This window comes from Lepidochelys kempii, chromosome 27 (assembly GCF_965140285.1).
Source record: "Lepidochelys kempii isolate rLepKem1 chromosome 27, rLepKem1.hap1, whole genome shotgun sequence".
In the NCBI taxonomy this organism is placed as follows: Eukaryota; Metazoa; Chordata; order Testudines; family Cheloniidae; genus Lepidochelys; species Lepidochelys kempii.
Window position 1 is genome coordinate 8,296,149 of NC_136406.1, and position 253,781 is coordinate 8,549,929.

Here is a 253,781-nt window from a genome sequence, read left to right on the forward strand (position 1 = left end):
ATTAATGTTGAATAGAGGGGAACGATCACATCCCTCAATCTGCTGGCAATGCCCCTACTTATACATCCCAAAATGCTATTGGCCTTCTTGGCAACAAGGGCACACTGCTGACTCATATCCAGCTTCTCGTCCACTGTCACCCCTAGGTCCTTTTCCACAGAACTGCTGCCGAGCCATTCGGTCCCTAGTCTGTAGCTGTGCATTGGGTTCTTCCGTCCTAAGTGCAGGACCCTGCACTTATCCTTATTGAACCTCATCAGATTTCTTTTGGCCCAATCCTCCAATTTGTCTAGGTCCCTCTGTATCCTATCCCTGCCTTCCAGCATATCTACCATTCCTCCCAGTTTAGTATCATCCGCAAATTTGCTGAGAGTGCAATCCACACCATCCTCCAGATCATTTATGAAGATATTGAACAAAACCGGCCCCAGGACCGACCCCTGGGGCACTCCACTTGACACCGGCTGCCAACTAGACATGGAGCCATTGATCACTACCCGTTGAGCCCAACAATCTAGCCAGTTTTCTATCCACCTTATAGTCCATTCATCCAGCCCATACTTCTTCAACTTGTTGGCAAGAATACTGTGGGAGACTGTGTCAAAAGCTTTGCTAAAGTCAAGGAACAACATGTCCACTGCTTTCCCCTCATCCACAGAGCCAGTTATCTCGTCATAGAAGGCAATTAGATTAGTCAGGCATGACTTGCCCTTGGTGAATCCATGCTGACTGTTCCTGATCACTTTCCTCTCCCCTAAGTGCTTCAGAATTGATTCCTTGAGGACCTGCTCCATGATTTTTCCAGGGACTGAGGTGAGGCTGACTGATGCACAAGATGATTTTGTTTCGACCAAATCAAAACAACTGGGGCCATTTTTAATTATTTTCTTTTTAAATTAATTTAAAGGAAATTTGGAACTGAAAAATTGGGGTTTGGTTTGTTTGTTTTTGTCAGAGCCCTGATGCACTCTGCTTCCTGCAGCCGCTTGCCTCTTTATTAGTGGCTGGGGAAGCCCCAGTCAGAGATCAGGCTCTGTCTGAACCCAGGCCGGATGAACGAAAAGCCCCAGGGTGCAAAGAGAAGGGAAGCACAAGGTGGGAGGGGATTCACCTGCTCCTTCCATGCCAGGCTGCAGCTGGCTTCTGGCCCCTCTAACAAGTGCGACTCCAGGTTCAAATGCTCTAAACTTTGGGGCAGATCCACACCGCGATGGTCAGCCCCTGCTCTGGCCTTCAGGAACTGGTATCTCGACTGAACGTTATAGGCCAGAACTATGGGGACATCTAGTGGCCACTTAGGGCCATGCTGGGCAGGTTTTAAGACTGCAGTTTGGAAAGCCTGCTGCTCGATTGGGGAGATCTGCAACCCTCCCTCTCCTTTCCTGCACGAGTAATGCCGGCGTTAACAATGTTGACGTTTAAAAGCTAAGATTCTGGAGGATAAACAGCAGCAGCTGCCGAGAGGGGCCCCCAGGCTGCACCGCCGGGTGCCAGACCAAGCCAAGCTCTGGCAATGAGGGTCTGGCTGAACCCAAATTGACCCTGGGTTTCTCTGCAACAAGCAGCCTGTGATGGAGAGGATGTGGAGCGCAGAGAAGAGTGAAACAGGGGTAGATGTTGAGACAACGTTATGTATTGAGTTTCCCTTCTTGCACTATCCCAGGATTCTGCCTTCTCAGGCCTGGGCAGAAAACCACAGAGTTAAACCGCAGGGCAATTGTCTGAACACCCCGAGCGTAGGCCTTAACAGTCCCCAGTCGGCTTCAGAAAGAGTCCTGCACAGGGACTTAGGACACAAACACACAATATACACAGAGTATGTCGTGAATCGCATTTGGAATCCTTCCAGAGCCCTGTTAAACAACAGCTACCGGGCAGGGAATCTACTGGTCTTTACACAGCCTGCCTCGCTGTGTTACTCTGACCAATCTCTGTGCAAAGTTTCAGCATAACATTTCCCCAGCTCTGCTTTAGCAAACCAATTCCCCTGGGCTCTTCTGTTGGAGGTGAGTTCCCAGTCTCCATGTGGGGCCATGCCAGGAGGCGGGTGTCACTGGGACCTTTCAGAGCCGGGAAGAGGGGCAGCCTCTCTCTGGTTTTTCCAAACACTGCAGAGGCTTGTCAGTAAATCAGCCAGCCAGGGGACCCCCAAAGTGAGCAGCATCCCAGCCAGGGGATTAACAGCTTACTGGTCTCCTCAGTTGCTGGTGAAACAAACCTGTAGTCTGTGTCAAAGCAGTACAGGGACTAGGACTCACACTATGCAGTATGTCAATCAGCCATTGGGTCCACAGGTGCTCTCTTTAACAGTTACAGTTATAACTTCTCCACCCAAGGATCTGCTGGGCCACTCCCTGATAGCAAATGTGTGGAACATGCAAGACTGCTTACCCTCAATGAACACTGCACAGCTTCGGAAACATAGTCCATGTAGCAGAATGGTCATGATAGGGTTACCCTCCCCCTTCCCCTTAGCTCCTGTTTGCTCAGTGGGAGTTTCCCATTCAGACATACACACTCGGTTGGGCTGCGGTTAAAGAAAGCAGCCAGTGCCCAGCCTGCAGTCCTGTGAGTGGATTTCTCTTTGGTGAGCTGCCTGGTCCCTTTACAAAACTGGCACTAAGGAAAAACCTGAGAATTGCAACAGCTGGAGGCGGTTCACGCAGAGAATGAGGAGCGGCAGCAATCTAGCTAGAGATTGGGCCGCTATTGTTTTGCAAATGAGACTTTAGATAAGGAAAATTGTGCTCTGATTGTCCTTAGGGGCCATGGCAGTAAAACCTGAGGCATGTGTCACCCCCTCACAAACCAGAAGATAACAGGTTAGAAGTGGTGCAAAGCGTCTTGCATGCCACAGCCAAGCATTCCTTGTGTGTGGCCTGTCTCAGATCAGGGTGGAGCTGTGAAATGCCCTCCAGGGTGTGCTGCCAGGGAGATTAGCTGGGGCTCTGCACAATGAGAGAAGTCAGGCCCCAGTGTTGGCGAAAGGAAATTGAACCCAGCTCCAGGCAATGTAGAATTAGCAACATGGAAGCAGCAGTGAGACCCTGCCACAATTTGCAGGGATAATAACACTGACTTGAGCAACCAGCTGCAGGGGACTGGTGGTGCTCCCCAGGGGTGTTTCCGCTGTGGAGGACTTTCTTCTGCAGCCGTTTGTACGTTCCCAGTGGCCCAGTGTCATAAACGCCCCCAAGACTTAGCCAGAAAAGGCAGCAGTGACTATGAAACAGCATCTCACGGCCAGGAGGGGAGAGCCCAAAGGAGCAGAGGCCAGGGAAGAAAGCAGAGAGCATTTTGGCTGGCGCGGGGGCGGCCCTGCATACCGTCTGCAGGGGAAGAGAGTGGGACCTTGTGAAATGCCACCAGCAGAGTTCAATAATCTGCCAGTGCCCATAGAAGTAGCTACAGAGCCTTCAGCCGCTGTGATCAGTGGGCATGTGGCTTGCTGGCGTCACAGCTGTTGTTTTGACTGGCGGGGGACGGGTAATCAGGATTCTGGGCCAGCTGGGAGTCCTGTGTGTTCACAGAAGGGGGCCGAGGGAATAGCCAGGAGGCTAGAGTGGGACAGGGACACCCACCCATCCACAGATGATGAGCCCTTGTCCTTGTCCCACAAAGGAGAGCTGTCCCTTTCAACGCTTTCTGGGCACCACCCAGGTCCTTTTGTTGGCGTGTTACCGGGGGCCTCCCGCCTCGCTCCTCGTGCGGGGATGGATCTGCCACATACCTCATTGCCTGCTGGGGGAGACTGAGTGGGGAGCTGCTGAGCCAGGAAGCATTCGCCATGATCGCCCTGGCAGCTCCAGGCCGGATCCAAGCCCCACTCCGGCTGCTTTGGGGCACCCTGGCCATGCAAAGCTGGCCAGCTTCCAGACGTCTCAACAGGAATGACACACAAGGCTCTGCTCTAGCACCCAGCCCGGCCCTTGGCGTATGGGGTGTTTTGGGGTGAGCATGGGGACGAGGGGGAGTGGCCACAACTTCCAACAGATCTTGTCTGTTGGAAAGGCCCCTGGGGGCCATGGTGTAGCTAGGACAGCCCTGAAGCTGCACTCCATTGCTCCCAGGCTCCGGCCAGCGAGAAGAAGGCAGAGCCCTAGAGCCCTGCTGGATACAACCTGGCCCTGGCCCCTCCAGCTTCTCTCTGTCACCTGGCACACTGTGACATCAGGCCGGAACAGTGACATCAGGGAGCCAGGAGCGAGCTCGGGGCTGCACGTTCATCTCCTTCACACTCACGAGGGGCATGGACTGGGAATGTTACAAGGCTCCTCTGTACCCTGCCCTGGTCCAGAGCCCCCAGGGTCCCTGCACGGAGCGAAAGCTGATGTCCTTTTCATGATCTTGTGGCAGGTGAGTAGGCCTTGGGGCATCCGCCCAGCCCTGGCGCATGGTGCCAGCCGTGCCCCCTCACCCCGCCTGGCCAGTGCCACCCTCCAATATTCTGCTTTCAGCCACCCAGCCTAAGGCAGGCTGTTGCTCAGGAGTGTGAGTGCCAGGCAAAGAAGCTCCTGGAAGGTAAGTTGGGTTCTCGCTCGTAAACCCAGGGTGAGTTTAGCGCTAAAGGTTTAACGTGGACCTGTGGATTTGGGTAGCAGGGCCTTGTCCATTCTCCCACGGAGAGCTGAGGATCTCAGTTCAATCAGGAATGAGGGACCTGGTGTGCTGTGCGTGATGACTCCGCATTGGAACAGTTTGGGAGCAGCGGGTCAGGAGTGAGGGGCACCGGCAGAGCTGGGTGGGGGGAGCCCAGGGCTGGGGTAACGGGGAGCTGTGGGTCAGGATTGAGGGGCACCGGCAGAGTTGCGTGTGAGGAGCCCAGGACTGGAATAGCAGGGGGCTGCGGGTCGGGATTGAGGGGCACCGGCAGAGCTGGGTGTGGGGAGCCCAGGGCTGGAATAGCACGGGGCTGTGGGTCAAGATTGAGGGGCACCGGCAGAGCTGGGTGTGGGGAGCCCAGGGCTGGGATAGCAGGGGGCTCCATCCCTCTAGCACATATGAGCCCCCTGATTGGCCACCTGCCCCACCTGCCTGCTTCCTTGGGTTGAACAGCCTGCTGCCAGCAAAGCTCTTACCCCATCTCCCTCCCCTCAGCAGCCGGAAGCCGCTTTCACAGGAGCAGAAGGGAGGAGCTAAGGAGCCCAGCAGCTCAGGGCATCCTGGCCCCCTCCCTCCTGTGAGCAATGGGGTCAGGACGGTAGCTCTGCTCCTTGCCCTCCCTGCAACACCCAGCCTGGGAACTGGGGGTAAGAGCCCCTGGAGTTGCCTCCCCCAGCCCAGAAGGGACATCCCGGTACAGCCCCCTGGAGCTGGGAGAGGGGTGTGAAGAGCCCCAGGGGATGCAGTGGGGAGACTGTGGGGCTGAACTTCTGGGCGCTGGGGGGTTCTTTGGAAAACGTTGCCCGTTATCCTTACAATTGGTTCAGGCTCATTATGAAGAACTCTGACCGCTGTGTGCTTACCCCTGTCCCAGCTCTGTACATGCCGGGGTAAGTGCTACGGAACATAGACTTACAGCGAACTAACAGCTGGGTCAGGACAGCTTGTCACACCCCCGGGGGTGTTTATTACCACACACAGTCATTCCTGAAGCTGCAGGACCCTTTTCAGAACGCCCCTCCTAAAGCCACACAGGAATTAAACCAAACAAAAGTTTCCTCAACTTTAAAGATCGCTTTATAGGCTTGGTTGAAGCCCCAAGAAGCTACCACAATGCAAACTAATTGCAGTAACCCCTAGCTCCGATCTAGCACCTTTCATTTGCCAATCTCAACGTGCTTTACACAGGACGGGGGCAGTATCATTGTCCCCATTTTACAGATGGGGAAACTGAGGCACAAAGTGGGGATGTGAATTGCCCAACATCACCCAGAAGCTATTGGCAAAGCTGGGCATGGAAACCAGGTCTCCTGAGTGCCAGTCCAGAGCTTTATCCCCTAGGCCACATAATCTATGCAGGCGGCACCTTGCTGATTTAAGGGTCCACCCGTGCAGAGCATTATGGTACGAGCTGTGACTTTTCCAGCTGGCCACTAGATGGAGCCATTACACCTCAAGCACCCAGCCAGCAGGAGCCTTTACTTAGCAGCAGTTCAGGGACCGAATTCTGGCAGGTGGATGGCGTTTCACAAAGAGGTTGGCTGTCAGTGGCCTGACTTCTGCTTTGTCGCACTAGGTGGTGGAGGAACAGCCTCCTCCCTGCGCCAGGACCGCACCGAAGCTCCAAGCACCCGTTAGCCTGACTCGCAGAACAAAGAGCCCCCGAGACATTGCAACCCAGAGGCAAATGGGCTCCCAATCCCTTTTTCTTTAGAAACCGAAGCCGATTAGACTGAGAGAAGGGTTTTAACAAAAGAAAAGGTCAAAATTGGAACAAAACATTTCAAACGTATCAAAACCAAATGCTTTGATCGGCCCACCACAAAACAACAACTTGGTTTTCTGCTTCGCAATCAGACTTGGACATTTTGTCCTGATTTGAGATGGGGGGGGGGAAAGTGTGTCCCACTCTCGCAAATACAGACGGGACGGGAAATCCGGTCCCCCCCATGCACTGGGGTGTGCGTGTGCGTGTGTGCGTGCGCAGGATGGGCACACGCATGTATGTGTGTGCACAAGCCACCACTGGCCCCTACAGGATGGAGTCGGAACAGCTCAGCTGTGAGCAATGGACCGCACCCTGCCGTCAGCTAATGGAGATTTGTAGGTGTCCGTCCATGAATACAGAGGCTCCTGTATCAGCCTGTCTCCCTCGGGTGGCTCCTAATCAGCTCCGGGGCAGGCTGACCTCCCCTGGGTGTGTGGGTGAGGAGGCTGCCTGGGGAATCCCCCATCGAGGCACTTCGCCCTGGGCCTCACTGAGGCTGCCGTGTGTCGGGCTGCCGTGGGAGTGCTGCTGGCCATGGTTAGGGGATGTTTGGTTCTTGCCCCTTTGCTCAGATTTAAAGGGGCCGAGGAGGAGATGGAGCTCTGGGAGCCGCCAGACCAGCAGACCCTGCCGCAGCCACCCCGCTCCTCCGTCGTGCAGGCTTGGCAGCAGAACTCCGGCCATGGAGCAGCCAAGGGGAAGGCCGAGCCGCCGTTCTCCCCAGCTGCCAAGGCATGGCAGCAGCCCAGAGGCTCTCGCCCGAAAGCAAAGTAAGCGGGAGCAGCGCGGTGCGCCTTGTGGCCTCAGTCCATCCCTTCCAGGGCCTGGAGTCGTGCCTGGCGCTGGGTCCTTTCTCTTGCACCCAGCCTCAGTGATGTGTGGCTATCAGCAGCCGAGCCCCCAGCACGGGGACCTTAATGTTAAACTCCAGGCCTGGGAGGGGAATGGCCAGACCCCTCCTTCCATTGAAGCCAGGGGGGCTTTCCCGTCCTTGAGGCCTGGAGGCCCCAAGCAGAGGTAACTGGGCTTCCCACCCACCTTCGGGTCTCCCGTGTGCGAGCAGGCTGACACTGGTTCTGTGGGGCTGTGATGGCCATTCATAGAATCATAGAATATCAGGGTTGGAAGGGACCCCAGAAGGTCATCTAGTCCAACCCCCTGCTCGAAGCAGGACCAATTCCCAGTTAAATCATCCCAGCCAGGGCTTTGTCAAGCCTGACCTTAAAAACCTCTAAGGAAGGAGATTCTACCACCTCCCTAGGTAACGCATTCCAGTGTTTCACCACCCTCTTAGTGAAAAAGTTTTTCCTAATATCCAATCTAAACCTCCCCCGCTGCAACTTGAGACCATTACTCCTCGTTCTGTCATCTGCTACCATTGAGAACAGTCTAGAGCCATCCTCTTTGGAACCCCCTTTCAGGTAGTTGAAAGCAGCTATCAAATCTCCCCTCATTCTTCTCTTCTGCAGGCTAAACAATCCCAGCTCCCTCAGCCTCTCCTCATAAGTCATGTGTTCTAGACCCCTAATCATTTTTGTTGCCCTTCACTGGACTCTCTCCAATTTATCCACATCCTTCTTGTAGTGTGGGGCCCAAAACTGGACACAGTACTCCAGATGAGGCCTCACCAATGTCGAATAGAGGGGAACGATCACGTCCCTCGATCTGCTCGCTATGCCCCTACTTATACATCCCAAAATGCCATTGGCCTTCTTGGCAACAAGGGCACACTGCTGACTCATACCCAGCTTCTCGTCCACTGTCACCCCTAGGTCCTTTTCCGCAGAACTGCTGCCTAGCCATTCGGTCCCTAGTCTGTAGCGGTGCATTGGATTCTTCCATCCTAAGTGCAGGACCCTGCACTTATCCTTATTGAACCTCATCAGATTTCTTTTGGCCCAATCCTCCAATTCTCCGTTCTCTCTGGAGATGTGCAGCGAGCCGGGACTGCGTCCGCACAGCTATCCCAGCCACCCGTGGAGGGAACCAGGGCACCCCGAAGCCGAATGCATGGGTCCCTCCTGCTGCAGCCACAGGCCCGACGCCGTGGAGCATACACAGCAAGCCGGAGTCCCACATTGTCCGGCTGCAACTCTCAATCAGTCTGGCCTCCCGAGTCGGCCATCACTTAGCTCAGGGTGATCCTGTTGGCTTTTCCCGAGTGTGAGTTAGAGGGCTTGGGTTTCTGCCTGCATGATAGTCCACAGCTTCCCCTGTGAAGATGCAGCTGGAGGAACGCGCGTTCTCCTGGCCTGGTCAGGGAATGGCTCGCTGAGCCCAGGCCGCAATGTTCAGGTCCAGAGCGGGATCCCTCATGAAGTTTCCCCACAGCTCAGGCTCTTTGGAGTTGGGTTGTGGTTCGGCCCATGGTACAGACAGTCTCAAGCCAGGATCTGGTAGCTTGGCTGGGACCCAAACTTGCCCAAGATTTGACAAGGCCAGATCCAGCGTCCCTGCATGGGCTCCTCTTGGGTAAAACGCAGCTGGCCTGAAAGACAAGGAGACACAAAGAGGCAGAAAATAATGCCCTGGCCCTAATCCCTGGGGTTTCTCGGTAATTCAGGCGAGATTCTGTACCAGCGACGCTGACGAGGCACGTGAGACGCAGGGAGTGTGTACCAAAGGCAGAAAAAGCAACTGAGGTGAGAACCAGCACGGCTGGTCCGTGTGCACACACGCACAAAAACACACACCTGCATGTACACAGATGGAGACGCAGGGGCACACGCGCGTTCACGCAGTGATGCACGCATGCTCACACAGACACGCCCCCCAGCTCACATCGGCGTGCACGCACAAACTGCCGTGAGCACATTTGACACCTCTGCTCCCATGTGGCCCCATGCACAGACAGATAGGCATTCGTGCTCCCAGGCGTGCTTACACGGTGAACGTGGCCCCCAAAAGGCTAGAAATGATTTTCCCTCACGGTGCTCAGGGGTCCCACCCTGCTCATGTTGCTCCCCCCTTTGTATTCCCTTCCCTGCTAGACTCTCCCCACCTCCCCTGTCACCACAGTCCTAGGCTACATGCTGGTTTTGTACCGGGATCGCTATGGCAGGTCGGGTGGGGTTGTTGTTTTGGTTTTTTTACTGATATCCTTATACCAGCACAAGCCCTCGTGTGGATGCAGTTATACTGGTGAATGTTGTACTGTGCAAGCTGCTGGCCGGTCCCTATGGCCCATGATGGGCTCCCTGCCACACCCAGAGTCTATTTCCAGTTTTATTCTCCTAACGCTTGGTTCTCAGGGGCTTTTCCCCTTTGCCCCTCTCAGTTCATTCTACCCTCCTCCTGAACCTCCTCCAGGCCATTGGCCTGGACGTTACCCTTCTCCGGGGCCTGCCAGAGGAGCCAGCCGTCTCTCTGCAGCTGCTCCTGCTAACGGAGCGCTCTCACATTTGGGAGGGCAGTCCAGGACCCTTTCCCAGCTGGGCCTAATCATGGAACCGGGCCAGCCAACCCCCCAGCCGATGGGGTCAGCTGGGAGGGTAGCCGGTCCACCAAACGCAAGGCTGGACTTGACTCCCCTTAAAGGGCCATGCTGGTCTAGCTTATTCCCCCATTAGCTATGCTGGTCTAGGGCACTTTTCCCCTGTATGCTGGCGTCATAGGTCCAGCCACTCCCCAGGGAAGCTGCTCCACACCAGGGGCCTCTGCATGAGCCGCTGACTGGTGCAGAACCTCTGTTGTTGGCCATAGATCACCCCCTCCTTTGAGGCGATGCTGAAGCAGAGAGCAGCGAGCAGGAGGAAGAAGAAAAGTGCGGACAAGGGGTACGGCCGGACTAGGCCACAGAGGAGCACGGGCCCCTCGCCCAGCTATCCCAAGCAGCACTTCTCCCAGGCATCCAGGTACCGAACGGCAGGCGTCCGGCGTCCCTCCGGGAGCAGGAGACACTCCCTCCCCCTCTGTGCCTGGCACGAAGCGTCTCTGGCCGGCCCGCAGCCTGTTCCTCAGCGTTCAATGGCTGGGTGGGCTGAGCCGGAGCGTCCCATGCGAGATCAGGGGGGTGGCTCGGGGAAATGAGAGGCGGCTTTTTGCCCAGGGCCAGTGGTTCAAAGGCAGTCTAGCAACCAGCCAGCTCAGCTGCCGTGGTACTGGGGGACAGAGACAGGGAGACCCCACGGCCGTTTGCTGGCCTCTCTGCGCAGCTGGTGAGTCTCCATCCAGACAGATATCCACATATCTCCCTGCTCCTGGCCCTGTTCGGGGCCGTCTGGGGGGCGCCATGGAGCGGGAATTCCTGGCGGTCTCCTTCCCGCCAGACCCCTTTGGCAGCAGTCGCCACCGGCAGAGCACGGAGCAGGGCGGCTCAGCGTGATGCTGCTGCCCATGCTGGGCTTGTCCCCACCAGGCTGTGAGCCTTTCACAGTGACAAGGGGGTCTGAGATCTGCATCCCCGGAACCATTTGCGGTCAGTGACCTGGCCAACACCGAGACTCCGTGTGCGTCTGCTTCTTTGACAGGAGGAGTAAAGTCTTAAATAACCTCTACATGAATCTGTATGAGGAGGTGGGGGAAGACGAGCCCTGGGCAGTGCAGAGAGTTGAAGGTAACCCAGACTTGTGGGTCACACGTGTACTCCCTCATACCCCAGAAATTGAATCAGTTCAGAGAGGCCGATTGCAGCTGGCTGGGAAATGATTTCTTTGGTCCCTTCCACCAAAAAAAATGCTCGACAGAAATGAACAGGGTTTTTCATGTGCGGTGAAATTTTTCAGGTTTTTGTTGAAAAACTAAATTTTTGTGGGGGGTGGAGAGGGCAGGAGGGTGGGGGGGTTTCACCATTTTAAATCGTAACAGATCTGTGTCCCCTGTTCACAGGCTGTCCGTGCACTCAGACGTGCTCAGGAAGATGATCTGAATCATGTCCGAGTTTCTGAGGGGCGGGGTAATTGGGAACAGTAAATGCTTTAAGAAAAATCCACGATTTTTGGAAGGGATGGTTCACTCTAGCTCCGGAGGCCGGGTGGCCTAGGAGATGGAGGCCTGGGTTCCATTCCCTGGTCTGCTGGGTGACTTGAGCAAGTCACTTCCCTGCTCGGTGCCTCAGTTTTCCCATCTATCAAATGTAAGGCTTTGTAAAGCTCTGGAGCTGGTCAGAGGAAAAGCCAGCAGGCCCTAGGCAAGCGGCAGGTATTAACTGTTGGGGGGTCGGGAGGAGACTTTACCTGGGGACAGGTATCCACAGCTTCCTGTTGCAGGGGGTCTTATACCTTCCTCAGAAGTAGCTGGCACTAGCCATTGTGGGGGGCAGGATTCGGGGTTAGCTGGGCCTTGGGTCTGACCCAATCTGGCCATTCCTGTGTTCCTAAAAGGGCTGAATTGAAGTAAATTATGGACAACAAAGAGATGGCATTTTCCTGTTCCCTCTGTTTTCTTGGGTTCGTTCAGGCTGTTCACAGGGCCGCAGGCTTGTCTTCACTGAGAATTAGTTTGGGTCCACACATACAGACCCTTAGCTGGAGTGCGGACTGCTGGGGCTGGCCCATCGTGGGGACAGGCTACAGCTGGATTTAGCACAACTTGTCAGCAGCTACCATAACCGCTCTGTGCAGCATGAATGTTATTTGTCAGTGTGGCCACTGTCACTCAAGCCAGAGGAGTGAACTCGAGTGGAGGGAACTCACGGTGACTCTGCAGTGAACTCTGCATCAGGATGGGGCCCCAGGGTATTTGCTTGTCTCTGCAGCAGTCTGAATCATCGCTCAGAAGTAAAGATTTCCCTCTCGCTCCTCCCCATTGGCTTTTCCAAGCAGCCCCTTGGTTCTGGTATGAACAGCCTATTCGCATGCTGCTGGGGAATCTTTTGGCATTGCAGGCTGGTTTGAATCTCGGGTCTGAGTCCACAGAAATTAGTAACATGAGTCTGTGTTTACCCTGGCTGATGAGATCAGGAGTTGATTCTGCATTGCATCTGGTGGGACCCGTGCTAACACCGTGTGCTCTTTGTCCCCATCTAGTGGCTAGAGGCTTATGAGGCTGCTACTTTCAGTGGCTAACGATAGTCAGTGAGTTAGCTCAGTGAGTCAGTAGAGGCTCCGACTTTTGTATCCAAGGGCCCAGGCAGCTCCCTGAAGGATCGTGCTTCGTGCCATCATTCACACCCTGTACATAGCGTGTGAGAAATGTGACCAGTCAGATCTGGTGGCCTCGTGCACCTGCTGGGCGTAAACGGGAGGCCAGAGGGAATCAGTTCCCAGAATCTGGTCTGGAATTTCGAAGTGTGGTGTTAATGATCTCTGCTGATAGCCTGGGTTGTAGCCTCCTTGGTAAGGCACATCGGTTCCTAGAGCGAGCCTTGTGCAGATCCATGGCCTGCCCTTCTCATTGCCAGGCTCCTGGGAGCAGACTCTGAGTCCCTGTGGCTAGCTCCAGAGCCTGCATTCTGGCCAAGAGCAGGAAGATGCCCTCTGCCTTGGGCGTGTGCCCCCAGCCTTGGGCGCATGCCCTGACACGCTATCCCCCGGCTTGCCTGCTCTAGGATTGCCGAAGGCCCGCTTTGTCTTCAACACCATCCGAAACGGGAGAATTCACGTCAACGACCTGCTCCTGACCCTTCACATGCTGGGGATCCTCGTGACCAGCACTGAGATGCGGAATGTGCTGAAGACCATTGACATCGACGGTGAGTGGTCCCGCTTGGTGTCTTGCTGGCTTTTCCCAGCCCCTCCCCCTCTGACCCGCTCTTCTCTGTTGCAGCAAATGGGAACCTAAGCTTCACCGATTTCCTGGAAGCTTTGGATGAGACCTCGCCCTTTGCCCAGACTGAGGGTGAGTGAGGGGAAAGGAGGAGGAGACAGTGAGGCCAGAGATAGAGAGAAAGCAGTGGGACAGAGCATTGCATTGCTTCTCTGTAATTATCCATCCATCCATCCATCCACCACAATAACCTAGCTGAATGTCATTGATTTTTTTCCCCAATATACCTAGTTATATTTCCTAGGGTAATCTGAACACCACACAAGGCCCGGACCTCATTAGGGTGAAAATACAGTTGATACCAGCTGGATTCTACCCTGGTCTCTGTGCCAGTGTCCTGGGTGATGTTTCTCCAGATACAAAGAGCAAAGAGACTTGCAAACCAACAGAACCAAATGAGGAAGAACTCGAGTTCACCTTGAAGGTCCCATGAAAGAACACACTGTGATTATATGTGTGTGCTCATGCACGCATGAGTGTGTACATGGCCCTTCCAACAGTCTGCACTGAAATTTAAATGCACAGTATGTGAAAATAAACTACTCTGGTACGTAACTCGACCAGAGCTGGGCAGATACCGGATTTTTTATTTTGCAGGAAAATGCACAGTTTTGAAATGTTGTTTCCATTCTGAAACAGAACAAACATATAAAATGATGGGGTCTAAATTAGCTGTTACCACTCAAGAAAGAGATCTTGGAGTCATCTTGGACAGTTCTCTGAAAACATGTTTTCTCTGAAAACATCCACTCAATGGATGGAAAAAATTTTGAAGGAGAAAGTAGTTAAGGACATTGAGGTCAGTGGTAAATGGGACAAAATGCAACGTGGTTTTACAAAAGGTAGATCGTGCCAAACCAACCTGATCTCCTTCTTTGAGAAAGTAACAGATTTTTTAGACAAAGGAAACGCAGTGGATCTAATTTACCTAGATTTCAGTAAGGCGTTTGATACCGTGCCACATGGGGAATTATTAGTTAAATTGGAAAAGATGGGGATCAATATGAAAATTGAAAGGTGGATAAGGAATTGGTTAAAGGGCAGACTACAATGGGTCCTACTGAAAGGTGAACTGTCAGGCTGGAGGGAGGTTACCAGTGGAGTTCCTCAGGGATCGTTTTTGGGACCAATCTTATTTAATCTTTTTATTACTGACCTCGGCACAAAAAGTGGGAGTGTGCTAATAAAGTCTACGGATGATACAAAGCTGGGAGGTATTGCCAATTTAGAGAGAGACCGGGAAATCATACAGGAAGATCTGGATGACCTTGTAAACTGGAGTAATAGTAATAAGATGAAATTTAACAGTGAGAAGTGTAAGGTCATGCATTTATGGATTAATAACAAGAATTTTAGTTATAAGCTGGGGACGCATCAATTAGAAGTAACGGAGGAGAAGAAGGACCTTGGAGTATTGGTTGATCACAGGATGACTATGAGCCGCCAATGTGATATGGCTGTGAAAAAAGTTAATGCAGTCTTGGGGTGCATCAGGCGAGGTATTTCCAGTAGAGATAAGGAGGTTTTAGTACTGTTTTACAAGGCACTGGTGAGACCTCACCTGGAATACTGTGTGCAGTTCTGGTCTCCCATGTTTAAGAAGGATGAATTCAAACTGGAACAGGTACAGAAAAGGGCTACTAGGATGATCCGAGGAATGGAAAATCTGTTTTATGAAAGGAGATTCAAGGAGCTTGGCTTGTTTAGCCTAACCAAAAGAAGGCTGAGGGGAGATATGATTGCTCTCTATAAATATATCAAAGGGATAAATACCGGAGAGGCAGAGGAATTATTTAAACTCAGTACCAATGTGGACACAAGAACAAATGGATATAAACTGGCCATTGGGAAGTTTAGACTTGAAATTAGACGAAGGTTTCTAACCATCAGAGGAGTGAAGTTTTGGAATAGCCTTCCAAGGGAAGCAGTGGGGGCAAAAGACCTATCTGGCTTTAAGATTAAATTCGATAAGTTTATGGAGGAGATGGTATGATGGGATAACATGATTTTGGCAATTAATTGATCTTTAAATATTCATGGTAAATAGGCCCAATGGCCTGTGATGGGATGTTGGATGGGGTGGGATCTGAGTTACTACAGAGAATTCTTTCCTGGGTATCTGGCTGGTGAATCTTGCCCATATGCTCTGGGTTCAGCTGATCGCTATATTTGGGGTCAGGAAGGAATTTTCCTCCAGGGCAGATTGAAAGAGGCCCTGGAAGTTTTTTGCCTTCCTCTGTAGCATGGGGCATGGGTCACTTGCTGAAGGATTCTCCGCTCCTTGAAGTCTTTAAACCCTGATTTGAGGACTTTAATAGCTCAGACATAGGTGAGAGGTTTATCGCAGGAATGGGTGGGTGAGATTCTGTGGCCTGCATTGTGCAGGAAGTCAGACTAGATAATCATAATGGTCTCTTCTGACCTTAATATCTATGAATCTATGAGCAGCAGCAGTCAAAAAAGCGAACAGAATGCTGGGAATCATTAAGAAAGGGATAGATAATAGGATAGAAAATATCATGTTGCCTCTATACACATCCATGGTACACCCACATCTTGAATATTGTGTGCCGATGTGGTTGCCCCATCTCAAAAAAGATATATTGGAATTGGAAAAGGATCAGAAAAGGGCAACAAAATGATGAGGGGTATGGAACGGCTTCTGTATGAGGAGAGATTAATAAGACTGGGACTTTTCAGCTTGGAAAAGAGACGGCTAAGGGGAGATATGCTTGAGGTCTATAAAATCATGACTTGTGTAGAGAAAGTAGATAAGGAAGTGTTGTTTACTCCTCATAACACAAGAACTAGGGGTCACCACATGAAATTAATAGGCAGCAGGCTGAAAACAAATAAAAGGAAGTATTTTTTCACAGAACGCACAGTCAACCTGTGGAACTCCTAGCCAGAGGATGTTGTGAAGGCCAAGACTATAACAGGGTTCAAAAAAGAATGAGATAAATTCATGGAGGATAGGTCCATCAATGGCTATTAGCCAGGATGGGCAGGAATGGTGTCCCTAGCCTCTGTTTGCCAGAAGCTGGGAATGAGCGACAGGGGATGGATCACTTGATGATTTCCTGGTCTGTGCATTCCCTCTGGGGCACCTGGCACTGGCCACTATTGGAAGACAGGAGACTGGGGTAGATGGACCTTTGGTCTGACCCAGTAGGGCCATTCTTATGTTCTTAACAAGAACAAACATTCTCAACATTTCCTGTGCAATGAAATTCTGGAAAAGAAAAATCCATTTCAGGCCAATCGAAAAGTTTTGTTTTGCTAAAATAGAAATGTTTTGTACTGATTCTGATTTTGATTTAATTGGACATATTACATATCATTTAAAAAGGGAAACAAAAAGTCTTTTCGGAGCAGGAAATCAAACCGCTTCCTCCCTGAAGGAAGCAGAGTGTTCAGATTTTCTTTCTAAATCAAATCATGTCAAAATTGACACACATCCCCAAACCATTTGGCTTTCGACGGCTCGGCATTTTCCTTCAGAGAATTTCTGACCCGCTCTAAACTAGACGCAGCTCAGCAAGCTCCTCGGGAAGAGGAGCAGCTGGCGGTTGTGTCCTGCTGCTGCACCATCTTCCTGGACCTGTCTGGGGCTCAGTAAGCTGCTGTTGTTCCCTGCATTGCCTGCAGCCTTCCAGAACACCTACCAAGCCTTCAGGAAGATGAGGAAGGGCCTGATCGCCGTCGACGACCTGCAGCCTGCTCTGAGCAGCATGGGCATTGGGTTAAGCTTTGAGACGCTGCAGGAGGCAGTGAAACACGTTTACGTGAACAGTGAGTCTCTCACCTGCTGGTGCGTGGACACGGTCCCTGTGTGGAAGAACGTGTGATCCCTTCAAAGTAAAATGCCAGCGCCTAAGGCCAAATCCTGCCTTGGGCTGGAAGAGCCTTTTGCCTCCTGACCCCATGCAGGTAGCAAAGCAAGATCTTCCCTTAGTGCTCTCAACAGGTCCTGCTGTCATGATCCCTGGTGCTACCTTCTGGAGGGGTGAGTGAGACATGCACACTGCAGCTGGAATCATGCATTGTTCCTGTTCCAGGGAGCAGTCACGCACTGCGTGGGCAGGGTGGCTTTCATAGCCCCATTGCAGAGGTAGAGAATCCCAAAGCACATGGAGTTGCTAGGAGGCTGCTGGAAGGAGACAGCATTACAGGGCTAAATCCTGACCTGGTTTACACCAGTGCAAATTGGGAATGACTCCACTGAAAAACATGGCGCTGCCCTGGTCTGAAACCAGCGTAAGCGAGAAAAGAAGCAGATACGTAAAGTCCTCTGTGTGTAGGAGGCTCTGGGATGGGAGGGAGATGCCCCTTCCCCTTCCCAGCGTCTGATGGGACTGGAAGTAACCTCCAAAGGACAGAATCTTGGCCCTCCCTGCTCCCAGCAGATGTGGCTGGGGAGGAGCCAGAGTCCAGTGCTTAAATGATCTGATAAAATTGAGCGTGGGGGGAGTGGGGACCTGTTGTAATCCGGGAGCAGCAGGTGTGGTAAAACAGTGCCTGACGGGCATCCCTCAGCCACCCAGCTCGGGTTTTCATTTTTGTGAGTATATATTTTTGGCAGGGTCTGTGACCCCTTGCGCCTTCTCCACACACCACTTGGAGCACGGGCAAAGCTCCCCACCCAGGTATGGCTCCTGGACCTCATCTGCAATCTTTTTTAGGAGCCGCTGGCCGGTAGGCATCTGGTAAACATGCCATGCCCGGTTAGGGTGACCAGATGTCCTGATTTTATAGGGACAGCCCCGATATTTGGGGCTTTGTCTTATACAGGTGCCTATTACCCCCCACCCCTGTCCTGATTTTTCACACTTGCTGTCTGGTCACCCTACGTCCGGTCTAGCCATTTGCCTTACACTCCTGCCCTAGGTTTCTCTGGCTGAAATACTCTGTTGCTTGTGCCCCCGTATACCACCCAGCCCATACTTTCGGAGCTAGCTACCCCTCTGCCGTGTAGTGTCACCTCCCAGGAGGGAGGTGGATGGGGCCCTCATGCAGCCTCCAAACCTGACTGGCTCTTTTCCTTGCAGAGGACAGGCAGCTGAACATCTTGGATTTCCTCATGGCCATGAGCGACCTTGAGCATCACTACGAGGATGTGGGTGAGTGAGAGGCCAAGGCTGGCCCAACCCTGGAGCGCTGCATAGTGTGGCTGCCATCTGGAGGCTTGAACCTAGGACCTCCTGAGCTGCTACAAGCTGAGCTGTCAAGCTCAGAACTGTCGTCGACTCTCGGCATCCGTGGATCTGGCGCAGAGAGGGACTGGGGCGTCGCACGGCGCCGAAGTCCCTGCGAGGCCAACTGGTCCTGGCTGCGGGTGTCAAACCTAGGTCCAGATTCACCCAATCCAGGCACCAATTTTATGCCACAGCACCGGGCTCGATGCACCTTTCCACGAGGTTTCAGTGCAGACCCAAGTGAGGCTCATTGGCTGTCACTCAGCTTCACGGTGGCACTTAGGCATCAAACTCAGAGCAAACCAGGGCAGGCGTGACCCTCAGCAGCTCAGGCTCAAAGCAGTTGCCTGCCTGTGCCCCTGTAGAGTGACCGTGACCCCCTTTCAAAGCTCATGCTGCCTGGATTTCACACCAGCCTGTTGATTTAGTTTCCTCACCAGTCCTACTCCATACCCTGGCTCAGGTCTCAAACTCCCTCCCTGCCAGTCCCCAACCAAGGCCTCCCCTCCCGCACAAAGACCCAATGGGAGAACACCATCTGCCAATCAGCAAGCTGTCCAGAGTGTTCTCCGGTGTTTAGACTCCCGTCCCCCAGCCTCCTGGAGCTGTGTCTGTGCTGTGGGTGAGGCCCGCCTGTTGTCATGGGGTCCCTTGAAATAGCTAGGCCTTAAGCAATGTCCTCCCTTTGCCAGTGATGCAGATGGACTCAGGTGAGTGCCCCTGCCCTGTATCTCCACAGAATCCCCGGGCCTTTATGACACTTTGAAGCCCAGGAAGTCTTGGCGTGAATCTGACTTTGATGCAAAGCCCAGGGTTAGGAGGCGGACGCGGTTGTCCTTTGACGTCAAGTACCTGCAGAAAGGTGATGTGTCTCAGCCGGATTCCTCCTTAGCTCGTCAGCAGAAACCACCCAGGGCTGGTAAGCAGCCTTCATCCCCGCGACCAAGGTTCCTTTCCTTCCAAGAAAAGCTCCCAACTAGATTTGATGTGGAAGACAGGCTGGAGGAATCGCCTAAAACCACCAAGAGGCGTTTGACCCAACAGAAGCCTGCTTGGAGCACTAGTATTGATGAAGACCTAGAGGAATCTCTGGAAGAAGCGGAGAGCCCTTTCTGCCAGGAGCGGATCCAGAAGTCACTGCGATTCACTGGAGCCAGGGGTGAGCCTTTCAGCAAGTGTGCCCTGGTAGAGCACAGGTGGGCAGTCCGGCATGCACAAGCGTGTCCACGTGCATGGCTGGCGTCCGCTTGTGCGTCCGAGTGCAAAACGAAGTCGGCTCATTCGGAAACAAAATATTGTGTGTGAGCCCTAAAGTAGCCAGCTGGTTGGCTTGGAAGGAGAATTGCCTAGTGGTTAGGGCATAGAGCGGGAGTCAGGGCTTCTGAGAACCATTCCCAGCGCTGCTACTGCCTTGTTTCATGAACTTGGGTGAGCCACCTCCCAGGATCTCAAACCCCTCTGGCCCCAATCCGGCTGAATGCTTAAGCATGTGCATAACTTTAAGCATGCGAGCTGTGCCGGTGAAGTCAGGGGGTCTATTCATGTTTGGCGGGGGGGGGCAGCACAGAATCCTAGACGTGGCCCAGGGCGCTTGCGAGCCAGGAACCATCCCAACTGCCCTGGTAAAGGTCGTGCACTTTTTGCTTGGCTAGGCACAATGTTTATTTACAAATAGTACCCAGCTGGGCAAAAATTATAGGCAGACAGGGAAGAGGCCCGTAAGGATGTTCCCTGTGGCCCGTGCTTGGAACAGAGCATCCCATTCAGTTCACCTCTGGCATTAGTGCTGGAAACGCCTGCTGGATTGGCTCGTCCGTCTCCCTGCCAGGACCCAACAGTTCCCTGCAATACGTGTCCTAGGGACTGCATCCAGCCCCCATCTTGGATAGGGACCCCGTTGTGCTAGGGGCTGTACAAACATAGCCCAAAGAGATGGCCCCTGCCCCACAGAGCTTCCAATCCAACTCCACCTTCGAGTCCATTTGCCTCTCACTCCAATCCCCTGCGCTGGTACGTGACCGTGCATCTGGAACAGACGCCTTCTCCTGGCTTTTTGCCAGCGGGATGGGCTTTTGGGACAGGGCACAGAATGCATTCTGCTCAGCATGCCTTTGTTACTCCTAGTTGTACACACAGTCACTTCATCCGCATTTCAGCTGGGAGGGAGCTGTCGCAGGTCTCCCCAGAACTGACCTGTTCTTTACTCTGCAGGGCCAGCGGGGATGGAAGAGCCAGGGATGGCTTCTGCTAGTGGCGAGTGTGTCAGCGATTATGAAGGTAACTGAAGGAGCAAAGGCTGAGAGAATTCACATGGATCTGATTTAAATCTACAGGTGGGGGGGGAGCATTTCTTTAAAGGGGCCTCAACTCAGCCTCCAATTTATGTGAGCAGTTTTATACCCACCAGGAAGTTAATTTCAAACACACTGTCTAGTTGATGGCAATGTCTAACAGCTAGATGGCCGTGTTGCCTGAGATAGAGCGCTGGACTGGGCCGTGGGTGACCTGGTTTCTGTTCCCAGTTCTGCCACTGGCCTGCTGGGTGACCTGGGGCAAGTCACTTCCCCGCTCCGTGCCTCTGTTTTCCCATCTGTACAACGAGGATCATGATCGTGACCTCCTTTGTCAAGTGCATTGGGATCTACTGCTGAGCTCCATACGTGGGTGTCGTTATGACCCAATGTGCAGACCCAGTAAAGCAGCTAGATGGTTCCAATCTGCCACCGGCCTAGATGGAGGTAGGAGATCCGAACCTGAGCACCTGTGACATGACAGAGGATCTGGCCTAATCTCTCTATGCATACCTCCATACACCCATCTAGCTATCTTCAGTATTTAGGTGACTGGAGTACCTGAGCACATCCCATCTTTAATTTACGTGCAATACGTCTGTGATGGAGGGCAGGCCAGGGGTGAAAGTAAGAGGACTTACCGGTCCGCCGGAGTCCTGAGCAGGGGGCGTGGCCTCAACTGGAAGAGGCGTGGCCTCAACTGGAAGAGGCAGGGCCTTAAATCCCCGGGCCCTTTAAATCAAGATTTAAAGGGCCAGGGCTCCAGCTGCGGTAGTGGCGGCTGGGAGCCCGGGGCCCTTTAAATCACCCCTGAGCTACCAGCTGCAGAGGCGGCTGGGAACCCCGCGGTTCGGGGGCGATTTAAAGGGCCCAGGACTCCAGCTGCTGCTACCGCAGCAGAGCCTGGGCCCTTTAAATCACTGAGGAGCCCTGGGGGCTCCCGGCTGCCATTGCTACCCCGGGGCTTTGGGCTCTGACAGAGCTTTAAAGGGCCTGGGGCTCCGCTGTGGTAGTGGCTGCCGGAGCCCCGAGCCCTTTAAATCCCTGGCTGAGCCCTGCTGCCCGAGCCCTGGGGTAGCGGCGGCCGGGCTCCGTCAGGGATTTAAAGGGCCCTGGGGCTCCAGCCACCGCTACCCGCCCCGACCCTTTAAATCCCCTCTGGAGCCCAGCCGCCGCTACCCCAGGGCTTCAGCAGCAGGGCTCCGGTGGGGATTTAAAGTCCCGGGGCAGTAGCGGCGGCTGGAGTTCCGGGGCCCTTTAAATCCCCGCCAGAGCCCCGCCGCCGCTACCCCAGGGCTTCGCAGCAGGGCTCAGGTGGAGATTTAAAGGGCCAGGGCGGTAGCAGCGGCTGGAGCTCCGGGGCCCTTTAAATCCCTGCCGCAGCCCCGCCTCCGCTACCCCAGGGCTTTAAATTGCCATCTGGGAAAGCCAGTCCCAGTATGGCGCACCGGCTCTTACCGGTACGCTGTACTGGGGTGTACCGGCTCACTTTCACCTCTGGGGCAGGCCCATTACCCCATTGTACAGATCTCAAGGGGTCTCAGGCGAAGAGAAGCTCGGGGACTAGTCCGCGGTCATGCGGGAGTCTGAGGCAGAGCATGGAACTGACTGAGCTGAGGTCTCCTGACTCCCAGGCAGTGTCACATTGCACCATCCCACCTCTCATCTCAGTGGGCATCGGCTTTGTGATTTTTTTTTTGCTAGAGGTTTGACAAATCCAAGATGGCCTCACAATCCTAGCTACACTGCAATGCAAGCCCAAGGTTTGAACACAGGCTCAAGCCTGACTCCCTTCCATCTACACGCAAATTGCATTAACCGAAGGATCGGGAGTGGAGCCTCCAAGCCTGAGTCAAGCCCTCTTGCTTTGCAATGTAGATGCAGCCTCCTAGAATCATAGAATATCAGGGTTGGAAGGGACCTCAGGACATAGGCGCCGACTTCTGCTGGCGCCGGTGGGTGCTCGACCCCCCTTTGTCCCCGATGCCGTCCCGCCCTCTTCCACCCCTGTCCTGCCCCCATTCCAACCCCTTCCCCAAAGTCCCCCCCCAACTCCACTCCCTCCCTGCCCCTGTTCGACTCTTTCCCCAAATTCCCGCCCTGGCCCTGCCTCTTCCCATGAGCATGTCACATTCCCACTCCTCCGCCTTCCCTCCCGGAGCTTGTTACGCCGCGAAACAGCTGTTTTGCAGCGGCAAGCGCTGGGAGGTAGGCAGAGGAGCAGGGACGTGGCGTGCTCCGGGGAGGAGGCAGAGGTGAGGTGAGGTGGTGGGGCGGGGAGCTTGGCTGCCAGTGGATGCAGAGCACTCACTAATTAATTTTTCCCTGTGGGTGCTCCAGCACCCCATGGAGTTGGCACCTATGCCTCAGGAGGTCATCTAGTCCAACCCCCTGCTCAAAGCAGGACCAATCCCCAACTAAATCATCCCAGCCATGGCTTTGTCAAGCCTGACCTTAAAAAGCCTCACTGAACTCGTGCTCTGGGAGGCCACCAAAAAGTATCCTGCAATCCCAGGAGCCAAAGAACCATCTGAACAGTCAAGTTTGGTGGACAGTCAAGTTTTCCTACATTGCACCATGAACAAAGGGCTATAGCGTTTTGGGAGGGCGCTAGAAAGTCTGGGATATGGGTGGACTTGGGTTCGCATAATGCAGTGTGGTCATTGGAGCACCAGTTGGACCCAGGGTTCAGTAATTCCTAACCTGGGTTTACAAACCAGTGTAGACCCTCAAACCCTGGGGCAACAAACCGAGGGCCTGCTCACTCAAGTTGTACTGACTCTGGGCTTCCACTGCAGTGTAGCAAAACCCACAGATTTAAAGGCCGGGAGGAACCATGCTGATCCGCTAGCCTGGCCCCCTGCAAAACACAGGCCAGAAAATCCACAGCCATGTCTCTGCCATGAGTAGGGGGCTCGCGCCCTGTCGGGGCAATGGTGAGCGCACACAGAGTGTTCCAAGGGAGAGTGGTCGCTATGGTGAGAACAGAATGCTGGGCTGTCACATGGAATGCGGCTCCCCCGCGGCCGGCATCAGCAGCAGTCTCAGGGCCCCGGGTGCTCCCCTCTGATGGCAGCGAGCCGGCCAGCAGCTCAGGATGGAAAAGGCGCAGGAGAAGCGTGGCAGGGCACGAAAGCAGCTCAGCATGGCAGCCTCAAAGAGGAAACGGTCATGAGTGTGATAGCGAGCCCGACTGGCAGGACTCCTAAACTTCAGGGTGAGCAGGACCTGCCCAGCCTGGCTCACATGGGACTCTTGGTTTAAAAGCTTGTGAGGGAACCCAGGGGAGGAGAGTCAAAGGTGTCTCTTGGGTACGATTCTGGCTCTCTTACCATAGTATCTGCTGCTCTTTTAACAGATTTCTCCTCACTGCCACCCTGTGTGATTAGCCCCATTGGAGCTGGGGCACACAGAGACTAGGGGACGTGTCCGAGGTCACTCAGCAAGCCTGTGACAGAGCCAGCAATTGTACTGGGGTCTGCTAAGTTCCAGGCAAGCTGCCTAGCCACGGGTCATCCTTCCTCACTCACTTCTTGTGCCAGGACTTGAACCTGAGTTCCGCTGAGTGTACAAAGCGAGTGAGACTCTTGGGGCCAAAGCGTTAGCAGATGCAAATGCCATAGACAAAGGACCAAAGTCTGCTCTCATTTACAGTGGTGTAAATCTAGGGTAACTCCATTCACTGCAGTAAATGATGGCAGGATTTGGCCCCAGGAGTGCTGGGGTTGGTGCTGGGATAAACGTGGGGAAAATGCAGTGTGGGGCTGCACTAGCTTATGCCCTCCTGTTAATTGCTTTTCATGCTTCCCCAATGCTGAGCCTGATTCCCCTACCCCTGCCCTGCACCTGGTGTCATAGCTCACTTCTCTGCACAGGGGGTGCCACATGATACCAGTGCAAAACAGTTGTGTTTCATGCTCATTCTAAATCGGTGTGAATGGCATCCCAAGATGCAAGGAATCAGACACACTTAGTCTGAGATGAATTGGGCACGAGCATTTTGATAGACACCTTTTGCCTTTGCTGCATTTGAAAGGACACATAGTGAACCCTGGTGCCCTGGCATAGCGGTATGGTGCCTCCTGAAAGTCGTCCTGCTGTTTCAGTTAAATACAGCATTGCTTTTCACTTCCTGTCCAGAACCATTGCATAGTGTATCTGTACACTGTCATGCAGCTGTTGCAGTCCACTCCAGAGATGCTCCATTTCAGTGGTGGATGATGTGTTTTATTTATTCTCACACACACACACACAAATCCTCTAAGATAAAAGACTCTATAAATATAAGTTTATTATTACTCAATAATGAAATTGGTAACTTCACTGGACCCAACTAATGCCGACTGGGAAATGTCTGGGTTTTGTTCTCATGGAAAATTTCAGCTGCCCAGCAAAAAGTAAAATGCTGAACTATTTCACCCCAAACGTTTTGACTCTAAAACCCAGCCATGATGCCTCATGGGAGCTGTAGTTCCGGAGCTTCATTCTCCTCTTATAGTCCAGGCTCCTTGATCAGACTACCTCTCCTGTGTTGCACCATAGTCTCCCCTCATGCTGAGGGGAGGCGGTGCATCATGGGAGCTCCTGGCTTTTGGTGTATCATGGGAGATGTAGTCTAGCCCATAGACAAGAATATGGGCATCAGACAACTGAACTACAACTCCCAAGAGGCACTGAGGTGGGCTAGCTGAGTAGACGTTCGCAAAAGAAAAGGAGTACTTGGGGCACCTTTTCTTTTGTGAAAACAGACTAACACGGCTGCTACTCTGAAACCTGAGTAGACATTACTTGGTTTGGGGATATTCGGCTTTTTGATGAAAACAGTCATTTTTCAGAAAAAATTCAATGTAATCAACAATCCGATTTTTCTGTCACAAAACAGTTTAGATATGTAACCCTTCTGCCCGTCAGAGTTGGCAGCAACAAGGGCCAGGTTCAATATCTAGGGGATCCATTCCAGTAACACAATGCAAACCGGCTCGAGCCCCCACCCAGTGACCTGGGACAAATATATACCACCCCCACTGGGCGCCTCCAAGAGGCAATACTTCCCCTCTCGCAAGCACAGAGTCTGAGTGTAGCAAAAAGCCTTTTAATAACAGAGAGAAACAATGTGCCATTATGTTGGGGAAACACCACCAACAGGGTTCATAACACAACCCATGAGCAAAAACCCACCCCAAGCAAATTGGGGCATGTCCTTTCCCTTTGGTTCTTGAGTCCAGCAACCCCAAATCACCCAAAGTCCCAAAAGTCCGATGACCCAAAAGTCTCTGTTCCTGGTCAGGGCAGCCCCAGAGTTCAAAAGTTTATCTGCAGAGCTTTACCTCCCAACCTGGGTGGAGATGGGGGCGGGGGTAAAAGGCACCTGACATGGTCTGAAGCTGACTGCCCCACAGCTCCCTAGGCCTTCGCTCCGCTCCACCAGCCGCCCCACGAACTGCTTCGCTCAGCTCCGCTCCGCGGCCCACAAGCAGCTCCCGCCGTCCCACAAACTGCTCCACCAGCCTGTCCACAAGGCGCTCCAGCCGTCCCGCAAACTGCTCCACAATATATCGTCAGGCTCCCCCACTACTTAACACAACACTCTGATTTCAGCTCTTAGTCAGTTCAGCTCTTTGGTGATTTCAGTTTGTAGTAGGGGAGCCTCAGTGCTGGTGCACCCTTAGCCCAAAGGGAGCTCAGCAGCCTGTAACTAGACTCCTAACGGAATCAAAATTAGCTCTGATAGTCCACAGTGGAGAGAGGAGGAAGTGCAATTAGCATGTAAGGCCCTCACCAAGGGGCCCATGCCACCAAGTATTAATACTTGTCCCCAACCTCTCTCAATTCACAGAGTTTTGGAACCCATGACCCTTGCCTAGCGAGTGCTACTTAGTTGATGGTGAGTCCCTCCATCATAACAAAAGGCCAAGCACAGTTCCCATAATCAGGGTAATAACTGTAAGCAGTGTCAGGATGAGCTCCACCCTGACATCTGGTGGTGAGGTGTGGCAAGTTGTGGAAAAGAACTTCAGGGGCCGATCTCATTTGCATAGGCACACCCACCCCACCTAGAATGAGGCCATAGCTGCCCAAATGATCACTTTGGCTGCTGTGGGATCCCCAGTGTCTCTGTTATTAGGGCAGGAAGAATAAATTGTTATTACCCTGATTATGGGAACTGTGCTTGGAACAGTACTTGGCCTTTTGTTATGATGGAGGGATTCACCAGCAACTAAGTAGCACTCGCTAGGCAAGGGACATGGGTTCCAAAACTCTGTGAATTGAGAGAGGCTGGGGACAAGTATTAATACTCGGTGGTATGGGCCCCTTGGTGAGGGCCTTACATGCTAATTGCACTTCCTCCTCTCTCCACTGTGGAATATCAGAGCTAATGTTGATTCCATTAGGAGTCTAGTTACAGGCTGCTGAGCTCCCTTTGGGCTAATGGTGCACCAGCGCTGGGGCTCCCCTACTATAAGCTGAATTCACCAAAGAGCTGAACTGGCGAAGAGCTGAAATCACTGAGTGTTGTGTTAAGTAGCGGGGGAGCCTGAAGATCTATTGTGGAGCAGTTTGCCGGATGGCTGGAGTGCCTTGTGGACAGGCTGGTGGAGCAGTTTGTGGGACGGCGGGAGCTGCTTGTGAGCAGCAGAGCCGAGCCGAGCGAAGCAGTTCGTGGGGCAGCTGGTGGAGTGGAGCGAAGGCCTATGGAGCTGTGGGGTGGTCAGCTTCAGATCACGTAAGGTGCCCCTTACCTCTCTTCCCCACCCCCATCTCCACCCAGGTTGGGAGGTAAAGCTCTGCAGATAAACTTTTGAACTCTGGGGCTCCCCTGACCAGGGAAAGAGACTTTTGGGTCATTGGACTTTTGGGACTTTGGGTGATTTGGGGTTTCTGGACTCAAGAACCAAAGGGAAAGGGCATGCCCCAATTTGCTTGGGGTGGGTTTTTGCTCATGGGTTGTGTTACAAATCCTGTGGGTGGTGTTTCCCCAACATAATGGCACATTGTTTCTCTCTGTTATTAAAAGGCTTTTGCTACACTCAGACTCTGTGCTTGCGAGAGGGGAAGTATTGCCTCTTGGAGACGCCCAGCGGGGGTGGTATATATTGTCCCAGGTCACTGGGTGGGGGCTCAAGCCGGTTTGCATTGTGTTACTGGAATGGATCCCCTAGATATTGAACCTGGCCCTTGTTGCTGCCAACTCTGACGGGCAGAAGGGTTACATAACAATTTATTCTTCCTGCCCCAATAACAGAGACACTGGGGATCCCACAGCAGCCAAAGTGACCATTTGGGCAGCTATGGCCTCATTCTAGGCGGGGTGGGTGTGCCTATGCAAATGAGATCGGCCCCTGAAGTTCTTTTCCACAACTTGCCACACCTCACCACCAGATGTCGGGGTGGAGCTCATCCTGACACTGCTTACAGATGGAAAAATTTTGAGCCGCCAAGGAAGCAGCTAGTATCATGGGCACAGACATAAATAAATAACAACAGCGATTGAATAACCTGCTGTGTGTTCTCTGCCTTGCAGCCTTACAGGACGCCTTTGAGATCGTCAGCAAGATCAAAGCGGATAACATTGAGGTTGGTGAACTGCGCTGTACGCTGCAAACCATGGGCATCCCTTTCAGTGACGAAGAGTTCCAGGAAGCTCTGCAGAAAGTGGAACTGGAAAGTGAGCTGTCCGTCTGTCTTTCTGTTTTAGTAGAGCATGTGCGAGGGGAGGCGTGCACACAGGTCAGAATAGAGCCAGCTGGTGCGTGCAACCGTTCCAACCACCATGAGACCCCTTTGACATAAAGTGCCAGGGCTGGATTCTAATCTCAGTTACACCAGGGTGCAGGCTAGCCGCAGGGGTTTTCAGGACAAATATTTTGGTGGCTTCAGAGGGTTGGTGGCCGCTCTCACGCTTTTTCCTAAAATACTTAATTAGCTTTAGGAAAAACAAATCAATATTCACATATACATGTCCAAATCATTGTAATTTTTTTATCACTAGCTAGTAAGTCTGTTGTGAAAAGTGATATTAACAAACACACAAGTATTGCTTTTCACAGCAGACTTACTCAGCCCTGTCAAGCCTCGGGACAAATTAAGCCCTGGATTTTGGGGGGGAAGGGGTCGGGGGAAGCAGCAGGGGCCAGGAGCAATGGGGGGTAGGGGGGGGCTGGAGCCCGAAGCCCTGTGGCCAGAGCCTGCTGCCTCACCACTCCAAGGCTGAAGTCGGAAGCCTGAGCCCAACCGCTCCTGGGAAGGTGGGGAACTCACCAGCAGTCTGGTTCTCCAGCATTGTGCCCCAGGTTTCTCCAAAGGCGAGGGAGCAGGGCCCAACCCCTGCTGGTGCCCCAGCAATCAACACCAAGACAGAGCATCCAGGAGCAACAGGGAGGGAGAGGGGCCACTTGCCACTCCCCCTCCACCACCACCCCTCCCCGTAACAGCTAAGGAGGCTGTTACCACAAGAAAAGCCTTTGGTTCTGGAGCTTGAGTTACTCCAAATCTGCACCAGGGTTGCTGAGAGCAGGACTGGCCCCCTGGACTGCAAAGCAGAGGATCCAGAGTGCCCATTCACTGCAAGCTGTCATTGCTCTCTTTGACCAGACTAACACATTGTCTCTATGTAACACATGTTTCACATGTGGACAGAATGCCTTAGCAGACAGAAATGCAAAAGTCCTATGTAGTGGAATTAAGCTCTGGCAATCGTGACCTGGGTTGACTCCGCTGGTGTAAATTGGAATAGCTCCACTGAAGTCAATGCAGTGACACCTCTTTACACCAGCTCAGCATCTGGCCCGTTGCTGGGTTTGCCCTTTGCTTGTGTTGATCAGGAGCTGCCGTATGTTACGGTGAGGCCTTGTCCACGTGTGAAAAGTTGCACTTTATTATCAAAATTGGTTTTAAATCAGTCTAGTAAAACCTTGCAAACCTATAATGTTGACTCACTTAATCCAGTTTAACGCTTGTTTAAATTGGTTCAGCTTAATTCAGTAATTTACTGATGCAAGATAGGTTTAAACTGGGTTAAGTGCATTCAAGATGTGTTTTTAAAATCAATGCAGCTAGCCCACTGCAGGTTTTCTGAGATAGACCAGCCCTAAATTCTCCTCTCACAGCACTTTGATCCCAGTGTAACTCTGTCGACTTCAGTGGAGTGACTCCGGATTCACGCCAATTTGCGAACACATCCAGGTCCAGAGATCTGGCTTCTAGGCACATGGCTGAGCTGAATCATAGAATCATAGAATATCAGGGTTGGAAGGGACCCCTGAAGGTCATCTAGTCCAACCCCCTGCTCGAAGCAGGACCAATTCCCAGTTAAATCATCCCAGCCAGGGCTTTATCAAGCCTGACCTTAAAAACCTCTAAGGAAGGAGATTCTACCACCTCCCTAGGTAACGCATTCCAGTGTTTCACCACCCTCTTAGTGAAAAAGTTTTTCCTAATATCCAATCTAAACCTCCCCCACTGCAACTTGAGACCATTACTCCTCGTTCTGTCATCTGCTACCATTGAGAACAGTCTAGAGCCATCCTCTTTGGAACCCCCTTTCAGGTAGTTGAAAGCAGCTATCAAATCCCCCCTCATTCTTCTCTTCTGCAGGCTAAACAATCCCAGCTCCCTCAGCCTCTCCTCATAAGTCATGTGTTCTAGACCCCTAATAATTTCTGTTGCCCTTCGCTGGACTCTCTCCAATTTATCCACATCCTTCTTGTAGTGTGGGGCCCAAAACTGGACACAGTACTCCAGATGAGGCCTCACCAATGTCGAATAGAGGGGAACGATCACGTCCCTCGATCTGCTCGCTATGCCCCTACTTATACATCCCAAAATGCCATTGGCCTTCTTGGCAACAAGGGCACACTGCTGACTCACAACAAACAACCCAGTTTATAGAGCTGGGTCACCATTCAGTATGGTGATCCAAACAGGTATATCCTGTCCATGGTTAGAGCACGTGCCTGCTGTTGATCATACAATAAGACTGCTGGAGAAAATGGTCAGACAATCAATAAAAGGCCAGATCCTCTGCTGGCATAAATCAGTATAGCTCCACTGAAGTCTATGCAGTGACACTGATTTACAGCTTCTGAGAATCTGGCCCAAAATGTCTATTTTAGATGCTAGCCTGATTCCAGTGTGTTCCACAATCAACTCCTCTGTTTGTCTCTCTCCTCCTGTCTCTGTGTCTTCCCCATCACCTTGCATTTTGAACCGTTCTGTACACGGCAGAAGATGGGATGGTGAACTTCAATCGCTTTATGATGGCTTTGGCCAACACCCGGCGCTTCTCTGAATTTTCAGGTGAGTGGGGACCTGATAGGGCGGGATGATGGAGAGTCAAACTGTGCTGTGCTCCATAGCCCTGCCCTGCCCTGCCCCTTGTACACTCACTCGTACTGGTGCAAAGTGGGTCCATCAGCTCAGAATGGGTGTGTTTCACATTCACTTTGCACTGGTGTAAATGACGACACACTGTGCAGGGGGTCGGCGATCACTCAATACTTAAAGTGCTTACAAGAGCTCTGCCTTATTCGGAGTCTGGTTCCAATCGGCTGTGCATAACAAGATCTTCACAGGGCCCTGCCCAGACTCTGGCTGGGAAGCTCAGCCCTTAATGGCACAGCCCTTGACACCATGCAGGGTAATGGAGAATCTGGTTCCATGTGATTTTCATTCTCTCCGTATAGAGTGGAGGGTCCCCACACACAAGTGCTGGCAGGGAATGGGTTAAGTCCCCCTGCCTGGATAGCGAAGGGACTCTGCTAACAGGGGGGGGCGGGGGGGGGGGAATGATTCACTGGCAGCAGGCGGCTGATTGCCTGACGGCAGGGTGCACAAGCTGGAGCAGGGAGGAGATGGCGGGAACCCAGAGGAAGAGGAGCTGCTTAGGGATAGCTCCAGCAAACGACTGTTCTCTCTTTGCTTCTCCTGTCAATGGGCCCTAAGAAACGGGGCATTTTGCAATCACTCCTGTCGGTGCATAAACCGCACCACTGGGGTGCTTGAATTCAGGTGAGGGGTGCAGATGCTGGAGTATTATTTATTATCCGCCTTGTAGTCATGGACTGGGACCCCATCGCGCCAGGTGCCGTACAGACACGGAACAAAGAAACAGTCCCTACCCTAAGTCCCAGTGTAGACAGCGTTAGGTCAGATTCTGCCCTCGAGCTAGCTACTGCCTCCCGGGGAGGTGTCTACACTGAAGCGCTGCAGCCGCGTCACTGTAGCGTTTTAAGCGTAGATACGCCTGCAGTTAGAATGTATACACTACCCTAGTGCTTCCCTTGCATTGCACACCCAGAAGGACGTAGTCCCAATTTAGGCACCCAAACAAGTGGCCAGATTTTGCAGAGTTCAGTACATCAGGTACCCTAGAAAACTGGGCCTCATTTAAATGCTTAAATGGGAGCTGAGACCTCTGGAAAACCAGGCCCCTCCTGAACATCTGGGCCGCTTGTTCCCTCTGCATGTCCGCAGTGCTGAAAGACGCCATTGCCGCCCTCAGCAAGATTGAAGGTGACAAGGTGGCTGTGAGTGAGGTACTGTCCTATGTGAAGAACATGGGGATCCATTTATCCGACAGAGAATTCCAGCAAGCGTTGAAGCTGGTTTCTGTGGATGGTGAGTGCTTGGGGTCAGACAAGAAATTGACTTAGGACCACAGTCCCAAGTCAGTGTTGGCAACTCTAGCAATATTCAGTGGCTTTCTTAAAGCCCCAGCTCCTTGAGTCATGTGATTATGTGAGAAGCCTGGCTTTGGTTCTTTAAAAAAGTAAGTTGCTAGCCCTCGCGGTTGCAGGGAAAAGCTTGAAAATGTGGCCTGAGTGCAACCTAGAGGTTTAGAACCCAGAAAGGAAATTAAAACCACCTACCGTTTCACCGGCTGTTCTGTGGAAAGCCAGCGTAGGAAGCCGAGGACAGGAGTGATGTGTTGGTCGGTGGTAGCCTATGTTGCCGCGGAGACATGCTTCAGTGTTCTGTACTGGCGGGAGTGTACTAAGCACTGAAACTCCTCATGCCGCTCTTCAGACCACTTCTGGGATGCTCTGCCTGCTGGCTCCTGAGTGAGGCATCCTGGCCCAGGAGACGGCACTAGGCTAGGATGTGGTACAGGCTGGTTCTGTTCCCAGCTCTGCCACTCTCCTGCGACGTGGCCTTCCATGAGACACTCCTTTGCCTCTGTTTCTCCTCCCACCCTTCGCTAGACTGTAGGGGACTCTCTCTCTCTCACTGTGTGTTGGTCCAGGGGTGCCAGAACGGGGGGGTCAGGCCCCCCCCCTTGCTTTTTACTGACTGTAAGGACAAGCGATGGGGGGAAGAGGAGAAAGCAGGGGGCAGGGTCTTGTGGAGAAAGGCAGTGTGAGAGCAGGGCCTCGGTGGGAATGGGCAGTGTGGGGGTTCAGGGATGGGGCAGGCGGGGCCATGTTTCGGGCACCTGTGGGCCTCCCACTTTTAGAGCGCTTCCGCTACTCCTGTGTCGGTCCAACGCCTTGGAGGCGCTGTTGATTTGTAATCTGAGCTCTTCTCTCTACTGCAGCTAACGGGAAGGTGTATATTAAAGATTTTATTGAAGTCCTGACCAAAAGCCCGCGGTTCTCCGAGCTGTTAGGTGAGTGGGAGCTCGGGCAGATGGGAAGGAACGCATGACATGGGCGTGGGCTCTTTCTGAGTGGGCTCGGATGCTCGTTTGATTCAGCAAATCTATTTCCAGCATTTGGTGACATTTGAAACCAGCTCCATTAGGTGCTTTTAATACAAGGGGCCTGAATTTCCCCTGCTGTACGCTCCAGGCAGTGAGGTGGGAAACAGGGCTGAATTTGGCCGTAAAAACCAGGTAGATTTTCAAGCTGTTGCATGCAATCTGGATGTACAGTCCTGATTCCAGATCCTCAGCTGGGGTAAATCAGCCATAGCTCCACTGAGGTCAGTGGGCCAGATTCCCAGCTGGTGGAAATTGATGTCGCTCCAGTCAGGTCAATAGAGCTACACCGATTTATGCATGATTGACATCTGACCCCTGGGGTCTTAAAATGACTCCTTTCTTGCAGGTTAAGGGGTTAGCAAAAACTCAGTGTTAGCCAGCAAAACTCTTCCTGCGGATCAGCAATCTCCCAGCAGGACAAGAGGGATTTTAAGGCTCTGGGACTGCACAAGAAATGGGAATTGGGCAAGCAGAGGCACATAATTGACTAGACTGTGCTCTCAGTCACACTGCTGCAAACCAGGCCTGACATTCACAGAATTATCCCTGATTTACGCCAGTGTGAAATCCCAATCAGGCCCTTGATTTCGAAGAGCATGATGTGGTGGAAACTTTTATTGCTCTTCAATTAAAAATCCAAGCAGGGAAGGTAAAAAGGTGGATTTGCTTGTCAGAGGAACCTGTTATGCGTTTACTTGTCACCGAAGACGAGCCGAGAGCTTTGATCCGAATATAAAAACAGTCTCTGAACATTCCTAGCTACCTGCTCCCAGGGTGAGGGAGGTACTGCAGTGTGCATGTGTCGTGTACACGTCATCACTCGCCTTCTGCCAAATGGGATGTCGGAGCTGCTCAAGTGTGTGTGTGTGTGAGTTTGATTATGTCACCCTCTAGCGGCTGCAGCCTACAGAGGCGGCTGGGTCTAAGATCAGTTGCAGCACGAGAGATTCTTCTTCGCTGGAGTGTTCGAGGCTTGTGCTGTTGGAGCAGGCGGCTCTCAGTTCTCCGTCCAGTCCCACTCAGGAATTCGATGTCCTTTTCTTGACTAGCAAAGGCGGTCATGTTGGCTAACTCAAATTGGAGAAAGAAAAGGAGGACTTGTGGCACCTTAGAGACTAACCAATTTATTAGAGCATAAGCTTTCGTGAGCTACAGCTCACTTCCTCAGATGCATATCGTGGAAACTGCAGCAGACTTTATATATACACAGAGAATATGAACCAATACCTCCTCCCACCCCACTGTCCTGCTGGTAATAGCTTATCTAAAGTGATCATCAGGTGGGCCATTTCCAGCACAAATCCAGGTTTTCTCACCCTCCACCCCCCCACACAAATTCACTCTCCTGCTGGTGATAGCCCATCCAAAGTGCAGGAAATAGCCCAACTTGATTGTCATGCACATTGTGTAAAGAGTTGTCACTTTGGATGGGCTATCACCAGCAGGAGAGTGAATTTGTGTGGGGGGGTGGAGGGTGAGAAAACCTGGATTTGTGCTGGAAATGGCCCACCTGATGATCACTTTAGATAAGCTATTACCAGCAGGACAGTGGGGTGGGAGGAGGTATTGGTTCATATTCTCTCTGTATATATAAAGTCTGCTGCAGTTTCCACGATATGCATCTGATGAAGTGAGCTGTAGCTCACGAAAGCTTATGCTCTAATAAATTGGTTAGTCTCTAAGGTGCCACAAGTACTCCTTTTCTTTTTGCGAATACAGACTAACACGGCTGTTACTCTGAAACCTGTCAAATTGGAGAGAGTCCAGCAGAGGGCAACGAAAATTATCAGGGGGCTGGGGCACATGACTTACGAGGAGAGGCTGAGGGAACTGGGCTTATTTAGTCTGCAGAAGAGAAGAGTGAGGGGGGATTTGATAGCAGCCTTCAACTACCTGAAGGGGGTTCCAAAGAGGATGGAGCTCGGCTGTTCTCAGTGGTGGCAGATGACAGAACAAGGAGTAATGGTCTCAAGTTGCAGTGGGGGAGGTCTAGGTTGGACATTAGGAAAAACTATTTCACTAGGAGGGTGGTGAAGCACTGGAATGGGTTACCTAGGGAGGTGGTGGAATCTCCTTCCTTAGAGGTTTTTAAGGCCTGGCTTGACAAAGCCCTGGCTGGGCTGATTTAGTGGGTGTTGGTCCTGCTTTGAGTAGGGGGTTGGACTAGACAACCTCCTGAGGTCCCTTCCAACCCTAATCTTCTATGATTCTATATTATCTACCTTGACTTCAACCTCATTTCCCCTAGCAAACGTGTTCAAAAGTGTTAACCTCTGTCTACCCTAGAGGCAAAATCACAGTCGCTTACATGATGCCAACCACAACTTCTTTCCCTCATTCAAGACAAGGCCAGTGCAATGCAGCTGATGACAGTAAAGCCTGTATCGAGGGGTCAGATAAGAGCAGAGAACAAACTGGTCAATTTCCCATAAGCTAGTCAGCTTAGTGTGCAGAGTTCCCTGGTCTGGACCCGACACTGGGTGTTCCACTAGGGTATTGACCCTGGATTGGCTGCCATGTTCTAGCTCCCATTCCTACGGGCGCTGGTTTCCTACAAGCGGCCCGGCTGCTGTGTGCTCTCTCCATGTCTGCAGTGATGCGGGACACCATTAAAGCCATGAGCCGGATTCGGGGGGATCTGATTGATGTGCAGGACCTGGAGAGAACCCTGGCCAACATGGGCATCCATTTAAGCAAGACAGAGTTCCGGGAGATGCTGGAGTCTGTGACTGTTGACAGTGAGCATTGCTGGGGCTGCCCTCTTTGCCTGGGGGAACCAGGCGCTCCTGCTCCTCGGCCTCGCGTCCCCAGGCAGCACGGAGCCATGGAGCATCTTGACCCCCCCGCTGCACGTGCTGACACACTCGCCACCAGCACTCTGGAGGCAGAGGGGTCCCGAAGTCACAGCCCTGGGTGTTTATCAGTTTAAGGGACTAATTACCCATCTGGGACCTCGTAAGCACCAATCAGAAGCCCCAATGTGCCCTACGTATGGCCGTTTTTGGAAGTCAGTCCCCGTGTGTCCAGGGCCACATCTGCCCCACGGCTGAACCTCCTTTGCCTTGCAGAAGATGGGAGAGTGAAGTTGGAACAGTTCATGGCATTGATGTCCAAGATGCGGCGCTTCTCTGACCTAGAAAGTGAGTGAGGGCCTGGATGGGAGAGAACATCGAGCTGGGGAATAGGGGGTCCCACAGTGCCTGGCAATAGGGTGTGCATGGGCTGACAGCCAGGACATCTGGGTTCTAGTCCCAACTCTGCCACTGACCTGCTGTGTGCCTCGGTTTCCCCTCTGTCTGTCTTGTCAGGTCTTCAGGGCAAAGAGTGTCTGTTCAATGCCCAGCGTGATGGGGTCCCAATCTCAGGTGGGGCCTCTAGGCCACTGAAATGCCAATAACTGAGCCTGTGCTTCACAGAAAGGTCCTTCCCTGGCTCCGCCCATGCCTGCACAGCTGAAATGCTGGCAGAGTTTTGTAGCTGGAACCTACTTCTTCTCACGGCTTTCTGGGGCTGGCAGCACATGAGTTCTGCAGGCCTGGTCTCTATCTGCCCCAGGAGCCCTGTTCTTGGGGAGCGAAGCTGGGTTCCTACCAGCTGGAGCAGCCAGCATGTTCACCCTGTGGGGACTGCCTTCTGTGGCTAGCTTCGCCTGCTCCATTTCTTCACTTTCAGGTAACAGAGCTGCTGGCCTCAGACGGACAGTGGGTCAGTGGTTAAGGTCGTAGACTGTGACTTGGAATTGAACCTGGCTCTTCCCTCCTCTGCCCCAAACTTCCTGTGTGCCCATGGTCATGTCACTTCACCTCTCTGTGCCATAGGGGAGCTGGAAGGGTAAATACATTAAAGATTGCCAGGTGATCAGGCACTAGGTTGATGGACTAATCCATTTTGCCAACACACATGGCTCCAGGCTATATAACACGGCTCTACCCGCCCCTGCTGGCCGGACCTTACCTTTATTTTCTATAGAGGGATGAGCCTGTTCTGCTTCCCCTGGGTACCGCTGTAGCCATCCTGTTCTAATCTGAGGAAAGAAGGGAGCCCTCTCTTCTCATCTGGCATCAGGGCTGCAGGCAGGGCTTCCTAAGTGAGCGCTCTGGGCTGGAGTCACTGCCCTCCTTACACCAGTGCAGAGCTTCCTCGGCACGGGGGTAATTGGCTGCGTGCAGCATCAGGCAATGGAGAAGCACCCCCGGCGCTAGGCCCCAATCCCAACGCCACCTCTCTCTGTCCGCAGCCCTGAACAACGCCATCAAAGCCTTCGGTCAGATCGAGGGGGACCAGGTGAAGATCTCGGAGCTGGAGTCATTTCTGAGCCACATGGGGGTCCACCTAACCAAAGAGGAGATAGAGGAAGTGGCCAAGTCCCTTTCTGTTTCCAGTGAGTATTTCAATGACCTCAGTCAGAGGGTTCCGTGAGTCCCAGCATGTGCTTCGGTTTCCCTGCATTTGGCTGTCTGAACACACGGGGGCTTTTTCTTTGCGGGGCGTCCTATGTGTTGGAAAGGACAAACTGACTCCTTAAAGACAGATGTCTGAACAGGCAGCATTTAACTCTTGCTGTGCCTTTAGCTATGACCTTGTGTTTCCCCGGTTAAATTTCCTTGCCGGCTGGAGTAGGAAATGGTCTGAGTTCTTGAAGCCTACCTCTGCTGCTTGTGGGATTCCTTCTCCTCCAGACGAATGGAAATTGATGTGAAGAACAGAGGAGGCCACAGAAGAAAATTCTGAGGCTTAAATCAACCTGGCTTGTGCCCCACCCCCTTGGGTAACCCAGGCCTGCTTGGTTTTGGGAGCAAGCTACCCCACTTTACATGACATGAGATGCAGCCTGCTAAGATCAAACCCATATTCATACACCAGATTGGATGATGTCACTCATCACTCTGGGCCTGATTCTGGTCCAACACTGGTGTAAACCCTAGATTAACCCCATTGGCTTCAGCAGATTTACTCTGGCTTGACTCCTGTCAGAGGTCAGAATCAGGCCCTTTGTCTTCCCTCTGTTGCCACTCCTCTCTCTGAACATCTGAACTGTGTTTTCCCCTGCAGAAGATGGGACCGTGGATATTAAAGAACTGATGTCAGCCTTGACGGGTACTAGGCGGTTCTCCAACTTCGTAGGTAAGAACTTCCCAGTGCAGAGTGGTGTGTGGAAGGCCATCCAGGGGATTGGGTTCTCTGTTTTCATATGGGTTTATATGCTGCAGTTCACCTGTTGCTATGGGATGTTGTGGTATCCCGGGCCTCACCCTGTCTGACCCTTACATCAGTGTAAGTTAGGAATAGCTGCATTAAAGCCAAAGCAAACCTGGTGGGAGATCAGAATCTGGCCCCGTTTGTCGTCTTTGTATGCCAGCTGCAGCCTAGCGTGCAGTTTAATCTCTGTGTTATTAGAAGCATTGAACACGTAGGGCCTGATTCTCCACTAGCCAGCCGCTTGGGTGGCCACTGACGCCAGTGCAAAATGGAGGGGTCAAAGGCCACACTCGCTTTGCACTAGTGTACATGACGGGACAAGGAAGGAGCAGGCCCGAAGTGGGTCCCAGGACTGCGGCACAGACTAAGGCCCTTTGCACCCCTCTGGCAAGTTAGCAATGGGACCTTAAAGTGAGGGTATCTGACCCCCCACTCCAAGGCCTCTTGCACTGCCAGCTAGGTGCCAAGCGGCCTGAGTGTTAACGGGAATGAGGCGTGCGAGGAAGTGCGGGGCCTGTTGGATCTGTGCTGATTTGGAGGCAGGGGCTCTTCTCTTCTCCCCAGCCCCCGCCGTCCATGTCTCTGTGCAGTGCCTTGTGTCAGAAAGGCACTCGCTGAGTGTGCTATCCCACTGGCACGTCCCTAGGCAAGTCGGCATCTTTGGTGCTGGAGCCCAACAAGCCAAGGCGGGCACCTCGTGACTGGTGACATCTCTGAGTGCCGAGTCACAGCCAGGAAGGCGTCTCCAGCCGTCACAGCTGAGCTGCCTTGGATCAAACAGAGCTTTGTGCATGTGGGGCAGGGACTTACGCCCACAGAGCTTTGGGCATATGGGGCATACGGGTGCGGAGTGTCACACACAGCCACTACAGCTGGAAATCGGCATAGCTACGCTGACTTCCATGGCCCTCTGGGGGTTTTCGCCAGCTGGGATCTGGCTCGGGTCTATGCACCAGCTGAGCTCCATTGAGCAGGACGGGGCATGCAGGGGACTCCTGTCCTGCAGCCCCGAAAGCACTGGCCAGTAAGGGCTGAGGAATTTTGCACATGCTCAGCACCCACAGCCAAAGGCAGATCTTCAGTGGAGCTCAGCACATCCAGGGCATGTTGTGGACTGAGCTCCTGTGAAAATCTCCCCAGCTTATGGGTTTTGAGCCCTTGGGAACCTAGTCCAATGAGGGGCATCCCCCAGGGGCATGATGAGGCTCACACTTGGCCTGAGTCCGATCTCCTCTATCCCAGTGTGTCTGGAGGTAGAATCTGGCCTCACGTCCTGTGACATGCCCGTCCTCCACCCCTTCCCCACGCTCATGTGTGAGCTCTGGAGCAGGTGTGCAGGGCGCTAGAGACTGACTCCATCTCGGGCAGAGTGCATGACCATATCCATGTCCACGGGGCATCTCCTCCCACCGCGACCTGCCCTCTGCAGGGTGCCATGCTGGGCCAAGGCCCCTGAAGTGTTACCCTCCCACCTCTGACTTCTGGGGACAGGTCTGCTCCTGCAGGGGCAGGGAGTGCTTCCCGGTCAGTGGCGGATTACTTACTGGGCCAAGGGACGGCCAGGGAGCATGGTAAGCCCTCCATGCCCCAGCCCCGCTCCATGGCAGGAGCACCAGACAGGCAGGGGAAGCCCCCTGTGCTTCAACCCCGCTGCTCAGCAGGCACGCCAGGGGGAGGGGACTGCAGGCGGAAAGGGTAGGGAGGGGTCCCCACTTGCTCTGGCCCAGGGCTCCACAACCCCCTAATCCACCTCTGTTCCCAGTGATCCGCTGGGACCCTCTGGGGGGTGGAAAGTGGCTGCAGTCTCAGAATGGCTGTGAGAATGTGCTGATTCAGCATTCTCCAGGAAGGCTTCTTCAGAGCCCCATCCCCAGCTGCTGGCTGCCCTTCCGGGGCGAAAGCAGCAAGGTGGGGACAAGTGGCCAGTACCAGCCTCCGGGCAGATCTCGCTCCGGGACATAGGAGTGCAGCCTGGGAGGTGTGACTGGCACCAGCTAGGGGGCCTAGATCTGAAGTCCCTGGTTTTGGAACATGAGCATTCACGTGCCTCCCGTTCTGTGACCCTCTGCAGCGGTGCAGGAGGCCATCAGGGCCGTCAAGCATGTCAAAGAGGACGAGGTTGAGGTGAGCCACCTGGCAACCAGCCTGAGCACCTTCGGATTGCGCCTAGCCAATGAAGTGATCGGGCAAGTGCTGAAGTCGGCTCACGTGAACGGTAAGCAGAGCGGGGTGCGGCATGTGCTTTACTAATGCTTTGCCAGTGTGCACAGACCACCTCTCGAGGTTTGCAACCCTCTGAGATGCAACCCTCTGAGATGCAAATCTCAAGTGTTACCATCCCAGCATTACAGCTGAGGGGGTTGCCAAGGGGACAGTGGCAGAGTTCGGCCTGGAACCCAGGAGTCCTGACTCCCAGTCCTGTTCTTTCGCACTGAACAACCCTCCCGCTGCACAATGCTTCCAGGAGTTCAGTTGAAGACACACCAATAAAACCTCTCTGAATCCTTGCTGTTTGCAGTCCAAATGGAATGTTCCTTTTGCTAAATTTGCCAACTCACCTTCCAGGACAAATCCGCTGCTGCATGAAGGCAGCCAGCCAGTTTGGTAGAGTCATAGACTGATATCGGGTAAACAGAATCAGGAATATCTGACGTCTTCACACCAGATTTCACTTCTCAGTGACAGCTTTTTGTGATTTCAAAATGTGAGGAGTAATGGGGGAATGAATTTGGGGAAGGGGGGATTGTTCCAGTTTTTGGATATAAACCAGGAAAGGAATCCGATTAAGAGCACTGTACATGTCCGGATGTTTCCTGGCTACTTGTGACACAGTTATTGGGAATGTTCTGAGGACAGAACTGCAGATTAGGACTCCTGGGTTCTGTTTCTAGTTTCCCACTGACTTCTTGTGTGATCCCAGGCTACGCACTTAGCCCCAGATCCTCAAAGGTATTTAGGCACCTAGCTCCCAGTTGAAATTAATGGGAATTAAGCACCTAAATACCTTAGAATCTAGGCCTTTATCTCTCTATGCCTCATCTTCTCTATCCTTAAAATGGATGTGATGACATTGGCTGACCCCACAGAGAGTCAGTATATAAAGTGTTACACGCCAAGTGTCCGAAGAGCTGTGTGTTACTGTTACAGGTTCCCCTAGAATGTGTGGGGGGAGCGTCAGATGGGTTAGGATTTTGTTACTTCCTCTGGTGGTGTGAGTTGGAGCGGAAAGTGTTACCAGATGAGAGAGCACAAGAGACAAAAATGGGGTTTGCCTGCTGAAGAGCAGCATGAAGCAGATAAAACGGGGTGCCTGGGGGAAGGCTTTGACTTCATGGGATAACTTGAATGGCAGGACATTGTAAGAGACCACCCAGGCTTGTTCTCTGGCTGATCTCCTGGGCCCAATCTCCCAGCTTTATATCCAGATCTGCATTCGAACTTTCCCAGATTCCAGCGGTGTTGAGATCAGGGGCCATGGTGCTCTGTGCAAGGCCAGGCAGGACAATGCCTTCTCCCCAGACACCCACCTTAAGTGCTAGTTTGCTGCGCTGCCAGGGTTCAGCCAAGGTTCTTCAGCTGGCAGCCACTTCTGTGAGGTTCTAAATTAAGTTCCGAGGGAGGCACGATAAGACTCAGAATGATGTGAGTTCAAAGCAGAGGTGATTCCAGCTTCCCCGTGCTGTGCACTCTTGAGATACCATAATTCCGAATGGTCCCTAGTTCCTCTTGCCAGGCGGGATGAGAAGACGTGTGCCAGCATTCTGGGCATTCCTGGGTCGCATCTGATGTTTGTTGGGAGCCTGTTCCCTTCCCAGCTGTCCTGCCTTTCTCCTTGCAGAGGCCGGGAGGGTCAAATTCACCGATTTTATGAGAGCTCTGTCCAGGAGTCAGCATTTCATCACATCACCAGGTAAGAGCCAGTCTCCTAATGAAGGATGGACGATGGGCAGGGAGGCTAAACGGGCCATGGGTGTCCTTGGAACAGCCCCGTTCTTTCCGTGTGCAAATATACCCCACAATTCTTCACTTTGCTGCCCCATGAGTGTGAGGACTCCCAAGACATCCAGCATGCCAGGCAGAGAAAGACAGGAGCCTGAAGCTCATCCCACAATGCCCTGCAGCTTTGGGTCCTGTCTGTGGTGAGTCTTGCGTTGCTTACGTCAACTAGGTTATTTGGGCTCAGCAATCCTGCTATCTCAGCTGTCCCGCCTGCTTTTCGTCTTCAGTGCTGGTAACGAACGTATCCAGAGCCTTTTCTCTGTAGTTACGTTGCTGTGCATTGGCATTCAGAGACAGGCCAGAAGGGATCAGCTAATCGGACCTCCTGCCCAATGCTGACCATAGAATTTCAGGATGGCACCTGTGGCCCATCCTCCTCCTCTCCCTGTAGCTAACCCAGTAGCCCTTGTTTGCAAGAGGTAAGTCCTGGCCGCTTGCTGACTGCATCTGGCCTGTTGTCTGTGCGCCCACAGCCCTGCAGGAGGCCTTTAGCATCATCAGCAAGCTGGAGGACGAGAAGATTGGCATTCAGGACCTGAAGTCCGTGCTGAGCAACTTGGACATCAGTTTGTCCAGCGAAGAGCTCTCCGATGCACTCCAGTTATGTCCTGTTGATGGTGAGCATTTACCTCAGGGGGACGCCGTTTCTACTCACTGACGTGCATCCATGGTCTGTGTAACGGAAGATCCTTGACAGTCTATAATCCCGCCGCTGTGGCCAATCACCTCCCACCATGCCGTGTGCTTCCTGATGTTATCATTCCTCTTTCCCCAGTGTTATGTCCTGGCTGGCGGGTAGGGGTCACGGTCACCTTCTTCCGGGGAGGAGCAGCGCTGCTCTGTAATGCTTCATAGACTCTGTACTGCTAAGGAGACTCTCCCGTAGTTCCAGTGGCTAGGCTTTGGGCTTATGGCAACAGGGAGCATCTGATTTCGGTCGTTGCTATGACGTTCCGAGCTGCTGTGGCTGCAGGCGTGTTGCAGCAGGCAGAGATGGTAACGTTAGAGCGTTAGCTCGTCACTAATCACAGTCTCCATGCGTGTTCTTTATCCCACAGACAGCGGGAAGGTGGATCTGAAAGATTTCATCAGGGGAGTGACCTACACCAGGCGCTTTGCAGAATCTGTGGGTGAGTGAGCGCTGTGCTGGGCAGAGAAAGGAGCTTTGGTAGGAGGACAGGTTTGCTGATGCGCTCTGGCAATGCAAAGCAGCCATGCAGTTGCTCCAGCCAAGGTCCCGGCTGCTTTGCATGGGAGCAGTCACCCAGAACAGCTGAAGCACACTGGGGAATTTAGCCCCTAGACTGCAGCTGACGTGTCGTCTAATTGTCACTCTTTCTGGTGAGTTCATGCAGGCAGGTCCTGCTGCGGTCTTCAGGAATGTTTGTAATTCGGGCTGAGCTTGGCAGGGTTTCCAGAACCAGACTGAACAGCTGCCTTCTGATCCTGTGGCAAAGCCTTTGCTCCCCTGGAGGCCTGAATCTGCATCTTTCCCTTTGAGGCTCCTAAATCTTTCTACTGCGCAAAGCATTTTCCAGGTGCAACACTGCAAAGATGGAGCCAGCCCCAATCCCACCCTCTCTTACCCTTTGACTGTTGAGCAGCCATTGATCTAAGGCCCTGATCCAGCACTCATTGAAGTCAGTGGGAATCTTTCCATTGACTTTTTAATGCAGCTGGCTCAAGCTGTGGTGAGGGGAAAGCGCACGGGGGTCATGCGCTCTAGCTGGGCCCACAGCAGCCCTGGGAGGCCTGGGGCTGGCATTGATTTCCGTGGGGTGATAACGTTTGAACTACAGGTTTCTGGAAGATTTTTAAGCCTTCGGAGCAAACGTACTCTGTTACGTGCTGTTGAAGTATCAAGAAGAGGCGTCATGAACCAGCCAATTACAAAACTCCCAGCAACTTCAGGGAGGCAGAGGCTATGGGGGAAATTCTGTCCTGTGCAGAGGGCCCAACATGAGGTCCGTGCATCACTTAAGTCCCACTGAAGTCCTCCAAAGGGAATGGCAATGGTGCAGAGGCCTGTGCATAGGGTGAATTTCACCCTGTAATAGCAAGATCCCCTCTTGGCCCCCATTTAGCAGCACACTTGGGCATGTGTTTGGCTTTCAGCATGGGACTCGAGTGCATGCTTAAGCACTTTGCTTGAGCACTGCCACAGTGTCCCCGGGTTGATGACGTCAAGGACTGGTTCGATCATGGAGTCTGAGTCGTATCCCCGCCACCGCCCCACCCCGAAATAGTCCTCCCAGTGTGGGCGCAGAGACTTTCTCAGGACAGTGTATAGGAAGCTTCCTCTGCCATTGCTTTGGCCGTACCAGCCTCCAAGACTGTCTGGCCACCCACTTCTCTTTGCTGTCCCTGATGCCGTAGCAGTTATGTTTCATGGGTGCCCCGCCATGCGTTGGCTGTGTCCCCGCAGGGCTGCAGCTCACCTGCCTGGCCATCAGCAAGCTCAAGGATGACCAGATTGACCTCCACGACCTTGAGTCCACCCTGAGCAGCATGGGGCTCCATCTAGCAAAGGAGACACTGAAGGAGGTGATGAAGACAGCCAGTGCTGACGGTGAGCATTTCAACCCTCCGCGTGGGCTTCAGTGGGGCATGTCTTGCTTAAAGGTATGTGGACTTATGTCCTATCCCCTAGGGCTGGTGTGCACATGAACAGGCTCAGGCGGGGCATACCTCTGCAATGGATGTATGGTACCAGGGTGAATTTCAGCTATACCTATGTCCCTGTACATGTTTGGTCCCGTCTAGCAGGAGAAGGCCTCTTGTGAGGTCTGCCCATTTGAACCCATTGGTTTGTGATGGTCTAGCTGTGTTCCTCAAACGTTCATAGATGCTAAGGCCAGAAGGGACTGCCTTGATCACCTGGTCTGACCTTCTGCGTTACGCAGGCTGGAGAAGAATTTCACCCACTGCTTCTTGAATGAGCCCTTATCCTTCCAGAAAGAAGAGTGTCTTTGATCTCAGGAACTCAGTGTTAATCAGTGGGAGCCACCCTGCAAGCCAGCTTGAACTTAAGGCTAGAGGACTGTGTAGTTTAGGGGAATATTTTCAAAGGGATCTGGAGCAGTGAGGGGTGCAATTTCTATTGGAAAGAGAATGGGAGCCAGACACCTAACTCCCGTTTGTACGTTGGAGAATCTCCCCCACGCTCTTTAACGTCCCTCCTTGTTCTCCCTTTTCCCCTCTCTCCATTGCTCCAGTTTCTGTGGGCAGTTCTTTGGGACAGGGACCTTGCCTTCCTACCCATCTGTAGGGCAGCTAGCGTGACTGCTACTGCTGTGTAAATAGGGATGCACAATTAATAATAGTGCTCTATGTGCCTGGGACACGCATTCCCGATGGCAGCCTTTGATTGCCTTACCTTGATACAGATTGTCATAAATATAAAGGGAAGGGTAAACACCTTTAAAATCCCTCCTGGCCAAAGGAAAAGCCCTTTCACCTGTAAAGGGTTAAGAAGCTAGGATAACCTCGCTGGCACCTGACCAAAATGACCAATGAGGAGACAAGATACTTTCAAAGCTGGAGTGGGGGAGAAACAAAGGGTCTGGGTCTGTCTGGGTCATGCTTTTGTCGGGGACAGAACAGGAATGGAGTCTTAGAACTTAGTAAGTAATCTAGCTCGATATGTGTTAGATTCTGATTTCTTTAAATGGCTGAGAAAATAAGCTGTGCTGAACGGAATGGATATTCCTGTTTTTGTGTCTTTTGGTAGCTTAAGGTTTTGCCTAGAGGGATTCTCTATGTTTTGAATCTAATTACCCTGTAAGGTATTTACCATCCTGATTTTACAGAGGTGATTCTTTTTACTTTTTCTTCTATTAAAATTCTTCTTGTAAGAAACTGAATGCTTTTTTTCATTGTTCTGAAGATCCAAGGGTTTGGGTCTGTGGTCACCTATGCAAATTGGTGAGGATTTTTATCAAACCTTCCCCAGGAAGGGGGGTGCAAGGTTTTGGTGAGGATTTTGGGGGGAAAGATGTTTCCAAATGACTCTTTCCCAATAATAAACCCGGTTAGACGTTTGGTGGTGGCAGCGAAAGTCCAAGGGCAAAAGGTAAAATAGTTTGTACCTTGGGGAAGTTTTAACCTAACCTGGTAAAAGTAAGCTTAGGAGGTTTTCATGCAGGTTCCCATATCTGTACCCTAGCGTTCACAATGGGGAAGGAACCTTGACACAGATACATTCTTCTTTCATTCAGAGCGTCCCTTGGAAGGGCAGGGAAATTCTAAAACAGCATTTGTAATAGCAGTTCACATGCTGTAATATTGATACCATGGTGCTGTGGTTCTCAGCCTTTTCCATCACAACACCCCTCTCACGCAGCTGTGATTTTCCAATCTGAGCAGAGCTGGGTGACTGCAAACCCTTGACTCCTCTCTATCACCGGGGGGTCCAGGCTGAGAACCCCAAGATACTGCACAAAGGTTTTGTCTGTCTTTCTGTCTGCTAGTTTCTGTCCATCATTCTTTCCGCATCTGAACTTTGCTTTACCTTGCAGACAACGGGAAGGTGGATTTCAGAGAATTCATAACAGTTTTAACCCAGCTACCTCATTTTCCTGAAGCTACTGGTGAGTGCAGCTTGCAAGGAAATAAGAAGCGGGGGGATCAGATGTGGAATTTCATTTCAATCATTTGGGGCCAAATTCTGCCCTGTGACACCAGTCTAGATCTGGAGTTATTCCACCAACAGCAGTGCGGTTATACAGTGCAACAGTTGATTGCCCAGAACTATCCCATCTACCCTGTCAGCAGGTGTTGATCCTGCTGGGAAAGGGTTAAGCAGAACTTACTCTGAGGCAGGTAGCGCCCGGATATAAGGGAGGTGGGAGTGGCTCTCTGCGGAAGGAAAGGATCAAGGGTATGGGCTGAGCAGTCCTCTGGGAGGAACCCTAGAAGCATCCAAACATGATGAGAAGGCTTGAGCAGAACTTTATGGGTCTGACCCAAAGCCATGAAGTCCTTCCCTTGGCTTCAATGGGCTTCACATCAGGCCCTTTGTTGTTTTATGGTTGGTTTCTTTGGGTGAGGTTCTCAAAAGGGGCCAGTGCCCAGCAGGAGACACCATAAAGGTTCCTGATGTTCAGAAAGTGCCCCGCACCCACCCTCTGAAAATCACTCCCCTTCTGTGGGTGTCTCAAAATGGGAGCCCCAAAAATCACTGGTTTCTTTTGAAAACCTCACCCGAAAACCAGACCTCAGGACGGGGAGGTGAGTTCGGATTCAGTGCAGTATATGGGCTGTAATTCTGGGGGAGGGCACCTGTGCATGTGGGGGAATGGGGAGGGGCGGGATTGTTTGGCTCCTGTCTTCCCCAATCCTCTCAAGAGTTAAGCAAGACAAATTTTGCACTGAAGCTCTTGTGTGGACAGAACTCTTTGTGTTCCCCATGCATGTTGCAGTACTGAAGGACACCTTCGATGCAATGAGCAACATCAAGGACAATAACATCTGTGTGGACGTGCTGGACTCCACCCTGGCGAGCATGGGAATCATTTTAACAGAGGAGGAACTACGTGAATTACTGGCGTTGGTTACGATTGCTGGTGAGCATGCCAGCTTGCTTTCCACTGGTGAACTGTGTGCTTAGGCAGGCCAGAAGTGAGCACGTAGGGCCTTTCCAGATGTCTGTGTGTACGAGAGCACGTGCCAGCCTGTAAAAGAGAAACCTGATCTGTCATAAGCCTTCTGTTGTGCAGTTAGAATTCCTGATTCGCTAGTATATGAGATTGTAATAATAATACCCAGCTCTTCTATAGCTCTTTTCCTCCATAGATTTTAGAGTGCTTTACAAGGGAAGTCAGTAGCATTATCCCCATGTTACAGATGGGGAAACTGTGGCACAAAGTGATAAAGTGACTTACCTAAGGTCAGTAGCAGAGGTGGGACTAGCACTCAGCTCTCCTGAGGCCCAAGCTTGTGCTTTGTCTCTTCTCTCTGAAGGTCGGGCAATACACATCTCCTGCTTACGGAGGTCTTCACCATAGCTGTGACTGTAAATTCATACAGATAAAACCAGCCAGAATTCTGGGCCTGATTCCCTCTCGCCTTGTGCCAACATTTATACCGGTACGAAAGGCGGCCGTTCCGATCTGATAACATTATACACCCCCAGCGCTGGCTGTCTGCGTCACCTCATTCACCCCCTGTGCTCACTGTGTTCAGCAAAGCAGGTGACCACGCAAGGTGCTGGGCGATGGAGTATTGGGCCCAGAGTGAGCTTCAGTGGACTGACTCATCGCGCCGGAGTCTCATTGATACGAAGGTCCCTTTAGATCTCCCTGGCAGGAGTGAAGGGTATTTTACTAAAAAGAAAAGGAGTACGTGTGGCACCTTAGAGACTAACCAATTTATCTGAGCATAAGCTTTCGTGAGCTACATCGTTGCATACGATGAAGTGAGCTGTAGCTCACGAAAGCTTATGCTCAAATAAATTGGTTAGTCTCTAAGGTGCCACACGTACTCCTTTTCTTTTTGCGAATACAGACTAACACGGCTGTTACTCTGAAACCGGGTATTTTACTGGCACTTTCAGCTCCCTTTGCGCTGCCAGAGTGGGGTAAAGGGACCTTCATGTCGCTGAGAAGTGAGCTCTAAGAGAGAAGTGTCCCACTGAATCTGGACCTTTTGCAGGGCCCCTCCCCCTGAAACTAGTTGTGATGATGATAGCGCTGTGCGACCCACACGTCTCTGCATCCCCCCCCATAATGTCTCCACTACTCTGTGCCTTGCAGAAGACAGGACGGTGAACTTTAAAGATGTCATGATGTGCATGACCGGGACCAGGCGGTTCACTGAGTTTGAAGGTGAGCGGGAGCTTTACAGTAGCTGAAAATGGATGGAAGGTCAACACTGAGCTGTGAACGCTCCCTGGAGAAGCACCGGAAAACTCCAGCTTGGGGAGAGCACTGGTGTTTTTCACACACTCGACTAGTCCGAGCAAGATTAGATTTCTTCCTTGTGGGCCGGTTGTCGGCCATGTGCTGGCCTCAGTCCAGGCTGGGATTTCCAAAGCCGCTTAGAGGACTTTGGTGCCCAATTCCCATTAGAAACCCATAGAAATGGGGAGTCCAAATCCCACTCCAACTCCTCCGCCGTCAGGATGGTGGGGTGCATGCGAGAATACCACGACAGCCCGGGGGCGCCAGAAAAACCATGTGCTGCTACAAAGCCCCTAGGTGAGGCTGCAACGGACACAGTGGCCCTGGCGTGAGGCGGCTCCCGCATGTACTCAGCTCGGTGGCAGAGACGCACCGGGCATGGTTTGCAGCCATCAGGGCCCTCAGTGACAAGACAGGGTTCGATGACTCTGTGGCTGGCTGTGGAGCCTCGTTTTAAAAAAAAAAAAATAAGGGAAGAACAGAAAAAAAAAAAGACAAAAGTAAAGAAATGAGAAGGGAGGGGGAGAAGAGGCAAAAGGAGAGCAACGTCTCCATTTCCAGCTGCTAGGAATTCATCTCTTCCTGTGAGTCTGAGGTGCCTCTTCTCTGACACAATATTCGCTCTTTAGCTGCCTGGCAGCTGTGCCAAGCCGCTGTCCCTGGAGGCAGTCTGCTCTTCCAGCTAAGCTATCTGAGCCCTTTGGCTGCAAGCACAGGTATAGAGAACCAAGCTCTCTGTGTGCTGGGGAGTTCCCAGGAGGATGGGCTATAGCCCAGCCCACAGCTCTGGGAAGTCATCTTTAAGGAGGTATTTGGAATCGTAGTGGTTCTGTTGCCTGGCCCAAATCACTCTCTGTTGATGTAACAGCAGAGGAATTGCTGGACTGGATTCGACCAAGGGTCCGTCTAACCCAGTATCCTGTCTCTTTCAGGAACTAGTATCTGATGCTTCAGGGAAAGATTGGGACGGGGGGAACAACCCATCATGAGTTTACATAAGCTATTACCAGCAGGAGAGTGGGGTGGGGGGAGAGAAAACTTTTTGTAGTGATAAACACCCATTTTTTCATGATTTGTGTGTATAAAAACAAACATCTTCTGTATTTTCCACAGTATGCATCCGATGAAGTGAACTGTAGCTCACGAAAGTTTATGCTCAAATAAATTGGTTAGTCTCTAAGGTGCCACAAGCACTCCTTTTCTTTTTGAAAATAATCCAGGAAGTTCCTTCCTAGCCCACTCACCCAGTGGCTGCCTTCTGCCCTGCAGCAGGAGGGGATTTAGTGCTGAGAATCTGTTATCCAGTTTAATGGAGGAATCGATGTTCTCATCCATACACCTCTCATCAAGGAAGGTTCTCATGTGGCTCGTTAGTTTTCTCAAATGCTCGTCTGTGCAGGGACTGATTCCTGAATATCTATTCTGGATTAAGTCCATATTCTGGAATAAGAGCGTCCACACATGGAGTTAATCAGGAATAGTTAATCCGCTTTAAAATCACACCCTATTTTATTCCAGATTAAGTTTCAGATGTAGACACACCCTTACCGTTGCCTCTGCATTTAGAAACCAGGGCTCCCCTTCCATAATTGATTACTTCGTTTCTACAGCAACCTTAGATCCACAGTTAACAGTCCATTATTTGATTCTGGGGCTCCCCTTAAAGTGATACCCCTCTAATTTGGTGATGGGAGCGTGGATAGGAGACTTCCAGACTGAAGGGGCTCAATTCTCCATTGCCCTGTACTTTATGGAGTCGTTTGCACCTTGTGCCAAGCTGCCCTTCGGATCAAGTGACGTTCCACACCTGCTGTACCCCAGCGACTGCACCTGGCTACTTTAACAGAGAGCCAGGCTCAGAGATGCCTCTCTGCTCTCCCTGTCCCTGCAGCTTTGCAGGATGCTTTCAACGCGCTCAGCAAAATCAGCGGAGACAAGATCGAGGTGAGCAACTTGCCGTCGGCTCTGAAGGCCATGGGGATCCATTTAACCCCCAAGGAGTTGCAAGAAGCTCTAACGTCCTGCCCTGCTGACGGTGAGTGTCTGAAGGGTTCGTCTCTTGGGGTTTGGCAGGGCAAGTATTCTTGTTCTGCCCAGCCTGGGTGTATGTGGTTACTGGCTGTGTGAGAGTCTGAGGTGAAAGATGTGGGATCCTCTCTTCTTCTGGAATTGCCAGGGGGAGGGCTAGGGTTCCTGGGACCGTCTGAGGAGAAGGAAAACCAGTGGGAGGGTTAGGCAGCTGGGTGGTGCATCATCTCTGGTTTGCTGGAGACAGGCTGGTATCAATGCAGGACTGTGGGAGGCTTGGGGAAGGGAGTTAGGACCATGCTTGGAGGAAGGGGTCATGGGAAAATTTGCAGTTGAGACGCTCTGGGCCCAATTCCCGCCCCTGTAACACCAGGCCATTTCTGCAGTAACTCCCCCGAAGTCACTGCAGTTACTCCACGTTTCCACTGGCGTAACTCATCTCCAAACTTGCCCTTCCGCCTGGCAGTCTCTTTGCCCGGTGTTGTCTGTTTGCCGTGCCTTTCCTTTCTGAGCCATTCTCTGCCTTGCAGAATCGGGGAGGGTGAATGTGAAGGAATTCATGAAGGTTTTGACCAACATCCCATGCTTCTCTGAATATGTAGGTGAGTAGCAGAGAAATCGGAGAAACAGCTTGGTCTGGGGTGTTGATAGATTGTATAGTCAGTTGCTTGACCCCACTTTGGTTTGTTATGATGGAACATATTCGAGAGACCAAATTAATAACAAGTGTCAGTCAGGTTTATTAATGGTGTACAGGAAAAAGGTTCTGTGGAATACTAGTCTCTGAGGAGCCATCCCATGCAGCGATGTTACATTCACCTTACACAGAAGCTGTGTCCCCAGCTGACTCATTTCAGCTGGTATTAGTTATCTGATGATTTTACAAGTTACACATCTCCTTACACATCACTAAAATCCAACCCACCAGTTTGTCCCAGTTCCCTGATTTGTTGTTTTGTGTTAGAGAGCTTATTCCTTCACCCACTTACTTCCCTGGTCCTTCTCACATGAACAGAGAGCAACAATACCCAAAGTCCAAAGGTGCAAACAATTCAATGTTTATTGGGGTGAACTTCCAGCAAGCATGATTCCAGTTTCCTTCCTTAGTGTCCTCCTTCCCAGCTCTGACACCACAGAGCCTTACACCTGTGTCCCTGTTCCCATTCCTACCCTTAGCCAAACATGATTCCAACTTCCTTACTCCCATTTCCATTTCCCCCTTTAGCAAAACATGATTCCAATTTTCTTACCCCCATTCCCTGTTCCCATCTCCCCCTTTAGCAAAACATGATTCCAATTTTCTTACCCCCATTCCCTGTTCCCATCTCACACACCCACATGCCCACCCCACCCCCACCCACACCCAGTCACTTCCTCATTGACTACAGATTATATAGTAAAACTTGAGTTCTGCTTTGCTATACCTTAACCAATCATTTTCCTGAAATTTAACTAACCAATCCTAACATATTGTAACATGATTATGTAACCAATTATATCCCACCACCTTAATTAGTTTACACCCAGCAAAATTAATTATACAGCAGACAGGAACAATCACAGAACCAGACAGAGATTATACAGACAAACAATAGCAAAGTGGGAACTACAATGCCAAGACAACACAGAAGTGAGGATTTCACATCCCAGCTATTGATAAGTGAGTTCTTGCCAGACAGGATGCTATCAAACTAAGTTTTCTTTTACATTTTCTAGGCACTTCCCTTTCTCTGGAGGTGATAGGAATACAATCCTGTCCTGATAGTGCCTAACAGCCCAATAGCACCTTATTTCAATGTGACTAGTTTGGAATGTGAGGATGTGACCGTTCGCTTCCCAGCTTATGGCTGCCTCTGCTGCTTAGCCAAAGGCCTTAGCCTAAGCACAGGGCCACAAACTGTCACAGTAAGAGAAGGCCCTTACACTGGCAGACAGTGGTTTTGATTCTTTCTTTTATACCTCTGGAACTAGCCAAGTGATAAGAATACACCTAAATTCTTAAAGTACAGGCCTTTGCAGACAGGCCTGAATATCTATATCCTAACATTTTGTTCCTGCCTTCTCTTTGTTCTGAATACCGGCATTCCAGGTACTGCTCCCTGAAAATCCTTCCCTAGCTTGGACTAAGACGTAGAATGAATATATCTGTATTTTGACATGTTTCCTATATGCTTATTATGCCTAATGCCTTATGCAAATGCAAGGAGTTATGGGATAGTTAGCATAAGTGAACAGGATTATGGTATAGGCCAATTTAGGCTTTATCATTAATGCAATATTTGTGCTTAAGGTTATTGGTGCTTGATTCATATTTATATATGGTGCAGATAATACATATTATTAATATGAGATATATTTATGTGCTAGCCAGCATATGTTATTCGGGGGATAGGGCACTGGAGTGGGACTCCGGAGACTGGGGTTCTATTCCCAGCTCTGCCACTGGCCTGCTGGGGGACCTTAGTCAAGTCACTGCCCTGCTCTGTGCCTCAGTTTCCCCTTTGTCCTGTCTTTTAGAGTGTAAGCTGCTCAGGGGAGGGACTCGCTTACTACTCAGGGCCGTGAGGCTCTGAATCTCTAGGCAAAACCGAAATATGAATTTCTATGGAGCTGTAGCTCATCTAGTCAAGATTGAAGGCTCTGTTTTATACATATGGCCCTATAAGTCTGTTGTTGTTTCCTCCACTATTAACAGACCCCTTTTGACAGCACTGCTGAGGCTGCAGCCATTGCTTTAATCAGCCACCCCCTCTCTGTAACTTGCTTTTTACCATGGCTGTGTGTCTTCAGCACTGCAGGATGCCTTGGAGACCATCAGCAAGATCAAAGAGGATAAGGTCCCTGTTTCTCAGCTGGAGCAAACCCTGAACAGCATGGGCATTCATCTGACCAAAGAGTCACTTCAGGAAGGGCTAAAGACCGCTACTGTTGATGGTGAGCATCTCCCATATCGGCCCTTCTGCTGGAGGGAAACGTGGGCTTGGAGGTTCCACGTTCGTATGCTGCTCAGCGCCCGTGTTCTCTGCTGTGCATTAGATCCTACCAGAAGCCGAGCACGCTGGCCCTGATCCAGCAAAGCACTTATGCACGTGCTTGATGTTCAGCACATGAGCATGAGTCCCACCAATATCATCCAGTCAGGAAACAGAAATATACCACGTGACCTAGGGATCCAGTCACGCCTGCGTGACAGTCAGATACCAGATATTCCCAACTAACTTACAAAGATCAAGAATTGCTTGTAGAAAATAATCAGCAAATAATCTATGACTTATTTGCCCAGCAATAGTAGGGAGTAGTGTCTGCCTGGGGCTTTCTCAAATGCTTCCTATGCATCTCCCAGACAAAAATTATAAATAAATAAATGAGGAGGAAAGCATGGGGGGAATTCTATAATTAATGTGTGGGGAAAAGAGGCAATACGGTCCAATGGGCAGCACACTAGACTTGGAGTCAGGAGAGGTGGGATTGAACCTATTTGAGCGATTGGCCTGCTGGGTGACCAAGGGCAAGTCCAGACCCGTATCAGCTATATGCCTCAGTTTCCCATCTGTAAATTGGAGGTAATTGTATGTACCTCCTTTGTAAAGTTCTTGGAGATCTCCTCATGAAAAGTACTATCTAAGGAGCTATTATTAAACTGTCTCTCTCATATGCCAATTTCCACAAATGCTGTGTTTCTGTAAGTCTCTATGAGACGCACTATATAAGAGCTAGGTATTCTAACAACAACAATAATATCCATCCATTGATGTTTAATTTGTATTTTACAGGGGATGAAAAGGTGAATTTCAAAGACTTTCTCACCTCCTTGGGTGATACCCAGAACTTCTCTGAGCTGGAAGGTAAGTGCGGGGTTTAGAAGAAAGGAAATAAAAGAGGCAAATTGTATAAATAGAAAATGATCCAGTCCATTAGCTCTGTCCAAGAACAACTTCCACAATCACCCATCTGCTACCAGCAGTGTACACCGGCAAAACTGTCTCCACGGTCAGCTGCAGGAGCAAAATGGGAGCCTGTTCTTAAAAATCAGGCCCGTTTGGTGAAATTCACCCTGAGCCAAGGCCAGCGCTCCACTAAAATCCCACTTAAGTTCTTGAAATGGCACTTAAGTGGTGCATGGATCCCATATATGGGGATGAATTTCACCTACAATGAATCACTCAGCAAATAGCACAAGGTCTCTAATGTCAGTAGCATTGAAATTCTCACCCAGCTTTTACAAGTCCTTCAGATCTGTCACTCCCAATGCTGTGGCTCCCAGAGTCTGCTCTTTATTGCTATGGAAAATGAATCACCAGCACGTGCTTTATCTGTGTGTGCTAATGCATGAGCATACCTTTGTGTCTGCAAAAAGCCAAGTTTGCATGTCCCATGGGAGCACGTGAATAATTTGTGGGTAACACTGGATTGCCTTTGGCAATTTTTGCCTAAGAATCCAGGCAGATTTAAGAGATCTCTAGAGAAAAAGATTTGTAAATTTGTCTTCTTAGAGGTCAGTAATCTGGTCAGCCTGTCTTTAGTGCTATTTAACTGGTGACTCGTGGCTCGTCTAACACCCTGCCCCTTCCCTGTGTGTTTTCAGCATTGCAGAATGCCACCAAAGTTGTCAGTGGGATGCAAGGAGGTAAGATTCACGTGGATGACCTGAAATCCACCCTGGAAAATCTGGACATCTCGCTAAAGGAGGAGGAGCTCCAGGAGACACTGAAGGCCGTTGCTGTTGATGGTGAGCATTGTAATCCTCACTCTGCAGACACCAGGTGCAGCCGGTGTTGGTGTTCACATGCATTGCTGCAGATGTGGTGCTCGGTACTCATTATACAACAAGGAGGGCGCGTGGGCTAAAGGATGGAGCACTTCTGTGTGAATCAGGACTCCTGGGTTCTGTTGCTGCCTCGGACACTAGCTCCCTTGATGAGCTGGGGCTTATCACTTTGCCTCTGTCTCTCTGTAAAACTGGGAGAATATTTACTTGCCACCCCGTGGAGTCCTGGAACATCCTCAATTAATGTTTCTAAAGGGCTTTTGAGACCATCTGTGGGGAGGTCCTTCATCAGCACAAATAAATACCTGTCTCAGCAACTCCACAGCCCTCGGCACTGTAGTATCTGAGTGCCTCACAATCAGCCATGGCCTTTTGTCCTCACGGCACCCCTGTGAACAAGGCAGGGACCATTCCCCTTTTACTGAAGGGGAAATGAGACCCAGGGCATAGGCTCTGAGTTTTTTTCTTTTCCCCAGAGGTGCTCCAGCCCCACTCTGCCCCGAGACCCTGCCCTCACGCCACCTCTTCCCGCCCCCAAGCCCCTCCCACAGTGGCCAATCAACTGATTGGGGGTGCCGCCAAACAGCTGCGGTTGGTGGCTGCTAAGCACCCACTTTTTTTTCCCTATAGCCCAGGGTAGACTAAGCGACATGCCCAAGGAGACACCAGGAATCTGTGGCTGAGCTGGAAGTTAACTCCAGTTCTCTTCAGTCCTGGGGCTTGTCTACATGGCGCTGCAGTCCAGTTTACGGGGGGGGGGGGGGAGTGTGAACTGTAGAGCACTCTAACTTGTTGCGCTGTCCCTGCCCCATAAAAACCCCACTGGCACGAACTGAAAGGTACCTAGTTCACGTTGATGTAGTCCTGTTGGAGAGCAACACATTCCACACCCCCGCAGCCTGGACTGCGCCGTGTAGACAAGCCCCAAGTCCTAGGCACTAGACCACGGGTGGGCAAACTTTTTGGCCCGAGGGCCACACTGGGCTTGCGAAACTGTATGGAGGGCCAGGTAGGGAAGGCTGTGCCTCCCCAAACAGCCTGGCCTCCACCCCCTATCCGCCCCCTCCCACTTTCTGCCCCCCTCAGAACCCCCGACCCATCCAACCTGCCCTGCTCCTTGTCCCATGACTGCCCCCTCCCGGGAACCCCCCCACACTCCCTGTCCCCTGACTGCCCCAACCCCTATCCACCCCCTCGCCCCCTGACAGGCTCCCTGGGACTCCCATGCCTATCCAACCCCCACATTGCCTGTCCCCTGACTGACTCCACCCCATCCAACTACCCCCTGCTCCCTGTCCCATGACTGGCCCCTGGGACCCCCTTCCCTTTATCTAACCCCCCCGCCCCCTTATCATGTCCCCTCATCCCTCTCCGCCCATCTCAGCTGTTCTGTCCCTTGCAGAGTGCGGGACAGTGAACCTGAAGGAGTTCCTGACGGCTCTCACCAGCATCCCGCACTTCTTGGACTCCGCGGGTGAGCAAATCACAGTTACAGGAGCGAGGGCCCCTTAGAAAATCCTGATCGCACTCGCCAGCCTTGGACTGTCCCCGGATCTGAGCTCACCACAGAGCACCCGCACAAAGCAATCTCCTGCGTTGCCCAAGCAAGGCCCTGAGCATCCCTCTTAACATGCAGTCCTCCTGCAGGGAAAAGCCGGAACGAAGAAGGAGGTGCTGGCAAACTGGAAGGGAAGCCAAGCTCTAGGGCGGAAGTTTTAAACACCTCTCCATTAGCACAGCTCTATGTTGTATTTGCGAGAGGCAGCAAAGGGCAAATTTGCTCATTCCATTGGCCTACGTGGAATGTTCCCCACCCCATCATACCCCAGTGTCACTGAGAGCAGAACTTGCCCCATGACAGGAAAGATTTTCAGATGAGCTCGGCCCCTCGGGTGCACGTTGGTTGCTGAGCCCTTTGGAACAGCTGGTCCCAACTGAGGCCACTGAGCACTTGGAAATCTGACCCTCCGTGTAAACTGCTTGTGGTGCTGACAGTCCTTGCCAGCCCACAGGCAAATCCTTTGCAGGGGCCGTTTCTCCTCTCACATCTTGTGAAGATTATTTTCCATAAGAGACAAAGATTCTGTGGCCCATTTCTAGGTCGATTTTTCCCTCCACGGGATGCAAACACAGGGCCTGATCCTGGTCTTCCTGAGGGTGGTGTAAATCAGGAGTGACTCCCATCAGAATCGGTGGTGTTCCACCCCGAAAGTACATGTGTAAGCAGCAGCACAATCCCTGGCATGTGTCTGGTAGAGGGGCTTCATGGGACCTTTTTAACTCATTCTTCAGCGAGTAAATTCCCGAGCACATCGAGTCTCCTTGTTCTGCCCTTCCACACACCGGGGCTGTCCCTTACACCTGAGAGAAGTGAGCATATAGCATTTTATACCCACTTTGCATCAGTAGAAAAGGTGGACCCTCTGCTAGTGTAAATCAGCATTGGCTTGAGTGGAGCTGCTCTGATTTACACCTGCATAGATATTTAGGGCTAGATCCTATGCAAGGTATGCCAGGCTGTGGAGAATTGAGCCCCCCATAGCTGTCCGATCTTGACCGGCAGTGCTGCAGGACGCCATCAAGGCCTTCAGCAGGATCAAAGAAGACAAAGTTGATCTGCAGGACATGGGTTCCATTCTGGCCAGCTTGGGGATCAGCGTGTCCAGTGAGGAGCTGCAGGAGGCTTTGCAGAAGATTTCCCCGGACGGTGAGCATTACCGCCAGCTGCCTGTTTTCCCTGGGTGCCACCTTCCCTGATGAGTCACCTGGGGAGCTGACACACAGAGGGAGCTTGGAAAACGGTGTGAGTTACACCAGCTTGGCCATTGCTTGATTCATTTAGACTCCCCTACGAATTTGGCCCTGTGTCTGTGTTGCCATGTTAAGGGCCGTGTCCATGTTAGAATACGTGGAGTCTGTGTGGTGGCAGATCTGTGGTGGAGAGTCTTAAAAGAACAGTATCCCAACCCTGTCCAGGAGCCTTTGTCCCTTGCTTGTGGGTTGGGTCAAACATCGCTTGTTGGCTAATGCTAATCTCCACGGGCTAAAAACTTAATAAGGTTTGGGTGGGGGAGGAAAGAATTTCGGTGGAGTTGCAGAGAGCAGAATTTGGCCTGATATGTTTAAGACACAATGGCATCCTGCCAGTATTACATGTGCACTAAATGCACCTGCAAAATCTAGCACCGTTGTTGCCGGCTGATACAGAAATTGTACGTGTCTGCTTGTGTGTGTCAGCGTCACAATAACCTCGTGTTTTACACAATCCCATGTATTTATTTTTAGGCACATTTTCATCCCTTATTTATAGAAACTTTCTTAAAGTCACAACAGTCTTGCATCTAGGGAGATTTACTGCCATATCTGCTGTCCTGACTATCCATCATACTGGGTGTTAACTTTAAGGCGTTTTCTAAGTTAAACAAGAGGGTCTGTCTTCACGCTGGGTGTTTTGCCCAATGTCCATTCTGTCTGCTGTGTCCTCTACCTTGCAGAAGATGGGAAGGTGAACTTCAAAGAAGTTCTGACGAATTTGATAGACACCCAGCACTTCTCAGAAACTTCAGGTGAGTGAGAACAGGTATCCTTCAAAAGTAGATCTCCCTAGGCACATTTGTGGAAATCAAAAGGGCAGGTTCTGGTCTCATGACTTGGGTTTAAATCCAGACTAACTCTATAGACTTCAACGCACACAGTCTAGATTTATATCAATATAAATGAAAGGAGAATCTGGTGCCAAATATACTTATTATTTAGCTCCAGTGATCCAAGCAGATGTTCATTTCGGCTTCCTTTATATCTCATGGGAAGTTGATACTTTTCACCTTGTTCTCTAGCTTCATCTCCTGTTTAGAATGTTAGCAATACAGGTTACAGGTTAGCAATACAGGGTAGAGTTGATCTCAGCAGAAGTCCATGGACCAAATTCTCTGTACGGTTTGTAGCTACCAAATGCTGAAGCCTAAATTTTATGAACAGGAGTACTTGTGGCACCTTAGAGACTAACACATTTATTTGCACATAAGTTTTCGTGGGCTACAGCCCACTTCATCAGATGCATACAGTGGAAAATACAGTAGGACAATTTTATATACACAGAGAACATGAAACAATGGGTGTTACCATACACACTGTAACGAGAGTGATCAGGAAAGGTGAGCTATTATCAGCAGGAGAGGGAAAAAAAACAAACAAACCCAAAAAAAACCCCTTTTGTAGTGATAATCAAGGAGGGCCATTTCCAGCAGTTGACAAGAACATGTGAGGAACAGTGGGGGGGGGGAAATAAACATGGGGAAATAGTTTTACTTTGTGTAATGACACATCTACTCCAGGTCTTTATTCAAACCTAAGTTAATGGTGTCCAGTTTGCAAATTAATTCCAATTCAGCAGTCTCTTGTTGGAGTCCGTTTTTGAAGTTTTTTTTGTTGTAATATTGCGACTTTTAGGTCTGTAATCAAGTGACCAGAGAGGTTGAAGTGTTCTCCAACTGGTTTTTGAGTGTTATAATTCTTGATGTCTGATTTGTGTCCATTTATTCTTTTGTGTAGAGACTGTTCGGTTTGGCCAATATACAGGGCAGAGGGGCATTGCTGGCACATGATGGCATATATCACATTGGTAGACGTGCAGATGAACGAGCCTCTGATAGTGTGGCTGATGTGATTAGGCCCTATGATGGTGTCCCCTGAATAGATATGTGGACACAGTTGGCAACGGGCTTTGTTGCAAGGATAGGTTCCTGGGTTAGTGTTTTTGTTGTGTGGTTGCTGGTGAGTATTTGCTTCAGGTTGGGGGGCTGTCCGTAAGCAAGGACTGGCCTGCCTCCCAAGATCTGTGAGAGTGATGGGTCACATAAACACCACCCTATCCCAGAAACCTACTGACTGCCGTACTTACCTACATGCCTCCAGCTTTCATCCAGACCACACCACACAATCCATTGTCTACAGCCAAGCTCTACGATACAACGGCATTTGCTCCAACCCCTCAGACAGAGACAAACACCTACAAGATCTCTATCAAGCATTCTTACAACTACAATACCCACCTGCTGAAGTGAAGAAACAGATTGACAGAGCCAGAAGAGTTCCCAGAAGTCACCTACTACAGGACAGGTCCAACAAAGAAAGTAACAGAACACCACTAGCTATCACCTTCAGCCCCCAACTAAAACCTCTCCAGCGCATCATCAAGGATCTACAACCTATCCTGAAGGATGACCCATCACTCTCACAGATCTTGGGAGACAGGCCAGTCCTTGCTTACAGACAGCCCTGGTGACTTGAAGACATCTAATTTGTTTAAGTAATTTTTAACTCGTTCTTTCCCTATCTTAGCCTCTGATCCTCCCTCATTTTCACTGGCACATTAGGACACCACCCTGCGCTGATGCAGAGAGATGACCCAGTTAATGCTTTGCTTTATATTCTCTGCACATTTGCAGCCATGCAGGAGGCCTTGGATGTCATCAGCAAGGTTGAGGGTGACAAAATTGCTGTTTCTCACCTGGAGTCGGCTCTGGCTAACATAGGGATCACTTTATCCAAGGGAGATCTGGAGGAAGCACTGAAGCACGCTACAGTGGATGGTAAGCAACCTTAGCAGGGCGGGTGCATCACCACATTTGTTTATAGGTGGCTAATCATGTGTATGGCACAATACGTGGGGTTGGTGAATACTCAAGCATCAATGCTGGCAAATGCAGGTGATCCTTTTAATGCAACATTTTCCACAGCAGCAAGGGAGATCCTTGCTCTGTCCAGTGGTCTGGTGCCGTTTCTCTTTGGCTGGGGAATTTAACTGTTCAGGTCTAGGTATCGCCCAGCATCTGCAAACACATGGGGCATGTTCTGATGGGACCCTTTGTAGCTGTGGGGAGAGCAGAGGAACAAAGAGTCTCCCCTGTGTGTATGGCTCAGCTCTCTAATGCAGTCACTGTGTTCTGGGGTGCAAGGCACCCTGAGGAGGAAGGGCCATGGCCCTGGCCAAGCAGGGTGTTCATCACATGTGCAAATACAGCTCTGCTTGCTTACGTGTGGCCGGGTCGGCCCCTCCATGTGGACTTGGAGCATTGGCCTGGGGCCAAGTGTCTCCTCTCGGCCATGCTGACTTTGTGCTGTTGACACAGTGGTCAGTGGAGAAGGCAGGAAGCAGCTGGAGTGACGTGCCAGAGAATCCCCTCATGCAGGGTGACCCTGTGATGGCACGCAGCTGGCAGAGGCAGCGTCGCCCCCTCCTGCACACGCGCCGTCGCTGCTTCCTGCCCCAGACTCACCCTCACTGCAGCAATAGATGTGGCCGGGGAGCAGAGGTGAAAGTAAGCCAGTACGCCCCGGTACGGCCTACCGGTTAGAGCAATTTAAAGCCCTGGGGTAGTGGCGGCGGGGCTCTGGCGAGGATTTAAAGGGCCCGGAGTTCCAGGCCCTGCTACCGCCCCGGCCCTTTAAATCCCCGACGGAGCCCGACCGCCGCTACCTCAGGGCTCGGGCAGCAGGGCTCAGCCGGGGATTTAAAGGGCTTGGGGCTCCGGCAGCCGCTACCACAGCGGAGCCCCAGGCCCTTTAAAGTTCTGCCAGCGCCCAGAGCCCCGGGGTAGCAATGGCAGCCGGGAGTCCCCAGGGCTCCTCAGTGATTTAAAGCGTCCAGGGCTCCGCTGCGGTAGTGGCAGCTGGAGCCCTGGGCCCTTTAAATCACCCCCAAGCCCCGGGGTTCCCAGCCGCCTCTGCAGCTGGTAACTCGGGGGTGATTTAAAGGGCCCCGGGCTCCCAGCTGCCACTACCGCAGCTGGAGTCCTGGCCCTTTAAATCTTGATTTAAAGGGCCCGGGGATTTAAGGTCCTGCCTCTTCTGGTTGAGGCCAAACCCCCTAATCAGGACTCTGGCATACCAGTGAGTCTCTAACTTACTTTCACGCCCACCGGGGAGGGGATGTGCCCAGGGATCAAAGGGAGCAGTGGGTGGCTGAGAACCAGGGAGCCCCGCTCAACCTATGGCCTGCCCCTCTGTGCCTGCACTGTGCCCAGACCCAGTGGAGAATTGTGCCCTGGTTCCTAGGGTCCACTGCTGCTGCCATGAACGTGCATGCAAGTCCCACTGAACTCCATGGCACTCATGGGGCAGTCTGCCAAGCCCGAAGGGCATTGCAGGTCAGCTGGTGATCTAGTGGCTTCGGAGCCAGGAAACCTGCCTTCTAGCCCTGTTCTGTTATTCCAGGGCACGGGACCTTGGCTGCATGTGACTTGCCCATTCTTTCAAAGGTGGCCAGTGATTTTGGGCTGCGGGCATCTGACTTGAGACAGTTTGGGCCTGTGTTTCAGAGGTGTTTCAGGGCACCTCCGAGCCCAGCACTCTGGGGGGGGGGGTCCTCAGAACTGAGTCCCCCCCAGGTGGAACCCGCTGGTGAGGGTGTGTTACAGGATCTTCTCTGTTGCCAATCCACAGAGGATCTGAGTCTGTTACAGCCCCAGCTAGGGCTTTATGGCTCCCTAGTTCAAGCTGTAGTAGTTGAGATTTCCCTCTGGAGGTCTCCGGACTGGTTCAATCCCAGGTATCTTGGCTCAGATGGCGGCCTCCCACAGTCAATCGCTGCGTCAGAGAATGACCTTCCCTTCCCTGAGCCTCTGTTTTCCCACCCCTGTAACCGACGGTACAGCTGGGCGCTCTGCCTTTCTGCCTCCTCTCTACATCTGAACTGTGCGTTATCTTGCAGGAGATGGGAAGGTGAATTTTAAAGAATTTCTGAAGGGTTTGACCAGCACCAAACGTTTTTCCAGAACCTTAGGTGAGTGAGGAGCTGTGGTGGATGGAAGATGCTTTGCATCATGGAATTCTGGCTGTGTTTGCAAGGGTACCACAGTTCTCTATGGCATTTTAGGCATCTCTTTGGCATGCCCAGCTATCATCGTCTGTATCATTTGGGGCCAGATGAGAGACCAATCACGGATTCCTGTACCCAGTAGATCCACAAGTGGTCAGTGCAGCTGGTTTATGGCCCGTTGGTGGCACAACACAGCTGAGGCTTCCTGGTAAATGGTATTTGCTTCATGACTGACAAAGAGCTTAGGACATGAAACACAAGAATCGCTTGACTGACAGTGCCACACTCTTAGAATAGTCCAAACTGTGATCTTCCAACGGGGTCTTAGCACCAGGGAGGGAGAATACAGAGCGTCCTGTCTCATCCCTAGTTTTATGTCTAGCTCTTGTCTCCCATAGCTTGCATTTGGCCCTACGGTGAATTCCGCTCCCCCACAGAAGCACGTTGCAAACATCCAATGTAGACAGAGCCACCCAGTGTCTGACTACCATCAACAGATTGTAACAGCAATCAATGCCAGGAAGATCTTGGTGGTGGGCCCTTCTTAACCCAAGAGATGCTCTCTGTCCAGCAGCATGAATCCAGCTGTCCATGGCTGAGCTGTTCCATGGAGCTCCTTTTCGTGCGAAGATTATCACCCAGACTTATCAGCTAGGACAGACCTACGACAGGATGTTCTGATTAGGCAGGAAGAAAAGGAGTACTTGTGGCACCTTAGAGACTAACCAATTTATTTGAGCATGAGCTTTCGTGAGCTACAGCTCACTTCATCGGATGCATAGCGTGGAAACTGCAGAAGACATTATATACACACAGAGACCATGAAACAATACCTCCTCCCGCCCCACTGTCCTGCTGGTAATAGCTTATCTAAAGTGATCATCAAGTTGGGCCATTTCCAGCACAAATCCAGATTTTCTCACCCTCCGCCCCCCCCCCCCACACACACACAAACTCACTCTCCTGCTGGTAACAGCCCATCCAAAGTGACCACTCTCTTCACAATGTGTATGATAATCAAGGTGGACCATTTCCTGCACAAATCCAGGTTCTCTTACTCCCTCACCCCCCTCCAAAAATCACACACACAAACTCACTCTCCTGCTGGTAATAGCTTATCCAAAGTGACCACTCTATATAATATAATATATATATATATAATATTATAACATTCATAAACTAGTCGGAGAACACTTCAATCTCTCTGGTCACGCAATCACAGACATGAAGGTCGCTATCTTACAACAAAAAAACTTCAAATCCAGACTCCAGCGAGAAACTGCTGAATTGGAATTCATTTGCAAATTGGATACTATTAATTTAGGCTTAAATAGAGACTGGGAGTGGCTAAGTCATTATGCAAGGTAGCCTATTTCCTCTTGTTTTTTCCTACCCCCCCCCCAAATGTTCTGGTTAAACTTGGATTTAATCTTGGAGAGTGGTCAGTTTGGATGAGCTATTGCCAGCAGGAGAGTGAGTTTGTGTGTGTGTGTGTGTGTGTGTGTGTGTGTGTCCCCGGGGCGGGGGGGTGAGAGAGCCTGGATTTGTGCTGGAAATGGCCCACCTTGATTATCATGCACATTGTAGGGAGAGTGGTCACTTTGGATAAGCTATTACCAGCAGGAGAGTGAGTTTGCGTGTGTGGTTTTTGGAGGGGGGTGAGGGAGTGAGAGAACCTGGATTTGTGCAGGAAATGGCCCAACTTGATGATCACTTTAGATAAGCTATTACCAGCAGGACAGTGGGGCGGGAGGAGGTATTGTTTCATGGTCTCTGTGTATATAATGTCTTCTGCAGTTTCCACGCTATGCATCCGATGAAGTGAGCTGTAGCTCACGAAAGCTCATGCTCAAATAAATTGGTTAGTCTCTAAGGTGCCACAAGTACTCCTTTTCTTTTTGCGAATACAGACTAACACGGCTGTTACTCTGAAACCTGATTAGGCAGGGTGGCCTTAACTCATTTCCCCTTGTGACTCTTCTTTCCATTCTCCATGAGAAGGGGACCCAGAGAAGAGAGACTTAGTGAAGGAGAAAAGCAGGATATTACCATTGAGCTGAGTTACTCTGAGCTTTCCTACATCCCAGAGTTCACCCATCAATTCACCACCCCACTCCTTCTTCAGGGAGGGCAGACAGGGGTTACAGAGAGAGGAAACAAAGGGCTGAAAATGGGCCATAAATAAACTCCATGCAGGATGTGGCTGTCTCCATTAGGGACGTCTCTAAAGGAGACAGAACTCCAGTTACACTTAAGTAGACAGGTCTGCTTCCAGGGCCTGAACCAATGTCCATCTGGAAGTATTTCCATTGCCTTGGCTGGGCTTTGGATCAGACCTCTAGCTTTCGGTGCTGCTAAGAGTTCCCATTGAGTTCTCTTTCAAAGCTAAGAATTAGGGTCACATTTTCTTCTTCTCCAAGCAGCGTTCCCAACTAATCCCCTCCTCCCCCTGTCAGGAGTGGGCTGACTCTGCCGACTGGAGGCCTCACTACACCTTCTCTTCATGCTTGCAGAGATGGAAGGGGCCGTGAAAGCCATTGGCGTGATCAAAGAGGACACAGTGGACGTTCATCACCTGGAATCCATCATGCGCAACATGGGGATTCATTTAACCCCGGAGGAGATTCAGAAGGCGCTGAAGCATGTTATCTATGAGGGTGAGTGTTTCAAACAGCCTCCTGTTCTTTGGTGAGGCCTGTACTTTTTCCGGGGATGGGGAGGTGCTGTTTGTACACCTGTGAGGATACCTGGGGTGGGGTTCGGGTGTGTAGGGGCTACTCATTCCGTTTAAAACCAACTCCTGTGCTGTCATGAGCAAAATCCCTTCTCTGATCATTAACCTTTGACCTCATGCCCATCGTTCTAGTGGTCAGACAAAGTCTGCAATTAGTGGTCTATGACACAGTTGTCCTGTCCCTGGCTCGAGGATTTTAACAGACCTGCAGACACATCAGAAGGAGGCCTTGTCTTCTTCAGGGTCAAATCTGGGCTTTGGACATGGAGAAAGGCCCTTTCGTATCTCAGCCCCTCCGAGCTCCAGGCTGGGGGGAACCCCGGGAAGGTTTGAACGCTAATGAGCTGATTCACCACTGTGTTACTCCAAGGTGATGTGGGCACAACTCCATTGATCACAATGGACCTATCCTGGTGTAAAACCAGCGTAATGCAATGGTGAATCCAGCCCTAAATATTCACTATGTCTGCCTCTCTGTTAGCGTTCAGGGACTAAACTCATCCCTGGTGTAATGCTGTCAAGGTCAATGACAGTTTTAGGACTTTCAACAATTTGTCTGGAATTTTCCATCCAAAACCCTTTGGCAGCTTTGAACTTTCCCCCGTCCTCCTTTTTGACTTCGTATCTGTTCATCATTTTTTCCTTCTCCCTGACATGGATCATCTCATTGCAGAAGATGGGAAGGTGAATTTGAAAGATTTCATGATGGGTTTGACCAAGACCCGGCGATTTTCCCAAGCTGAAAGTAAGTGGAAACTGTAGTGAACAGTAGAGCCCTGCAGCGGGCCTGGGATCCCACAGGGCCTGCTGCCATAATAGCAGAAGCACGTAAAACATATTTTGTTGGGTGGATAAAAAAAAATCCTGTGGGAATTTGTGGGAAAACATTAAATCTCTTGGCTGTTTGTCCTAAATAGAATTTCAGCAACACAAAGCAAGTATTTCTTTTTTTATTAAATAAAGATTTTAATACTTAAATTTAAGTGAGGAATAGAAAGAGATTTGATGTCTGTTCTAACAGGAGTTAAAGTATTTTTTTTACGTAGTTTGAACAAGATTTGTTTTATTCTTTTAGTGGTAAAAATTGTGTCTGAATTCCATTTATATATATGTATATACTATGTTAACTGCCTTTTTTTTTCTAACGAGCACAGGGGAATCTGTGTCTCATGCGGAATTTGTGGGATCTAAGGTGTGAGCAGGTTACAAATGCAAGAAATGATGCAGGAGCGGGTGGGAGTGGGTATTGAGAGGCAGGATGAAAAAAATAGACCCGCACAGGGCTCTAGTTTAGTGTACTGGTATAAGGAAGAATAGATGGGGAGCCCTCTAGTGGCGCTTGCCATGTTCTGTGATGCTGCTAGGACAGCAGGATGTGTGTAGCTAGGTCTTGTGTGTTTGTGTGCAGTTAGGAAACACAGTTATTAAAGACCCAACAATGCCTTTGTGGTTTCTTCATGGTATTGGAGCTCTAGGCCTTATTCTGAGGCAGTTCTCTGGCCTGTGTTCTACACGGGGCAGACTACATGATCACACTAGTGCCTTCTGGCCAGTCTATGAATCTGTTGTGGTGTAAAAAGCAAAAGTCTCAGCAGAAACTTTACTGCAAACAGAGCTGCTGGAAAAACACATTTCAGGGGGAAATTTCCTCCCCCGCTTTTGTTGGTTTGCTTTTGCTTTTGTTTTTCATCAGAGTTTGGACATTTTCGGAACAGCTGCTAGAGCTGGTTGAAAAACAGGGGGAACAATTTCAAGAAAAGGGGGATGGGAATTTGTTTAGGCCATCTATTGAAATTTTGACATATTCAGAAGTTTTCCAAAGAGAGGGTCTGGAGGGTGGAAGCTGATAGACGGAGCCACGTCTCTGCATTTCAAGTGGTGCTCTCAGCGTTGGAGCTGTGTTTTCTCAAGATTACGTATTTATTTGCGTTACCTGGAGGCTGCAGTCATGATCAGGGCTGCTGTAGAGTGAGGGTGCCATCCAGACGCATAGCGAGAAACGGTCCCTGCCAGCAAAGTGTCTGAATAGACAAAGAGTGTAGGAGAAACAGAGGTGCAGAGAGAGCACAGAACAGAACTCGGGTCTCCTGAGTCCCAGTCCATTGTCCAACTGCTGGACAATACTGACTCTCCTCCTGCTTTGACTTCACTGGTGTGATGCAGGCTGATCTGGATCCCTGAGCTCAGAGCATTAAAAATTGCACAGACTCATGGGCTACCAGGCCAAATCCCAGCTCACTAGCCACAAAGGAAAAGAAAATCTGGCCCAATCAGTCTCTTCATGCCAGTTCCCCAAGTGCCAGGCTTGCAGGTATTTCCTTCTACAGAGTCTACCCCAATTTGATTTACCTCTGCCAATTCTCTTGCTGTATACCCAGCCTGCCCTGCTCTTAAAGGGGCAGGCCTGTTACACAAACAAAGCCACTTCTCTGCATGTTGCCAGGCTGTTGGATAGCTTCAGGGCCAGCAGCAATATCCAACAGATTTTATTTGAAGAGAAGTTTTGGGCCTGATTCTTCCCCTCATTTATGCCGGTGTCACCGCATATACTCCTGTAGCATTACTCCTATCTACACCAGGTGCACCTGAGGTCATAATCGGGCCCTTGGATTAAATCCAGCACCTTCATAGGGTGATGCAAAATGGAACAATCCACCGAAAAGGACAGAACAATCCCATGCAGCCTGTGTGAGGTGGTGTTTCAGAAGAAAGAACTCTGTTTTCCAGCCAAGGTTTCAGGACAAATCCTGCATTGTGGCAGGGAGTTAGAGTAGATGATCCTTGCAGTCCCTTCTGACCCTAAGGTTCTATGATAGCCACAGAAACTGTTTTTCCTTCCCCTATTCAAGAGGACAGAGTTGATGTCCGGAACCTGGACTCCATTCTGGACAACATGGGGATCTACCTGACGAACGAGGAGCTGCAGGAGGCCCTGAAGAACGTTACAGTTGATGGTGAGCATTGGAAACACTGTGTATTTTGGTGCAATGCAGACTCGTGTGAGGGAGCCCGCAACCGTATGTGCATTATGCCTCGTGCATGCCTTTGGCAGCAGTGAAGAAGAGCAGTTCTGGCTGCCCCAGGGCCCCTCCATCATGATGGAGGAGCTGCAAGGCCAAACATGAGCGCACGGCAGCCCCCGTGTAGCATGTCACAATGCCGCTCACGATGGAGGGGTGGTGGGGCCAAGCCTGCGTGGTCTGTGGGGCACCCAGTACTGCTCCTCCTCGCTACAGGCCATGGGCCTGGCTCCTGCACCAGGGCTCCCACCCAGGGGCCTGCCTGGCATTAACCCACTTCCAGCAGCCCGAGTCCCCTCTTAGGGATGGGGAGAGACTGCACTTGGAGGGACCAGGCTGGAAGGTGGGGGCTGAGCAGATGAGGCCCTGGGGTCAGCAGCTGCAGTGAGGATGGCTCCATGGGGATTGATGGTAAATACTGGGGTGGAAAATTCTGGGGATGCCCCTGGGCTCCTGTAGGGTGTGAGGGTGGGTGGGTGAATACACAAGATTGTTGAAAGAAAATATGTGATCCATTTAAAACAACCCCCTAAAATGTAACTGGTGGAATCACCTCTCCAGTCCTCAGCGCCTGTCCTCTGGAAATTTAGGCAAGTCAGTCGGAGCAGTGGGATAGGTGCTCACAGGCCATTCTAGTCTGCAGCTCAAGAGGCAGACGGATTACACCTGATTGGAACAGGAATGGGGGGGGTGAGAAATAGCGCCACCCTGTTTATAGTTAGTAATAATTTTGAATATCTGTTGTTTTTGCTGTTTTTGTCAATAGCTACACAAGTGATGTGAGAAAAATGGGAGCTGCCCCTTTAAGAGTCGGGGAGCACACTGGGAGTGAGCTTCTGCTGCAGGGCTCGAATGTGTGTGTGTGGGGGGGGGCAGGTGCTGCTGCCGGCCCATAGCTGTGCCCTGGGGAGTTCTCAGCCTGCAAGAAGTTTCTCGAGAAAAAGTTTGGAGTCCCAGAATAAACAAAGTTTTCCTTGACAAGCTGAATCTTGGGATTAAGAGTCATAGAATCATAGAATATCAGGGTTGGAAGGGACCTCAGGAGGTCATCTAGTCCAACCCCCTGCTCAAAAGCAGGACCAATCCCCAATTAAATCATCCCAGCCAGGGCTTTGTCAAGCCTGACCTTAAAAACTTCTAAGGAAGGAGATTCCACCACCTCCCTAGGCAACGCATTCCAGTGTTTCACCACCCTCCTAGTGAAAAAGTTTTTCCTAATATCCAACCTAAACCTCCCCCACTGCAACTTGAGACCATTGAGTCTAGCCCCCACAGCCTCATGACTCGGGTTTAGAGCCGGTTTAGGGCCATCTGGGCCTCTGGGCACACCACGCTACAGGCCTGCACCCCACAGCCCCATCAAAGAGATGACTAGGGCAGTTCAAACCTCTCTGAGCCATTGTTTCAGGCTCTCTACACACTCAGGCAGACTTCACTGCATCGGTTACACTCGGGTCACGTTTTTGAGGTTTTTTGCTTAACCTTTTTGCTAGGAACATACTTTTTTAATGAAGCTGAGAGTCTAATGTAATCACATGACTCCAGGAGCTGGGGCTGCAGACATGGGTCTACAATGTCTGTGACTTAATCTGACTTTGTTCGAGTTTAGTGGAGGGCGGGTTATATTTCACTGTAACCCCCCTTCTGAGACCAGCAATACTCAAAATGCAATGAGAGGCATTATGTCAATGGGCACACCCCCAGCCTTGCCCACTTCTCCTTTGAGCTCTGATTGGCACATGCAATGGGCCTGCCTCTCTTAAGCACCATCTGTTGGCAACAAGGGCAAAATGCAGGTGCAAATGCCTTATTTGCATGCACAATTGAATGGTTCTCCATGTGCCGTTTAGAAGCACTTATTTTAAAATGCCAGCCACAGGGCCTGTATCTCCTCTCTTTTAACCCTGAACTCTCTTTCTTGCATAGTGGACGGGAAGGTGTATCTGAGCAAATTTCTGCAGGGCGTGAGAGCCCTCCGGAGATTCTCCCACAGTGAAGGTGAGCAGTGAGGAGTTCCTGTCAAAGAGGGCTGGACCATGATAAACAAAGCATGCTGCAGATATATTTATTGTGAATTCTCACAGTCCTGGCCAGTCCTACAAGGTGCGGGGCACCCTTAACTTCGCTTGACTTCAGTGGCAGCTGATGGCATTCAACATCTCACAGGATCAGGCCCACGGACTGAGGATCAGTTGCATGATGGCACAAAGATTCAATAGAGGTGGCACTAGGCTTGCCACCTTTCTAATGGCTGATAACTGGACCCCAAAGGCCCCTGCCCCACCTCTTTCCCCAAGGCCTGTCCCCTGCCCCGCCTCTTCCTCCAAGGCCCCAATCCTGTAAGCCGCATGCCACTGCGAGCCACACAAGCAGTCTGGCCTCAGAGGCAGCAGCGGCTCCTTCCTTCCATTTATGGTTGCCACCTTTTCCACAGATCAAAAAACCCAGATATCAGTGTGATGGGCAGCCCCCAGCGTGCCACCTGGAACTGGGGTACCACTGAGCCCTCTGACCCACCAGCCTGAGCTCCCCCTCACACTGTGCTGCTCTGACAAGCTGCAAAGCCCTCCAAGCTTGCACTTCCACCAGCATTCACACAGGAAGGGACACACCAGCTGCAGTTACACACAGGCTCTCTAACCACCAGCTTCCCAGCCTTGGACCCCAGAGCAGTACCATCCTGCCCTGGTCAAATCTGGCCAGTATATGGGTTTAACACCCAGTCTGTCTCTCCCTCAGCGTGAAGAGAACAATGCACACTTGTGGTAACCAAGCAGAGATTTTCCCCAAGCACTCCAGTCAAAGCTCACTGGTTTGGATTAAAACATAAAATAAGTTTATTAACTACAAAAGGTCAATTTTAAGTGACTATAAGTGATAGCAAATGGATCAAAGCAGATTACCTAGCAAATACACAAAAAACGCAAACTGAGCTTTACACACTAGATAGGTAGGGTGAGAATTTGCTAATTCATATTCTGAGTGATAAACAAACTGGCAGATTTTTAAGGCACAAGCTGCCTTTGCTTTGCAGCTTGGGTTTCCCAGGTTTTCATACACAGGCTAAAAATCCCTTTAGCCTGGCACCATCACTTCCCCCAGTTCAGTCTTTGTTCCTCAGGTGTTTACAGGTGTGTTTTTGTACGGAAAGTGAGGTACCATCACAATGTCATTTTCCCCCTTTTATATCTTCTTCCCACTCACTGGAAAGCTCTTTTGCTGTGACCTGGGTCAAACAGTTCCCACTGTATGGCGCTATCTCTGAGAGGTTTCTGTTGCACACAGTTCCTGGGGTAATCCTGGTGCTTGTGTGCATTTCCTCAATGAGCCGTTAACATTGTTTGGCCTTTTTACTGTTGTACCTGAAAGGCTACTTGTGTGTCTTTTCAACCTCACAACATGCTTCAGTAACACCTACATAGCCAAACTTCCTAACTTCACATATGACGATAGCACATACAATCCAATGAGATATTAATATCTAGCAGATCAAGACTTTTAGAATGATACCTCACAAGACATACTTTGTGCAAAACATATCCTAATTACATGACAGTGGTGAATAACAGGGTGCCAGGGTGTCACACTAAGGGCTTGTCAAATGACACTGCAAGCCAACACCCAGACTGTCCAGGTGAAAACCGGATGGGTGACAACCCTCGGAGGCACTCTACCCTCTGAGTCAATATCCTACCGTGGCGCCGGATCGGGAGGGGCCAGGTGCTACCAGAAGTGCCACCTTTGAAAGAAGACATAAATCCAAGGTCCTGATTGGTTAGAACTCCTTGCCGGCAGCTATTTGATGTGCATACTAACAGTTTTATTGAGCCTGTAAACTTAACAGAGTCTATTTTTCTTACATGCCACTAGATGGTGATATTTATATATACAAATTGTATGCATCCTGTTATATATTCTAGATTTGATTTTGACAAATAGAGAGGAACTGGTTGAGATTTTGAAAGTGGAAGGCAGCTTGGGTGAAAATGATCATGGAATAGTAGAGTTCATAAGCTAAGGAATGGTAGGAGGGAGAACAGCAAAATAAAGACAATGGATTTCAAGAAGGCAGACTTTAGCAAACTCAGGGAGTTGGCAGGTAAGATCTCATGGGAAACAAGTCTAAGGGGAAAAACAACTGAAGATAGTTGGCAGTTTTTCAGAGACATTAAGGGCACAAGAACAAACACTTCCTATCTTTCCTACACAGTGGAATAATGGCAAGAGACCACCCTGGCTTAACCAGGAGATCTTCAATGATTTGAAACTCAAAAAAGAGTCCTACAAAAAGTGGAAACTAGGTCAAATTACAAAGGATGAATATAAACAAATAACACAAGTATGTAGGGACAAAACTCTACAAATACATTAGAAGCAGGAAGATGACCAATGACAGGGTAGTCCATTACTCAGTGGGGGAGCGGGGGGAAATAATAGAAAATGTGGACATGGCAGAGGTGCTTAATAGCTTCTTTGTTTCAGTTTTCACCAAGAAGATTGGTGGTGATTGGATGTCTAACATAGTGAATGTCTATGAAAATGATGTAGGATCGAGGCTAAAATAGGGAAAGAACTAGTTAAAAATTACTTAGACAAGTTAGAGGTCTTCAAGTCACCAGGGCCTGATGAAATGCATCCTAGAATACTCAAGGAGCTGACTGAGGAGACATCTGAGCCATTAGCGATTATCTTTTAAAAGTCATGGAAGATGGGAAAGATTCCAGAAGACTGGAAAAGGGCAAATGTAGTGTCAATCTATAAAAAGGGAAATAAGGACAACCCGGAGAATTACAGACCAGTCTTAACTTCTGTACCCAGAAAGATAATGGAGCAAATAATTAAGCAATCAATTTGCAAACATCTAGAAGATAAGAAAATGGAGATTAGTGATAAGTAAGAGTTGGCATGGATTTCTCAAGAACAAATCGTGTCAAACCAATCTGATAGCTTTCTTTGACATAACAAGGGTGGTGGCTAGGCAGGAAGCAGTAGATGTGGTATATCTTGACTTTAGCAAAGTCTCTGATAGTGTCTCGAATGACCTTCTCATAAACAAACCAGGGAAATACAACCTAGATGGAGCTACTATAAGGTGGGTGCAAAACTGGTTGGAAAACCGTTCCCAGAGAGTAGTTATCAGTGGTTCACAGTCATGCTGGAAGGGCATAATGTGGGGTCCCGCAGGGATCAGTTCTGGGTCTGGTTCTGTTCAACATCTTCATCAATGATTTAGATAATGGCACAGAGAGTACACTTATAGAGTTTGTGGAAGATACCAAATTTGGAGGGGTTGCAAGTGCTTTGGAGGATAGGATTAAAATTCAAAATGATCTGGACAAACTGGAGAAATGGTCTGAAGTAAATAAGATGAAATTAAATAAGGACATATGCAAAGAATGGTACTCCATTTGGGAAGGAACAATCGGTTGCACACATACAGAATGGGAAACGACTGCCTAGGAAGGAGAACTGTGGAAAGGGATCTGGGGGTCGTAGTGCGCCACAAGCTAACTATGAGTCAACAGTGTAACAGTGTTGCAAAAAAAGCAAACATCCTTCTGGGATGCATTAGCAGGAGTGTTGTAAGTGAGACACAAGAAGTAATTCTTCCGCTCTACTCTGCACTGATTAGTCCTCAGCTGGAGTATTGTGTCCAGTTCTGGGCACCACATTTCAAGAAAGATGTGGAGAAATTGGAGAGAGTCCAGATAAGAGCAACAAAAATGATTAAAGGTCTAGAAAACATGACCTATGAGGGAAGACTGAAAAAATTGGGTTTGTTTAGTCTGGAGAAGAGAAGACTGAGAGGGGACACGATAAGAGTTTTCAAGTATGTAAAAGGTTGTTACAAGGAGGAGGAAGAAAAATAGTTTTTCTTAACTTCTGAGGCTAGGACAAGAAGCAATCGGCTTAAATTGCAGCAAGGGTGGTTTAGATTGGACATCAGGAAAAACTTCCTTTCAGGGTGGTTAAACCCTGGAATAAATTCCCTAGGGAGGTTGTGGAATCTCCATCACTGGAGATTTTTTAAGAGCAGGTTAGATAAACAACTGTCAGGGATGGTCTAGATAAAACTTAGTCCTGCCTTGAGTGCAGGGACTGGACTAGATGTCCTCTCAAAGTCCCTTCCAGTCCTATGATTCTGTATAAAGATACCATTTTCCATAGACAGCTCTTGTAACACTGATGATTTACAGCATTTTAAAAAATGGCACGTATTGGAAGTATTACCCAAATGCTCTGGCTAAATTACATTCTAACAATCTACAATTCCCTTCTGGTTGCATCTGGATATAGTATTCCTCATTCCATGAGCAGAATTCGGCTTTCCCTTAGACCTTGCAACTTCCTGGCTGCAGTAGACTTTCATGCTATAAATGAAAGCAGAATTGGGCTGTCCAACTTTTGTGCAAGATTGGTACAGCTGCAAAGGACTTTCAGTTCTTGCCCCATGTTTGCACCTGGTCATCTCTTTCTCAAACTTTCAGCCCCCAAGGAGAATATTTTAGAAAGTTTGAGCAAACTCCTTTTAGCCATGTTTGAACATGGAAAGTAATACCAATGCAAAGTGACTGACTGCAAAATGCAAGTAGAGCTTCCTCTTTAAAATGAATACTGAGCAGGTTTAGTTTAATCTATAGTAAAACCAGCGCAAGTTTAGACGTTGAAATGTTGTCTGTAAACAGCCCTTAATGAGGACTAATCAACCTTGCTAGGTTTGTGGGGGTGAGTTATACGTGATTGTAAAATCATTTCTGAGTATGCTTAAGTAGCATCAGCAAAGAATTTTTGCAGAGGTCGGTTAAACCTTAACCCTTTGGTGACATTGCGGTTCCTTATCTCTGCCCATCTGACTGGAACAGTCCTGCTGCTTGGACCCCTGACATGATAGAGATTATAAATATCTCGGTGAAACTGACATGGCAAAAAAAGATACCTTTTATCCAGGACACACAAAGAAATGAAGACCATTGCAGATTCTAGGACTCGATATCCACAGCTAGTGCAGCAAGCTGAGACATCTTGCAAACTCAATGGCTCTGAAATTGGTTTTAAATTAAGTTTTTGGGCTTGAGTTTTACTTACACTAAACATGCCCCATACCATTGGCAATCTGCAGTTTTGGCAATATAAAGGGACATTAAAGTTACAGAGCCTGATTCTGTACTGCCCTGCACCTTACACTGTCATGTACACCAGTGCAAAGTGGAAGGAAACTGCTATCAGGCTGATGTGGTAGCATTTCCCCACCTTTGCATGGGTGTAGATGACAGCACAAGATGCAGGGCAATGGGGAACCAGACACACAATGTAAAGGAGCCCTGGTGTATATGAGAATCAGGCCCTGTGACTCCATTTGTCCCTTTAACTGCATGGCCTGATTGCTGTCTTCATGTAGTTTTGTGCCTTCTGCTCTTATTATTGCAAAGTCTTCAGACACTGGTGTTGCCAAAATCTGTCAATGCACCTGCAGGCAACTGGAGATGTTTTTGGAGAAAGGCTGCAGGATTTGGCTCCACATTAGGTGGATGCAGGGTGACGTTATTTCTAAACTCTTGGTGATTAAAGCCGATGTCAAGCAAACCCCTTCCCAGAGTGGTACAAGCCAGAGCAGTAACCAGTGAATTTCCAGCCAACGTGCTATGAAAAGTCAGGCATTTTGCTATTATTTGATATATTTCTCTCCATCTATCCCAGAGGGAAAGGTTGATATCCAAGACCTGGACTCTCTTCTGGCTGAAATGGGGATGCACTTAACACAGGAGGAGCTCCAAGAAGTACTGAAGCATGCCATTGTGGATGGTGAGCAGCTTGGCATAGCGCTGTGTTGTCTGTAGACCTAAACAATCCATGAGATCAAAGATTTTGGGGGGGGGAATGTGTTCAAAGTCAGAACAAGAAGCTGAAATTTTAAAGTTTCCCACAAAATGAAAATTCAGAACAATTTCTGTTCAGGACCATTGAAACATTTCATCTCAACGTTCTCATTTTGGTTCATTTCATTTTTACTGCTGTATGGTATTAACATCATAGCCATAATATAGAAAACTGTAAAATAATATTTAAAATCATACTTTAATATCCTAGAAGTCAAACAAAAGGTTTCAGCGTTGTCCAAACAAAACACGACAACTTTTTCCCATCAAACTTCCGTCGAAATTGACCCGTTCCCACGAAATGTTTTGATTTCAACAGAACAACATTTTTCAGTGGACAACTGTTCGGAATAGACCGCTGTCTCTTTCTGCCTGCCTGGCACTTTCTCTTTGCAGGAGACGGGAAGGTAAATGTGAGTGACTTTACGAAGAGTGTGATCAGCACACGGAGGGCTTCCCAAGCTGAGAGTGAGTCAAGACCTAGTGATAAAGTTGGATGAAATGTGGTAGACCTATGCCTGATTCTCATTTCTGACTCAACAGAGGCCCTGCCTATGAGCCACAGTTCAATAGTACATTTGTAACCCAGGCTCACTTGGGCCGTGTCCAGAGGTTTAGGATCTGCTACTGCCTGGTAGCTAACAGATCTGGTCCTTCAGCTCCAGTAGTGGAGGATTTATGCTTTGAAATTGAACATTTCAATTGTCACTAGCGACGATCTAGCCATCAAGAAAGGAGTTTTCATTTTCCTGGGTTCCCCGAATATGAAACCTATCCCAGAGCCCAGCACAAGGTCTGAGCAACGCATACGTCCTACTTAAACGCTCCACATAGGATGTAAGTAGTGTCCAGACCCTCTGCACCTGGCAGAATTTCACCCAAATCCTCTGCTGCTTTGAGGGGAAGCCCAGGGACAAACCAGCCAAGAGAGTTTATTTATTAGGCCCATTGCTAATAAATTTACTGAGCAACACACCAAGCAGATCCAATAGCAGTCTGTCCACACTGAAGTCAGAGGTGTGACTGCAGCACATACACACCAAGCCAAGGACAGCGCTCATCTTTCTCGCCCCGATAACAATCGCAGTGAAGCCGCTGCAGTACAGGCTAGTCACTCGAGTACATACCCAGCATCCTGGCTGGGCTCGTACAGCCCAAGTGGCTGCAGCTTCACGGCTATTGTTATTCACGCTAGCTAGATGAGAGCTAGTGTGGGTCTGTCTACACGTGCTGCGATCACACCTTGGCTTGCAGAGCGGGCGTACCCTTCTGTCCAGTGTCCAGTCAATGTTTTCCAGCCATGTGAAACCTTGCTAGGATTTTAGCATTTAATCCTTTGTCTCTCGCCATCCAAGGGGACAGGGTTGCTACGAGTCACCTGGACTTCATTCTGGGCAACATGGGGATCTTTTTAACTGAAGAGGAGCTCCAGGAGGCGCTGAAGCACACAGAAATAGATGGTGAGCATTACAGACATCTCTGGAGACGCATGTGCTTTCGTACTGATGCTCGTCCCAAGAGGGAGTTGGGTACATCTGTATAAAGGGATCTACTTCCCCTTGCTAGTGCAAACCAGGAGCCTCTCTTTGCTCAGTGCACTCTCACCCCATTCCTGTGTCATCATCAGCCAGATTTCCCTTTCCACGTGTATCCTCTGCACTTGAGTGGTTCTCAAAGCCTCCTGCATGCTCCTTCTCTCACCAGGGCAGGAGTGGGCGTGTCTGAGGACACACGGGCTTGTGTATGGTCCTCGTCACTTAGCAACATGTTCCCCTGTCAGGCTTCTCGCCACCTACTAGGCTGTAGTAAATAGGGCAGCTGCATAGTAGCACTCTCAGTAACACAGGATTTGTCCTTTGCGTGTTTAACCCGCAGGACTCTGTGCCAGTCTGTCCCAGAATGCCCATCTTCCAGAATGTCTTCTGGTGATGGAAATGCAGATAAATCCGTTACAGCCACTTGCAGGGCTCAGAAGAGCCTTTTCCCTCCCCTGCCTCTCATTTCCTTTCCCCTCCCACTCACCCAGGGTTGGAGGGGAAAGAGAGGAGAAAATTTTGTACCACATGAAGTTAAAATATCTAATGCTAATTTCACTGGGCCCAGCCATCCCTTGCATTTCACCATGTGTAGCCATTCACGCCAGTGCAAATTGGGTGTGAAATGCTACTGGAATGACTTACTTTGCATCACAAGGGGCAAAGGAGAATTGGGCTCAGTAACTTTCATTATTTGCACAAATTTAGGCCAAAATTTTCCATTTGACAAGAAATTCCAGCATTTCAGAAACATGGGTTTGTTCCAAACTGGAATGAAAAGTTGAAATTTGTTGCAGAACGGAAAATCCAAATGAATTCTATTCAGAAACATCAGAAGATTTTGTTTCTCTAATGACAAATCACTTGGTTTTGACAATGCGAAAATGTTTTGGTTTTGATATGGTAAAAATATCCCTTTCAATAATGTCAAAACATATACTGTATTTTATTATATTTAATATTATATATACAATTAAATGAATATTTACTATAATAAAAAGTCTAAACAAAATGAAATGATAAAGTTGAAGCAAATGGGTTTACCTTATTGCTCTGAAATGTTTTGACATTATTGAAACAAAATGAGAGTCAGAATTATTCATTTAGATGGTTTCCAATGGCAAATGTCCTTGAAATTGACATGTTCCCATGAGCTGTTCTGATTTTGACAAAAGTGCCTTTTCCATTGGGAAAACTGTTCCCTGCGCTTGTGCCAACCAGCTCTCCTGTTCTGCCTTTCTCTCTGCCTGTTCTCCCCTGCAGTGGAGGGGAAGGTGAATTTGAGTGAATTCATGAAGAGTGTCCAGCGATTGTCCGAAGCTGAAGGTGAGTGACGACTGTCGAACGAAGATGGATGGTGGATGATGACCGGAAGGTGTCACATGCTGTTCAGTTTTAGTTGCCTTTCTCTGGGTGTATGTAAGACAGTTCTACAGCATGCAATCTCCTGGGTCTTTTCTCTGTACATAGCTGGAGACTGTGATATGATTCGATGTGCTGAAGAGTTTTGAGTCACTGGACTGATTGATGGTGCAAAGATTGACTGGGCTGCATTCTTCCCTCTTAAGGGTATGTCTCCACTGCAAGCCAAAGGGTGGTTGCCGCCCTGGTAGATGGACCCAAACTAGCATGGCTTAAAAACAGCAGTGTAGAAGCAGCAGCCTAGGCTTCAGCCAAGGCTGTACAAGCCCATCCAGGGTGCTGAAGCCCTTGCTGTTGTATCTACACTGCTATTTTTAGCCATGAATGCAGGTAAAGCTAGCACGGGTATGTCTACCCACGCCACTATCACCTCACTGATTGCAGTGTAGACACACCCACAGACTGGCCTGTCTGGATGTCTGAGCACAGGGTTAGGAAGAGATGCTGGGGAATCAGTAGGTGTCGCTCTCCCATGGATCTCGGCTTTTGTACTGCACGCGTCACCGTGGTATCTGCTTCACCGCAGCCCCGGCGTGGTGTTAAAGGGTTGCTGGAGGTGCTGCCTTTCTGACCAGAACTAAAATCGAGGTCCTGCTGGAGCTGTGCAGTTCCCCCTCCCCCCCGGATTTCAGTTTGTGAGCTCTGGGCATGTCAGGGCCAGTCGTACAATCACTACCCACAGAGCAGGGAGCTCTGGTCCAGGGAGGCTTCGTAGGATCATTAGCTGAGATTTTCAAAGCGGCCTAAGGGACTTAGAGGCACAGCTCCTATTGCAGTGAATGGCAGAACTGAAAACCTCAGCCATCACCTCTATGGGCACACCTCGGGGCCAAAACCTGCAAGGGACAGGGTGAGGCCTCAGAGGGATGAGAACCAGAGCAGTCGGAGTCAGGAATGCTGAGCGCCCGCCACTCCAGTTGACATCATTGGTGGGAACCTTTGGGCTTGATTCCTGTTTACACTGAGGTGGTTTTACACCACTGTGGTAGGGCAGAGGGGCCTTGAAATTAGTGTAAATAAAATGAACACCCACCTGGATGCCCTTTTACACCACCAGCAAGGTGGAAAGTGGCCTGAGGTCTCGTCTACACACACTTCATGCACTGAATTAACCGGTTTGGAAACTGATTAAGTTAAATCAATACAGCCTCCTTGAGTGGACACTCTGAAATCCAACTGAGAGCCTTACACTGGTTTCCTTAAGTGGGTATTTTTTTTTTTTTTACTGACTTGTGCCCTGTTTCTGTATAGCTCTCTTAATCCGAAATAAAAGCGTCCACACACAGGAGTTGCATCAGTTTAGAACAGGGGTCTCAAACACACGGCCCACAGGCCACATGCAGCCCATGGAGTTATTTCCTGCGACCTGCCCTAGGCACCGATTCCCCCGCCCCCCGTTTCCTCCCCCCAAGCATGCCGCGTTCCCGCTCCTCTGCCTACCTCCCAGTGCTTCCCACTGCCAAACAGCTGTTTGACGGCACTTAGGACTTTCCGTGAGGGAGTGGGGAGAAGCGGGGCATGCTCAGGGGAGGAGGCGGAGAAGAGGCGGGGCTGGGGCGGGGATTTGGAGAAGGGGTTGGAATGGGGCAGAGAGGGGGCAGAATTGGGGGGGGACTTTGGGGAAGGGGTTGGAATGGGGGTGGGGAAGAGGTGGGGCAGGGGCAGGGCCTCATGGAAGGAGTGGAGTGGGGGTGGGGCCAGAGGCAGGGATGGAGCTTTAACCGAAGTAATTCTAAAAGTAAATGCATGTTTTGTTGTTTGAGTGAGGTACATTATTGAGTGTTTATATTTTATTACAGTTTTTAAAAAGTTAATACATTGACTTTTCATAGCATATTATATTACTCTTCATTTTTTTCATTTTTGACTATACTTTTGCATCGTTGTATGAAAAGGTGTCAGTGATGCGGCCCTCAGGCCAATGTACTAGTCCTCATGTGGCCCACATGGTGATTTGAGTTTGAGATCCCTGGTTTAGAAGCTGACTTTGATCCATCAGTGCACAGATTGTGTGTATGCCAGCCCTTGGATCTGTTATGTTTTGCACACCTCTACTCCTGACTTTACACGGCCATAAAAAAAAATCTCATGCCAGAATAGGAGCATTCAGTGACCTGGCTAACTCTGTGCTGGATAAAGGCCTTCCGAGCCCCCGGATTTCCCACCTAGTGTCAGATGGATAACGCTTCCAGCATTTACTGTCGTGAACCGGTGCACAGAATGACGTCTTCCTCAGAGACATGACACCATGTTATGCATTCTTTCCCCCCTCTATCCAAAGGGGAAAAAGTTGATGTCGATAAACTGGACTCCATTCTAGCCAACATGGGGATCCATTTAACTGATGAGGAGTTTCAGAAGGCGCTGGGGAGCGTTACTCGTGGTGGTGAGTAATGTGGCATGTCCCTCTCTGTTCTTCAGTGGAGTCTCTGCTGGAGCTGGGAGGGGAGGGGTGTGCACACGCAGGTTGTCAGTGACCGGGACATGGGCAGTCGGGCTTAGCCCTGGTCTACACTGGGGGGGATTGAGCTAAATTACGTAATCTAAACTAGACACGATAAATCGATCCCTGCTGGATTGCTCGCTGCCCGCTGATCCGGCGGGTAGTGAAGACATACCCTTAGTGGTTGGGTAGGAGTCAGTTGTCAGGAATCGGAGCCCAGCGTCAGAGCCGGAATCAGAAGTCAGGAATCGGCGCCAAGGGGCAGGACCAGGTCACCTGGATGATGTATCCCAGCAGATTAGGAGCTGCTGCAATGAATCACACAGACACAGTGTATCATTTTAAAGTAAGATTCCCCGGACGGCTGGTTTAATAGTGTAGCTTGCAGAACACGGCCTGCAGTGTAGCTAACGGCAGTCTGTAGACCCAGCCGAAACTGGAGTGGACTGACGTGTGCCGGCTGCTGGACTCCGGACTCTCCAAGACCAGCACGGCCCCCAGAGTGGATTCTCCACAGACGCTACGGCACAGGGAGGCCAGGCTGGGGCCACGGCAGGAGCAGGGGTTATCACAGTCCTCAGCAAATGCTGTTGAGCTGCTGCTGCTGGGCTTTGGAGCTTGGTTGCCCGGAACCTGGCTCTGCTGCAGGCCCTGATTCTAGGGTTGCGCATGTGCACCAGTGTTCTGACAAGCGCATGTGCGTGTGTACAGGGTGTACACGCAGACGCACACGTGTCAGAACACGCAGGTCTGGAGTCGGTCTGCCTAAGGGATAGCTGATCCATTTCAGCTCAAACTCTCCACTGTGTGGGGGATGATCCCCTCTGGGATTGTTCATTTTTAGTCCCTTTCCCATGTTCCCATAAGTCCCATTTCCTCTTCTCCTAGCATGTATTGTTGGCACATTTCCTGCTTTTCAATACGGAGGGACAGCAGCATGAATAAATCACTGAACCCCCTGCGTCGAGACGCAGAGAACTCACCCCCTTTCCCAGCCCCACCTCGCTGTCAGGTGAAATGAACTGGGAAAATCCCGATTTCCCTTTGCAAATTTTCATGGGTTTTAGTACTAAATACACAATAAATACACTTTAAAGCTTTCCTTATGCTGCCAGAGCAATGTAAATAGGCCACAGCCTTTGGGCATGTCTGCCCTTGGAGCTGGGGGTTTGATTCCTGGCTGGAAGAGAAATACTCACAATAGCTCTCATGGAATGTGAGAGAAATACTCTTACTCATGCTAAAAATAGAGTGTAGCCGTGGTAGCACAAGGGGTGGGAGGAGCTAGTGACCCGGAGTACTGGCCTGGGGTCTCAGACAGGTACATACTCAGGGGGCTAGCCTCTCCTGCTGGTTGTGCCGCCGTGGTCACACCCAGTTCTTAGCACGCTAGCTCAGTCAGCGCTGGCATGAGTCTGTCTGCTCCAGCCAGGAATCTCTCAGGTGCAGACGTAGCCTCTACCTTGCCGTCTGTCTCTGATCTGCATTTCGTCTTGCAGCGGACGGAAAGGTGGATTTGAAACACTTTATGGAGAGCATGATGGGCACCCAGCGGCCTTCCTGGTGTGAAAGTAAGTCAGGGCTACTGCAACCCAAGTGGCTAAGGACGGGCGGGTGGACAAAGCTGCGTGTCAATGGAACAGTCACTACACCTGTCAGCATGACATTCCACGCATGTGGGTGGCACTGGATTCCTGCTTTATGATTGGCCGGAAATGTTGCCTTAGTACTGAGACCCATGTGGCTGATGGCACAAAGATTCACACATGCTGGGATTTTCAAAGGGACCTCAAGGAGTTAGGGTTCGACCTGGGAGTCGATGGGCATTGGCATCTAACGCCCTGGGGCACATTTGAAAATCCAGGCCCAAATGGCAGCCTCCCCTGAGATGCCATTACCCTCTGGGCACTTGTTGGGAGCTGGGGACATTCAGCACTTTGCAGGATGTGGTCTGAAGACAGCCCAGAACCAGTGCCCCTGCATGGTTTCATCTTTGGGAAGAGTCATTTAAAGCTGAGCCCCAGCCCCTGAGGTCCGTACACCATTATTACTTTCTTCTTACTCTGGCAAACCTCCCCAATGATTAAATCTTCCCCACCTATCCTAGGGGATACAGTGGATCTCCAGAACCTGGACTCCATCCTGGACAGCATGGGGGTCCATTTAACCAATGGGGAGCTGCAGGAGCTGCTGAAACATGTTACTCTTGATGGTTGGTCTTTCAAAACTCACTCTGTGTTCTTTGCAGAAGGGGGGGACCCTGAAATCAGCAGAATTGACAGGGAGGGTTTGAAATCCTGCTTGTGCGTTGTGCTTGTCAAAACCCAGTGGTGTGATGTGTGCACAATAGGCAACAGGGACAATCAATCTGTTTAAAATAAATCCTGGGCCCAGATTCTGCTCCCACTTACGAAGGGGTAAATCTAAGTCATGCCACTGCCACCAGTGGACCGACTGACCGATTCCCATTTACATTAAGGCAGCTTTACCCCACCTTGGCAGTTTAAAGGAACCTTAAAGTTGGATTAAATTTATATCTGCACCCACAATTAGAAGAGTTTAAAGTGACCACAGTGTAAATGAGAATTTGACTTAGGGGGGTTCATCTGGATTGACATGCCTGGAAAGGGGATCATGATCTGACCTTTTAAATGTCATACCCTCCCTTTTCCGATCTTAGAACTCTGACCCTTTCAAGAATGCCAGCCATTTTTCTTTTAGAAAGAAGTTCTTAGTCACTTATGTCAAAGTGTCTCTGTCCAGTGCTAACCGACCTGAACTACAGCAATCGGGTCAATTCCTATCTGTCTCTATGTTCTTCCGTGTGTGTTGCTTCCTTTGACTCTGAGCTGTGTTTTGTCTTGCAGCCAATGGGAAGGTGAATTTGTGTGAATTTATGAAGGGAGTGAAGACTATCCAGAAATTGTCCCCAGGTGCGGGTAAGTGAGAAGCTAAAAATACAGATGGATAGATGGAACTGCACTGAATGAGGCAGGAGACACATGGTGGGGGGAAGTGCTATGTGATCAGGTAATTAAAGGCTATCTCCTAATGAATCCACATAAGGGGGCAGAGTTAAGATTACTTAAGCAACCTTAGTTGCTGCTTTCCTCACTCTAGAGTATCTGACTTAGTAACCTTAGGCTTTGATCTTGTAAATATGCACAGGTCCGACTCACTCGCATGAAGTCTCAGTGAAGTCACGGGGTGAAGTTAAGCAGAAGCTTTAGTGTTTGTGGGATTGGGGGCTTAATAGTGTACCTTTAACTGAAGTTTTTGAATGTAGCAATAATAATCCGTGTGATACATTAGTGAGCTCTCCAGGATACAAACCTAAGAGAAACTGTGCTCGCAGATAACTACTTATCTAAAATGTAGGGGCTGTGCCGTGTGAAACAACGGAGTCAGTTAACTATCTTGGAATAATTAGCCAGAAGGGCAGGATTTTTAATGGATGGATGGATTCTTTCCACTTCAGGTTTTTTCTTGATCATGTTGAGAGTTCTTGATTTATTCAGTGCCCAACTTGAATAGCATATGATAAGTTCTCTGTAGATTTGCAAAGAGGCCGAACGATTTCAATGCCAGTCTAAGGACACCAGAGAAACACTACCATGTTGTCAAACATAATGAATAACCAGCACCGAGAGCCAAATTCCGTGCAGGTTTCAGAGTAGCAGCCGTGTTAGTCTGTATTCGCAAAAAGAAAAGGAGGACTTGTGGCACCTTAGAGACTAACCAATTTATTTGAGCATGAGCTTTCGTGAGCTACAGCTCACTTCATCGGATGCATTCCGTGGAAAATACAGTGGGGAGATTTATATACACAGAGAACATGAAACAATGGGTGTTACCATACACACTGTAAGGAGAGTGATCACTTAAGATGAGCTAATACCAGCAGGAGCTCCTCAGAGGTTCTTGTCAACTGCTGGAAATGGCCCACCTTGATGATCACTACAAAAGGTTTTCTTCCCCCTTCCCCCCTCCCCCCCCCCCGCGTCTCCTGCTGGTATTAGCTCATCTTAAGTGATCACTCTCCTTACAGTGTGTATGGTAACACCCACTGTTTCATGTTCTCTGTGTATATAAATCTCCCCGCTGTATTTTCCACGGCATGCATCCGATGAAGTGAGCTGTAGCTCACGAAAGCAGATTCCCTGCAGCAACTCCCTTAGACTTCAGTGGAATTGCACCACCCGCTCATAGACTTTTAAGGTTTCAGTATCACTCACCGCGTAGCACAGACAGGAAGGATGGCTTGGTGGCTAAAGGATAGATCTGGAAGCCAAAACACCAGGCCTGCATTCCCCACCTCTGCTGCAAACTTTGAGCCAATCGTCTAATGATGTGTGACCTTGAACAAACCACTTAAATGTGCTGTGCCTCAGTTTCCCTTCCCAGGGGGAGAGTGAGATTTATTTGACAAATGTGTGGAAAGGGCTTTGAGACCCTCACATAGAAGGTGCTAGAGAAAGACAAAGGATTATTGATATTATTTCTATATCATCAAATCTCTTGCGCGTCCTGGCTGCCCAAAGGGGAATAGGGCCTAGCTTAGTTGTGCGGGATGACTGTTAAATGTACAAGTCGTGAACCAGTACGGATTCCAGTGTTATTTCCTCTCCGTTCCCAGAGGACAAAGTGGATGTGGGGCACCTGGACGCCGTCCTGGCTGGCATGGGGATCCATTTAACCCAGGAGGAGCTGCAGGAGGTGCTGAAGCACAGCCCCGTTGACAGTGAGCATGTCCACTCCCACTCTGGCCCGTTTGTGTTGTCAGAGCCCCTTGTGTGGGTCGAGGCCTCCTGCTGCCAACATGGTGGTGGGGGTGGCTGCTCCTTCCTAGAACTACCTGGGCATGTCAAAGGTGCTAACTCCACCCTCGCCTCACCCGTCTTCCCCCTTACACCCTCAGGCTGCTCTCTCTTGCAGCCAGCTCTTATGGCCTCAGCTGGGTAACTGGGAACTACCAGAGCATTGAGGTTCCCAGGCCATGGCCCTTCCCCTCCAGTTATTCCCCCCATATGCCTTCTGTGCAGGAGGCTGCAGTGGGGCAGGACCATAGAGCCAGAACCCCATGTGGCCATTTCCTGTGTCCCCAGAGGTTCCTGAGTAGCTGGAAGCTGCCTTTGTGACTCAGGGGTGCTATAATGCAGAAGGAACAGAACCTGGAATCCCAGGCCTCACTCGCTCAGCTGCTTCCCTGCCCATGGCCAGGTCCGGCCCTTGTCTCTGAGTGGTGCTTTCCCTTGCAGGAGACGGCAAAGTCTTCCTGAGTGCGTTTATGAAGAGCGTGATGAATACGCGGAGACCCTCCCAGGCGGAGAGTAAGTGAGAACAGACGCAAGGCTGATGTGTCCTCACCCTGACACTTGGAGAGAGGTGTCGATGCGGTTAAAGTAGTATGCGGAGGGACTTGCATATTCTCTGCCCAAACCAACCCTGAGGTCCTCACTCCATTATCGCACTCTCCTGACTCAGTCAAGCTGCCCCATGGGCTAAACTGTACCTCTTTCCCATGTGTCCTAGGGGATAAAGTGGATCTCCAGAACCTGGATGACATCCTGCGTAGCATGGGGGTCCATTTAGCCAGTGAGGAGCTGCAAGAGGCTCTGAAACATGTGACTGTTGATGGTTGGTATTTCAAATCTTGCTCTGCGTTCTCTACTGGGGGGCTTGAAATCAGCAGAAATGATGGTGAGCTTTGGAAACCCTGCATTCCTCAGTTTTTCCATGTAGGATGAAGGAAGTTCTAAGTAAATGATGGCAATTTATCTCCTTTCTGTGCTAATCAACCTGAATTTTAGCTGATCAACCTGCCCCTCAGCTTCTGTGTTCTTTAGTGTCTGTCATTTCCTGTGACTCTGAGCTGTGCTTTACCTTGCAGCTGATGGGAAGGTGAATTTGGGCGAATTTATGGAGGCGGTGAGGACTGTCCAGAAATTGCCCCCAGGGGAAGGTGAGTGACCATCTAATAATCCAGAGAGAGGTTAGAAGAGAGTGACCTGAATGAGGCTGGTGTTCTCTGGAAAAAATAGGGTGTCATCATGTAGTTAAAAACCACCTTTTAATGAATCTGCACAAGGGGCAGAGTTAAGGTTACACCAGAGCCCTTAATTCTGGCCCTTCCTCACTCTTGAGTGCCTGACTTTGTAACCTTAGGCCCTGATCCTGCAAACATGCACTGGTTTTGCTTTTCTCATGTGAAGTCTCCTTGAAGTAAAGTTAAGCACATTCAGGACTGTTTGTAGTGTAGGGGGTTGTAATAGCATTCATTTACCAGAGGACTTTGTATAGAGTAATAATAATTCTTGTTTCAGAGTAGCAGCCGTGTTAGTCTGTATCTGCAAAAAGAAAAGGAGTACTAGTGGCACCTTAGAGACTAACCAATTTATTTGAGCATAAGCTTTCGTGAGGAATGCATCCGATGAAGTGAGCTGTAGCTCACGAAAGCTCATGCTCAAATAAATTGGTTAGTCTCTAAGGTGCCACTAGTACTCCTTTTTTTAAAATAATACTTGTGATATGCTAGTGAACTGTCAAGGATACAAAGCACAGAGGGATTGTGCTTACCAATAACTCCTCATCTAGGACAGATTACTATTATTATTATGTTATGATTCATATATTGCCAAATCTCTCTCTCATCCTGGCTGCATGTAGGGGAGTAATGCATAGTTTAGTTGTCTGGGATGATTGTTAAACATTCAAGTACTGAACCAGGGCAGATTCCAATATTTTCTCTCTGTTCGCAGAGGACAAAGTGGATGTGGGGCACCTGGACTCCATCCTGGCCGGCATGGGGATCCATTTAACCCAGGAGGAGCTGCAGGAGATGCTGAAGCACAGCCATGTTGACAGTGAGCATGACCACACCCACTCTGGCTCTGTTTGTGCAGCCGGAGCTGTTGTCAGAGCCCCGTTGTGTAGGGCGAGGCCTCCTGCTGCCAACGTGGTGGTGGGCAGAAGCACTGTGGGAGTCTGCTCCCTCCTAGTGCTGCCTGGGCTTGTCAAAGGTGCTAACCCCACCCTCACCTCACCTCAGCTGCTCTTCCTCTTTAGATCTAAATGCTGCTCTCCCTTACATCCAGCTTTTTTGTCCTCAAGGGGGCAGCTGGGAACAGCTAGAGTGTGAAGATTCCCAGGCCATGCCCCTTCCCCTCCAGCTATTCCCCCCTACCCCTCTCTACAGGAGGCTGCAGTGGGGCAGGGCCATACAGCCAGAGCCCTGTGTGGCCATTGCCTCGGTGCGCAGGGATTCCCAGGTAGCTGGAAGCTGCCTTTGTGCCACGAGGGAGCTATAAAACAGGAGGAACTGAACCCAGAACCCCAGGCCCCACTCGCTCAGCTGCCCATGTCCTTTTGTGGCCTTTGTCTCTGAGTGTTGCCTTCCCTTACTTACAGCAGATGGCAAAGTCAGCCTGAGTGCTTTTATGCAGAGCATGATGAGTACACGGAGACCCTCCCAGGCCCAGAGTAAGTGAGTACAGACGCTCTCTCTGCACATTCATTATTGGTGTGCCCCTGCCCAGACAGTAGGAGACAGGTATAGATGAGAGTTAAAGTGGGGGGACCTTGCCCATTCTTTGCACAAGCCAAACCCTGAGGTCCTGACTCCATTATTACTCTCTCCTCACTCAGGCAAAGCTAACCCATAGACTAAATTATAGGACTTTCCCATGTAACTTAGGAGACAACGTTTATATCCAGAACCTGGACTACATCCTGGACAGCATGGGGGTCCATTTAACCAATGAGGAGCGGCAGGAGCTGCTGAAACATTTGACCGTTGATGGTGGGTATTGCAAACCACACTGTTTTTTGGTCGGGCTTGAAGTCAGCAGAATTGATGGGGAACCTTGGAAATCCTGCTGTGTGTTCGTGCTGTGTGCTTGTCAGAAGACAGTGGTGAGATGTGTGCACAATACAGACAAGGGACAATCAGTCCTAGCCTCAGCTTCTTCTCCCACTTACGCCGGTGTAAATCTGGCGTAACCTCACTGATGTCAGTGAACTGATTGACTGATGGCCATTTACACAAAGGCCAATTTCCCCCACGCTCGCAGTGTGAAGGGGCCTTAAAGTCAGATTGAATGATATGTGTGCACTGACTAAAGTAATGTGAAATGACCATTGCGTAAATGAGACTCTGCTCCAATGGAGTTAATCTGGATTTACGTCACTGGATACAGGAGCAGGATCTTGCCCTTTGAATGTCGTGTCCACCCATTCCCAGTCCCAGCACTGTGACCCTTTGCCAGGATTCCATCCAGTTTCTGTTTCAAATGAAGATAGTTCAAAGCAACTTACGTGAAAGTGTGTCTTCCAGTGCTACCTTACCTGAACTATAGCAGTGAACTCAGTGCTGCTCTGCCTCTTTGTCCTTCTGTGTGTGTTTGTCATTTCCTTTGACCCTGAGCTGTGCTTTACCTTACAGCTGACGGAAAGGTGAATATGGGTAAATGTATGAAGGAGGTGAAAAATGTCCAGAAATTGTCCCTGGAAGGAGGTGAGTGAGAGTCTAATAATAGAGATGGGTGGTAGATGAACGTAGTCTTAATGATGCAGGAGCCCTTTGGGGAAAAAAGTGTTATGTGATTGTGTGATTAAAGACATTTCCTAATGAAGCCACACAAGGGGGCAGAATTAAGGTTACATCAGCTACCTTAATTATGGCCGTTTTAACTCTTGAGTACATGACTTCGTAACCTTAGGCCTTGATCCTGCAAATGGGCATAGACTGGACTTCTCACATTAAGTCTCATTGAAGTCCCACGGGTACCATCCATTAGTGATTGTGGGATTGGGGCCCTATTGGCGTTCTTTTACCAGAGGTTTTCATACATAATACTAATACTGGCAATGCGTGACTAAGCTCTCAAGGATACAAAGCTAAGAGAAACTGCTCTAACGGACAACTACTTATCTACGCTATTTTGGCTTGAAACAAAGGATTCAGTTAACTATCATGAAAAATTAATTAGAAGGGCAAGATTCTTAATGGATTGGATTCTTTCCACTTCATGCATTTTCTTAATGATGTTAGGAGTTCTTGCTTTATTAGGTGCACAAGCTGCATAACTTACAATACATTCTGGGTATTTGCTGATATCCAGGATGCTTTAAATGCCATCGTAAAGGATGTCAAAGACGATAAGAGGTTTGTGATTAAATACGTTGCAGAATTTTTCTAACATAGTAAATAAGGGATGTGTAGGGCTAAATTCAGCCCTGCTATTACTCCCCTTGGCTTCTGGGGCATTACACCACTATCTCATAATAGTGAGATAGGTTTCAGTGTCATTTAGCAAGTCGTGTACAGAGTGAAAGAATTGTTTTGCCCATATGGATAGGTCATGAGGCCAAGGAACTTGGGTTCTCTTCCAATCGCTGCTGCAAACACTTGAGCAAAACTCTTTGTGTCAGGAACTAATCATTTAGTCTGTCTGTGCCTCGGTTTCCCCTCCTGTAAAATGGAGATAATTCTTCCCTGTTTCCCAGGGCAAGTGTAAGATGTATTTCACTAATCTGTGTGAAGTGGTTTTAGATAGTCAGATGGAAGGAATGTTTTTTTTATTATTGTTGTTATATTGTCGACTCTCCATCCCCATCCTAGCTGCACATAGCAGAATAATGCCTAGTTCAGTTGTTCGAAATGTTTCTTTAAAGACCAAGTGCGGTCTCCATCGCCAGAGGACAAAGTGGATGTGGGAAACCTGGACTCTGTGCTGGCCAACATGGGGATCCATTTAACCCAGGAGGAGCTGCAGGAGGTGCTGAAGCACAGCCCAGTTGACAGTGAGCATGTCCCCACTCTGGCTCCATTTGTGTTGTCAGAGCCCTGTTGTGTGGGTCGAGGCCTCCTGCTGCCAATGTGGTGGTGGGCAGAGGTGGTGGGGGAGGCTGCTCCATCAGCTTGTCAAAGGAGTTAACCCCACCCATGCCTCACCTCGGCCATCTTCCTCCTTAGACCCTCAGGCTGCTCTCACTTACACCCAGCTTTTATGGCCTCAAGGGGGCAGCTGGGAACAACCACAGCATTGAGGGTCCCTGGTCATGACCCTTTCCCTCCACTGTATAAGCCCTCTGTACAGGAGGCTGCAGTGAGGCAGTGACATAAAGCCATTGCCCCACGTGGCCATTTCCTCTGTGGACAAGGGTTCCCTGATGGCTGGAGGCTGCCTTTGTCACACTGAAGCGGTGTAAAGCAGGAGGAACAAAGCCCAGAATCTGAGGCCCAGCTTGCACAGCTGCTTCCCTGCCCATGGCCATGTCCGGCCCTTGTCTCTGAGTGGTGCTTTCCCTTGCAGGAGACGGCAAAGTCGGCCTGCGTGCGTTTATGAAGAGCGTGATGAGTACACGGAGACCGTCCCAGGCTGAAAGTAAGTGAGAACAACTGCTCTTTCCCCACATCCATCCCTGGTGTGCTCTGTTCTGGGGAAAGCCTGGTGCGGGTGCCCTCCTGCGTCTGACCTCAGCAGCACATGCAGATCCCTTATCATTGTAAAATCAGTTATTCTGAAAACCCTGAAGTAAAACAAAGGAACACAGCAGCTCTTCAATCCCATTCTCTGGTCCCTCACCTGACGGTTATTAGCCAGTCGGTCTCAGTTCCTTTGGCCTCTTCCAGGCCCCCACTCTCCAGGCCATCCACCTGAGAATCCCAACACCCCCTCTCTCCCACGAGTCTTCTCCAGTAGCCCAAAGTCAGGTCTCCCCCTAGAGGCCTCCCTGCAATGTTCCACTCCCTGGCCGCCTGCCCTGTGAGTCTAATCCCTGCTCCTGGGGATCTTTCTCCAGAGTCAATCCCTCCTGGGCCCAGTATGGCCTGACCAAGCTGGTTCTTCCCCTCATTCTTCAGGGCCTCTGCATGAGCCTTCCTGCACTTTGCCGGGGATCCCCAGCTCTCGCCAGCCCTCCCAACAGGTTTCCTCAGAACGCATCACCAACAGCTCCCCGTTACTGCTCTCCTTCAGGCCTCCTGCAGCTCTTTCCTCGGGGAACTCTCTGCCACTGTGCCTTTCTCTCCTGTGTTCCCAGGGTCTGTCTGCACTGCATTGTATGCCCCGGGTTAGTAGAACACACGTTAGCAGCTCCTGGCTTTGTTAGCCTAGGAGTCTCCAGGTTAGGAACTGTTGAACCCTGGGTTCCAGCGTCTACACTGCATTATGTGGGCCTGAGTCCAACCCACCCATATCCCAGACTTCCTAGCACTCTCCAAAAACATGGCTGCTTTAGCCCTTTGTTCATGGTGCAGGGTGGGTAAACTTAACTGTCCTGAGAACAAAGTAAGTCTGCCTGGGGGATTGTGGGATATTTTTGGCAAATTCCCAGAGCACACATCCAGTGGGGCTGCATCTATACTGCAAAGCTATAGTGCTTGAACCCTGGATCCCAGCTTGGCTCAGGCTCTGACCATCCACCACGATGGGCTGCTGGGTCCAAGCCCTGGGTTAGCACCATTTGTGTGTAGACAGAAGGGGGGTTAGGCTTGAGCCTGACTTTAAATGGCAGTGTAGACATGGCCTCTGACAGCTCTCATCTGTATCTTCCTTACACTCTCTCTCTTTCTCTGTCGACCCACTATATGTTATTACTCTTTCCTTACTCAGGCAAAGCTCCCCATTGACTAAATTAGACCTCTTTCCCATGTATCCCAGGGGATAAGGTTGATCTCCAGAACCTGGACTCCATCCTGGACAGAATGGGAGCCCATTTAACCAATGAGGAGCTCCAAGAAGCATTGAAACACGTGACTGTTGATGGTTTGTATTGCAAATCTTCCTCTGTGTTCTCCAGCAGGGGGCGTGAAATCAGCACAAATGGATGGAGAGCATTGGAAACCCTGCTGCATGCGTGATTTGTGCATGTAAAAAGAAGTAACGTGATGTGTACACAACAGGGACAAGGGACAGTTGATCCAAGGCCCAGATTCTGCTCCCACTTACACTGGTGTAAATCTAGGTAATGCCACCATCACCAATGGATTGATTGACTGGTTCTCATTTACACTAAGGCCACTTTACCTTATCCTGGCAATGTAAAGTGGCCTTAAGGTAGGACACATTTATATTTTTGCACCACATCTAGAACAGTGTAAAGTGATCATTGTGTAAATAAGAATCGGGTCCAACGGGGTTCATCTGTATTCACACCAGTGCAAGTGGGCTCAGGATATGGCCACTTGAATTTCATAAGAATGGCCAGATGGGGTCAGACCAATGGTGCATCTAGCCCAGTATCCTGTCTTCTGACAGTGGCCAGTGCCAGATTCTTCAGAGGGAGTGAACAGAACAGGCAATCATCAAGTGATCCATCCCCAGTCATCCTCTCCCAGCCTCTGGCAATCAGAGACTAGGGACACCCAGAGCTGGGTTGCACCCCGACCATCTTGGCTAATAGCCATTGTTGAACCTATCCTCCATCCTTCATACCCTCCCTTTTCTGATTCTAACTCCATGCCTCCTCCTCTCAAGGATTCCTCCAGTTTTCTTTTACAAGGAATAAAGTCTCTTGTCTGACCAGAACTTAGCAATGATGTCCATTCCCTTCTGCCTCTTTTCTTTAGTGTCTGTTTGTCATTTCCATTGACTTTGAGCTGTGCTTTACCTTGCAGCGGACGGGAAGGTGAATTTGGGTGAATTTATGAAGGAGGTGAGGGCTGTCCAGAAATTGCCCCCAGGGGAAGGTGAGTGAGAACATAATAACACTTATGTTTGGAAAAGGAGAGTACACTGAATGAGGCAGGAGAAAATACTATGTGACCATGTAATTAAAGATGGTCTCCTAATGAATCCACACAAGGGGGCAGAGTTAAGGTTATGTCGTGGACCTTAATTCAGACATTTCCTACCTCCCTCTTGAAATGGGAGTAGATCAAAGTGCAGCTACAGAGCTTTTAGTGAATGGTAACAGGGTCCACTCCGCCAATTAGTGCATGGCAGGCTAGAAAGCTGTAGATTTACATACCAGCTTACTGTGCACTAACCGTCTGTATAGACAAGCCCTCAGTTAAGTATTGTGAAAAACTTATTAGAAGCGGGTTCTTTCCCCTTCTAGCTGAATAATGTATTTCATGTTTCCTGGGTATTTGCAAAGATGCATTTGCAAAACGATCCATTGCCTGTTGCTCAAAGGTTGAGTCAAAAATGTTCGCTTGGGGCAGGTTTTGTTTCAGGGTGTCTTTGAAGCATTTCATCTGCCCTCCACGCTTACAGTTGCTTTAGCTTAATTCAGAATATAAGACCTGTTTTCGTAGATGGATCTCGGGCATTCAAATTACATGGTGAGTCCATCCCAATAGGGGACAAATCAAATGAGTCTAAATGCGAGCCCAACCCGTTTTCACCTCTTTTATCAAAGAGGATAAGGGGTTTGTGTCTAAGATACTTACCAAAGTTTTCAAACATAATAAATAACCAACACCTAGGGCTAAATTCATCGCTGCTGTAAGTCTCTTATACTTTGCGGGAATTATGCTACTAGGCCATAGAATGTAAGCTCTTTAAAGCAGTGACCTTTTCTTTCCTGTGTATCTACAGTGCTTAGCAACATGGGGTCCTCTTTCGTGACTGGGTTCCTAGGCACGACAATAATATTTTTAAGGTTTCGGTATTCCTTAGCAGGTCGTGCAGAGAGGGGAAGGACTGTTTTGCACATATGAATAGGTCTAGAGGCCAAGACACCTGGGGTCTTTTTCTTCCTGTGCTGCAAACGCGTGGGCAAATCACCTAATTATATCTGACCTTGAATAAAAATGTAATTGCTGTGCCTCGGTTTCCCCTCTTGTATAAATGATGATACTTCCCTTCTGTCCAGAATGGGTACAAGTTTCATTTCACTCTTCTGTGTGTAAGATAGAGAAAAAAACAAAGGGTTATTGTTTTTATTATTAATGTTATCCTTATATTACCAAGTGTCACTCCCCAGCCTGGCTGCATGTAAGGGAAGAAAGCCTGGTTTCGTTCTTCAGGATGATTCTTTAATGTAGGACTAATGAGCCTATGCAGAGTCCAATCTTCTCCTCTCCGTTCCCAGAGGACAAAGTGGATGTGGGGCACCTGGACGCCGTCCTGGCCGGCATGGGGATCCATTTAACCCAGGAGGAGCTGCAGGAGGTGCTGAAGCACAGCCCCGTTGACAGTGAGCACGTCCACTCCCACTCTGGCCCGTTTGTGTTGTCAGAGCCTGTTGTGTGGGGCAAGGCCTCCTGCTGCCAATGTGGTGGTGGTTAGAGTCTGCTCCCTCCTGCTACTGTCTCAGCATGCCAAAGGTGCGAACCCCATCCCCCCCGCACCTCAGCCAACCTTCCCCCTTAGACCCAAAGGCTGCTCTCACTTACACCCAGCTCTGATGGCTTCAAGGGGGCAGCGGGGAACAACTGAAGCTCTCAGATTCCCTAGCCACAACAGTTCCCCTCCAGCTATTCCACACTATGCCCTCTATCTAGGGGGCTATGTGGGGTGGCATAGAGTCATTACCCCATGTGGCAATTCCCTCTGCCTGCAGGGATTGCCAAGGAGCTGGAAGCTGCTCTTGTGCTGTAAAGCAGGAGGAACAGAGCCCAGAATCCAAGCCCCCATTCGCTCAGCTGCTTCCCTGCGCATGGCCGTGTCTGGCCCTTGTCTCTGAGTGGTGCTTTCCTTCGCAGGAGACGGGACAGTCAGCCTGAGTGCATTTATGAAGAGCATGATGGGTATGCGGAGACCCTCCCAGGCCGAAAGTAAGCAAGAACAGACGTGCTCTTCGCATCCGTTGCTGATGTGGCCTTACCTGGACTGTCAGAGAGCAGCGTATAGTCGCTCTCCATGTTTTTTTTTTTTCTGAGGACGCGGCTTCTCCTGCAGCTGCTTGTTCAGGCCTGTCTGTTCTCCTTGGGGAGCTTCTTTCCAGAACTGGCCTTTGAATACTTCAGAGGCTTTGATCTCATGGCCAGAGTTACAGACCCATCTTCTGATCTAGTGAGAGTGGGTGCGACCCCACTGACTTCAGTGGAGTTACTGTTGTTCACACTGAATCCAGCCCATGCTCCCCACTCTGCTGGCTGCCGTCTATCCCACCCTTCTTCTCGTTCCCTCTGAGAGGATTTCTCTCCTCACTGTAGCCAAAGGGCTTGTCTTCACGTACAGCGCTGCACGCACACAGCGGTCGCGGTTTAGATCTGGCCTAAGTGACTTAGGACCACAGGCTGGGATTTCAAAGGAAGCAAAAGTCGTTAAGTGGCCGACTCCCACTGAATTTCAGCAGGATTTAGGCACCTCCCTTCCTTCTGCTCCTTTGGAAATATCAGCACAAATCCCATTGTCTGTCGGTGCTTCCAAGGCCAGGTCTACACTACAGACCTCTAGCGGTATAACTATATCACGCAGGGGTGTGAAAAATTAAACGTAGTTATACTGACCTCACACCCCCTTGTAGACTGCTTCTCCCACCGACAGAGCTGCCACCTCTCGGGGAAGTGGAGTCACTCTGCTGACAGGAGAGCTCTCTCCCAGTGACTTAAAGCGTCTTCATTAAAGTGCTCCAGCAGCGAGGCGCGGCCGACACAGCGTTTTAAATGTAGACCTGTCCTCAGTCACCTAGAGTGCACTTTAAAAGCCTTCGGTGTTGAATGTGACTCGGCTCCCATTGGCTTCCCTGGGCACCAAGTCAGGCCATTGCTGAGCACTTTGCTTTTCACAACCCCACCCTCCAAGGTCAGGCCAAGATTTTCAAAACTGGCTGCCCAAAGGTAGGCAGCTGGGCCCAGATTTTCAAGAGTGCTCAGTACCCACAAGTGAGCTGTGATTTCCAGTGAGCCCTGCTCCTGTCGGAGCCTCTAAAGGAAGTGGCTGAATTTCCAGAAGCGCTCAGCACTCACCCACGTCCCTGGAATTGAACAGGAGAAGATGGTGCTGATTTACGTTCCTCCATATGGACTTAGGCCCAACTCCTCAAAGCTACGTATGCCCAGAACTCCCATTGAAATCAATGGGAGTTAGACACCTACACTTTACCTTTGAGGATCTGGACCTTTGGGCACATAACTGCAGGCCCCCCCTTGTGAAAATACTGGCCCCAGTTTTTAATGATCTTGCACTTAGGAAAACCCTCCGCATTCCTATCGAATGAATGGAGTCCAGGGGGGTGGCCCCCTGACTCTACATGGGAGGGTGAGCGCCTCATGTCAGTCAGGCTTATAGGATCCCCAGACCACCAGCTTTCATGCAGCTCCAGCATGCTTGGAGTCATACATTTCCAAAAGAACTTGACTTACCCTTGGTGGAAAAGATGTTGATATCACATCTTAAACCGTCCCATTGAGAACACAGGGAACAGGATCCTGGAAAAAAGCAGCAAGCACCGGGGTTACGGGGTTTAAGGGAATGATCCAGCAAATCCGACTCGCAAGAGTAAGGCCTCCAGAATTCAGTGAGGCTACTCATGTGAGTAGAGACTGCAGGACTGAGCTCAACATTTGTTATCACCAGCAGTTTTGAAGAGGCAGAGTCTGCCACTAAACATGAGCAGGCAGTTCCCACTGAGGTGCTGGCGATTTCAAAGTTCTTATTAAAACACGAGAACCAGCCGAGCCTGGCAGGGCTTTGATTCCCAGTGGCATTAACAGTTTTATAGTCATACAGGAGAGGTAGGATGGCCCAGCGCTCAGGGTGCTAGCCTGGAACTCCGAAGACCTGGGGTCAATTCCCTACTCTGCCCTAGACTCCCAGTGTGGTCTTGGACAAGGCACTTAGGGCCAGATTTTTAAAGGTAGTTAGTCATCTAAAGAAGTAGATAGGTGCCTAGTAACAGTTTTTAAAAAAAATTGCAAATCCCACTAAGCCCCGGTGTGCATCTGTAGGCCCCTAAATGCCTTTTAAAAATCTGGCCCTTTAAAAAAAAAATCCTGCCTCAGTTTCCCCATCTGTAAAATGAAGAGAATAGCACTGCCCTGTCTCTTTAATGTTGTGAGGCTGAATACAGTAAAGATGGTGAGGTGCTCCAATAATCACTTTAGATCAACACACCTGAACAAGAACCTCACTTCCTGATCTACCCAAAGGGTCAAGCTCACCCCTGAGCAGAGGGCTTGCGCCATATAAGCCCTAGCTGGAGGTCTTTCATGGGACTGAAATGGCACTTAGCCCTTGTGCTGGCTCTCTTCTCTGCCTGGGGGAATTTCACCAGTGCCTTCAGCACCATCAGCAAAAGCCAAAAGGATCCTTCACTTAATATATCGCACTTCATTATTCAAACGTAGCAAACCATCAACTCACATGGGTGTGAATTCTGCTGTCAGTGTCTACATCCACACTGGTGTAACTGAGAGCAGAATTTGGCCCAAGATGCGTGGGTTGGGTGCTGGGGTGCAGTTACACTGGCGTTACACCATTTTAACTCTGCTGGGCCAGATCCATTGAAGTCGATGGAGCTATACTGATCGACGGGATCTGGCCCCAGTGGAGAGACTTCTGATTTGCAACAGTGTCTGTGAGAGGAGGATTTGGCCCCAGTGGCCTTAATTGAGATTTTTTACATCTCAAAGAGGTGATGCCAAAAGGTCTAAGGGGACTCTGCTATTTCAAATTATGGGCTTCCCGGGAGGGAGCGGGGAAAGTGCACCTGGTAAGAATTCGGAGTGGTTGTCATAGCTACAAGAAAGCAAACAGTAAAACCCCTAATCCTTCTATCTACTTAAAGGGGACAGAGTTGATCCTAGTCACCTGGACTCCATCCTGGTCCACATGGGGATCTACTTAACCAATGAGGAACTGCAGGAGGCGCTGAAATTCATGACGGTGGATGGTGAGTCTTTCAGGTCTCCCTGTGCTGCGTGGTAGCGTTCGCATCGGTGCCAGAAAACTGGGCGAATGCCTGAGCCAGATTTTCCCTTACAGCCGATGGGAAGGTGAATTTGAGCCAATTCATGCGAGGAGTGAGTGCTGCCCAGCCAATGACCCAAGGACCCGGTGAGCAAGAGCTTTATTAAAGAGTCTCAGAGGGGTAGCCGCGTTAGTCTGTATCAGGAAAAACAACGAGGAATCCTTGTGTTACCTTCGAAACTAACAAATTTATTTGGGCATAAGCTTTCACGGGCTAAACCCCACTTCATCAGATGCATGGAGTCGAAAATACAGTAGACAGGTACAAATACACAACGCATGAAAAATGGGAGTTGCCTTACTGAGTGGGGGGGTCAGTGCTAATGAGGCCAATTCAATTAGGATGGATATGGCCCATTTCCAACAGTAGACAAGAAGGGGTGAATATCAACAGAGGGGAAATTACTTTTTGTAGTGCTAACAAGGCCAATTCAATCATGATGGATGTGTCCCATTCACAACAGTTGACAAGAAGGTGTGACTATCAACAGAGGGAAAATTATTTTTTGTAGTGACCAAGCCACTCCCAGTCTTTATTCAGGCCGAATTTGATGGTGTCCAGTTTGCAAATTAATTCTAGTTCTGCACTTGCTCATTGAAGTCTGTTTTTCAAGTTTTTTTGTAGAAGAATGGTCACTTTTAAGTCTGTTATTGAGTGTCCAGAGAGATTGAAGTGCTCTCCTACTGGTTTTCGAATGTTACAATTCTTGATGTCTGATTTGTGTCCATTTATTCTTTTGAGTAGAGACTGTCCGGTTTGTCCAATGTACATGGCAGAGGGGCATTGCTGGCACATGATGGCATATATCACATTGTAGATGTGCAGGTGAACGAGCCCCTGATGATGTGACTGATGTGGTTAGATCCTAGGGTGGTGTCCCTTGAATAGATATGCGGATAAAGTTGGTAACGCAGTTTGTTCCACTGATAGGTTCCTGGGTTAGTGTTTCTGTTGTGTGGTGTGTAGTTGCTGGTGAGTATTTGCTTCAGGTTGGGGGGCTGTCTGTAAGCGAGAACTGGCCTGTCTCCCAAGGTCTGTGAGAGTGAGGGATCGTCCTTCAGGATAGGTTGTAGATCCTTGATGATGCGCTGGAGAGGTTTTAGTTGGGGGCTGTAGGTGACGGCTAGTGGCATTCTGTTACTTCCTTTGTTGGGCCTGTCCTGTAGTAGGTGACTTCTGGGTACCCTTCTGGTTCTGTCTGCTGCTAAGCACCCTGGTCACTGTTCCTTTGCTCTCTGGCAGTTCCCCATGGTGACGTACTTAGAGATGGTAACGTGTGGGTAGAGGTTGGTGTCTCTTGAATGGCTTCTGCTGTCTGTCTCTCAGGCATGCCGTAAAACAGGCAAAAAGCCTCTCTGGGTCACAAATGTTGCTGGGGGTTACGGATTGTCTGGGCACATAGCATGGTGAGGTCATAATCACAAGGTCTAATGCCCATCGCTGAGCTGGGTTGGGAGCCGGTGAGTTGAATGAAGCTTGTGGCAATTGCCACGTCCTGGGCATCCCAAAGTCGATTGTGCTTTGTTAACCATCGTTTAACCTTTTTTACACTACCTCTTGCACAACAATGGGGACTTAGGACACTAGACAGTCAGGGTGGGGCAGTACTGAGGCCACAATTTCAGGTGTGTCATGGCAGGTTTAGCTGCTTGGCAGAAGCCCCAGTGAGATCGGTATCTCATGGGGGGTAAGTCAAGGCTCTGGAGAGCTCGGAATACCTCAAGCCCAGGGCTGCTTAAACTTGGAGGAGTGTCATGATTCTGGATGCAAGTCACAGAGCTGACGGCCCCGATCCATGAGGTGAGATAGCCAGGAAAGAACAGGGAAACTAGCTCTTAGTTCCCCTACCCCTTATCTAGCCCCATTGCCCGTAGAATCTGAGTGCCTCCCAGGCATTAATATATTTTCCCTCATGACCCCCCTCGGGAGGGAGGAGAGTGCCATTATCCCCATTGTACAGATGGGGAAATGGAGGCACAAAGCAGCTAAGTGCTTGCATAGCAGCACATCACTCAGGGGTTCCTTCCTGAGTCTGTATAGTGGCCTTCCTCTTGCTACCCTCCTCCTTAAAGCTGTCTCCGGTCCCAAGCTCTGGGATCAAAGGAGGTTTAAAGTGGGAGGGAGCCTCTGACCCTCTCTACCTGTTTGTGTTACACCCCAGAGAAACCTCAGACGACCTTTGGCCTGGTCTCTGAAACCAATATGACACTGAAGTCCCTGCCGAAGAAGATGATGTTGAAACCCCTGCCAAAAAAGACCAGCGGGTGAGTGTGGAGGTGTCTGGGCTGCCATCACCATGGATTGTCAGGTCCTCTGAGCAGGATCCCTGCCTTCACTCCTGCCAGTAAAACACCCAGCATGCTTGGTGCAGTAATCAGCATTAATTACCCTTTTTTCCAGCTGAAGGAGCTGGCTCTGCTGGACTCTCCCATGCCCCCCTGTGGCTGTAATACTGTGTGTGTGTAACTGAGTTTCTGTCTTTCCTTTTTTTCTTCTTGTTTGTATAGAAAATATAAACACATAACTAAATGAAACATATAGAATGACATGCACCAGATAGAAATAACCTCTCAGTAACAAAATTCAACCTTCATTATTTGCAAAACCGGGGGGGGGCGGGGAAGCTGACCCCATACAGGTCATGGAGGGCATCAGTTAGTAAAGTGACTAATTAGATAAATGATACCATAACCTCTGAGTAACAGGAACTAATATATACTCAGCTGCAAACGTATGCAATTGTTTCATGTGTGACCACAGCCTCATACCTTTTCCAAGTGTTTCTATTAGGCAGAGTCACTTTTCCCATCAATGCAGTAGTAGGGAGGTCACTAAGCCAGTCTGTAAATGAAGGAGGAATTCTCAAAATAACTCTTTTGGCCACTAAAATAGTGACTGCAATCCACTTCTTACTGGTAACACGAACTCATTCATCACCCCTCAAACACATAGGCTTGGAGAAGGAAAGAGAGCACACACAAAGTTTTTGAGAGAGTACTGAATATGGTGTTCCAGAACATGTGCATTTCTGGACAGGTCTAGAAAATATGCAAAAGGTTGGCACGTGGCTGTTTGCATATCCAGTATTTGCTGTGCATTGCCTTAAACACATGTTCTGGAGTCCAGTTGCGCCTGTTTAATGTCTTGTTCTGGAAGAATCACAAGGATAAAGAACTTGAAGTATCTTGCACATTAACCCAGATAGCCTTTATTCTCACAACGGAAACCTGGGAGGATATGTTCTTTTTCCCATTTTCCTTTGAGACTGAGATTGAGAGGGTACTGTAAAGCATTATGCCATCTAAGTAATTCCTACAAAATGACTTTTGTTTCCATATTTGTTATCATCCTCTTCTAGAGGTGAAAGAGTTGAAATGGACCAATTGTCCCCTCTTCCTGCATGAATCCTTGAAAATAGCTGCTGAAAGAAGGACGTGTGAGGCAGTAATAGAGGATATTTGTTACATGTAGAATTGAAGGAGGCCAGTCTATCATCTTGTATTACATCTTTAATTTCTGTTAATTCTTTTTCTATCCAAATTGTCTTAATCATAGAATCATAGAATATCAGGGTTGGAAGGGACCTCAGGAGGTCACCTAGTCCAACCCCCTGCTCAAAGCAGGACCAACCCCAACTAAATCATCCCAGCCAGGGCTTTGTCAAGCCTGGTCTTAAAAACCTCTAAGGAAGGCGATTCCACCACCTCCATAGGTAACGCATTCCAGTGGTTCACCACCCTCCTAGTGAAAAAGTTTTTCCTGATATCCAATAAGCATGGAGTTGGCCTTGATCCTGATGCATGTGTTATCCTGTAGTGGTACGAGAAGAGAATTAGTAAGATCGGATGCTGTAATCATCTTAGTGCATTGCAGGGTGCCCCATGTAGATGCAAAGATTGGACTTTTCCTTAAGGGTGTGGGTAGCCTCTTAAGGGATATAAAAGAAGAGAGGGAACCAAATGATATAGCTAAGCTTTTTTCTATCTCAAACCAGGCCGGTGTGTATGCAGAGCAACTGGAGGGGAACCACCTTAAAATAGGACGCATTTGGAATGCTAGATAATACAGACACAGATCTAGCAACCCCCGACCTCCCGTTGTCCAGTATTTTTAAGGGTCTTGTGTGACAAGTGAGGCTGGTTTTTATCTCATATAAATTGCATGATTAGCCTATTGATTTGAGCAAAGAGTGAGGGAGGGAAAGACCTTGAAAGGCAACAGGCTAATGATATAAAATCAATCTTGGGCAGATATTCATTCTGGCTATTTCTATTTTCCCCAGTAAGGATACAGGGAGGAGACACCACCTTTCTACATCCTTGGACAGTTGTTTTTATATGTAGTCCATATTTATAGAAACAATTTTGGAAAGATTAGGACAAAACACCTAAGTAAGTTATTTCCTTGCATATTGGAAATGGAAAATGCTGAGTCTGAGAAGGATCTGGTCTTTTGGATACATTCGTTGCTTGTGATTTATTCCAGTTAATGCAAAAACCAGAGCTCTCCAGAAATGTAAGCTATACTCTATAACGATGAGATTAATGAGGATGGATTCTTCAATAGTACAAAACTGTCATCTGCATATAAACTGATTTTGTATTCTTTCCTGTTTATAGTCACACCTTCAGTGTGTACATTGCCACTGGTTCAAGAGAGAGATTAAAAGGGAGAGGCAAGAGGGGACAGCCTTGTTGTGTCCCTCTTTCTAGTTGAAATATGGGAGAAATAATTCTATTAGTTGATAGTGCAGCGAGGGGAGAGTTGTATAATACACTCAGACAATTCAGGATATTGATGCAAATCCAATTTTTGTTTTGTTTTCTTAGGACATCCATTACATAAGGCTATTCAACCCTATCAACGGCCTTCTCTGCATCTAGAGATAGGGCTATGGAGGGAACATCTGACAGCAGAACTTGCTGGATCAATTGAGCGATTTTTCTCATATTCTCAGCAGCCAGGCTTCCTTTCATGAAACTACACTGATCTGAGTGTGTAATTGATGGGATGCGGCTGCTAAAATTTTTGCAATTAGTTTTCAATCTGTGTTGAATAGAGATATGGGACAGAAGTTGACACTGTTGCTACCATCCTTGTTCTTCTTTAATATTAAAGTAATCAAAGCAGTTCTCATGTTGTGAAACATGGTTCTCTTTTGGAATGTTTCAGTGAAGACCTCTGAAAGAATAGAAGAAAGCTGATTACAGAATGTTTTGTAGAAATCTGCCAGAAAGCCGGGGAGCCTTGCTGGAGTTTGTTTTTTGTAGCCTGTTCAATTTCTTGTGTTGAGAAAGCTTTGTCTGTAAACAACGCTTGTTCTGAAGTTAGGGTATTAAAAGGCAGGTCTTCAATTAAATGATCCAATTGATTAGAGTCAGATTGGTTGTCTGATTTCTAGAAAGCTTGATAGAATTGCGTACATTGATTATTTACATCTGTTGGTTCCAGGATGGCCCTCCTGTCTTCTTGTAATAAGGAAGAAATATTGTTGTTGGCTAGTTCCATCTTAAATCTTCTGGCAAGTGGCTTACCTGCGTTATCTTCCCATTCAGAATATCTTTGTTTGACCCTGTTGAGTGTAAATTGAACTTGGCTGGATAAGCATTCATTATATTTATATTTGGCATTGATAATGTAGGAGGTTTTCATTATTTGGGTCCATCTTGTGTGTTTTCTCCAACTCATCTATTTCCGTGGCTGAAAAGTCTAGTAACTTGAGTCGTTCTCTCTTCTTTTGGGAGGCCTATCTTATGCACTCACCTCTTACAGTAGCTTGTAGAGCTTCCCAAAAGATGTAACTGAGGTAACCGAGTGCTTATTTTCTTGTATGAAGTGAGAGATGACAGAATCAACTGTGCAATTAAATTTTGCATCTTTTAGTAGCAGTGTGTTCAGCTTCCAGCGAAGACTTTAATGAGGTGTAACCAGCATCTATGGTAAGTATAATTGGAGCCTGATCTGAAATTATCAATAGTGCTTCCAGGCATGCTGGAATCAGTTCTGAAGACACAAGAAGAATTCAGTTCTGGAGTAAAAAGAATGTACTGCAGAGAAATACGTATATTCACGCTTCGTGGAGTGTCTTAGTCTCCAAACACCTTTTAAATCAAGTTCATTCGTTGGTAACGAGGGTTGTTCTATTGTGCTTTGAGTGCTCGGTCTCATGTATTTGGATTTGTCCAGACATGTCTAGCATAGTATTCCAATTGCCTCCCAGTATTACAGGAGTGTCTTTTTTATTAAAAAGAATGTCTGCAATGTCTTTGAAAAATTCAGAATTATCTCCACTTGGATTGTAAATACTTCCTAGAATTAACTTTTTTGAGTTGAAACATCTTCAGGAAGAATGTTTCTTCCTTCAGAATCAAACCAAGACTGTATACATTGAAAAGTTAATACTTTTTTGAATTAAGATGGGTACAAAAAGATCTGTAGTTAAATATCATGTGCCTTACAAATATACTTTGGAACAGAAAACAAAAAAAAGTAAGACTTAAAACAAGCCAGAATGGGCAAGTTCAGATCCTGATGGCTTCAGTTCTATCTCTCCTCCCCTCCCTATATTATCTAATAATATCCTAAACATCTCTAAATGCATATTTTAAGTCAAATCTTACCCTGTAAATACCATTGGGTAGTCTAAGAACATGTATAATGTATTCCTACCTACAGAAGTTTTGATGTATAGTTATGTATGCATATGTATATGCAGACTCATCACAAGAAATTTACAATTGGTTTGGTAAATCAAATACAAATTAGTACAAAATCTAAATACGAAAAATACAACATAAAAAAAGTTTCATATTCATAGTATGTCAAATGCCCTGCGCAAATTGAATAACTAGTGCTATTTAAGGTTAGGTTATAGTCTGTTTTACATGTCGTGAATACTGACTGTTCCACAAGGGACTTGTGGTTACCCTAACACAACCCATCAGAGGAAAAGCTAGTGAAGAGATTCTGTCCAGCAGTGCAAGCTGTGATGATTAGTGCAGATAATACTTCAGCCAGTAGATGGTGCTATATCCCCCCGCTTAGTGTTCACAGTGTTAAAACGAAAAGGAGGACTTGTGGCACCTTAGAGACTAACCAATTTATTAGAGCATGAGCTTTCGTGAGCTACAGCTCACTTCATCAGATGCATATCGTGGAAACTGCAGCAGACTTTATATATACACAGAGAATATGAACCAATACCTCCTCCCACCCCACTGTCCTGCTGGTAATAGCTTATCTAAAGTGATCATCAGGTGGGCCATTTCCAGCACAAATCCAGGTTTTCTCACCCTCCACCCCCCCACACAAATTCATTTGTTATTGCTCAGTCTTAAAGGAGATCAACTGAAGAGTTCAGCCTACCTGGTTATTTGCTAGGAATTGGAAGTTTGTGTAAGTGACTATTAACATGTCTACAGGGATACCTAGAAAAACAAACTTATTTTTAAACTTGTTGAGGTTTGCTTTGTATTGGTTTAAAAAAAAACCCATTCTGCTATTTGTTGGTCAAATCTGATCTCAGTCTTTGAAGTGTCTGCCAAGCTTCAGAAGGGGTTTGGCAAAATCTGGCGGTGCATGCTGAATCCATGGGGAAGGTGAATGGGTACTTGATCCTGTATCTGACGTTGGTCCCCCTCAGGATTTTCTTTATGGAATGCAGCCCTCTTTTTGTTAAGCTCAGCTGAGAAGTCAGGGAAAAGAGATTTTGTGGCCTTTGTACATAAGGGTTTCAGCTTTTCTAGCAGCATTCATTAATGGTTGTTTACCATTGAACTTCAGTGGCTTGAAGACGATGGGCTTGGGCTTGGGCTTGTCAGATTCCCACCATCTAATACCAGGCATTCAATGAGCCCTTTCAACGTCTAATGGGGGAAGCTGAGGGTGGATTTTAAATAGGTCAGGGAGCAGTTTCTGAAGAAATCTGATAATATCCGCCTTCTCCAGACCCTCAGCAATGACCAACAGGCGAAGTTTGTTTCTTCAAGTTCTCTTTTCTAAGTCATCCTGGGTTTCTTCCAGTTTGTCTAGTCCAAGCTTTAAGAAGGAGGCCATTTCTTCTTTAATTTCACTGGTTCAAGGGCAGCCTTTGGCAGCTAATTTTCCAAGTGAGCCATTTTGGGATTTTGCATCACACACATCTTTAGAGAGCCCTCGGATATCTTTGGAGATTGAATCCAGGCGGCCTGTGAGGAATTCTTTCAGTGTCACAATATCCTGGGCTAGGTTCTGCTATGGCCTTCTAATCCCCCTTCAGCTGTTTGGGTGATGCAGGCTGAGGTCTTTAACTGCTCCTCATTTATTCATTGGGATCCGTCTTCAGCAGCTTGAAGTTTATCCAGGGGTTTAATTTAACCTTTTATGACAGAAACTTATTGCCAGTTTGCTAGGAAAGTAATGATTAGAGATGAATTGACATGCGGAGGTCCGGGACTAGGCAGCCATCTTCCTCACAGGTATCATGTGATCCTGGGATTTCATTCTTTCTAATGCTGTAACTTGGCAAAAGCTGGGACCCCCCAGATCAGCTACCTCACTACTGGTGCTTTCTCCCCACTGCTTTCCAGGGGAGGAGAGGGAGCAGGCTCACTGGGTGGGTGCCCAGCAGTGGCAGAGTTAAAGATGAATGGCTTGGTTTTTCCCAGGTGCTGAGCACCCACATCTCCTGTGGAAGTCAGTGGGAACTGTGGGGAACTCAGTCCTTTGGGGATCTCAGCCCGTAAATGCCAAAGTCTTTATGCAGCCCTGAGGAAGTTAAAGGGATTGCATAAGAGGGCAGAATCAGACCCTAGCAGAGTCTCCAGAGTGACCCTACAGCATCTTAGTGGTATTCACATCTGTGTACAACTGATGTGAGAGCAGAATCAGATAATGAACTCTTCTCTGTTCCATGAATGCAATCCCTCTGAAGTCAGTGTGGTTGCACCAGTGTAGCTGAAAGACACATGTGGCCTCCTGCATCATATCCTGCCCTGAATCCATGCGCTCAGCTGCTCTTCCATCAACAGGAGCTGCATATCTGCAGAGGAATGTTGGTTTGCATCTTTTAATTGTCCTTCTTTCTTCTTGAATGTTGTATGGCAGGGAGTTATCTGGCATCCTCCTAGGCAGGAATAAGTGCAAAGCAGCAAAGAATCTGACCATGGACCAGCTAGAAGGTAACAATGCCCCAGTTATCTGTCTTTCACTTTGAAAGGCAGGTTGACAAAAAGACTGTTCAAGGTTTATTTTTTAGCTTGTTAGATCTTTATTTTTTCTACTACAGTAGCAACTGTGGGGACAGCCCCCACCTGAGGTCAGGGCCCCCTTGTGCTGGAATCATAGAATCATAGAATATCAAGGTTGGAAGGGACCTCAGGAGGTCAACCCCCTGCTCAAAGCAGGACCAATCCCCAATTAAATCATCCAGCCAGGGCTTTGTCAAGCCTGACCTTAAAAACTTCTAAGGAAGGAGATTCTACCACCTCCCTAGATAATGCATTCCAGTGTTTCACCACCCTCCTAATGAAGAAGGTTTTCCTAATATCCAACCTAAACCTCCCCCACTGAAACTTGAGACCATTACTCCTTGTCCTGTCCTCTTCTACCACTGAGAATAGTCTAGAACCATCCTCTCTGGAACCACCTCTCAGGTAGTTGAAAGCAGCTATCAAATCCCCTCTCATTCTTCTCTTCTGCAGACTAAACAATCCCAGTTCCCTCCGCCTCTCCTCATAAGTCATGTGTTCCAGACCCCTAATCATTTTTGTTGCCCTTCGCTGGAATCTCTCCAATCCACATCCTTCTTGTAGTGTGGGGCCCAAAACTGGACACAGTACTCCAGATGAGGCCTCACCAATGTCGAATAGAGGGGAATGATCACATCCCTTGATCTGCTCGCTGTGCCCCTACTTATACATCCCAAAATGCCATTGGCCTTCTTGGCAACAAGGGCACACTGCTGACTCATATCCAGCTTCTCGTCCACTGTCACCCCTACGTCCTTTTCCGCAGAACTGCTGCCGAGCCATTCAGTCCCTAGTCTGTAGCTGTGCATTGGGTTCTTCCGTCCTAAGTGCAGGACTCTGCACTTATCCTTATTGAACCTCATCAGATTTCTTTTGGCCCAATCCTCCAATTTGTCTAGGTCCCTCTGGACATTGTACATACCCAATCCCTGGCCCAAACACCTTACAATCTCAGCTGACCAGACAGACAAAGGAAATAGGGCTGTCAAGCGATTAAAAAAATTCATTGTGATTATTCGTGCAATTTAAAAAAGTAATTGTGATGAATTGCATGATTAATCGCACTGTTAAACAATAATAGAATACCATTTATTTAAATATTTTTGGGTGTTTTCTACATTATCAAATATATTGATTTCAATGACAACACAGAATACAAAGTGTACAGTGCTCACTTGCACTGTAAAAAAAACAAAAGAAACAATATTTTTCAATTCACCTCATACAAATTCTGTAGTGCAATCTCTTTATCGTGAAAGTGCAACTTAGAAATGTAGAATTATGTACAAAAAATGGTTTTATTTTTTAATGCAATGTAAAACTTTAGAGCCTACAAATCTACTCAGTCCTACTTCTTGTTCAGTCAATCATTCAGACAAACAAGTTTGTTTACACTTTCAGGACATAATGCTGCCCCCTTCTTATTTACAGTGTCACCTGAAAGTGAGAACAAGCATTCGCATGGCACTGTTGTAGCCAGCATCGCAAGATTTTTACATGCCAGATGCGCTAAAGATTCATATGTCCCTTCATGCTTCAACCACCATTCCAGAGGACATGTGTCCATGCTGATGATGGGTTCTGCTCGATAATGATCCAAAGCAGTGCGCACCGACGCATGTTCATTTTCATCATCTGAGTCCGATGCCACCAGCAGAAGGTTGATTTTCTTTTTTAGTGGTTCAGGATCTGTAGTTTCAGCATCAGAGTGTTGCTCTTTTAAGACTTTTGAAAGCATGCTCCACACCTCGTCCCTCTCAGATTTTGGAAGGTACTTCAGATTCTTAAACATTGGGTCGAGTGCTGTAGCTATCTTTAGAAATCTCACATTGGTGCTTTCTTTAAGTTTTGTCAAATCTGCAGTGAAAGTATTCTTAAAATGAACATCATCTGAGACTGCTATAACGTGAAATATATGGCAGAATGTGGGTAAAACAGAGCAGGAGACATACAATTCTCCCCCACGGAGTTCAGTCACCAATTTAATTAATGCATTATTTTTTTAATGAGCGTCATCACCATGGAAGCATGTCCTCTGGAATGGTGGCCTAAGCATGAAGGGGCATACAAATGTTTAGCATATCTGGCAAGTAAATACTTTGCAATTCCAGCTACAAAAGTGCCACGTGAATGCCTGTTCTCAGTTTCAGGTGACATTGTAAATTAGAAGCGGGCAGCATTATCTCCCATAAATGTAAAACAAACTTGTTTGTCTTAGCAGTTGGCTGAACAAGAAGTAGGACTGAGTGGACTTGTAGGCTCTAAAGTTTTATATTGTTTTGGGTTTTAATGCAGTTATGTAACAAAAAAATCTGCATTTGTAAGTTGCAGAGATTGCACTACAGTACTTGTATGAGGTGAATTTAAAAATATTATTTCTTTTGTTTGTCATTTTCCCAGAGCAAATATTTGTAATAAAAAAATATAAAGTGAACACTATATACTTTGTATTCTGTGTTGTAATTGAAATCAATATATTTGAAAACGTAGAAAAACATCTAAAACTATTTAATAAATTTCAATTGGCATTCTATTGTTTAACAGAGTGATTAAAACTGCAATTAACCGTGATTAATTTTTTTAATTTTAATTTTAATTTTTTGAATTAATTGTGTGAGTTAACTGCGATTAATCGACAGCCCTAAAAGGAAGTGTCACTCCCTCTTTTGCAGATAGGGGACTAAGGCACAGGGGGAATAAGTGACTTGCCTGAATTCACACAGGAAACCTGTGGCAGAGCCAGGAGCTGAACCCAGGTCACATGAGTCCCATAACCACAAGATCCTCCTGCCTTTCCTCTGGTTTCATGATTCTCTTACCATATTGTTTCATTGACCTGGGTAGAATCTTTGTGTTGGCATAAAAAAAAACAACCCTAGGCATTATGTCCCTTGGTTTCCAAAGAGCATAGTACATGAAGTTCGTACATCCCACCTGACGTAACTGGTGGTACTTTCCCTACATGCCCACAGCTTTCCACCAGGCCTATAGTTTCTTCAGTAGGGACGTAGATGGCAGTATTGACCTAGAAGGCTTGGAGACGACTGCAAAGAAGCTGGGGATTAGTTTAACCGAACAAGAGGCCTACGATGAGCTGTCATATGCTGATATGGATGGTGAGTGTACACAATCATCCCTGGTTTAGCCCACAGTGGTACATTCCAAGGGTCTGTGTTTGTGAGTGTGTGGTGTTGTGCTCCCTTGAAACTCCTGGCACTGGGGGAGAGCAGGGTGTGGTGCTAGACACTCTTCCTACATGTCACATGAAGCAGTCCCTGCCCTGGGGAGTTTGCAGTCTAAATAGGCAAGATAGAGGGTAAGAGGAAGGAAGGATTAGGTCGGCATTTGGTGATTTGCCAGAGGCAACCCAGCGAGTCTGTGACAAGCTGGGAGCTTGCACCAGCTCTTCCGCGTGCCTTTAACTCATCATCTCCTGCACCTGGTTACAGAACGTGACTCCTGTAGGGAGTACAAAGAAAGCACATTAAGGCTACATCAAGGGTGAGATCTCAAAGCCTCGAAAACCAGGAGCTGAGAGAGTTAAAGGTGCCACAACATCCTGACCTCTGGGCCCTGGGCATTGGGATGAGGGGGTCCATCGCTTGCTGTCTGGCAGAGGTTTTTGCTAACTCCAGCTGGAGCAGTGGAGGGCCCGGTCTGTTACAAAGTGAGAGACCAACTCAGTGTGAAAGCAGGGCTCTTGCAGGGGAAATGGGCAAAGTGGTGGGCAGGTGGGGGCAGCTGTGCACAGGGCTAGCTCCAGGATGGGCAGGGAGTGCACGAGACTGACAACATGCTGATTCAAAGGGGTAGGGGCCAAGGGAGGATGGGACTATGCCCGCCTCTTCATTAGGCAGCTCTGTGAAGGGCACCATGTGAATGGGTGATGGGAGTTTGCCCTGCAGCTGTGGCTGCTCCCTCAAGAGGAATCCTGGCTGAGTCCACAAGAATTCTTCCTTGGGCTGCCCTGACATTAGCACACATCACTCACACACACACAAGGAGCCCAGACTAGAACCCCAGTCTTTCTGCTCCCAGAACTGCCCCTCTGCCAGCCAAGCTAAAGGACACCTCCCTCAGCAAGCATCCAAAGCAAGTCCCCTTGTGTCCTCTCTGTGACAACACAGACTCATACATACCCTCATACCCTCCTCAGCCCTTTCCAATGCAGCCAGTGGCTTAAAGCCACATTTGGGCCCAAAATGTATTGGCCCCTTTGGTTTCAAACTGGGATTCACTAAGTAAGGTTTTCTTCTCTTGTAGTCCTCCCCCCCCCACAGCCCTCCCCCCTCCCATGCACACAGGTCAGAAGCAGGCCAGCCATACAGCTATCATTATGGGCCCTACCAAATTCACGGTCCATTTTGGTCAATTTCACGGTCATAGGATTTTAAAAATAGTAAATTTCATAATTTCAGCTATTTAAATCTGAAATTTCACAGTGTTGTAATTATAGGGATCCTGCCCCCAAAAGGGGTTGTGGGTGGGTGGGTTTCACAAGATTATTGTGGGGGGGGGTTGCAGTACTGCTACACTTACCTCTGCGCTGCTGCTGGCTGCAGCGCTGCCCTCAGAGCCGGCCAGCTGCAGAGCGGCGGCTGCTGGCCGGGAGCCCAGCTCTGAAGGCAGATCCGCTGCCAGCAGCAGTGCAGAAGTCAGATTTCATGGGGGGGAGACCGGATTTCATGGTCCGCGACATGTTTTTCATGGTTGTAAATTTGGTAGGGACCTAGCTATCACTCTCTGACACAGGCTCTCTTGAGCAGCATGGCCTCAGAACTTAGACAGACCCATGCTGATGACAACCAACCGAGTGAGGGAGGTATTATTATGCACTTGTCTAGCGTGGATCTTAGCAACAGAGCCCCTTCTCCACCAGCACTCAGGGGAAGGTGGTTGTAGCCAACCTGGCCTGGAGTAGGCCCATCACTACCCTGTCCCTGGGGTGAAAGGTGCTTGATCAGTGGGAAATGCTGTTTACCTTGCAGGAGATGGGAAGGTGAACTTCTCTGATTTTCTGACCATTATCAGCGACAACAAGCGCTTCATCCAGGCTATAGGTGAGTGCGGTGAACCGGGCCCAGCCAATGGGATTGGCCACGGTCCCCCCGGCGATGTTAGTGTGTGGCCAGAAAATCCCACTTGCATAGAGGCATTGGTGTTTCCTGAACCTTGGGGCAATTGGGAGTTCACGTGATGTGGACTCGGACATCAGCATCTGGGGTCCCACAAAGAACGAGCTCGCGCACAGCAGGCCCCCATTCGAAACAGCTGTACAAAGCCTTGACCATCCAGCTCAGGGGAGGAGGCAGCTGCTGAGCTCCATGCTGAGGGGCCTGTGGGCACAGAGAAGGGTGCAGGCACTGGCAGAACTCCCCAAGGTAGCCTGGCTCATGAGGAGGAATCACCAGGAAAGGGGAGTGATGACGGGGAGCCCAGGGACCCTGGGGCCTATAAGCAGGGTTCAGATAGCCAGGCTGTGCTCCACATACTCAATCTGAGTCTCTCTGGCTGGAATACCAGGACCAAATCTGCCTCTTCCAAAGCGTAGGGGAGCAGCATTGTCTGGAGATACTGTGCTTCCTTGGGCGATGGGAGAGGGCCGTGAGAAGTACCCCTTGCTAGCACTTGCCCCAGTGCACCAGGCAGGAGACATGCTCCCACACACGCATACACCATACTTGCTCAGACAAAATGTTGTTGGAGGTTCCTGGTGCTGACTGGGGTCTCTGAAGGAGATGGGTTGGTGGGGTGGGCGCTCTGATTGACATGCATCTCCTCCTCAGCCCCCGAGAAAGGCAGCATGGAGGACCTTGATTCCGTCGACGCCTCAGGAATCCTGTTCTTTGAGGTCCTGTCAAAGCTGGTGGAAATGTCGGCTCTGCCAAGGAAGGCCATGCTTGAAATAGTCAGGTGAGTGCTAAAAGCTCTAGCAAGGTCTCCAAAGAGGGGAAAGGAGATCTCCATTTCATAGGCTCGGCAGACTCAAACAGCGGGCCCAGGGCCAGACTTACAAAAGTATTTAGGCACCTAAAAATGCAGCTAGGCACCTAATGGGGTTAACAAAAGCACCTAGGTGAGTTAGGTCCCTAACTTGATTGGAAGTCAATGGGAATTAGGCCTCTAACTCACTTAGGCACCTAGTGGAATTTACAGTAGTGGTTATCTGCATCTTTCCGTACCTAAATACCTTTGTAAATCTGGCCCCAGTTCTTTAGGCACATAAGTGAGCAGTGTACCTGTGTAGGCCAGGGCAGCCATATAAATGAGGACAAAACAGGGCCCTGTAGATATATTTCATACCTCCCCCCCGCTGCCCCCTGGAGAACAAAAACACACCTGTTCTATCTGCCATATGGCACACACCAAAAAGCATATCCCTCTTCTCTACGTAGCCCTTATGACCTTACCTCCAGAACAGTGCCTAAGCCTCCCAGTCTGGCTGCTTGCATCAAGCTGGAGCGTTGTCTGCCGGATTCTCCTTGGCAAGCTACACCTTTCCAGGGTATGAAAGATGAGGATGGCTGCAGGCTGTGTGAAGGAAAGCTGTGGGTAGCGGGGGCCGACCTCCAGGCTAAATCAGGATCGGCAACCTATCTTTAAAGGTGACCTGCAAAGAAAAAGAGGTGCTGTGGTTTGCTTCCTTATGATGGGTAGAGAAGGCCTAGAAAGGATTTTTTCACCCTTTAGGAGTACGGTTTTCAAGTCTTGCCTGTGCGGGTCTGGTTGGAGGACTTGGAGGTATGATCTCAGAGCTTTCTCTGCCCTTATTAGCAGGGCGGGGAGCTGAATCCTTAAGACAGAGAGCCCTTCTCCCAAGTGTTTTAAGATGCTTTGGAAAAACAAGGGCGCTAGACTCGGTTACTCGTCCTCTCAATGAACCGTCTCTTCCGCCATGAGCAGTCTTAACAGAAATCAGCAGGGTACAGTGCTATTCAGCCTGCACCAGGGTATCCCAATGGGATCCAAAGAGCGTTAATCTATCTGAGTAGAAATCCCTTCCTTCTCATGGTGAATCAGGATTCTGTTTCTAGATATTGCAGGTACCATAATCCGACCAGTTCTCCAGCTGTCCACAGTCTCCAAGGAGACGTAAGAGCTGAATTTATGCTAAAGTTAAAAAAAATTAAAAATAGGAAAAAAAAAGTTTCAAATCCTCCCCAGCCTCCTCTATGCAACATAAAGCAGGAAAAGGACACAAGCTCCATTCCCCTTTGCTAGCCCCCTTTAAAGAAGGCGAAAAGGGCTGTTCACTGGTTGTAGCTGTCCTGTGTGCAGAGTGTTTGGTGACACTGCGCCATCTTTTGTCTTCTAGTTACTACCGGCAGAAGTTCCTGGCGTCCACTGGCAAGCGGGCCTGGATAGATGCTGGCAACTTAATGGATCATGGGAAGGGACTCCACACGCTCAAAAAAGCCCCGACTCCTCAGAGAGGCAAAGTCACTCCTATGTCTGCCTTTGCAGGTGCTGCCCGCATCTCAGTGATGAATGACAAAGAGCTGGAAGCCTATGTGGAAACCCTCAGGGGTAAGGACTGCACGTGGCTCAGCCACTTGTGTTTGTGTGTCTGAGTGGCACCTCCACTGAAATTCCCAAAGAGGCAGAAGGCCCATTTGGGCGTCACTGCTATTCACTGCAGCATCCTAAGTCCCCTCTCCCTACTGGACTTTTGGGCTTTGGATCAGGGCCTAGGTTAGCAAACATTTTTTTGCTACCTGCACCCACGCAAAATAGACACTCCTTGGACTCCTCTGGGGACTGCACAAAGACATGAGTGACAGGAGGAAGCATAATCTTGTAGTGAAAGTGCAGGACTCCTGGGTTCTCTTCCCAGCTGTGCCACAGACTCATTGGGTGATCTTGGGCAAATCACTTCAGATTTATAGAAGTGGCCACTGATTTGGGATGCCTCCAAGCCAGGACTAGAACCCAGATTTGCCAGTTCCAGATCACTTATTCGATGAGAAATCAAATGGGGGGGGGGACTCTTCCAGGCTCCACCTACAAAATAAGCTCCACCCCTGTGAATCACCAGACTGACACCTTTCAAATGATCAAAATACGATCATCTGTTCTCTGAGCTGCACAGAGCACCTTGAACGTAGTTCCCCCTTCAGTGGGGCTTGAGTATGCCTCTGCGCTCTTTAGATTTGCTTCTTTCTTGATTGATTAAAAAAAAAAATAGTCTCTCCCAGATGCCACCCATTGATGGCACCAAAATGGGAAGTCACTCACAATAAATTGTGTAGATCTCCTTTCTTACATGAGGAATGAAATCGTTGACACATGCATTATCAGAATGGTCACCATGTAGAATAAACATAAAATGGGAGAATTAAAGTTAGCTTAAGTTTGGTTAAAGAAATAGGGGTTGTAAAGAAAGGTCTTGAAAGTAAAGAGTTATAAGGCCCGTAGGAATGAAGTAGGGAGGCCGTCTGGTTCAAAGGATAACTAATGAGATAAGGGGAAGTCTCTAAAAAGGCTTCTGACCAGTACGGGTGACTGGTTTTAATAAGACAAAGAGAATCTGTTTCAAAAAGAGCCAACATGGCCCTTCCCACCGCACACACCAGTGTTATCTCAAAAAACAGGGCCTATGTTAACCCAGATACAAAGGAAAACCTGTGTGTCAGCAAGAAGGAGGGGAAGAGATAAGGAGGAAAGGCCTTGGGGAGAAAGGAGGTTGTAATCTTGTCTGGATTAAGACTGGAAATAAGGGTGAACTGTCTCCAGTTGGCTTTTACCTGAAGTCAGTAATTGGCAATGACATCACTCGTTTGTTAAAGGGTACAAAAAAGTAAACTCTTCAAGGGTTCGTTGCTAATACTACCTGCCCACATCGGAGCGAACCAATATGCATCTAAGCACCCTTGGGTGTTTAGCCCATTTGTAAGTATCTTGATCAAATGCTTATAAATGTTTTGTTACTGTTTGGATGTAGTAAATTGCTTATTATTCAGGCTTTGTAGGCATGTTTAGAGCAGTTGTATAAATACCTTTCAGCCTCTGGATTTAATAAAGGAATTCATGATAATATCCTGCATAAACAATAATTCCAACACACCACTTAGCCCAAAGGAACCTTAAATAACTGCTTAGTTCTTCTTGGTGGCTGCTCAGTGTATAATAGCTCATGGGCTACCAAGGAGTCCATCTCCAGTTCTCAGAGGAACAGCCGTGTTAGTCTGTATTCGCAAAAAGAAAAGGAGTACTTGTGGCACCTTAGAGACTAACCAATTTATTTGAGCATGAGCTTTCGTGAGCTACAGCTCACTTCATCAGATGTTTACCGTGGAAACTGCAGCAGACTTTATATACACACAGAAATCATGAAACAATACCTCCTCCCACCCCACTGTCCTGCTGGTAATAGCTTATCTAAAGTGATCAACAGGTGGGCCATTTCCAGCACAAATCCAGGTTTTCTCACCCTCCACCCCCCCATCTCCAGTTCTTAGGACCTATGGCTAAGACTTTCAGAGGTGGCCTCTAATTTGGATGTCTCCATTTATGGTTTCCCAACTTTAGATGCTTGTGGGTTGATTATTCAGAGGTCCTGAGCACCCACAACTCTTTGCCTACAGCTGGAATAGTGGGGGCTCAACATTTCTGAAAATTAGGTACTAGATCTGTAAAGTTGGGCACCCAAAATCAGAGGCTACTGGCTCATATTTTCAATGTGTTTTACGGAAAGTAAGATACAAAAAAAGGAGAAAAAGTGAATAGGGGAGATCTCAGAATGTGTGTAGTCCTGCCTTGGTTGGATTGGTCATAGAATGGGAAGAGCCAAAGGCTAGAAAACAGATGGTGGGTACTGTGTCCAATAAGTGATATCCGTTGTTTTCTTTGCCCCTTTGCTAGCAAGCACTGTCCCCTCCGACAGTCCTTATGCTCAGGTACCCATCTTCCCATTGCTTCCCAACCGGGATGGAATGACAGTACCGAAGCCAAAAAAAGACTTACAGAAGCTGGAGATGCAGAGAAGGAAAGAGCCTATATCATCGTTCGAAAACCACTTTTTCCGTAAAAGAAACTGGCTGCGCGAGGTAAGATAAGGAAGCAGTTAATCTATGTAATAACAGATGACGCACAAGGGCAAGTCAAGTCTGAGTTGTTGTGCTGTAGACTCTTCCCCATTGAAATGTGTGGGGTTAGCACACATCCTTTCAACACTTACATTCCCTTGGACTAAGTGGGTCAAATTCAATGATGTCAATGGGGCATGACTCTGCGTAAGCCTGGAGTTGTCTAAGGTGATGTAATATACACATTGAGGGTGACGGAAGGAAGTGTAAATTACACAAACTTAACTTCCTTTTAGACCTTTTTAGAGTCATCACTGAATACAGCCAACAGAAAATTGTTCCCAGAAATGTTCTTGAAATTAATCTATGAGTACTGTGTAGTTTACCCTGCAGTTGGTGCAGCTGGCATACTGTGGCTGTATATATGTTCGAGATTAGATAAAGTGGGGAATTCTGGTGGTTTGTATATCTGGCATTGTATATCTGGCACCAGAGATATAATGGATAGAATAGCTCTCCCCTTTGCAGCCCAGAAAGCCTGATACCTCTGGGTGACTATTCCAGGTAAGACAGGATACACTTTTACAAGGAAGCAAATACCCTTGATTTCTCTTAAACGTATTAGGCTGGCTGAAAAGGGTGTGGGTTCGATTCCTGTCCTAAAAGATTTGAGGCAGGAGAGTCTGTCTGAATTCCCCCATGTTCCCATCTGCCACAGATATAAAGAATATATGATAACACGATAACCTGATGGGTTGTCTTGATGGGATGATTAAAGGAATGAACCCTGCCACGAATGCAGAAGAGAACAGCCGGCTGTCCGTCCCACAAAACAGCCTTGGTTTCTCACTTCCCAATCTCAAGATATGATCAAGTGACCCAGACCACACAAGACACTTACTGAGGATGTCTACTTTCTCTGTTATCCTCTGCAACACACATCCTGAGACATGTGGACAGCTGATGGGAAATCATGGCTGTGCATGACAACACTGAAAGATCTTTTCCAAGCAGCAGGCTGTGCTCCCTCCTCTTGGGGACAGTACTGGAGCATAGCAGTACTGGAAGTAGATAGGGCCAAACCCTGCTCTTGTATATTGCAGTGTAAATCTAGACTAGTAACCCCATTGACGTCAATGGATTTAGTCTGGATTTACACCAGTGTAACTGAGAGGAGAATTTTGCCTTGTACATATGCATGTACCCTTGCATTGCTGAGCTAGAGCGAATCAGATCTCATACTTCAGCCTGGCTGCTGCAGGAAGGGATTTCCCCAAATGTGATACACTAAACAATTGGCCAGGTGCAGTAGAGAGGGTTTTGTTGTCCCTGAAAGCAGTAGGTCACAGCCACTGCCTGAAGCAAGAGGCCTGTCTTGATGGACCATTGATAAAGCCTCTCTTTCTGTCTTTTTCAATCAGGGAACTGCGTTCAAACTTCCTGCTTCCTTCAGAGACCGGAAAAACGCCCTTAGTCTCAGCCCTCACTTGATGGAGAGGCAACACCGTTTGACTATAGAAGACCTGCGTGAGATACGACTAGATGTGAGTATGAAGTCTACCACCCCTTCCAAAGAATTCCTCCCTCCTTTGTCTCTGGTATTTTAGGAGATAACCAGTTTTACACTCCATCAGATCCTCGCCAATCAAACACAAGGCATTAGGAAGGGCCTATGGGGTCCCTTTCATCACCAGGGCACTAGTTTGGATGCCGACTGGGTTGCTAGCGATGAAAAGATGGCTATTTTGTGGCCTTTATAAAAAGAGTTCAGTGCTGGTGAAGTGGGGCCACATCACATGAACCAGCATCCATCCCAGCTGGCCTCATTGTTCTCCTTTTCGGAGGTCAAAGGAGATGGCTGTGGCCACCTAATACTACCCTTTCACCTAGCAGCCATCCCGTCAAGGTAGGGCTGAGACACGAGTGAGGGGCAGCATACGGATGTTTGCATTGCCATACTGCCCAAGCTATAGAGAAAGGACTTCAGCTCCCAGTGCCGTCAATCTGACTCCTTCCAGACAGAGAATAAGCAATGTCTCTCTGGAGTTTTGCTTGTTGAAATATAAAGCTGCTTAGTATATGGAACAAATTCAGACCTGATGTAAGCAAATCCTCTGCCACTGAAATTGCTGGACATGCGAGGTGCTCAGCATCTCTGAAAATCAGACCACTTTTATAGGGACTTAATTTTAAGTACTCAGATTGGAAACTCTGGCCCTGAGGTCCTCACTGCTCTGCATGGACATTAAAGATTCCATCTGCTATTTTCTGTAACAGTTAGAGGAGCTGACTCAGTCTATTTGACTTCCCTCCCCTCAAATTGTTCGCAACTTTTCAGACTGATTGCTGCCCTCTACCCCCAAAGGTGGCTGCATTTCAGTGGTGCTTTGAAGCCCTTTGAGACAAAAGGTGCTACAGAAATGAATGATTGTCAGTAACTCAGATAGTACAAATTACTGGGTTGCTGGTTCTCCATACCCCTGTTCCACCCTGATTGTCTCCTGGCAACAATTCCTCCTCTCCCAGAGGCATATGCAAGAGTTAGGAGCAGCAAGTACAACTACATTTGGATATTACCACTTAGATACAGAAGCAAGGGGATGGGGACCTTAGAAATATTGTAAGAACTGGGGTATATGCACAACCCTTTATAATACAGTGACTGTAGTTACACTGAAGTTCCAGTGTAGTTACAAGGTGTAACCCATACAATTAACTTTCTGGTGAAAGGATTTTAACTAAGGATCTGTATTACTTCTTAGTAATTTCAAAGAATTGCATGAAGTGTGAAACCAAAGGGATAATAATAAATAAGTCAGTTAATCTTTCAGTTACATAAATTGGTGATATTTACTGGCATCTAATTGCCGTCAGTGCTTGATAAAGGGCATCCAGGATCTTTTTTTGACAACCTCACACTTCCCATCTGTGAGACTTCTGCAGTAGCTGGTTTCCATTTGGGTAAAGATCTGGCTCCATGCTATTCTGCAGCCTATTTCAACCTCCATCTCTTCTCCATAGGTGAAGAGGGTAACTGAAATGTACAAGCAGGGGATGGCACTCAAGGAGAGGAACAGGATGCTAAGACTGTGGCGGAGGTTGCATGGTGGCCAGATTGGGCTGGAGTCAGGGAACCACAGTTTCTACCACACTTTCTCCACCTACTCCTGGTCGTGGAACACTCACCAGGAGCTGGTGACACCTAACGAACTTCAGCTCTACGATAACAAACTGTATCGCAGAGAACATTCCTCAGCCAGCTCTGATGACAGCGAAGTAAAGGGTGGGATAAGGAAAGGAAAAGAAAGGAAATGAGAAGAAAGAGCCATGCTGCTCCATTTTCTTAATATCACTGTTGACTACTATCATCCTCCCCACCCCATTCTTTTCCCCTATAACAGTCTCAGGCTCTTACATAGGTCAGACTGTCCGAGGTTAGGAAAGAGAACCGTTTCCCCTTTGCATACTGGCTAATACAATGAGAATTAAAAGAGAAACATGTTTTTCTTCTATCGGTCTCAGCTCTTTCTCTGTAACAATCACTGAATTCAGGAATATCACTATAGGGGTTACACAAGAGGATAGATTTGGGGGTAGGGTGTCAAGATTCCTCTATTCTATTCCTAGCTCTGCCACTGACTTTCTTTTCCTTGGTTTTCCCATCTCTGAAGTGGGGCTCACACCTACCTCAGAGGGAGGGAAGCTGTAGGGGATTCAATGACTGATGACCAGGGCTGTCAATTAATCGTGATTAACTCAAAAAATTAACTGCAATTTAAAAAAATTAATTGCAATCAATTTCACTGTTAATAGAATACCAATTGAAATTTATTAAATAGTTTTTCTACATTTTTGAATATATCAATTTCAATTACAACGCAGAATAAAGCATACAGTGCTCACTTTCTATTATTTTTATTACTAATATTTGCAGTGTAAAAATGATAAACAAAAGAAACAGTATTTTTCAGTTCACCTCCAAGTACTCGCAAAAAGAAAAGGAGGACTTGTGGCACCTTAGAGACTAACCAGTTTATTTGAGCATGAGCTTTCGTGAGCTACAGCTAGCTCACGAAAGCTCGTGCTCAAATAAACTGGTTAGTCTCTAAGGTGCCACAAGTCCTCCTTTTCTTTTTGCGAATACAGACTAACAGGGCTGTTACTCTGAAACCTCCAAGTACTGTAGTGCAATCTCTTTATCATGAAAGTGAAACTTACAAATGTAGATTTTTTTTGTTACGTAACTGGACTCAAAAACAAAACAATGTAAAACGTTAGCGCGTACAAGTCCACTCAGTCCTACTTCTTGTTCAGCCAATCGCTCAGACAAAGAAGTTTGGTTACAGCTGCAGGAGACAATGCTGCTTGCTTCTTGTTTACAATGGCCCCTGACAGCGAGCACAGGCATTTGCATGACACTGTTGTAGCCAAGGTTGCAAGCTGTTTACGTTCCAGATGCACTAAAGATTCACATGTCCCTTCATGCTTCAGCCACCCTTCCAGAGGACACGTGTGTCCAGGCTGATGGTGCTCGTTAAAAAACAAAGCGTTAATTAAATGTGTGCCTGCCCGCCTGGGGGAGAACGGTATGTCGCCTGCTCTGTCAGTGCAGCTGTCACATGGGGGGAAAAGGAGCAGCCGGGCCCCTGCTCCCTGAAACCAAAGGCTGTGCGATGGGGGCTGGGTGACCCCACTGCTCTGGGTGGGACGGGCCCCTAGCACCCCTTGCCCCACGTGGGACACATGACACGGGTGGGCGGTGACCTCACTGCTCGCGGGGCTGATCCCCCGCCCGGGGCCCGGCACGTGCGCGCGCAGGCGGCGGGCGGGAACTGGCGCGAGGGCGGGCGGGGCCCGCTGTTCCCGCCCTTCCCAGGCCGCCTGCTGGCCAAGGTAGTTCTCTCTCCGGTCGGACGGCGCGGGTCAGGCGGCGGGTTCCGGTTCCGGGTCGCGGAGCCTGTCATGGCGGCGCCCAGCGGGCCGGAGGAAGAGGCGGCGGCGGCGGCGGCCCCTGGGAGGAGGCAGCCGTTCGGGAGCCGCTTTCTGACCGACCCGAGCCGGCTCTTCCAGCACAACGCCTGGTGAGGGGACCCCCGCCGCCCCGAGAGCCGCCCTCGGGGTGGGCCGAGCCGAGACAGCCGCCCTGGGGGGAAAGACCCCCCCTTTCTGCGAGCAGCTTCCCCCTGCCCGGGGGGCACCCACCCCCCACCACGCGCAGCCCGACCCCCAGCCCCGGGGGGCGCAGACACCCTCCTGCCGGCAGCGCCCCCCCAGCCCCGAGGGGTACTGATCCCCCCCGTCTGTGCACTTGCGCAGACTCCCCCAGCCCTTGGGGGTCACTGACATCCCCTGCACACAGCACCCCCCAGCCCTGGAGACACCAAACGACCCCCAGTCCAGAGAGACAATGATCCACTCCTCTGTGCGCTCACACAGCCTCCCCCCACGCACAACCTCCCCCGGCCCAGTGGGCACTGACACCCCCCACGTGCAGCCCGACCCCCAGCCCCGAGGGGTACTGATCCCCCCTCTGTGCACTTGCGCAGACTCCCCCAGCCTGGGGGGCACCGACCCCTCACCACACGCAACCAGATCTCCAGCCCCAGGGGCACTGACAACCCCCAGCCCTGAGGGGCAATGATCCACTCCTCTGTGTACTCACGCAGCCCCGGGGGGGGTGGCACAAACACCCCCCCACACACACGCAACCTCCCCCAGCCTGGTGGGCACTGACACCCCCCATGCGCAGCCTGACCCTCCTCCAGCCTCGAGGGGCATCCTGCGAAACTGGGAGAACTGCCCCCCTTTCCACGTGCGCACAGTTCTCCCCCCTCGGCCCCAGGGGAACCAAGCCCCCACCCGCCTTTCCGTGCAGACCATCCTGCCCCAGGGGAACCAAGCACCCCTGATGGGAACTGTTCCTTCTCTCCAACTGCACAACCCGTCTCCCTCCTCACTTGATGGTAGGGTGACCAGATGTCCTGATTTTATAGGGACAGTCCTGATTTTGGGGTCTTTTTCTTATATAAGCGCCTATTACCCTCGACCCCCGTCCCAATTTTTTTACATTTGCTGTCTGATTACCCTACTTGGTGATCCAGTTTTGGATTATGTGACTCAAAAGCGCTTCATAAATGTAAATCCTCAATTTCCTGTTTCCAGAAATGAGGCATTCTTAGGGATCTACTGTTCTGTTTCTTTAAGTCTTTTGTCTCTATCAAATAGTATTGAAAGAATAACCCATTTTAGGTCCTGAATAATTCTGCTAGGCCCCTACATTTCTTTGTCCTGTCTCCTTTGCATCATCTTGCTTCGCTCTTTTTAAATTATCACTTACTTTAATGCCTGCGCAGCTGTGTATGCACATTGAAACTGTCAACATGTTTTTAACATCTGAAAGTTTCCCTGTATCCAGTGCTATCTCTAGGGTATTCATGCATATTGTTCAATATTAAATCTGTGTATGAATTAAAGCAATTTAGTACATGACAGGAGTATTGTCTGCTTTGTCAATAAAGGGTGCCTATTTGTATCAAATGTGATAGTGATTTTGTGGTGTGGATTTGTGTCCATTGAAACTGGATGGGCATCCAAAACCATTCACATACACCTCTGAACAGCCATCACATGTTATGTGATCAGCTTTAGATCACTACCTAACTGGCCCAGAGTTGAATTGGAGACCTACAGATGAAAATCCTATTATTACCAGTTCAGTGAGCCGTCTAATTCCCTCCCTTTGTTTGCTTATTAAGAGTGGTTTTGGTTCTTAATTTACCAGATATTGAAATGCTGTTGCACTGCCAGCAGCTCCCCTCTCCCCCGCCATCTTAACCTTCCTAGCTAAAGCGGCAAAGAGTCCTGTGGCAATAATGTCTGTTAGTCTATAAGGTGCCACAAGACTCTTTGCCGCTTTTACAGATCCAGACTAACACGGCTACTCTTCTGATACCTTCCTAGCTAAGTAGCTTATTTTATTTTTCCTAACAGGGATAATGTAGAATGGTCTGAAGAGCAGGAAGCCAGTGCAAGGAACAAAGTTCAAGAGAACAGCAGGCAGCTTGTTCCACAAGACAAACAAGGTACTTCTAGATGTCACTCTATTTCTTACAAATCTTGACGTATCAATACAATAGCTGACTATTCTAGCCAAAAACAAAGATTCATCTTCATTTATTCCCCCCAAAAATTTTCCAAAACTGCTGATTTTAAAGACTCAGGGTCTGTTTAGTATGTGCCACTAGATGCCTTTAGAACTTTTCCCATAACTCATCCCATTAGACTTTAATGATAGGTTTCAGAGTAGCAGCCGTGTTAGTCTGTATCTGCAAAAAGAACAGGAGTACTTGTGGCACCTTAGAGACTAACAAATTTATTAGAGCATAAGCTTTTGTGGGCTATAGCCCACTTCATCGGATGCATAGAAAGGAACCTATAGTAAGAAGATATATACATACAGATAAGTTGGAAGTTGCTATACAAACTGTGAGAGGCTAATTAGTTAAGATGAGCTATTATCAGCAGGAGAAAAAAGCTTTTGTAGTGATAATCAAGATGGCCCATTTAGACAGTTGACAAGAAGATGTGACTTTAAGTGATCTTGGCTGGGAGGATCACTTTGGCCTTGAACTCCCTTGTTGATGTTTTATGTATTAATAGGAAATGCCATAGATCATATAAACAAACTTCTCCACTGGGAGAAGGGCAAGGGGCTGATTCTGTTCTAGACTTCTGTTCTGATTCTGTTCTGCCTTCATGGCTGTCTATCTGTCTAGCAGCTTAATGACTTCTAACATTTAATCTTCAAGTTCCTTGCATCATGATATGTTGCTTGTGAAATAAACTCAGTTTTTCTCCTGTTAAGCTATAGGCAGTATTAGAGGTACCCATATTTATCTGCATTAAGTTAATGGTAATAGTTGAAACAGAGACTAAGAAAAATGTTAGTTTATCCAAGATCATGCATTGAATGATTGGCATCAAATCATAGGATTGGAAGGGATCTCATGAGGTCTTCTAGTCCAGTCCCCTGCACTCAAGGCAGGACCAAGCACTATCTAGACTAGGGGTGGGCAAACTTTTTGGACCGAGGGCCACATCGGGGTTGTGAAACTGTACAGAGGGCCGGGTAGGGAAGGTTGTGCCTCCCCAAACAGCCTGGCCCCTCCTCCTATCCGCCACCTCCCACTTCCCACCCCCTGACTGCCCCCCTCAGAACCCCGAACCCATCCAACCCCTCTGCTCCTTGTCCCCTGACTGCCCCAACCCCTATCCACATCCCTGCCCTCTGACAGGCCCCCCAGGACTCCACTCCCAACCCTCCCTGTTCCCCGTCCCCTGACCGCCCCCCACCTCCACCCCATCCAACCACTCCCTGGGACCTCTGCCCACTTGGGCCAGAGCAGTGGTGGTGTGGCTGTGGGGGAGAGGGAACAGCAGGGGAGGGGCCGGGGACTAGCCTCCCCAGCCAGGAGCTCAAGGGCCGGGCAGGACGGTCCTGCAGGCCGGATGTGGCCTGCGGGCCGTAGTTTGCCCACCTCTGATCTAGACCATCCCTAACAGGTGTCTGTCCAACCTACTCTTAAAAATCTCTAATGACAGAGATTCCACAGCCTCCCTAGGCAATTTATTCCAGTGCTTAATTACCCTGTTAGGACATTTTTCCTAATGTCCCATCTAAACTGCACTTATTTCAATTTAAGCCCATTGCCTCTTGTCCTATCCTCAAAGATTAACAAGAACAATTTTTCTCCCTTCTCCTTGTAAGAATCTTTTACATACTTGAAGACTGTTATGTCCCCCCTCAGTCTTCTCTTCTCCAGCCTAAACAAACCCGGTTTATTCAATCTTCCCTCATAGATCATGCTTTGTAGACCTTTAATCATTTTTGTTGCTCTTCTCTGGACTTTCTCCAAATCTTTCCTGAAATGTGGCACCCCGAACTGGACACAATAGTCTAGTTGAGGCCTAATCAGTGTGGTACTAAAGTTCTAAGCTGGTTCTTTCAAATTCCCTTCACTTGCTCAGACCTTGGTGCAGGAGATATTGGCGTATCCATCACTTAAACTCACAGTAGTTATAAAATCTGAATCAAGCTGGAGAAGCATAGCTCTGCAGCTAATGTTTTGGTTAAAGCTGCTCTAAAGTTCACCCAGCACCTTTCCTTTCCTACTCCTCTCCTTTCCTCTCCTACTCCTACTCTCTGCTGTCCTCTGCTATATCTTTCTCTCAAGAGCAAGACTAGGGATTTGGTTGATGTTACTTGTTATATCCCACCTCACACTTGGATGTAGCTAAATAGGAATAGTCTATGTTGGTATTTCTACAGAAGGCTGCTCCTGGGTATCGAGCTGGACTTTCTTCTTTAATTAAAATTAAAGGAGCATGAGTCTATTACATCTGTAAGGCAAAAATGCGATTTCGGATGGGGCTATTCAGGCCCTTTCCATGTAGCATTCCATTGTGTTCACAGTAGCAGGCTTTTTACTATGGCTAAGATTGACCCTCCTAAACGCTTGGGTCTAGATTCTCAAAAGTGCTCAGTACCCAGCAGCAGCAATTGTGATATCCAACATGCTGAGTTCATTTGAAAATCAGGCCATTAGAGAATACGAGAAAACTATCCACTAGCTTTGCTTACTCCTAGAGTAGAGGAGAGATGGTAACTCTGGCACCTCTGTGGGACTTAATATACTGCTATAATTCAGTGTATGGTACTCCGTAGTGGTATTCTAGACAGAATGGAATCCCTGCTGAAGCTCTTGTGATCTAAAGCATGGGTAGCTACACTACAGAGCAGTACAATGCAAAGCTGGATATTAGTCGTTACAGCTGCAGTATCTTGTCGAAGGTGGGCCTTCAGAATTTATTTTGAAGGAGAGGGGAGGGTGTCTGGGAAAGGGTATTAACTAGCTGGGGCATGGAAAAAGCAGTGTGGCTTCCACTCTTTCCCTTTGGAGACAATAATTCATTGTGTCCATGGAGTCTCTGATTCTCTCCTCATCTTCTGTGGCCATTAATTTTTGTTTGGGGACACATTTCATCCAGGCGATTCCTATCGTGTGAAAGGGTGAGTATGGGCTGGACTTTGGGGGTTGTCCTCACAAGGAAGAGCAGAGAGATCAGGACTTCCAACCAAGGAAAGAGATCTGCAGGAATCCAGCTCACACATGGACGTCGTCTCATACTAGAGTTCTGACTAAAGGGAATATTTTTAATATTCCTGATCTTGAAGCAGGAATTATGGGTGAAGTTCATTGGGCCATGCTGGGAAAACGTCAAATTAGATGATTATAATGGATCTTTCTGGACGTAAAATCTATTTTGTGAGTGATACTTATCAGCTGGTCCTTGATTTCTTGTTCTTACGCTTCTACTAATAGTCTGCACTGATATGAGGTCTTTGTTGTTTTACAAACAGTAAGTGCCACAACATCTCTGAGGTAGGTAAGGCTTTATACAGGACTGCTAGAAGGACCACCACACCTCTGGGATAGAAAATAACCTCTGTCCAGTAATGCACAGCACTACTGCGTTATTCTTCAGGACAGGAAATGCATAGTATCTCATGCAGTGGCTATCACGGGAGGCATTTAGGTGAGAGGTTCTCAACCAGGCGTACAAGTACCCCTTGGGGTATTCAGACGTCTTCTAGGGGTTACACCAACTCATCTATATATTTGCCTAGTTTTACAACAGGCTACACAAAAAGCACCAGCGAAGTCAGTACAGACTAAAATTTCGTACAGACAGTGACTCATTTATATGGCTCTATATACTATATACTGAAATGTAAGTACAATATTTATATTCCAATTGATTTTATAATTATATGGTAAAAATGAGAAAGTCAGCACTTTTTCAGTGATAGCATGCTGTGACACTTTTGTATTTTTATGGCTGATTTTGTAAGCAAGTAGTTTTTAAGTGAGGTGGAGCTTGGGGATACGCAGGACAAATCAGACTCCTGAAAGGGGTACAGTAGTCTGGAAAGGTTGAGAGCCACTGATGTAGGTAATTAGAATGTAGATCGCCAAGTTGCAATCTTGCCAAGATACCAAGGTTATCTTCCCCTACGTGTATGAACATGTGGAATTTTATCAGTACCTCATGTTTTCTCATCTGAAAGATGGCACCACTAGCACTGTACTTCCTTGCCTCCACATTAAGGCATTGGTTCCATGGAGCTCAGGAAAAACCACCAGCTACTGAATCAACAATACCACTTCCTCTGGAACTTTAGTGGTCTTTGTCTCCTGTGTTAACACTGAATAGGCTTGAATCTGCTTAGTTTGAGATCTGATTGGATCACAGCATGAGGTTTTGGTTAAACCTGTCAGATGTTAAAATCTCTCTTGACTTGGATCTGAGGACATGGCTCTTTGAGGCCCTTATAACTAAGATAAAGTTAGAGGGATTATTTTTATATTTAGTAGTTTGTGCTTCAAGATAAATCCTGCTAAAAATACACCCAGAACTGACTTTTCAATTCTTTGCCAAAACAATTTTTTTTTCCATTGCCGAAGCCTTCTTTTAGACTGAGACTGCATTTCTCCCCAGACATTTCCAGCCTTCTTTTCTTTATCCTCCTTCAGACCCCTCTTATACAGTTAGGGAGATTCCAGCTTAATTTTCTGTGTCGCAGGCTGGCTCAAGAGTAACTCCAATTTTAATGGATGCCCCTGCTTAAGCCTTCTATCCTTGGTGGGTGGTAGAGAAATAGAGTGAGAACTGTAGAAGAGGGTGAGTAATCATAATCGTAGGTGAATTTTCTGAGTTCAGTAAATAACAAGTCACTGTCCAAAGTTGTTTAAGGGCTTGCATGTTGTTGAAATGCAGTTGGAGTCTGTGGCCCTCAGCCATAACACTTACAAGTTGATCAGCAGCATAAGGGCACTGAAATTAGTTATCTCTTCCCAGCACAATAGGCCAGGACTTCTCATGCCAAAACCTCACTTGAGAGAGAGGCTCACCACATTTGGAAGATGCTAATCAGTTCCTCATGCTGAGTTCATTTCCCAAGAGAGGAAGCAGCTCCAAGAACGGTATTAGGTATCTGAAATCTGTGCAGTCATGTCATGGAAATTTTCAGGCCATTTCTGATCCCATTAGAAACTAACTCAATCACCTCCACTTCACATCCGCAATAGAGAGGAGTTCTTCCTGCTCTTGCTCAGTATTGTGTTACTCATTTTATTAAATTGATCCAGGAGGTCTGAGAGATTAGAATCTGCAAGTGATAACACTCCCCACTAAGGTTTCTTGGCTGCATGGGGGAGCAGACATTTCCCTTAGTCTTCTTTTCCTGTCTGTAATCTCAGAAATGTCTGATGCTCTAAATTGCACAAAACACTGGAAAATAAAATACTGGGAGCAGTCCTGTGCTGGCCGTAAGACTAAGTTATAATAATGTTTGTAATTTCACACAATTTCAAAGCATGGTACAAATACTACCCAAGTCTTGCACAACCTCTATGAGGTAGCTGAGTACTACCCCATTTTTCAGATGGGAAGCTAAAAGGCCTGATCCCAAAATATACTAAGCACCTTCATCTCGCATTGATTTCACTGGCAGTAGTAGGTGCTTAGTACTTCTCAGGGGTGAGGCCCTAAATGACTTTCCTCAGGTCCCAGAGAGAGTCCGTGGAAGTGACAGGGAATAGGACCCAGAGGTTCTTTATCAGTTCTCGACAAATAGGCCTTTTCTATTTCAGTGCAGAGAAAATCCAGCTAGAAAGACAAACAACTTCTTTCACAAACACCTTCCTTTTTTATTCCTAATGAGGTAGTGTGATGTCATAGCTGGGGAGAGGGCTGATCGCTCCTCATGCAAGGCAATTAGACTCAAATCAGGATGCTCCTTGATGAATAAGCCTAATTCTTAAATAAGTTGCTAAATACAGCATGGAGCTTGTGACCCCTGTTTGATTAAACTGATTGCAAGCTAAGAACTTTGACTTGTCTTCTGTTGACCTTTCTTCTGTGTCTTTGTTTACAGATGAATATGAGCTCAATGCTAATGAATACTGGAATGATTTCTATAAAATCCATGAAAATGGCTTCTTCAAGGACAGACACTGGCTATTCACTGAATTTCCTGAACTGGCACCAAACCAGAACCTAAGTCAACCTGAAGCTTCTGCATACAAAGATGGTTGCACCAGAAAACCCAGAAACACCGGGCGGGGGAGCTGTGAAAATGGTCTTTGTTCATTGGAAACCAGAACACAAGAGCATCATCAATTGGACTTGATGAAAGACAGTAGTAATATCATCAACAGACTTGACACAGATGGAGAAGGAATACTGAAGTTGGGTGACCTGAAACTAAGTGATGGTGACTTCCCAGGATCCTCTGCCACTTACCGTATACTAGAGGTAACGTCAGTGAGTGAGAGAAACAGCATCTTTCCCAAGTGAATCAAACTTGCCGTCAGAATCTTTGTTCACGAAGGTGACAGACTTCAAACTAACATGTCGTCGTGTACAGCCTCACCAAATCCTGCAGCCAACACAACTTTACATACAGAACCAACCGTCTTTCTTACAAATCTATCCCAAAGCTCTTTACAGAAATGAATAATAGGAGAGAAGCTGTAACATAGGCAAGGAGAGAGCTTAATTTTCAGCTGAAATTTGATATGAGGGAAAGATTCAGGAAGGTTGCTGCAGAGGAGAAGGCTCTTGTACCAGCAGTAATGAGACTAAGCAAAGGAATAGACATAGTCACAGAGTTTGAGGCCAGAAGGGACCACCAGATCATCTCATTTGACTCCCGTCCCCATATTCCACAGACCACTAGCATTACCCAGCACCTCTACAATAAACCCAACAACCAAAATTAGACCAAAGTATTACAGCCCACAGGAGACTAAACTGTTATGTGCCACAGGCAGAGAATAGGATTGTCCAAGACCCTTGTAATGGCAGAGAAATGATTAAATGAGATATGCCCAGATAATCCTGACAAGTGATTTGTACCCACATGCTGCAGAGGAAAGCAAAAAAACCCCATAACAAGTGGGGTATGGGAGGATAGAGAGAGGACCACAGATGTGAGATGGACTGGAGCAGCTCAGTGGAGGGTGTTAAAAACAAAGAGGAAAACTTTGAACTGAATTAAACCTGTTGGGTTTTGGTTCAGATTGGTCTTTGTGACCAACTAGTTCTCAAAGGGATCTGTATCTGACTGTGTCCCACACTGAGGCCTTCTGAGATTCAAAATGCAAGTTATTACTATCTGATGTTAAAGTAACGGCTGAGGTCTCAGCATGAATTCTCGTTGTGTAAAGAGCTGGTTTGTTAACCGTGTTCAGGAAGCTTTCCTCTGTCCCTGACTTCTGGGTTCTGCTCCTGAGTCTGTCTGACTTGAGTGATATAAAACTCTGAAAACTATATTGCAGACAAAACAAATCTTTGCAGTACAGCTAAGGAATTCTCAGGTAGTTGTGAGGTCTCAAAATGGTGATGCATAAGGGGTATCAACAGCATTCCTAGAACATCGGGCTAATAAACTATTAAAGCTGAAATATTTGTGCTGAGTTTGCCCACACAATCTGTCACTGTGGATGATCAGTCATCATATATCTGTGGCTGGTTCAGTTTAAGAGTTGCATTAACAGCAGTGGCCCGCCACCTGTTCTGTTGGAGCCCTGTTCTCCCAGAGGTGAGTCAGCATAAATAGCTTTGCAGCTCTCTGCAGGATCCTAGCACCTAAAACCGTGTTAGAGGCAACTTTCCATGCTATTATACCATCTCTGCTCTCATATCCCACCGGTATGCGTTCTGCACCCGCCGTCATTTCAAACATCCAATAGTACATTCCATTCTGCTTACTTCAGTCCTTCCACAGAAGTCCCTAAACATTCAGGAACAAAAGCTGCTGAACTAAATTGTATGGCTTCTCTTCTCTTCAAATGAAGGTGAGGGGCAAGGGGCAGTAGCACCGCAGGCCCAGTTATAACTAGGGATAGTAGGAGAGCCATCTAGAAAGGGAGACTGAAATAATAGGGTGCAACTATAACAGAAAGAAAAAGAGAGCAAAGCAAATTTCCTTCTCCTCCCCCACCCTTCCTCATTGTCTCTGTATGGAAATGAAACTGACTAACTCCTGGCCTTTGAGACTGCCTGAGTGACTCATACTGGTTGTTATGCTTGCAATTCCAGCTATAACAACTTTCAAGAATATCAGTGATCCACACAATCTGTCAGACTATTGGTAGAATTAGGTAGCTAGCTTGGTGGCTTCCTGTGGATGCTCGGCTGCAGGGCCTGATCCTGAAAGGTGCTGAGCATCTTCATCTCTTATTAATGGGAGTTGCAGGTGTTCGTTGCTGTTTGGGATTGGTCCCCAGTAGGTTGCTGGAACATCATTTTGTGGCTCGAGGGTGATGCTTTGTAACAGCTGCTAAGTTCAGACTAGAAAGCAGGAGTCAGTGAGGAAAACAGTACAGGTGTGTAACTGGCTGCTCTTTTTCTGCAGGTTGGCTGTGGTGCTGGAAATACGGTCTTCCCAATTTTGCAAACCAACAAGTAAGCAGCTTTGATTATTTATTACTTGTAGAGAAAAAATTAGTAACTGGAAATGTTGTGTTCCGCTCCTTTTTTTTTAAATGCATAGACCCATTGCATATAAAAGAGGCTAAACACAAACACACCCACTTGTCAATTCTGTCCACACACGTTTGAATGATTGAATTGAGGTTAAAAGGTTGCTGAGACTCCTTAGGATGCGTTTGGTGGTCATGAAATTCTGCACATCCACTCATCTGTGGCTTTCAAAGCACTCTACAGACAAGCTTCCCAATCTCTGTTTTCCTTCCTTTCCCCCAAGACTTTAAGCATCATTGTACAGATGGGGATAACGGAAGCACAGAGGCGCTAAGTAACTCAACCAAGACCACACAGCAAGTCATTGGTAGAGATGCGGATAAAGCCCAGTGCTCCTAACTCCCAGCTGCATGCTCTAACCATTAGACCCACTTCTTCCCTAAAACTTACTCTGCAAGTTGAATTGATTTTAAATCAACAGTTTTAATCCTAATTTAAATCAGCAAGCAGGAAACCTTGATTTAAGTCAACAATTTTAATCTTGTTTTGCATTTGTACTACTTAGTTCTTTTCCTAAAGAAAGATTGCTTCTCATTGGCTAGTAACCATTAAAACGTTGATTTACTAAACTAAATATAGCCTTTACACTAAATTTGGTACTGCTTGTTGCTAACCAGGAGGATACACTATCTCAATACACATTTATTTAAGAAATTATATAGCTTAATTTACATTATTCAGATTCATAATTTTTAATTTTTTTATTGTGTTGGAAAATGGTGAATTTCTTTTTGACTAGATGAAGATTAATTTAGATGGGAATTGGAATTCAATTAAAATGCACAAATCCAGCATTTAAAATTTTTTTTTATTGCTTAAATACAACTACCTTATATATGGTGGATACAAAAGAAAAAAGAAAGAGGTAAATAGTGAGGTGGCAAAATTACATAAGATACATAAGAAAAAGGAAAGGGGTGAACAGCGAGTTGGCAAAGTTTGCAGATGATAGTAAACTACTCAAGATAGTTAAGACCAAAACAGACTGTGAAGAACTTCAAAAAGATCTCACAAAACTCAGTGACTGGGCAACAAAATGGCAAATGAAATTTAATGTGGATAAATATAAAGTAATGCACATTGGAAAAAATAACCCCAACTATATATACAATATGATGGGGGCTAATTTAGCTACAAATAAGCAGGAAAAAGATCTTGGAGTCATCGTGGATAGTTCCCTGAAGACATCCACGCAATGTGCAGCAGCAGTCAAAAAAAGCAAACAGGATGTTAGGAATCATTAAAAAAGGGATAGAGAATAAGACGGAGAATATCTTATTGCCCTTATATAAATCCGTGGTACGCCCACATCTTGAATACTGCATAAAGATGTGGTCTCCTCATCTCAAAAAAGATATACTGGCATTAGAAAAGGTTCAGAGAAGAGCAACTAAAATGATTAGGGGTTTGGAACGGGTCCCATATGAGGAGAGATTAAAGAGGCTAGGACTTTTCAGCTTGGAATAGAGGAGACTAAGGGGGGGATATGATAGTGGAATATAAAATCACGAGTGGTGTGGAGAAAGTGAATAAGGAAAAGTTATTTACTTGTTCCCATAATATAAGAACTAGAGGCCACCAAATTAAATTAATGGGCAGCAGGTTTAAAACAAATAAAAGGAAGTTCTTCTTCACACAGCGCACAGTCAACCTGTGGAACTCCTTGCCTGAGGAGGTTATGAAGGCTAGGATTATAACAGGGTTTAAAAGAGAACTAGATAAATTCATGGAGGTTAAGTCCATTAATGGCTATTAGCCAGGATGGGTAAGGAATGGTGTCCCTAGCCTTTGTTTGCCAGAGGGTGGAGATGGATGGCAGGAGAGAGATTACCTGCTAGGTTCACTCCCCCTGGGGCACCTGGCATTGGCCACTGTCGATGGACAGGATACTGGGCTGGATGGACTTTTGGTCTGACCCAGTATGGCCATTCTTACGTTCTTAAGATTCTTAACACATGTTTAGTATTTAAAACTAACTGATTTATTAAACAAATGAAGTATTGCGTGTAGGTAGAGAATTGAACTGATTGTTTCTGGTCACCATTTCTTTCAGGAATTTAAAACTAGTAGTTTTCATCCTCTTACGCCTCGTTTTTATTCATAGATTGGGAGTTGAAAAAGCAGGAAAATTTTGTTTATTTTTCCAATCAATTTCTCAACTTTGAATGAACTAGTCATTGAATTGAAATAGTTGAATAAATTTAAATGAAGAAAATATTCACTCTGCACCTGCATAAGAAACTGCTGTTGTCAAAAGATAGTTTAGCACTTCGACAAAATTTAGTTATAGGTGCTTAGCCAGTGACTACCACCACTTCAGTGCTTTGATTTTCTTTAAAACTTTGGCAGCAAACATATACTGGTTGAATATTTTTTACTTAAATGATTTTAATAGATTATAGCAAGTGTAGGTATTAATGTAGGTTGTCATAATTTCAAATTTAATTTTAAATAGGCTTATTTTTAAAAATAAAAACATATTTAAATTAACAATCCAGGTTTTTTTATGTTCAGTTTTTATCCACCCTGAGAACCATATGAGGCACGTGACTGTTTCTTGTTTCTTTTGCATTCATTTCAGTGATCCAGGGCTCTTTGTTTATTGCTGTGATTTTTCCAACACAGCTGTGGATCTTGTCCAGGTAAACTAAATATTGCACAAGTTCTAGATGAAGTCACAGCTAGGTGGAAGCAGCTGATCCTGTGCAGCATTTGCAAAGAACTATAATTAGCACTGCCTTTGTTAGTTCAGTTTTGCTGGTAGCTTGATATTTAGCTAGAACTGGATGCTGCCTCTCAGTGCAAGCAGATTAGGGGATCTGGCCATTGGAGGCTGCAGGAAGGAAGGGAACAGGATTAAATTTTAAAAAAGGGTGGGGGGGCAGTTTAACAATGGTGCTGGAAGAATAAGTCTGCTTTCCCTTCTCCTGTTACCAGCATCGTTTTTCCAGACCAGATGCTGTTTAATGGGGTAACTGCTGAAGTTTTGACGTCTTTCAAACTATTTCTTACAGCCTCAATCAATTAATGTTATTCTTGATTCACTTGTATCATTGATGTAACCACAGGTCTGGAAGCAGCATTTAATTGCTGCTGCACAGGCAGCTGGCTTGATGTCATGGTGGATGTTGACTTTGTTGTTTGGGGCAAGGGTTGACTTTGGCTATGGAATAGCAGGTATTAACAAACAAATCGGTTTAGAATGGAGTTTGGGAAACTTCGCTAGAGTGTTAAATTGACCAGCCAGTTTGATAGGAGAGATTGTGAGGGGGCGAAGGAAGGCAGCAAGGGGCAGCTGCTCCAGCCTGACTGTTGGTGCTCCCCACCTTCCCAAGTAGCCACAGAGTGAAACTGACCAGAGTCTGCATGTCACTGGGAGTGGGGTTGCTCCACATCTCTGTAGAACAGTCCCCTTCTGCTTAGGAATCTAAATATGGTTTTGAGAGCCTGGCATTAGATATCCTGGTTTGAAATGTTTAACCTAAGGGCCCAGTGCTATCCTACTGAAATCAGTACAAGTTTTACCATTGATTTCAGTGGAGCAGATTTAGGCCTTGACCCTCTGTGCAGCTATAAAGGGGAGAATTCCAGCTTGATGGTATAAATCACCCATTTCTGGCCTTGATCGTTTGTGAGAGGTTTGACCTTAAAGCTGTTGCTGGTCCCACAGTCTGGCACTGCTTTTTTTGGTAGTAGTGAAGGACTGAATAGAGTGAGTCCGGAACTCTCTTATAACTCTGCCGTATCTACTTAATAATTTTCCATAGTTCCCCTCCACTTCCCTTTCTGACATCCCTCGAATATTCTAATTATAATAGCTGTACACACAGGGGTTATTCTGAAATGGACTCAAGGCCTCTGGGGATATGTCGACACTGCAGCAAAGGGCATACCTCCCAGCCTGGATACGCAGACTCCGTTCTAACTCGTGCGCTTAAAAATAACATGTGGACATTGCGGTGTGGGCGATGATTCAGGCCAGCCAGTCAGGCAGGCTTGGACTATGGATGGCTACCCCGAGCCATCGCCTGTGCCGCAGTGTCCACACAGCTATTTTTAGCACTCTACCTTGAGCAGAGCTAGTGTGAGTCTATCCTGGGCTAGGAGGCACTAATCCAACTGCAGTGTAGACATACCCTGGCTCTTCCAGCTTTTCCATGTGAAAGTGAAATGGAGATTGTGCAGCCAGGTAGCATTGGTATTTGTGTCTGACAGTGTCTGTATCTTCTTGTGTTGCTCCTCTTTTAATTGCAGACCAATTCAGAGTATGACTCTTCCCGCTGTTTTGCCTTCGTTCATGACCTGTGCAAGGACCAAAGCCCATACCCAATGCCAGAGAAGAGTCTTGACATCATTATTCTCATCTTTGTCCTATCAGCTATTCTCCCAGAGAAGTAAGTCAGCCTCTACTAAAGCACCAGCAATTCACTGTAATGAAAGGAGAAAAGGCTGCACATGACAAATGCAGTCAAAGGTCCTTCATGGGGGATATTAAAGTGATATTGTCAGGTTAAAACTTCTGTAGTGAAATAATCCTTACCTGTGTTACTGAAACTCTAAATTTAACCTAATGTACTCATCACCCTGTGCTCTTTATATACTTTGTGCATTTCATTCCACTTGGACAATGAACAAGCAGTAGGGTCAATTTCACTTTATGGATTTGCCACCTTAGAGCAGTGCCCCAAAGTCTGAGCTGCAAATGCTACCAGGGAATGTCTGAATCCAAGTAAACTATCCCCATGGGCTTCTTTTTTTTGCTCCTGAAATGGCTTCTATTAATAGTACGCTACTTGAAACTTCATTTTATTTACATGCCTGCATTTTGGTCCTAAACTCACCGGGCAGTGTCATTTTTACAGATGAGCAAAGTGAGCACAGAATTTACGGGCAGTGTCCCCATTAACTCTGTGCTCACTTTGCTCATCTATAAAAATAGGTGTAGTATAATATTTACCTACCTCACAGGAGGTGGAGAGCAAGATATCTTACCTATATTCAGAATACATCAGTTGTATGTAGTGCATCTCATGGCAGGACAGAGAGACTCCTGGTAACAGTAGGAGCACAAAGAGGATTTCTTATTCTGATCTCTGGTCACATACCAACCCTGTGACTCTTTTGGCTTTCTTTCTATGGGTGTGACTAGCACAGCATGTGCTGCTGAATGTCCCCACGCAGGGCTTCCCATAGTTTGGCCTGGAAAGTACAATCATGGAAGGGACTGCTGACTCCACGACATAGTACAGATTATAGTAATGCTTTTTAAAATGGGAATACTTACCAGATAGTAACATGGTGTGAAGGTAAATGCAATTTACAAACCAGTATGTACTTAAATAATTACCTACTGTTCATTGTGTGGTTAGTGTTCAAGAACCTTGTCTGAGGTGACAAATCTGGACGCCTGAGTAGCCAACGCGATGTCATAATGCCAAATGCCTCAAAAACAGTGGTCTCTTCTTCCCATCTGAACCATGTCCAGGCCAAGAAGACATTAAACATCAATTTCTGTGGATTACCATTGATGCACAATCATCATCCATGGTACTTGGGGATAACCCTGGACTGCGCGCCCAGCTTCCATTGCCACCTTGAACAAACCAAAAGGAAAACGAAGGCCAGAGTCCACATCATACAGAAGCTTGCAGGACCATCTGTGGAAAGCGACGCCTGCATGCTCCAAATGTTGACACTAGCCCTGGTCCATTCTGCAGTGGAATACTATGCCCCAGTTTGGAGCGGAATCCCACACACCATTTTAGTGGACACTGAAATTAACGCCGTTCTTCGCATAATTAGTGGCACCCTCACATCAACACCACATCCATGGCTATCGGGACTAGCTAACATTGAGCGAGCAAATATCCAATGAGGCGCTGCGACAGTTATAGAGTACATAAAGATCATGGCAAATACCCCACTACCACTCTACCCTGACCTAGAACACCCGCCTTGCCACCGACTAAAATTAAGAAAATCCTTCTAGTCTCATGCCATAACCTCCTGGCAGACGATGGTCTGAAGCCGGGGTGGCTGCAGATGTACCAAACAAAAATCTAATCGACAAACCAACTGTGCAAGTACCGGTTTTCTCCTCCCTACGGTGCATATGGACAGCTATAAACCGTATCCACACCTGACGTGGAAGATGTGCATAATTATTCCATAGATGGAAAGTAAGGAATTGCTGAAATGCAACTGTGGTATGGTGCAAACTGTCGGAAACATCATGGATGACTGGCCAATCCAAGTTTATCCTGGAGGTGTTGCAGCCATTCCCAGGGCCACCCCCCTCCCTCTGCTCTGGGCTGAATAAGAGACCCAACTGTAGTCATCCCTTTGCTTTCACTGTTTCTCTGTCGCCATACAGAAGAAGATGAGGACAACTGTGTGGCTACATTGTCTATATGTAACAGAGAAGCTGCTTGTGGTTAATAAACACATTATGATTAGTGGGCACTGCTCTGTGGCACTCATGGACTGTCTTTGAGTTCTGTGTTTCTACAACAGAGTCCTGGTCCGTGACAGGGGCTCCGAGACACCATGATAATACAACAAACAAAAATGAGTGCATTCGTAATTGGGCACCCATGGGATAACATTCTTCGGGGATGGCTGACACCTAGCATGGCAAAGCTGCTTTGAATGGTTCAGGCTCTCTTGGAGAGGTTGTTGGGCCAGATCTTATAGAGCTGAGCCCATGCCAGAGCATATGGAGATATGATCAGCCAACCCTGGGAATGGGTTCCTGGGAAAGCTGAACCAGGGTATCTTATGTTTTGGGATCGCTTAGGCCCATGTTTCAAAGCTGCTAAGTACCAACAGTGTCAGTTGAAGTCCATGGTGGCTGCAGGTGCTAGCACTTCTGAAAATTCGGCCCAAGGTGCCACAGGTTAGACACTCACAGAAATTTTGTGGGTACGTTCATAGATTCTAAGGCCAGAAGGGGCATTATTATCTGACTTCCTGTAAAACACCGGCCAGAGCACCTCGCCCAATAATTGCTGTATCAAGCCCATGACATGTGGTTGAGCTGTTTAGCATATCCTTTAGAAAGTCATCCAGCCTTGACCTTTAAGACTTCAAGTGATGGAGGATCCACTACATCTCTACGTCCATTGTTCCAGTGGTTAACTGCCCTCACTGTTAGAAATGTTCTAGTCTGATTTTGTCTAGCGTCTAGGATTCCCACCCAAAGTCTCACAGGGAATCCATGCAGAACCATGGATAGCACTTGAGGATTCTGTGCTAAACCACGTGACCACTTCTTCTCATGTGATGCCATCTTACAAAAACCTTTTCAGATAAACAAAGTTATAGCCTAAAGTCCACGTGTATAGACACAATCCAGTTTATCAGCACAACTCCTGACAAAACCACAGCAATCTTCATATTCTCCACTATAAACCCGCCCTTTTAAAAACCTTAAATCAACTGAGCTGTTTAGAATGAGAATTTTTCACTCAAGTCATATTTTGTAAATAAAAGCCTAAACATAAAGGAACTCTGTCTCTTTGGTAAGCTCAACTCATTCTAATGTTCTGAGGGATGAAGGAAGCAAGCATAATTTTGACGGCTGTTGAATTTTCCTAATTTGCCCTTTTCCCAGGATGCAGTGCGTCATTAACGGACTGAGCCGGCTTCTGAAACCAGGAGGAATGATTCTGTTACGAGATTATGGTCGTTATGACCTGGCGCAGCTTCGATTTAAGAAAGGTATTTCCTCCTTCCCGTGCTCAAACCCTTGACACATCAGGTATGTGAGAGTGTCTGCAGGGGAGGCTGCCATGTCTAGGAGACAGGCTGATAACTTCCCCTTCAGCACAGTGTGCAGTAGGGGGTGGGGATTGCCATTTGCCTTCTTGTGCAGCTGATTGGCTGATTTAAAATAAGTTAAGTGGATAATACTGTCCGAACAACTCTTGCCCCCAGGTCGATGTCTGTCCGATAACTTCTACGTGAGAGGCGATGGGACCAGAGTTTACTTCTTTACGCAAGGTAGAAGATTAGATATTGTATTCCTGACCTTCTCACCTTCCTCATTCCTTTGTGCGGGGAATTTCTGCAAACCCCCAGAGGCGAACAGCTGACTCAGATGTACCCTCCCTGGACCGGGCTGAAACGATAGAGGTTTATCAGTTGCATGGAGAACTGGGCCTGTAGATCATTGTGAAATATGGCTTAGTGCATTCCTTCATGTAGCAGAGAATCCTTCCCCAGCTGCCTCACATGCAGGGGGCCCTCTTGCAATGGAACTAGTGTGCTTGCTGCACTGAGGGGTGGGGGGGAAGAGGGGCAGGGAGCAGAATTTGAGGAGGTGTGGGGAGGGGCGTTCCCTGGATACTGTTGCACGGGAGAGGTTACATAGGGGTGGAGCCAGAGGGGCCAGCACTCTGAAGATCTTGCCTTCTGCCTCCCCCAATGTGGGGGCACTAAAGACTACTCTGGCTGCTGGGCTGGGGTAGCCTCAGCAGAACAACTCGTTGCTGCATCATGGGGCTTGTACTCTTCTCCACCAGTCACCCCTGCCCTCCAAACCCCCAGTCAAGTTAGTGATATCGGGCACCTTTATCCTACTGCTGGTAATCCTTAGTCAGGTCTAAAATGATCAGTGGATGTAGGACAGTGATACTACTGCAACGAGCTGTTCAGTTCACTGCACAGGGCATATCGGTTACAGCTAAATAATTCTAAAATGGATGTTTCAAAAGGAAGAAAATGGCTGTCTGGCAAAGGTTGCAGCATGGCAGGTATGGGATAAAAAAGCACAAGCTGGGACTTGTTAGCCCTTTGCTACAGAAACACTGTAAAATCACATGCTCCCAGAGCTGCAGTTACACTGGATCTCTCCCCAGCACGACTAGGTCTCTGGCTTTACATGCAGCCAGTGCGTCGGGGCACCCTGGTACAAAATGCATCATGCAGCCTATCGCTTGTGTTTGGACTACTTGGCTATAGCATTGTTCTGACCTGGAGGGCATGTGGTGTCTTGATCATCCACTCTTGATGTGGCTTTTCTGGGATGTTTTTGGATTAATGACCACAACCCATATCAGTAGGGCCCTACCAAATTCACAGCCATGAAATACATGTCACGGGCCATGAAATTTGGTCTCTCCCTGTGAAATCTGGTCTTTTGGGTGCTTTTACCCTGTACTGTACTGTACTGATTTCATAGGGCAGACAGGGGTCCTGACCCAAAAGGGAGTTACAGGGGAGTCGCAAGGTTATTTTGTGGGGAGGTCACGGTATTGCCACCCTTACTTCTGCACTGCCTTCAGAACTGGGTGGCCGGAGAGCGGTGGCAGCTCTGAAGAGAGAGCTCTGAAGGCAGTGCCCTGCCCACAGCAGAGTAGAAGTAAGGTTGGCAATGCCAGACCATGCCAACCTTGCGGTCTGCGCTGCTGCCTTCAGAGCTTGGGAGTGGTGGTGTCTGCTGACTGCGGGCCCAGCTCTTCAGGCAGCAGCGCAGAAGTAAGGGTGGCAACACCACACCCCATCCTGACTTGTGTGCTGCTGCTGGCGGCGACTCTGCCTTCAGAGCTGGGCTCCCGGCCAGCAGCCGCGCTCTCCAGCTGGCCAGCTCTGAGGGCAGCTGTGACCAGCCGCAGCACAGAAGTAAGGGTAGAAGTACCAACACGCCGCCGCCACACCCCCCCCCACCTCCCCCCACACACACACACTAACCTTCCGACCCTCCCACAACTCCTTTTTGGGTCAGGACCCCTACAATTACAACACTATGAAATTTCAGATTTAAATAGCTGAAATCATGACATTTACTATGTAAAAAATCTTATGACCATGAAATTGACCAAAATGGACCGTGAATTTGGTAGGGTCCTATATATCAGACATACAGGACTGTAAGCTTAACCCTAGAGCTTTACAGCGTAGGCCTGATCCTGTAGGGTACTGTGTGTCCTCCATTCCCAGAGACTTCAGGATTTGAGGGTGCTTAGCATCTTGATCAAGCCCCTTGAAAAACACATTCCTGTCTCAACTATCCCTAATCTTGGAAAGTTCATCCCCTCAGGCATTCATGCATGGACAATGCCCACCTCTTCATTCTAGGGTTGCTGCTGTCTTCCCTTCCTCCTCCCCTTTGCTCTCTGTGATGCCGATCATCCAAGCACTTCTCTTCCCCCTCAGTAGAGCAGAGCAGAACATGTACCCCAAGATCGCTGTTAACTCTTGCCATGAGATGACCACAAGGGTTGGCAGACAAGGTAGAGGTCACGACACATTCAAAGCCGGCTATCATATGGTCCTTCCATTTGACTGTGGAATCAAAAGCACTGGATTTTTCCAGAACTTCCTTGAACATTCAAAGGAATCTTTTGGCTCCCACTTAGAGCAGTTTAACCTACAAGCAAGCGTTGATCAAATTAATGCTTCTGCTGTCTTAACCGCCTCCTCCCCACTCCTCCTAGATGAACTGGATGCTCTTTTCACCACGGCTGGGTTGGAAAAAGTCCAGAATCTGGTCGATCGGCGCCTACAGGTGAATCGAGGGAAGCAAGTGACGATGCATCGAGTGTGGATCCAGTGTAAATACCGCAAGCCCTTCCCTGCAGGACATAAGGAGAATGGGCGCGTTCATTAGCAAGGTGTGTCTATTACATGTGCTGTATTTGGACTTGCTGGGACTCTCCTCCTGTGAAGCATGTGGCACTGAGCAGACCTGCCATATCATGCTGAATTCTGGCGCCTTCTGAAATGACCAGACTAGTCGTAAGTTCACATGCTTTGTGTGCAAGGTGGAGCTAGGCTCAGGACAACTCCACAACAATATCTAGTTACTAGTCTTTGTTTTTTAAATTAATGGTGACTAACAATTTACCTAAGAAATGGACACTCACTATCTCTTGTTGAGCCCGAGCAAAATGAGTAACGAGTTCTCTGTCTTCCGAGTGTCTACATGAAAAGGAACAGGAGTTTGGACCTTATCTTCAGGTTTTGCAGTTTGCAGCACAGTGGGGTTCATTTCAACCATCTACTCTATCCACCCAGATCCTCTTGCCCCATCACCTTTTTGTCACTCGCTGCTCTAGATGTTGAAAATCAAAGTCACATGGGTTGCCCTAACAGTTTTAAAAGTCAGGCTGGCTAGTGAGTGCAGATCCATTCCAGCCCTGTGCTACTCATGCAGGCTCACATAGAGAGGATCACCTTCCATCCTACGTAAGGTAATCAACTGACTCGATGTGGTGGACGGTGTCTAGTAGTTAACTTAGTGGAAGCCTATCACAGGGTTCAAAAGCTGTCCTTGTGTTCCACGCCTTTGGGAGCTAGTTTATTTTTACTCTGTGGAATCTGATTTAAATAGAGTGCGAGGTTACAGCCTATGTTACAGTTATAAAGAACTGATTTACAGTAAACTTTTCCAGCCATGGTTTACACCACTACTTAAGCCTTTCCAAGCAAGCTCGTGTGCTGTACTGCAGCTGATCTGCGCTGATCTGCAGGGGGAGGGATAGCTCAGTGGTTTGAGCATTGGCTTGCTAAACCCAGGGTTGTGAGTTCAATCCTTGAGGGGGCCATTTAGGAATCTAGGACAAAATTTGGGATTGATCCTGCTTTGAGCGGGGGTGGACTAGATGACATCCTGAGGGGCCTTTCCAACCCTGATATTCTATTCTATGAAGATATCCAGGTTCAATTCAGTCAAGCACGGGGCAGAAATAGCATGCTGTGATAGGTGTCAAAGTATAGACCAGAACAGACAATCATTTCTGATTGTGGATTTTCACGTGTATAGAGTGGAGAAAGTGGGGGAAATTCCATCAAGCCTATGTTTAATTATCAGAATCGGACGAAGATGACCAGGTTTGAGGGGGGGGGGGAAATGGCATTGGCGAGGGGAGGGACTAGAGGGGATTTGGGATGCTTCCAAGTAGCTGCTGGCTTGTGACCCTCCTCCTCTCCATCTACCTTCCCCCTAGTGCCTACCCCTCTCAGGATCTCTGTTGGAGAGAATCCAGCCTGACACCTTCCTAATGACTAGTTTTGGCTGACATTGCTGCGGGGAGAGGAGCCAGGGCTGTGCCTATGCAATCTGGTGCACCTCACACGCCATTCCGCTCACAGTGCATATATTTTGATGGTGAGATGATCATGGGCTAAGAGTACCTACACAGGAAGGAGATGTCAGCTCGTTAGGGGCTGTTTCATCTCACTGACAAAGACATAACAAGAACCTATGCCTGGAAGGGTGAAAGAGGAAGTAGAAAGAGAAGAATTTGCTCCTGGTCCCTTAGAAGTCAATGGGAGCTTTGTCATTGAGACAGGACTGGGTCCATTGGCTTGACTGGTGCTGGGAGAGCCTACAGGCATCGTGATGACATCTCCTGCCACCATCGTCATGTTTAGGAGCCGGCCCTGTTGATTCGTGACACTGCCACCACACAGCCAGCCTGTCCCTCTGCAATTGTCATTCCTAACTCCGTCGGGTGATGTGTTCCAAGGCTGACTACAGGTGCAAAGGTGACCCAACAAGTCCCTTGGAGCCTCCCTTTGACTGCTGTGCAAGCTGATGCTATTTTTGTGTTTTAAAGTCAGACTCCAAAACAGTTCTTTGGAAATACCTGGTTAATGCTTGAGAGAACAGCTGGAAGAAAATCTCTTGTTAAAGGTGCTACAATCCTGCTCCTTCTGTTCAGGGTTGAGAGAACTTTCAAACCACATGGATGGAGGAGGAGAAGACCAGACTAAAAATGCCTATTTCTAAGGCAAAAAACCTATGGAGAAGGCATCTTTCCTTCACAGATATTTAGGCTTGGCAGAATTCAATTTTGAATGTTTATGATTTAGATGGATATTGATATTGAATTTTATGCATTTTTTATCAGTTTTCACAGTTGTGGGAAACTATAGGGGGTAAGACTATAGCAATTTAATGACCACAGGTGTTGAGATTCAAAAAGCTAAAGCTTTATAACTGTTAAAACACAAATTGTCCACCTCGCATATCAAAATATACCAAGTAAAAACCCTTAAGTCAAACTCTTAAGTTCTCAAGCAGCATTTTTCTTTGTCTATCTCTAAATTTCAGTTATTATTGATGGAAATATTTTTTTGTCTGTGTGTGTGTGTACAGTGAAATCATTTGCCAGTGTTTACTGATAAAGATCTAATCCTTCCAAGCCTACAGATGTTCTAAGTAGCAGAAAAAAGCACAAATCCAATTGTCCCTTTCCTTTACAGATCCCCTTTAAAGCGGAGGGATTGCCCCTTGCCATGGGATGGCCGCATTGCTAAGCTATAGCCCCGAGAGAACTCCTCAGTGTTTCAGAGTAGAAGCCATGTTAGTCTGTATCAGCAAAAAGAACAGGAGTACTTGTGGCACCTTAGAGACTAACAAATTTATTAAAGCATAAGCTTTCGTAGGCTACAGCCCACTTCATCGGATGCATAGAATGGAACATATAGTAAGATATATATACACATACAGATAAGTTGGAAGTTACCATACAAACTGTGAGAGGCTGATTAGTTAAGATGAGCTATGATCAGCAGGAGAAAAAAACTTTTGTAGTGATAATCAAGGTGGCCCATTTAGACAGTTGACAAGAAGGTGTGAGGATACTTAAGGAAATAGATTCAATATGTGTAATGACCCAGCCACTCCCAGTCTCTCTTCAAACCCAAGTTAATGGTATCTAGTTTGCATATTAATTCAAGCTCAGAAGTTTCTCCTTGGAGTCTGTTTTTGAAGCTTTTCTGTTGCAGAATTGCCACCCTTAAATCTTTTACTGAGTGGCCAGAGAGGTTGAAGTGTTCTCTTACCAGTTTTGGAATGTTATGATTCCTGATGTCAGATTTGTGTCCCTTTTATTCTTTTATGTAGAGACTCTCCGGTTTGGCCAATGTACATGGCAGAGGGGCATTGCTGACACATGATGGCATATAGGTAGGAGAACACTTCAATCTCTCAGTATTTCCTCAGTATTAGCCTTTAAAAAAAATTGGCTACTGGACTTGGAAGAGGTTTTAATATTTATAGAGTTAGTGCTTTACAGTCATTGAATAAGACAGGTCTCTGCCCTGAGGAGCTTACAGGGGAATGGACAATACCTAGACAAAAGTGTCTGCTTGCATCTGAGACTGGAAGTATAAATGTCTGCTTTTAAGGTAACAATTGCATCATTGCTCACAGGAGCTCCTTTTCCTCTGAGTCCTGGTGATGCTTGTCTCTTTCCCTCATCTCATCCAGGAGATCAAGTCAGGTTTAGGAAAGAAGAATCCTGTAATTCTCCAGCATGACATCCCTCTGCCTCTCGTCTAACCAACCCTGCCTTTGCTTAAATGTCACCTTTCCAGAGCTTACTGGCACCTGAGTCAGTTTCCTGCAGTCCCTTCCCCCCAATCCCCAGAGGGAGCTGTTCGTCTAGGGATAGTTTTATCTCCCTTGAAGGAGAGTTATTTACTGAAGTAAACAAACAGTATAATTGGGGGAAATTAAAGTAATTAGAAAAATTCCTTATTAATCACCCAAGGGTTTGTTGTAACATAAGGAAGGCTATTTCTTTCGTTATAAATTATTCATTTAAAGCTGATGGATCCCATAAAAACAGTTCACACTCTTTTAAAAGATATAAAATGAAGTTTCTTATGATTATTCTACTAGCTAAAAGGCTCTTACCACATCTGTCTGGTTTTAACTCAAGCTTCATGCAAAAACTTGCAACCATGTAAGCATGCAGCCATGAATGTAGCTGTATTTTTTTTAATCTTGTTTGTTCTGTTTTAGCATTTAAACAGGAACTTGGAATAAAAAAGTACTGGTTAAACATGATTTTGTTTTAGATGTTACTGGTCCATCAATGGCTATTAGCCAGGATGGGCAGGGATGGTGTCCCTAGCCTCTGTTTGCCAGAAGCTGGGAATGAGTGATGGGATGGATCACTTGATGATTACCTGTTCCGTTCGTTCCCTCTGGGGCACTTGGCAATTGGCCACTGTCAGAAGACAGGATATTGGGCTAGATGGATGTTTGGTCTGACCCAGTATGGCGGCTGTCATGTTCTTGAAAGCAACAGGCTTAATGGCCTTTATTTGAACCAGGTCTACTACAGACCAATGGATAGGGCCCTACCAAATTCACAGTCTGTTTTGGTCAATTTCATGGTCATAGGATTTTTAGAATAGTAAATTTCATGATTTCAGCTATTTAAATCTGAGATTTCACAGAGTTGTAATCGTAGGGGTCCTGACCCAAAAAGGAGTTGTGGGAGGATCACTAGGTTATTGTGTGTAGTTCTTAGGCTGTTCCAGTCCAGGCCCTACAGAGCAGAGAACGCTGATCAGACTGAATTCCATGATGGTTTTATGATGTATAGAGATAAGATCATTAAACTTACTGTCACTAATGTCTTAGAGCAGGGATTCTCAACCTTTCTCTTTCTGAGCCCCCCCCCCACACACACACACACGCTATAAAAATTCCACGGCCCATCTGTGCCACAACAACTGGTTTTCTGCATATAAAAGCCAGGGCTGGTGTTAAGGGGTAGCAAGCAGGGCAGTTGCCTGGGGCCCCACAGCACAGGGGCCCCCATGAAGCTAAATTGCTCAGGCTTCGGCTTGAGCCGCGGGTGGCAGGGCCCAGGGACCTGGGCTTCAGCCCCATGTGGTGGGGCTTCAGCTTTCTGCCCTGAGCCCCAGTGAGTCTAACACTGGCCCTGCTTGGCGGACCACCTGAAACCTGCTCGTGGCCCCCCAGCGGGGCCCCAGGCCCCTGGTTGAGAACCACTGTCTTAGGGAATTAAAAGCTAGGTTGGGTAGGTGGTTAGCAGCATCATGTTAGCTTAAAAACATTCTAAACATGTTGGTTCTGAAGCCCCTTGGTTGGAGAGATGGAGAGAAACTCAGTGTACTGGGCCACGTAGCCCATGCCTGTCTTCCCCTTTTACCTCCACCCCAGAAGCTACATTGTAAAATTGAATGTATCATTTCAATGACGTTTTATAGTCTGCAAAACTAATAGGTGACACTTACTGGTCCTTGACAACAAATGGACCAACTCAAAGTGGGTGTGGTTGAAAAGACGTCCTGATTGCAGAGAGTGCTACCATTGCCTGGAAATGAAGGCCTATTCCAACACATCTGCTGCCCTTGGAACAGCAAGACTCACTATGGTGCATATTACACCCACCCTGGTGAAAAGGAGAGAAAAAACTCACATCCGCCTGCTCCAAACCCAGAGCTCCACTACTATATAACCTAAAGGAGAATCTCCACTAACTAATATCAATATAGGGCATGTGCCATACAACTGAGCAGTTCTGATTTCATCCAGTACTGGGGGAGAGGGGAGCTGGTAGTGACTTCCCTATATTTAGGCTGCTTAACTTTCCACTACAACGGATTCTTGCAACCTTTTCTTTGAGAAGGGATCCCACAGCAGGTCTTTGATATTCAGTAGGAGGTGCCCTTAAGCCATGGGCATGCCTTTTCTTTGGCCCATGAAATTCCACCTCAGCTTTGGCCAAGATCTAAAATGTTCAAAACCATCATTTCCAGTCTCTCACTTGTGGGCCTTTGGAAAACTCTGGCAGCCTACCAAAATCATGGAGCATTCTGAGTCTGGGCTCATGCCTCCACTGAAGTAGCAGCACAGGCTGCATGGGGAACACCAGGGAGCTGTTGGAGCAGCTGTAGTGGAAAAGGGGGAGGAGGCAGGCTTCCCCCTGTAAATGTCCAGATCCACCACAAGGCCCCATTGGCCCTTTAACCTGCCCCCAGGGGCATCATATGGGGCTGGAACTCCCCCAATTCTTGGACAGAGGGAGAAAGAACTGGGCCAGACTCTCCCAACAGCCCATGGATCCAGCACAAGACAACAGCAGCCAGGCCCCTCTCTCTCGAGGGGCAGCACATGGGTGTGTGCATCATGATACAGTCTTTAATTACATGATCACTTGCTATTTTTCCACAGAACCCCTGCCTCATTCAGTGCATAGGATGGATGCACAAAGGGGTAGATTAAGGTTGCATGGGCAACTGTAGATCTGGTAATTCCTAGCTTTTGAGTACTTGACTTCTTTGCTACCTAAATAAGTCTTTATAAACACATCCACCCACACATGCAGGAACCCCAGCTTTACAATATGATGATTTAACTTCCCACATACACAGTAGCTTCTGCCCAAAGGTCTAAGAACATAAAAAGCAGTTTGTTTATTTTAGCCTTCCCACACCCTGTAACGTAGTAGGGTATTATACCCGTTTCACAGATGAGGGAATTTAGGCACAGAGATGTTAAGTGATTTGCCCAAGGTCACACACTGGCTCTGGAGAGAATAATATCCTCTTGGGTGGTCTGGGAACCTAATATTGAATGAGAGGCTTTCTTTCACATAAAGGGCAATTAGATCACTTTAAATGTCTGTGCAGATGAGTAAATGGAAAGAAGATGCAGTCACCATGTTATGTTCATATCCCTTGTCTCTGCCATCCTGGTAGAACAAGTGCTTGCTTGGATCAGAGAAAAGTTTAGTGACTGTACATTGGGTAACTGGAGCTGTATGTCCGTGTCTGTGTAAACAGGTGAAGGGGAGGGAACAACATAATTAAGAATCTCCATTGTGTATGAGGGTAGACGCTCTCTCAGTGGCCTCTGGAGGAAGTCAGGTGGTGGCATATTATTTTTTTGTGAATCATGTGCTGGACTCATAGTCCAGAGGCAGAAGTCTTCTCTTTATCCACAGGCCAGGCATAATATGGGTAGCAGCATAAAAATGTCTCCTACACTGTCCCACTGATGGGCCTTGGTTCTGAACTGGGGAATCCCTCGTAGGGGAGTCAGGTGAATTTAGTTTCTGTAACCTATCTAGTCTCCTGAGACACCCTGAAAGAGTGCTACTTAGTGCCAATTGTGGTACTGGGATTTTTTCTTTGTTTTTTTGTGATTTGGCCATTTTCCCACTAGGCTCTACACTGAGAGCAGTGTTGCCAAATCTCACAATTTAATCATGAGTTTTGCAATACTCAAAAGCCCAGCTGCTGGAATCATATTATTACTGGAAAAATCTGTGTTTTTTGTTAAAAAAGTAAGTTTCTAGACCTCATGGTTGTGGAGAAAGGATTGAAAAAAATGAAGTGAGTGCCTCTGAAGAGCTCATAAACAGAAGAAAAAGAATTCAAAATGTATTATTATTATTTTATTATTTAATCTCATGATTTCTGACAGCCTGACTCATGATTTTTGACCACTTTCAGTTGGCAGTATGATGTGAGCCAACAAACGCATTTCACATGGACCTCCACACAGCCATCACGTTTTAACAAATTTTGGTTGCCATTAACCTAGGTTGGATTCAAAGCTGTGACCTTGAGGTAAAAAGTCTCCAACGAGAGACTGCTGAATTGGAATTAATTTGCAAACCGGACGTCATTAAATTAGGCTTGAATAAAGACTGGGAGTGGATGTGTCATTACACAAAGTAAAACTATTTCCCCATGTTTATTTTTCCCCCCTACTGTTCCTCACACGTTCTTGTCAACTGCTGGAAATGGCCCACCTTGATTATCACTACAAAAGGTTTTTTTTCTCTCCTTTTTGGTAATAGCTCACCTTACCTGATCACTCTCGTTACAGTGTGTATGGTAACACCCATTGTTTCATGTTCCCTGTGTATATAAAATCATCCGACTGTATTTTCCACTGCATGCATCGGATGAAGTGGGCTGTAGCCCATGAAAGCTTATGCTCAAATAAATTTGTTAGTCTCTAAGGTGCCACAAGTACTCCTGTTCTTTTTGCAGACACAGACTAACACGGCTGCTACTCTGAAATCTACCCTATGGCTAATCCTATTGCTTCATGTTCAAAATGCATGAATGGAAAAGTATTTGGGGAGGACTCCATGAGTGCCTACTAAGCCAAACTCAAGGAGAGGGATATGGCTCTGAAGGATGGACCATCAAAGCGAGCAGACAGATGGACGGTTCTTCTGAAACATGTAACAAGTGCCATATATAAAGAATAGTACTGATGTCACAGAAGGCTCATCGAAGAATACAGTGATTGCCATTGGGGAAGATCAAAAGGAGGCAAGAGCAATATTTGGAAGAGATCATCTGGAGAGATGGATGCTGCAAAAGAGAGGATTCTGGCAGAGAAAAAGATGGTGTAGAAGGGCTTACTTATCCTCTTGAGTGAGGACATGTAGTTATTACACACATTGATAAATTTCCTATTGCTATACTATCCAGCCTTTACATCATCAAGAAAATACATTTATCCAAATTAAGGAGTATATATTCTGTCTCTCTCTCACAACTCAGTTCTTGTCCACCTTCCCCCAAACCATCAAAACCAGCTTCTTTATAAAGACCAGAACTGGGGGACTAGCCAACCTCTACAGTTCGTTAAAAACAAAAAGTTGAGTTTTGCCTCACATGCAGTTAGGAGCTGGATGGGAAACAGTTTTCCTGTCCTGTAAAACCGTTTGAGATCTCAAAACATTTTCCCATCCCAAATCCAGATGAAAAGCTGAAATCTCAAAACTTGTTGCCAGCTGAAAATCTGGAAAAAAAAATCAGTTTGGGTCCATCAGAATATTTTTGTTTTGATCATTTTGAAACATTTCATTTCGATTTCAACCGTTTTTACCATTTTTTTTACTTTCTACTAATTTTAGCTTAATTCTAAACAAAAAGTCCTTTAGAACCAGAAAACTGAAAATTTTCATTTAAAAAAGTCAAAAGGCAACAATTTTGACAGATTTTTCCAAAATAAAATTTTTAGTTTAAGAAATCTGTTGAAACCAGCCCTTTCCCCAAAAAAAAGTTTGGTGTTGATTAATTGGATTTCTGATTTAAAAAAAAAAAAGTTTTGTTAAAAAATTCCCCACCAGCTCTACGCTCAGTCCAGAGCTGGCAGTTTTCCAGCAGCAGCAAATGCCATTGCGGATTGCCCATCAGTGAGAATGTTCAGGCACCTGCTACCACAAGGTCTTACCCTAGGACCCACAGTCTTATTAAACGTTTATTTTACAGTAGCACCTGAAAGGCCCAAACAGGATGGGTGGGCAGAGTGATGTACTAAGATACAGAGTGAAGTTGTAAGCTTTCTAAGGCAGAAACTCTAACACCTAAACAGAGCAAGGATGGAGGGTGGGGTTATCACATACAAGCAAATGACCACTGGGATGAGTAGCACTGGTGAAGCATTATACTGAAGGCAAGTGCTGTGATGAAGTGTAGAGAGAGGGTGTCTGATATAACTGAGATGTAGGCTGTGTCCACATTAGATAATTGTATTCAAAAAATTCCCATCTGAGCTACCTACTTCAGCTGTATGGGTGGGAATTCTGATGTAAAATTCCTTAGTGTCAGAGCACTGAGGGTTTTACAGATAGTAATCAACAGCCTGAATTACACTTGTAAGTGTTTCGGAGTCAGTGCAGAGCAAGAACCATGGGTGTCGTATGCATTTATCCATCCACCCTATCTAAAATGTGTCATGCCTTATTCTGCACTAGTTTCAGAGTAGCAGCCGTGTTAGTCTGTATTCGCAAAAAGAAAAGGAGTACTTGTGGCACCTTAGAGACTAACCAATTTTAAATTTTAGTCTCTAAGGTGCCACAAGTACTCCTTTTCATTCTGCACTAGCTAAAGCTTCCGTGTGTCCTGCAAGAGAAGCCCCCAACTAGAGTGTGCTGCTATGGACTAGTCTGGAGTTGGCGAAGACATGGATAGCCATGGTTTCATCTGCATCAGAGAAGGAAAAGATGAAATCTTGTGGCCAGGAAAGGATGGTTGTGGCCCAATTGTGCCAGGTGCTGTACAAACACACAGAAAAGGACAATCCCTTTTCCCAAAGAGTTTCATCTTGCTCCAGTCTAACAGACAAGACATTAGCAGATGAGATGAACAGGTAAGTGGGGATAGAGAGTGTGGGGACATACAATCACAAGAATAGGATGTGTGCAATTCTTAGTCAATTGGGTGGTAATCACAGCTCACCACCTATTCATCTTGTCTGGCCTTGTGCATAACACAGGCCACAGAATTTCACTCGGTGCCTGCTCTGAGCCCAGTAACTTGTGGTTGATCTACAGCATAATCTTTTAGAAAAATATCCAGACTGGGTTTAAAGAATCCAACGGATGGAGTATGGACCACGTTCCTTGGTAAGCTGGTTCTGAACCCTGCTAGAAGAGCAGGGCAGTTGCTGGCCTCCATGAAACAGAGAGTTGGGCCCAGATCTGCAAAGGGACTGAGACAGTGTGATGCTGAGCATTGCCATGCCTAACTTTTAGGCACCTAGAAAATCATAGGAACAGCCCTGCAATCCACAGAGCCTGAGTTAGGTGCCCAGACTCCTATACAGTGAAAGGGGAGAGAGAGGCATCTTAGCCCTGGTCTACACTATGAGTTTAGGTCGAATTTAGCACCGTTAGGTCGATTTAACCCTGCACCTGTCCACATGACCAAGCCTGTTTTGTAAAATCAATTTCTGTACTCCTCCCTGGTGAGGGGAGTTGAGCTAAAATCGACCTCGCTGGGTCAAATTTGGGGTAGTGTGGATGCAATTAGACGGTATTGGCCTCCGGGAGCTATCCCAGAGTGCTCCATTATGACCACTCTGGACAGCACTCTCAACTCAGATGCACTGGCCAGGTAGACAGGAAAAGCCCCGGGAACTTTTGAATTTCATTTCCTGTTTGGCCAGCGTGGCGAGCTGATCAGCACAGGTGATCATGCAGAGCTCATCAGCACAGGTGACCATGGAGTCCCAGAATCACAAAAGAGGTCCAGCATGGACCGAAAGGGAGATACTGGATCTGATCGCTGTATGGGGAGAAGAATCTGTGCAGGCAGAACTCTGTTCCAAAAGAGAAAATGCCAATATATTTGCCAAAATCTCCAAGGGCATGATGGACACAGGCTACAACAGGGACACACAGCAGTGCCGCATGAAAGTTAAGGAGCTGAGGCAAGCCTACCAAAAAATAAAGGATGCAGACGGTTGCTCCAGGTCAGAGCCTCATACATGCCGCTTCTATGATGAGCGCCCCTACCACTACCCCATCACTGTCCGTGGACACCTGCAAGGGGGAGTCTCACGCAACAGGGATGAGGATTTTGTGGATGAGGAGGAGGAGGTTGAGGTTGAGGATAGCACACAGCAGACAAGCCGAGAATCCCTTCTACCCGGCAGCCAGGAACTGTTCATCACCCTGGAGCCAATACCCTCCTAACCCTCCCAAGGCGGGCTCCCGGACCATGAAGCCAGAGAAGGGACCTCTGGTGAGTGTACCTTTGTAAATATAATACAGGGTTTAAAAGCAAGCGTGTTTAATAATTAATTTTCCCTGAAGACTTGGGATGCATTTGTGGCCAGTATAGCTACTGGAAAAGTCTGTTAACATGTCTGAGGATGGAGCGGAAATCCTACAGGGACTCTAAAAGCCTTTGCAGAAGGTTTCTGGGGAGGTCAGCTTTATTCCATCCTCCATGGTAGGACACTTTTACCATGCCAAGCCAGTAGCAAGTAGTCTGGAATCATTGCAGAACAAAGCATTGCAGCGAAGGGCCCAGGCTTTGGTGGCATTCAAGCAACATCTGTTCTTTATCTCTTTGTGTTAGCCTCAGGAGAGTGATATCATTCATGGTCACCTGGTTCAAATATGGGAAATTTGTTTAAGGGGACATTGAGGTGCCTGTTCCTGCTGGACTGTTTGCCTTTGGCTGAAAAGAAATCATCCCCACTGTTAGCCACACGGTGAGGGGAGACCCGTTCATGCTGAGCTGTTCGCATTTGGCTGACAGGGATCTTCCCTGATACTAGCCAAGCGGTGTGTGTGGGGGGTGGTGGTGAAGCAATCATCCCAGAGAATTGGGAGGGAGGGGTTGTGCTGCACATTCACCCTAAAGCCACAGTCCCTCCTTTTAAATGGCCAACCCAATGGGCTTTGCTTGGTATGGGAAAGGAGGGCGCTGCTGTTTGAAACTGTTCCCCTGTGTTACGAAGGCTGAAGAAGCTGAAACCCTTTGCCTTACCATGGTTGCTTGCAAGCCGAATTCTGTTGCCCAGCCGAGCACGTGTGATGTCTCACACCAAACCGGCAGGCACTCAAAAAAGAAGGAAAATGCGACCTTGTACCAAAAGCACATGTGCTGTGTAATGTGAATTGCTTGATTCAGTGTGAAATAGTCTTCCCTTTATTCTCTAAAATGTATCTTTTAAAATACTACTCTCCCTTTTTTTCCCTCCTGCAGCTCCAAATGTTTCTACGCTCCCCCATCATCTCCGTCCCAGAGGCTAGCGCAGATTAGAAGGCGAAAAAAACGCACTCGTGATTAAATGTTCTCAGAGCTCATGCAGTCCTCCCGCACTGAAAGAGCTCAGCAGAATGCATGGAAGCAAACAATGGCAGAGACCAGGAAAGCGTTAAATGAACGCGATGAGAGGAGGGAGGAGCGCGATGAAAGGAGAGCGGATGCAATGCTGAGTCTAATGGGGGAGCAAACTGACATGCTCAGTCATCTGGTGGAGCTGCAGAAAAGGCAGCAAGAGTACAGACTGCCGCTGCAGCCCCTGTATAACTGCCTGCCCTCCTCCCTAAGTTCCATGTCCTCCTCACCCAGACGACCGACAACGCGGGGCGGGGAGGCTAGGGCCACCCCGCCACTCCACCCCAGAGGATTGCCCAAGCAGCAGAAGGCTGGCATTCAGTAAGTTTTGAACTGTAGTGTGACCTTGTCCTTCCCTCCTCCCCTCATCCACCACCCCACTTCCCTCCGGTGCTTCCCTCCTCTCCCATCTCTCCCGGGTTACCTTGCGAGTTTTCCCCCTATTTGTGTGATGAATTAATAAAGAATGCATGATTTTGAAACAATAATGACATTATTGCCTCTGAAAGTGGTGATCAAAGGGGAGAGGTCGGTTGGCTTACAGGGAAGTAGAGTCAACCAAGGGGGCGGGTTTTCATCAAGGAGAAACAAAGAGAACTGTCATACCGTAGCCTGGCCAGTCATTAAACTGGTTTTCAAAGGTTCTCTGATGCGGAGGGCACCCAGCTGTGCTCTTCTAATTGCCCTGGTGTCTGGCTGTGCGTAATCGGCCGCCAGGCAATTTGCCTCAACCTCCCACCCCACCATAAACATCTCCCCCTTACTCTCACAGATATTGTGGAGTGCACAGCAAGCAGCAATAACAATGGGAATATTGGTTTCACTGAGGTCTAACCTGGTCAGTAAACTGCGCAAGCGAGCTTTTAAACGTCCAAATGCACATTCTACCACCATTCTGCACTTGCTCAGCCTATAGTTGAACTTCTCCTTACTACTGTCCAGGGTACCTGTGTATAGCTTCATGAGCCATGGCATGAAGGGGTAGGCTGGGTCCCCAAGGATAACTATAGGCTTTTCAACATCCCCAATGGTAATTTTCTGGTCTGGGAAGTAAGTCCCTCCCTGCAGCTGTTCAAACAGACCAGAGTTCCTGAAGATGTGAGCGTCATGCACCTTTCCCGGCCATCCCACGTTGATGTCGGTGAAACGTCCCTTGTGATCCACCAGTGCTTGCAGTACCATTGAAAAGTACCCCTTGCACTTTACGTACTGGCTGCCAAGGTGGTCTGGTCCCAGGAGAGGGATATGCATTCCGTCTATTGCCCCACCACAGTTAGGGAACTCCATTGAAGCAAAGCCATCCACTATGACCTGCACATTTCCCAGAGTCACTACCCTTGATAGCAGCAGCTCAGTGATTGCGTTGGCTACTTAGATCACAGCAGCCCCCACAGTAGATTTGCCCATTCCAAATTGATTCCCGACTGACTGGTAGCTGTCTGGCGTTGCAAGCTTCCAGAGGGCTATCGCCACTCGCTTATCAACTGTGAGGGCTGCTGTCATCTTGGTATTCTCGTGCTTCAGGGCAGGGGAAAGCAAGTCACAAAGTTCCATGAAAGTGCCCTTACACATGTGAAAGTTTTGCAGCCACTGGGAATCATCCCAGACCTGCAACACTATGTGGTCCCACCAGTCTGTGCTTGTTTCCCAGGCCCAGAATCGGCGTTCCACGGCATGAACCTGCCCAATTACCACTATGATGTCCAAATTGCCAGGGTCCATGCTTTGAGAGAAGTCTGTGTCCATGTCCTCATCAGTATCGTGATCGCACTGTCGTCACCTCCTTGCCTGCTTTTGCAGGTTCTGCACATACTGCAAGATAATGTGTGAGGTGTTTGCAGTGCTCACAACAGCAGCAGTGAGCTGAGCGGGCTACACGCTTGCCGTGGTATGGCATTTGCAGGAGAGCAGAGTTGCAGTGGAAGCGGTAGATGACGATGGATGCCACGAGAATAGATATTTATATAGAACAACGAGAGGACCTGTGAGGTGGATTCATGGCACCAGGAGAGCAGAGTTGCAGCAGAAGCGGTGGAGGACAATGGTTAGCACCGCGCACATTTCCTGAGGAAGAACACAAGTACCCGGGAACACATGACAGAAAACATGGAGAAATTCGCTATTGAGACAAGAGCAGCAGAGCAGAGTTGCAGCGGAAGCGGTGAATGATGACGACGGTTAGCAGTCCTACTGCACTCTCTGCTGACAGCAGTATGGCATCTGCATAGAAAAAAGGTGCGAAACGATTGTTTGCCGTTGCTTTCACGGAGGGAGGGGCAACTGACAACATGTACCCAAAACCACCCGCGACAATGTTTTTGCTCCATCAGGCATTGGGATTTCTACCCAGAATTCAAATGGGCAGCGGAGACTGCAGTGTAACTGTGGGATAGCTACCCACAGTGCAACGCTCCAAAAGTCGACGGTAGCCACAGTACTATGGACACACTGTGCTGACTTAATGCACTTAGTGTGGACATATGCAATTGACTGTATAAAATCGATTTCTAAAAATTGACTTCTGCAAGATTGACCTAATTTTGTAGTGTAGACATACCCTTAGACTGTGAGCCACAAGCCAGCATGTTATACAGGGAGATACCTAAGCTAGCCAATGGGAGATGCTGACCAGAAGGGGATGTGCTAAGCCATGAGGTAGATACAAAACTAGGAGGGAGTCCTTGCCTTATAACCCTTAGCCTGTGGCTAGGGTACCCCCCTTTCTTTTGAGGGGGAGAAGGAATTTGAACGGGGCTTTGCCACTTCTCAGATGAATGCCCTAACTGCCAGGCAATGAGATATGCTGATGTGAGGCTTCCTCAATCCCTCTTCCTATTGAAATTGTTCCCGTTTAATGAAAAATTGAATAATTAAATATTAATTGGGGCTGAGAAATAGTTAGAATGACTCTACAGTGTAGCAGTTGGAGCACTCACCTGAGAGGGTCTGCAGACTGTTCAAATTCCTTCTCCCTCTCAGGAGGAGCGAGGACTTGAACCAGGGGTCTCCCACCTACAAGGTGAGTACACTAGGCTAAAGGTTAGAAAGGAGCTCCTTCCTCTTGTTTTGTGTGAGCTCACCTGAGGTAGCTTCTGGGCACACCTACCACATTGGGTCCCTGCATATGACTTAGATGGCAAAATGCCTATCTTCCCTGCTTTGTGAATTGCACTGGGGCTTAAGCAGGAGATAGCCGTCTGGGCAACTAGCGTGAAGCAGGAGTGCACATGCCCAGAGCCAGAAACATGAGCGCCTAGGTTCCTTTTACTGCAAAAACTTAGGGGCTGAGTGAGTTGAGGCGCCTACAGGTTTAGGACAACAGCCAAGCAGGAGTTTTGTGGATCACAGTGGTGCCTAATGGAACTAAGTACCTTTGTGGATCACACCCATAGAGCTAAGTACTCTTAGTATAGAATGAAAGTGCAGCTTGTCGCATCCCTCACTCTTCCCCCAGGGGCTCCACATGTTGAACAAGCAATATGAAGACACTGAACCCTAAGAGGCTCCATAACTGAGGAAAAGCAGCACGTGGAAGAAGAGCAATATCCTAAATTTCATCAAAGGAACGAGCAAAACCATACTGAAGTGACCACATCCATCCCACTACATGACTCAAGGCTGCTGGTATAACTAAATAGCTTTATAGAGAGGTTATTGGATCCTGCTGGAGTTGGCCTGCTTATTGATACAATTCTCTCTTGCTGATTTTAACTTTTCAAATGAAGTTTACTTATATAACTGAATATTAACTCCAAGTGTCACTAAACTGTGGTCATTAGTTCCAATAATGTGGATGCCTTGAGAAACATAAGTACTACAGAAGTCTCTTTTTAGAAAAGAACTTTCAAAATAGTTTTTAGAGATCCCTGTCACTGTTTATGTCCCCATGGTGCATCTCTTGGTGGGAGGTGAAATTTTGCTGCTACTTCCTCAGATTGGATCTCCTGCTGCAAAATAGGTTAAAGCACAGGAAATGCAGTTTACGAGAAAAGCCAGACATTTTCAAAGTGATTTGCAGAGCAAGTTTCCCCCCTCCCTTCCTCAACTTACCGATTTTAACCTCTGTTAAATTAACCATTTTTAAATAAAATATTAGAAATTTCTTTACAGTGCTGCAGGTCCCTGCCTTTTCTTGTGCATTCAAATGGGATCTATCATGCCCTTAGTCCTACTCTATATCGTCAGATTTGCCAAACTGGCAGAGATTCCTGTTTGACTGTACATTTCTCTTTACTCTATTTGCAGTAAAACAAGTCTGATTTCAGTGACTGATTCTCCTTTGACATGCAGACATACTGACTAGAATACCTTTTCCATTACATTATGATTTTGGAAGGCAAATCTTGTATCCAAAGCCCCAGCAACTTCCTTTCCCGTCCTTAATCCACGCCTGCCTCCACTTGGACAGGCATGGCCACTTCCTTTCTGAAACCCTCCCCCCCCCCCCCAATTTGTTTGCTTTTCAGAAAGCTGATTCAGCCTTAAAGCAGAGAGTTGCTATGCCTTTCAGTGGCACTTTACATTCTCTCTGATGATGCCCCCAGGATTTGGAAGAAAAGGGAATAAGAACAAACTACGAGGTAACCCACCACAGTAACCAGCCTAGTCCTTGTAATGTTGGCGTTTAGCAAGAGGCAATTGCAAGAGCAAGCCCCTGGCTTTAACAGCGCAAGGGAAGACGACAGTTAACATAAAGTAACTTTGTTTTCTTCGACTGCCCAGTCTGCTTTTTTATGTGCAATATCCCATATTTAATCAGAAGCTTGTCAAAAAGATTTAAGAAACGGCTCCTTGGGATGGGGGCATGCTTGTTTTCTGCTGTCTTTTTCTCAATTCCTCAGAGGCGCAATGATTGGGAGGTTAGGGATGTTCTGTATATAAACCCTTCCCGACAGGCCCCTTTGCTCCTCACCGGGAGGGAGTCATTCCGTGGGGAAGAGGAGACTGTCTTTGCAAACAAGGTCCCTTGTTGCTCAGGAAGAGGGAGGAATTCCCTCTGGGTGGAGATGGAGAGGAATTTTCCCTTCACGCCACAGGGAGTCAAGAGGAAAGCAGGGAAAGTGGATTCGTGCTGATCATCCTTATGCATCAGCTTGTCTCCTCCCTCTGTGCCTGGTCTGTTGCTGCCAGTGCTCATTGAAAGCCCCCTCTTGGCTGGGGGAGCAAAGCATCCTACCCCTGAGTGTTAAGCATATCAGCCACCTGCTTTGCCCCTCAGCAGCAGTCTTGCAGTTCATTGGAGGGTGAAACACCCTGGGTGGGTGTAAATCTCCACCAATCCCCTCCCTTCTGCACTAATCCAATTCTGCTGACCCTCAGCCCCAACACTCCCCATGCAGGCGGGTCCCCTTCCTCACAGCATCCAGAGACCCCCATCCCAGACACTAGCTCCTTCACTTGGGGCAGGCACTAACCTCTCACCCTACCGAACCCCTCCTCCATGATGTAGCCCCTCCCCTCTACACTTGACCCCACTTCTCCTATCCGGTGCCCTGGCCCCCCATGCACACTCCTCTCCACCTGCACGAACTCCTACCCCCTCTCAGCCCCATGCACGGCCCCTCCCAGCCCCCATTAGCCCCTCCCCTTCCTGCATTCACCCCCCACCCCATGCACTCGCCCCTCCCAGCACTGACCTCCCCTCCCCCCTTCCCGGCACTGACCTCCCCTCCCCCCCCAGCCGTGCAAATCTCGCGAGAGAACACGCGCTTTCACTAGTGTGTCTTTGCACCAATCGATCCCTATCGGGCCGGGCCGAGTCGGACCAGGGGGCGGACCCGGCCGCACCGACACCCGCCCCACCCCCACTAATCGCCGACTAGTCGGGCTGACCGTGCAGGGAGGGGGGTGCCCCGGATTCTCGTGCCCCCACCTGCGGCTCATTGGAGCCGCCCCCCCTTCCCCGGGGCCTTTGTCCTCTGAGACCGTCGCCGCCCCCCCTCCCCGGTCTTCGCGCACCTTAGCCGGGAGGGGAGTCTACGCGAGGCCGGGGATCCGCGGCCTCCCCGGCGCGGGCGAGGGGCTCGCCCCGCTTCCCCGCTCGGAGCCGCCGAGCTCGCGTGGAGCCCGCTGCCCACAGCGGCGGGGCGCCTGGCTCAGGAGAGGCCGCGGAGCCGCCCCAGGCCTCCCCCTCCCGCCCGGGTGGCCGCAGCAGGTTCCCCCCGCCCTCCTCCTGCCCCCGGCGGCGGCGGGATCCGAGTGGGGCCCGGGGAGCTGCTGGGCCGGGCCGGAGGGGAGAGGAGCGGCGGGGGAGCAGCGCCAGGTGAGAGCCGCGGGGGGCCAAGCCCCGGGGGGCTAAGCCCCGGGGAGGAGGGGCGGGGAGACGCCGCTGGAGGGGCCCCGGGGCGCGGCCCCTGCCCCGGGGGACCGGGGTCAGCGTGGCCTGAGGGCGGCCGGGCGGAGGCCTGTGTCCCGGGCAGGCGGGCGGGGAGCGGCCTGGGCCCTGGCGGTTGCTAGGGCGCTGCTGGGATGGGGGAGCGCAGGCCCGGCCCCGGGGGTGACGGGGGTAAGCGCCAGGCCAAGGGGCCGGCGAGGGCGGGCCGGGGCCGGGGCCGGCCTGTGGATCCCCGGCCTGGCAGTTGAGGTGGTAGCTGCCTGGGGTGGGAGGGAGGCCGGGAGGTGTAGGAGCCGCCGCCGCAGCAGCTGGGATCTGGGGGTGGGAGGAAGCTAAACTCATCCTTGTAAAAACATGGTCCCCAATGCCAGGCAGGGCCCCCCAGCTCCTGGGAAACACTGAGAGTCTGGGCTGCCAGCAGTTCTCCCCCAGGGGCATCCCCGAGCCCTGGGAGGCCGATAAACCCATGGTGTCAAACCTCTATAATACTCAGTACCCCTCTGTCCTAGCCCATGGGCACTATAGGGCTGGGACCCCCTGTCCAGACGGTCCCCAGGCCACTCTGCACCCTTATTTCAGATGACTGAAGTATCTGTATCTTTGTGGGCTTGCTTCGCTGTCATCCCACTTCTCCCATCTCTAGCTTTTCTAATTTCCAAATGAAAAGAGACCACTGACAGCTTCCTTAAATGCAGACCAGAGGATTTGATTAACCAGACGTCTCAATTTGTTCGGGGGTTTTATGCCTTGTTCAGGGTCTGAGTGTGTGTGTGGAAAATGCTGTGTCTCTCTCCCCCCCCCCCCCCCCCCATGGATTTGCTCAGCGCCTTGGAACTTAGATCTGCAGCATTTAGAGGAAATGAGATTTATGGGGACAAAATGGACAGTAAATTGAAGGAACAATTGTATGGTGGCTTTTCTAGAGGGCACTTCCTGCCCTTCAAGAACTTTCCGTGGAGCATATGATCTTTATACAGCAAATCTGTATTCTCTCATTTTTTTCTGTCTTTAGCTTATGCGGAGAAATGAAACTAGAACAGATATTTCTGGAACTTACCAACTTGCTCAAAATGCAGTTGGCAAGATGTGAATCACAGTTCTAATAAATTCTGCAGTTCCTCCCTTTTTTCCCCCCCAATTAACTCTCAAATTGTACATTTCAGGAATTAACCCAAACTACCCAAGGATGTGGTTTTTTTAAACCTTTCATATAATGGCACCAATTTTAATGGATCACCTGGAAGTACCCAGAAGCATCCAGCTATATGGAAGGAACTTGCGTGCTAGAAGTATCTGGTACATTGCCCAGTAAAGGGAGAGGTTTTAAAAAAAAGTGTCCTTCTCTCCCTCCCATCCCTTTCCTGGAAGAACCCAGGTTTTTGTGTCTGAGGTTGTTATCCCCAAACGCCATACAGCTACCTTTTTGCTTTTTTGATGTCTAGTGCTTTAGGGAGTGGCAGAAATAGAGAATTGCAGAGGGTGAAGGGTGTCTTAGGGTGAAGGGTGACTACCTCCGGTAGTCAGAAAACTCTAAAGACTTCAGCCATGAACTCTCCCTCTTCTCTGTTTCCTCTGCAACAAATTTAACTATCTACCCAATAGGAGAGGGTGGAATCATTGTTAGCAATAGAACTGGGGTTATTCAAATTAAGAAATTTCCAATAGCTGGTAATAGTGTCAAAAGATGGAGCTCTCCAGAATAGGCCCTTATTAAAATAATAACAACTTGATGGCAAGACCCATTTTACTGCATGACCATTTTAAATCTATATTGCATGACAGAAATTATTTGTATACAGTCACATGGTACTACAGCTATTTTTGTGCATCATCAGTGCCACAGAAAATACGTTCTTTCCCTTTTCCTTGCATTGCGTCATATGGCATATTTTTCTCTCATAGCAGCAGAAATGATGGAAGAGTTGCACAGCCTGGACCCACGACGGCAGGAACTGTTGGAGGCCAGGTTCACTGGAGTAGGTGTTGCCAAAGTGAGTAAAAGTACCTGTGATAGCAGGCACAAATCTTGACCTATTTTGCACACCGCAATTTTTTTTTTTTACATAAGTAGTGCTGTTCCACTAAGGGAAAGTTGTTCATTATTAGTTTTGTTTTGTCCACTAACTTATTTTAAAGAGTGTGTAAAGAGGAATGTACAATACTAAAAATAGTATGAGGCATTTGCCTCTGTGTGCATAGACACTACAGTGTGTGTGAGTTTGATTTGTAATGAAGAGTTAGTTTTTAAGGTTAGCTCAATTTTTTTCTGTATAACAAAGGCCATGCACCGCATCATCACTTCTTTTGCAGAAGGCAGTGTAGCTCACCTCTTTCCTATCTCAAGGGCTTGTTTGGGAACCGAATATGAGTAGCTTAGGTGGACACAGTTATGATGAACTTACGTGTAACCAGGGTTAAGGCAATTCAATTCTTCTTTGAGAACCACTGAACTTATGTGAGCTCAGTTATATTCAACTAAAATTTGCTTATTCAGAGGTAAGCTTGCGTACTCTTGGGTTTTCAACCTGCTAGCAAAATCCTACCCTTCTTTTAATGTATGACTTTGTACCTGATCAGTAGATGCATTTCTTGAGTCAGGCATTCAGTAATAAGTTGTGTAACTCTCATCCTTTTGTTGGAAATATTACTCTTGGGTTTGATCTCCATATGTTTGTGTGTATAGTGTTTTAGCTCCTGTAGTATTGTCTCTTCATTTCTCCCACCATTCTAGTTCTTAAGATGACAGTGGAACAGTGATAACATTCCAGTTTGCACACTTTAAACACACTGAGTTTCAGACCGTATCAAGCTAGAAAGGAAATATAACCAGATAACCTGTTGCTATAAAAGGTTTAGCCACCTGTTAGAATCATATTGGGAAGAGGGAACTCAGTAGCTCATTTACCTTTCTCTTATGAAAAGTACAAAATAAATACATCAAAGCTTGGAATGGTGCTATCCAAGTTTATATTTTGTTTCTGAACTAATTTATGCAGCAGTTGTATTATGAAGCCCTGGAAACAGATCAGTAAGTAAACAGTTTGCAACTTAAAAGAAGCTTACTAAGGCCTGGTCCAAACTTAAGTTTTACTTTCAGTTAGGTATGTGACTTTTTTTTTTTTAAAAACTGAAATAGTAATATAAGTAAAAACCCTAATGGGATGCAGTTTTTCTGGTATGAAGATGACTTGTACTGGTATGGTTATTCCCCTTCTTGCATGGGGTGAGCTATACTGATATATTGTGCCCATGCTTGAGCGGTGGTGGTGGTGTTGGACCTCTTTAACTATACAAGTATACAAATATAGTTAAAGCAGTGCAAATTTCTAGTATAGACATACCCTTAGATTGTAGGCTTCTTGAGGGCAGGATCCCAGTCTTTTTATATTCTATAGTGCCTAAATACTTTGAGGAGAGTGTTAACTTAGGAAGCCGCTTCTTACAAAGAGATAATTTTAAGGAGATCTAGGAAACTATACATTAGGAGAAAAATGCCCTTCCACTGTTCAGGTTAATATTGAAAGCTACCTTGCTAATTCTCATGCCATTGAACCATAAGTTGATGATCTCTCTAAAGAGAACAGGTTTCAGAGTAGCAGCCGTGTTAGTCTGTATTTGCAAAAAGAAAAGGAGGACTTGTGGCACCTTAGAGACTAACAAATTTATTTGAGCATAAGCTTTCGTGATGAAGTGAGCTGTAGCTCACGAAAGCTCATGCTCAAATAAATGTTAGTCTCTAAGGTGCCACAAGTACTCCTTTTTCTTTTTTCTAAAGAGAACAGGAATTTCTCATTATTTCTCAGGCTTCACAGCAGAGGCAGAATGTACAGTAGTAACTTTGTCTAGTATAAAATATGTACAGTACCACAATCTGTGGGTGTAATGTTAATCCCAGATACTATATGCCGCACTGGGTCCATGCTTTTTCAAAATCTATGCCCGTCACACTTGGCACTGGCATCTATATCTCAGTGTTTCAAAGTGAGCATGTTTGGAAACCCATGATATGGTTTTTAATAGACTTAAGGAAGATTTTCGCTCTCTCCAGTTGGGTGTGGAAGGAAAGCCACTTCAAATGAGTTAGTGCCATCTAGTGGGATTGGCACCGGCCTCTTGGGATGGAAGGTATTCTATTGCTGTTTGTTGCATAAAAAGAAGAAAGTAAATGTAGTCTCAGATGCTTTCCTATTGGGTGAGTAGGCCAGGCAGCTGTAACATTGAATTTCCTGCCTTTTATTAATTTGGCTTATTGCTTGGTATTTATTCATAAATATAAAGCACAAATCAGGCCTGTGCAAAATAAACAAATGCTAGTTTGTATTCTTACTAATAATTACAGCATATATAGGTTTTTTTACTTCACTTGCAAAAATGCAAAGGGGAAATAACACTGTTTGTAAGAGTGTTTCTACCTGAAAACCAGTGTGGACTTGCACTGAATTTCCTCAGCCTCGGAAATTAAAGAACATGCCTTTTTAGAAACTCTTGAAATAACTGAAATCACAGGTGCAAGAAAGCAGTGTTTCTAGGCAGTTGATGGAACTCCATCTACGTGAAACAACCATGTAGCTAGACATCTTCAAAGCAATGGTGACTTGTTGGACACCTAGCATTGCTATACAGTTTAAATGTTTTCCTTTACCAAATTCATGCCTATGTTGATTCAGGAAGGTCTTGCTTTCTGAATTCCTGACGTGAGCTGGTATTTAGTTACTTATTTAATAGCTCACATAGCTTAGGTTTCATTTAGCAAATGAACAGTAAAGTTCAATTGTGAGGCATACTTCTAACTAAACCTCTGTTTTCCACTTCGGGTCAGTCAGTGTTGAAGACAAGCCGTAGTTTGAATTCCTGTGGATAACATTTAGTTGTGTGTCTTCTCTTCTGCATTACCTTCCTTTATCTCACTGTTGGTAAGATGCAAAGTGGGATGGTTCCAAAGGATTTGCACCATTTCAAGGTATTTGTACGAGATATGAAGAGGGATAGCTAGTTGGGGGTGGGAAAGTGAACATACACTCCTGCCTTCATCATTCAGACTAAATCAGGACGGATCATTACTGTAACATACCCATCATCCACCAGCCTGCTATTGGGAACCAATGTCCACAAGTTAAACGTGTCCCGGTTTGCTATGTTGCAGCTGTGCTGATTCACTCACCGTTAGGAGAAAAAAAAATTCTAAATTTAAAAACTGCAATACTTCAAGACAGCACTGACCCTCTTTATTTGGCTATAGTAATTATCTAGGTCCAAATGTGTACACTAGAATTCAAGAAGCATTGGTCTCTGTCTGTCACTACTGTCTGTGAATTTGCATGTAGGATACAATAAAGAGGGACATGGAAACAAATACAGCCTGAATAGTGTTTGTGTTGCAGGATATCTAGATAAAAAAAAAAGTATATTGTTTCCATAAAAACAAAAATATTTTTCAACCTGTTTTTGCTTTGTGAACCCTGTGTCTATCCAGAATTGCGTTTTCTTTATCACCAAAATAAGCTTAGCAACTAGACCTCTCAGTTTTAGTTGCAAAGTTACCAAGTAGAGGACTGAAAGTTGAATGGCTGCATTTTGTCCTCAGAGGGAAATAATGCTATCCCAAAAAGTTATTTACCATGTAATTAATGCAAACATTCATAGAGTAGGAGTTCTGAGTTATATAAATGGATTCATCGGCTAGCAAAGGAAGTGCCTAGGGTACTTTGTCTCCTTTTTATCCTGAAAACTTGATAATTATTTGGATGGATTTGAAATAAACAATAAGCATATATAGCTACTAAAGCACAGAAATGGAAGTCAGATCTGGGTTCTACTTCAGCTCTGTCACTGACTCAGTGTGACCTTTAGGTAAGTCACTTGACCTGTTTCTGCCTCAATTTTCCCATGCATAAAATGAGAATACAACCTTCATTGCTGGGAGGTAGTGATTGAATTAATCAGTGCTTGTAAAGCACTCTGAAATTTGTAGATGAAAGCTGCCATAAAAGTGTGCAAAGCATTAGCATGTGTCTATGCTACGGACACTATACTGAGGTTTTCCTGTCGCAGGAACACCAACAGTGTAGGAACAACGTTAGCTCAGTTGACGGAAGCACTCTTCTGTTGGCATAGCTGCGTCTACACCAGTGGTTCTCAACCCGCAGCCCTATCAGCACACAGCTGCGGCCCATGTGACATCCTCAGAGCCATACAGGTAGTATACATATTGTGTGGATGCGGCCTGCATAACACAAAGAGAGCTGCATACACGACCCAGAGTGGTAAATAGGTTGAGAACCACTGCTCTACACTGAGGGTTATGTCAGCATAACTATGTCAGTCAGGGGTATGGTTTTATCACACCCTCAGTAATGTTGTTATGACAACAGAACTTTCAAGTGTAGACCAAACCTGAGAGATTGAAAACCAGGCAACTAATGAAAAGTGAGTCAAAGTTGTAAACTTACCTACCTCTCAAACGCAGCGGAGGTGACCTATAGAAACTTTGTTGGTAGCATATGTATCGTTTTAACTGGATGTTTGGAAAGGTCCAGATTTAACCAGTATTATGGAAGTTTCAAATATCACTTGTGTGTGAAGGATGTCTTTCTTATATAGAGATAAATAAAGCATGAAATAAGGAAGAATATTTGTGAAACATGTTTCATCTTAGGGCTGGGCTACTTACTAATTAGCACAAAAGTAATTAGATCAGCAGTAATTCACACCTTTTATTAAGCATCAGGGGGTAGCCTTGTTAATCTGTATCCACAAAAACAACAAGGAGTCTGGTGGCACCTTAAAGACTAACAGATTTATTTGGGCATAAGCTTTTGTGGGCTAGAACCCACTTCATCGGATGCATGGAGTGAAAATTACAGATGCAGGCATTATTATACTGACACATGAAGAGAAGGGAGTTACCTCACAAGTCACACCTTTTGGTTATCTTGGTTCAAATGTGTGTAAGTGACCCTAACTTGCAATGGAATTGGAAAGGATCAATTGTTTGCGTTTAAAACTGAGAGAACAATTTATATAGCCCCTTCGCTTCTCTGTGGACTTGCAGATGTGGAAGTTGCACAGGTTTGGGTCACCCGAGAAGGATCATCCTGGTTCGGTCTAATCAAGTGTGCTTCTGCAGTTGAGTTGACAGGAGGTTTTAGCAGAGGTTGCTATTCAAAATTATTCTCTGTGACTCCCTGTAGATTTCATGTTACCTTTCACCATGAGGAGTGCATCCACTACATTCAAGCAGATGGTAAATGTAGTACAAATAACTTTGGGCTGGTTCACTGTGGTTGAGATTGATGAGAACCATCTAAACCAAGTTGAGAGGATCACATATAGTGTTTTGCAAATTGTTGTTTGATGTCCACTTGGAGGTGGCTGAGGTAATACATTTATTTCACATTGGGGAATGGATAGACTTAAGCTGGAGCCAGACAAGGTGGATGCTGTTAAGCTAGTCCACTTCACTAAACAATGTCAGATGAGGGCTTTCCTAAGGGGAGTGGGTTACTTCCATCGTAATGTAAGCAAATACAGCTTGACTGCAACCCTTCCCATGGTTCTTCCAAAAAAGAAAATGACTGAGAAGCTTGTGTGAGTTGCCAAATGTGAGCAGGCTTTCAAAACCCTTAAGGAAGATTCTTGCAGGTCAGTAGTGCTTTTGCAGCTAAATTACAATATGAAGATGGTGTTGTGTGCAGATACTTCAGATGTGGGCCTTGGAGCAGCACTGTCAGGTGAATCACAAGTGGGAAAGAACACCCTGCTTTTATATCATCAGGAAATTGCTTCCTCGGGAAGCAATGAATGCCATTATGGAGAATTGCCTTGCCATTGGGTAGGCCCTCCAAAAACTTTTTATTTAAATGGCCTATACTTCAAGATGGTGACTGACCCCCTATTTCCTTGCACTGGTTACACTAAATGAGTAGACTTAAGGCAAAACTTCTCCAGTGGAGTATTCTCTTGAAACAATACTCTTAAATTAGTCATCTGTAACACAGCCAAAAATGCAGTTCCATTGGACTTCCTAGTAGCAAGGAAGATCCTGGACAAACTTCTGATGCCAATTCCTTCCTGTCACTTTTGGAAGTTCCTTCTTGAGGGTTAATTGACTCTACAATACATTGTCACCAGACTTTTTTTTTTATTTTGTTTTATATACTCTATGCCAAGTGTTTCCCTGCTTTCTTTGAGAAGATCTTCTATCTTCTTTGGATTAATTCTGTACCTAATTTTAGTATATTTTTTAATTTTAAACAGTCACAGGATGAGTGGAAATTAAGTGCTGTACATTTGTTCTTATGTCAGACACATAGAGCTAAATAGGAAAAAACAGGAATATAGGAGTTGGAACTACATATGTTAGAATGGAGGGAAAAATCTAATATGTACAGACTCTTACTGTTTATCTAAACCTGTTGCTATAAGTAGTTTTGGTAAGCACTTGATTTCTTGTGTCGCCAGGAAGATCAGTGGGTGTCTGATTAGATGACTTGGGGAAACTCAAGTAGCATTGTGAGAAGAGATTTAGCAGAGAACTTCACGATGTTCCTTAGGCTTTCTGGGTCATCAGAAAACTTCCACTCCTGTTTAGCATGTATTCTAGTGGTCAGAAAAGGCAGTGTGCTGTAACAGAAGACTGGGAGTCAGGAAACCTGTGTTCTATTCCGGAGTCCTTTGCTGACTTGCCTTGTGATACATAAACCAGTTGTTTAACTTCAGTTCCTTGTCTATAAACTATGGCTAAAGCTTTGCAAAGTACTTTGAGGACCTAAGATAAAAGGTACTATATAAACCACTAGAGGAGGGTTTCATTGAGGGACACTTTTGTAGAGACAGGCTTTGATACATAATCTTGTTCCCTGTTAATCATTGTTCATCTTCTAGGGCTGCATTTTAAATACAGTGTATCTTGCTATTCATGCAGAACTGGAGCCTGAGTGTACCTTGATTTTGGCCGTTGTATGGGATAGAAGAATGGACTACTTGTCCATTCTCTCTTTCCCTGGATGTTATTGGTAGGAATGTTATTGTTATTAATTGTTTTCACTAACAAGGTCAGCTCCCAGACTGCTGCGCTGGGCATCACAAAATGGGGAAGAGATAGAGGTGGTTAGGGACTATTTAGAAAAGCTGGACGTGCACAAGTCCATGGGGCCAGACGAGTTGCATCCGAGAGTGCTGAAGGAATTGGCGGCTGTGATTGCAGAGCCACTGGCCATTATCTTTGAAAACTCGTGGCGAACCGGGGAAGTCCCGGATGACTGGAAAAAGGCTAATGTAGTGCCAATCTTTAAAAAAGGGAAGGAGGAGGATCCTGGGAACTACAGGCCAGTCAGCCTCATCTCAGTCCCTGGAAAAATCATGGAGCAGGTCCTCAAAGAATCAATCCTGAAGCACTTGCATGAGAGGAAAGTGATCAGGAACAGCCAGCATGGATTCACCAAGGGAAGGTCATGCCTGACTAATCTAATCGCCTTTTATGATGAGATTACTGGTTCTGTGGATGAAGGGAAAGCAGTGGATGTATTGTTTCTTGACTTTAGCAAAGCTTTTGACACGGTCTCCCACAGTATTCTTGTCAGCAAGTTAAGGAAGTATGGGCTGGATGAATGCACTATAAGGTGGGTAGAAAGCTGGCTAGATTGTCGGGCTCAACGGGTAGTGATCAATGGCTCCATGTCTAGTTGGCAGCCGGTATCAAGTGGAGTGCCCCAAGTGTCGGTCCTGGGGCTGGTTTTGTTCAATATCTTCATAAATGATCTGGAGGATGGTGTGGATTGCACTCTCAGCAAATTTGCGGATGATACTGAACTGTGAGGAGTGGTAGATACGCTGGAGGGGAGGGATAGGATACAGAAGGACCTAGACAAATTGGAGGATTGGGCCAAAAGAAATCTGATGAGGTTCAATAAGGATAAGTGCAGGGTCCTGCACTCAGGATGGAAGAATCCAATGCACCGCTACAGACTAGGGACCGAATGACTAGGCAGCAGTTCTGTGGAAAAGGACCTAGGGGTGACAGTGGACGAGAAGTTGGATATGAGTCAGCAGTGTGCCCTTGTTGCCAAGAAGGCCAATGGCATTTTGGGATGTATAAGTAGGGGCATAGCCAGCAGATCGAGGGACGTGATCGTTCCCCTCTATTCGACATTGGTGAGGCCTCATCTGGAGTACTGTGTCCAGTTTTGGGCCCCACACTACAAGAAGGATGTGGATAAATTGGAGAGAGTCCAGCGAAGGGCAACAAAAATGATTAGGGGTCTAGAACACATGACTTATGAGGAGAGGCTGAGGGAGCTGGAATTGTTTAGCCTGCAGAAGAGAAGAATGAGGGGGGATTTGATAGCTGCTTTCAACTACCTGAAAGGGGGTTCCAAAGAGGATGGCTCTAGATTGTTCTCAATGGTAGCAGATGACAGAACGAGGAGTAGTGGTCTCAAGTTGCAGTGGGGGAGGTTTAGATTGGATATTAGGAAAAACTTTTTCACTAAGAGGGTGGTGAAACACTGGAATGCGTTACCTAGGGAGGTGGTAGAATCTCCTTCCTTAGAGGTTTTTAAGGTCAGGCTTGACAAAGCCCTGGCTGGGATGATTTAACTGGGAATTGGTCCTGCTTCAAGCAGGGGGTTGGACTAGATGACCACCTGGGGTCCCTTCCAACCCTGATATTCTATGATTCTATGGTGTTGGAGGCATGAGGATATTTGTCTCTTGTGATTTCCAAGAGGAGTGCTGCTTTGAGAGAAGCCTCATAAAGAAATTAAGATAAAACTAAATTCGGTACTGCATTCTGAATTCTGTCCTTCAAGAAACTGATTATAATTGAATAACTATTTTGTTGATTTGTGAAGCAGCCTCAATTCCAGCTTGCTCTTCCATAGCTGTACCTAGACCTTAATTAGACCTGCCATGTTCAGATGCAGAATACTTATTTCTGGTGATGGTGTCAAAGGTCAGAACAACACTGCATGACTTTCAGATTCCATGTTGAGTTTTCAGGGTGAGCAGTTAGGAAAACAACTTTGTTAACTCAAACTGAATAGGGATGGTCTGTGTACATCATTGAGGATAATTACACATCTGACATTTCTAGAGACCCTTTTCTGACTGCTCACAGCCTACATCATATTATCCCTCTGGGCTTTCCTAGTATACAAGTCAGTGGGATGAAATGTAGAACCTCCTTAAACAAATGAAATATCCTCCTGCAATGTGCCTTGAAAAGCTCAAATGTGGCATTTTAGGAGCAGCTGTTTTCTGTTGCTTAATCTCCATGAGTGAAATGGAGGCAGTGAGATTGTGGAAAGAGTGGGAAGAACGTTCACTTTCATCTTCATAATATTAGAAACCCTTAATGTGTCTGAGGCAGGGCACAAATCTGAGACACTTCTGTACCTAATAAGCTTTATTAAGGTGTAGAAGCAAAGCTTTAACATTGTACCAAATGCTGATGTCTTGATCGTACTGTTGAGGTTCAGGTTCATAAAAGGAAATGATGGATTTTAGAGAACATCATTTGTGAAGTTTATAAACAAGCTTTTTTACATGGGCAAAGAGATTAACCTTTGGTCACTACTTGCCATAAGTGCCATATTAAGTTTTACAGCCACATGAAGGCTGGGTCTGTATCTAAGGTTAGCAATGGCACTTCTGTTAAATCCTGTTATCAGGGGTTTATCACTTGGTCGTTTTAAAAAATGCACCCAGGTGGTAATTGGAGTACAAGTCTATCAAGAACAACTTACTGTGAATAAATGTTTAAAACCAGTTAGATTTTAAATTGTCATGTGTTTTGAGGGGGGGGGGGGGAATCAATTTTTTTTTTTTAAAGCTTGAAACCATTTTTTGTGCTGATAAATGGTTTTGGGGAGGAAGTAAAGGGCCTTATTTTGAACTTTTGGGTTCTGACTGGGATGTATCACAACCTTAACTTTATTTAAACATAGTGCTGCTAGTACTCCTGGAATATTCTGTATATAAAGCTAAGGTGGGGGGAAGGGTTTCCTCACAAATCTGGCTTGGTCATGCTGTTATTTCAGCACAGTCTCCATTTCACTCATATGGAGAATTAACTTGGTATAATAATGAACTACTATGATGGTGCCTCTTCTGTGATGGCGTATCAAAGCTCTTGTTTTTGGGTGCCTCACAAGTAGAGCAGATATAGCTCTTACACCAAGGGAGGAGGTTTCTCTTGGCCAGACAGTGAAGCTTATTCTTTCAGTGAGCAATGAGGTGGTCGTAACGTTGAAATCTACAATGCTGCCTTTACACTGTTCCGGTTGGAAAATATGCTTAGTGTTGATTACCCTTTCTACTTGCTAATTAAAATCATCTTGTATCTTAAGCCTTTATATGCTGTTGCAACCCAACCCAACCCACCATCCTCCAGATTTAAGGGGTGAAAAGAAGTAAAAACAAAACCAAAAACCCCACTGGAGGAGTGGTTTTGTCCTGTCACTTCTCAGTAAAGATTTTGGATCATTAACGATGAATCTTGATTTTTGTGTCTTTGGAAAGATAGCCTAACTAATTTTCAACTAATTATTTGTGTGAGGGTATTACATCAAACTGCAACTGTAAATTTGCACTCCAGTTTCCTTTTAGATTGGATTCACTGCAGCCTTTGGACCAGATTTACAAAGGTATTTAGATGCCTGATGTTGCAGATAGACCACTAATTGGCTTAGGCACTTTTGCAAATCCCACTAGGTGACTATCAGCATCTTTTGGTGCCTAAATACCTTTGTAAGTCTGGCCCAAAGGTAGCTTTCGGACACTAATTTTTGGTGTGATGGGAGCAAACGTCTCTAGTTTGGGGTCAGTCAAGGATGACTGAAATAGTCTAGCAAGAGAAATCTCAACCAGTACCACTAACACATGACAGCAGTAATAGCCAGCTTGCCAAATGGAAAATACCTTTAAATTCTTAGTGCTGGGTCAAGCAGATGCTTGCTGGAAGAGCTGCTTTGCTTTACTATTCAGCAATTCAAAATGTTTTCTTTCACAAGCTAATTGTTTTAGACCTTTACTAATGTTACCAGGGTTGTTAGAATGTGATGTTACAAATGGGCATGAGAATGTCATTGCAAAGTGTTTTAAAGGCTGAGCTGAAACTAAGACATGTCCACAGTTTTCTTGCCTTGTATGAAAACTTTGTTTGTGTTTTTCCACCTGTAGGGTCCATTAAATAGCGAGTCTTCCAATCAGAGCTTGTGCAGCGTGGGCTCTCTGAGCGATAAAGAATTGGAGGTAAGCAGCCACTGTTCCTAATAGTCATCAGTTATAGGTTAAACGTGAATGGGCTAACAAAGCCCAGAATTAATTACATGAGCTGGAGATGAAGATTTCCTAGTTCAGGGCTTTTGTGTGGAACAGGCTACTAGAAGAATCTAGACTGAGTCCAAGTCGTATGGACGTTAAAGCATCCTGCAAGGCCCAGCTAGTTAAGGTTTTCTCATCATAACAGGTGCTTTTCTTTATTAAAGATAAAGGAGGGTGGTTTTACTGCAGTTAGAATGGTGGTTTGTGAAACTAAGCCCTCAATTGCTGTTTTCAGTACTTGGTAGCTGTTTTCAGTTGCAGTTTTGGGCAGACCAAAATAAAAGGGAATCTGCGTGGAAAAGTGCAAGTCTTTACCTACCCTCCTTCGCACTTCATGTACGTGTGAAGTTTTAGAAATATGTACAAGAAGATAAGGATTTATATAAACTGACATGTAGAATGAAAAGGAAATAAGGCATGGTAGTATTACATGCTTCCTCTTGGTTACTTTCAGTATATTTGGATTAAGAACTTCAAAAAACCAGCTAAAACAACGAAGTTGAACTGCAGTTACTTTTTAATTTAAATTAAGATTGCCAGTTAGTAGTGCAGGATCTAAATTTAAATAGTTTGTTTAAACCCACGATAAGATAACTTCCTACTTCACTTACCAGCCAAGTGCTGAGTTTTGGATCATATTTCCCCTTTAATACATTACAGTACAGGTATCAAGTATCTGATGCAGTCAGTACTGTAGGAATACACAGTATCTCGAACTCTGGACTTGACAGGTAAGTAAATTAGGAAATGGTCTTCAATTATTTGAAGATCATGAGTATTAAATATCTACATATATTTGTTTTGCTCTGGCTTTACAGTCTACTTCTAGTGAGTTTCACTTAGATTAACTAAGGAGATCCAGTTGTCTGCCACTCTTCACTTTTCAGTCTGTGGTGTTTTAGCAGTGGATAGGTGATCTTATATATCCTTGTGCAATTGGGTGAATGCGAATGACTACTTAAAATTGAATTTGGTAATTTAAGGATAATATGAAGCTAAAATACACTTGCATTCTCCTGTTATCTTATTGACACTGTTATAGAGCCTTTGGAATCACTATTGCACTAGGGTATTTGTGAGATGCTCCTGTCAGCAGTGGAGTGCAGATTCCTTTGACTTTGTACTGAGTCAGCAGTTTCTTGTACCAATATTGTATCTACATAGTGGCCAGTATCAAAATGTTGTCAGTGAGGATCTGTTCATTGTACAGATGTTATCATTCTATAAAGTAGCACACAGGTACAGTAGCTACTCTTCGTGTGTACAGCTTTTTTTTAAAGCACCAAACCACCATTTCTGCCTTCCCACCCCAAACAAAACCAAACATCTCCATTAGGGACTGCTGGGTTGGCATGTTATGGCCTCCTCCATTCCTGTGGATCTTAGGTTTAACTTCTGGCTGTGTTAGCTTCATTCCTTTATCTCTTCAAAGTGGGTAGGTTGGTTTCTGTGTTTATTGTGTGGACATCAGTTGCTAAGAACCATGAATCTTAAGTTTGCCACAAAAGTTTTGGCGAAGATTTCTCTACTCTTTATTGTGCAATGGACACTGTGGCTTTCCTCCTCTGTAGTTCAGTGGTGGCTGACATGATGTGTAAACGTATAGCCTGGAAAAATTTTGGGCCCCTTTGGGATAAAATGTATGTGATAGAAATGACCAGTTTTTTTCTCTATAGCAACTTTGATAGGCTTTTTCTAATACATAGAACTTCAATATTTGTTTCCTTGTGTCTCACTTTGTTGTGAAGTCCTGCTGAAGGAACACTTCACATCTGAAACACTTCACATCATGTGTAAATGATTTTTCATGTAACTTATGCAAGACAGCACCTAGGTACTAAGAGCACTAGAAATCAGTTATTGAATGGGCTGCAGTCGGGTGGGTGGGATTTTCAAAAAGTGCTAAAGTGACTTAGGAGCATACGTCCTATTGAAAGGCAAAGTAAACAGACTGGGCCCAATTCCCAACTGTCCTGCATTTTATGTAGCCATTTAGAATAGTGAAAAGTGGGTGTTAAACACCGCTGTTCTGATTTGATTGAATTCTATGCTCCATCTGCAGCAGACTAAAAGACTACATGATGTACAGGGCAATGGAGAATCAGTCCTACTATGTCTAAGATAGAAAATAATCTTTCCCTGTTCCCACCCCCTTCTGATTTCTGACATGTTCTCTTATCTTTGCTGTGCATAGGTCTGAAGATAGTATCTCTCTAAGTACTGAGTGCAAAAACTAATGCACTTGGGAACTGGAACGACCATTGGGGACCTGCAGCCTATTTGTTTCATATTTTGGTCATTTTTTAAATTCTGGAATAACAGCAGAAATGTTAATTTTGAAGTATTTTTTAACAGACTCCTGAGAAGAAACAGAATGACCAGCGGAACAGGAAAAGAAAAGCAGAAGCATATGAGACCAGTCAAGGTAACCCATTCTTCTGACCCTTCACAGGATTTCCGACCAGCTGATAATTGGCCTCACTTTTTAAAGAGTCGTGGTGTCTAAGGAGAGTAATGGTTCATCTCAGGGGTGTGTCAGGCAGCTTATTAGGAATTTATTTGAAGTACTTGCAGTGATCATGTAGTACTCCTTTGGGAGTCGTTCTTTCCGTTGTAAGAAAAACATTCCGTCCTACAACAACTTACTGCAACATTTGTGTTTACTTCTAAACTCTAGAATTCTTATTGGAGATTTATGATGGGTCCACAGTGCACAAGGAGAGACTGGATGTGGGTCCTCATATGGGTTATGTGAATATCCTGTGCTTAGTCACATGGGAAAGGTCTGCAGCTGAAACCTCTCTCATTTTTGCTGTGCTTCAAAAAGCTTTCGTTCATTTTCTACATCTTGTTCCATGTAACATTGGAAACCTGCTTTAACAACCAGCTAGAGAACAAGTTGTACTCAAATGTATAAAACAGCAAATGTCGTCTTAAAGAAAAGAGAGTGAGTCTGATTTCAGTCCGAGCTCTCACGCTCCTCTTAGTGGGTGAACATTAGGAGGATGGAAGGAATAGTTATTCTGGAAATAGGAATCTGCTCCTACAACAAAATAACAGATTCTATTGATAGTAGACTGTACCTATAGTGTTTGGAAAGAGAGGTGGAACAACAGTTAAACTTTAATGAATCCGTATTAAATCACCATTATCTCTCTAGCTCTCATAGAATGATTGTGGGAAGCTTAATGTACTCGCAGTGAGTACAGTAAATTATGTAAAGGCAAAAGTAGATTGTGTATAGTAACCTTTATTATGCTGTTACCTTCAAGGAAGCTTTGAGAGATCCACATTGCACACTGTGAGAGCAAATATTTCCCTTGTTGTTTGCAGAGAAACAAATGTCATCTAATTGGGTCTATGTCAATTTTGGAATTAGTCAAACTGTCAACTCTCCTAATTTAAAAAAAAAAAAAGTGTAGGGATTCTAATCCTGAAACTGACTATTGCTGGGTAGAAGCTCCTCTTCTGTACTAGGTGCTGTAAGAAGCACCTAAGTGTACATCTTTATTTACCGGAATAGGTTTCTCAAAATGGCATCAGATGTTTACATTTACAAATCAAGTTTTGCCTTCCTTCTCTGTTTCCCTTTCAGGAAAAGGCACGCCTAGGGGACATAAAATTAGTGATTATTTTGAGGTAAGCCTACTTAAAATTGAATTTTCAGAGAAATCTTTTCTTAAATCCTTGTTTGAGGGGTGTGTGTGTGTGTGTATATATATATAATATTTTTTTAAATGGAAAACTACACTGTATCTTAAGTTACTCTCACCACTGCATTAAATCATAGCTTCTGGTGTAAGTCATTCACTGTATCAATCTGATAGGCTTATGAGTTTGATTAGGGCAAAATATTTGAATCTTGTTTCTAAATTAAGCTAATTTCTATTTCTTTAACTTAAACAATTGACTGACCAAATGTTATAAATAGCAATCACTTAAAACCGTTTTGAAGCTGACTTCTATTGGGATCTGAACCTTGCCTCATGAGAGTGAGCCCCCTTTTGGCAAGCACACTGCAGTTGTATTAAAAGCCCCAGTCCTGCAAAGGGGTCTGCCAATAGAGTCCCATTAACTTAAGTAGGACAGATCCTGTTCAGAGTTAAGCAGGATCTTAAGTCTTTTCAGGATCAAGACTAAGAAGTTAGCCACACTGAGAGACCAGCTCCAAGCACAGAATGGAGATATCAAAACAGTGATGGGTACCTCTAAAAACTTTAAGAAAACTCATTTAATATATATTCTTGGCACTTTTTTTCTTTCCAAGCATGTACAAACTAGAACTTGTTACTTTTTTCATCCCTAACAACTTGTTCTTCACTTTATTCTGAGTAGTTAGTTGGCTTGGAGTTAGCAGTGCTTTTGCTAGCACCTCTTCCTTACTGTCTTCAGACATTGCTGAGTTAAAGCATGGCACAGTCCATAGTACAGGAACATAGGAACTTCCATACCAGATCAGACCAGTGTTCCAGCGAATCTGATACCCTGTTCCTGACTGCAACAGATGATTCAGAGCAAGGTGTAGATCTTCTTCTCCCCGCCCCCTCACACACATGCGTGTGTACAGAGTGCACAATTAGACATACCTGCCATGGGGAAGATCTTCCTAAACCTGGATTGTTAGAAGTTGACTTATCCTGAACCATATCCCTTGATTTAAAACAAGAAATTATATCTAATGTAGCTGTGGATATTTAACCATTGAAAGCATTCACAATCCCCTCTTGGTATTATGGGCATAATAGATAGAGTTTGTGCTCCTTTTCTTTTGTAAATGGCCAAACCTCAGTGAATTTTTTATTTTTTGTTGTCTTCAGTGTCCACTAAAACAGGTTGCTAGGGCTTATAGGGAAGGTCTTTATACTTAAGATAAATATGCAGCTTCTATCTCCTCCACCCCAAATCTTGCTTAAGCATAGTATCTTTATGAAGTGATTGATCATATGTATCTTTTTGGTCAGTTTGCTGGGGGAAGTGGTCCAGGAACCAGTCCTGGCAGAAGTGTGCCACCTGTCGCCCGATCCTCGCCACAGCATTCCTTATCCAATCCCTTACCAGTAAGTATTCCCTCTGAGGAAGGTGCTAAATGATGCAGTGGATATGCCCCAGACAGGAGATTTTTTCTGAACAAATAGGGCAGAATGTTACCACAGTTACTGAAAGGGACTTGGATTTTGTTTAGTCTCTGAATTAGATTCAGTGATCCTTCAGTCTGTACAGAGCTAATAAACTGGATCATAGCTGTAAAACCAGCTGTCCAGGGCCTGATGTGGGCATGTTTGTTTCCAAGGAGCTAGTCCAATCTTAAACAGTTTATCTTACATACTTCAAACCCCAGATGCCATTTCTTGATACAGTATAGACAAGTTCTGTCTTAACAGGTTGTGGATTGGCCTATGTTCCTAGTAGTAGAAAAAGTAAAAACTAACATTTTCCATTCTGTCATTCTGATGACTCTGCTTGTCTGTTGCATCGCTCTTCCTGCACAGTTTTGTCTTGTCTATTTCGATTGTGAGATTTTTCCAGAGAAGGGCCCGGCTTTCAATGTCTGCATGGTGCCTAGCTTAGTGTTATCCTGCTCTTCGCTGGGGTTCACAGAGCTGCTGAAATATAAATATATCCTTGTTAGTGCTGAAAAATATTTTATTCCACACTGATTTTTCAGATGCTTGTAGCTTTTGGGGGTAATCAGTAAAAGCTTTCCAATGTGTGTGCATGCCCATTCCCCAACTTCTTTCACTGAGAAAGTTTCATTGTGCCATTTGGTCCCTTTTGTAAGGTTCAAATGTGAAGAGAACCAATATTTTAAAAAATTTTAAAGATATTTCAGAAGCTGCTTTTCTGTTATGATCATGTAAGTACCGTTAAAAACCACCCTTTGAATATGGCCTGGACCAAATCCTCAATTTTTCTTGAGCATTAGGAGAACAGTGTGGCAGTTTGGAGTCTTTTCTGGAGCATAGTATACTGACAGTAAACCAGGTACAATGAAGCAAATGAGCTTTTTCTGGCTGATCTATTTTGAAGTCATTTGCATACCTCCTAAACTCATATTTGTCTAAATTCCAATGCTGAGTGCTCTGGGACCGTGCATTGTACCCTGCAGAGTGCCACAAAAGAGAGAGATTGGCCCTCAGAGTCCATCATTCATCACTGAATGAAACCCTTCCAGTGCGGCCTTAAAGTTACTGGGGAATTAAAACATAACAGCACCTCCCTTCTTTAAAAAGAAAAGTTAAATGCAAAAACCGCTTAATGACACCTCATGGAAGACAGTTTACATGCACAACATTCAAGACAATTCTTCTCCCCAGAATCTGGGATCCTGTGGTAAGTGCATAAGGGGCAGTCATTCCTTGAGTGCATTTTTTCGCATTTTAATATATTGAGTATATAGAAACCTGGAGAGAACCCGTCCCATGCAGTCAAAACTGATGTCACAGGCAGCATCAGCTAAGTCCATTGTCTTTTTTTACAAAGGTGCTTGTCATGAGTCTGTTGGCAGAGCGCCCTCTTCAGGAGCTATGTGGGGAGCACAAGCATGCATGTCTAATTGTCTCACACCCATGCGCACTGCAAGGTGTGTCAGTTTAGCAGGGCTGGCTGGTGCTCAGCCCTCTGACTGAGGCTACTTGGCTATTTCTTCCGCTCATGGTCCCAGGTGAAAGAAACAGAACAGTCCACAATCACCAGACAAGGTAAAATAAAAGCATAAAGGAAAAGGAGAGCCTGTAGGTGGCTTCAATGAGGATATTGGCCTCTTAGTTCAGAGGGCCTGGGGCGGTATCTCAGTTCACCCCCGAGTGCACTGGTCTCCAGTGGAAGTCTCTCATTTGCCATCTTAATGCAGGGAATCAGTGTTCTGCTGTCTGCAAGGGCTGGGGCTCAGTTGGCTCTCATCCTCTCTGGGAAGCTCAACAGCCTGCTCCCTTCTCAGAGTTGCCCCCTTCTGAGTGGAGTTTCCCCCTTCTAACTCCTCCTCCAATGCTGGCATGATTTGCAGGTGTGGAAGGAAGGACCATCGTAGCCTGAAGCAGCTCCTTACCGCTTCCATGCTGGTGCGGGGTTTATATACCCCGTCACAGTGCTCTTCAGATTCCTTGTCTTCAGTCCTGGTTCTCCTTTCTCCTGCAACCATACTTTAACTTTATGCCTGTATTGTGGTGGTAGCATGCATCTGTAAGACCACTGCTTTGGCTACAAAAGGAAAAACCAACAACAGTAGGAACAGGGAAAAAGAGGAGAAAACTGAATATCGCTCCCAGTTTAGGGAATTAGTGTGTGGGTAAGGAAGGTGTTAAGCACCTTTTATTAAAAGACTCTAGTGGTTATTCACACTGCAGGGTAAGCTTGTCTGTGCCCTGGGCTAAGGGAGGAAAGGTAATATCTTTTAATAAGGTTGCTCAACTTTCCTAGACTATCCCTTGCCTACTTCAGATCCCTTTATCCCTCAGTTGCAGGTTGCAGATTTCACAGCCCACTGCTAAGATTTCAGCTCTTGCAATGTCCCCATCCCATAAAGCTCTCTATCCGAAAGGAAAGTAGTGTTTGTAATGCTGGGCAGAAAAAACGTTTTGGATGAGCAGTTTAAAAAAAAAAAGTTTTCTTTAGTTCATCTTTTAAAATCTGTGTCCTGCCTTTGCTACAATTGCCTAGAAGGAGAAGAGGCTGCTGGGTGGGAAAATGTGTAGCGATGAGGAGGGAGAAGTTTCCATATACAGTATTTTAATGAGGCAACATGCAGTGCACTGCTTCGGAGAATATCTGATCAAAACTAAGTTTAGGGCCACCACAGTTTTCTGTGTCTGATTCAGCCGCGTTCTGTGCTGGTGCCACTCTCCTGACCCTGAGTACTGTATCAAACAAAGTTAGATGAGCAGTTCTCAGACTTTAAGACCTATCCCATCACACCTAAAACAATCTAGTACTTGGCATTCTGCTGTCGTAATTAATCAGTGTAACTAATATCTTTTCTTGTTCTGATGGTACCATGCACAACAGTTAGAAACTCACTGTACAAGATGTGAAAGTGGTTTCTCCTTAGCTGCTATATATGGGTACTTCCTGAAAAGCTTTGAAATAGGGCTAGTGTTTACCTATCTTAGGCAGTTTATTTTTGCCATTAAAACAGGGGCCAGGTTACTATGACTCCTGGATCCTGATCATGGTTCAGTTGCTTATCTAGAGCAACTCTGCCTCGATTCACTAATCTGTAACATGGGTATACCTGCACCTCTTGTGAAGTTGGGTGGTTGTAAATGACTTTGAAAAGTACGAAGCATTTGTAGAATGAGGATGATACTGACCTAAAGTCCATTGAGATCTATAAGAGCTAAGGATCATTGTTCTGAGCCTTTAAAGAGTGCAAAGGCCTAAATTAAGATAGTCTGGTTAAGGCTTTGAGTTTCCAGCTCTTTGCTTGAATGGCCCCAAAATGTGCAGACGTGGAGAAGGGCAGTATTTCCGTTAACTAGGGGAATCCTGTTCTGCACGTTCACATGCATTGCAGCACATTTCAAACATGTTATTCCAGTCACTCCTATTGACCTCCGCTATCAGAACGATCTTTCCAGGAGCTCTGCTTTTGTTAACAGATCCTCTCTTTGCTGGCTCTCCGTTCCTGAGCTGCTGCTTTGCTGACAACAGTTTTGGCAGAACCAGAGAATCCTTTTTTTTTTAAAGGTTTATTGTATTTTTTTAAATGTATTACAGCGGCGAGTGGAGCAGCCACTATATGGGGTAGATGGCAGTTCTGCAAAGGAGCCGCAGGAAGAACACTCTCCTCTGCCAACGCTGATGTCTATGATGCTGGCAAAACAGCGGCTTGAGAGTGAGCAGTTGGTACAGAGGGGAGCTGGCCTCTGTTTTGCTTTTGTTTCGGTGAGCAGTTTTTAAAAAACCCAAGCCCAGGGCAGAGGCTGTGTTAAGGGATTGGGAATGGGATGTGGAGTCTTTCAGCTCTAGGGCTCTGGTTTACATCCAGCCTGGGTTACTAGTGACAGTCTTTACCATCTAACAGCTGGTTCATGACCTATGTGAAAAGTTGCTTCCAGCAACTTTTGCCTTCTAGAGAAATCTGTCTGGTGTAGATGCTTGTATTTCAATTTAAGAAGCTAAATTGATAAAGCCGAAGTAGATTCCTGACTGATTTTAGGCTAAACCAACTACTCTCAAAGCTGGAGTAACTGCCAGTACGGCTGAGAGACCAGGTGGGTGAGGGAATATCTTTTATTGGACCAACTGCTTTTGGTGAGAGAGACAAGCTTTTGAGCTTACACAGAGCTGCTCTTCAGGTCTGGGAAATGCGCTCAATGTTGCAGCTAAATACAAAGTAAACAGATTGTTTAGCATAAGTAGTTAAACATATTTCAAGGGACAATTCAAAGGTGAAGCGGCCTGTTAACACCTCTCCAGTCATGGGGAAGTAAAGTGTGTGTGTGGGGGGGGAAGCTGGCAGAGGGGGTAAGTGGGTTATATGGCTGTAATAAGCCATAAATCCAATGTCTCTATTCAGTCCATAATTTTTCAGTATCTAGCAAAATTGTGCATTTAAGCTCCCAGGCCAAACAAGGACACTTTGCCAGAGAAGTAGACCACATCATGGAATGGGCCACCCAAATACCCCAAGTGAACCTGCTTCAGTACAGAAATGAAACCCTCTCCAGCCACACACCTCTAGTTGTCATTTAATTGCAGCAAGTGAGGCTTAGGTTGGGCATTAGGAAAAACTTCCTAAGGCTATGTCTCTACTGTGCCCCTTACATTGGTGCCGCTGCAGCCAGGCCATTGTAAGATGCACAGTGGAGACAAAATAAAATCACGCTGAATGAGGGGTGGTAGCTTCATCCACAGGGGAGCGGCTCCCGCTCCCGTTGAAGTGCTGTCCACACAGGTGCTTTTTGTCATTAAAACTTTTGTCGCTCAGGGCTTTTTGTTTTTCACAGCCCTGAGCGACAAGTTTTAACAATGAAAGTGCAGTGTAGACAAAGCCTAAGTGTGAGGGTGGTTAAGCACTGGAACAAATTGCCTAGGGGGGTTGTGGAATCTTTGTAATTGGAGGCTTTTAAGAACAGGTTAGTCCATCACCTATCAGGAATGGTCTAATTATTACTTAGCCCTGCCTTGAGTGCAGGGGACTGGACTAGAAGATGACCTATTGAGGTCCCTTCCAGTCCTACACTTCCATGTTCATCACCCTACACTGGAACCCATACATTTTATCATCAAACAATTACAACCCATACTCGATGGGGACACCATCCTGAAAGAAATCTTTTCTGAATCCCCCTCTTCTGGCCTTCAAACAACCACCCCCTACCCAGCCTCACTAAGCTCATCATCAGAAGCAAGCTCCCCACAGACCAGAGCAGAACAACTCAAAGCAGCATCAGACCCTGCCAGCACAACAGATGCAAAACCTGTGGACATATCTCCACTGCTGCAATTATCAACATCCCCTACAGCACGCCATGGGTTCAAGATCCATGGGTTCTACACATACCTATCACGTGTGGTGTGCTAGTGAACTAAATACCCAATAATAACAGTGGGTGAAAAGAGACAACCACTGCACTCTCAAATAACCTTTCACAGAAAGATAAAAGACCTGTGGGTGAACACAGCACAAAGCGATGACTCTATATCTGACCTCTTCTAATCCTCAAAGGAAAACTGCAGGACACCTTCAAAAGATGAGCCCCTCCTAGCTTTTTTTTCTTTTCCCCACTGTGATGGAGAGGTGTTAACTACTTATGCTAAACAATTTATTCCACCTTATACTTACTGTGATACTCTTGAGTACATTTCCCAAACCTGAAGAAGAGCTCTGTGTAAACTCAGAAGCTTGTCTCTGTCACCAAAAGCGGTAGGTCCAATAAAAGATATTCCCTCACCCGCCTTGTGTCTCTAATTTACTGGGACCAACATGGCTACAACAACACTGCATAAAGACAGCTGAGAACGTTGATGAAATGTTACTGAAGTTATATTAAAGTTCATAGAAATGTATCTTTTGCAGGAGTGCCAACCCCAAATGTTCAAAAATCATGTCCGGCTCCCCAAAAATCATGAGATTGGCTTTAAAATCATGAGATTATGTCAAAATAACAGATTTGGTGTTTACTTGCCTGCTGCTTTTTGAGGCGGGGGGGGGGGGGGCGGGCGGGCGTCACATTTTGAAGCTTTCTCCACAGCCACGAGGTCTAAAAACTCACTTCTTAAAGAATGAAGGCCAAAATTGTTGCACATCCACTTGACTCCAGGAGTTGGGGCTTTAAGGAAAACAATAATTATCATGAGACTTACGATAAGACCATGAGAGTTGGCAACACTGCAAGTTTAAACCGATTGACCTGGGCTTTCTGGGAAGGATCAGTTTCCCTTCTCATAGCCCAAACCTCGGAAACATTTTTTAAATGGTTTTAGCTGAACGACATTGAGACCAGAAAGCATCTTCCATATAAAATGAGTGTGTGTTTGCATGAAGAATTGCAGTCACGTTAATACCTGGTAGTAGGTAATTATGCTGGCTTTCTGTTGCAGGCCCAGCAAGGCAGCCCCTCTTCTACCGGATCAGGGAACACAGAGCATTCCTGCACCTCCCAAAAACAGATTTCCGTCCAGCACAAACAGACACAGGTATAGGCCAACAAACTGTAAAGCATATTGCCCCCTTCCATCTAAGCTTTACATTTGGTGCAGTTCCGGCACTGGAGAAGAGAAGAGGGACATGAGTCTTGGTAGGTGGCAACCTACTGACTTCATCGAGGGACTGCGTTTGGACTGTTGGATCTATTTGCGACACTGCTAATCTGTTGTCACCCTGAACGAGTCCCATGACCTCTTTGTGCCTGTTTCTCACTGTAAAATGGATACTTCCCTACCTAACTGATGATGGCGATTACTTGCTCTTTAGAACACTTTGGGACCTGATAAAAGACATACTCAGGGTCTAACTGATTTCCGTATTTGGGGTCAGGAAGGAATTTTCCCCCAGGTCAGATTGGTAGAGATCTTGTGGGATTTTTTTTACTTCCTCTGCAGTGTGGGTCACTTGCTGAGTTAAAGTAGATTAAATGGTGGGTTCTCTGTAACTTGATGTCTTTTTAAGTCAAGATCTGAAGTCTTCAGAAGCTCAGCCAGAGGTCATGGGCCTATTGCTGGCATGGGTGGGTGAAGTTCTGTGGCCTGTGATGTGCAAGAGGCGAGACTAGATCAGTGGTTCTCAACCTGTGGACCACTTGCAGCCTAATCAGCACAGAGCTGCAGCCTATGTGACATCCTCAGGACCATACAGGTAGTATATTGGATGCAGCCCACAATGGTAAATAGGTTGAGCACCACTGGACTAGATGATGATGGTTCCTTCTGGCCCTAAAGTCTGAGTCTAAGAAACAATTGCCAACTGGTACGAGCTGTTCTTCCCCACAGTACCCATAATTCCTGTTTATGTTACAGGGAATCCAATATGTAAGTTTTCAGAAACAAAGACTTGTATCTGTTTCTGCTGTTAAAAGGGAACAGTTCAATTAGAGGAGGTTATTTAAAACGAGAGCATACAAATGGAAAACAAACATCAGATGTAATACTTCCCCACAAGGCCATCGTAGGGCTGTGTGAAGACTAACGTCCTGTCTAAGCCAATCTGAGATCTTCAATGTGCACAGTCTTACTCTGTCTACCTACTGAAATTTTAGCTTTGAACTGAAATACATTTGAAATCATGGCTGAGAGGCTGTGCATTTTACACCTCCCCTCATGCTAGCTGTGTTATTGCCTGGGAGAACATTGAAAACCGGAGGCCTTAAGGGCACTAAACAAAATTCGTGAATGCAATACAAGAATCTATATTTACAACAGAAGGTGGGGCTTTTGGAGCTCTTCAGATGCCACTGCGATTTCAGTGTTCCCCATGGCCAAATTTTCTAACACTTGTCTGCTCGTATTGTCTGACCTTTATGCTAGGGGTGTGCACCCTGTAGAATGAGAAGAGTGAAAATAAATCCTGGTTTCACCAGAGTTCTAGATTGCACAAAGCCCCACTTTCTAGAATAAACTATTGAGAACCATGACAAATGACCAAGACACGTATATAGCAAGCTTTCTGTAGCTGAAATATTCTCTGTTTTCATCTGACTTTGTTTTGTGATGTTTGTCTCTGCAGTCTGACCTCACAATGGAAAAAATATCTGCACTAGAAAACAATAAAAACTCTGACCTGGAGAAGAAGGAGGGGAGGATAGATGACTTATTAAGAGTAAGTGTAAACATGAAAAGGCTCTTGTAAAAACCTGCTTTTTGTAGCATCCTGGTATTGCAAAAGTGGAACACGTGCACAAATCAGGATTTTCTATACTACATTTGGGGAAACTGACACTCGTAGAGAAGGAGATAACATGAATACCTTTTCAAAGGATAATTGGCAAATTGGTTAGGCTGAGAATAGGAGTTCTTGAGGTAGAAGCTATAGGCAGGCTTGCCAGTATATGTAGATACCAAGTATAGCAATTAGGCTGATCTGATGGATACAGCTATTCTATCTCATTATTTGTAAGTAAAAGAACTTCTTCTGAAGAAACTGTTTCATTCTAAATGATGAGATCTAGGAGACTTGTCACTTGACTCTCAAAGGAAGCGATGGAAGCTATCCTCTAAATTAGAAACCATATAAAGCACTGGAGAAAATACACAGTGGGGCAGGGAACCCTACCTGGAAGACTCCATCGGACAGGTAGGCATGTTGTCTACCAGAAGAAAGCAAGAGTCAAGGAGTAGAAAGCAAAACTGAACTTTTCCTTTTATTCCAGACTCTTCTGTATTGAAAACATTCCATAAAAAATGCTTGTTTCTGACCACACTAAGGCCCTTATTCTGCAAAGACTATACTTGGGTGTCTGGCCTCCATATCTAGGAGAATATGTATGTGAAAGAGAGATGCTTTTTATGGCATGGTCAAAAACTTGAAAGATTTTTGTGGAACACTTTCAAATAAACCAGGATGACAAATAATTCTGTTTTCTAGTGACTTCAAGAGTAACTCCTAATTTTTTTTTTAAGAGGCCTACACCACTTGAGGCTTAATTGGATGCCAAATGACAGATGTTTTCTGTTTTTTAGGTATGTCCTTTTCTAGTCTACACGGGTAATACCCATGCAACCTTGATGTTCTTGAAACACATCTCAGTTTCCAGAAAGAGAGTCTATAGCAGGGCTGACCAGCTGTGCCAGAGAGCAATCCTACAGCTGAAAGTGCAAAGGATGTCATCTTGCTGCTTCCCGTCAGTGTTCAGTAGAGAGGAAGGAGGGTCTGGTGATTATTGTGAGAGCCTGGGACTTGAGACGCTAGTTCAGTTCACTGCTATGCTATAGACTTCCCATGTGACCTGGGGCAAATTACTTATGCTGACATAAGCTGTAGTGTAGACATAGCCTAAATTATGTTGCTTGGGTGGGAGGGTGAATAAATCACCCCCCTGAGCGACATAAGTTACACAGACCTAAGTGCCAGTGTGGACATAATTACACCAGCCCCCACAAGTGGCAATAGCTAAGCTGACAGGAGAGCTCTCTCCTGTCTTCTTAGAGCGGCTACAGTGGTGCAGCTGCACCACTGTAAACTCTAGTGTAGCCATGCCCTATGTCTCTCTGCCTCAATTCCCGACCTGTGAAATAGGATATCCCTTCCCTACCTCCCACGGTGTTGATAGGTGCTCAGATACTCTGGTAATGGGACCAGATACATACTATGGAGAGTGGATTCACGTGATCTTTTATCTTGGCAACAAGTTGGCTGCTAATTTGCTTTTCTCTGACCTGTTCCCTGGAGCCAGCTGAGTAGAGTACCTTTCAAGGTGATACATGGCTTGGCTTTTTCAGGGCAGCCTTGAACACGGAAAGTTTGTATTTTGTCTTCATTGACCTTGTGTACTTTCTTTTTAGGCCAACTGTGATTTGAGACGGCAGATTGATGAACAGCAAAAGATGCTGGAGAAATACAAGGAACGGTTGAACAGATGTGTGACAATGAGCAAGAAGCTCCTTATAGAAAAGGTGAGCTGCTAGCTTTCCAAGTCTCTGTATCCAGAGCCACCCGGCTTTGGAAAACACACTCACTCTGTCATGCCTGTCCTGAACTCTGGAAACTTGCTCTTCAGAATGGAGTGAAACTTGTAGTCATTTGAAATACAGAATTAGAGCTGTGCGTTTTGAATTATTTCTCTGAAATGGTAATGGGCAATGGTTTTCAAAGTGCAGAGCCTTTTGGCTTTCTTTTGTCAACCTCAAAAGGAAACCAGCATCCATTCGTCTGAGCAGAATAGCCTGAGTTGTTGCATCTTATAATTCACTTGGCATTACTTGCTGTGGATGGTTATGTAGGTATAAAGTAGCATCTGTGATCCTAGCAGTGCAAGAGAATATTGGAGGAGACTACACAAGAAGGCACCATGGCCCAGTAAATGGGAGCTAGGACTCAGAGCTAGGTGTCAGATGTGTTTTGTGACTTAGGGGAAATTGTTTAACTTTTGCCTGTTTCTAACTGTAAAATGGAGAATGTCCTTGTAAGGTGCTTTGAGTCCTAGTGATGAAAGCACACTATAAAAATACTAGGTTATTGCTTACCAGCTTTCAGCCTGCTTCAGTGTTAAAAGACTTCATTACAGTTAATGTTTTTAATTTAGTCCTTTTTTATATATTGTTAAACCATTTACATCTGATGCGTGAAGGTATCAGGAAATATTGTGGCAGTGTTGAAAACTTGTTTGAATTGCTTTAGTTGCGGCACTGATTGGTCTTAATTGGGCATGACCTCCCGTCTGTGAAAGTGAGGGATTTGTAACTAGATGGAGCTGAATGTTTGTAGAACAGGTGCTGTGGAAGCTTCACTAACTGAGCTTTGCCAGTTCTTCTTGATCCTTGTCAATGGCAATATTAAGAGTTGCCTAAGAACAGAGTATTTAAAATACTGCATAACTTTCAGCTCAAAATTGATCATTAGTGCTGCTGATTCAACACTACTGTCTTGTCTTCCTCCAGTCAAAACAGGAAAAGATGGCATGCAGAGATAAGAGCATGCAGGATCGACTGAGACTGGGTCATTTCACTACTGTCCGGCATGGGGCCTCTTTCACCGAGCAGTGGACAGATGGCTACGCTTTCCAGAACCTCATCAAGTAAGAGTAGAAGCTCTCGTCTTTTTCTCAGGAGGCAGAAAAGAAAATCCATCTCTCGTGCCTGTTATCCCAAAGCACTTTTGGCTAATATGTGAGCTATATGAGGTGATCTCTACTGCCCTTTAGATTGAAACTGAGCCTACTATTTGACAATGCACAAACAATACTCGACAATATTTTTAGGCCAGACAGCAAAGAATATTCTTCCAGTAAAAACTCTGTTGTAGTTTAGGGAGTCAGAATCTAATTACCAGAGTTGGTGTAGCCAGAACAGTGGGCTAATGCTGCCTCTCACAAAAAAGGCCACAGTGACTATAAGTAGTCATGGCCTCTATCTTACACCCATTTGAAATACAGAAAAGATAAAGATTGAATGAGTTAAAGGGACACAAATTATATAGTGCTAATTATTACCTTACCTATGCCTTCAGTTAGAAGTGACACTCGATTAAAACAAATTTACTTTTAACTCTTTTTGCAACTCTCTCATCTTGGAACATCCGTGAAGTTAGTCTCACTTCTGGTTCTTAATTCAGCAGTGTTTTGGCTGCAAGCCAAAGGAGAAGTATGTATGCATTCTTTAACAAATAATGTAGACATTTCTCTTGGACTCAGGTTTTGTTTAAACAAACCACCCCCTCCCCTTTTTTTAATACAAATATCTAAGTTTTTTGGCCAACGCCAAGTTGCTCCTTCTATGCCTAGCTTAACTGATGGTTTCTCTTTGACAGCAGTGCTTGTCTATGGTGAAAACAGATTTGCTTTATTAAGCAAATTCTTTGAGAGCAGCTAAAGATATAGAAGATGTTCTAATAGCAGTAAAATTCACACCTGTTTCCTCTTGGGGAGAGAGACCCGCCTATATTCTCAATGCACCTGGCCAACTGTGCAATGCTGGGTCAGGGGGGATAGGACTGAGGAGGAGGGCAGGAATCCAATCCTGATTCTGTCTTCAAGGTGTAAGCAGACTGGATTTTTAGATGGATTTTCACAACTGTGTGTGTTATGGTTGGTCGCACCAGGCTGTGTGTATTATTTTAAAGAAGTTTTAAAAGAGAAAATCCACAATACTTAACTTTTTTTCTGGCAACAATGTTCGGAGAGAAAGGGAGCTGCATAACCCAGGAAATGGAAATGACAAAACCCTTTTACACAAGTCATCAATAGAAGTACCCTGTAAATTCCTGCCTGGCCCAGGCCATTAAGTGGGACTTCCATGCAAATATATCTCACATGAAGTAATGTTTTATTTACAAGCATGCAAAGACAAGAGCATGCACAATCCTCTAAGATTGAGTCGCTTCTTTGTAGTCTGACTTGGGAACCCATTTCATCAAGCAGTGCACAGATGGTCCGGGGCTTTAGAATCTCCTTTAAGGGAAGAAGTCCTTTGTTTTCTTCTGCAAGAGACAAGAAAATAGAGGTGCTTTTGAAAGTTTTACCTGCAATCTCTAACTCCCATTTTGTGACTTAACTGCCAGAGTGTAATTGAAAGCTGATGGAACTTAGTCTCCTAAGTAATTTTGGTGCTTTTCAAAATTTTACCCTGTGTTTTAAATTAAAATGACAGGCAGTTTTAATGATAGCTTTCTTCTGCAAGAAGAAGGTCCATTATTGGTGGAACTGAAAAAGGTTTGCATTGCTTTAAGAAGTTGCCTTTAAAAGCTGGGGATCATTTGACCATAACTGTGCAGTAGAGGGCTCACTTTGCAGGGAAGGCAGTGATCTAGAATAGATCCTTTTAGGGACCTATGAAAAGTGAGTGGGGTAGCTGACAAAGCCAACCTCCTGTCATGGCTAACTATAAATCATGGTTCATTCCTGGGTTTTCTTTAAGATGATCACAAGTAGAGAGATCATCACTTGCATGCTTATGATTTGGGCGCAGGATTTAATCCGTTGGAGGGTTTCTCATATTTCAGCAAATGAAGACTCCCTCGCTCTATAAATTGACTAACCTTTATCAAGTTGAAGGATTTGACACCTCCCTCCCACAGTTGGCATGTCTTTCCATACCTTGTGTTAAAACACTTGATTTACTCATCCTAGGAGAAGTGATTTTGAAAATCATTTTGCTAATCTGGGGGGGGATACTAACAACAGCTATGTACATGTAATTAGTCATCTGTTTCCATTACTTGTATTTTTATAGTCTCTCTGCCCCTTTCTCTCCCCACCCCACTCCCTCTCCCCAAGGCAACAGGAGAGGATAAATTCCCAGCGGGAGGAGATAGAAAGACAACGAAAGATGTTAGCAAAACGGAAGCCACCTGCCATGGGACAGACCCCTCCCGCAAGCAACGAGCAGAAACAGCGCAAGAACAAGACCAATGGAGCAGAAAATGAAACGTACGTTACATGGCTTTGTATTGGGGCATTCCAGAGCAGCAGTGTTTTTATAGGATATAGTTATCTTCTGGGAAATAGAATACTGCATTCACTTCTAAGCTTTAATGTTTATCTCATAGACATTCCTTGTAAAAAAAAAAAAAAAAAATTGTAGAATAAATCTAGCATTCCAGAACTTGTGGCTGCAGCCCTAAATATTTTCCATTGGAGTGAAATAGGGATCAATGTTGCTCATAGTAAGTTGGGAAAGTAGAATTTTTTTTTCATGTGCAAGCAGTATTTTTTTAAGCCTTGCAGCTGCATCTGTATCTAGCCTCAGACTTGAGAGAATAAATGGTGCAAATTTTTTGTTCTCTGCTGAAATTTTCCCATCAGATTTATCAAATAATCTCTCTAGATTCCACCACAACTGTGCATTTCACACTTCCCAATAAAGAAATGGTATATGGGTTAGCAGTATTTATCCTGTTGGGCTTTCTTTGGAGGATTTCAAAATAAAGCAGATATATTGGGGAAAGATTCTCCACATAATATAATACTTAAAGCAGTCCTTTCTGTCTCCAAAGCACTTGCCAACATCAGCTAATTCCACTGGTGGGGAGGCAAAAGATCATGCTCTCTCCTCTTTTCTCTTGTGCACAATATGTTATTTTCAGTGAATTTATTGCTCTCAAACATGCCGTCTTGACCCTGCTGGGGACTAAAGCCATTTTTCTCCAGAACAATTTAGCACAGATAGTGGTGAGTCCAAGCTTTGCTGCCTCCCCAGTAGGTGTTGGTCCTTCTTCCAAGCCAGGATTATCTCTGAGGATGCGAGGGGTGGAGTTCAGTCTCCGAGCCCATTTCCTCCTTGTCTCTTCTACTGACACTACCAAGGTGATCAGTTACCAAGTGTGTTAAGGAAACCGACCTACTAGGAAGTAGACTAATGGCTTATCTACACCGACCTATAGTATGCGGCAAGCTGGGGTGTGAAGCCACCATTCACTAGCCCTCCACAAGCTAACTGTCCATGTGCACCCTGCTTACGTGCATTCACAGTTAGTTACTTCGTGTGCTGTGATCTGGTCCTTCTTGAAACAGAACTAGTTAAAGTGTATTAACTGTTAATGCATGTCAGCAGGGTCCACATGGACAGTTTGGACCGTTGGTCCACGTGGACAGCCTAGTGTGGGGTAGATTCACACCCCAGACTGCCACAGTCTGAACATTTGGGTAGACAAGCACTCAGTTCAGTTGATTATCTGGGGCTTCCATGAAGCACTTGGCTACCAATAACCAAGGCAGCAAACAAACTTCTGACCTAATGGTGAAAGGCTCCATCCCCTATAACCCAAGCTTCCGAGCCATCTGTTCCCTCTCCCTGCCACTACTCCCAGACATCTCTTCATTCCTGCCATGTTTCTATCTCCCCTCTTCCCTTCAGAGTTTTTTTCATTTTGTGCTCCTTTCATTCCTTTCCTCTCTTTACTCATTCAGTCCTTATCCTTGGTTCCTAGAAAGGTCCATTCCACACTCGAGTCCCATGTAATCTTCCATAAATACAGTAAACCAGGATCATAATTTTGAATGGCTTTCTATATTTCATTTTGCTAAAATTGCTTTGTGGGGATTGCATGACTTAGTGGAGCTGATGAGAGCCCAGGGCCCTTTTCAGTCTCTATTTCAGAGTGTGCCCGTCTAACAAAAGCTGCCACTGCCTTTTGGCACTCATGATAAAGATGTCAAAGAACTAAACGAGCCATGGAGAGAAGTCTCCTCATTAACGGGAATGGTGCTTCCTCTTTCATGGTTGATGTGTGGAGTCTCGTTGAACTGTAGTGGAACGTGTTACCTGTGCTTTAGGCAAATAGAGGGCTTCATAGCAAAGATGAATCCAAAACCATTAACTGTGGCTTATGTCACACATGTCAGTTGCTATATACTCCTTTATGGTAACACCAGTATGTATCAGCACACTCACTGAGGTCTGGAGGTGCAGACTGAATGTCTATATGTGATTTTTTTTAAAAAAAAAAAATCTTAGGAAGAATAAAGACTTTTCACAGCTTGCAACTATAAACTTGAGGGCACAAGAGAATGTTTATGGCTCTTTCCCACTTCCTCTAGAAGATTTGCCACTTAGAATGTATGGCTAGTAAGACCAGGCCTGATGTTTGGGAGGGGCAAGACTTTTAATCAAGTGGTTTTTGTGCCAGATGCAGAATCTTAGGCTAGGTCTACACTACTGCGGTAAGTCAACTTACGCTACGCAAGTCCAGCTACATACCTTAGGTTGAGTTACCATGGGGTCTACACCGCAGGGGGTTGACGGGAGAAAAATCTCCCGTCGACTTACCTTACTCTTCTTGTTGGAGGTAGAGTACAGGGGTCAACTGGAGAGTGCTCTGCCGTCGATTTGGCGGGTCTTTACTAGACCCACTAAACCGACCGCTGGTGGATCGATCTCAAAGTGTCTATCCCTGCTGTAGTGTAGACCTGCCTTTAATGTAGTTAAGTTATGTATGTCCAGATGGGTCTGCTGTTTGTCATGCCTCATGAATAGCACCGATATTCTTCGAGTTTAGGGTGGCTTTTTAGCGGTTAGCACAGTTGCTGGAGACATCTTGTAAAGTTGGCTGGCACCAGGCGCATGTGGTCAGGGTGGAGTTTGTTAGCCTACGAAAACTTTGCTTTCTAAATGAGCTGGAGCAATTGGTATAATCAGGGTAAGCTCAGTTTTTACTAATTCGTTATGTTGTAGCCTTTGGTTCTAATGGAAACAATCCCTGATATTAACCAACATTGAAGCTTTCACTGCAGTGTATGGAGTCCCAGGCAGTTCAGGGCTGAAGTTGATATTCCACTAACCTTTCCCCTTAGGTCTCAGCATTGCAATATGTAAGAGATACGCAGGCTTCCCCCACTGTTCTGATAAGCTTTGCTAGAGTGGGGCAGTCAGAATTTTGAATGTTCTTGTTTCGTCAGTGTACGTCAACATAGTATGAATGTGTGTTTGATTTTTAAAAGCAGTTGCCTGCTAACTAAGTATATTATGGGTATATGTCAGCAGTGGCCAAACTTCCTGACCCTCCAAGCTACATGCGATAATCTTCAGAAGTTCGAGAGCTGGGTGCACCTGCCAGGGCTCAGGGCCTCTGCCCAGTGGCAGGGTGGTGGAGCTAGGGGCTTCAGTCCCACAGGAGGCACCTGCCAGGGTTTGGGGCTTCAGCAAGAGTGGGGCTGAAGCCCTGAGCCCCATCAGGTGCCTTGTGCTGGGCTGCAACTCCTAGACACCCTGTCTCACCCCGTCCGTCTCCTCGCCCCCCCCCCCCCCCCCCCGCTTGGCAGAAGCCCCTACCCCCACCATCCTGCTGGAGGGCAAAGCCCCAAGCTCCCCCGCAGTCTGATAGGTGGAGGATTTGGGAGGCTACACAAGCCGCATTTTAGGCACCCCGGTTGTATTTAGGCTGGGGGGGGCACTTTTGCCCTACACATAAGTGTGTCATATTTTGATACTTTCAAACTCAAACAGTTTACTTGTAGGTGATTCTTTTAATTTGTATTTAAATTTCTCCACCCTTGAAATAGTATTGTTTTGAAAGAGGGTTGTGCACATCATCTCCTCTTAAAGTAACTTTGTCAATCTTGTAAAATTCCCTTCGCATGCTTTTCAACTTCAAAATACCTTACAAAAATAACTTACTGCAAAAACTAGGATTTATTAACCTCATTGTATTGCCTTGGGCTGCCCCAGAAATGCAATTTCTGGCTGACAGTGTAGACAGTTCTGCAGGCTGAAAGTCTGGGGTTTTACCTACAAACCATTTCAAGGGTCATGGTGGATTCTCGATCACTGGCAACTTTTAAATTGTGATGGGATGTTTTTTCTAAAAGATCTGCTCTAGGAATTACTTTGGGAAGGTTCTCTGGCCTGTGTGATACAGGAGGTCAGACCAAATGGTCTCAATGATCCCTTCTGGCTTTGGAACCTATGGGGGAAAAATGGGGTTTTCCTTCAATCGCCAGTAATAATCTTTGAGTGTTTCCCAAATTCCTCCTCTTAAAAAATAGCCATTTGCAGTGTTTTAAAAATTGCCAGCCTAGTGAATTGTAAATGCCATTCAAATTCAGTGGGAGTTGGGTGCTAAGTCCTTTGGGGTCCTTTTAAAAATCCTACCCTCTTTAGAACTCAGTCTGAGGGTTTTGAGCACAGATATGTCATCTTGTTTAGGGTGCCTTAAAAGGGAGGAAGGGTGCTCCTGTGATAGGAGCATTGAGCCATGATTTACCCAAGAGTAGTTATGAAATTCAGTCACCTCCTGAAAATAAGCATCTATAATGTAAACATGGACAAGACTGTAATTTAAGGCAGGAAGCTGAATTTGTAGGGGGTTTTGTGGTCCAGTGTTTTCAGTAGCATAGCTCAGGCTGTCACAGAGCCCTCAGCTATAATGGAAGTAGTGTATTTCAAGTGTGTTTATATTAAATAGGACAGTGTTTATTTTCCAGCCACCTTGGCTTTTTTAAAATACTAGAAGCTAGCATGTAGCTATTTCTGGAAATACTAGGCCAGTGATAGTCATTCTATCGCTTGTCTGAAATGGGTAGATTGTCACTGTTTAATCCTGTCTATCTGTCTCTTACACACAGCCCACGTTTGGTTTATTCAATTGTTCAGGTACCCCAAATCCTGCAATAGCAACCAGTTGTCAAAGCTTGCTGGTTAAGTCTGGGAAGTTCAGTCTGGGAAGGCTTCTTTAAAGCAAAGTAAATTTGAGATTACAGAACAATCTGGATTAACTGGATCTGATTTAAATGTAGGTCATTTTGTTTCTTGAGAGCTTGTGTTGTAATCTGTTCTCCAAGGAAGAACTACCAATATGCCACACAACTTTTTGTTCTGAGTCCCTCTGTAAACATTAATGGTATTGGTTGTATTTTTTTAGTACAGTATGTTAATTTGGAATGTAGTGATCTTTCGCAGTAAAGTGGATTTACAAGGAGAACCTGCATCCTGAATATTGGACTAAACGCTTTCTCGTACAATGGTAAAGCAGGCAAATTCCAATTATACTCACTGTTCAACTGTAGCTGAATTATAGCTACCACTAAGGGGCACCCATTCAAGGAGCAGGTATATTAATTGGGAAATTAAGTAATCCTGGCTCTTATGTTTTAAGGGCTAGCCATTGTTTTAGGAAATGTTTGTGGAGGAGGGCAGGTTGAGATTTATAAGGTCCTTCTAGGCTGCTATACACCCTCCTGCAATTGCCTGGCCTGCCCCACTGCTATGTCAGGCTGTCTCCTGCATGCCAGGAGGTGTACAGGAACAGAAGAAGCTAGAGATGGGCAGGATATGGCATAGATCCCAGAGCTGTTCTGCACAGAAATGTCTGTGTAGCAGCATGAAGCTCAGAGAGTGGAGCTGCCTTCTAGCAACTCAGTACCACACTGAGTGTTAGGGAAGTGAGAAGCATAACATTGTGGAGCTGAGGAGGTGGCTAGAAGTTGGGAGGGAGTTGAGGCTTCTGTCAGGGGGAACAAGAGGAGTAGACAATTAAAGCTGTGTATTCCTGTCCACCTCCCTCCCCATATAAATCTTGTGGGTATAACATTGACAGCTGCAAGTAGTAGTGTGCTTTCTACACAACAGTCAGTTGGATCCTGAACAAATTCTGAAGAGATTGAAATTCATGTAATATAGCATCCCAGGGTAGTTCTCTGTAGATTTGTAATGAGATCTGATTGAATAGGTTTTCTTTTGCATTTTTATTTATTTTAAACACTGTTAAATTTCAGAAATAAAACAAATCAGAACATTCAAAAAGTGAAGGTTTCTGACGCAATGTTCAATATTTACAATATCTCCTCTTGGTTTCCTTTGTTAGGAGTAAACCTTAGTAAATTAAATATGTACCATGAAATAGACTTCAGACATGTGCAGTGCTCTATTACAGCATGTCAAGACTTGAGCACTATCTTCAGTATGAGAGAGACGGAAGAATGTGATATACAAATTTCAAACAGTCTGTCAGTTGCTGAAGGATACAGCATGCGATGCTCCTTCCTATAAGTGAGCAGATTATTAAATAAGTGTGTATTTGGCATGGTACACTGAAAATAGTCCATCCACTGGACAGGAATTGCACTAGAATGGAACTTTACTTACCAGTGCCATGGTAAATTGGCTGCATTGAAGCTTATGTCCTGTTTAGACCAGCCTGGCTGCCTGAAACTGTAATAGATACTGTGCTTACAAATGTGTGGGATATGTCTGTGACACTGTTCTCTTATGTATGCAGGTTAACATTAGCTGAATATCATGAACAGGAGGAAATCTTCAAACTCCGACTAGGTCATCTTAAAAAGGTAAAGAACTCTTTACAGCAAAGCTCTAAGAAGCACTGGGCCAGCTACATATGAACAGTAGTGGTAGCTATCTTTGTGTAAGAGCTATTGGCCTGAATGCAAAAAAGGAGACAGGCACCTAAGTCCCAGTTTTGCCTCCACTGCGAAGCACAAAACTCTTGCTGAACCCTGTAAGCTTCTAAACTTACTCAGCACCTACGTTTTCAGGGTAAAAGTTCCCAGGTGCCTGTGTTCCTGCCTCTGGGCACATATATTGCTGCCTCCCTCTAGGCCTGAGGTCCCCAAAGTGTGGGGCGTGCCCCCCTGTGAGGGTGTGGAGGAAACTCCAGGAGGTAAGAATGCTCAAGTCATATTTATCCTGTAGCTTCCTCCATTTTTACTACCAGTGGAGGAATCACAGGTCCACTTATTGTCAGTGTAATATGTAGCCCAGAACAGAAGAATCCATTTAGAACTTGACCTTTACAGAAAATGAAGTAATGCTCTAGGATTGTCTCATTGTCTGAGGCTGTGCTTACCCTCCTCCACTTTTGGGAACTGGATCATTTTTAATCAGTGAAAATAGAATACAAGTTGAAAAGGAGTGGAGTCTAATGTGATAATCCATGTATAATTTGAAACCTGGTGGATGCTGTCAGTAAAAGCTTATATATCCTGATTCAACCTTCTGTGTAAAAGGGCAGAATCAACTACTTAGAATCTTCCTTCCTTTCGGGGGTGAAGTTAAAATTACGTGCAGCACAGAAAGCCAAATCTCTGGGTAGCCCACATCCTCCCACTTCCTGGAGACATTTTAGTTTTCTGTGGCTTTTCTGGAAACCACTGGGCTTTTTATAAATCTGAAAAGATATCAAGATGCTGCTTAAGATATAACGCTACAGCTCTGTTCCAGAATCTGTGTAACTTTTAGGAGAGTCTTGGCTGTTTTTAACATCAGTGATACTTGTTAGACTCCACATGACACACTTCAACATTTCAGAATTACCTGCTGTTCAATCTTCCTATACAATTCTAGGATACCCTTTTTGTTTGCACCTAAAGTGTATCATTTAATCAGTGTGTTCCTAACTGCTGGAACTGAGGAAAACATAATTCACATGTTGGCTGGGGGAAAAGTGAAGAACTTTTATCAACTCCCACCTGTAGTTCCAATGCATAGTCACAAGCAAAACATCCCAATAATTCTCCTCCCTCCCTCCCTCCCCCCCCCACACTTGCTATCTTGAAGTTGACTGTAATCATTGTTTTCATTTTACCAAACCAGTTATGTACTATTAAATTCCAGTTATTGTGTCCATAAATCAGATGAAACTAGCTACCCAATAATGTCTTGAACTTTGTCATCTTTTTTCATACAGGAAGAAGCAGAGATCCAGGCAGAGTTGGAACGACTAGAGAGGGTTAGAAATCTACATATCAGGGAATTGAAAAGGATACACAATGAAGATAATTCACAGTAAGCACTGGGAGGCATGTGGGGGAGAGAATAGGCATCAAATGGTAACTTCTCAAGGAAAGCTAAATTCTCTTAGGATACATTTGTCTGGTAATGGGAATGCACCATGCTTAATTCTACTTTTAATATCCTGCCACCCACTGAGATATGCAGTGCTGTGCTGACTTAAAAGCATTTGTGTGTCAAATATGTAGGATTTAGTACTTTACAAATGACTTGGGAAGCTTTTGCAGTGTCAGTGGTAAATGACTATCCAATCATTTGAAAATTGGACATATATAACTTAACCACCTTTTTGAGTCTTAATTTGAAGTGTCCTCTCTGAGCTGTGTAATAGCTGTGATTTCTTATTAGTAGGTGGCATTACCATTGTCAATGTTAAATTGTCCTCTCCAGATTTAAAGACCATCCAACGCTAAATGACAGATACCTTTTGCTGCATCTTTTGGGTAGAGGAGGCTTCAGTGAGGTATATAAGGTAAGTTGGAAGAATTAGTCTGTTATATTGTATTTTGAGTCTGCACAGAAATAGTAAGCAAAATCTGACATTTGTTCTCTCAAATGGAGAGTGTATGTGGTTGTGGGGGAAGGAATGTAGAAATACATGTCGCATCTGGCTTTGATTTAGACAGCAGACCTGATATTTAGTTTCTGTTCTCCGCAAGATTTTATTGAAACATGCATTTGTTGGAGAATGTCACACTGGTATGACCAGGACAATGACATGAAATACCTCTTGAGACTTAAACAGGTGTTAGAAATCTGCTTTAAAAAGGTAGATTTGAAATGGCTACATTACAATAACGTGTCAGATTTAAAGCAAATGAAATGAAAATAACGTCCTAGGCTTAACAAATGAAGGCTGTGCCATATATCCCTGGAAGTGTTTTGTATCCCGCCATTGACGTGCTGAACAAACAATCCTTAGCCACATGGATAAGGATTATTTACATGATGTTGTTTTGTAAGATCAAGACCTATGATGTTTAGACTAGGCCATGCTGCTAATTGGAGAGATTAAGAGATTAATTTTAAATAAATTGAAAGCATCTGTTTCCCCAAGCAACCCATATGTGCTCTGTAGTTCATAGACTAATATAAGAATCAAATTGATTAAAATATAACTGTATACATTCAAGTATTGGACACTTATATGGATAAATAGACTATCTAGAGCCATCATATTAAGTTTGAAAAGGGATATTGAACCTCATGTTTCAGGATTTAGGGTAATCTCTAACATTAGGGGTTAGAACAAGATTGGGTTGGGACACGATTATCCCACACCTGCATACAATGGGATGTCTTACACTGTACTCCAAAGTGTCTGGTGCTAACCACTGTCAAAGACAGGATCCTGGATTAGACGGAACACTGCATGGATCCAGCAGCACAATTCCAACATTTGTGTGTGCTGGGTTGCACTTTAAGATCCAGAGGGGTGAAAAATTTCAGCATGAGCTATGTAGCTGAACAATTTGGCTCTCCAACCACAAATAGGTTGAAACTTCTTCTACGTGGAGATGTAACATCTAGCAATGTGTATTAAACTAATATATGTCCTATGCATTTTTTAAAATTACGTACAAGTGACTTTGGTGGCTCAAGGTGTCATGGCAGAGAGTCTTCCTTGCCAGTTCAAATCAAATATAGGTTGTTACTATCTCATGGCTGTTTTGCTTGTGTGAAATGATTAGTGCACTCAGTCTAGATCCTAGTGGACGGACTAGTGTTCCAAAATCACCAATTGTCTTACACTAATTGACTCCCTTATTGGCAGGTAAATTAAAGGACAGACTCTTAAGTTGTATTCAGAGTAGTTGATAGCATTAGTGACACGATCTACAGCATATTGCCATCTCTTCTTTGCTTTGGGACACTAGTATGGAATCTCTTGTTCACATTTGCAGTATTAATTTGAAATTTCAACTCTACTGATACTTTCTTTGTAGGCATTTGATTTAACAGAACAGAGATACGTAGCTGTGAAAATTCACCAGTTAAATAAAAACTGGAGAGATGAGAAGAAAGAGAATTATCACAAGTAAGTGGTGCTGTAAAGCCAAAATACCAGATAGCAGAACAATGCATTGCTGTTTTTTCCCCCTTTTTTGGCCTGAGAATTGGTTCCTATCTATTGATACTGACTAGAATATGTTTCAGAGTAGCAGCCATGTTAGTCCATATCCGCAAAGAAAATGAGGACTTATGGCACCTTAGAGACTAACGAATTTACTTGAGCATAAGCTTTCATGAGCTCATGCAGCTCATGAAAGCTTATGCTCAAGTAAATTCGTTAGTCTCTAAGGTGCCACCAGTCCTCCTTGACTAGAATATGTATTTTAATGCAGCTAAATGTAAAGGTGTACATCTAGGAACAAAGAATGTAGGCCATACTTTCAGGATGGGGGACTCTATCCTGGGAAGCAGTGATTCTGAAAAAGATTTGGGGATGCTGGTGGATAATCAACTGACCATGAGCTCCCAATGTGATGCTGGGGCCAAAAGCACTAATACGATTGTGGGATGCACAAACGGGAATCTTAAGTAGGAGTAGAGAGGTGGTTATACTTCTATATTTGGCACTGGGCAGCCACTTCAGAAAACTCTGTCCAGGTCTGGTGTCCATAATTCCAGAAGGATGTTGATAAATTGGAGAGGGTTCAGAAAAGAGCCACGAGAATGATTAAAAGATTAGAAAACATCCCTTTATAGTGATAGACATAAGGAGCCCAATGTTGTTTAGCTTAACAAAGAGAAGGTTAAGGGGTGACTTGATTAGTCTGTAAGTATCTACCTAAGGAACAAATATTTAATAATGGACTCTTCAGTCTAGCAGAGGAAAGTATAACATGATCCAATAGCTGGAAGTTGAAGCTAGACACATTCAGGCTGGAAATAAGGTGTAAATTTTTAAAAGTGAGAATAATTAACCATTGGAAAAATTTACAAAGGGAGGTGGTGGTTTCTTACTCGCTGACCGTTTTTAAACCAATACTGGATATTTTTCTCAAAGATTTGCTCTAGGAATTATGTTGGGAAAGTTTTTTGATCTGTTATACAGGAGGTCAGACTAGATGATCACAGTGATCCCTTCTGGCCTTAGGATCTGTGAAACTATGAATTCTCCTCTCCTTCCTCACTGTTTGCTGCAAAAGTGAAGCCACTTCCTCCCACCTTGTTAGTATCACCTCAAATGTCTGAAATGAGCAAGAAAATTGAGTGGATGCTTGCAAAATAAGTGCATTGTTAGGGTCTGGACCAACAGTGGTGCTGTAAGTTTTCTTTCCCCTTAATAAGGGGATGTCTCTCTCTAATGACTTGGCCTCACCCATGCTGAGAACAAAAGTCCTAAACTCATTCCCATCTCCCCAGAGACACACGTGGGGAGTGTGCTTTCAAGCAACTGTACACCCTGGTTTCCTAGGATGTTTAATACTTTCTGAATTGTATGAATAAGCGTCCATTTGAATGTGGAATACTGAGAGCTGTGCCAAGATCATTATATCTAAATCGCTTAATGTAGAACCCAAAGTAAAATCTCTGTTGCTAATGCCCAGAGTCTTGCCTTTCAGACATGCATGTAGAGAGTACAGAATTCACAAAGAACTGGATCATCCTCGAATAGTTAAACTCTATGACTACTTCTCGCTGGATACTGACTCGTAAGTGATGTGTTGATGTATCTTTGCACTGTATTTGCCAAGTTCCCCACAAAGCGTTTGGTCAAAAGCCTTCCAGCAAAGCTTCATGATCCTGCAGTCAGGGTGGATCAGTACTTTACACAGTGGCTGTTGTCACCACTGAGTATCATTTGGACATTAGCTTAGAAGTCAGAAAAGGATTATCCATTTATATGGATAATGAACACCCACAATTGCATAATAGGGGATAAAAATGTATAAGGGACCCTCATGCTTCACAGAATAAGGCAGCCATGAAGGGTGTGTCTGTATGGCTACACAGTGCATGGCAAGCTTGGGTGCAAAGCTGCAGCACTCCAGCCTGCTGTGCTCAAATTGTCCATGTGGACCCTGGTGCTGCACATAAGTTTCTTGGTGCACTTTGCTAACTGCTCTCTGAAACAGTAGTATGCAAAAGACATTAACGAACTTCTAGTGCGCTGCAGCAGGGAACGCAGTAGATCTACGCCCCAGTTTGTCACGTGCTAACTGACCATGTTGAGGCCTATCAGTTAGGGCTTGTGTGGCCCTATGGGCAGACGGTTATGTAGTTGTCTAAATTATGGGGTTTATTACACCTTCTCTGAAGGTTTAGTGCTGCATCCTGTAGCCTAGACACACCATTAGTCTGATCTGTTATGGCATTTGTTCCTGTGTTCTTACACCCATTATTCAGTAGATCTTAGTTCTAGCACAAACCTATGCCCAAGTGAGGGGCTACAGGTGATGTCCATAATGAAAACACATGTACAAGAAGACTAGCTATTTTTAATGCATTCATGTTGCTTTGCCTAGAAAATCAGTTTTGCTCTGATAAAAGTAGATTTCAGATTTGGCTGTACGTAGATCCAAACCTGTTTCCTGTATGTCTGTGATGGAGGCATCTAAATATGTACAAGTTTGATGGGGAATGACCTAGTTGAGGAGATTTACACGGAAGAGTAAATACAAAATATTACCGTTTCTCTCAGGGAACTTAATTTTGGTGTTTGTTCTCTTGCCTTCAGATTTTGTACAGTGTTAGAATACTGTGAGGGAAATGATCTGGACTTCTACCTGAAACAGCACAAGTTAATGTCCGAAAAAGAGGCACGATCCATTATCATGCAGATTGTGAATGCTTTAAAATACTTAAATGAAATCAAACCGCCCATCATACACTATGACCTTAAACCAGGTATGTTATGAAGCAGAATGGCATGTGTTTACCCTCTTACCTCTTGTTAGCAACCTCTCCAGACCACTAAGGAACAGTTCCAATTGGCCAAAGCCAGGGATAGGACCAGGTCTATTGGTACCCATTCCAAAACCTGGGTGCTTACCTTGCAGCATAGAAGGGACTGAAATGCTTGGTTTTGCTCTGTAAATGGGTATTGGCTCCTGGAGTTGCAGCATTAAGAGGGAGTAAAATTCCAGAAAGGAGCCTTCCTGTTCTGGACAAGCCCTTGTGCCATCATGTGTCAGGACTTGGTTTCTGTGACCTGGTTGTCCTTTGCTTTCCTGTGCCTCATCTTCCTTCATATAGATGCCCAATAATGGCCGGCACATTCCTCACTCTTGTTCTTTCCTTTGTGATGCTCAGTAAATGGCACCAAAAACTAGGAAAAACTTGCTCAAAACTTGTTACTTTTATGGGTCCTCATAGCAATACATAGAGGTTAGATGGTGTTCTTGGAAGTCTGACCTTCCAGACTCACCGATGCCCAGCAAATCAGAAGTGTCCTCCCCAAATGTCGTCAGACAGTTCCCATCTGATAGACCATGCAGCTGAGAGAGCAGAGCTTCCTTGCTTGCCTTATCTGTTTGGGGTTGGATATGCTGGTAACACCTATTTTTTACCCCAATAAAAGTTTTCTCTACTGGCGAGAGTTCACTGGCATTGTATATCCTAGATCGGTGTGGTTTCTTGTACTGATTCAGTAGATGGTGCAATTGCACCAATTTATATTTTGTTGCCCTGTTTCTGTTCTTACGCTTCCCAAACCACTGTTTACTGGTGTCTGGTTGAACATGCTGCAGGGCTCTCCCAGCTGATCTACAGACACTGTGTAATTCTGCTTCTTCAAAAGTTAATAGCTTTGAAGCAGATTTTACAGCTTAATCTGATGGAAAGTTATGTGCTGCTGTTTCATTTAATCCGTAGCAATAGCTGATTCTTAAATGGATCTGGCCTAAGAATTGGCTATTTTTCCATGGTTCTGCAAATCGCTAGGGGGCACTATGTCATAGAGGAGAGAATTTCTGGCTGCTAAGAAGCCAGGGCAAATTAGGACTTCTGGATGGAATGAGTCACAGCTGTGTATATGTCTGTCATCCACTCTCCTTTCCCTGACCTACCCTCCCAACTCAACCAGTCTCCCTTATTGTTTTGACCTCTCCCTCAAGCCAGGAACCACTAAGGAGAAACTAATTGCATTGGAAAGCCAGGGTCTAAAGCCAAAAATGGGGAGGCAGGTGGGAGGTCAGAGACCCATTTGAGGATGGGGAGCATAGGTGCAGGACTTGGTGTGTTCTAGGTGCCAGGGCTCCTCTCAGGAGGACTTCACTGAGTCCTCAAACATCTTCTCCAGCCTAAAGGCTGCTTTAGCTGGCTGCATTTTGCAGGTCATGGTGCCTTTGTACAATGTGTCCATAATTTAATACCCCGTGCACTCCACTGCAGTTCTGGTGCTGCTTTTCCCTCTCCTCTTTCCATAATAGATATGTCTCTCAAAAGCTATTTTCCCTTCTTTTAGGTAACATTCTTCTAGTCAATGGTACAGCATGTGGAGAGATAAAGATCACAGATTTTGGGCTTTCCAAGATCATGGATGACGACAGCTACAACTCCGTTGATGGCATGGAGCTGACATCGCAGGGGGCCGGTACTTATTGGTAAGTATTCTATGTGGCTGATACCAACTGAGGGTTCTAGAAAACTTGCAAATAACCATTAAAATCCTGATGCTCCAGACTTGGAGTTTACTTTGAATTCACTTTCCTTGTTGTCAGTCTGTGTGTGGTGTCCATTGTACTACAGTGTAGCTCTGTAAAGCACTTTGAGATCCTTAAGGATGCTCTCAAACTAGTTGCACACAGTGTTTCTAGGCTGCCGGCCTTTTCATCTTCAATGGGTTAGTATTTATATCTTTAGATAGCACCTCTTATTCAAAGGGCCTGACAGGACAACTATAAACTGCATGTACAACTACTGCTGAAATGCAACCAACTCTGGGGTGGAACTTGGCAGCTGTTTAATAGCATGTATTACCATGTAATTTAGGGTAGGAAGTGAAGAATCCCATACCCGCTTGAAAATGAAGGTAGACTTAGGAAGGCAGGAAGAATTTTCCAGTTGGAATTTAATCACCATCCTAGCGGTAACAGTCTGACCTTGATAAAAAGTGCAATAGTGCTTTCAGTGCTAGGCGTGCCCAGGACTCCAGTTTCAAATTTCACATGAAAGACCGTATCTCCAGCAGTACAATGGCCCTAGCACCACCTTGTGGTATTGCATCAGTCCTGACTCAGAGGTTTGGACCTACAGTAAAAGCCGCTGAGTCCAAAGAAGTTGCATTTACAATGTCACTATTCACAGTGGTTAGCATAAACATTGTTCATGTCACCATAATTTTTTGCAGGCATCTGTTATAATCTCATGTGTTCTATGGGTTTGTTCTCCTCAAATTCACTCCAAGCTGAGTCTCTAACAAGGACACAGCATCTAAGATTGCACTTTCAGAAATGTGTATTTTGGCTGGATGTTTCCATTGTGAAATTATTGTTAAAAGGACAATAAATACTAGATTCTAAATGAATGGGGGAAAGAAACCTTTGTTTTCTCAGCATGTGTGACTGGAGTTAAACTCTGCTCTGGTGGGGGGGAAGCATTCACTGCAACAGAGACTTTGCACAAAGGATGGACAATATGATGATGATTTGGGGTATTTATGGATTTTCTCCATCCTTATGCTGGGAATTTGTGGACTTAATGTGCACAAACGCATAGCTGAGGGGTAAAATCCCACCACATGACAAAGAGCCGGCCTTCCTCTTGAAACCAAAATGGCTGTGGGGTAAAGAAGCAGGTCACAAGTGAAAAGTGATTAGCTTGGTCTGTCTGTGATTAGCCTGGTCCCCAGTGGGCGTGCTTTGTGCATCATACCGTAGGGCATGATTGGCAGCCAGTTCTGTAGAGGTAATCAAGTGGATAGGTGCATTGGCAAACCTGTGCAGGGGAAGCTGCCAGTCTCCCTGCCTGTGGCCAGCCAGTTCTGTTCACATGTTTCTAACTGTTTCAAATCACTGAACTCTCAGGCAGTTGCAGTGGTTCAGATGGGAGCACACTATGCAGCAGGTTCAGGTGCAGCCTCAGGGTTCACTTGTCAGTGAATCAGGAATTCATTCTTAGGACCCTTCTATACTGGGGTGTATGTTAGCTGCACTGGTGCAAGCCCCGCTGCGGGTGCACCCTGCTGGTATACAGCAGAGTTCACACTGTGTGCCTGCATTAGAGGGTTGTGCTGGCATGGCTACATCAGTGTGTTCCACTGGTGCAAACTTCCCTTCTCTGGACAAGCTATCCAGGCTGTCACTAAACTCTTTCCTTGCCAGCTATGCCAGGAGTTTGTGAGGCCAGGATGTTGTCTGTAGTGGTGGAGAAAAGCCTGAGATAAAAGGGAAGGTGTTGAAATCCAAGAAGTCCACTTACAAGACCTTTGTCAATAGGGTCCCTATTGAAAGCCTTTAAGTGACCTTCCCAAAGTCACACAGGAATTCTGTGGCAGAGTGGGGAACTGAACTCCAATCTCCTGAGTTCCAGGCTAGTGCCCTAACCACTGGGCAATCCTGCCTCTCCCATTGCAACAAAGTGACTGAATAAATCTGGATGTGCTATTGATGACCCTTTGTCCCTTCCTTCCAATCAGGTATTTGCCACCTGAGTGTTTTGTGGTTGGAAAAGAACCTCCAAAGATTTCAAATAAAGTTGACGTCTGGTCAGTGGGTGTCATCTTCTACCAGTGTCTTTATGGCAGAAAGGTGAGGAAGGAAGCTAAACTGCCTCATGCAGAGGTTTATGATGTCTTTGGAGGGGAAGAGTTGGAAGACTGGGGATAGAAAATAATTGTGCTAATGATAAAGAGCCTGAATGTTTTTTAAGGTAGTCCAGAAAAACCTAACTAACGAGAACACTTCCTGTTATTCCATTGGCTTTGATAAGCTTTTGGTAACTGAACATTCCACATGCAAAGTTTGATGGACGTGCCGCTTTTGTACCGTGTTTTAAGTCAGTGGTTCTCAACCAGGGGAACGCCTACCCCGGGGGTATGCAGAAGTCTTCCAGGAGGTGCATCAACTCCTCTAGATATTTGCCTAGTTTTACAACAGGCTATATAAAAGCACTAGCGAAATCAGTACAAACTAAAATTTCATACAATGACTTGTTTATACTGCTCTATATATTACACACTGAAATGTAAGTACAATATTTATATTCCAATTTACTTTATAATTATATGGAAAAATGAGAATGTAAGCAGTTTTTCAGTAATAGTGTGCTGTGATACTCTTTTTTATGTCTCTTTTTGTCAGCAAGTGGATTTATGTGAAGTGAAACTTGGGGGTACATGAGACAAACCAGACTCCTGAAAGGGGTATAGTAGTCTGGAAAGTTTGAGAGCCGCTACCTTAAGTCACACAGACACAACAGGCCAAGTGCAGCACTGGCAAAGCTGGAGGAACTCTTGACAATTTTGTTGGGAGATGGCCCTCTTGCATCAAGGCTGAAACTGCAGATCTATGAGCACATGGAGTTTCCTCCATTTTCTGAACTGGGGACACACTCTGGAGACAGTCACAACTCAGCCCCTTTGAATTTAAAACAACTGTGACAGAGCAGTCTGCTAAGCCAAACAGACAGGGGACCTGCAGTACCTTCATGGCACTCCTCAGCGGCTTCCCTAGAAAGATACTGAATTAGATCACTTCCCACCACAAACAGTAGCATTGTTTTAGGCTTCAGAAGACACGCTGTCAACTTAACAATTGTCCCTCTTGTTTCGTAGCCGTTTGGCCACAACCAGTCACAACAAGACATTCTGCAGGAGAACACAATCCTTAAAGCTACTGAGGTGCAGTTCCCTCCAAAGCCAGTAGTCACACCAGAAGCAAAGGTAAAATCTCTCTGCAGCAGGTGTGTGTCACTACCCGACACACTGAATGGCCTGGGGTTTTTAAAAAACTCATTGTGGTTAGCTAACACAGTAGTTAATCCATGAATCTCACAATGGTCTGAGCCTCTACTCTGAAATAAAGTGCCTTCCCTGGATCCACAAGAGCCAGTCAGCTCTCCATAATGAATCGAGTTTGCAGCTTGCTGTCGTTTTATAATCTCAGGTCTCGCCCATAGACACTGAACACCCTTAGGCATTTTTTTGGAGTGATTTGCTCGGTGTCGTTGGCCCAAATTCCCCTTATTCTCTGCACTGTGCAGCTGTTGTCTGCCTGGTAGCAGCCCTCTTACCCCAGGGATGTCTGAATTTCATTGCTGCATAACTTGTTCAGTGGTTCAGGATCCTTTTGGATAAGAGAGACTTACAAATGACAGACTTGTCTGTCCCTGTCAGAGCGGACTCCTGGCTTGTGAGAGATTTGCACATGCGCAGGATACAGTGTGCCTAAATTGTCCATGGTGCACTGGTCAGCAGGTTGCAATTTAACAACGGCCGTCAGTGATCACACTGATGTCACTGTCAACACATGGAATGATCTCTGGTTTGGAATGTGGTAGCAGGGAGAGGTACCCAGCAGAGAGTCTTGTGCTTCCCTCATCACCACTGAGCAATTATCCTGTTTGTTTAATTCTTTAATGTGCATTCACCAAGGAATGACTGAAACTTGGCTAATATCGAGAGAAAAGAACAAGCTTGTTACACAAATAGGTCACTCCTAGCATGTTGTACTGGGAGATGGGAGACCTCAGTTCAAAGTGGGACTCTGCGTGGGTGTGTATTCTGAACTGTTCGGGTTTCATAGAATCATAGAATATCAGGGTTGGAAGGGACCTCAGGAGGTCATCTAGTCCAACCTACTGCTCAGAGCAGGACCAATCCCAAACTAAATCATCCCAGCCAGGACTTCGTCAAGCCTGACCTTAAAAACCTCAAAGGAAGGAGATTCCACCACCTCCCTAGGGTAACGCATTCCAGTGCTTCACCACGCTCCTAGTGAAAAAGTTTTTCCTAATATCCAACCTAAACCCTCCCCCACTGCAACTTGAGTCCATTACTTCTTGTTTCGGTGGGAGGCAGGCTTGCTTCCTCCCACTCAAGGAACCATCCTGGTGCTGTGTGCGCTGAAGTCACCCACCCGGGAGATGGACTTCTCACTGTAAAGCATCATTTGAGTTTAATTTAAAGTGGCCATCTACAGCTTTGTATTATGAACACACACTACAGCAAAACCCCCGCAGCACTCAAGTAATTATTCAAAAAGGAACCCTGCACCCACAAAAGCTCTGCACCCTTCATCTTCCTGGGAAACCTCAGACCTTCTCCAGAATCCAACCAAACTGATGATGAAATTGTGTCTAATTCTGACTCTAGGGCTTGCATAGTAAAGCAAGCGGTCAATTGGCATCATCCACACTGAATTCCTGTCACCCCCACAGATGGTTCCTCCCTCCCCAAAGCTAGGCATGAAACAAAATTTTGGGGGCGGGAGTTGTCGCTGTCCATGTGGTCACTTAATAAAGAATGTCAGTTCCCATAGTTACTAGTCTGGCACAATTCACCAAGAAGTATTTATAAATAAAACTCCCCCTAACTCCTTTAGTCTCCTAACATTTGTTTGCCTTTTGGGCGTTCACAGGCATTTATCAGACGGTGCCTGGCCTACCGAAAGGAGGACCGGATAGATGTTCAGCAGCTAGCCTGTGACCCATACTTGCTGCCTCACATCCGCAAATCTGTATCCACGAGCAGCCCAGCTGGAGCTGCAATTGCATCAACCTCTGGATCATCCAATAACAGCTCTTCAAACTGAGAGAGACTAATAGGCCAAAAACTGCTTGAGAAACCGACACAGACTTTCAGAAACAGCTTTGGAATAGAGGAATCCGCAAGGGTCTCAAGAAACCTGTACCAGGTGCTTTTTTTCTCTTGCTTTTTTTTCCATCCATAGAGCATGACAACATCAATTCTCATCAAGGAAACCTTCAGCATCTTAGGCAAAGCCACGCGGATAGGAGGAACTTGAGGTTTATTCAGTAAATGACCACAGAGGATGGCTGCTCTGAGCGAGGGGGAAAAATATGGTTCCATGTACTGTGAACTTCTGAACACGCAGGCTTGGGGAATCCATGATGCACTGTGTGCTTCAGAGGAAGAATGTGGACTTTGGGGAAAAAGACTGGGCTAGTCCAGTGTTGATATTTAAACATTGTTCTTTCTTTTCATAAAGTTTAGGTAACATCTCCTGAAAAAGCTAGAAGCACCAAGGTTCAGCTGGGGATGGTATGACTCTTTGCCCTTTGGAGGGGAAAAAAGTTGATCCTGCCTGTTCATGGCACTAGAGTTAGTGTTTTACCCCTGATTAATTTCAGTTTTTTAAAGAAAAAGTAACAATTTTTTTTTTCTGAAGAAAAGTTTTCTGGTCATAAAGTGAAACCCGTATTAGCAGGTACGTGGCAATGTTAACTCCACTGATGGTGCAGCTTTCCACTTCTTTGACACGGCTTCTTCCTTGTGATTCCCCCTTCTTACGAGGGGGGGCGAGAGAGAATACACAAGCCGGGGAGAAGAGGCCTCTGTCAATCTCTTGCTATCAGATTAGCATGCCGTTTGGAGCCTTGTTGGGTTTTCCTGCGGCTGCTTCACCACTCACACACTTGACGGTTGTCCCTTTTTAATTTATTTGAAGTGCTGGGCTTTTAAAATAAAGATTGTTCTGTCCATGTGATGCTCCCCAGTCCTATGAGTACAGTATCTGTTGACTAGTCAAGACAGATGGGAGGGGAGTTCAGAAGGAAAGCTCAGTCCCTCTGACGTGGGCTCACACAGTATTGTACATTTTGTTGTTAAACTTATTAAAACCTAAAGTTGAAGACTCATAAGCTCTCCTCAGTTAGGTGATTTACTATGGAAACCGCTTTCTCCCTTGCTTACCATTTTTCTTTTAAACTCACTGATTTTTAACTCTGTCGATGCCTCAAACAGATGAAAAACCCAGGGGAGGCATGTTCTAAAAATGAACAGGCTTCCCGATTATTTTTGTAATCTGTTTGAGGTGACCTCCAAATTGGGGCAGAGGTGTCCAGCTGTGGAATGGGAGCCTGTTGTCCCCATCCTGCCCCTTTTTCCCCCAAAGGAAGACTGAAAATCAAAAAAGTACAGCGCTTGGACATGTGGCAGCCAGGTTGGAATGTTCCTTACATGTGTGGCAAGAGGTTTTTAGCCAGAAATATTTAAAAATGCAGCATCCAATAAAAAGATCTGTATTGGGAGGGGGGAAACTGAGCAGTGTGTTACCACAACTTTAGGGTGTTGTAAAAAGTGTGTGTGGTGTAACCTTACTCATGCACAAAACTTCCCTTGTTTGTTGTGGATTGTTCTCTCCCTCTCTCTCTGCACAGCGCTTTCTGGATTCCTTCTCACACTATCATAGTGCGTTTGTTCTCTTTGGCGTTCGGTGCCTGAATGGAGTTCTCGTAGCTATCTGTGTTCTCCAGAGTGTGGCTTTTGCGAGAACTGCCACTTGTTTGCCTTACTGTAAGCCATCCTGCAAAAATGGCCGGGTTAGCCCATTCAGCAGCCAAGGAGTAGTTGGTTGAAATGCGAAGTAGTCTGTTGAAATTACACTGACAGTCTGGGGAAGTACAGAATTCTGCTACAGCTTTGATTTTCTTTTCTTTTTTTAATGACTCTTGGGCTTCAGTCTGATGCATTCATCTGCAGCTGCATTAGGGTGGTGTTGAAACTCTTGTTTTTAAATAAAACTACATCTTTGAATCCTCAGCCACAGTCTTAGCCCTTTCCATTCCTGCTGTTCTCTTAGAAACAAGCTATTTAGTTAGCAGCACTTTGACATCATGTTCAGCCTCCATCAGGGAAGTCAGATCTGACATCTCATCCTGTCTGCTGAAGTTGGTTATTTGGCCTCCATCCGTAGAGGGGAGAATTCTAAAAGGGTTCTTTGTATCCCAGTCTGGTTGTTTCTTGGACATAGAGTGTGTTCTATCTCTGTGGGTGTGATTAGTTTTGTGTCGGATGCATTTATTCCTGCTGTGTGACACCTGAACAGGGCAGTGTTAGCCTTTTCTGGTGCTACTTGCTGTATCCAGTAAAGAACCCTGGTAGAATTCTAGCTGCCACACTTTTTGTTGTTAATATGGGTTTCACTTCAAGTAACAGGACCTTATTGCCACATGTGTTCATTTACTTAAAAAGAAAAAAAAAAAGTGTCTGAAGAATTTGTAACTTAAACCAGGCCGGACTGTTTTGGCTCTACCCAGCAGACGAGACATGGATATTAAAATAAGTTTTAAGAAACCGAATTGCTTGACTCTTTTGATCTTGCTGTTGGTCAGTGCTAGCTTGGACTTCTTTCTGCCCTCATCATACAGGGGTTGTATTAATATATTACGGGGGGTGGGAGAAGGGATTATATTCTCAGTGCCAGTTGGTTCCATTCACACCAGCGGGAAGTAACCAGCCATAGTTGCCAATACCAAACTGAGGCACTTGTGAGATTTGCCTATTTATTGGCATTCCTAGCTTACACAGCAACTGATCCTCGGGATCTGGAACACCAGGATAAAATGTCAGACCCTGTCTTCTCCCAAACCATTTTATACTTCTAACTGCAACTGCTACATTGCTAAGCCAGTGTGACAGACAGAACCCACACACACACCTTATGTCCACTGATGAAAAGTCTCACCAAAAATGGGGTCAGAATTACTTTGTAGCTTGGAGGGACAAGGGTTGTGGTGGCTTGACATGGAACAAGTGACGACCAGAGAGCGCGTAAGAGCCCATTCATAAGGATCCTGAAGAACTCTGCCTTTTGGATTAGTAAGTGCTGGGCTTGTCCACCTTAAAGTACAATGGAAAACCAACAAATAAAATACCTAGGCAACTACAGACGTCGTCTAAGCACATATCTGGATGAGCTGCCACGGTATCAACTCACCTTCCCAGCTCTGCTTCATGAGGACTTGGTGCCACTCGTCTACCAGAAAGAAGCAGATTTCTTCAGATGAGAACGTGATACAGCCGAGAACTCATTCATTCTGCAGTGAACCCAGCCTATATTCTGTCTCCCCTTCACTGGAAGTTGAAGTAGATTTCCATTTGAGCATTGCACACGGAACAGCAGCTCCTGTTACGTAAGGTCAGTCGATTTTACGCAGTCCCCACGTCTTCAGTTTGCTGACCCATACCTACATTTTCAAAGCTGATTGGGCCAGCAATGCAGTTCTGACAGTGGGGCAGTATCCATATTGGATCCATTCATGTAGGACTTGTGTAGTCCATATATCTATACAGCAGGCTCGTGCATTATGCTTAAAACCAAAGAGGGTGTTCACTAACTTAGGGGTCCGGACTCTTAATTGGTTTGTCTCATAAGTTGAATAGGACCCACATGCCATGTAATAAGAGTCACTGCTACAGAAGGTTAAGTCCTAACCCTGTCCCTGTTTAGATGACACTCCAGCAGGATCTGGGTGCAGGGTGTGGTGCACAAGAGCATATTCACATGCACTCTAGGAGACCTCATGTTTGCTGTTGCTCATTATTTTTATTACGGCAGCACCTACAGCTGACCCATGAATCATAGAATATCAGGGTTGGAAGGGACCTCAGGAGGTCATCTAGTCCAACCCCCTGCTCAAAGCAGGACCAATCCCCAACTAAATCATCCCAGCCAGGGCTTTGTCAAGCCTGACCTTAAAAATATCTAAGGAAGGAGATTCCACCACCTCCCTAGGTAACGCATTCCAGTGTTTCACCACCCTCCTAGTGAAAAAGGTTTTCCTAATATCCAACCTAGACCTCCCCCACTGCAACTTGAGACCATTACTCCTTGTTCTGTCATCAGCTACCACTGAGAACAGTGTAGAGCCATCCTCTTTGGAACCCCCTTTGTTGAAAGCAGCTATCAAATCCCCCCTCATTCTTCTCTTCCGCAGACAAAACAATCCCAGTTCCCTCAGCCTCTCCTCATAAGTCATGTTCCAGTCCCCTAACCATTTTTGTTGCCCTCTGCTGGACGTTTTCCAATTTTTCCACATCCTTCTTGTAGTGTGAGGCCCAAAACTGGACACAGTACTCCAGATGAGGCCTCACCAATGTCGAACAGAGGGGAACGATCACGTCCCTCGATCTGCTCGCTATGCCCCTACTTATACATCCCAAAATGCCATTGGCCTTCTTGGCAACAAGGACACACTGACTCATATCCAGCTTCTTGTCCACTGTAACCCCTAGGTCCTCTTCTGCAGAACTGCTGCCGAGCCATTCGGTCCCTAGTCTGTAGCAGTGCATGGGATGCTTCCGTCCTAAGTGCGGGACTCTGCACTTGTCCTTGTTGAACCTCATCAGATTTCTTTTGGCCCAATCCTCTAATTTGTCTAGGTCCCTCTGTATCCTATCCCTACCCTCCAGTTTATCTACCTCTCCTCCCAGTTCAGTGTCATCTGCAAACTTGCTGAGGGTGCAATCCACACCATCCTCCAGATCACTTATGATGATGATGAACAAAACCGGCCCGAGGACCGACCCTTGGGGCACTCCACTTGATACCAGCTGCCAACTAGACATGGAGCCATTGATCACTACCCGTTGAGCCCAACGATCTAGCCAACTTTCTATCCACCTTATAGTCGGTTCATCCAGCCCATACTTCTTTAACTTGCTGGCAAGAACACTGTGGGAGACCATGTCAAAAACTTTGCTAAAGTCAAGGAACAACACTACCACTGCTTTCCCCTCATCCACAGAGCCAGTATTAGTCAGGCATTACTTGCCCTTGGTGAATCCATGCTAACTGTTCCTGATCACTTTCCTCTCCTCTAAGTGCTTCAAAATTGATTCCTTGAGGACCTGCTCCATGATTCTTCCAGGGACTGAGGTGAGGCTGACTGGCCTGTAGTTCCCAGGATTCTCTTCCTTCCCTTTTTTAAAGATGGGCACTACATTAGCCTTTTTCCAGTTGTCCGGGACCTCCTCCAATCGCCATGAGTTTTCAAAGATAATGGCCAATGGCTATGCAATCACATCCGCCAACTCCTTTAGCACTCTCGGATGCAGCGCATCCAGCCCCATGGACTTGTGCTCGTCCAGCTTTTCTAAATAGTCCAGAACCACTTCTTTCTCCACAGAGGGCTGGTCACCTCCTCCCCATGCTGTGCTGCCCAGTGCAGTAGTCTAGGAGCTGGCCTTGTTCGTGAAGACAGAGGCAAAAAAAGCATTGAGTACATTAGCTTTTTCCACATCCTCTGTCACTAGGTTGCCTCCCTCATTCAGGAAGGGGCCCACACTTTCCTTGACTTTCTTCTTGTTGCTAACATACTTGAAGAAACCCTTCTTCTTACTCTTAACATCTCTTGCTAGCTGCACCTCCAGGTATGATTTGGCCTTCCTGATTTCACTCCTGCATGCCCAAGCAATATTTTTATACTCTTCCCTGGTCATTTGTCCAATTTTCCACTTCTTGTAAGCTTCTTTTTTGTGTTCAAGATCAGCAAGGATTTCACTGTTAAGCCAAGCTGGTCGCCTGCCATATTTACTATTCTTTCTACACATCGGGATGGTTTGTCCCTGTAACCTCAATAAGGATTCTTTAAAATACAGCCAGCTCTCCTAACAAGAAGGGTTTCTTCAGGTATGTTGGCAACAAGAAGAAAGCCAAGGAATGTGTGGGCCCCTTACTGAATGAGGGAGGCAACCTAGTGACAGAGGATGTGGAAAAAGCTAATGTACTCAATGCTTTTTTTGCCTCTGTTTTCACTAACAAGGTCAGCTCCCAGACTGCTGCGCTGGGCATCACAAAATGCGGAAGAGATGGCCAGCCCTCTGTGGAGATAGAGGCGGTTAGGGACTATTTAGAAAAGCTGGACGTGCACAAGTCCATGGGGCCGGACGAGTTGCATCCGAGAGTGCTGAAGGAATTGGCGGCTGTGATTGCAGAGCCACTGGCCATTATCTTTGAAAACTCGTGGCGAACCGGGGAAGTCCCGGATGACTGGAAAAAGGCTAATGTAGTGCCAATCTTTAAAAAAGGGAAGAAGGAAGATCCTGGGAACTACAGGCCAATCAGCCTCACCTCAGTCCCTGGAAAAATCATGGAGCAGGTCCTCAATCAATCCTGAAGCACTTGCATGAGAGGAAAGTGATCAGGAACAGCCAGCATGGATTCACCAAGGGAAGGTCATGCCTGACTAATCTAATCGCCTTTTATGATGAGATTACTGGTTCTGTGGATGAAGGGAAAGCGGTGGATGTATTGTTTCTTGACTTTAGCAAAGCTTTTGACACGGTCTCCCATAGTATTCTTGTCAGCAAGTTAAGGAAGTATGGGCTGGATGAATGCACTATAAGGTGGGTAGAAAGCTGGCTAGATTGTCGGGCTCAACGGGTAGTGATCAATGGCTCCATGTCTAGTTGGCAGCCGGTATCAAGTGGAGTGCCCCAAGGGTCGGTCCTGGGGCCGGTTTTATTCAATATCTTCATAAATGATCTGGAGGATGGTGTGGATTGCACTCTCAGCAAATTTGCGGATGATACTAAACTGGGAGGAGTGGTAGATACGCTGGAGGGGAGGGATAGGATACAGAAGGACCTAGACCAATTGGAAGATTGGGCCAAAAGGAATCTGATGAGGTTCAATAAGGATAAGTGCAGGGTCCTGCACTTAGGACGGAAGAACCCAATGCACAGCTACAGACTAGGGACCGAATGGCTAGGCAGCAGTTCTGCGGAAAAGGACCTAGGGGTGACAGTGGACGAGAAGCTGGATATGAGTCAGCAGTGTGCCCTTGTTGCCAAGAAGGCCAATGGCATTTTGGGATGTATAAGTAGGGGCATAGCGAGCAGATCGAGGGACGTGATCGTTCCCCTCTATTCGACATTGGTGAGGCCTCATCTGGAGTACTGTGTCCAGTTTTGGGCCCCACACTTCAAGAAGGATGTGGATAAATTGGAGAGAGTCCAGCGAAGGGCAACAAAAATGATTAGGGGACTGGAACACATGAGTTATGAGGAGAGGCTGAGGGAGCTGGGATTGTTTAGCCTGCAGAAGAGAAGAATGAGGGGGGATTTGATAGCTGCTTTCAACTACCTGAAAGGGGGTTCCAAAGAGGATGGCTCTAGACTGTTCTCAATGGTAGCAGATGACAGAACGAGGACTAATGGTCTCAAGTTGCAGTGGGGGAGGTTTAGATTGGATATTAGGAAAAACGTTTTCACTAAGAGGGTGGTGAAACACTTGGAATGCGTTACCTAGGGAGGTGGTAGAATCTCCTTCCTTAGAGGTTTTTAAGGTCAGGCTTGACAAAGCCCTGGCTGGGATGATTTAACTGGGAATTGGTCCTGCTTTGAGCAGGGGGTTGGACTAGATGACCTTCTGGGGTCCCTTCCAACCCTGATATTCTATGATTCTATGATTCCTGGACTCCTTTCCCCCTCATGTTATTCTCCCAGGGGATCCTGCCCATCAGTTCCCTGAGGGAGTCAAAGACTGCTTTTCTGAAGTCCAGGGTCCGTATTCTGCTGCTCTCCTTTCTTCCCTATGTCAGGATCCTGAACTCAACCATCTCATGGTCACTGCCTCCCAGGTTCCCATCCACTTTAGCTTCCCCTACTAATTCTTCCCGGTTTGTGAGCAGCAGGTCAAGAAGAGCTCTGCCCCTAGTTGGTTCCTCCAGCACTTGCACCAGGAAATTGTCCCCTATGCTTTCCAAAAACTTCCTGGATTGTCTATGCACTGCTGTATTGCTCTCCCAGCAGATATCAGGGTGATTGAAGTCTCCCATGAGAACCAGGGCCTGCAATCTAGTAACTTCTGTGAGTTGCCGGAAGAAAGCCTCGTCCACTTCATCCCCCTGGTCCGGTGGTCTATTGCAGACTCACACCACGACATCACCCTTGTTGCTCACACTTCTAAACTTAATCCAGAGACACTCAGGTTTTTCTGCAGTTTCATACTTGAGCTCTGAGGAGTCATACTGCTCCCTTACATACAGTGCAACTCCCCCACCTTTTCTGCCCTGCCTGTCCTTTCTGAACAGTTTATATCCATCCATGACAGTACTCCAGTCATGTGAGTTATCCCACCAAGTCTCTGTTATTCCAATCACATCATAATTCCTTGACTGTGCCAGGACTTCCAGTTCTCCCTGCTTGTTTCCCAGGCTTCTTGCATTTGTGTATAGGCACTTGAGATAACTCGCTGATCGTCCCTCTTTCTCAGTATGAGGCAGGAGCCCTCCCCTCTCACGCGCTCCTGCTTCCTCCCGGTATTCCACTTCCCCACTTACCTGACATGGTCAGGATCCCATTGTAGTAAACGCTGGACAAGCATAGGAAGAGGGTCCGTGTCCCAAAGAGCTTACAGTAGAAAGAAACAAAACCAAGGGAAGGCGAAAGGACGCGTAATCCCCATTTTAAAGGTGGGAAATGGAGGCACAGAATGAGCCTAGACTCTGATACCGTTCTTTTCAGCTGTAGATCTCAAATCACTGTATGAAGATCAGTATCATCCCCATTCATGAACTCCATTAGGCTCCTTGGAAAAAATCCCAGCTGAAGTGATCTGCCCAAGGGTCTTGGTCTTAGTGGAAGAGGTAGGAGAATGAATCCAAGCCAGTGCCTGACCCCCATCCTCTTCCTCCTATGTGTGCGCACCCAGGCCAGCAGTGTCACTACAATGCAGTGATGCCATTTTATACAAAAGATGAACGTTTGATTTGTTCCTTGAAACCAATTTTCTGTCAAATCTGCTTCCATGCCTGCCTCCGCAGTGCTGAGAGTTCTGGTCCAGATCAGCACTGAGTGACTAGCAAGCTGTTCATAGAATCACGGGGCAGAGTACAGGAAGGTCAGGCTATTGCCGCAATTATGCTATACAGAGGTGAGCAGCTAAGCAAACACCATGAGCTATTTAGCCTTTCCTTAAAAGGAGAATGCCCAGAAAAGGGGTATCTTGGAAAGGAAGCGGCTAATGTTTCCACCTGGCCTGGACAAGACCAGTGTTTGGGATGGACCTTTCTCACAACCATGTACCAAACGTGTGTTTGTAGTGGGGAGAAGAAACCCATCCATTTCAGTTAATGGCCTTGGTAAGTAACACACAGCTCAGCGGCACGTCGAATCAGTGGAAGTGGACCTATGCTGCTCCAGCTACTCTCGCACTCACCCCTTCAATTGTTTTTTCAGACAGCCTTGCTCCTTTGCCACTACACTGTCAGTAATCTGGAAGTCTTCTCTATTTTGCTTCCTGACAAACTTGCCTTCTGACCTTCAAACCTTTCTTTTCTCCTGCTCCCAGCTGTACCTGTGAGGAGGAGTTCTTCGAGTGCTTGTTCATGTCCATTCCAATCAGGTGAGTGCATGTGCACGGCAGCTGGAAGATTTTTCCCTTGGCAGCATCCGTTGCGTGGGTGCACCCTGGAATCATGCCTTCATGGCGCTCAACCGGCCACCCCCTCAGTTCCTTCTTACCGCCAGTAACAGTTAGCTGGAACTTCCCATAGCTCTTGCTTAGCAAGCGCCTCTGTCCATTTCGTCTGTTTATCGTTCTTCTGTAGTTAGTAGTAGTAGTTCTATAATTATAGTGTGTTGGGGGTTCCCCCCTTCCGACTCCCTGGAGCCGGGGCTCATAAAGTGAGGTCTGCGCTAAGCACATGCCAAAGAGTGACCCATACGCCACATGTTTAAGCTGCCTAGGTAAAGGTCACCAAAAGGACTGTTGCAGAATCTGCCGCAAGTTTCACCCCAGAACTTTGAGCCGCTGCTTCCGCTCTTCCAGAGTTCTGCTCATGGAGGCAGCTCTCCACACCCACTCAGACCCGGGATCGGGGGATCCTGCGCCTAGCACCACCTCCTCGGTATGGAACACCCCAACACTGTCCTGTCATCCTGGGACCTGGTGCCGAGAAAGGACTCTTTGCAAGACTCTCGGCACCGTCATGGCCCCGCCGGCGTCTACTCGGCAGGTAGGCACCAGTCTAAATCGCTGGTACCTCAGAAGAAAAAGAAACCAGAGAGGGATCGTTCTCCCCCAGCCAAGTCTAAAGAGCCGACGACTGAGAGACTCCAGTTGGGCCTCAGCACCTCATCGCCTGTAAGGGTCGTGTCGACTCCTGCCCCAATGGGGCAGTTGAGTCCGGGCCCAACCCGCTCGCTGGAACCTAGGAGTCGGCAGCTGCAGCTCCCATTGACCCCGGAGGCATTTGAGGCAACTCAGGACTTATTACGCCTCACGGTGCTGTTCTCACCTCCAATACCTCCTGCGGCACCAACAGCGACTCCTACAGTCCCGGCATGGGTGTCTTCTGTCCCGGCACCGAGGGGCACGGCACCATCTGGGTCATCAACAGCCCAGGATCCTCAGGATTCACGTGACCCCTTAGGCGCTGACAGAAGGGAACAGACACCCTTTATGGGGGCTTGTCAAGGTTCTGGAAAGACGCGTCCAAACAGCTCTTCCCCAGTAACCAGTATTTGTTCGGTGGTGGTAGCGGCCAATCCAAGGACAAAGGGTGGAATATTTTGTACCTTGGGGAAGTTTTGACCTAAGCTGGCTGGTAAAGAGAAGCTTAGGAGGTTTTTCATGCAGGTCCCCACATCTGTACCCTAGCGTTCAGAGTGGGGAAGGAACCTTGACAGGGCTTCTTCCTCTTCCTCACCAGGTAAGGCATTGGCGGGCACCACTATAGCCCCAGCCCTGGAGGACAACAGGGTGTTGCAGCAGTTGCTGCGGCGAGTTGCCCAGGGCCCGGGTATTCAGGCAGGGGAACTAGCAGAGGACGCAGATTACGTGGTGGATATCCTCACACCCTCCAGACCTGCATGCATTACCCTGACTCTTATCAAGACCACATCGGACACGACCAAAACTTTGACAGACCCCGCCCTCGTTGCCTCCCACAGCTAAGCATGACGAAAGGCGCTATTTTGTGCCATCTAGGGGCTATAAGTGTCTATATTTGCACCCACTGCCTGCTTCCTTTGTCGTGGACACTGCTAATCAGCGCAAGCAGCAAGGTTACCAGAGACTCTCCCCTAAGAACAGGGAGGTGGAAGGTCTATTCTACGGGCGGTTGCAGTTCCACATTTCAAATCAGCCGTCCGTTGTCAGTAGGTACCGCTATAATACAAGCGGGGCAAAGGCAAAATTTGCAGAGTTGCTGCTGCAAGACTCCCGTGCTCTGTGTTGGTCGAGGAGGGTAAGCTCATCTTCTCTGCAGGCGGTGCTGGACGGAGCTGATGCGGCCATGAGGGTGGTGGCTACAGGGGTGGCCATGAGGAGGGGTGCCTGGCTCTAGGTCTCTGGTCTCCCTTATGAGGTCCACAGACAATACAGGAGCTTCCCTTTGAGGGTGGAACTCTGTTTTCTGAGAAGATGGATAAAAAACTTCACAGCCTGAAGGCCTCCAGAGCCACCCTCAAATCCTTGGGCCTTCACACCCCCACCACGCAGCAGAAACATTTCAGGCTGCAATCTCCGCCACGGTTCTTCCAACAACAGAACCATTGGGTGCTCCATACAGTAGAGAGGGGATACTCCATCCAATCCTATGCCCTCCCACCCTTCCCCCTTTTCCCTGTCAGTCTTCAGGGACCCCTTTCACAAGCAACTCCTTGTACAAGAGGTGCACTCGCTCCTCTCTGTAGGGGCAATGGAAGAGATTCCTCCAGAGCAGAAGGGCAAGGTCTATTCCCAGTATTTTCTAACACCGAAAGCCAAAGGCAGCATCAGGCCCATCCTAGACCTGCAGGAGCTCAACAGGTTCATGAAGAAACTCAAATTCCGCATGGTCTCCTTGGCTTCCATCATCCCTTCCTTGGATCCAGGGAACTGGTATGCCCCCTCAATTTGAAGGACGCGTATTTTCATATTGCAATCATTCCATCCCACAGAAGGTACCTCAGGCTTGTGGTGAACAGCCACTATCAGTTCACAGCCCTCCCGTTTGGTCTGTCAAGTGTTCACCAAGTGCATGGCAGTCGTGGCCGCGTTCCTGCGCAGGCGGCAGGTACAGGTGTTCCCATACCTTGACGACTGGCTCATCAAGGGCCACTCCAAGGCTCAAGTGGAGGCGCAAGTAAACTTCATAAGAACAGCGTTCGATGAACTGGGCCTTCTCCTCAACGTGGGGAAATTGGATAGAGTTCATAAGGGCAGTATTGGACTCGTCACAGGCCAGGGCATACCTCCTGGAAACCTGTTGTGTCGCATGGCGAAACCTCGAAGCGCCAGCAGTTTTATTCCTTCCTGAATCACAGCCCGGGCTCCATCGCGGATGTGTTCCTCCTCCCATGGGGAGGCCATCTCCTCTATGCATTCCCGCCCATCCCTCTCGTTCACAAGGTGCTCCTCAAGATATGGAGGGAAGACGCGTCAGTGATATTAATAAAAAGAAAAGGAGTTCTTGTGGCACCTTAGAGACAAATTTATTTGAGCGTAAGCTTTCGTGAGCTACAGCCCACTTCATTGGATACATTCATTGGAAAATACAGTGGGGAGATTTATATACACAGAGAACATGAAACAATGGGTGTTACCATACACACTGTAACCAGAATGATCAGGTAAGGTGAGCTATTACCAGCAGGAGAGCGGGGGGGAAAAAACCTTTTGTAGTGATAATCAAGGTGGGCCATTTCCAGCAGTTGACAAGAACATCTGAGGAACAGTGGGAGGTGTAGGGGGGGGGAATAAACATGGAGAAATAGTTCTACTTTGTGTAATGACCCATCCATTCCCAGTCTCTATTCAAGCCTAAGTTAATTGTATCCAGTTTGCAAATTAATTCCAATTCAGCAGTCTCTCGTTGGAGTCTGTTTTTGAAGATTTTTTGTTGAAGAATTGCAACTTTTAGGTCTGTAATCGAGTGACCAAAGAGATTGAAGTGTTCTCTGACTGGTTTTTGAATGCTATAATTTTTTACATCTGATTTGTGTCCATTTATTCTTTTACGTAGAGACTGTCCAGTTTGACCAATGTACAGGGCAGAGGGGCATTGCTGGCACATGATGGCATATATCACATTGGAAGATGTGCAGGTGAACGAGCCTCTGATAGTGTGGCTGATGTGATTAGGCCCTGTGATGGTATCCCCTGAATAGATATGTGGACACAGTTGGCAACGGGCTTTGTTGCAAGGATAGGTTCCTGGGTTAGTGGTTCTGGTGTGTGGTCTGTGGTTGCTGGTGAGTATTTGCTTCAGGTTGGGGGGCTGTCTGTAAGCAAGGCTGGCCCCGCCAACACTGGTACGCGTCTCTCCTGTAAATGTTCGTGGAAGCCCCAGTCACCTTGCTGCTAATCCCGGACTTAATAAACTCAGGATCACAGCCATCTCCAGCACCCGAACCTCGAGTCGTTGCACCTCACGGCGTGGGAGCTCTCCTGCTTCAACCCCATGGAGCTCTCCTGCTTGGACCTGGTTAGACAAGTCCTCCTTGGCAGTAGGAAACCCACTTGGCAAGGTAGGGAGCTCTGGTGGAGGAAGAGATTCTCAATCTGGTCGCCGCAGCATCATTTGTCCCCGACGCTCGCCTCTATACCACTTTTATATTGGACTACCTTCTCCACCTCAAGCAGCAGGGACTATCCATGTCATCAATAAGGGTTCACTTGGCCATCATCTCTACCTTCCATCCAGGTGCAGCGGGCCGGTCGGTCTTTGCTAACCCTATGGTCAGCCGTTTTCTGGCTATATCCTCATGTCTGGGACCTCAATCTGGTCTTTTTCAGACTGATGGGGCTGCCCTTTGAACCACTGGCGACATGCTCCCTGCTCGCGCTCTCGTATAAGGTGGCATTTCTGGTAGCTATAACCTCAGCCAGGTAGGTATCTGAGCTCAAGGCCCTAACACCGGAGCCTCCTTACACAGTGTTCTATATGGACAAGGTTCAGCTCAGGCCACATCCAGCTTTCCTCCCTAAGATTGTCTCCCATGTCCACATCAACCAGGACATCTTCCTCCCAGTGTTCTATCCTAAGCCACACTCAAGTGGCAGGGAGAAGAGGCTTTACTCATTGGATGTCCGCGAGCACTAGCCTTCTACATCGAGAGAACAAAAGCGTTCAGAAAGTCCATTCGACTGTTTGTGGCCGTGGCAGACAGGATGAAAGGTCTTCGTCTCCTCTCAACAAATTTTGTCGTGGATCACGTCCTGCATCCGGGAGCGCTACACCCCAGCAGGAGTACCTGCTCCTCTGCTCACGGCGCACTCCACCAGGGTGCAGGCTTCTTCAGCAGCGTTCCTGGCATAAGTTTCCACCCAGGAAATATGCAGAGCGGCAATGTGGTCCTCCATACATACTTTCACTGTGCATTATGCAGTTACCCAACAGGCCAGAGATGATGCAGCCTTCAGTAAAGCAGTGCTCCAATCAGTGGATAACTCCAACCCTGCCTCCATAACTTCGGCTTGGGAGTCACCTGATTGGAATAGACATGAACAAGCACTTGAAAAAAGTTACTCGCCTTCTCGTAACTGTTCTTCGAGATGTGGTGTTCATGTGCATTCCAATACCCATCCTCCTGCCTCTCTGTCAGAGTAGCCGGCAAGAAGGAACTGAGAGGGTGGTGGGTCAGCAGGGCCCTATATTGGGCGGCACGAAGACGTGACTCCAGGAGGCGCCCATGCTGGCCCGACGGATGCTGCAAGGGGAAAAATCTTCTGCCTGCCATGCACGTCCGCAAGCACGCACCTGATTGGAATGGACGTTAACAACACATTTAGAAGAACAACAGTTATGAGAAGGTGAGTAACCGTTTTTTCCTCTGGACTGTTATTACTCAACACTGTGGGCGCCATTTTCAAACATGGGCATCTGAACACCATGTACAAACCTCTGCATGCTCAGATGAGTACTGTGGTCTATGTATGTCCACCTTTCATGCTCAAGTACAGATATAAGCCTTTAGCTGCAGGCTTTGGATACTCTGGCTCCTAGGTTTGCAGACAGTTTCCCAAAGCACAAAGCAGAGGGCTAGTTGGGATCAAATCTAGACCTGTCTGTGCATGGTCACTAGCCACCTGCGGGTAACTCTTCATTCAGCCTTCAAAGTGTCTAACAATTTTGCCTGCTAGGTGACAGGTAAAAGACTATCCTTGCAGGCCCCTGCTATATTCCTTGAGGTCCAAAAAGCAGGGCAGGTGGATGGAGGTTCTAATTCCTAAAGCAGAATAAGCACTGAAGATCAGGGGGGTACAAAGTTAAAGGGTGGTCTTCTCCCCAGCTCCACTCTCGCTCTTCCAGTGCGAGGCAACTTGCAATATTGTGCAGCTCTTCCAAAGGTGGTTCTCTCTCCCCTCCCTCCTGTTCTTTGATCCGTGGTGATGTGGTTAACCCTAGGGTGACATTTAAATGGAAGTCACCCAGCGCTGTAAGCTGCCCCTATTCCTCTCAGTAGATTGACAACTCTAGAGCGTAATGACCATTTCAGGCGGTCATCAGGCAGAAAAATCCTTGGCTGTAACAGAGGATGTAAAACGTAAAGATGGCTGTCCAATCTGGGACTAAAAAGGCAAATGCAGAAACTCACTACTGTGCGATTCAGGGGGAGACAGGGAGCCTTGATGGCCTTCTGCTCCGTCCTCCACTGTCTGGAGTGAGGCTCCTATCTCGGTTCCCACCCCTGATCATGTAAAATCCTGGTTCAAACAGTAATGGTGAATCCAGGCCAAAGTAGCAGTGGCCAAAAGTTATTACCAGTTTGCAAGCTCTTTGGCCGAGCATATCCCTACAGCCGCTCCTGAGCGAGGAACAAAATCACAGCACCCTGCTTAGCCTTATTCTTAGTCACAGTACAGAAGTGCCTAGACCCCAATTGAGATCAAGGGCCCCATTGTGCTGGGTGCACATACACAGTAACTGAGATGGGGGATGTTGTGGTAGGTGCTGTACACATGGAGGGTGGGATGCAATCAGCGCTGGCCTGACTGCTCCCCCTGAAGTCAATGGTGAAAATCCCTTTTGCTTCACTGGGAGCAGAATTAGGCCAATGCTTAGCACTTTCGAAAACTCTACCTGTAGTGGGAGCCCATCCTTGCCCCCAAAGAGTTTCCTGGGAGGTGAAACCGAGGCACAAAGAGGGGACGTGACTTGCCCAAGGTCACCAAGTAGACCAGTGGCAGAGCTGGGAATAAAACCCAGGTCGCCTGCCTTCTAGTCCAGAGCCTCTACGCACTGGACCCCGCCACCTCTCCAAGCATTGATTATTTAGCATTGTTGTTAGACTGATTTGAATGGGCTCTGGTGCCTGAACAGCATCCTCAGCTAGGTCAAAGCCTCCTCTCTGTCCCTCCACGTCAGAGGACAGGTGCCTCAATGGAGAGGAGGTAGGTCCAGGAGGGAGAAGCAGGGGCTGCAGCCACCTATACTATCCCTGCTCTATGGATACCTGGTTGACTGCTGTCCGTCCAGCTTATTTAATTAGTGCTTGAGTCAGACACGGAAAGGGTTGTGGAGACGGTTAAGAAATATTTCTTATATTTTGTTTGAATTCCTCTCTGCCCCTCTTCCAGGCCCTTTTGGAGATCTATGTCTGATGTCCAGGGAGGAAAATGATGGTTTACAGACTCTGAGGAAAGGGTCCCACCCCTCTGGCAGTCCCTGGCCTAGTCAGCCCCCGCACCCCTCTGAATGTGATGGAAGGGCAGGCATCTCTGTGTTGGCCCGCGCTGATGGCTGGAGAGCACTGGAATTCCTCGCTGCAGCTCTGAGTGAGCCCATCTGTTTTTAATAAATTATTTGAAGCATGAACTCGGCCGACTTTTAAGGGCTGCAGGAGAATGAATATCCTGTTAGAAAACAGCAGGGGGGAAAAGCCCCAAGAGCCACACTGGGGGGCCAAACAGGCCCAGTCCCACACAAAGGGGGACCCTGTCTGACTGTCCCTGCCATGCTGGGCCCTCAGAACCAGCAATTCAACTGCAGGGGGAAGGAAATGCCAGCGGCTGGAAGGGCGCCTGGAGCTCAAATCCCCCAGCTGGAAGCAGAGTTACCAGACAGCAGCAGCATTAACCCTAAATCCCTGGGAACCACAGGAGTTTCCATCTGCCTGGGAGTGGCCACCCCCTCAGGTAGGAGGCCACTGGGACCTAGGCCGGAACATCTAGCCCTGCCTGGCTGACGCCACTTAGCTGCAGGAGATGGAAGAGGTCGGCTCTGCGCTGTGTGTGGTGACAGACTATGCTATGCCCCCCTTGGACAGCGGGGGTTCTGGGAGCTAGGACAGAATCCAGCCAGGTGTTCTCCTGGGGTGCAGGGGGCCAAGTGATGGGGAGAAGATCACACCTTTGTTGGGCAGACTGCCGCCTTCCAGAGCCTGAGAAGGCCTCGGCTACCAATGGCTGGGCCAGATGTTGTGATGAGCTTTAGCCGCAGAGAATGAGGGTTAAAACGTTGGACGCAGAAGGACAAGCTCTCGCCCCAGCTGCGGACAGAGTGTAGGACAGCACTGCTCTCCTAAGCTGAGGGAACTCTTCCTTTGTGTTTTGCTCCCCTGGGCAGAGAGATGATGGCTCCTGACTGTCCCCACCCCATTTATGTCCCTCTCAGGTCAGCGCTACGCACAAGCCCTGCGACGAGGGAGAGCAGTGATGGTGGACGTGGCTCTTAGAGTCTGACCGAGGGCAGCGTGGAGAGTGATGAAGGCCCTCGACTGAAGCGATGGCAAAGATGAATTTTTCTTCTCTTCTGCCATTATGCCCCTGAAGCCGTGGCCGGCGGAGCTGTTCTCAGAAGCCGACACCGTGTGATGCCCAGCTGCCTCCGCTTGGAATCGCACACCGGTCCCAGTCACACTGAGGGATTTTCTGCCAGCTTCCTGGCCAAGATCTGAGGGAATCTGGCTGCCACAGCAGGAGCAGAGCAGTGTCGGCAGGAGTCTAATAGGAGAGCGCTGGGGGAGTTTGTTTCATGGCTGAGTGCCCTGGAGGAGCTGAGAGTCACAGCCTGATCCTTGGACCAATGCCCCTTGTGGCTGGTAAATGCAATGGGCCAGGTGCGGTCTATTGATGGGTGAGACGAATACCTCCTCAGGGTGCTGCCTTCCCTCAAGTAAGCAGTAGTTAGGCCTTGACTCAGGAAGCCTCAGCTGGACTCTAGCAATGTCGCCAGCTCCCGTCCCTAGTCGGTTTGGTGTCCTCTGGAGCCTTCCATGTTCCTTTCATTTCTTGCCAGCGAGATTCGGGCCTTACCAGAGAGCAGGGGCCACGCTGCTTTCTCTGGTTGTTAACCCCACCCCTGGTGGGGATGGGCAGTGCTCGGAACTCCATTCTCCCCCTGCTGCAGTGGGTATTGTCGGCCGCACGACCACGCTAATTGGCCTGCAATTGCTTTGGGGGCAAAGGGGAAAAGTCCGTTCCCTTTTTGGGGTGGTCTCTTTTTATTCACGGTGGAGCTGAGCCCCCAGCCCTGTTCGATGAGGCACCAGCTGAGCAAACTTGGCCTGAAGGACCCTGTGGAGACCCATGGGCAGAATCAGGTGAAAACCCAAGGACTGCATGGATTCAGAGAGGATACTCCTATTTAGGGACAAGGTGGGGCAGCATGGGAAGCTCTCTGCTGCCTGCACTGTGGATAGCAAGGACCTCACCTCATGAATCCGTCAGCTTTCAGCAGCTCTAAATCCACTACGTCTGCTCTGCTGCTGTGTATGCGCTTCCCCTATGCCCTGGAGGTCCTGTACTAGCTCCTGGCCTCCAGGAGCCCCAGATGTTTGCATTGACCCCTGAGCTCTCATTTCAGAACAGCCCTACCCGCTGTGGCTGGGATCCTCTCCTCCAAGCCTGTAGGAGGGTTGGAATAAACAAGTCCATGGAGTGGAACGTTGGCTCCGAGTCAGTGACTGTCTTGCTACGATCTGTGTCCAATGTTTCCATTCCAATGAGAAGCTGCAACCATGCACGCCACGTCCATGTGGCTCGTGCAAGCCAGATCCAGATTTTCCAGTCACACAGTGAGAAGAATGGGGAGTACTGATGCTCCAGCCATACCCGGCTAAATCCCTGCTGTCACAGCAACACACCCACCTGGCCTGAGCAGAGGATCTGGGCTCCAGTCCCTCCAAAGTCCTGCCCAAGCACCCCGAGGGGAAGTTTCCTTCCTGGGCACTGACTTGGCCATCATTTTAACCCTCCAAATGTGAGCCCCTCTGGTCTGGCATAGGAAGCATGACAACTCAGGAAGAAGAGAGCAGAGACAACATAGTGAGAGCTCGGAGTACTTCGCAGCGGGGAGGCTGGGACAGCTTCACTTAAGGGTTATGGTCGTTGCATCACAAGGAGGGGGGGGGCATAGTAACGAGTGATTACAGCTCAGCTCGTGCGCTCGCATTGGGCCTGTGACCATTTACACAAGCTGAGGCTCAGTTGCCCTCTGATTTAGAGTCCCTCCGCCACAGGATTTTGTGGTGCGAACTTGGCCAAGCTCGAATGAGGGCAGCAGCTGCTCACCTCATAGGATTGCAGACCTTCCTGGACTGCAGCCTGGCCAGGGCTCTGTGGCTGGTCAGTGACTGGAAGGCATTAGAGAAGGGAGCGTGTTAGTACTGAGCACCTTTTCAGCGCGATTTGCAACAAATAACACACCAGAGCCCGCCAGCCATTAATTCACACGTCTTAGTGTGATTTCACTGACAAATTGCTTAATACCTTGTGAGTCATGAATAGTGTCCAGACCTCCCGCCCCCAGCATGTTCCAGACAGGTCTCCACTTCACTGCTGCCAGCTGGAGCGATGTCAGGCCAGTAAAAGAACTCAGAGCAGCAAAGCATGTGACTGTCTCCTGGGACTAGAATAAGGAGACTGGCCTCTGTCCTTACACGGGGCACTGATGGCATTGGCATTCTCCCCACTCAGTGACAAAGGATGCCCTGGGAGCTGCCCTGCGGATCAAACCAGTACTCCAGCTAGCCTGCAATCCTGTTCACACCAGCTGATACCAGCTGTTTCAGGGAATGGCGGAAGAAACTCCATTGTAGACAGTTACAAGAGAACCTGCCCCCAAGGAAACTTTCACCCGGCCACCAATATTTAGAGAGCAGCTTAAGCCATGAAACAGGCATGTGCTAGCCTTACCAAAGTGTTGGGTGGTCTGTTTTTTTTTTTTAAAGCATCATCTCTCCTAGATAGCTATTTACATGGAGAATTAGACTAATCCTTATTTGAGTCCTGCTATGCCCTTCGCTCCCCTGATCTCTTTGCAGCAATGAGTTCCATGGGATAATGAGGCCCAAAGTCACTATGTGAATATGCTACAGAATTTGCCATGCAATATATTTTGAATATTGTATTCTGTTTATTTTAAATTCAGATTTAGTTGGGACTGGTCCTGCTTTGAGCAGGGGGTTGGACTAGATAACCTCCTGAGGTCTCTTCCACCCCTAATCTTCTATGATTGTATAAGACTGGCATCTGGACATAGGATGCGAGCCAGGACCTTGGGGGAGACCAGGACGCAGAGGATGGATGGGGTGGGGTTCAGGATGCACAGGGGGACAAATGCAGTTTGGGGAATTAGGGGCAGATGAGAGTGGGAGCTAGGAAAACAGGGAGCCAGGAGCAGATCACGGGGCAGATGGGATGAAGGGACAGGAATCAGGGGCATATGGGGCAGGATGCTAGAAAAGGAGGCTGATGGCATGTGGTACAGGACCCCAGGAGTAGACAGAGTGGAAGCAGGATAGGGAAGGGGCAGACCCCCGGTGGGCAGATGAGGTGGAAGATAGATGACGGCAGGCCCCTGGTTGGCAGATGGGCTAGGACACAGAGTGGGAGATGAGATGCAGGAAGGCTAGGCCAGGGGAGCAGAACAGCAGTGGAGAAGGGCAGGAGGGCTCTGACAGGGAGCAGATGGGGGAACCAAGGGGTGCCACTTCTCTGGTCACCACCCACCCCAGGGGGACCCTTGTTCTGGGTCTTGTCCCGGGAGAGGCAGCCAACAGCTGGGCCAGGCCCCCCAGCCGATGGGCCATGCAGAGGCCTCTGCATGTGTTCATGCATGCAGGGTGATGAGCCGGACACTCACCGTTCATTCGCTTCACTCCAGTCCCCTTTCAGAGAGAGCTGGGATCAAAGCACACGAAGGACGGGTTAGCGGGCGGCAGGGTGAATGCAGAGAGCACGCGCTATGGCAGGGGGTACATCACAGCCACCTCGCCACGAATCTGCCACCCGAGGCAGCTGCCTCTCGCACCTGTGCCTGCAGCAACTTCTGTGCATACCATGCTGGAAAAGGCACCGCATATACCTGAAGGCCACCAAAGTGCAGAGAGAAGCAGTCACCCCTCCAGAACCCCCCATTATCTCTGCCACTGCTCCCCATACCACTGGGAGGGAACCCAGCCTCTGGGTCCCCAGGCGTTTCAAGGCTCCGAAGCCTGAACGGAGCCCAGCTGCTGCCCCAGACTTGGGCTCCCTAGGCACGCTTTCGGGGCACAGACCCTCTGTCTAGTACTCCTCCACCCCCTGAGAGCTGGAACACACAGTCCAGCTGCTTACCCCATCGGCTCAATGCTGACCCTTCAGACTCCCTTGTAGCTGAAACACCCTCTCTTCCCGTCCCCACCCCCACAGCGGGAGCTGCTGGTTTACAGTAGCTCTCCCAGGAGGCCCATGGTACATGTCAGGCATATACCACATGCTTTGCACAGGATCGATCATCTTTGCTCTTTTACTTCCCATGTAAAGCACAAGGGAGTACAGAACATGACAAACCTCCTAACCACAGCACCCAGCACTCACCCTTCCCTTGGGGACCATCTGTGTTCAGGAAGGATCCTCCCTGCTAGGTTGCTTCTCGCTCATCTTGTCTTGAGCTGGGTGGGAAAGGGCCTCCAAGTAGATCAGCTCCTCCTTTTTTGTAAGTTTCAGTCTCCTCTGTGAGGTGACCAGAAACCAGAGAAGTCACCCTGTGACTTCATTGTCAAGCAACCTTTCCCCTGCTAAAGCAGTTCTCCTGGTTGGGAGCCGGTCTATATTGTTAGAGCGCTTTCATTTCAAGGGGAGAGCACTTCAAGTCAACGGCCCTCTTTTGTTATACTCCTGCCGCCAGCCCTTGGAATTTCAGTCCAGCGGGGCAGCAGACAGCCCACAGAGAAGGCAAAGGGTTGCAGCTTGGTAAAGATACACAGAGCACGTTTAGAATCTCACCCAGAATTAACAGTTTTACAGACATTCAACAAATCCTAACACCTCCTCTTCATCCCCTGCACTGGAGGGGTGCACAAGTGGGCAGAATTAGAATTGTACAGACAACAGTAAATCTGGCATTTCCTACACTGCAACCTGAATGTCATTTGTTTAAACACAGTTTTGTGTGTGTAATACAAAGATAGAACACAGAGAGCCTCATTTAGGGCCATCAGGTAGCAGTGCCTGGGTGGGGAGGGGGCGTCTGTGGCTACACACACACCACACACCACACACACACACACACACACACAACTTCTCATCTTCATGTCTCTGTCCTCCCAGATTCTGGCCTGAGCTGGGAGCAGCAAGTCAGACCAAGGGACTGCAAGAGACTGTTTGTGTGGATTTTTTTTCTGGAGCAAATGGAAGCAGGAAGCACCAGAAATCTTGGAGGGGGGGAAGATTCTTCTCCGAAGATTTCTAGTCAGTTTTGCAGCCCCGTGCACATTCAGCTGAGGATAGCGTACACAGCCAAGCTGCTAGAGATCGGCCTGTCACTCATCCCCACAGGAGACAGGGCTACCCAGAGCAAAGTATCCGTTAGCTCAGGCAAGTCCAGGGCATGCTCTCCACATAGATGTCCTGGTGATGTATACACAGCTGATTCGAAGCACAGCAGATGGGAAGATTCTGCCAGGGATGGTGTAAGTTCTGTGGTATGTGGCACCATTTCAAGCCCTGGCAGACTACAGCTGTCTTAATGATGCCTCTAGGAGAAAGCAACTTGGGAAACAGCATGGTCTGTTGCATAGAGCACTGGAGTCAGGACAGTCATGGCCCTGCCACTGACTTGCTGAGTGATCTTGAGCAAGTCACTTGCCCACTTTGTGCCTCAGTTTCCCTCCTTGTAAAATGCAGATACTTTCCTCCTTTTCAAGGTGCTTTGAGATCTCTGCCAGAAAAGCTCTACATAAGAACTTATCCCTGAGAAGTGTTTAGAAATAAGAGGGTGGTCATGGGAGTCAGGACACCTGGGTTTTGTTAATGTCTCTGCCACTCTCTGTTACCACGGGCAAGTTACTTCAGCACTCTCTGCCTCAGTTTATCCATCTGTAAAATGGGTGTGATAATGCTGCCCTAAATCACTGGTCACTGAAAGCACATGAAGTTTCTGGATAGCAGTGGGAGTATTAATCAGTTGCTCTTGGATGTGAGAGATGGGCTGAATCAGAGAGAGCTTGCTTGCTTAGGTGTAGAGCTGCTTACAGCTCGGCAGCTAGGGCCTGTGCTTTAGAAGAACAACAACATGCTGAGTTCTACTTCTGCCGACCAGCCTGTGTTCTGTGTGCGCGTACCGTGCCGAACATCTGACAGCCCCAATGGCTGTCGCTATAAAGCCATGGAGGCCTTCCAGCCAGGTTTCACCCACTGTTACCAACCTCACAGACACTGTGTCTCAAACTGCTCTGAGATCTTGCAATGACCGTATCATTATCAACATTCCTCAGACTGGGGAGCAGCTCAGCCTAGAATGCTGTAGACTGGGGCTGCTGTAGGGTTCAGGGAGCACCCAGCTCCCCTGATTCTTCCTCCCTTTTCTTCTGGGAGCAACAAACCTGTTGGATTAAAAGGAACCAAATAAGCGAAAAGCTGGTGGCTTGCCAAGATTACAGGTCTCATTTCTCCACTCTCCTGGGGGGAGCTCATTTGCTGGCATTGCACGTGCATCCAAAAGCACTTCCACTTCCAAGGCAGCTTCCAGCCCTTGCCAGAGTCTTTGGTTTTTCACTTGTCTTTTGCTCTTTTCTTGCCAAGTGAGAGAGAGAATTGGTTTTGGATGACTGGGCTAACAGAGGGAGTTTGCCTGGGATCTGTCTGAGAGGAGGTACGCTAAGGGCTGCATTAGGGAGGCTGTGTTAGTGAGTATCTGAGTGTCTGTTGTGGGGACAGGTTGATCGTGTGCTTGATTGGTTGTTTGAAAAGTGTGAACTGGGAGTGCTTTGTTCCAGGTGAGCCTTGAGTGGGTCTGACTGTTATAAAAAGCCAGTCAGCTGCGAACAGCAGAGAGGCTAACAGAGGGAGTTTGCCCGGGAATTCGCCTGGGGAGAGCCCACTGAGGCTTACATCTTGCCAGCTTCTCCGAGTAGTTACTACAACTCCTGAGGAAGCTCGTAGAAGGAAGGTAATATGGATGGGGAGCATTCAGCTGTTGTGACCTGCACTGGATGTGCCATGTTTGTCTGTCTTCCACAGGAGAGAAGCGACTTTGTCTGTACAAAGTGCAAGAGGGTCTCCATATTAGAAGAGAAGGTTCAAGGTCTGGAGAAACAAGTATCGACCCTGTGTTACATAAGAGAAACGTAAGATTTCCTGGACAGACATCAGGCTATGCTTCTACGGAAACAATGTTCTGAAGATTCAGAGCAGGTTGCACTGCGGGAACAGGAGGACAGTGAAGAAATTTAGCAGCATGTGACCCCCAGAAGAAGAAAGGGGAGCATCCATGTACCAGCAACACAGATACAGGTAAGCAACCGTTTTCATGTTCTCCCCACAGGTACTAATGTGGAGAGTGGACTAAATGATACATCTGAGGGAAGGGAACAGAGGGAGACTCCACTGATTGGAAGGCATGAAATGTCCTGTCCTAGGGTTGGCGGTTCCATGACCACTGCTCCCAAGAGGAGGAGATGGGTGGTGGTGGTCGGGGACTCTCCTCAGGGGGTCTGAGTCATCTATCTGCCGCCCCGACCGGGAAAACTGAGAAGTCTGCTGCTTGCCAGGAGCTAGGATTCACGATGTGACAGAGAGACTGCCGAGACTCATCAAGCCCTCGGATCGCTACCCCTTCCTGCTTCTCCACCTGGGCACCAATGATACTGCCAGGAATGACCTTGAGCAGTGTGACGAAGCGGGACTGTTCTTAATGTTTACTCTGAATATTGTGGGGATGCCTCAGTTTCCCCTATGCAGTTCTTAAGTATCTAGGGGGTGGGATAAGGGTGTATGATCGTTGCAAAGCCCTAGAGGGCAGGTGTGTGCAGGAGTCTGGACACAGAGAATGACCGACACCCTGTTTCCTGGCAACTGATGGCCTGGCCCTTCCCCCCCTGCACTGCGAGAGCTAAAGGGTTGGAGAACAAAGGAATCAGGTGCCCTCCTGGCCCGGGAAAGGGACAAAACCCAGAGGAGGAGGGGCTGGAGGGTGAGTCAGTTTGGGGCTGGCTGGGGACATGGAGTGAAGTGCAGACGTGGTTGTCTGGTTCACTGCTCCCCCACAATGGACCCGGCTGAAGGGTCCTGTTCTCTATACCTACAAGCTGTTTTAGACCATGTTCCTGTCACCTAATAAACCTTCTGTTTTACTGGCTGGCTGAGAGTCACGTCTGACTGCGGAGTTGCGGGGCAGGACCCTCTGGCTTCCCCAGGACCCCGCCTGGGCAGACTCGCTGTGGGAAGCGCACGGAGGGGCAGAGGATGCTGAATGCTCAGAGGTCAGATCCAGGAAGGTGGAAGCTGTGTGAGCGGTGTGTCCTGCAGACAGGCTGCTCACAGAGAGGAGACTTCCCCAGAGTCCTGACTGGCTTCATGGGGAGCAGTTCCAGAGCATCGCCCAGGGACTCCGTGACAAGTGGATCACTGCAGACTACGTAGCTTTGGGAAGAAGGATAAAGGAGTTTGAGGCGCAAGTGGTGTTCTCATCCATCCTCCCCATGGAAGGAAAAGAGACCGTCAAATCGTGGAAGTCAGCTAACCTCCTCACTCTGGTTTTATAGATGGCCAGTTTAGCTAGGGCCAGGAGGAGGTTGACCAGGAGATCCTGTGAGTTTGTGGGGTCGCGGATAAGGAGTGCATAAATGAGAAGGTGAGGGGAAAAGTGCAACCAAAAACATAATAAAATATTTGTGAGGAGCCGGAATAGGGGCTGCAGCCTGGCACGCTCCAAATACATGTGTGCCAGGGTTTCTCTCACGCCGCAAAAGGGGCAGGTATCCGCGATAGGGGTGAACCGCGCCAAATACAAGCCTGTGCTCACGGCTCCATGAAGGAGCCACCAACTGATATCCCTGGCAGGCCTTGGGACCAAGGTGGAATATAGGCTGGCCCACTGGGGCTCCTCACCCTCCAAAGGTGGCAGGAGGTCCTACCATTTTGTATTGGGGCTGGACACGAGGGAGAGGGCATGAAAGGTGTGGAGCAAGAGCATGTATAGATGTTTCCTTGGCGCGGTCTGGAAGCAGAACAGCTGCAGCTCGTGCAGCTGGCTCACGGTGAAGGGGTGGGGGGGGTTGGTTGTGTCCATGGGGCAGGGGCCCAATGAAAAGGTCCGATGGGCCTGGGGTGGAGGGTGGGCAGGGCGCGCCCTCGTGCAGGACCCAGTCGAGGTAAACCCGGGTGGCAAAGCGGCCTTCACCTCCTGAAGTACGCACCAGGGAGTACGAGGTCTGGAGATCCGCATGCGCTGAGCAAGCGTCAGGGGATCCAGCCAGTCTCCCCGGTCGTAGTCCAGGAGGTCTCAGACTCTTGTGACTTCTGCCAGGACCAACCTCTGGTGCACCGAGGGGGACTCCGCCACCTGCACACGAAGCTGGGGGTTGTGTAGCAGGGGCTCTGCGAGGAGATCTGCCCCCTTGCTGGCCGCCACAGACCTGGTCGTTGAAAGCAGTTTCCAGGTCCAGAGGAGGTCCTGGTAGAAGACCGGCAGCCCAGAGAGGTCTTGTGGAAGACCTCTCGGGCTACAGGAGAGTCATAGAAGGCAGATATATTAGTCCCAGGCTAAGTAGGTCCCTTTTTCCCTGGGTATGGTAACAGGGAAGGTTCCAGAACAATCAGGAACCTTCTGGAGACCATTAAGACAGGCTGATTAGAACACCTGCAGCCAATCAAGAAGCTCCTAGAATCAATTAAGGCAGGCTAAATCAGGGCACCTGGGTTTTAAAAAGGAGCTCACTTCAGTTTGTGGTGTGCGTGTGAGGAGCTGGGAGCAAGAGGCACTAGGAGCTAAGAGCGAGAACTGTTGGAGGACTGAGGTGTACAAGCATTATCAGACACCAGGAGGAAGGTCCTGTGGTGAGGATAAAGAAGGTGTTGGGAGGAGGCCATGGGGAAGTAGCCCAGGGAGTTGTAGCTGTCACACAGCTGTTCCAGGAGGCACTCTAGACAGCTGCATTCCACAGGGCCCTGGGCTGGAACCTGGAGTAGAGGGCAGGCCCGGGTTCCCCCCAAATCCTCCCAACTCCTGGTCAGACACAGGAGTCATCGAGCTGGACTGTGGGTTCAGAAAAACGGCCAAGCTGAGGGCTGCAGCGAGGCTCTAAGGTGAGCAAATCCGCCAATAAGCGCAAGACCCACCAAGGTAGAGCAGGAACTTTGTCACACTATACACAAATGCAAGAAGCCTGGGAAACAAGCAGGGAGAACTGGAAGTCCTGGCACAGTCAAGGAATTATGATGTGACTGGAATAACAGAGACTTGGTGGGATAACTCACATGACTGGAGTACTGTCATGGATGGATATAAACTGTTCCGGAAGGACAGGCAGGGCAGAAAAGGTGGGGGAGTTACATTTTATGTAAGAGAGCAGTATGACTGCTCAAAGCTCTGCAGAAAAACCTGAGTGTCTCTGGATTAAGTTTAGAAGCGTGAGCAACAAGGGTGATGTTGTGGTGGGAGTCTGCTATAGACCACCGGAGCAGGGGGATGAGGTGGACCAGACTGTCTTCCGGCAATTTATGGAAGTTACTAGATCATAGGTCCTGGTTCTTGTGGGAGACTTCAATCACCCTGATATCTGCTAGGAGAGCAATACAGCGATGCACAGACAATCCAGGAAGTTTTTGGAAAGGGTAGGGGACAATTACCTGGTGCAAGTGCTGGATGGGCTGGATGAACGGACTATAAGGTGGCTAGAAAGCTGGCTAGATTGTCGGGCTCAACAGGTAGTGATCAATGGCTCCATGTCTAGTTGGCAGCCGGTAACAAGCGGAGTGCCCCAAGGGTCGGTCCTGGCACTGGTTTTGTTCAATATCTTCATTAATGATCTGGAGGATGGTGTGGATTGCACCCGCAGCAAGTTTGCAGATGACACTAAACTGAGAGGAGAGGTAGATACGCTGGAGGGTAGGGATAGGATACAGAGGGACCTAGACCAATTAGAGGATTGGGCCAAAAGAAATCTGATGAGGTTGAACAAGAACAAGTGCAGAGTCCTGCACTTAAGACAGAAGAATCCCATGCACTGTTACAGACTAGGGACCGAATGGCTAGGCAGCAGTTCTGCGGAAAAGGACCTAGGGGTTACAGTGGACGAGAAGCTGGATATGAGTCAAAAATCTGCCATTGTTGCCAAGAAGGCCAATGGCATTTTGGGATGCATAAGTAGGAGCATTGCAAGCAGATCGAGGGATGTGATCATTCCCCTCTATTCGACACTGGTGAGGCCTCATCTGGAGTACTGTGTCCAGTTTTGGGCCCCACACTACAAGAAGGATGTGGAAAAATTGGAAAGAGTCCAGTGGAGGACAACAAAAATGATTAGGGGACTGGAACACATGACTTATGAGGAGAGGCTGAGAGAACTGGGATTTGTTCTGCAGAAGAGAAGAATGAGGGGGGATTTGATAGCTGCTTTCAACTACCTGAAAAGGGGTTCCAAAGAGGATGGATCTAGACTGTTCTCAGTGGTAGCAGATGACAGAACAAGGAGTAATGGTCTCAAGTTGCAGTGGGGGAGATTTAGGTTGGATATTAGGAAAATCTTTTTCACTAGGAGGGTGGTGAAACACTGGAATGCATTACCTAGGGAGGTGGTGGAATCTCCTTCCTTAGAAGTTTTTAAGGTCAGGCCTGACAAAGCCCTGGCTGGGATGATTTAGTTGGGGATTGGTCCTGCTCTGAGCAGGGGGTTGGACTAGATGACCTCCTGAGGTCCCTTCCAACCCTGATATTCTATGAGCCCTGTGGTTCTGCTGTTGAGGGACGGGAAGGGGAATCACACGGATCACTGTTCCCCCAGCGACGGCCAGATTCCATCTCCAACTAGCACGCTTTCAGCAATTCCCTCCTCCCCACTCTGGGGTCCCTTCCAACCCTGATATTCTATGATTCTATGATGTTTGGTTAACATCTCTGGTCTGGTTTGGTGAGGGTCCAGCCTGGTTCTGGCTACTTTTATTCTCTTCTCAGCCCCAGTTTTTAATTCACGTTTCTTGGTAGGCTTAGCTGGCAGAACCACTGGGATAGAGCCCATCTCCATTCAAACTCTGCTGGATCAGCCCAGTTGTGTGCACTGACTGTTTGCAGTAGCATCAACTGACTCAGCAATGCTTTGACTGTCTCCTTTTGAGTTTCCATCTTTCCACAAGGGAGGGACGCTGCTAATCAACTCACTGCCCCATCCTCAGGTTTCCCCATTTTGGCAGCTCTCACATAATGTTAAACTGGGACATTGGAAATCTCTTGTTGGCTGGTTCTTTCAGCCACTAGGCTATTAGGACCAGACCCTGATCTTAGTTCTTTTCAAACTCATGACTGGTGCAGCAACCTGCACGGGACGTGGAGGGAGGTGCACAGGCTGCAGAAGGGAAGAGTTTGGAGGAGGTGCCAGAAGTCAGTCAGTCTGTGTGCTCAGGGCTGGAATGCCAACTGAAGTTGCAGCACCTCTGTAAATAGTTGTCTTAATAAAGAGCCAGTTTTGTTTTGTGAGCATGGTGTCCTTTCATCTTATCACCCACATGCTCTGCCTAAAACTACTAGCGCCGGGCAGCTTCCACCTGTGCAAGTCCCTTTTTTTAGCCTGGCATGGCTTCATTGGGGTTCTGCTCTGATGCAGCTGTACTAGTGGTGGGAACTCGAATGCAAACAAGGCCTCACTTACACTGGAGTGAATCTGGCATGACATCCTTGCATGTAGGGCTGCCGCCTCTTTGGGGAGAAGCAGCTTACGGAAGTTTAGTCACTACTGCATGAGAGTTTGTGCAAATTATTAAACAAGGTAAGGTCCATGTCTGTGACTCATTTGCAATGTAAGCGGGTGTGTAATTTGTTTAGAAAAGGGAGCATGCTGGTGCGGTGCTGGTGAAAGGCCTTGGATCAACCATCCTGGTAAATAAAATCTACAGGGTGAGCGAGCTCCCCCCACATGCTGCCCTTACCCCGCGTAAAGCTTCCCTTGGTTCGTCCCTGGATTCAGTGCATGAGCGCGGGGAAGGAAGGGAGCCCAGGGAAAGCATTGAGTAGTGGCAGCTTAAGCGCCTGGTGTTTGAGAAACACCCCTGCTGTTTGAGCCCAGCCCTTGCTGCTGCTGCCAGCACTGGCAGAAGGGTTGAATATCTAAGATGTGTATGTGGCCCTCCATGACTGTATCTGAGGGTGAGGGCCCCTGAAGGAAGTTACATGTTGCAATGATGAGCATCACAGCGCCGAACAACTTTTAGGTGCCTAGAAAAATCACAATAACAACGCTGCCATTGACAAAGCCTGAGCTAGGGCCCAAGGCTCCCTATACAATTAATGGGGGGAAGAGGCACCTGAGATTGCGATCCACAAAGCCTGTGTGCTAGGTGGGAGGCACCTAAGCTAGCCCGTGGGAGATGCTGATGACTGGGATGCTTGCTGGAGACAAGGGGGCTTCCTCGAGCCAGGCGCTGTAGGTACAGTTGGATTCTTTCCAGCACTAAGCAGCGATGCTGGAGGAGCCCCACCCAGCCCCGGCAGGAAACCGATGGCCAAAGCCGGTTGTTCCTCACTCAGATTCTCAGCTCTCTTTGGGGCCCTGTCAATACCTTTCATTTAGGCTTTGCCAAATGATGGGGGTGGGTTATGGCAGCTTGGCACCAGTTCAGTAGCTGCCCCCCCACATCAGCTGCTTGTAGCAGAAGACAGTGGCAACCTATGCACCTGTGAACCCAAGTCTGCATGCAGAGAGAGCCTTAAAAACGGTTAGACAAATTTTGTTTTCACTTTGGAAAAAAACAAACAACTTTTGCCTTCTTCATAAATCAGGCAGTTTTCAGACCAAGCCAAAATCATGGGCTCTAACAAAGGGCTTAAAAAAAGAAGCTGCTTGCAGCCTTAAATGTAGAAAACCTACAGCCTCCACATATGGATTCTCTGATCATACATGACTGGATCTTTTTCCCTCTGGACGTTACCGCACAGGAGCTGATTCATCACGCCTTGGCCAGCCAACGCTCTCTTAATTGGCAGCGGAAACATTCGGCGTGCAAAGGAATGCAGAATCAGGGCCCAGCCTAGATTGCCTGGTTAGTGACTGAGTTTGCAAACTCCAGTTTCCTGCCGTCCGAGCCATTTGGATGGTTCCGGCCAAGTAGAGGCACACAAGGGAAAGTTGGCAATAGAGCAACTGCTGATGAATTTCTTAATGTGCTCGATAAGTCATGTGTCATCATTCACCTATTTTTTGGCCACAGATTATTCAGCTTCTGTGAGATGGAGTTCTTCTCTCTTTGCCATATCAATAGCTAAAGTCATGCGTGTGTTTCCAGAAGCGATGGTGCCTTGGCTGATAGGAGATCAGAGCTGATGACATTTTCCATCCAGCCCCTTTTGCACCATTACCATGCCGCTGAAGTTGCTAACAGAAGTCCGAGCAAGAAAACTATCCCGGTAGCTTTGTTCTATTCTCTGGGAGTGTAATAGCATAGGCAGTGGTCTTGTTGCTCTCATATATTAAACACAGCCAAGCCAACCCCTGAACAACCCCTGGTGCTGCAGGAGGTATGGGTGAGACTGCACAGTGAGACAGTTGGGAACAAATGCTCCAGGCTCCACGCTATCAGGGAACTGTCCTTTGGAGTGAAGTTTAAGAACAGGGGGTCCTGACCATTGGTGGTCATTAAAGATCTGCTGACTCTTTGGCACTGATGTTGGGTGGTGAAATTCCACCTCTGGGATGGAGAGGGTCTTTGGCACTCATGCACAGCTTCACACTTTCTAAGCTAGCAAGTCATCTAAATCAAGATGGGATGTTTTCTGAAAAGCTATTTTCTAGTTAAAACTGGAATGATTTCTGGGGGAGGGTGTTCTCTGACCTCTTGCCTGGCATAGGCTAGACTAGAGGATCACAGTGGTCCCTTCTGGCTTTAGCATCTAGGAACACTTTCCTCAATGTCAATTTGCGAGCTGTCATTTAGCAGTTTGATTTGGTATTGCCGTAGCACTGAGCACCCCTGCTCCTAGGCCAGAACCCTGTTGTGTGAGGTGCTGGACAGACACAGAGCAAAGAGCTTCCACTGTAAGTAAGTGTTACCACTGGCTCCATGTCCTTGTGGAAGGGCTGTCCATTACAATTCTGCTGTGTTGTTTGTTCCTTGGCTTTTTTCACATACACAAAACTTGGCTGTTACCCTCTCTCTTCTCTATCCTATCAGCAGTGTACTGTGCTTACATGATTTGGTCCTTGGCTTGTGTGTGATCTCATGAATTGAGGTCAATAAAAATAAGACTCAGGGTGGGGGCAGATTGGAAAGTTCATATCACTCCAATACTGCACTGGCTCAAGCTTGGGAGGTGAATAATTTACCTTGAGAATCTCCTTCAGGCGTGGAATACAGAAGTATCATCAGACACAACTACCCTGTCTGAGCCTTTCCTGTCCTGCCCTTCACTGTGCAGAGTTGATGTGCTCATCAACTGAGCTGTGAAGGGAAGGGAGGGGTAAAGCACTACCCTAGCACTCCAGAGACACAGGTTCAGGTCCTGCCTCTGCCACAAACTTATGTGATCTTGGGCAAGTCACTTATTCTCGCTGAGCCTCAGTCCCCCAGCTGTAACAGGAGGATAATATTTTGCAATCACACAGAAGCCAATGAAGTGCAGGGCTTTGATACAGTCAGGGCAGGGATGATATGAGGAGGCAGAAAGGGTTTTCCCCCCATGAAGCTGCAAAGTTCTGTCCAGGCCTCTCCTTCGATGTTACACCCGAAGTTGGTGTTTGCTCTGTCACGAACGTGAATTCCCAGTGCAGGGTCTGTGTGATGGGTGACACCATAAGCGCCCAGAAATCCTTCCCTATTTACACCCCCGCTGACAGAGAAGAGGGCAATTAGGCAGTGCTGCTGGCATATTCCTTCGAAAGCCCCATGCCAGCTGAGATGCTTCTGAGCCCTGCCCAGAGCACCAGCACCAGCTTTGCAAGAGGGAGCTCCTGAGATGCAGCTCCTGGCGCAGGCCCGGGCCCTTCTTTGGGCGTCAAGACGTAGCGCTAACCCCAGCAGAACGAAGGCTCATGCTGAGTCACCGGCTGCAAAGTGCGCTACTAGAAAACAGGAGCACCCGTCAGGCTCAGCGCTCTGTTTGCACCAACCTGACTTCATTTCTGGCCCTCAGCTGGAGCAGAGCAAGCCAAGATCAACACCCATCCGGCAGGCAGTGGCTACACTGAGATCACCGTTTCGAAAGGAAAGGGGAAATCAAGTGAGGCTGTCTTACAGGCAGATGGAGGTCACCTCGCTCAGGCCCAGGGCGGTGCTTGAGTGCTCTTCTGTGTCTGGAGGGAGGGGCGGAACCGCATGTCCTCTGTGGGATGGACATCAGATATTACCAGGCATTGCCATGTCCTGAATAACAGTCTAGGAGAGCAGGCTGACTCCGAGGGCTGCTGGACACTGAAGTCCATGAGGGCTCACACACTCTGCCTGTCCAGCCCTGGATTTGAAGGGCTCTGTACTAACCACTCCTAGAGGAAGCAGAGAGCATGGTCTAATGGTTAGAGATAGGGATGGGAATGTTCTGGATTTCCTTCCCAGCTCCGCCACAACCCTTGGCCAAGACCCTCCTGCACACTCTGCCTCATTTTACCCATCGGTAGAACAGGGACAGTAATACTGGGGGGTCTGAGAGGAGGGAGGGGGAGAGTGTGTGTCACCTCCACATGAAAACTATGATAGCATAGAATGAGGGGGCCATTTAGGGATCTGGGGCAAAAATTGGGGCTTGGTCCTGCTTTGGGCAGGGGGTTCTACTAGATGACCTCCTGAGGTCCCTTCCAACCCTGATATTCTATGATAAATCATCCCAGCCAAAGCTTTGTCAAACTGGGCCTCAAAAACCTCTAAGGAAGGAGATTCCACCACCTCCCTAGGTAACCCATTCCAGTGCTTCACCACCCTCCTAATGAAATAGTGTTTCCTAATATCCAACCTAGACCTCCCCCACTGCCACTTGAGACCACTGCTCCTTGTTCTGTCATCTGCCACCACGGGAATCCACTGAGAACAGCCAAGCTCCATCCTCTTTGGAACCCCCCTTCAGGTAGTTGAAGGCTGCTATCAAATCCCCCCTCACTCTTTTCTTCTGCAGACTAAACAAGCCTAATTCCCTCAGCCTCTCCTCATAAGTCATGTGTTCCAGCCCCTTAATCATTTTCGTTGCCCTCTGCTCGACTCTCTCCAATTTGTCCACAACCTTTCTGGGGGGGCAAAATTGGATGCAATACTCCAGGTGTGGCCTCACCAATGTCGAATAGAGGGGAATAATCACTTCCCTTGATCTGCTGGCAACGCTCCTACTAACGCAGCCCAATATGCCGTTGGCCTTCTTGGCAACAAGGGCACACTGTTCACTCATATCCAGCTTCTCAGCCACTGTAATTCCCAGGTCCTGTTCTGCAGAACTGCTGCTTAGCCATTTGGTCTCCAGCCTGTAGCGGTGCATGGGATTCTTCCATCCTAAGTGCAGGACTCTGCACTTGTCCTTGTTGAACCTCATCAGATTTCTTTTGGCCCAATCCTCCAATTTGTCTAGGTCACTCTGGACCCTATCCCTACCCTCTAGGGTATCTACCTCTTCCCCCAGCTTAGTGTCATCTGTGAACTTGCTGAGGGTGCAATCCATGCCACCATCCACATCATAAATGAAGATGTTGAACAAAACTGGCCCCAGGACCGACCCCTGGGGCACTCCGCTTGATACCGGCTGCCAACTAGACATCAAGCCGCTGATCACTACCCGTTGAGCCCGACAATCTAGCCAACTTTCTATCCACCTTATAGTCCATTCATCCAGCCCATACTACTTTAATTTGCTGGCAAGAATACTGTGGGAATACTTGCTAAAGTCAAGATATATCACATGCACCACTTTCCCCATATCCACAGAGCCAGTTATCTCATCATAGAAGGCAAGCAGGTTGGTCAGGCATGACTTGCCCTTCGTGAATTCATGTTGACGGTTCCTGATCACCTTCCTCTCCTCCAAGTGCTTCAAAACAATAGTCGTCCTGTATTTTATCCACCCTGTTGTTCCACCCATGTATTGCATGCCCCCTAGCCTGGTGCAGCTCTGCCTGCACCCTAAAATACCCTTTCGATTGACACCCAGAAGGGGTCCCTTGGGATGGGGGGAGCAGAGCTCAACTGGGGAAGGGGATGATCGAGCCCCATACTGCAAGTGCCAGCACATGGTGTGTTTGGGGATGGATCCCCAATGCAGGACTGCCGACTCCTTAGGGAGGGGGATCCCCATGGCGTCCTTGCAGGAAGCTTGTTCATGGAGGAGCTGCTCAAAGACCTGCTGCAAACAATGGAGGTGGGAGAGTGTCTCAGATCAAAGGTGGCAAGAAGCCTTTAGGATGGGAAGTGCTGGGCAGCCTAAATACAGGGGTCACTACCAGCTGTCCTCTTCCCCCGGTGCTGGGTGAAATCGGAACTGGAAGAGGGGAGAGGGAAGTGGAGGAGGAACTGCTGGTCTGGTGCAGCACGTCCAGGTGAGTGGGGGATGTGGGAAAGCAGCCTGCCCTTTGGGTTGGTCTAGCCCTGACTCTTCTGCCTCCAGTGAATTGACTGCCAGTCCAGGGGAGGCTGCAGGTAATACGTTTGCAGAAGATAGTGTGGATGCGCCCCATGGGGACGGGGCTAGGCTACGAACTTTTGTGCCTCAGGTGATGACCGGCTCGTTGGGGCAGTGCTGGGCAAAGGGCTGCTGCTTGGGAGCAGTGACAGGAGAGGCACAGGTGGTCCATGCCTAAGCAGACTAGTCTCCCTCCTCATCTCATCCTCCAGCCAACCCTGCACACCCTCTTGGAGGCCCAGCAACGATGGGCCAGCCTGCTGGGAGGAGGCCAGGTGAGATGTGGGCTAGAGAAAAGCATCCTGGGGGCTCCATGTTTCCTAGGCTTTGAGGCCAGAAGGGATCATTAGATCATGTTGTCTGACCTCACGCAGAATATCCCTTCTTTCACTGATCTGTCCCTTAGGGTGACCCCCCCCCTTATTGTACATTATACTGACATGTTAAAACTGGGAATAAGGACTCTTTTAAACATTAACTTGAAGCTAATGATCTTTGCATTGTATACTTGAGAAACAAATCTGTGATGGAATTGCAATGGTGTTTCCCTAAACTGCCCCTTAAAACAAAACCTTGTCCCTCGTATTCCATGTGGTTTTCCCTTGTTTCCATCCACTAGGGTGGGCTCCAGAACGATCCCTCCGAGGGCAGGAAAAGACCTTGGGCTCTTCCACAAGTTGAGTAGTATCAGAGGATGCTCCATAGTTACATGGGGGCACAACCTCCGTAGGGTTTGTCTTCGCTGCAGGATTAAGTCAAGCGTTGCCCCTGACTCAGGTCCCATCCACACACACACACGCTGGAGTGGAGTGGCGTGGCGTGGTGGTTTTCACTGGAGTTGGCTGGCCCACCAGG

At 47.4% G+C, this 253,781-nt stretch overlaps 4 protein-coding genes across 20 annotated transcripts; all 4 read left to right on the forward strand.

Moving 5' to 3' along the window:
- The first annotated feature begins 66,543 nt into the window (after positions 1-66,543).
- On the forward strand, positions 66,544-70,568 carry LOC140903889 (EF-hand calcium-binding domain-containing protein 13-like). The gene is made up of 4 exons (XM_073325827.1): positions 66,544-66,627; positions 67,378-67,449; positions 69,554-69,658; positions 70,491-70,568. The coding sequence occupies exons 1-4, from the start codon at positions 66,558-66,560 to the stop codon at positions 70,505-70,507; spliced, it is 264 nt and encodes an 87-aa protein (XP_073181928.1). The 5' UTR covers positions 66,544-66,557; the 3' UTR covers positions 70,508-70,568.
- Positions 70,569-93,355: 22,787 nt separating this feature from the next.
- On the forward strand, positions 93,356-123,593 carry EFCAB3 (EF-hand calcium binding domain 3). The gene is made up of 15 exons (XM_073325510.2): positions 93,356-93,386; positions 94,665-94,769; positions 95,621-95,692; positions 97,042-97,146; positions 97,655-97,726; positions 100,684-100,788; positions 103,028-103,130; positions 109,951-110,024; positions 113,066-113,209; positions 115,082-115,153; positions 115,880-116,006; positions 117,409-117,620; positions 119,955-120,139; positions 121,540-121,662; positions 123,140-123,593. The coding sequence occupies exons 1-15, from the start codon at positions 93,356-93,358 to the stop codon at positions 123,431-123,433; spliced, it is 1,824 nt and encodes a 607-aa protein (XP_073181611.2). The 3' UTR covers positions 123,434-123,593.
- Positions 123,594-125,039: 1,446 nt separating this feature from the next.
- On the forward strand, positions 125,040-163,204 carry METTL2A (methyltransferase 2A, tRNA N3-cytidine). 10 transcript variants are annotated; one of them, XR_013635090.1, is made up of 12 exons: positions 125,040-125,199; positions 127,109-127,200; positions 133,116-133,495; positions 135,600-135,649; positions 138,309-138,369; positions 139,982-140,121; positions 143,340-143,446; positions 143,663-143,728; positions 146,164-146,340; positions 158,963-159,418; positions 160,749-161,332; positions 162,552-163,204. XR_013635090.1 is itself a non-coding variant. In XM_078850779.1 (10 exons), exons 1-9 carry the CDS (start codon positions 125,081-125,083, stop codon positions 146,334-146,336), a joined length of 1,188 nt encoding a protein of 395 aa, XP_078706905.1. In that variant the 5' UTR covers positions 125,040-125,080; the 3' UTR covers positions 146,337-146,340; positions 158,963-159,589. The 10 variants fall into 10 exon arrangements, 8 of the variants coding, with proteins under 8 accessions (XP_078706905.1, XP_078706906.1, XP_073182133.2 ...); XR_013635091.1 differs by lacking the exons at positions 160,749-161,332; positions 162,552-163,204 and adding an exon at positions 149,580-149,642 and having other exon boundaries at positions 158,963-158,978; XM_078850779.1 differs by lacking the exons at positions 160,749-161,332; positions 162,552-163,204 and having other exon boundaries at positions 158,963-159,589.
- A 1,623-nt stretch (positions 163,205-164,827) lies between these two features.
- TLK2 (tousled like kinase 2) lies at positions 164,828-219,289 on the forward strand. Of its 8 annotated transcripts, XM_073326031.2 has the most exons (23): positions 164,828-165,082; positions 165,202-165,359; positions 167,334-167,422; positions 178,611-178,682; positions 181,110-181,179; positions 182,350-182,393; positions 183,716-183,811; positions 187,467-187,634; positions 190,296-190,391; positions 191,917-192,009; positions 193,692-193,802; positions 194,787-194,923; positions 197,120-197,272; positions 203,557-203,623; positions 204,982-205,079; positions 205,476-205,557; positions 207,032-207,123; positions 208,655-208,744; positions 209,770-209,939; positions 211,498-211,636; positions 213,670-213,781; positions 214,807-214,914; positions 216,611-219,289. In XM_073326031.2, the coding sequence occupies exons 3-23, from the start codon at positions 167,342-167,344 to the stop codon at positions 216,782-216,784; spliced, it is 2,253 nt and encodes a 750-aa protein (XP_073182132.1). In that variant the 5' UTR covers positions 164,828-165,082; positions 165,202-165,359; positions 167,334-167,341; the 3' UTR covers positions 216,785-219,289. The 8 variants fall into 8 exon arrangements, with proteins under 8 accessions (XP_073182132.1, XP_073182127.1, XP_073182124.1 ...); XM_073326026.2 differs by having other exon boundaries at positions 164,828-165,359; positions 167,337-167,422; XM_073326023.2 differs by lacking the exons at positions 164,828-165,082; positions 165,202-165,359 and having other exon boundaries at positions 166,767-167,422.
- The last annotated feature ends 34,492 nt before the right edge of the window (positions 219,290-253,781 follow it).

Coding starts and splice junctions, on each gene's coding strand:
- EFCAB3 (XM_073325510.2), top strand. CDS start 93,356: ATGAGTACACGGAGACCGTCCCAGGCTGAAA. Junction 95,693..97,041: donor GAAATTGCCCCCAGGGGAAG/GTGAGTGAGAAC, acceptor CTCCGTTCCCAG/AGGACAAAGTGGATGTGGGG. Junction 97,147..97,654: donor GAAGCACAGCCCCGTTGACA/GTGAGCACGTCC, acceptor TTTCCTTCGCAG/GAGACGGGACAGTCAGCCTG.
- METTL2A (XM_078850779.1), top strand. CDS start 125,081: ATGGCGGCGCCCAGCGGGCCGGAGGAAGAGGCGGCGGCGGCGGCGGCC. Junction 125,200..127,108: donor CTCTTCCAGCACAACGCCTG/GTGAGGGGACCC, acceptor TTTTCCTAACAG/GGATAATGTAGAATGGTCTG. Junction 127,201..133,115: donor TGTTCCACAAGACAAACAAG/GTACTTCTAGAT, acceptor CTTTGTTTACAG/ATGAATATGAGCTCAATGCT.
- LOC140903889 (XM_073325827.1), top strand. CDS start 66,558: ATGCGCAACATGGGGATTCATTTAACCCCGGAGGAGATTCAGAAGGCG. Junction 66,628..67,377: donor GAAGCATGTTATCTATGAGG/GTGAGTGTTTCA, acceptor ATCTCATTGCAG/AAGATGGGAAGGTGAATTTG. Junction 67,450..69,553: donor GCGATTTTCCCAAGCTGAAA/GTAAGTGGAAAC, acceptor CCCCTATTCAAG/AGGACAGAGTTGATGTCCGG.
- TLK2 (XM_073326023.2), top strand. CDS start 167,183: ATGACCATTTTAAATCTATATTGCATGACAGAAATTATTTGTATACAG. Junction 167,423..178,610: donor CTGGAGTAGGTGTTGCCAAA/GTGAGTAAAAGT, acceptor TTCCACCTGTAG/GGTCCATTAAATAGCGAGTC. Junction 205,080..205,475: donor CACAATGAAGATAATTCACA/GTAAGCACTGGG, acceptor TGTCCTCTCCAG/ATTTAAAGACCATCCAACGC.